General features: G+C 46.2%; 5 protein-coding genes across 8 annotated transcripts; 2 read left to right on the top strand and 3 right to left on the bottom strand.

The window, feature by feature from the left end:
- Positions 1-9,734: 9,734 nt before the first annotated feature.
- Positions 9,735-171,118, bottom strand: ZNF185 (zinc finger protein 185 with LIM domain). Of its 4 annotated transcripts, none has more exons than XM_075323699.1 (42): positions 170,959-171,118; positions 112,202-112,337; positions 110,702-110,773; positions 109,985-110,056; positions 106,833-106,916; positions 104,106-104,129; positions 102,591-102,656; positions 100,800-100,892; positions 100,474-100,554; positions 100,274-100,357; positions 98,434-98,475; positions 97,152-97,241; positions 95,161-95,229; positions 93,712-93,828; positions 91,397-91,471; positions 88,560-88,631; positions 87,709-87,771; positions 87,338-87,628; positions 85,078-85,149; positions 83,402-83,461; positions 83,175-83,321; positions 81,901-81,972; positions 79,820-79,882; positions 79,628-79,741; positions 77,412-77,519; positions 76,348-76,416; positions 73,755-73,823; positions 71,536-71,625; positions 71,042-71,098; positions 69,975-70,031; positions 46,179-46,238; positions 44,136-44,195; positions 42,264-42,383; positions 41,712-41,804; positions 40,249-40,362; positions 31,957-32,046; positions 31,466-31,570; positions 29,834-29,902; positions 27,572-27,655; positions 23,900-24,002; positions 15,833-15,930; positions 9,735-13,205 (listed from the first exon to the last, which is right to left on the bottom strand). In XM_075323699.1, coding segments are annotated over exons 2-42 (3,501 nt in total). In that variant the 5' UTR covers positions 112,333-112,337; positions 170,959-171,118; the 3' UTR covers positions 9,735-13,204. The 4 variants fall into 4 exon arrangements, with proteins under 4 accessions (XP_075179814.1, XP_075179813.1, XP_075179811.1 ...); XM_075323698.1 differs by having other exon boundaries at positions 73,755-73,877; XM_075323696.1 differs by having other exon boundaries at positions 73,755-73,880.
- A 15,379-nt stretch (positions 171,119-186,497) lies between these two features.
- NSDHL (NAD(P) dependent 3-beta-hydroxysteroid dehydrogenase NSDHL) lies at positions 186,498-209,194 on the bottom strand. The gene is made up of 8 exons (XM_075322638.1): positions 209,080-209,194; positions 205,629-205,676; positions 204,190-204,351; positions 203,867-204,013; positions 200,692-200,820; positions 192,780-192,922; positions 192,435-192,537; positions 186,498-187,185 (listed from the first exon to the last, which is right to left on the bottom strand). The coding sequence occupies exons 2-8, from the start codon at positions 205,647-205,649 to the stop codon at positions 186,850-186,852; spliced, it is 1,041 nt and encodes a 346-aa protein (XP_075178753.1). The 5' UTR covers positions 205,650-205,676; positions 209,080-209,194; the 3' UTR covers positions 186,498-186,849.
- Positions 209,195-209,435: 241 nt separating this feature from the next.
- On the top strand, positions 209,436-226,188 carry CETN2 (centrin 2). Its single transcript, XM_075323701.1, has 5 exons — positions 209,436-209,510; positions 214,551-214,709; positions 215,606-215,734; positions 218,106-218,243; positions 222,118-226,188. Exons 1-5 carry the CDS (start codon positions 209,508-209,510, stop codon positions 222,205-222,207), a joined length of 519 nt encoding a protein of 172 aa, XP_075179816.1. The 5' UTR covers positions 209,436-209,507; the 3' UTR covers positions 222,208-226,188.
- A 14,562-nt stretch (positions 226,189-240,750) lies between these two features.
- On the bottom strand, positions 240,751-242,152 carry LOC142251816 (olfactory receptor 6F1-like). The gene is made up of 2 exons (XM_075324865.1): positions 241,218-242,152; positions 240,751-241,144 (listed from the first exon to the last, which is right to left on the bottom strand). The coding sequence occupies exons 1-2, from the start codon at positions 242,150-242,152 to the stop codon at positions 240,751-240,753; spliced, it is 1,329 nt and encodes a 442-aa protein (XP_075180980.1).
- A 36,073-nt stretch (positions 242,153-278,225) lies between these two features.
- Positions 278,226-279,188, top strand: LOC142251817 (olfactory receptor 6J1-like). Its single transcript, XM_075324866.1, has one exon. The coding sequence runs from the start codon at positions 278,226-278,228 to the stop codon at positions 279,186-279,188; it is 963 nt and encodes a 320-aa protein (XP_075180981.1).
- Positions 279,189-288,358: the final 9,170 nt, after the last annotated feature.

Raw genomic sequence — 288,358 nt, forward strand, 5'->3', positions numbered from 1 at the left:
TGATTTGCATATAGGACTTTTCATAAAAAAAGTCTTAAAGTGACAGCATCATCATTTTTGTCTTGTGGTCAAATATGAAGTCAGCAGAGTAAAATGCTGTGAAATTATAATCTCAATATAATCTGCGCTGTTTTGGGTCTAGGGTCAGCATCATTCTGAGGGCTGCACTATCTACTTATATCGATGCCCAGAATTACCCCTGACCACCAGGACTGCACATAAAAAGCTGGGGGTTCCATAGCGAAGGTCCAATTTATGGCTCCCATGCTGGACATTAAGCATTGGGTTCCTGCAGTCGTGTTGTGGATGCCCATTGGAGGTGACGGAGGTTTCTGTCCACTTAGATGCCATTGTGATGACATCTTAGGGTTTAAATTGGTGTGATCAGAGCTCCCTCCAATCACAGGAGATGTCTGCAGTGCAAAACACCCACCTGGTATGGAGCCAGCTGAGCACAGGATGGCGGTGCAGTTGATGTGTGGAGTGAAATCTACACACCTTTGTTATGATCCGGAACCATGGAAGACCTCCACAAATCATTGGCAAAAAGGTGACAAGAGCATTGGCAACTAATCTGGCCGCCATCCCCTTACTAACCAACACAACTAGAAGTAGCCGAGGGGTGAACTAACATCCTGTGCACCGCGGACCCAGCCGGAGAACTAACTATCCTAGAGATAGGAAAGATGAATAACTCTCTGCCTCAGAAAATAGACAAGAATAGCAAGCCCCCCACATTCAAAGACTGCGGTGATATTGGAAAACACAATACACAGGTAGATGACAGGATTAGCAAAAGGTGAGGCCCCTGCTGACTAAAATAGGAAAGGACAGGAAAGGGACTGATGGTGGCCAGAGAAAAACCCTGCAAAATACCAACTTCCTGATAGTACAAAAAGCCCTCAGATCGCTCGATCTGCACTCCGTCCTATACCAGGTGCCCTTGTCATACCAATGAACAGAAAACAAGAATTATAACAAATTCAACAAGCCATAAACACATGGACCCAAAGGAGCTATACTCCACACAGAACTGCAGGGAGTTCCTCAACAATCCACTGAGGGGAAAATCCCTGGAAGGAAATAAACTGAAACCAACCACAACAAATGACAAACCCAGATAAGCAAAAGAACCAGACAATAAATAAAGAGCAAGCACTTATCTGGGGAAGATGTGGTGTAGAGCAGGATTAAGCAGGCTGGAGATACAAAGAACAACTGACATCCGGCAACAGCCTGCAATCAGACCAGGACTTAAATAAGCAGAGAGTTAGGAAAGGAAACACCCACTGCACAACACACCTGGTCCAAGTCCAAACCATTCCTGGCCACCAGAGGGAGCCTCCCAGCAGCCAAGACATAGCTAACATTCACAACAGTACCCCCCTCTTGAGGAGGGGTCACCGAACCCTCACCCACGCCACCGGGTCGCTCGGGATGAGCATGATGGAAGGCGCGAACCAACCTGTCCGCATGAATGTCAGAAGCCACAACCCAAGAATTATCCTCCTGCCCATAACCCTTCCATTTCACAAGGTACTGAAGCTGGCGCCTACTGCGACGGGAATCCAGAATTTTTTCAACCTCATACTCCAGATCCCCTTGTACCAAAACAGGGTCAGGAGGCGCTGCTGCAGGAACTGCCGGCTCCACATGTTTCTTCAACAATCCACTGAGGGAAAAATCCCTGCAAGCAAACTGAAACCAACCACAGCAAATGACAAACCCAGATAAACAAAAGAACCAGACAAATAAATAAAGAGCAAGCACTTATCTGGAGTAGATGTGGTGTAGAGCAGGCTAGAGATACAAAGAACAACTGACATCCGGCAACAGCCTGCAATCAGACCAGGATTTAAATAAGCAGAGAGTTAGGAAAGGAAACACCCACTGCACAACACACCTGGTCTCTGTCCAAACCCTTCCTGGCCACCAGAGGGAGCCTCCCAGCAGCCAAAACATAACTAACATTCACAACACACCTGTAGAGGACTGGCAATCAGGGTCAGCTTGGACTATATAACTGAGTAGTTTTTCTCTTGTTACTTGCCGGTGGTCAATTGCTCCTGTGTGTTAAGGACATTCTGTAACCAGCTCTGCTCACAGCCAGAACTCCTCTCAGATAAGTGGTCTTGTACCTCAGCTGTTTGTTTTCCATTTTCTTGTTGCTTTCTCTGTTTTGATACTAATGCATGATTCCTATTTTGTCTGTGTGGAGTTCTTGGTGGAATGGGATCATTCCCTGCTGGGAGTGTCTGTATACTTAGCTCCATGATTCTGCAAGGTATTGTGTTTGTCATGCTTGGTCTGTATTAGTGTTTTTGGATCCCAGTAACATTTGAGTGCTGATACAGTGGGGGAAAGGTTGTGTGACCTCAGGATTTTTCCATTTCAGAAGTGCTGGTGTATATTAGGGTTTTTATGGCTGCAGACAGTTCCTCTTTCCTATCCCTTCCTATAAAGATAGTTTGGGCCTCACCTTTGCTGAATCTGGCTTTTCTGGCTTTGTATTGTATTTTTCTAGATCATCGTTGTCTTTACATGTGGGGGGCTATCTATCTATCTTTGGGGACTACTCTGAGGCAGATTAGCTTTCTTATATTTCTATCTGTGAGAAGATTATTTAGTTCTCCGTCTGTGTTGAGGCGTCCACGTCATCGTAGGCTCATCCCACGGCTACTGTTAGTTGTGTGTCAGGATCAGGTCTGCAGTCCCTTAAGTTTCCAGCCACTCTGTTACCTTTTTGGGATTCTGCATTTGTTGATCCTTCTCAGACCTTGAATCATAACACTACCACTTTCCACCATCCTGAGCTCTGTTTACATATATGGTGGTTGTAGGGAGAGTTGGACAGACTTCAGGCGGGGGGCACCATGTCCTCAGTGCTTATAGTCCCAAAAAATGGTCTCTGCTCACTGCTCAATTTTGCCTGTATAAACTGAGATCATATTATGCAAATGTTTGAAATGTCATAAGGTTTAATGTACCAGAAGTTTCTCGTACTGTATTCCCGCTGCTCCCCTGAGTACGCTGTTTTTTGTTTTTTCAAAATATGCCATACGGTTCCAGAGATAGGGTTTTTTTTTTTTTAGTGTATATTTCTATTTTTTTCTAAAGGGGTGTGGCTCACAGGCTCCTCAGGGGCGTGTCTTTAGGCTGCTCAGCAGTAGCAGCCCATATCTCCAGAACCGTATGGCGGATTTAAAAAATGTAAAAAATGGCAAACTCAGGGGAGCATCAGGAATAAAATAATCTAGCTACTTTTCACCTGCTCTCAGGTCCTCTTTAAATAAGTGAATTAACTCTCCCTTGCAGGACAATATCTGACACTTATCGAGTTCCTACTGCGGGGAGTCAGTGAGCGTCAGTATTTATTTTTTTTCATTTTGATCTTTTTGGTAACATTTTTTTTTTCCTCCATTTTAACAGTGCCCAACCCTTACAGAATGTTGTTGTAAGTGGACAAGTGGGGGCCCTTGCAGTTCACCCCCGTTTCAGGTGTCTCAGTAGAAGGGACTTGAGGATTTGATAGTCCTTGATCAGAGTTGCTGACATTGTGTGAGGTGGTGGAGGCCTCAAATCTTGCAGGCAGGTAAAGAGATCAGAGTAGTGATAGAAGACTGATGGTCAGATGGGAGGGTGCCGCTAAGATTAGGAAGCTGGAGACCTCACGAGCCATGAGGAGACGAGAACGAAGGAGCCAGCGATGTGAGAGGCATCTTAAGGAGACAGCAAGGGGTCCCGGGCACAAGTACTAAGTGGTCAGCAGCGGAGTGACATGGAAAGTCAGAGAGCCGACCCAGTGACCTGGGAGGTCAGACAGGCTTGGACAGTAACCTGGGGGTCAGACAGGCTTGGACAGTAACCTGGGGGTCAGACAGGCTCGGACAGTAACCTGGGGCTCAGACAGGCTCGGACAGTAACCTGGGGCTCAGACAGGCTCGGACAGTAACCTGGGGCTCAGACAGGCTCGGACAGTAACCTGGGGGTCAGACAGGCTCGGACAGTAACCTGGGGGTCAGACAGGCTCGGACAGTAACCTGGGGGGTTCAGACAGGCTCAGACAGTAACCTGGGGGGTTCAGACAGGCTCAGACAGTAACCTGGGGGGTTCAGACAGGCTCAGACAGTAACCTGGGGGGTTCAGACAGGTTCAGACAGTAACCTGGGGGGGTCAGACAGGCTCAGACAGTAACTTGGGGGGGTCAGACAGGCTCAGACAGTAACCTGGGGGGTCAGACAGGCTCAGACAGTAACCTGGGGGGGTCAGACAGGCTCAGACAGTAACCTGGGGGGGGTCAGACAGGCTCAGACAGTAACCTGGGGGGGTCAGACAGGCTCAGACAGTAACCTGGGGGGGGTCAGACAGGCTCGGAATAACCTGAGGGGCAGACAGGCTCGAACAGTAACCCAGGGGTCAGACAGGCTCAGACAGTAACCTGGGGGGGTCAGACAGGCTCGGAGTAACCTGAGGGGCAGACAGGCTCGGACAGTAACCCAGGGGTCAGACAGGCTCAGGCAGTAACCTGGGGGGGTCAGACAGGCTCGGAGTAACCTGAGGGGCAGACAGGCTCGGACAGTAACCCAGGGGGAAGACAGGCTCGGACAGTAACCTGGGGGGCAGACAGGCTCGGACACTAACCTGGGGGGCAGACAGGCTCGGACACTAACCTGGGGGGCAGACAGGCTGGCATTGGCCCACAGTAGAGCAGGATAACCCTCTGGTGGGCTCATTTGCAGTAGTATGTCACTTACCAAATATGATCCATAGTTGGCACAATACACTTGTTTCACTATGTACAGACAAAGGAACCAACTTATCATTCATTTCACATTTTCGAAGCATAGGTAAATTTGTGATGTAATATTTGCATGTCGTTGATCAGTGGCCCCCAGAGTCAATGTTACTGGTGGGGCCCTGCCTCCCCAGTCTGACACTGCGCAGATAGCAGATTCTGGTCACCAGTAGGCGCATTCTGCACTCATTTTACACTTCAACGTGGCCACAGTGTGCACTCCGCACTCATTGAGCACTAGGACGGGGCCACAGCCCTGCACTCCGCACTCATTTTACATTAGGACGGGGCCACAACCCTTCACTCCGCACTCATTTTACACTAGGATAGGGTCACGGCCCTGCACTCTGCACTCATTTTACACTAGGACAGGGCCACCACCCTGCACTCCACACTCATTTTACACTAGGATAGGGCCACGGTCCTGCACTCTTCACTGATTTAACCATAGGACAGGGCCACGGCCCTGCACTCTGCACTCATTTTACACTAGGACAGGGCCACAGCCCTCCACTCAGCACTCATTTAACACTAGGTGGGGTCCAGGACCCTGCACTCTGCACTCATTTTACACTAGGATGGGGCCACGGTCCTGCACTCCGCACTGATTTTACCATAGGACAGGGCCACCACCCTGCACTCCGCACTCATTTTATACTAGGATAGGGCCACAGTCCTGCACTCTGCACTGATTTAACCATAGGACAGGGTCACGGTCCTGCACTCATTTTACACTAGAACGGGGCCACGGCCCTGCACTCTGCACTCATTTTACACTAGGACAGGGCCACAGCCCTCCACTCAGCACTCATTTTACACTAGGATAGGGTCACGGCCCTGCACTCTGCACTCATTTTACACTAGGACAGGGCCACAGCCCTCCCCTCAGCACTCATTTTACACTAGGATAGGGTCACGGCCCTGCACTCTGCACTCATTTTACACTAGGATGGGGCCACGGCCCTGCACTCTGCACTCATTTTACACTAGGACGGGGCCACAGCCCTGCACTCTGCACTCATTTTACACTAGGATGGGGCCACGGCCCTGCACTCCGCACTCATTTTACACTAGGACAGGGCCACGGCCCTGCACTCTGCACTCATTTTACACTAGGACAGGGCCACGGCCCTCCACTCAGCACTCATTTTACACTAGGATGGGGCCACGGCCCTGCACTCTGCACTCATTTTACACTAGGACAGGGCCACGGCCCTCCACTCAGCACTCATTTTACACTAGGATGGGGCCACGGCCCTGCACTCAGCACTCATTTTACACTAGGATAGGGTCACGGCCCTGCACTCTGCACTCATTTTACACTAGGACAGGGCCACGGCCCTCCACTCAGCACTCATTTTACACTAGGATGGGGCCACGGCCCTGCACTCTGCACTCATTTTACACTAGGACAGGGCCACGGCCCTCCACTCAGCACTCATTTTACACTAGGATGGGGCCACGGCCCTGCACTCCGCACTCATTTTACACTAGGATGGGGCCACGGCCCTGCACTCCGCACTCATTTTACACTAGGACAGGGCCACGGCTCCACGCTCTGCACTCCTCATCTTAGACTAGGACGGGGCTACTCTAGGTGCAGCCAGATAATAACCCTGGACACATGTCATAGGCTGAGGATCCAGTAAAAATACAACTCACAATGGCGCCTCTGTCCTCGAAACCTTCTATTAAAAAAATGTAAGTAAATGAATAATAAAAAGAAGATAAAGACTGCCTGATCACAGCACAGGATGTGGCTGACTTGTTCAGATACAAATATACAACATAGAAAACATTTATCAGAACTTCAAAGAGTTTCCTGTCCTCGGGCCGATCCACAAATATACATTCACCCCCCCCTCCCCCAATCCCCAAAAAATAAGTTAAAAATCCAAAACAATTTTTACAACAACAGACATTAAAGTCATTACTTGGATATTAAAGGCTTTTCAAAACCAGCTTTAATGTTTCTCAGCATTTTTCTGTGCTCCCTTTAAAATGTATAGCGAGGACAGTGCATGTGTGACGCCCCCTATCAGGTCATCACAGGGTACTGCACGCTCTTTTCCCTTAGTGCAGTATTCAAATCCCTCATGGTTCTGGGACCCCATCTTACAGTGCTGCCTCCAACAGCAAATCAAAATCCTAGATACAACCTGCACCACACCCACCAGGCACACCAGTGGGCGGCTAAAGCGGAATAGGGTCGCCCACCTAGGGGTCAGGAAGGGAGGGTCAGGAGAGAGCCAGTGCAGTGAAGGAGAGTGAAGTGGTGGAAGCAGGGAGCGGTGGCTCCCCAGAGAGTAGCTGTCTAGGTTGCAGACAGTGGTCTGGACCTAGAGGAGTCGGACCCCGGTTGCAGGTGATTGACGCTAGGTGCCTGGACCTGTTAAGTGAACGACCAGCAGCCTGGTCTTATCACCGGTCCGGGACCGAAGGCACGGCGGGGTACACGGACCCTAGGTCGAGGAGAAGCTTCAGGCAACTCGGCAATTAACCTGCGGAGAGCGGAGTCTTTATGGACTGTTCCCATTAGCTCCAGAATCGAGGCACTAGCGCAACGAGGGGGATAGGGCCTTTAATATACGCAGCCCACTGAAATCCCAAGCGTGAGCCCTGAGAGCAGGCTCCCATACTTAGCCACAGTGGGGAGCGGAGCCTGGCAAGTTCCAGACTACTGGGCCACTACAGTGAATCTAAACTTTGTGCCAGGAAGCAGGTCACGGATCACCAGGCAGCACCATTGGGGATGGGACCCGGACGAGCTCCCCGAGAGAGGCAGCGGCACCTAGAGACTTGGTTGACCCGGTTGTCAGCGTCTGCTTATTGGCTGAGTGAGTACATGAGTGATCTCCCCATTACAGTACCCAGTATCATCTTCCAGAGCCCCGGGGCTTACCCCTACCCGTGGAGGGTAATGACACCTTGCTGCCCCATTCCATCACCCCGGGTACTCCCAACAACGGCAGCGGCGGTACTCCCAATTACCGCACACCACGGGTGGCGTCACGAACTATCATCTCCCTGTAAATACCCCCTTTTACTTTAGAGTGTGGCCCCGAGCCGCCAGGTCCGGAGACCCTCAATCCACGAACGGACATTGCCCACGAATCCGAGCGGTTCGATCCGCTGCTGGGGCGGCACACATGCGAAACCATCTCATCATTCCTGGCAGAGAGTAATAATGTAGCCTTGTCCTTGAGAGATACTGTAGATGGGAGATGTATAAATATCCCTTGAAGGGAACAACCCCTTTAAGGGAACCTTTCACACACTGTAAATAAGTATTTTTTGGTTCGAAATGCCGCTGTTTTCCTGAAAAGTTCACACATTCAGTATCTTTTCCTTGCAGTTTTGGTACAGATTTAAATCTGCAGCAGGTCAATATTTTCAGCATTTTCATTACAAATTTCACACACACTAAATGAATGGGAAAAATATGAATCAAAAATGTGAGCTGGGCCTAATCTGCTGCGAGCGTGAGCCGAGTGTCATCTGCTGCGAGCGTGAGCCGAGTGTCATCTGCTGCGAGCGTGAGCCGAGTGTCATCTGCTGCGAGCGTGAGCCGAGTGTCATCTGCTGCGAGCGTGAGCCGAGTGTCATCTGCAGCGAGCGCGAGCCGGGTGTCATGTGCTACAAGTGTGAGTAGAGTCACCCTGCTATGAGCAAGAGCCGAGTGTCACCTGCAGCGAGCGCGAGCCGAGTGTCACCTGCAGCGAGCGCGAGCCGAGTGTCACCTGCAGCGAGCGCGAGCCGAGTGTCACCTGCAGCGAGCGCGAGCCGAGTGTCACCTGCAGCGAGCGCGAGCCGAGTGTCATCTGCAGCGAGCGCGAGCCGAGTGTCACCTGCAGCGAGCGCGAGCCGAGTGTCACCTGCAGCGAGCGCGAGCCGAGTGTCACCTGCAGCGAGCGCGAGCCGAGTGTCACCTGCAGCGAGCGCGAGCCGAGTGTCATCTGCAGCGAGCGCGAGCCGAGTGTCATCTGCAGCGAGCGCGAGCCGAGTGTCACCTGCAGCGAGCGCGAGCCGAGTGTCATCTGCAGCGAGCGCGAGCCGGGTGTCATGTGCTACAAGTGTGAGCAGAGTCACCCTGCTATGAGCAAGAGCCGAGTGTCACCTGCAGCGAGCGCGAGCCGAGTGTCACCTGCAGCGAGCCGAGTGTCACCTGCAGCGAGCGCGAGCCGAGTGTCACCTGCAGCGAGCGCGAGCCGAGTGTCACCTGCAGCGAGCCGAGTGTCACCTGCAGCGAGCGCGAGCCGAGTGTCACCTGCAGCGAGCGCGAGCCGAGTGTCACCTGCTGCGCGGTTGTTTAAGCAGCAGGATACTGATCATCACAGGACTACAAACTCACACAGCAGACCGGCACGCCCCCTCCTGTGATTGGCACCTCACTGACAATGTACAATCCCTACAGAGAGCCTGGTGTGGGCTGCTTACCTCTCTCAACTGTGCTCCATGGCTAGATCTAAAAATTCTGATTGTGTCAGAATGGCTGCACCCAGTAATCTAAGTGATACATTGTTGGATTCAGGATCTCTTTGTCTACATCCTGCTGCTCCCAGATGAGGTAGCAAAAACCTGCTGACATATTCCCTTTAAGGGGATATGGGTGAAAGAAAGAATGAATGGAAAAGAGTTTGGGCATCCGACCTTCCGCTCCATTGTACAAGATCGCTTTTCACAACCCTACTTACTGCACATCATGTTGTAGTCAGTCGCACTGCGGCAGCGTATAGTGGTGACCTGCACGTCACAAGACATCTTGTAGATCTGGATTCCTTGAGACGTATGTGTCAGGTTTGACGCAACTTAGGGATTGCAATTTGGCGCCATGTAGCATCGCTTTGGTGTGATTTTTGTTTGTTTTTTTTTTTGTTTTTTTTTGTGTCCCCCTCCTGACATGTGCCGTGTAAAATACATGATAAAAAAATGGAAACAATACAATTTAAAGTAATACTTTATTGTTTGTCATAATATACATGACATCCTCCATAAGTGTCTCATCCATACTTATATACTCTGCTCCTGTATCCACCCGCTTCATTATAATATACTGTATACCATGACCCCAAATACGTCTATATGAACATAAGATGTGCAGCATTTACTGCTTTCTATTGTGGTTGTTTTCGCCTTTTGGAAATTTTTTTTTTGCATTTAAATGCAGGTATTTGGGGCTAAAAATAATTTTTGCAATTGGTTTTCATTAAGAATTGGCAACGTCTGTGTTTCTGGACACATTCTACTTTGATATAGTCATAAATCAGCTAAGATGAGGTCGGAAAAAAAAATGAAAACTCCATCTTACGGTCACAGTGAGCTCACTGATAGATTCTCAGTTAGCTCCTTTTGAAGACGGCAATCGATAGTGTATTTTTAATGAAACACAATTGTAAAAAACGGGGTTTTTTAGCCTTAAATACATGCATTTAAAAGAAAAAAGTGTCTCCCATAGGTGGACAACCTCCCATTTGCTTGGATGGATGTGATAAATGTTATATTTCTACTAAAATCATAAAAAGGACTGGATCAGAAAAGTAATTAAAATACAAATAAACAAAAACAAATCCCCAGACTTTGTTATCCAGAGCAATCAATCCGAGTTCAGCTTTAATTTTGTAAATTGGGACTGATTGCTTCGAGTAACGCGTCCTGTTTATCCCCAACTTCACTAAAATCCTAGCGGGAATATTACCTTTATATGGTAAAGTATATAACAGTCATATTGTCCAAGTGTTATAGGTATGTATGTATATATATATATATATATATATATATATATATATATATATATATATATATATATATATATATATATATTTATACCTATTCTTTATATATGACATTGAAGTTTACACCTCAAGCATGCGTCCTTTTACAGCTCCGTGAGTCCATTTCTTTTTTCGGTGTTCCACCGCCCCTCTGTAATTTGGAAGCGTACACAGAGGAAAACAAAAATCACAATCTGCTCTATTTGCTAACATTTTATTTTTGATCCCAAAAGTCCCATTTTGCCAGGACTGTACCGAACTGTCAATGATCCAGCAAAGGTGAAGTGGTCACGTAAATTCTGTCCAGTTGGATTAAAGGGGTTGTCCACTAATTTTACATTGATGGCCTATCCTTAGGGGGGCTTTGCACACTACGACATCGCAGGTGCGATGTCGGTGGGGTCAAATTGAAAATGATGTACTTCTGGCATCGCATGCGACATCGTAGTGTGTAAAGGCTCGATGATACGATTAATGAGCGCAAAAGCGTCGTAATCGTATCATCGGTGCAGCGTCGGTGTAATCCATGATTACGCTGACGCGACGGTCCGATGTTGTTCCTCGTTCCTGCGGCAGCACACATCGCTGTGTGTGAAGACGCAGGAGCGAGGAACATCTCCTACCGGCGTCACCGCAGCTTCCGTAGGATATGCGGAAGGAAGGAGGTAGGCGGGATGTTTACATCCCGTTCATCTCCGCCCCTCCGCTCCTATTGGCCGCCTGCCGTGTGACGTCGCAGTGACGCCGCACGACCCGCCCCCTTAATAAGGAGGCGGGTCGTCGGCCAGAGCGACGGTCGCAGGACAGGTGAGTCCATGTGAAGCTGCCGTAGCGATAATGTTCGCTACGGCAGCTATCACAAGGATATCGCTGCTGCGACGAGGGCGGGGACTATTGCGTGCGGCATCGCAGCATCGGCTTGCGATGTCACAACGTGCAAAGCCCGCCTTAGGATAGGTCATCAATGTCTGATCGGCCAGGGTTCGACACCCGGCACCTCCGCCGATCATCCGTTCTCTGTGCCACCGGAAATGCTCAATTCTGGAGTTGCTCCGTCTTCCGTTAGCGGCCGGGTACTGCACATCCGCCTCCTATTGATTAGAATGGGAGGTGGATGTACAGTACCCGGCCGCTATCAGTTGACGGGGCAGCTCCAGAACTGAGCTTGACCTGCTGCTGCCACCAGCACCGAGAATAGCGGACCGGTGGGGGTACGCGGTGTTGAACCCCGGCCGATCAGACATTGATGACTTATCGTAAGTATTGGCCATCAATGTAAAAGTAGTGTCACGGATGTCTCTCTGCTATTAGAGTTTAGTGACAGGTTCTGGTTCCGAGCCTCACTTTTTCTCCTGAGACTCTGCTATGTAAATATATTTCCTTTCTTTTGGTGAAGAGAGGGTTAATGTCAGTATTCCCTTCCAGCAAGCAGTCTCATTACAATCTCAGGTGTTTCTGGTTTGGAACCAATCCCAGTCCCTTTATTAATATCCGTTGCTACCAGCAGAGGGTGCCGGTTATTCTCTTTGCCATTTGGATACTGGGCTTGGAGGTGGAAGGAGCTGCTGAAACCCTCTCTTGAAGTTGCTGTGGTGGCTGCAGTCTTGTTTTAGTGCAGCAGTGGGACTAGTGGCCCTTAACTACCCACTCACTAGCCAGGACTATTGTAGGGTCACTCAGGGCTTCATGTTCCTGCTTGGCGACAGGTGAGGAATCTGTATAGGGACTGGCTATTAGTGCAGGGTACAGCAGCAGGTAAGTGAAGGAGGTGTCAATCTTCCCTCTCACTAGCGCTAGGGCCCACCATTGTTAAAGTGTCACTGGTGTACCCTTTGTTTGTCGTGGTGTTACCCCTGTTAAGTTGTGTGCCAGACCTTCCCTAGTCCACGCCATGACAAATAGTGGACAACCCCTTTAACTTTTTATTTATTTTTTGGTATAGAAGTATTTTCTTGTAGAAGAATGGAACCACAATGTGGTGGCAAACCAAGTCCCTGAAATTCTGGAGTGCCACAGGGGACGTCTGTGTGCCAATCCCAATGGCGCCTGCCAGGAACCCATTGAACTATATTAGTTTAGTAATGATTATAGTTATATAATTGTTCTTGTTATACTTAGGCAGTGAGAGGAATGGAGCAGATGAGTAAAGTCTGACATTGCAGGAGAATATCGGAAAGTGGAGATCCAATCGTGATATTCTAATACGTCAAAGATCCATATGAACCCCTTTGGCACTGCTCGGAGACTTCTACTACACATCCCTGTTGATTTTCATGGTCCTTACATGGAGCATTTCCATTCTATCAGTGGTGGTCCGATAACATAGACCTCGCGGGTGTGCTCTTCTCACATGTATCTATGACACACCAGATTATTTTGACCGTTTCGTCCTATATACACGATGGGACGATTTGTAAAAAACACCAATACAGAGATATAAAGACCTGACATGATACTGAAGAGAAGGACAGAGTTACTCCGAGCGGATCATTCATAACCTGGAGATTATAAGTAAATGGAATAAAAGTAGAAAAATACTCTATATGTAGTGATCAGGTCATCTTTAACCTCCCCCCCTCCAAAAAAAAGGTGTCTTTAGTAAAGGTTGGCCTGGACTCTAAAATCTTCTTTCTTTTAACCTAAAACAGAAAGAATACGTCAGTGTAAAGGAGTGAGGTCTGATCTGTAAAAATAACATATCTCATACGTGACAATATTCCCAAAATGTCCAGGAGGATTCGGGGGGAAAAGGAACAACTCTCTGGACTAGCCAAAATTTTGGCGCATCTTGATACCAACGCTACGTAACAAGTGTTAGTGAAGTGTAAAGGAAATGATGCATGGTTTTCTAAGTATTATACGAATCTGAAAATTGTGACGTACATTTGTATTCAGCCCCTCTGAGTCAATACTTTTTAGGACCACCTTTTGCTGCAATTACTGCTGCAAGTCTTTTGGGGGATGTCTCTACCAGCTTTGCACACCTAGAGGCTTACATTTTTGCCCATTCTTCTTTGCAAACTAGCTCAGTGAAATTGGATGGAGGCATCTGTGAACAGCAATTTTCAAGCTTTGTCACTGATCTGTGAATATACCTTGATCTAAACCATCCATTGTAGCTCTGGCAGGATGTTTAGGGTCGATGTCCTGCTGGAAGGTGAATTTACGCCCCAGTCTCAAGGCATTTGCAGCCTCTAGTAGATTTTCCTCCAGGATCATCCCCATATATTTAGCTCCATCCATTTCACATCAACTCTAACTAGATTCCCGGTCACTGCTGAAGAAAAGCCTCCCCACAGCAGGATGCTGCCACCATCATGTTTGACGGTAGGGATGGTGTTTCAGGGTGATATGGAGTATTAGATTTCTGCCACACATAGCATTTTGCATTCAGCTCAAAAGTTCTACATAGGTCTTATCTGACCAGAGCATCTTTTTCCTCATACTCACTGTGTCCCCTACATGGCTTTTTGCAAATGGGACGTCTTATGGTTTGGTGTAAAAAATGTCTTTCTTCTTGGCACTCTTCCGTAAAGGCCAGATTTGTTTAGTATATGACTAACAGTTGTCCTGTGGACAGATTCTCCCATCTGAGCTGTAGATCTCTCTCTCATCTGACTGTGGACCTGTTGGCTGCTTCTCTCATTAGTGCTCTCCTTCTTGGGCCACCAATTTAGGTCGACGGCCATGTCTTTGTAAGATTGCAATTGTGCCATACTCCTTACATTTTTGGATGATCAATTGAGCAGTGCTACGTCAGATGTTCAGAGCTTGGGCTATTTTTTATAACCTAACCCTGCTTTACTCTCTTCCATAACTTTATCCCTGACCTGTAGATCTCTCTCTCTCATCTAACCATAGGCCTCTTGGCTGCTTCTCTTATTAGTGTTCTCCTTCTTCTGACACCAATTTAGGTGGACGGCCATGTCTTGGATGTTTGCAGTTGTGCCATCTCCATAACTTTATCCCTGACCTGTAGATCTCTCTCTTATCTAACCATTGGCCTCTTGGCTGCTTCTGTAATTAGTGCTCTCCCTCTTGGGACACCAATTTAGGTGGACGGCCATGTCTTGGAAGTTTGCAGTTGTGCCATACTCCTTACATTTTTGGATGAGAGATTGAACAGCGCTCCATGAGATACTCAGAGCTTGGGCTATTTTTTATAACCTAACCCTGCTTTACTCTTCTCCACATCTTTATCCCTGACCTGTCTGGTGTGTTCCTTGGTTTTCATGATACTGTTTGATCCCTAATGTTCTCAAACAAACCTCCAAGGCCTTCACAGAACATTTGTAGTTATACTGAATTATACTCAATTTACTAATTAGGTGACTTCTGGAGGCAATTGGTCACAAAGGATTTTATTTAGGGGTTGAATAAAAATTCAAGTCAGAATTTTCAGATTTATATTTTTAAAATATTTAGAAAACTATATATAATTTCCTTTAAACAACACAAATACTTGAAATTAGTTTTGCCATGGTGTATAAAAGCCAAATAAAATAAAAATTAAGATTGTTGCTGTAATGTGAAAAAGTTCACGGGGTGTGAATACTTTTTCAAAGCACAGTATAATCTATCATTGATAAATTTATCCTATTTATCACATATCTATCCCTATCTATCCTGTCTGCTCTAATTCCTGAGGATTGCTGGGTTTTGCTTTGCAGCTCACCATGAATAATGCAGGCTATTTGGCCATGCTTGGCTGCATCCCTTCGGCTGCGAATCTACAGTCAGTTCCCAATTTGTCTGCATGGCTGCCCGTTATCTGCTGCTTTCATCAGTTTTTCTCACATGTTGTTCCAACATCATCTCTAATGTTTGATACACACTCAGAAAATGGATGTTCCCTATAAAACACGTTGTATGAATTCGTTCCTTCTCGGACGCTCTTACGTAATGAGGCAAATGGATTTGTTTTTTATTTTATTTTAAGCATATTAAACCTAAAATTAGGATTAAGAGGGGCCCTAGGGCCCAGCTGTGACCCTGCAGGGAGAATAAAGGTGGCTGCAGGGAGAATAAAGGTGGCTGCAGGGAGAATAAAGGTGGCTGCAGGGAGAATAAAGGTGGCTGCAGGGAGAATAAAGGTGGCTGCACGGAGAAAAGGAATATTGCACACTGACGGTCCATAACTTTCCCTGGTGGTAAAAGTGCAGCGATGGCTTCTCTTCTTTAATTCTTGCTTATTATTTTTACACATTTGCATTTTCCTTTCATGTTAGTGAATAGTATTATATATATATCAGTATATTCTACTTACTAGAAGAGCTTCTCGTAACAACCCTCGCAGTGAACCACGTCACGATGAATGAACAGGCTGTCAATCAAATCTCCCATAGGCTTGTGGCAAATCCCACACTGCAAAGCAAAGCAAAGCGGTGACACAATATCTGTGTGTAATATAGGTAAAGGCGCGTTCATCTGGACGTAACGCAGAGAGCTGGAAGTTCTAGGTCAAATGGTGTCTGCTGAGGTGATATTTCCACCATAGGACATGTTTAACCACAACTCAGTATTACAAAATCAGAGCTCTTTAAAAAAAATGCACAGTGTGCAAACAGCCAATCACTTTTTTTATGTGTTTTTAAAAGGGAACCGGGGTGGGAAATAGAGCTGGAGTGACGGAGGCTTCAGATGTACTAATAACTCTTAAGCTTCATTTGCATATCACTTGAAACGTTGATTTCCCAGTAATGGTGGAAAGGCCTGGCTGTGTAAAGCTATTGCTGGACTGGTCTTTTAAAGGGAACCTGTCACCAGATTTTTTCCCCTATGATCTGCAACCACCACCAGTGAGCTCTTATATACAGCGTTCTAGAATATTGTATATAAGAGCCCAGACCACTCTGTAGAATGTAAAAAAACACCTTTACTATACTCACCTAGGGGGTGGTCCAGTCCAATGGATGTCACTGCTCTCGGTCTGGCTCCTCCTCTTTTCTTTTCCGTCCTCCTGGCCAGCCCCGTGTCCATGATGCATCGTGCGTCATTCACAGAGAAGCCTCCACTGTGTTCCTGCGCATGCGCACTTTGATCTGCCCAGCTGAGGGCAGAGCAAAGTACTGAATTGCGCATGTGCAAGAAAAGGTCAAAGATCGCCCGCGCATGTGCAGGAGCACAATGGAGGCCACTGTTTGAATGACGCAGGACGCGTCATGCACATGGTGCTGGGCAAGAGGACGGCGATCGCACAAGATGGAGGAGGTGCCGGCCTGAGAGCAGCGACGTCCACTGGACTGGACCACCCCCTTGGTGAGTATTATAATGGTGTTCTTTATGTTCTACACAGCGGCCTGGGCTCTTATATACAGTATTCTAAAGAAGGGAATTTTGTTTACTTACCGTAAATTCCTTTTCTTCTAGCTCCAATTGGGAGACCCAGACAGTGGGTGTATAGCTACTGCCCTCTGGAGGCCGCACAAAGAACTACACTTAAAAGTGTAAGGCCCCTCCCCTTCTGGCTATACACCCTCCCGTAGGAGTACAGATTCCTCAGTTTTAGTACCAAAGCAAGAAGGAGGAAAGCCAATAACAGTTTCAAAAACAAATTCAATCCGATAACATGATCGGAGAACTTAAGAAACAACATGAACAACATGTGCACCCGAAAAACGAAACCCTAAGAACAAATAGGGCGGGTGCTGGGTCTCCCAATTGGAGCTAGAAGAAAAGGAATTTACGGTAAGTAAACAAAATTCCCTTCTTCTTTTTCGCTCCTAATTGGGAGACCCAGACAGTGGGACGTCCAAAAGCAGTCCCTGGGTGGGTAAAAAGATACCACATGAACGGGCTGTCAGACAGCCTCTTCCTACAGGTGGGCCACCGCCGCCTGAAGGACCTGTCTACCTAGGCTGGCATCTGCCGAAGCGTAGGTATGCACTTGATAGTGTTTGGTAAACGTGTGCAGACTCGACCAGGTAGCCGCCTGGCACACTTGCTGAGCCGTAGCCTGATGCCGCAATGCCCAGGACGCACCCACGGCTCTGGTAGAATGGGCCTTCAGTCCAGATGGAATCGGAAGCCCAGCAGAACGGTATGTGTGAAGAATTGGTTCCTTGATCCACCGCGCCAGGGTGGATTTGGAAGCTTGCGATCCCTTATGCTGACCAGCGACTAGGACAAAGAGCGCATCAGAACGGCGTAGAGCCGCCGTGCGAGAAATGTAAATCCTGAGTGCTCTCACCAGGTCCAACAGATGTAAACCCTTTTCAAATTGGTGAACTGGATGCGGACACAAAGATGGTAAAGTGATATCCTGATTGAGATGAAAGGAAGAAACCACCTTGGGAGAAAACTCTGGAATTGGACGCAGTACTACCTTGTCTTGGTGAAACACCAGGAAGGGAGACTTGCAAGATAACGCCGCTAGCTCGGACACTCTTCGAAGAGACGTGACCGCCACAAGAAAAACTACCTTTTGTGAAAGCCGAGAAAGGGGAACCTCTTTCAAAGGCTCGAAAGGCGGCTTCTGGAGAGCAATGAGAACCTTGTTCAGATCCCAGGGTTCCAATGGCCGTCTGTAAGGAGGAACAATATGACAAACTCCTTGGAGAAACGTGCGTACTTTAGAAAGCTGTGCCAAGCGCTTTTGAAAGAATACGGATAGCGCGGAGACTTGACCCTTAAGAGAGCTAAGCGACAAACCTTTTTCCAACCCAGACTGCAGGAAGGAAAGAAAAGTTGGCAATGCAAATGGCCAGGGAGAAACCCCTTGAGCCACGCACCACGCTAAGAATATCTTCCACGTTCTGTGATAGATCTTAGCTGAGGATGGTTTTCTAGCCTGTCTCATTGTGGCAACAACTTCATGAGATAAACCTGAGGCCGCTAGGATCCAGGACTCAATGGCCACACAGTCAGGTTCAGGGCCGCAGAATTCAGATGGAAAAACGGCCCTTGAGATAGCAAATCTGGACGGTCTGGTAGTGTCCACGGTTGGCCTACCGTGAGATGCCACAGATCCGGGTACCACGACCTTCTTGGCCAATCTGGAGCGACGAGTATGGCTCGATGGCAGTCGGACCTGATTTTTCGGAGAACTCTGGGTAACAATGCTAGAGGTGGGAACACATAGGGGAGTCGGAATTGCGACCAATCCTGAACCAAGGCGTCTGCCGCCAGTGCTCGGTGATCGTGAGACCGTGCCATGAAAACTGGGACCTTGTTGTTGTGTCGTGACGCCATCAGATCGACGTCCGGCGTCCCCCAGCGGCAACAGATCTGCTGAAACACGTCCGGGTGAAGGGACCATTCTCCTGCGTCCATGCCCTGGCGACTGAGAAAGTCTGCTTCCCAGTTTTCCACGCCTGGGATGTGAACTGCGGATATGGTGGACGCTCTGCTTTCCACCCACGTCAAAATCCGATGGACTTCTTGAAAAGCTTGGCGACTGCGTGTTCCCCCTTGGTGGTTGATGTACGCCACCGCCGTGGAATTGTCCGACTGAATCCGAATCTGCTTGCCTTCCAGCCATTGTTGGAAGGCTCGCAGGGCAAGATAGATTGCTCTGATTTCCAGAACATTGATCTGCAGGGTGGACTCTTCCAGAGTCCACATCCCCTGAGCCCTGTGGTGGAGATACACCGCTCCCCACCCTGATAGGCTCGCATCCGTCGTGACCACTGCCCAGGACGGGGGAAGGAACGACTTTCCCTGTGACAATGAGGTGGGGAGAAGCCACCAACGCAGAGAGTCCTTGGCAGTCTGAGAGAGGGAGACAGTCCTGTCGAGGGACGTCGATTTCCCGTCCCATTGGCGTAGAATGTCCCATTGTAGAGGGCGCAGATGAAACTGCGCGAACGGGACTGCCTCCATTGCTGCTACCATCTTTCCTAGGAAATGCATGAGGCGCCTCAGTGAGTGCGACTGGCTCTGAAGGAGAGATTGCACTCCAGTCCGTAGCGAGCACTGCTTGTCCAGTGGAAGCTTCACTATCGCTGAGAGAGTATGAAACTCCATGCCAAGATAAGTCAGAGATTGGGTCGGGGTTAGATGAGACTTTGGAAAGTTGATAATCCACCCGAAACTCTGGAGAGTGTCTAGTGCCACCTTCAGACTGTGTTGGCATGCCTCTTGAGAGGGTGCCTTTATAAGCAGGTCGTCTAGATACGGGATGACCGAGTGACCCTGCGAGTGCAGAACAGCTACTACTGCTGCCATGACCTTGGTGAAGACCCGGGGGGCTGTTGCCAGACCGAAAGGTAACGCTACGAACTGCAGGTGTTCGTCGTGTATGACGAAGCGTAGGAAACGCTGATGCTCTGGTGCGATCGGCACGTGGAGATACGCATCTTTGATATCTATTGATGCTAGAAAATCTCCTTGAGACATTGAGGCTATGACGGAGCGTAGGGATTCCATCCGGAACCTCCTGACTTTTACGTGTCTGTTGAGCAACTTTAGATCCAGGACGGGCCGATACGATCCGTCCTTTTTTGGGACCACAAACAGATTGGAGTAAAAACCGTGACCTTGTTCCTGAAGAGGGACGGAGGTCACCACTCCTTCCGCTTTTAGAGCGGCCACCGCCTGCAACAGAGCATCGGCTCGGTCTGGTGGGGGAGAAGTTCTGAAGAAACGAGTTGGCGGACGAGAACTGAACTCTATCCTGTACCCGTGAGACAGAATATCCCTCACCCAACGGTCTTTGACGTGTGACAGCCAGATGTCGCCAAAGTGGGAAAGCCTCCCACCGACCGCGGGTGTGGGAATCGGAGACCTCAAGTCAGGAGGACGCCGTCTTGGCAACGGTTCCTCCGGCTGCCCTTTTTGGGCGTGACTGAGACCTCCAAGAATCTGAGCGTCTCTGGTCCTTTTGAGTCTTTTTTGACGAGGTGAATTGGGACCTGCCCGGTCCTCGAAAGGACCGATAACCAGACTGACCCTTCCTCTGTTGGGGTCTGTTTTGTCTGTGTTGCGGTAAGGATGAGTCCTTACCCTTGGAGTGTTTGATGATTTCATCCAAACGCTCTCCAAACAATCGGTCACGAGAAAAAGGCAAATTGGTTAAGCACTTCTTGGAATGAGAATCTGCTTTCCAATGTCTCAACCACAGGGCCCTACGCAAAACAACGGAGTTGGCTGACGCCACTGCCGTGCGGCTTGTAGCGTCAAGAACAGCATTAATCGCGTACGACGCGAATGCCGCCATTTGCGAGGTCAATGGTGCTACCTGCGGGGCAAATGCACGTGTGACGGAGTCAACTCGCGCAAGCCCGGCTGAGATAGCTTGGAGTGCCCATACGGCTGCAAAAGAAGGCGCCAATGACGCTCCAATCGCTTCATAGATGGATTTCAGCCAGAGCTCCATCTGCCTGTCAGTGGCATCTTTAAGTGCCGCTCCATCTTCAACTGCAACCAAGGATCTAGCTGCAAGCCTGGAAATTGGAGGATCCACTTTTGGACACTGGGTCCAACCCTTGACCACCTCAGGGGGAAAAGGATAGCGTGTATCTTTAAGCCGTTTAGGAAAACGCCTTTCAGGATAAGCGTGGGGTTTCTGGATTGCGTCTCTAAAGTCAGCGTGGTCCAGAAAAGTGCTTAAAGTACGCTTAGGGTATCTGAAATGGATTCTCTCGTGCTGCGAAGCTGACTCCTCCACAAGAGGAGCTGGTGGGGAAATATTTAACATCTTATTGATGTTAAATATAAGATCATTAACTATGGCGTCACCATCTGGTGTATCTAGATTGAGAGCGGTCCCAGGATCAGAATCCTGATCAGTTACGTCCGCCTCATCACCCATAGATTCATCTCGCTGGGATCCTGACCATTGAGATGAATGTGAAGGCCCGTCATAGCGAGCCCGCTTAGGCTGCCCGGGGCCATCATCCGAGTCAGAGTCTTCACCCTGAGGTGTATATGCCCGTCCCGGAGCTTGGAGCTGAGGGGGACCAGGGGGCAATGATTGCACAGTGTCCGTGGCCTGAAGTACAGGCCTAGCTCGCAATGTGTCAAGAATTTGTGACATAGTGAGAGACATTCTGTCAGCAAAAGCTGCAAACTCAGTTCCTGTCACCTGGACAGCATTCACAGGTGGTACACCCTGGGTCACGTCCAGCAGAGGTCCCGACTGTGCAAGCGCCGCAGGGGCCGAGCACTGCACACAATGGGGGTCCGTGGAGCCTGCCGGTAGAAAAGTCCCACATGCGGTGCAGGAAGCATATAAAGTCTGTGCTTTGGCACCCTTGCGTTTTGCGGACGACATGCTGCTGGCTCTCTGCAATGTGAGAGAGTCTATAGCCAAAGGGCGACCAGCGCTATGCAATACAAAGTATTTGTAGCAACAAAATACTAAGAATAGTACTGGCACAAGAGGGGGTGAGCCCTGAGGGCTGCTTACCGCCCGCTGAATAGCGGGTAAGAGGCTGCAGAATTCCTTGTCTGGGTCTCCCCGGCTCCCCTCTGCAGCTCAGCGTGTCAGCAGGAATGGCTGCCGGCGTCTGTGGAGAGGGGCGGTCCGTGGGAGTTCCCAAACAAAAGTGCGGGAAACAGCGTCCCCTCTGTGCCGATTGGGAGGGCTGGAGTATGTAAAAACGACTCCAGCCCTCAGCGCTGATGCACTGGCCAGCGTCCCGCCCCTCTCCTGACTGGCAGGTCTGGGGGCGGGAACGAACGGAAGCAGGCCGCAAAAGCCGGGGACTCGAGTTATCAGCGCGGCCGCCGTAAAAGCGCGGGCCGCGCTGAAGTCCCCGGCGCACCACAAGTGCCAGCCGCGCCGCAGTCCCAGCGGCCGGCCTGACCGATTCCTAAACGTGGCCAGCGTCCCGCCCCTCTCCTGACTGGCAGGTCCGGGGGCGGGAACGAACGGAAGCAGGCCGCAAAAGCCGGGGACTCGAGTTATCAGCGCGGCCGCCGTAAAAGCGCGGGCCGCGCTGAAGTCCCCGGCGCACCACAAGTGCCAGCCGCGCCGCAGTCCCAGCGGCCGGCGCGACCGATTCCTGGAAGTGTGCCTGCTTCAGCTAAGCTGAATGAGGCCATGGCACAAGCGCCGTAGCGCAGATGTCCCCCGGCGCACTACAACACCCAGCATGCTGCGGTGTGAGCGCCAAATGCACGGGGACACAGAGTACCTTGAGGAAGCAGGGCCATGTCCCTGATGTACTCCGCTCCATCCAGCATCTTCTCCAGGGGCTGTAGATGGAGCCCGGTCTCAGTGCCTGGAGACCAGTAAATCCCACTTCACCCAGAGCCCTGTAAAAAGGGATGGGGAAGGAATCAGCATGTGGGCTCCTGCCGCCGTACCCGCAATGGGTACCTCAACCTTACAAACACCTCCGACATACAGTGGGGTGAGAAGGGAGCATGCTGGGAGCCCTGTTTATGGGCCCTCTTTTCTTCCATCCGACATAGTCAGCAGCTGCTGCTGACTAAAAACAATGGAGCTATGCGTGCGTGTCTGACCTCCTTGCGCACAAAGCTAAAACTGAGGAATCTGTACTCCTACGGGAGGGTGTATAGCCAGAAGGGGAGGGGCCTTACACTTTTAAGTGTAGTTCTTTGTGCGGCCTCCAGAGGGCAGTAGCTATACACCCACTGTCTGGGTCTCCCAATTAGGAGCGAAAAAGAAATGCTGTATATAAGGGCCCACTGGTGGTGATTGCAGCTCATAAAGAGAAAAACCTGGTGACAGGTTCCCTTTAAATGCAGGTTTGTCACAAAACAGCAAGCAGATCCTGATGGCAGCAAAGTCAATGATAATCCTGCAGTGCAGTGCACACATTGCAGATTTGATGCAGAAAATAAGCTGCAGCATGCCAATTCTTAAGCGTTTTTGCAGCGTTTTTTCACACCATGAATTCAATTGAAAAACCCATAAAAAAGGATCAAAAATGCAGCAAAAACGCTGTAAAACTACATAAAAAAAGCAGCAAAAATTCTGCAAAACTGCATAAAAAAGCAGCAAAAATTCTGCAAAACTGCATAAAAAAAGCAGCAAAAATGCTGCAAAACTGCATAAAAATGTAGCAAAAACATTGCAAGACTGCATAAAAAATGTAGCAAAAACATTGCAAGACTGCATAAAAAATGCAGCAAAAACACTGCAAAACTGCATAAAAAAAAGCAGCAAAAATGCTGTAAAACTTCATCAAAAAATGCTGCAAAAACACATGTTTTTGCCCAAGAGATGCAGAAACAGTGCAGAAATTTCTGCAACCAAATACCCAATATGTGCACTTAGCCTTATGTACATGTATTAAGAAAGTCGCACAAAATTTTTTCATCTAAACTAAAAATATTGTTCCATTTATTGTGTCACTCCTATGAAATCCTTGCAGCCATTTTGCTGAGTTCGAAAGCTGATAGGAATAATAGAAAGTGCCATTACCTTGAAGCAATACTCGTGGCAGTAGATATTGAGGTGCTCAAGAATGATCTTGGGACAGTCTTTGATTTCCCGGCCGCAGTAGGTGCAGGGGCCTTCACCAGATCTGGAAACAAATGTGATAAAACAAGAGAATGACTGATCCAAAAACTGATAATAGGGTGAAATGATAGGAAATCAAGAAGATCTCTGCTCATATTTACTAATTACTGTGGACGTGACAACTGACGTCAACTCTAGTCAGCCACGAAACGGGTGTCTGTTGTCAGTGATCAGCAAAGTACAGACATGATGAAAGCAGATGACCTGGGTTAGTGATGGACCCCAACAGAAGAGGGTCCCTGTGCAGGGGCGGAAACATATCACTGGTGCAACCTGAGGCCCAAGAGGTCAGAGGGCTCATTCCTACCTCCAAAACAGATGGAATTGGCCATTTTTATGAGTTATTGGACTGAAAAGGGCCTATATGGCCCTTTTCTGTCCACCAGTGCCCCTATGTATAAACAGTTTTTGGCCCCGTACTCTCCGGTAGCTCCTCGCCATAGACCACCCTCTACCAAATCACTAACCATGCGCCAATTGAGAGCTATGAAAGCCATCCGCCGAGTTTCTACATGCATGGCGGAGACGGTATTTTAGTGTCCCAATAAGGCAAAGCAATAGGCGAAATCTCATTTATACATTTATTGAAACTTTCCGTAAGGAAATTGAACTACGGTGGAGACTTTAGAATTTGCAGTGTGTCAAGTATTTTTGGGCAAAAGTCATTGCAGACTTCACCCATAGGGTAAAATCTGCACCAAAATCTGCATATTTTAGGGCATGGAATGAGTGACGCTGTGATGGCACAATATTGCAATGGTTAATTGGTTTGTCTAGAGGTATGGTCCTTTTGGGGTTCCAGCTCTGGACAGGGTTCGAGTTACAGAAGACATGGCTATGGTATGAGGGCCAGTCAGGGAACCCTGAGATAACCTTGAGAGGTCTGGAGCCTACGGCTCACCCCGGTGAGCTCAGAGAAGTCATACAAGTAGACATCTGTTGGGGCCCAGAAGTGGACAACAGTGTAACGAACAAGGGGAACGAAGACACAGGCCCGCCATCTTGAGGATGAGATCCAACTTCAACTGTACAAGTTTGGTTTGCCAAGAGAACTCTGGTGTCATGTGTTTTACTACTTCATCTAGCCAGGAACCAGCAGCGGGGTGATGGACACCAGCCTGAAGATACCAGTGAGTGTCACACCCCCTGTCCAAAGTTATACAGGCACATGGTGACTCCTTGGCAATGAAGCACAGAGCCCATATGGCCCGGCGTCCATGCTTTCCTTCAGTTGTCTATGTTACTGACCACCATGGCATTCCATCAACGGTGGACAGTTTGTTTGTGACCTTAGTGCTATAAAGCTTGTGTGGCTCTGAAGTTGACCAAATTGCTAAGCTCAGTTGTTTCAGAGCCACTTCACTTGCAGCATGGGAAAGCTCACGGTTCGGACCAACGGCACAATCATACCATCTTTAGGAGCACAGTGCCCCCCCAGCACGCATGAAGCTGTGAGGCAGGGTAGTGGTGTGCTCCCGAAAAAAAAAAACCAAAATGAGTAAACCCCTTTTGATAGTTTTTTTTGTTCTTCAGAAAATGGTGAATGCCTTGCTTGATAGAAGGTGATGCCCAAGTGGCCACCTACCCCATTTGCTTTCAATCCAGCACCACTGACATGAAATACTTGTTGGAAAGGGCGAAATGATGTCGGTCGCAGAGATCACAACCATGAGTTGGCCCAGGGGTGCTCTGATATGAGAAAGCTGGCTGCTGAGGGTAAGATGTATAGCAGAGTATGGTAAAGCTGGGTGATGAGGGAAAGATGTATAACAGAGCATGGGAAAGCTAGGTGCTGAGGGAAAGATGTATAGCAGAGCATGGGAAAGCCGGCTACTGAGGAAAAGATGTATAGCAACGCATAGGAAAGCTGGGTGATGAGGGAAAGATGTATAACAGAGAATGGGAAAGCTAGGTCCTGAGGGAAAGATGTATAACATAACATGGTAAAGCTTGCTGCTGAGGAAAAGATGTATAGCAGAGCATGGAAAAGCTGCGTGATGAGGAAAAGATGTATAGCAGACCATGACAAAGCCGGCTACTGAGGAAAAGATGTATAGCAAAGCATGGAAAAGCTGGGAGATGAGGAAAAAATGTATAACAGATCATTGCTAAGCTAGGTGCTGAGGGAAAGATGTATAGCAGAGCATGGAAAAGCTGCGTGATGAGGAAAAGATATATAGCAGACCATGACAAAGCCGGCTACTGAGGAAAAGATGTATAGCAAAGCATGGAAAAGCTGGGAGATGAGGAAAAAATGTATAACAGATCATTGCTAAGCTAGGTGCTGAGGGAAAGATGTATAGCAGAGCATGGAAAAGCTGCCTGATGAGGGAAAGATGTATAGCAGAGCATGGTAAAGCTGGGTGCCGAGGTAAAGATGTATAGCAGAGCATGGGAATGCCGGCTACTGAGGAAAAGATGTATACCAGAGCATGGAAAAACTGCCCGATGAGGGAAAGATGTATAGTAGAGAATGGGAAAGCTGGGTGCTGAGGAAAAGATGCATGGAAAAGCTGGGAGATGATGGAAAAATGTATAACAGAGCATGGGAAAGCTAGGTGCTGAGGGAAAGATGTATAGCACAGCATAGTAAAGCTGGCCACTGAGGAAAAGATGTATACCAGAGCATGGAAAAGCTCTGTGATGAGGGAAAGATGTATAGCAGAGCATGGAAAAGCTGGGTTCTGAAGGAAAGATGCATAGCAGAACATAGAAAAACTGGGGGGGGGCCCAGGTCCAAATTTTGCATCGAGCCCATCAAACTCTAGTTACGCCACTGCTTGCTGGCTTTTTAATAGTAGTGCCCCTTTACCCACTGGACCTTTATGCAGCTCCTTAGGTTGTACATAGGCTGCAGCCATCTCCACCTTGTGTTGGTCTACCCTATGTTATCTGTGACATTATATCTGTTACTGTCATCAATATAAGCTCCAGACAAATTCGAAAACCCACAAAATCGCCGTAGTTTCGATGGTGGTGGCGGAGGAGGGGGCTGCTGGGAGAGTGAACCCCTCAATTCTACACCACAGGGGATCTCAGCTAGCAGATACTGGAGGGAAGTAAAGAAAAAAATCTCTACAACTCCAAACCAAAATCACATTCCCAGTTTATTTGCATTTTTAACTTCAACTGTGAACCGACCGATCCTGACTATATCCATCAAAGCGAAAAACGTCTCTCTTGATATCTGTGCCGGATCACACAGAGAGACAACGCTGACATTTCATTTTAGGATGGGGTTTTTTTTGCTTAGTTTGACTGACATATTAATATTTTAGTGAAGGAAACTGAAAATCTGGGTCATAAAGAGACAGAGCGTGTTACAATTACATGTAGATATCTCAGATGGCTGCGGCCAACGCTGATGACATTTGGATAATATCCAATAAAGAATACATTGTTTTATGTAAAAAGTAATCAATAACATAATATATTATATAACCTAATTTATATACAGAGAACTGATGTGGCCCCACACACAAATAAAGTACACCCTCACTGGAAAAACACATGCATTCAGGTAGGTAAAGAGCAGGTGACGTATGTCTCCATGTGTGTCCGGACCCCCCTTACCTCTCCGGTGGGCTGCTGTACAAATAACTGGAGCTGCTGCTGTAGGACAAAGTCTCCCTATCATCCGAGTAATCTGGAAAGCTCCTGTCAAGAAAAAAATATGTATCATTACTATTAGTCCTCTACAGCATACTTGCCCCATTATAATTTAAAGGGGACTTTTTATTCCCATAAATATGTTCTTTATTTTACCTGGTGTAAATGTCGTTGTTCTCCTAAATCTGGGGATGATTTTCTTTTGTTCCTGCACCTCTTCATTCCTGAGATATGACAAGTTTTCCCTATACATAAATCCAGTCTCGTTTCCTAAGTGGGCGTGGTCATCTAGAAGACTCCTCTAGGGAGGAGCTTGGTACAACACCCACTTGACTCAAAACCATAGATGGAGCCGTATTTCAGGAATGGAGAGGCGCAGGAAGAAATTAAAAAAAAAAATGCCAGATTCACCTAAACAGAGGTATTTATAATAGGGGAAAAATATTACATTTTTAAGACAAGTGACAGGTCCTCTTTGAAGGGTTTTTTCTATGTAGACTGTGAGGATCTGACATTTTGGGTTTTACTAATCACTTAGGCAGGTTAACGATGCAATTATTATTCTTCTGTCCATGGTCTTACAGCAACTCTGGGTAGATGGCCAAAATGAGATTAGAGTAATGGAATAATTGTTTACTCCAATGTTACCAATCTATGACCTTCTGTGCACCTTAATTACCAATCCTGTGCCTGACCTTCTGTGCATCTTAATTAATAATCCCATGGCTGGCCTTCTGTGGACCTTGATTACCAATCCCATGCTTGGCCTTCTGTGCACCTTAATTACCAATCCCATGCCTGGCCTTCTGTGCACCTTAATTACTAATACTATGCCTGGCCTTCTGTGCACCTTAATTACTAATCCCATGCCTGGCCTTCTGTGCACCTTAATTACTAATACTATGCCTGGCCTTCTGTGGACTTTAATTACCAATCCCATGCCTGGCCTTCTGTGCACCTTAAACTAACAAGCAAGAAAATATCTAATAAAACACAATGAAAACAACAATGATATCGACGTAACCTGTGCTATGTGCTGGAAAAAGTCTACATCCCTAAGAGTAGTGGACCATGCTCTATGCCCATTGGTCCAATAGTCTTTAATCTGAACACAGCTCCTCACATAGACATTGATGTCTTATTCTAAAAATGACCACACACATTAGACTAAAGGGTGCTTTACACGCTGCGACATCGCTAACTATATATCGTCGGGGTCACGTCGTTAGTGATGCACATCCGGCGCCGTTAGCGACATCGCAGCGTGTGACACCAATGAGCGACGATCAACAAGCGCAAAAACGTGAAAAATCGTTGCTCGTTGACACGTAGTTCATTTCCTTAATATCGTTGCTGCTGCAGGTACGATGTTGTTCGTCATTCCTGTGGCAGCATACATCGCTGTGTGTGACACCGCAGGAACAAGGAACATCACCTTACCTGCGTCCACCGGCAATGAGGAAGGAAGGAGGTGGGCGGCATGTTCCTGACGCTCATCTCCGCCCCTCCTCTGCTATTGGACGGCTGCCGTGTGACGTCGTCCTTAGAAAGGAGGCGGATCGCCGGCCACAGCGATGGCGCAGGGAAGGTAAGTCCGTGTGATGGGTGTAAGCGATGTTGTGCGCCACGGGTAGCGATTTGCCCGTGTCGCACAACCGACGGGGGCGGGTACGATCGCTAGTGATATCGGTACCGATATCGCAGCGTGTAAAGTACCCTTAAGGGCTGCTTTACCTCCTGATTTAGATGGGACCCACTGAAATTCTTTTGGATATGTGGTTGACATAGCTCAGTGGAGGTGTCTGACACATACTGTATTCCCCTTCTCATTGAGAACACATGCACATCCAGATAAACTGAGCATGCATGTGTATAGGTGAGTCTGAAGTCAGGCAAACAACATGCATTCCCCTATATATTGTAGGCCATCAATATGTGATTAGTGGGGGTATAACCTGTTCCCCACCTTCATCAGCAGAATTGTGTGTCTAGCAATGCTTGCAATGATAAGTATATAGCGGTGGCTGGTACTGCTGCTCAGCCTCACCAAATTGTATAGGGCAGAGCTACAGGCCGCTTTGTTCTGATATTTGGTATCAATGCTAAGGATCATACATAAAATCACACAAAGCCACGAAAAATATACATATACACATACCTTATAGATATTTAACATTTGCATATAAATCTCACAGTATCACATGAAAACTACACTTAAAGCTTTACCCGGAGGCGGTTGGAGATTTCATACTATCTCTTGAGTTTACATATTCCTTTACAAACAGCACGCCTTTGCTAAAAAAAAAAGAGAGAAAAGAGAATAAAACAGCAAATAAGACTAAAAATGTACAAAGACTGACAATGTACCAGATATATTTACAGCTTGGACAACTGGACAGATCACATTTTTAGCAGACAACTGTTGTGCATTGCTGAAGGTACTTTATGTATAATCTTAAAACGATGCCTGGCCAAAATGGACACATTGAAAGATTTCGGTCCTTTTGTATCACATGTGTGGGCAGAATTAAGGGCCCCATACACAATATATAGCTGACGACAAAATGATGGTTTGGCCGATTGTTTCAGCCGGCAGCTTTCTCTCCTGAATCCTCATTAGACAGGAGTGTTCACTTTGGATGAGGGCTCCTGTGTTCTCTACGAGAAATTTGCTGCCAGACTTCTCTGGTATTGATGAATTTTGCAAAATTGGACACACCAGATCTCCCAACATCATCAGTCAGGAGGTCCCCTATTCACTTTGGCCAGACTTCTCTGGTGTTGGTGAATTTTATTAAATTGGACACACTAAATCCTTATCTCAGCCAACATCATAAATCAAGAGGCCACCAGTCACTTTACACTGTTGGCCAAGCCAGTTGATATCAACAAGTTCAGCTGATGTGAATCTAGCATCCCTAGGATGAGCACTCTTGTGTTCTCTATGAGAAATTTGCTGCCAGACTTCTCTGGTGTTGCTGAATTTTGCAAAATTGGACACACCATATCCTTATCTCGCCCAACATCAACAGTCAGGAGGCCACCTATTCACTTTGGCCAGACTTCTCTTGTGTTGGTGAATTTTACGAAATTGGACACACCAGATCCTTATCTACCCGAACATCATAAGTCAGGAGGCCACCATTCACTTTAGACTGTTGGCCAAACCCGTTGATATCGACAAGTTCAGCTGATGTCAGTCTAGCATCCCTAGAATGAGCACTCTTGTGTTCTCTATGGGAGAGCTGCTGCCAGACTTCTCTGGTGTTGGTGAATTTTATGAAACTGGACAGGCTAGATCCTTATCTCCCTCAACATCATCAGTCCGTAGGCCCCATATTCACTTTGGCCAGACTTCTCTGCAATCGGTGAATTTTGCAAAATTGGACACACCAGATCCTTATCTCCCCCCAACATCATCATTAAGGAGGTCACCATTCACTTTGGCCAGACTTCTCTGGTGTTGGTGAACTTTACGAAATTAGATGCACCAGATCCTTATCTCCCCCAACATCATAAGTCAGGAGGCCACCATTCACTTTAGACTGTTGGCCAAGCCTGTTCATTTCGACAAGTTCAGCTGATGTCAGTCTGGCGTCCCTTGGTTGAGCGCCCTTGTGTTCTTTATGAAAGAGCCACTGCCATTCGTCTCTGGTGTTGATAAATTTTACGAAATTGGACAAACCAGATCCTTATCTCCCCGAACATCATAAGTCAGGAGGCCACCATTCACTTTAGACTGTTGTCCCAACTCTTTGATAGATATCGACAAGTTCAGCTGATGTCAGTCTGGTGCCCTTTAGTCCGTTTATAGGAACCAGAGCAGGTCTATTGTGTGTAAGTTGAAGTGCAACTTACTTGGATGACTGAGGATCATATTGGCTGGCGTCAGATGAAGAATTCTCATATCTCGTCTCCATGGTGGTGGTTGTGGTGGTCTTTTCTCTGGAGCTGGATACAGTCCTGGAAGTAACAAGATTGAAATGTTGACTGAAGTCAAGGAAAACTGGGAAACACAACATCACAGTCTGTATAATTTCTTAGTGAAATCGTATACAAGAGAGCCTAACAGATAAGACTTTGTTCACACCGGCATGGCTCCTTTATTACAAGACTGCAGATAGGTGATGGAAGGTATCAAAGATTGAGAGGTTGGGTTGCTGGATTTATTATATTTTGGGGGACACTGTGCAGCGGATGACCGATTTTTGCTTTTCCTTGACCATCAAACATTGGGTGATATGTGTTGCAAAAAACAAAAAAGTTAAATAAAAATGTAAAAAAAAAAAATAATTCTAAGTTTTTTAGTTTTTATAAATGAATAAGAGGTTCCTTTTCTGTCCAATTACCGTGTGGATCTGTTGTTGGAGTCGTCCATATATTCTGTGTATACAGGATCCGTGGAGCGAGTTGTAGTGACCGTTGTACGTGAGCTGGATCTAATTTGAAGAACACAAATATATTCCGACATCGTCTACTCAAGGTGCGGTATACAACATGATCATTATGTGTCAATAATAGAATAGTAAAATATTCGAAAACATTAATACATACACAGGTTAATAAAATAAAGGGAGCTTGTGGCTTACAGACTACAGACTTTTCAGAATAGGCTACTTTTCTGTTGCCTCTGAGCTAGTGGGTGTAGCTTAGCTGCCATGATGTCTCCCATACACAGCACACACATATAGATAGACGCCTACTCTTCTTTCTCTGTAGGCAGCTGCAGAGGACATTGTACGGCAGTACTGAGCTTTGTAGCTGTGAATCCGGCTCCAAAGAGAAATACAGAATATTTGCTGAAAGCTGCAGCACAATCTTCATGTGTCTCTCACTTTGCACCTTGCTCCTTTCTTCCTCACCCTTCCCCTATAAGTTTCAATAGGCATCTAACCTGGCTCCTAATTGTGCCGGTAGTCTGTTTGTCTGTTTTGCTTTGATCAAGATGGATTTGAACCATTTGTCAGAGTGAAAGATCAGTTTAAGATTCAGTAGGAAGTGGAAGAAGTGGCTCATAAGTGGAGAAAAAAAAGCAGATTTATTTAAGAAGAAGTATTACAAAGTTCTTATACTTGCTTGCAGTGTCCGTCTGGCTACCGGAGGAACCTCCAGTAATACCAATCCTGGCTGCGGTTACCTGGATTAAACTCCGTAGCTCTCACCTGACATCCAGAATTCAGCCTGGACTGAACTCGGGATTTTCAGGACTGAACTGCAAGTGCTGACTGATTCCCCGGCCATTGCGGTTCAAGTTCATGGCAGCTGCAGACAGGCCGGGCTGAACTTCAAAGCTGTCACCTGAGCTCCGAAGTTGAACCCAGCCTGTCCGCAGCTGTGACTTGAACTGAACCACAATCGCCGTGGAATCAGTCGGCGCTTGCGGTTCAGTCCTGCAAACCCAATGTTCAGTCCAGGCTGCACTTCAGAGCTTACATGACCTCCGGAGTTCAACTCAGGTAACCGCAGCCAGGACTGGTATTACTGGAGGTTCCTACGGTAGCCAGTCCGATTCTGTTTGATTGTATTATGCAAATGTTAATGACAATGCCCATTTAATGACTTTAAGATGCAATGATAAACTCCTACTCTTCGTTTTCTGTAGGACATTAGAAGCAGCAGCAGCAGCACAGAGGACATGTACAGCAGTACTGAGCTTTGTAGATGTGAATCCAGCTCCAAAGAGAAATACATTTGCTGAAATCTTCCGCACAATCTGCCTGTGTCTCTAGCTGTGTGTGCCTAGTCTATCACTGTGCTCCTTGCTCCTCTATTCCTCACCCCTCCCCTTGGCATCTAACATGCCATTTCATTGTGCTGGTAGTCTGTTTTGCTTCGATGAAAATGATTTTGAGCCATTTTTCAGAGTGAATGATCAGTTTAGGATTCAGGAGGAAGTGGAAGAAGTGGCTAATAAGTGGAGAAAGAAGCAGATTTCTCTAAGAAGATGTATAACACAGTTCTGATATTTTCTTGTTCTATGCACGTTATAATGACAATGATGATTTAATGACTTTAACATGTAATCATTCTCCTCTGGGGTGCACAACGAGGCACAAGTATAGTACACTCTGATAATAAAAATGCCGCAGTGAGATATTTCCTGTACATACAGAATATAATCTTTGCCTCGTTGAAGACAGTTTCCTCCGCTATATTAAGTCAATTTTCCGGTTTGGAATGTAATTAGCTCAGATAATCATATAATGTAATTGCTGCATATTAATTGTTCCTAAATAGATAAGCCACCGGCCAGAAGACACTGTCTCAGGACGGAGACATGCATTACTCCCTTTTTCAGAAAACCTCTTGCTCGTGAATCCCCTCTTTTACAATGGACCCTCTCAAAATACCAGCTCTCATGGCCATCAATCAAAAAGACTGCTGGAACACCATTGTAAATGTGAACAGGGTGCTAGCCAAAAAATACACAATCTATATGAAGTGAAAGCTGCACACCAAATTCAGAGAAATATGAACAAGCATAACTGCTTTATAATACATGAGGAATGAAAAATACAACTAGCCATATGAAAAATTGAAAAAATTGAAATGTGATATTGCATAACTGCTGAGGATTATTTGAAAAAAGAGATATTTAGCTAATGCATTGATCAATTCATTACTGCCCCATAACCACTTCACGGTAATCTCTTATTTATGGGGTCCCTAACTAAATGTTGCCTCTATATGCGGTTAAAACCTGCTTGTGTGCATGTTTGCATACAAAGTAGTCCTGTTTTGGAATCTCCCAAGCCGATCAGGCATTGTGTAGTGTGGCCCGTACACCCTGCCGTCACCTCCAATAACTGGAGCTCATACGTGGAGACAGTGATGAGAGGCGGCAATAATGTCATGCAATCATTCGCGCGCTTTTCTCTGTATTCATCAGATGTGATCGAGGTCACGCAAGGTAAAAGAACGGGACAGACAATGAAAACGTATAAAATGGACATATTCCTAATCGCTTCTGACAAGCTGGAGAAAGCTCCACAATCCTGGTAGACCGAGCACGCCGACCAATCCATGTTAACCTCTCGGCTGCCTTACAAAAAATGGAGATTACTGAACCACTCCTGAGAAAAACATTAATTAAATGTCTCAATCTAATATATAAAGCTGAGTGTATGTATGTTGTGTATGTGTGTCTGTATGTGTGTCTGTATGTGTGTGTGTGTGTATGTGTGTATGTGTGTGTATGTGTGTGTATGTGTGTGTATGTGTGTGTATGTGTGTGTGTGTGTGTGTGTGTGTGTATGTATGCATGCATGTGTGTATGTGTGTATATATGTATGTATGTATGTATGCATGTATGCATGTATGTGTATGTATGTATGTATATGTGTTTGTATGTATGTATGTATGCATGTGTGTGTATGTATGTATGTATATGTGTTTGTATGTATGTATGTATGTATGTATGCATGTGTGTGTATGTATGTATGTATATGTGTTTGTATGTATGTATGTATGTAACCAACGATCACATCAAAGTATCATTTGGCAGCATGGCCCTAGATAATTTATGAATAAACTGTCAACTGGGTGTTACCATTTGGAAGCCTCTTTTTAGATTATTTATGAATAAACTGACAAATGGGTGTTACCATTTGGAAACTTATCCCTAGATACACTCACACTGTCAATGGTGTCATTCCAAGACCGTGTAGGGAGTGGGACACACCTTTTTGGCAAAAGGGATGATAACACCCGGTTGTCAATTTGTTCATAAATATTGGGACAGGAACAATGGAGCAATGACATGACTTAGCGTTAATGCTTCACAGTTGTTGGGTTTTCTTTTCCATAGAAAATGCAAGTATTTAATACAATAGACATTTGTGTTTATGTCTTTAAATCGCTTTTCCTGGAACAAACAAACAAATTGCAGCGCTGGAAGGGTCGGCCCAAGTAGACCTATTTCATAACACATTTATTCCTTCATTAAAATCGCCAAATGGTTGGACAAGTGGACATCTGATCGTGAGGGAAGGACAAAAAACAACGCGTTTTGGCTTAGGCCTTAATCATGGTTATGTCCTAAGCTGAAACGCGTTGGGTTTTTTCCTTTCCTCAAGATCTGATGTCCACATGTCCAATTATTTGGCGATTTTAATGAAGGAATAAAAGTTTTATGAAATAGTTCTACTTGGTCCGATCCTTCCAGTGTTGGAATTTGTTTGTTCCATGAATTGTTTGCCTCGTCAAGGTGTCCATACTGCAAATTCGTGACCAGGACCAAGCGACAAAGGTGAGCTGACACTCTTTGTGTATTGTGCTTAAATCACTGTTAGGCTATGGATTAGAATTCCTGAGAAAGTTAGGAGTCATCCACTACTTTTTGCAACTTTTGAGGCTCATAAGCATATGACCAGGCATCGGTGTCCGTATTCTTGTGTGAACCCAGCCATGAAAATTGGCGCCAGCTGTATAACACTACCATGTAACGCCCACATCGGCATCCTTGCACTGTCCTGACCCCCTCCCCCGGCACGGGAACATTGGCTATCTCACCCGTCTGGCCCATGCTGCTGTCTCCCTCTCCCGGAATTTGTGAACACATCACAGGCTCCCTGCTTCTGCCCGAAGAACAAACATGCGGCCACGCACCCTTTCTTAAAAGGCCAGCGTGCCCTAACCCGGAAGTGCCTTTCAGATCAGCTGAGAGGCTGCAGGTATTTAAGGCACTTTCCCCTTAAGGGTAGTGCCTGGGCAACGAGTTAGTTTAGCTGCTAATTCTCAGGTCTTCAGTGAGGCTTCTGGTACTACTGATATTGTGTTTATTCTGCTGCTGATCTGCACCTCTGTTAAAAATGTACTCCTTATCTGCTGCTGCTACGACCACCTACGCTAGCTGTGTTGCACAAGTATCCACGCCGGCCGCTGCTGCCGCATCCATCCAATCCTCCATCCATCCGGAAGGCACTACTACTCTGCTTGCTGCTGTGTTTGCTTCTTCCAGAGACTGTACTGTGTCTGTGGTGGCAGCTGCCAGGGTACTGCAGATTTCCTGGAGCTGCCCTCTACCAGCTGCCAACCTCGGTGGCAGTTGTGAAGACTCGGCGGCCGGTCCAGTTCGCTCCCCCGGGCAAGTGAACGGTACCTTTGATCCAGCTCCCCCTGCGAGCATAACACGCCGGTTCCCACACTGTATGGAGCATGCTCAGCTCCTGAGCCCGCTTCATACTCGGAGTCACACCCTTCGCCGAACTGAGAATGTCACATGGTGAAACCTGTGCCGAGAAGTCATTCGCCCCAGTTTGCCCGATCCTGACTAACATACAAAGTATATTAGAAAATTGTGGAATTTTTATTATACGATGACTAAAGTTTGCACTAAAGCCATTTAACTGCAGTCAAACTGGGTTTCTTTTACGCACAGTTTGGTTTTAATAACGATCTTCTTTATGAATAATCTGGATTCAGGAATGGAAAGAATTTACTAGATCCATAGAACTTGCTATTACGTGTCTGGTAAGTTCTCTTTAATATTAGGCTTCACCATACATTATATAAAAGGAGGAGGTCTATACGTTACTATAAACAATGGGATCTAAGCGGCATCACCTTTATTACAGCAGAAAGAATTCACATTTCTATTATATACAGCTGAGTGTGCACATAGCGACAATCTCAGGGTGATTAATCATCCAGATATCGTACAGCGGAGAGCGCTGGTAGAACCTGTTCTCCAATGGAGCCGCCTCCATCAAAAAAAGTGGCCTGCACCAACCCCAAGCACGCCGGGAATGCTGAAAACCCACATAGACGTGCAAACTGGGAGCCACACACAGATAGAAATGTGTAATATTCTACCGCGGAACCAGTCAACTCCCTTCAGGCGCTTATCTTTGGGTCAGACTTCTCCCTTCGTTAAAATGTTACACAGGAATTTTTGTTGGTAAACGGAGAACATGACCTTTCACTGCTGATCGCGTATGGGTGCATGGAGTGAAGGTGTCGGAGCTACTAAGTTTGTACAGAAAATTAATTAATGGGGTTCCCCTATTGGACAATCGCAGGTGGTCTCATTGCTGGGAGTCTAAGGGGTTCTTTGCACACTGCGACATCGCTAGCGATGCCAAGCGCGATAGTATCCGTCCCCGTCGCACATGTGATATCTTGTAATAGCTGCCGTAGCGAACATTATCGCTACGGCAGCTTCACACGCACTTACCTGCCCTGCGACTTCGCTCTGGCCGGCGAACAGCCTCCTTGCTAAGGGGGCGGGTCGTGCGGCGTCACAGCGACGTCACACGGCAGGCGGCCAATAAAAGCGGAGGGGCGGAGATGAACGGGACGTAAACATCCCGCCCACCTCTTTCCTTCCGCATAGCCGGTGGAGGCAGGTAAGGAGATGTTCCTCGCTCCTGCGGCTTCACACAAAGCGATGTGTGCTGCCGCAGGAACGAGGAACAACATCGTATGTCCTATTGGTGCGACATTATGAAAATGTCCAACACTACACAGATCACCGATTTACGACGCTTTTGCGATCGTTTATCGGCGCATCTAGGCTTTACACGTTGCGACATCGTTACCGGCGCCAGATGTGCGGCACTTTCGATTTGACCCCGACGATATCGCAGTAGCTATGTTGCAACGTGCAAAGTATCCCTAACTGATCATCTGTAATCTGTGGTCATCTGTGATCATCTGTGGTCATCTGTGATCATCTGTAATCTATACGAAGAACACCTAATGCCAAATGTCCACCATGAATGAAAAAATTAAGAGGTTAGATGATAAAATGTCTAATCATTGGGGTCTGCTGGGAACACCTCCATCCACTAGAAAACAGGTCTGTGTGACAGCACTCAACTATCTCCATCAGTGCCATAGACAAGAAATGGAGCAGCATTGCATTTGTTAGAGGGAATCTGTAAACTATATACGCATGTAGCCCTTTAAAAGGGACCTGTCATCAGGTTTTTCCCCTGTAAGCTACGCTCACCACCAGTGAGCTCTTATATACAGCATTCCAGAATACCATATATAAGAGCCTAGGCCGCGCTGTAGAACATAAAAACATCTTTTATTATACTCACCTGTAGGGCAGTTGGGTCCGATGGGTGTCGCTGGTCTTGGTCCAGCGCCTCCTCTCTTCTTACGATTGCCGTCCTCCTTCCCTGCTCTGCATGGATGATGCATTCTACATCATCCATTGCGCTCCTGCACATGCGCACTTTGATCTGCCATGCTGAGTGCACAGCAAAGTACTGTAATGCGCAGGGAAAGGTCAAAGACCGCCCGCACATGCGCACTATAATACTTTTCAGGGCAGAAAAGTGCGCATGCGCAGGAGCACAATGGAGGCATCTCTGTAGATGACATAGGATGCATCATCCACACAGAGCAGGGAAGGAGGGTGGCAAAGGAGGGAGAAAAGAAAGCGCCGGCCTGAAACCAGTGACACCCATAGGACCCGACCACCCTGCTAATGATTAGAATAAAAGATGATTTTGATGTTATACAGAGCAGCTTGGGCTCTTATATACAGTATTCTATAATGCTGTATATAAGAGCTCACTGATGGTGGCTGCAGCTTATAAGGAAAATACCTGGTGACAGGTTCCCTTTAAAAGACCAGTCCAACAATACCTTTACATGGCCAGACCATTCCTCCGTTACTGGGAAATTAGAGTTTGAGGTGATATGCAAATGAGGCTGAAGAGCTATTTGTAGATCTGAAGCCTCCGTCACTCCAGCTCTATTCCCCACCCATCACGGCCTCCCACTGCTTGATTGACAGCCTCTCTACTGTATAAATTCAGGCAAAGGAGCTGTCAGTCAAGCAAGAAAAGGTGGCGCTGACAGGTCAGTCTTATTGAATATTGTCATTACTACAAGTAGGAAAATCAATCAGATGAAGGCAGACTTCTTTGGGCTGTGTACACCCTCTGAGTTGCAGAGTATGAAGTTCTGGCAATTTGGGGGAAGGAAGCAGCACCATTTCACTTGTCTAAAGGACTATAAGCACAACTTGGCACATGGACATGGATGACCGCATGGAGGAAGGACGTCACTCCTGTGCTATACGTTTTATGATATGTACATTGTGTGTTTACACTCCCTAAATAAACTTCATCCTGAATGCAGATAATTGAAGGTGGTAACTATACGTTGTTAAATTTCAATTTAGTTATGGGGCCCCCTTCCATGAACTGTACAAAGGTGACTCATACGATTCCAATGATGAACTGGTAATAGAAAAACTATTCATGTATGAAAGGTTATGCAGCGAAGGAAAACATCTCAACGACACCGGAAAAACATTCAACTATTTCAACCATCGATGGGTCATCATCACTGGTGTAACATCTAGTGAAAGTTTTAAGACTCTAAAATTCTACAATCGGAAAGGAAACAATAAAGGGACTATGTAGCGTAACATACAGCCAACCGGATCCCTACTTTGTACTGACGAAGAAGAGCAACACCCAGACAGTTGGGCACCCAAGGCTCGAGTTTTGTTTCAAGGATCTTTCAAGAATTGGATTTCCTTCCTGCTTTTCCTAATAGCTTGGTCTCCGGAATGAGAAATAGTACCCTTCATGATGTGTGTGTGTGTGTATATAGCTCAAAAGGATGACCATAGGGTTGTAGTAAACATTTTTGTGAAAATAGTGGAAGACGTCAAATACCTGGATGGTCCGGCTTCTAGCATTGTGTCTTCAAGAATCTCTGAAACTCTGTATCTGGATTCTGGGGTAACTGTGGTGGTGGTGGTGGTGGTTTCACGAGGACGTGCGATAGGCCTGAAGTATAAAAAAAAGTCATCAGCGTCATCTACTATCAATCAACATGGTCAACCAGTCCTATCTTTGGGCCTTAGGGGTACTTTGCACGCTGTGATACCGAGTGCGATAGTCCCCGCCCCCATCGCACATGCGATATCTAGTGATAGCTGCCGCAGCTTTACACGCACTTACCTGCCCTGCGACGTTGCTCTGGCCGGCGACCCGCCTCCTTCCTAAGGGGGCGGGCCGTCCGGCGTTACAACGACATCACACAGCAGGCGGCCAATAGAAGTGGAGGGGCGGAGATGAGCGGGACGTAAACATCCCGCCCACCTCCTTCCTTCCGCATTGCCGGCGGGACAAAGGTAAGGAGATGTTCCTCGCTCCAGCGGCTTCACACACAGCGATGTGTGCTGCCGCACGAACGAGAAACAACATCGGATCTCCTATTGGTGCGACATTATGAAAATGTCCGACACTACACAGATCGCCGATAAACGACACTTTTGCGATCGTTTATCTGCGCATCTAGACTTTACACGTTGCGACATCGTTACTGGCGCCGGATGTGCGTCACTTTTCGATTTGACCCCGACGATATCGCAGTAGCGATGTCGCAACGTGCAAAGTACCCTTAGTAGTACTCTCCTCTACCACCCATTGCAAAGGGTAGACGTTAACACTTAACATCTACCGTTTCCTATGAGTGGGAGCGGAAAGTACAATATTCCGTCATACTGTAAATGCATTTTAAGCTTGTAAATGTTCCTTGGGAATATATACAGTATGTATAATTCATTCACGTGTGTGTGTGTGTGTGTGTGTGTATGTGTATATATATATATATATATATATATATATATATATATATATATATATATATATACACACATATATATATATATATATATATATATCATATGTAAATTTAAATATATACAGTACATGGAATATATATATATATATATATATATACCGGTATATATATGATGTGTGTATGTAAATATATATATTTATATATCAAAAGTGCCTGAGGGTCGTGGCCCATTGCATCTAACCAGGTTTTAGCTCACATGTTCATGAATACAGGATTCCAGGATTCATGAATGCATATATCATTGAAGTCCAAAATTGGATTCCAAAATGTTGGAAGTTACTTGCCGCACTAATATCTGAATAAATAATTAATTTTGATGATTCACCGCAGCAACATCAATAAGTAGAATCATTAGATTATGGCATAACGTGTTGTCTACGTCTAGACATGTGTGTGATGCCATAATACAATGTGATCATACATAAATACATATATACATATTCATTCATCATTAGGTAGATAATATGATACTTATTGTGGTGGTAATAACCTTGGGGAGCTGCTTCTCTGCTCTGGGGTTCGAGGGCGCTCGGATTGTGTATCAGGGGTTGTAAAATTCACTCTTCTGCTTCCTGAAGATGGTCTGTTGACAAGTAAATCATAAATCTTTAACTATAAATGGGAAGATATAGTAAGAGGACACCATATTTTCAGATACAAGTTATAGGTTTGGGTTAATTTCTTTTACGTATATGGGGTCCCGCAATAGGCAAACTCATCGCGCCTTCTTTCTTCAAATTACCATACTTTAGCACACTAGGTAATTAGTATAATAATTTAGCTTATTCTGTGAAATTATACTACTTATATAACAATTAAAATGATTGTTGATACCAATCTACGATTAAGTATTTTGCAATCCAGAGAGTGAGAACAAGGTAGACCCCATCACGGTACCCAAAGAATGTATGATTGCGTAATGCCCTAACAAAGATAAAACCATATTTTTAAATGATGAAAGAGCTGTAATTTAATAAAAAGGACATTAAAAAAAAGGATCATTATAGCTCAGTAATAAACAAAACAATTGGTCGCTTCTTACTGATTATTGCTGATATAAGATTCTGGTTCATCAAGACTCTCAGAAACTCGATATCTGCTCTCATTGGCTTTTCTTTCATCCAATGTAGTGATAACACCAGGCTTTGAAGGCTGATTGGTTCTGAAAAAAAAAAAAATCATTAATGAATAAAATGAAAAATAAAATGGATTTAAAAGTCATGTAATTATTTAGCTAAAATAGAACAATGTAGTATCATATTCTATAAGTTTTATTTATTTATGATAGGACCCAGGGCCTCAATCAGGAAAATGGGATGCTGTGTTTAATTAAATATGAAGGAGGGCAGTCCTGTACTTTGAACTTGAACCCTTTTGTTTTGGGGAATTAATGGGATTCCCAGCTCACATATTAGCGCCAGCGTCCCTACACTGCTCACTCTCCCCCCTGCAGGGACGCTGACTCACTCACCACTGTGGCCGGCCCACACCACGCTGCCTTGCTTCTCCGTGGTCATCTACATGTTTGTTCTCTGCTTTCTCCTCCCGGGGCCTATGTACGCTGCACAGGTCAACCGGGAGTGTTCCTAGGGCGTACGCACACACCACTTCCCTTCTCTTAGAGGGCCAGTGAGTCGTTTCCTGGAAGTGCCTCTCAGCCTGTTGCTGAGAGGCATTGGGTACTTAAGTCACTCTTCCTCTAGGGGAGGTGTCTGAACAACGTGGTTAGCTAGTTAGTGGTTTGTTCCCTAGCTAGCTAGTTTTCAGGTCACCTTGTTCACTGTCCATTCCCTAGCCAGTGTACCTTCCTGTATCCCTGCTGGTACCCTAGTACCTGGCTGTCCTACCCGTGCTATCTGCCTCAGCCTTCTCTGTGGTCCGTGTTTATACTAGTGACTATGCTTGTCTGTCCTGGCCGTGTTATCTGCCTCAGCCATCCCGGTGGTCCCTATCTATACTAGTAACTGTAACTGTCTATCCTGGCCATGCTATCTGTCTCAGCTGTCCTGGTGGTCCCTATCTATACTAGTGACTGTGCCTATCCGATCTGGCCATGCTATCTGCCTCAGCAATCCCAGTGATCCCTGTCTGTACTAGTGACTGTACCTGTCCTTCCTTGCCATGCTATCAGTCTCAGCCGACCCGGTGGTTCCTGTCTATAAAAGTGACTGTACCTGTCTGTTCTGGCTTTGCTACCTGCCTCAGTTGTCCCGGTCGTCCCTGTCTATACTAGTGACTGTACCTGTCTGTCCTGGCTGTGCTGTCTGCCTCATCTATCCTGGTGGTCCCTGTTTACACTGGAGACTCAGCCTGCACCTGTGTCCACCCCTGCCCTTTGGGTCAGCTGCCACAGTCCTGTCACTGCCCTGGGAGTTGCAATTGACGTCCGCTTAGCGGTGGGCGCTTAGTCAAGCCTCTCCCACTAAACGGTAAGCCCAGGGCCCCCACTGTGGTCCAGTGGGTCCACTTCGGCTCACCGCCTTTCCATTTCCACCATCGAGCGTTACACACATGTCATGGAGAAGAAACCATTAAGGATAATTATGACTATTCTTTTTTTCCACTTTTGCATATGTTATATTTCTATTATAATGTTTTTCATAATACAACATTGGGAAGCCCACAGTTTGAGGAACAATATTCTAAAGCGTCTCCATCTCATTTTCTTTGTCAAATTTCCATAGTTCTCATGGATAGTGTGCTTATTTATGGTGGGGGGTTTAGGATCTATGGTACAGTAATGGCCCTTGTAGACATTTGATATAAGACACAGCACGTTTCAGTTACAGATCTGATCGGAAAATTCTGCTTACATTTTAGGCCATAACAAATTTACATCAGTATCACTGGCTACTCTAATAAAAAAGAAATGTAGTAATTAAATAATAGATGTAGTATTTGGCCTAACGCTTACCTGTTATTGTTCAGCTCCGGAGAAATAATAATGAGCGGAGGTTCTTCTGCAGATTTCTCACTGACAGCAGAAAGTGAAACACAAAACTATATTAACACTATGGATATTTTGGAGTCACAAATTATACCCTGTGACTATAAAAGAATAAAAAGACGTCAATAGATCTTCAATTGATTAGCTATTCCTCCCTTCACCCAATATACTTGAGCACTCAGACTATGTATAGCTTGAGTCTGGCCATAAGATAACTGTCTGCAGCAGGAGTTTCCCACACTGTCCTGCCTGATCTAACACCAAAAGAATAGGAACCTCGCACCCTTGGATAAGTCCTAGCCAGTGGCGTAACCTAAAGATCAGGGACCCCAATGCAAAAGCTCCCCTGGGGCCCCCAATTATTGTAAGTCTTTGTGTCATGGTTCCGCTGTGTGGAGCATTTTGCATTTGAAAATGGTCTGCTATGTGTCTCGTTGACTTGCTGACAGGTTTTCTTTCAACACTAGGGTCCACGCTGGTTTCGGGAGGTGCCTTCACAGCTGCGCCTCGTTCCTGGTGATTGCTCTCTTTCTTTACTGGGTATGGCTCTGTCTGAACTTCGCCAGTCGTACTTCCTGTTTGCTCAGAGTGTTCTTGGCTCCTGTCTGGTGTAAGTGATCGGATCTTGGCTTCTGATCTGGGACCTCTTCCTGACCACATCTCTGTCTGCTCCCTGAACCATATACATTACCTCCTGGTTTCTGACCTCACACCTTTTCCTGACCACGTCTCTGTCTGCTCACTGAATCCTATACGTTACCTCCTGGCTTCTGACCTTGGACCTCTTCCTGACCACATCTCTGTCTGCTCCCTGAACCATATACATTACCTCCTGGTTTCTGACCTCGGATCTCTTCCTGACCATCTCTCTGTCTGCTCCCTAAATCTTATACGTTACCTCCTGGCTTATGATCCCAGCTTGTCTGACTACTCTTCTATTCATACTGATCATAGTGTCTAGTATCACACTTTGGTCTTTTTATATAGGCCAAAGGGACTTTTTGGGACCCGAAAGCTCCAGGGCCCATGTGCGACTGCAGCCCCTGCACCCATTTTAACCCTAAGGCGGGCTTTGCACACTACGACATCGCAGGTGCGATGTCAGTGGGGTCAAATTGAAAGTGACGTACATCCGGCATCGCATGCGACATCGTAGTGTGTAAAGGTTCGATGATACGATTAACGAGCGCAAAATCGTCGTAATCGTATCATCGGTGCAGCGTCGGCGTAATCCATAATTACGCTGACGCGACGGTCTGATGTGGTTCCTCGCTCCTGCGGCAGCACACATTGCTGTGTGTGAAGTCGCAGGAGCGAGGAACATCTCCTACCGGCGTCACCGCAGCTTCCGTAGGATATGCGGAAGGAAGGAGGTGGGCAGGATGTTTACATCCTGCTCATCTCCGCCCCTCCGCCGCTATTGGCCGCCTGCCATGTGACGTCGCTATGATGCCGCAGGACCCGCCCCCTTAGGAAGGAGGCGGGTTGCCAGCCAGAGCGATGGTCGCAGGGCAGGTGAGTGCATGTGAAGCTGACGTAGCGATAATGTTAGCTACGCCAGCTATCACACGATATCGTACCTGCGACGGGGGCGGGGACTATTGCGTGCGACATCGCAGCATCGGCTTGCGATGTCGCAACGTGCAAAGCCGCCCTTACCGATCAAAGTAAGATGTGTTCAATGAAGGATTTCTTCATGACTTTTTCAGGAATATGGAGAAAATCCTACCGGCTAGCCACATAGAGGCAGGATGATCTCTTGCTCATTGTTATCATTCATTTCTAGGTCAACGATTACTTTAAAGTGATTATCCTGCCATTGGATTAGCATAGCAAAATCCCTTTTTTTTTTATAACTGCGTTCATTGTATACTGTATCGTAGTATATACTATCAGGTATAAAGCTTACACCCCGACTGACTGACATCTACAAGGGGAGCAAATTAGGAGCAATGGATGACATGTTTGTTTCCACAAGAACAGCACATTACTATGACTTGTACCACTCACCTGCCTTTGTTGGTTTGCCGGGGCACCGGTGTCGGGGTGATGGACCTTTCCTTTGCTGTTCTATTAAACAACAAAGAAGTAAAATAATTAAATTTTTTATCATTCTTTTTTTTTTCAACAAGGAAAGTCCAAGTAAAATGTTCCTGGCAAAAAGAAGACTCAGCCATCGATTTCTTTGGCATCATCTATGACAATTTGAAGGATCTGATAATTTTTTTTTTTCAACCGTACCCCAATGGGGACTATACTGAATTGTTCTGGTATTGGACAGTTTTGTGTTTTTTTTGGGGGGTAATAAACCAATACTATAAGTACGGTAATGGTCAGTGGCAGGTCTGCTGGCTAATTAAATTATCTGCTATATATTAAACTTAGAGGGTTATCACTGTCTTGGACACTTATGACATATCCATAAATTCAAGTAAAATTTCAGGGACCTGCACCTATTGTTGAGAACCAATTACCAGTGGTGTAACTAGAGTATGATGGGCCCCGATGCAAAATTTGGCCCCGGACCCCCTCCGGATGTTGGTCCTATGTATAGGCATCCAGAACCAGCTCTTTCTCTGCAGGGCGGGTGCCGGGACCCCAACTCTGCTGGGCCCAGTCGCAATTGCCACCTCTGCGACCACGATTGTTATGCCCCTGCCAATCACAGAGAATGGAAAGGTGACCCCAAAAATGTGACTCTTTCATATTAGCATATATGAGGGATCCCAAAATAGCCAAGCAGGCATGTTCAAAAAGTTTTAAAACTTCCATAGGTGTGAATGGTTGTCCTAAAGTTCTTGGTATTTCCATAGAAGTGAATGAAGAGAGCTATGCATGCTGTGTATTTCTAGTTGAACAAGATGTGATCCGATTTGTGAGATAGGTGCAGGACAGGATCATTGCTAGGCTCCATATCTGTGTAGAACTAGGTCTACAGTTCCAGCCGCAAATCTAAATATCCTGACGAAGGCACATTGACTTGTCTACCCCACTCCCTACTAAACTATGCCCCTGGACTTTGAGGATTTCATTCTTTAGCATAAGTTGTTTTCTTATTCACTTCTCTTCCATCCTGATGAAGGAGTATCAACTCCGAAACGCGTTGAATAAAATCACTCTTCCCAGCAGCAGCATCTTCTTTTGTTCCTATTAACCCTTCATCTTTAATCTCTTCACTTCTCTTGTAAGACTGGACTTCGAGGGGGCCTGGGACCCTTAGGGGTGCTTCACACACAGCGAGCTCGCTGCTGAGATCGCTGCTGAGTCACGCTTTTTGTGACGCAGCAGTGACCTCATTAGCGATCTCGCTGTGTGTGACAATGAGCAGCGATCTGGCCCCTGCTGCGAGATCGCTGCTCGTTACACACAGCCCTGGTTCGTTTTCTTCAAAGCCGCTCTCCCGCTGTGACACACAGATCGCTGTGTGTGACAGCGAGAGAGCGACAAATGAAGCGAGCAGGGAGCAGGAGCCGGCGTCTGACAGCTGAGGTAAGCTTGTAACCAAGATAAACATCGGGTAACCAAGGTGGTTACCCGATATTTACCTTAGTTACCAGCCTCCGCAGCTCTCACGCTGCCTGTGCTGCCGGCTCCGGCTCTCTGCACATGTAGCTGCTGTACACATCGGGTTAATTAACCCGATGTGTACTGTAGCTAGGAGAGCAAGGAGCCAGCGCTAAGCAGTGTGCGCGGCTCCCTGCTCTCTGCACATGTAGCTGCTGTACACATCAGGTTAATTAACCCGATGTGTACAGCAGCTAGGAGAGCAAGGAGCCAGCGCTAAGCAGTGTGCGCGGCTCCCTGCTCTCTGCACATGTAGCTGCTGTACACATCAGGTTAATTAACCCGATGTGTACAGCAGCTAGGAGAGCAAGGAGCCAGCGCTCAGTGTGCGCGGCTCCCTGCTCCCTGCACACACAGTTAAGCGGTGTGCGCTGGTAACTAATGTAAACATCGGGTAACCATACCCGATGTTTACCTTAGTTACCAGTCTCCGCAGCTTCCAGACGGCGGCTCCGTGCAAGCGCAGCGTCGCTTGCACGTCGCTGCTGGCTGGGGGCTGTTCACTGGTCGCTGGTCGCTGGTGAGATCTGCCTGTTTGACAGCTCACCAGCGACCATGTAGCGATGCAGCAGCGATCCTGACCAGGTCAGATCGCTGGTCGGATCGCTGCTGCATCGCTAAGTGAGAAGGTACCCTTAAGATGATCAATCAGTGATAAAATTTTTTAGATAATATATCACTATTAGGCTATGTGCGCACAGTGCGTTTTTCGCGGCGTTTTTGCGCGTTTTTCGGGTGCGTTTTTGGCCTCAAAACTGCATGACTTTGCTTCCCCAGCAAAGTTTATGAGTTTTCATTTTTGCTGTCCGCACACATCTATTTTTTTTTACCTGCGTTTTTGAGTTAAAAAAAAAAAATGGACATGTCAGTTCTTTCCTGCGTTTTTCTGCGTTTTCCCCCCATGCAATGCATTGGAAAAACGCAGCAAAACGCAGAGATGAAAAACGCAGCAAAACGCAGCCAAAAACGCACCAAATCGCAGCAAAAACGCATGCGTTTTTTGATGCGTTTGTTCGACGCAGGTGCGTTTTTGTGCGTTTTTAGCGGCCAAAAACGCACAAAAACGCAGCGTCAAAACGACGCAGTGTGCGAACCTAGCCTTAGGCTGCAGAAGAATAGTCCGGTAAGCCCTCTCCTAACCTGAGGTCTTGGAAAATCCTACAATCCGGCTCTAGCTATAAATCAATTTAGCCTTTATCCGCTTGTAGTTCACTACATATAACACCATTTACATATTTTATCAATTTTATCATACGTGACAAGGTGTCATTATTACACAATATAAAGTATATGCAGGTGGAGCTAGTATCTAAAAATGTACAATGGAACAAATCAATCAAATGTGGACATTGTTTGTGTCGCCCAAACATAACAAGAATAGCTTGATGGTAGTCAAACAATATAATCTGTACCAAATATAGCATCCACATTATCTTTAATTGGGGTCCAGTTAAAAAGAAACAAAACATAAAAACAATTTCCTGTTTTCAGACATTTCATTAATGGGATTGCTGAACACAGCCTAAATCCCTGAGTGGAGGGATTAGTTATAGGCTGGTGTTATTTTGCCACAAATATGGATGTTGCACGTAAATCCAAATCAATGTACAGTGGGTTTTCAACTATAAACTCTGATGTAGCCAAACAAACACTAGTCCTAAGGTTCTCAATAATGGACACAATCTAAACAATACAGCGCTCATTTATATAAACCATGTATTGAAAAAATCTAGAAGCCCTTTATAGGTTACGGAGATAATAATAATAATAATAATTTATTCATTTATATAGTGCTATTAATTCCATAGCGCTTTACATACATTGTGAGCCCCAATGGGGACAGTGTTCCCAATCTAAATTCCCTATCTGTATGTCTTTGGAGTGTGGGAGGAAACCGGAGAACCTGGAGGAAACCCACGCAAACACGGGGAGAACATACAAACTCCTTGCAGATGGGGTCCTTGGTGGGAATTGAACCCAGGACCTCAGCGCTGCAAGACTGCAGTGCTAACCACTGAGCCACCATACAGTGCTAACCACTGAGCCACCGTGTCAAACACTGTAACTTCTGCCATACTTACTATAAATGCCCAGAAAACTAACGTAACCAGGTTTCATATGAATGCCCCTCCAATCGTAAACCCCTTCCAGCCCAAAGTGTACCCCCTCGATTGTAAACTTACTGCACTTCTTCAGCTTCAATCAACCTCGCGGCTCCGTCCACTTCTGCCAAATGTAACCTCCACCGCTACTCACTCAACCAGTTTACTATTTCAATGCACCTTGGGTCAAATATCAGTACGCAGGGTGTGACCTAGGTGCTTTTGTACTCCCACAACCAGTGCATAGGCATGAATTAGGCATTGTTAGATTGCAACCATATTTGTGCTTCGTGTCACTGAAAATTAATATAGTTAAGGGCTAAGCGTGAAGGAAAATGACAGGAAAGGATCAGTGAGTCAGTAACTCCAGGAGGATGAGACTGCTGCGTTTGTGTAAATGATGCTCTATGATATACAGTATATCCATTTATGAAAGGAAGAGAAGATGAGTAAGGGCGATATTATTATAAATCTCAAAGTATTTCTGAAGACTCACAACTGCCCGAGTCATGACATTGTCCACGGTTCCTTACAAATGGGATAATTGGAGAAAAGAGGCACATGGACCTCATTGAACTTTGGCGTTGGCACTAACTTTTAACAAGCCAATGAATTATAGAACATGTGGATCCTTGACGTGGCCAGAAACGTCAAGGACAAAACTGAAAAAACAACCATGGGGGCAACCATCATGAGAAAGTTATTGTCATGGGTGTGACAGGCAGTCCTATAGTTTCTGGTTGTTTGTTGTTTGGCTACACAAGCTGCTCTCCTGACTTTCCCTTTCCCTGCTTGGGGGTTATCCCTTTCTCTTTAGGACCCTGTGGATTTCCTCATCTTTTAAGCTGTTTTCATCAGCCCTTCCTTTTGTATCTTTAAATACCCTCTGTCACGCTGTGCTACTGATACCGAAGAAGCTGGAGATACAGCTTCAGTGCAAAGTAAGCAGATGAACCACTAAAAGTGAAAGAGTAGTCAGAAAGCTGGGTGTGAAACAGGAGGTCTCGTCAATAATAAAGGAGAAAGCAGGACACGGTCAGGTGATAGCCAGGGGTCAGAATCCGGAAGGTCACGTAAACTGTAGACGTGAGAGATGGAGCTGAGGTCAGAGGCTGGGAAATCAAAGTAACTTACAAAGGAGGAGGAGAGACGTGTCGGGATCGGGGTCAGACAGGGCTAGGGTAAACAACAGACAGGACCGGGGAGACAGGGAACAAGATGGAGGAACAGATTGGAAGACGCAGGTCAGGACATGGTAGCAGGGAGGCAGGACAGATCAAGATTAACTCACAAGAGCCAGACACGCACGCTGCAGAGCAGGGCCTATTACTGGTGATGTTCCGGAGGAGCAGCGCCAAGATATAGCGGCCTGTCCTCTGGAACGAGGCAGAAAGGAATTAACCCGTCCCATGACCTTTAACCCTAACATAGGATACAAGCAAAGGCTCAGCAGCAGCTGAGTCAGATATGGATCATGACACCCTTATTCCTCATTACTCTGTGCTGGTGATAGGTCTAATACCCTTGACTTGTCTTCAGTGCAAGTAGTCGGCTTGCATTCATCTGGAGAACCTTTGTTGCTGTTGCAGTTCCTCTCCCTGAGTCATCTGGAGATAAATTGTTCATTTACTTTTCCCTGTGTATATTTCCCTGTGTGATCTTTAGAGCTTAGTGGGGTTGACTAAGTGCTCATCCCATCCCTTCCCTACCTAGGCCTATTTCAGGGTCAGTCAGGGTCAGCTATCCAGCTCGGCGAATAGGTGCAGAACCTATCTATGGTGGTGAGGGATGCCAGGGGCAACAGTAAGTTTGATCAGGGGTCATCAACTGTACCTTCCCTAGAAACAGGGTTTCCCTTCCCTTTCGCCGTTTGCTTGGTACTTCCCCATACCTAGCGTGACAGTTACTGATGATGAGACAAACATAAGTCGGGTCTACTGTCAAAAAAAAACCCTTGAAGGATAATAAAAAGTGCAAATAGGATCTTATCTGGGTGATAAAATCAAGGTAGATGTGCTCACTTTGTGAGGTTGTGTAAGTCACAACCATTGTAAAGGCATGGAAACGGCTGCAGCAGCACCACGTGGAAGTAGAAGCTGAAGAGGTCGAGAAGGGGTTAATCTGCGCTGTCGTGACTGAAGAGTTGATAAGACCAGAACTCTGGATAAGTGATTTAATGTCAACATTTTTCAGAGTTAGTATTACTCCTTCATCAGGACAAATAACATTTTATTTGTCCTGATGAAGGAGTGCTACTAACTCCGAAACGCGTTGATATTAAATCACTTATATAGAATCCTGGTCTCATTGATTCTTCATTGATTCACGGCAGCTGAGATTAACCCCTTCTCCTCCTCTTCATAAGTCAGGTCTAAGCAGAAACTCTGACCATGCAGACCGCGAGACAAATGTAAGGATGGCTATACATCAAAGATGGTTGTAGGTTAAACACTCACCTGACAGCTATTCCACAAAAGACATTAATGCTCGGTTATGTTTTCACAAGGGAAATGGACTGTTTTGGTAATAGACCCCTTGGGAAACAACCTGTGACCATTAGAAGCAAAGGATTGGGCATGTTGGATTTACCGTGACTAGGCCTGACCATCTTCTGTCAGAGGGAAAGTGGAGAGACCTCCAAATCATAGTTACAGAGAATGAAAAAAGACCTCGGTCCATCAAGTTCAACCTTCCTTCACTAATTATACATTCATCACTAAATTATCTACTACTGTCCATGCCATGTTTGCTGAGGAAATCATCCAACCCTTATATTTAAAAGCTGTTATAGTATCTGCCATTACTACCTCTTGTGGTCGGCATTCCACAGTCTGACTGCTCTAACTGTAAAGAACCCTTTCCTATTTAGCTGCAGGAATCGCTTTTCTTCCACTCGCAGTGAGTGTCCCCTGGTCCTTAGTATTGTCTTTAGAAGAAATAAGTCATGTGCCAGTCCTTTATATTGACCACACATGTATTGATACAAATAAATGAGATCTCCTCTGAGACATCTTTTTTCTAAGCTAAACAAGCCCAACTTTTCCAACCTGTCATCATATGTGAGGCCTCCATTCCTTGTAATAATCTAGTTGCCACCTTTTAACTGACTCTAACTTCTGAATGTCATTTTTAAAATGTGGAGCATAAAACTGGATCCCATATTCCAGATGTGGCCTTACAAGTTATTTATAGTGGGGTAACAATACGTTGGGATCACGGGATCTAATCTCTCTTTTTATACACCCTAAAATCTTGTTTGCTTTAGCAGCTGCTGCCTGACATTGAGTGCTGCTGCTCAGCTTACTTGTAATGAGAATCCCCAAGTCCTTCTCCTGTTCTGTAGTCCCGAGTTTACTTCCATTTAATGTATACGCAGCTATAGGATTACTCCGTCCTAGCTGCATTACTTTACATTTATCAAACTAATTTGCAAGTGTCTGCCCATTCTGACATCTTATCCAGATCATTTTGTAATATTGTATTATCAAGGTCAATCTATAAACAGTAGATGATCCCACCAGAATAGAGCGATTTTTTTTCTAATTCATATGCCCATCGATAAAGGCTGGCTATAAACATGAGATCTGTAGAACAAGATTTGCCTCAGATTTGCAAAACATCCTACTCTATGATCACATAGTTGGCAAAAACGTTTGGGTGAGGTGCTGCAATGACAGACATCTGATGACTGGTGAAGTGACCTGAAGGTATAAACTAAGCAAACAAGGACTGAAGAAGAACCAAGAAGTGACGTCATCGATAGCCCGGTCACAGTCCATGAGAATTAAGCAAAAGGAGGATCAGACAGTCCGAGGTGAAACCGGAGGAGGCGTTCAGGGTTTAATCCAGAGAGAAAGGCAAGCCGCAGCCAGAATCAAATACTAGTGCTTTTAATATTAGCTAATAGGTATAATACAACAGCTGGCATTGTGGGTAGAAAAAATTAAAGATCTAAATTGGGCACTGGGACCACTAACGGGCCAGTGACTGGTCTGCTAACTGGTTGCTATGATTGACTGTTCAGCCCAGACATCTTAAAAAGGCATTCCCATCTCCACGATCCTATCCCAATATGTAGTAGGTATAACAATATTAGCAAATACCTCCAATTAGAAATGTAGTATAGTTCTCCTGATTAGCTATGTCACTTACCTCATGTGCAGGGCATTGCAGTAAATTAGGTATCCATGGTTACAACCACGGGCAACTAACTGTTTTTATATGCGTGGCCGTAACCTTGGATACCTAAGCTACTGCAATGCCCTGCACATGAGGTATGAGATATAGCTTATCAGAAGAACTATACTACATTTCTAATTGGAGGTATTTGCTAATATTATTATTATTATTACACCTACTACATATTGGCATAGGATCCTGGAGATGGGAATACCCCTTTAATTGACCCGAGTTAGGGATCATGCAGATGACCATATTTTTGGTCGGATTGTGATGGGACAAAACAATGGACCGCACTCAGACGCATACTATTTTATGGGGCTAGTCTATGTCTGATTTTTTTTCCTCAGACCAAGCTGGTCAGAGGAGAAAAAATCGCAGCATCAACAATTTGCCTCTGAGAATCAGATGGCACTAGACCATTCAACTCAAAGGGTTCATGGAGAAAAATTGGACTGCACTCAGATGACATCAGAGTGCAGTAAATATTCACAGACTGGCAATATAGAGAAGCTTGTTTCTCTTCACGTCCGAGAAAATTGGATCAAACTCTGATTAGAGTGTAATTAACATAATCAGACTGATATTCTCCAATGCAGAGAAAAACAGTGGTGTGACCCCAAGCCTTACTGTACGCCAACCTGACCAGGACAAGCACATGCGCCAGCACAAACTTCTGCCCACACTGCCAGGAAAATTGAGAAGAAGAATATAATATGAGCAAGCTAAGGAAGGCATGTTACACATGCAAGATTTACGATGGATTTTTAGCAATGCACTTGGCTCCCGATCATCGGTGACTCACACAGAGAACAATGTCTATAACTCTCAATATGTTTTTTGGGATTTTTTTATTACTCTCCATTTCAGAGGAGTGTGTCATGTCAAAGATTGACCTGTGTGTTGGTCAAGGTGAGAAAATACAGCCACTGAGGAAAGATGGATCGTGCCCCTACGAGAGTTATTGTGTCCATAAATAGGAGACTCCAGGTCTGGTTGGTCCCTTATATTTTTTGAGGTTGCCTGTTAAGCTACCGCTGGGACTCCGGTAGAAAGAGAAATCCTGAGTGCTGTTAGACAGAAGCCCACCAGAGTTCGCTAACACAAGAGCAGAGATAGTCGATCAGTCAGGGTCTATGCCGGGATGTCACATCTGTACCAAGGAGAAAACAAGCCAAAGTCAAAGAACAGAGCGAAGGATACCGGGAGAGCAAGTAAGCACAACGGAGGGAGTGGAGGACACGGAACAGGACCGGAGTTCGGAGAACAGAGAGGAGCGGAGGTAAGGATGGGCACGAGGGACAGAGGTCAGGACAGGCTGAGGATACAGAGGTCAGGTCAGGTTGGGGGAACAGAGCTCATGTCAGGTCGGGCAGGAGGGATGGAGGTTAGGTCGGACAAGAGGAACGGAGGTCAGAACGAGAACGAACAACACCGGATAGCAGGACAAGAAACAGAGAACTTCTCTCCGGGACAGTGCACGCAGCACAGCCAGAAATATTACTAGCGGCATCCCGGAGGTACAAGCACCAAGATTTGGCGGCGCGACCCCTGGAATGTGGCCAGAACAAACATGCCCCTCCCAAGGGACCTAAATCCCGGAGGCAGGATACATGCACCGGCTCAGGAATGGCAGAGCCGTGCATGAATCATGATATTGCCTTCTAAGATTCCCAAAAAGATGGTTTCAGATGTGAAGGTTGCCAAGAACCAGTGTAATTTCGTCTACGAGCATCACATGTCAGATCTTCACCGTGGAATCCATTATGGATCATTAACATCATCCAAGGAGGCCAATATTTACCAAGAACCTTTACCTGATTATTTACAAGTCTTTAAACTTAGGTCCATGGTGAGAAGACCAGTTCCTTCTAATATTTCCATTCATTGCTCAATGCAGTTTTCCAGGCCTAGATATCACATTTGTTCTTGAAGTCTTTGATTTCACGTCAAGGAGACCTCAGGGAATAATATCATTGTTCAGGGTGTTGTTGTTGTTGGCAGTGTTTTCCCATAGTGCACTGACTGTAATGAATATTTATGCTCATGAGAAAGAAAACTACCGGCCACATAAGAAGTAAACCACAGGAAAGTAAACAGCAATAAAGACGCTTTACATAATGCGCCATTGTGTAATGAGCCGCATCAGTTTTGATTGCATCTTCGCTGATTGCAGAATAAAGCTGAGTAAATATGTTTTGCAACCAAGGAACCTTCCCAAAAAGAGGAAATTGCTTGGTGCGGAAGAAGGAAGACTTTACTTTTTGGATTCCTGGTACTAGGGATATTGGAGACGTCCTAAAGAACCAAATAGTCATATGAAAAAGTTTGGGCACCCCTATTAATGTTAACCTTTTTTCTTTATAACAATTTGGGTTTTTGCAGCAGCTATTTCAGTTTCATATATCTAATAACTGATGGACTGAGTAATATTTCTGGATTGAAATGAGGTTTATTGTACTAACAGAAAATGGGCAATCCGCATGTAAACAAAATTTGACCGGAGCAAAAGTATGGGCACCCTTATCAATTTCTTGATTTGAACCCTCCTAACTACTTTTTACTGGCTTACTAAACCACTAAATTGGCTTTGTAACCTCATTGAGCTTTGAACTTCATAGGCAGGTGTATCCAATCATGAGAAAAGGTATTTAAGGTGGCCACTTGCAAGTTGTTCTCCTATTTGAATCTCCTATGAAGAGTGGCATCATGGGCTCCTCAAAACAACTCTCAAATGATCTGAAAACAAAGATTATTCAACATAGTTGTTCAGGGGAAGGATACAAAAAGTTGTCTCAGAGATTTAAACTGTCAGTTTCCACTGTGAGGAACATAGTAAGGAAATGGAAGAACACAGGTACAGTTCTTGTTAAGCCCAGAAGTGGCAGGCCAAGAAAAATATCAGAAAGGCAGAGAAGAAGAATGGTGAGAACAGTCAAGGACAATCCACAGACCACCTCCAAAGACCTGCAGCATCATCTTGCTGCAGATGGTGTCAATGTGCATCGGTCAACAATACAGCACACGTTGCACAAGGAGAAGCTGTATGGGAGAGTGAGGCAAAAGAAGCCGTTTCTGCAAGCACGCCACAAACAGAGTCGCCTGAGGTATGGAAAAGCACATTTGGAGAAGCCAGTTACATTTTAGAAGAATGTCCTGTGGACTGATGAAACAAAGATTGAGTCGTTTGATCATACAAAAAGGCGTTATGCATGGAGGCAAAAAAACCCACGGTATTCAAAGAAAATCACTTGCTACCCACAGTAACATTTGGTGGAGGTTCCATCATGCTTTGGGGCTGTGTGGCCAATGCCGGCACCGGGAATCTTGTTAAAGTTGAGGGTCGCATGGATTCAACTCAGTATCTGCAGATTCTTGACAATAATGTGCAAGAATCAGTGACGAAGTTGAAGTTACGCAGGGGATGAATATTTCAGCAGGACAATGATCCAAAGCACCGCTCCAAATCTACTCAGGCATTCATGCAGAGGAACAATTACAATGTTCTGGAATGGCCACCCCAGTCCCCAGACCTGAATATCATTGAACATCTGTGGGATGATTTGAAGCGGGCTGTCCATGCTCGGCGACCATCAAACTTAACTGAACTGGAATTGTTTTGTAAACAGGAATGGTCAAATATACCTTCATCCAGGATCCAGGAACTCATCAAAAGCTACAGGAAGTGACTAGAAGCTGTGATTTTTGCAAGAGGAGGATCTACAAAATATTAATGTCACTTTTATGTTGAGGTGCCCATACTTTTGCACCGGTCAAATTTTGTTTAAATGCGGATTGCACATTTTCTTTTAGTACAATAAACCTCATTTCAATCCAGAAATATTACTCAGTCCATCAATTATTAGATATATGAAACTGAAATAGCTGCTGCAAAAACCCAAATTGTTATAAAGAAAAAAGGTTAACATTAATAGGGGTGCCCAAACTTTTTCTTATGACTGTACATATAAAAGCCAGACAAAATGGCCAATTCCAACCGCAACAATCCTGCATCAACTGTCTGTTCTTTTCAACTGTTGCTCTAATAATGAACGATCCCTATAATACAAAAACACTAATCCGACATCTTGGATTATTTCATCCAATAATATGCTTGGGCTGCAACTTGGGCCAATTCGATAGATTTTTTTTTTTATTGCTGTTAACCAGTTGTCTGACTAGCAAGCAATTGGTTATCGGCCCTCCCTTGTCTTACGTCCTTAAAGAGAACTAACCAGCAGGATTTTGCTATATGAGGTATTGGCAGTGCCGTACAGGGACTAGGATGCCGAATCCAGGCATACGTGTTGTAGAAAGATCGGATGCTTGGTTGCAGAAATATCTTTAATCAAAGCTGCAGATTCTTTAAAATAATCAAGTCAAGAATAAAGGCTTCTTTACACGCTACGATTAATCTGACGATCTCATTAGCGACGTGACACGCCCATATTGTGTAAACGATTTGCCGAGATCGCTCATAGGTTGTTTAGTAGCGGTCACACGTAACGATATCACAAACAACGCAACAACGTTCAGCAATATATTGTTTGACCAAGGCGGTCGTTTGGATGTTGTTCGTCGTTGCAGGGTGTCAAACGTACCAATATGTCTGTTGCGTTCCAAACGATGAACAATATTTTGAAACTGAACGACGTGTCAACGATCAACGATTTTCAACCTATTTGCGATCGTTCTTAGTCGCTCGTAGGTGTCACACGCAACAACGTTGCTAACGATGCCGGATGTGCGTCACGGGATCCGTGACCCCGACGAAATATCGTCAGCTATATCGTAGCGTGTAACGCCGCCTTAAGTCCATTATGATATAAAGGTCTTAGATCTCGAGGAAAAACTCCAGTTAATACTAAAAAACGTATTAGTTTTTCACTGGGTGCTGGATACTTCCCAAATTTATTTATTGTACTGAACCTGTCAAAAACTTAACTTCTCCTGTTTCCTCCCTCTCCTAACCTTCCGAAACCCAATATTACCATTTCTGTGTGTGGCTCTACCATTACGCCCCAGCAGCACACCCGCTGTCTTGGGGTTATATTTGACTCCGATCTTTCCTTCACTCCCCACATTCGTTCACTTGCTCGCTCTTGTCAATTCCACCTCAAAAACATCTCAAGAATTCGACCTTTTCTTTCCGTTGACTCTGCAAAAACTCTTACTGTCGCTCTCATTCATTCCCGCCTGGATTATTGTAACTCTTTACTAATTGGTCTCCCTGTTACTAAACTCTCTCCTCTCCAATCCATCCTAAATTCCGCAGCTAGGATCATTTTACTCTGCAACCACTTCACTGATGCCTCTGCTCTTTGCCAGTCATTGCACTGGTTGCCTATCCGTTACAGAGTCCAACATAAACTTATCACTCTCACTTACAAAGCTCTCCATGGTTCTACACCCCCCTACATCTCCTCCCTCATCTGTCTATCACCCCACCCGTGCCCTCCGCTCTGCTAATGACCTAAGACTGACATCCTCAACAATTCGAACCTCCCACTCCCGTCTTCAAGATTTCTCACGAGCTGCGCCTATGCTCTGGAACTCACTACCAAGAGCGATCCGATTAATTCCCAACATCCACACCTTTAAGCGGACCCTAAAAACGCATTTCTTTAGACTAGCCTATCACCTCACTGCCCTGATCTAATCTAGTCCCTTTCTGCCCTTCAAAAAATTTACTTCCAGTTCTCGTCCCCTGTACCTGTATAAATTCTCACTGACGGGTTCATGCAGCTGCTTTTGAATACCCTATTAAATCGATGGCTGGACCATATATAACAAGCTTTTCTCCCCCCCATTCACCTTTTGTGCCTCCCCTATTTCCTCATAGACTGTAAGCTTACGAGCAGGGCCCTCACTCCTCCTGGTATCTTAATTTTGTTATTTTGTATTGTCTTATACTGTCTGTACATGTCCCCTCTTAATTGTAAAGCGCTGCGGAATATGTTGGCGCTATAGAAATAAAACGTATTATTATTATTGTTCTCGTTTATATAGTTCTATTAATTCCACAACACTTTACAGTTCTAGTTCCAATTCCAGTTTACTAGTTCCTAGTTGCCTTTTTTTATCATAGTGGTTGGGTAAAGCAGCACCGTCACAGAATGATCTACGTCACTCTGCTCGAGTAGCACCAGGGGTGTACTAATTGTATCATATGAAGATTGTAGTAATATCCTATTATGCCATAATTGGCAACTTTTAGAGCCGGCCCACGAGGAGCCTGTTTGAAGCAAGCTGCTGATTTCTCCATTATCCTGCTCTTTTTCCAGCCCATGCTTCCTCTCTGCACCATTTCTAGCCCTGTGAATGTGTATGTGGATGCCGATCCCTATCCAGCGATGGAGCATCTTAGCTTTCTACACAACTATCCTTCTGGAAGTGTTATTTAGGGAGGTTTTGACATACACCCAGAGAATGACAAATTTTGTATGAATCCGTGAGGTCTCCCTTTTATACACGAGTCTCCCTGATGTTTGAAGAAAGTTGGCAATTATTCCTCCACGGGCAGTTTTGGGCTAGGAGACCGTGTGGTCTGCCCTGGCTCTCATATGATAGCTTCTCAGGGATGGAAAAGCTCATTATTGTATGTTCTCTTATCTTCCATATGTATATGGACACCCTGATAATTCCTCTCCTGGGTAATCAGACCGACAATGTGGGTACAATATAACATGAACAGTTTACCCACGTCCATGTGTGTTGGAAAGAAGGGATAGTCATGTTATCTTACTGATTAAAATGGATGTGTCAGCTGATTTCACATAATAAATTGTGTACTCTATGAAATGGATCCCTTAGACCTGATGAGGCTGGTGTACTTGTCCTAGGAAAGAAGATATAACTGGTACCATATACTATTAAATGGATCCCTTAGACCTGATGAGGCTGGTGTACTTGTCCTAGGAAAGAAGATATAACTGGCACCGCACACTATTAAATGGATCCCTTAGACCTGATGAGGCTGGTGTACTTGTCCTAGGAAAGAAGATATAACTGGTACCATATACTATTAAATGGATCCCTTAGACCTGATGAGGCTGGTGTACTTGTCCTAGGAAAGAAGATATAACTGGCACCGCACACTATTAAATGGATCCCTTAGACCTGATGAGGCTGGTGTACTTGTCCTAGGAAAGAAGATATAACTGGCACCGCACACTATTAAATAGATCCCTTAGACCTGATGAGGCTGGTGTACTTCTTCTAGGAAAGAAGATTTAATAGGTACCATACATTATTAAATGGATCCCTTAGACCTGATAAGGCTGGGGTACTTATCCTAGGAAGGAAGATATAACTGTAACCGTACAATATTAAATGGATCTCGTAGCTCTGATGAGGCAGGTGTACTTGTCATAGGAAAGAAGATATAACTGGCACCACAGACTATTAAATGGATCCCTTATACCTGATGAGGCTGGGCTACTTGTCCAAGGAAAGAAGATATAATTAGCACTGTACACTAATAAATTGATCCCTTAGACCAGATGAGGCTGGTGTACTTGTCCTAAGAAAGAAGATATAACTGGCACTGTACACTATTAAATCCCCTATACCTGATGAGGCTGGTGTATTTGTCCAAGGAAAGAAGATATGATTAGCACCATACACTATTAAATGGATCCCTTAGACCTGATGAGGCTGGTATACTTGTCCTAGGAAAGAAGATATAACTGTCACTATACACTATTAAATGGATCCCTTAGACCTGATGAGGCTGGTGTACTTGTCCTAGGAAAGAAGATATAACTGGCACCGCACACTATTAAATTGAACCCTTAGACCTGATGAGGCTGGTGTACTTGTCCTAGGAAAGAAGATATAACTGGCGCTGTACACTATTAAATGGATCCCTTATACCTGACGAGGCTGATGTACTTCTTCTAGGAAAGAAGATTTAATAGGTACCATACATTATTAAATGGATCCCTTAGACCTGATAAGGCTGGGGTACTTATCCTAGGAAAGAAGATATAACTGTAACCGTATAATATTAAATGGATCTCGTAGCTCTGATGAGGCAGGTGTACTTGTCATAGAAAAGAAGATATAACTGGCACCACAGACTATTAAATGGATCCCTTATACCTGATGAGGCTGGGCTACTTGTCCAAGGAAAGAAGATATAATTAGCACTGTACACTAATAAATTGATCCCTTAGACCAGATGAGGCTGGTGTACTTGTCCTAAGAAAGAAGATATAACTGGCACTGTACACTATTAAATCCCCTAGACCTGATGAGGCTGGTGTATTTGTCCAAGGAAAGAAGCTATGATTAGCACCATACACTATTAAATGGATCCCTTAGACCTGATGAGGCTGGTGTACTTGTCCTAGGAAAGACGATATAACTGGCACCGTACACTATTAAATGGATCCCTTATACCTGATGAGGCTAGAGTACTTGTCCTAGGAAAGAAGCTATAACTGGCACCAACCATAGCAGTGAGCACCACCTTGTGGTCACTATGTGTGTTACAAGCACTGATTTGCTATATGATCAGAATGAGCCTACTTGATGCTCTTTGGTAATTATGAGTGCTACTTGCATTTCCGTTCCTTGGATATCACTTTGCGTATTGTATGGTTTATATAGTAGGTGTAAGTTTCTACATGTATGTTGCACGATATAACAAATATTTCAATTTATTTACTTTCTGATATTAATCCGGATATTAAAATGTGCATTTCATGAATTCAGCAAGTCTGGATAAATGATCAATTTAATATTTGGCAGGAAGATTTAAAAATAAAAAGATCATACAGCCATTCTGATATGGATTTTTATAAGTAAGTACACCTGCCTCATCAGGCCTAACATATTTATTTAGAAATATATGCAGTTTTTATTGTGAAATCACCTCCAAAACGTACCATAATGGAGAACCCAGGAGGGATAGTAGTTATGGGGCCGGGTGAAGGTGACCCAACCTCCCGGGGAAACTGACTGTATAATTGGCTGATTTCCTTCAAACGATCCCGTTTTTATATTGAATACTATGGCAGCTCTGGCAATTATATGATGTAGAGACATTTATATGGATGACATCGTCTCATGGCTTCCATGACTGGGTTTTACAATGTGAAGTATGGCTGTGTAAATCATTGTCCATAGACATAATAACTGGGCAGCTCCTTGTGGATGGTCACAGTCCACATTTCTATGAGTGACGTGTGATTGATTTTGGGCATGATTTCCAATCCAACAGGAACATTCATCATGGATTCTTCAGAAAGTCCAATGTCCGAAATCCAAAACTAAAACTAGAAACTAATGGGCTGATTCCTTATTTCATTTGTGCCTTTTTTGTCTAGGTTTTGGCCTTTTCTCTAGTGATCAGTGAGCATGAAAATGCTCAAGTGCTAGCTACTCAAATCGAGTAGGTCGGATGCTAAGATTCGAGTAACAAGTATAATGGACGTCAATGGCAAACTTGGACGACCCTAACAAAAGGGCTGGGGGGAGGGGGGCAGGAAAATTGCTGAAATGGACAGAAACAGTGCAGCATGGGGAAGATGCCTGGACACATCCCTGACTCCCAGGTCACTGCAGGGAAGTAAATAAATAAAATAACAAAAAAAAGACTTTTTTCATATCTAGCCAACGTAAAGTAGACAGCAGAGGGCTGATATTATCAGGTTGGGAAGGCCCATGGTTATTTGGCCCTTCCCAGCCTTAAAATAGCAGCCCGCAGAAGTGGCACATCAAATACATGACTGTTGTGAATGTCAGTTATGCTTTTGCTGCTGTGAGGCTCCCTCTTGTGGCCAGGAATGGTTTGGACAGAGACCAGGTGTGTTGAGCAATGGGCGTTTCCATTGCTAACTCTCTGCCTATTTAAACCCTGGTCTGATAGCAGGCTATGCCGGATGTCAGTTGTTATTTGTACACCAGCCTGCTTCATCCTGCTCCAGACCACATCTACCCCAGATAAGTGCTTGGCTCTTTATTTGTTGTTTTGTTCTTTTTGCTCTTATCTGAGTTTGTCATTTGCTGTGGTTGTTTTCAGTTTATTTGCATGCAGGGATCTTCCCTCTCAGTTGCTTAGCTGGGAAGCTCCCTGCAGCTATGTTTGGAGTATTGCCCCTATAAGTCCATGTGTTTGTTGCTTCTTGAATGTGTATTATTCCTCCTTTCTGTTCATTGGTATGACAAGAGCACCTGGTATAGGACGGAGTTCAGATATAGCGATCTGAGGGCTTTATGTACTATCAGGTTTTTGTATTTTTTGCAGGGTTTTTCTCTGGCCACCATCAGTCCCTTTCCTGTCCTGTCCTATTTAGTCAGTAGGGCCTCACCTTTTGCTAATCCTATCATCTGTCTGTGTATTATGTTTTCCTATATCACCGCAGTCTTTGAATGTGGGGGGCTTGCTATTATTTATCTATTTTTCTGAGGCAGAGAGTTATTCATCTTTCCTTCCTTTAGGATAGTTAGTTCTCCGGCTGGGTTCGCGGTGCACGGGATGTTAGTTCACCCCTTGACTACTTCTAGTGTTGATGGTTAGTAAGGGGATGGCGGCCAGATAAGTTGCCAATGCTCTTGTCACCTTTTACCAATGATTTATGGTGGTCTTCCATGGTTCCGGATCATAACATATGACTCATTTTTGCCACTTGACCTGACTCATCCCAATTGCCCTATTGTGGTGGCGTCTATCAGACACTACACAGCTGACATAGACCCTAAAAAATATTACCTCGATTGCCACTTCACCAGGGCAATTAGGAAAAGCTTGGCAAAGGGCCAGAATTGGCGCATCTAAAGTGATAGGCCAATTTTGGCGTGGCTGAGTGCTGGTATTTTAAAGTTGGGAAGGGCCAAACAACCATGGGCCTCCTCAGCCTGATAATATCAGCCCCCAGCTGTCTGCTTTATCTTGGCTGGATAACAAAATAGGTGGAACCCCATGTCATTTTTTTTAATTATTTATTTGATTAAATAAAGCTAATAATACCCTTTAGTGACACAGGAAAGGCACTAAAAGTGCACAAGTGTACAATCCCTGCTGTAATGTAAGCTCTCCCTCATAGATCAGCTCTCCCTGAACTGCTATCAGAGGACAGTGTGCCGAACATGGCACCCCGGGCCTTATTTAAGGCCTGATGACAAAATGCGGCCGACCAATCACTGTAATGCCAGTAGCCAACATGGCTTCGGCATTACCATGTATATATAGCAGGCAATTCCTACAAGTTGATTGGCTGTCTAAGACTTTTTTGCCCACAAAAGTGAAATATTAAAATAAAAAATATTTTGATTTTGTGCAAAATTCACGAACCACGTGCGCCACATTTTGAAGAATTTGGTGCACAAAAACATCAACAAATATTACAAGACAACAAAAAATGCAAATGATGAGTGGGACCCTTATATATCCGAGTCCAGTTACGATACAATAGATCTAATCTGCAGCTTTTCTGTTCATGGTTTCGATTTCAAAATTTGCAGCGAGTTCATTATTCCACAAAGGGACATAATCTCCCCCATTCCCTGCTTTGCCAAAGGAATCTGCACCCAAATCCTGAACCCACAAAGGTCACTAAATGCAGCATCGCTCATGTGCTACCAGAAAGGAAAAAAACAAAAAACTGATGTAATTAAAGGGGTTGTCTCTACGCCCATATTTATTTTATAAATAAGGCCGCATTGGGGGAAAAACACGTACTGGACCCCCTGCTGGTCTACACATTGCTGCCTGTGCCTCCTACCTTATACAGTTAGGTCCAGAAATATTTGGACAGTGACACAATTTTGGCGAGTTGGGCTCTGCATGCCACCACATTGGATTTGAAATGAAACCTCTACAACAGAATTCAAGTGCAGATTGTAACGTTTAATTTGAAGGTTTGAATAAAAATATCTGATAGAAATTGTAGGAATTGTCACATTTCTTTACAAACACTCCACATTTTAAGAGGTCAAAAGTAATTGGACAAATAAACCAAACCCAAACAAAATATTTTTATTTTCAATATTTTGTTGCGAATCCTTTGGAGGCAATCACTGCCTTAAGTCTGGAACCCATGGACATCACCAAACGCTGGGTTTCCTCCTTCTTAATGCTTTGCGAGGCCTTTACAGCTGCAGCCTTCAGGTCTTGCTTGTTTGTGGGTCTTTCCGTCTTAGGTCTGGATTTGAGCAAGTGAAATGCATGCTCAATTGGGTTAAGATCTGGTGATTGACTTGGCCATTGCAGAATGTTCCACTTTTTTGCACTCATGAACTCCTGGGTAGCTTTGGCTGTATGCTTGGGGTCATTGTCCATCTGTACTATGAAGCGCCGTCCGATCAACTTTGCGGCATTTGGCTGAATCTGGGCTGAAAGTATATCCCGGTACACTTCAGAATTCATCCGGCTACTCTTGTCTGCTGTTATGTCATCAATAAACACAAGTGACCCAGTGCCATTGAAAGCCATGCATGCCCATGCCATCACGTTGCCTCCACCATGTTTTACAGAGGATGTGGTGTGCCTTGGATCATGTGCCGTTCCCTTTCTTCTCCAAACTTTTTTCTTCCCATCATTCTGGTACAGGTTGATCTTTGTCTCATCTGTCCATAGAATACTTTTCCAGAACTGAGCTGGCTTCATGAGGTGTTTTTCAGCAAATTTAACTCTGGCCTGTCTATTTTTGGAATTGATGAATGGTTTGCATCTAGATGTGAACCCTTTGTATTTACTTTCATGGAGTCTTCTCTTTACTGTTGACTTAGAGACAGATACACCTACTTCACTGAGAGTGTTCTGGACTTCAGTTGATGTTGTGAACGGGTTCTTCTTCACCAAAGAAAGTATGCGGTGATCATCCACCACTGTTGTCATCCGTGGACGCCCAGGCCTTTTTGAGTTCCCAAGCTCACCAGTCAATTCCTTTTTTCTCAGAATGTACCGACTGTTGATTTTGCTACTCCAAGCATGTCTGCTATCTCTCTGATGGATTTTTTCCTTTTTTTCAGCCTCAGGATGTTCTGCTTCACCTCAATTGAGAGTTCCTTAGACCGCATGTTGTCTGGTCACAGCAACAGCTTCCAAATGCAAAACCACACACCTGTAATCAACCCCAGACCTTTTAACTACTTCATTGATTACAGGTTAACGAGGGAGACGCCTTCAGAGTTAATTGCAGCCCTTAGAGTCCCTTGTCCAATTACTTTTGGTCCCTTGAAAAAGAGGAGGCTATGCATTACAGAGCTATGATTCCTAAACCCTTTCTCCGATTTGGATGTGAAAACTCTCATATTGCAGCTGGGAGTGTGCACTTTCAGCCCATATTATATATATAATTGTATTTCTGAACATGTTTTTGTAAACAGCTAAAATAACAAAACTTGTGTCACTGTCCAAATATTTCTGGACCTAACTGTATGTCCAATGAGGGATGACATGTGGTCGCTGTAGACAATCAATATGCACTGATGGGCTCCAGCGGTCACTTTATTATTTGTGCTGGAAGAGAATTCTGGAGATTTTCTCTTCAGACTCAGACGGAATATCACCACTGCAAACAATCAATGTCCACTGATAGGCTGCAGCGGTCACTTTATTATTTGCGCTGGAAGAGAAAGCTGGAGATTTTCTCTTCCGACTCAGACAAAATTTCCCCACTGCAAACAATCAATGTCCATTGATAGGTTGCAGCGGTCACTTTATTGCCCTTGCTGAAAGACAGACCTGGAGACTTTCTCTTCCAACTCAGATGCAAACAATCACTGGCTACTGACTGGCAGCAGCGGTCAAGTAGCACCCGTAACTTGAAGAGGAAGTGAGAAGACCGGTGAAGGATACAGTCCAAGGTGTGTGACGGAGCAACAGGAGTCAGCTAGATTATCTGTTATTATTATTATTATTATTATTATTATTATTAATAATAATAATAATTTATTTATATTTATTTATTCAAAGACTTTTATGATCCCATTTGTACAGAAATGGACTTATAAAAAATTATATAAAACTACAAATCATTTTTTTGGCCCTTTGTTTTTTTTTTTTACTTATGAGAAATTTATTCAGATTCGAAAAAGCATTATTTAACTGAATTAAAAAAAACTGATGTACTACAAGTGCCAGAATAATTTTTAGCTTATTTTGGAGCTACCAATCAACAATTCTGGAACTTGTAGTACGTCGGATTTCTTACACGTTCCAGAATAATTTTTAGCCACTTTTGCCACTACCAATCAACAATTCTGGAACTTGTAGTACGTCAGATTTCTTACAAGTTCCAGAATAATTTTTAGCCACTTTTGCCGCTACCAATCGACAATTCTGGAACTTGTAGTACGTCAGATTTCTTACAAGTTCCAGAATAATTTTTAGCCACTTTTGCCACTACTAATCGACAATTCTGGAACTTGTAGTACGTCAGATTTCTTACAAGTTCCAGAATAATTTTTAGCCACTTTTGCCACTACTAATCGACAATTCTGGAACTTGTAGTACGTCAGATTTCTTACAAGTTCCAGAATAATTTTTAGCCACTTTTGCCTATACCAATTAACAATTCTGGAACTTGTAGTACGTCGGATTTCTTATAAGTTCCAGAATAATTTTTAGCCACTTTTGCCTCTACCAATCAACAATTCTGGAACTTGTAGTACGTCAGATTTCTTACAAGTTCCAGATCAATTTTTAGCCACTTTTGCCACTACTAATCGACAATTCTGGAACTTGCAGTACGTCAGATTTCTTACAAGTTCCAGAATAATTTTTAGCTTATTTTGCAGCTACCAATTAACAATTCTAGAACTTGTAGTACGTCGGATTTCTTATAAGTTCCAGAATAATTTTTAGCCACTTTTGCCGCTACCAATCAACAATTCTGGAACTTGTAGTACGTCAGATTTCTTACAAGTTCCAGATCAATTTTTAGCCACTTTTGCCACTACTAATCGACAATTCTGGAACTTGTAGTACGTCAGATTTCTTACAAGTTCCAGAATAATTTTTGGGCATTTTTGCAACTACCAATTAACAATTCTGGAACTTGTAGTACGTCAGATTTCTTACAAGTTCCAGAATAATTTTTGGGCAATTTTGCCTCTACCAATCAACAATTCTGGAACTTGTAGTACGTCAGATTTCTTTTATTGTGTTAAATAATGCTTTTTTGAATCAGAATACATTTTTCATCAGTTATAAAAAAAACAAATATGGAAGGTTCGAGGGCAATACTACTAATTGGCAATCTTAGGACTTGTGGTGCTCCACGTTCTTTTCTTGTGTCAAATAACACGTTTTCAGATCTGAACCCCATTTTTAATCAGGTGTTAAATCATAAATAATTAGAATTAAACACAAAAACACAAAAAAAGAACTTGAAGTCCCAGGATTGCCAATTCGCCAACAGGTATCTGGTTGTGTTGTAACTTATGATGAACCCAGTTTGAATTGAAATACCTGTTATTTGGCATAATACACTTTTTGGAAGTACTAAAAGACCCAGGATAGACGATTTTAGGCTGCGCTAAAGGCACCACACCGAGTATTCTTGCACAGCCTACATAGGTGGGGACAAAATCTCACTAAATCGTCCCGAACGTATTGATAGCATCAGTCCTGTACACAGTATGTAACAATGGACAGAATATTAAAGAGATAACTTACAGCGGAAACTTAGACCGGATTTTGCATAATGGTGGGCGAGACCCGTGGCCGTCCGTGGGTGACTATTACACATGACTTGCTCAAGAAAGTCTCAGTACTGAGCGCTCAAGACAAGGAACGAAAATGTTACACCTCACTACTGCCACCTAGTGGAAGTAGAAGGTAGTAAAACGTACAAGTTATAGCGCAAATAGGAATTACCATCAATAGTCCAGGATTAGGAATTAGGGGTTGGGTAGTTAATTATTTTCCATTTGGTAAAGAGTACAGGGATATATGGTCTTGACGGACATAATCTCCCTAAATATAATCATTCGCATTATTATAACCTACCTGGTGTTTGCACTTTTATCCAAATCAGACCAGGAGATCAGATCGTTCAGGCTATCACTAGAAAATGAAAATATACATTGATATCAGACACAATACCAAATTTCACCCTGTTTTGGCAGCTGAAGCCACAAATTTGGCGCTGCTGGTGACCATTCGTATATAGTGTTGGTCCGACTCTCCTCATATGGGGAATATGAAATGTTGGACATGTTGGATTTCAGCATGTCCAATCCATATATTCTTAGCCTATTACCTACCAATGTCCTTTTTTTGGGACGCCTAATCTTTTGCTTAAAATTCATTAAATTAAATTAATTAATCATTAATTAATTCATTTAATTTATACATTACATAAATTAATTTTGCTTAAATTTCATTTTCATTTTTAATTTTTATTTTTTTTTTCATTGAAAATCTGTCATTTAATAAAAAAAAAAATGAAAATTTCTAATTTGGCAAGCAATGGGTTAAATAAGGTAATCTGACACTAAAGGGATCTGCTAGTGACTTACAATCAAAACACATGCATGCCCAAGAGGAGTGTGCGTACATTTGGGGGGAAGTGTATGAATAAATGTAGACTCTATATAAAGTGTATGGCCAGCCTTGTCACTGCAGCAAAAATAAAGAATTAGATGATGGTATAGGTTCAAATAAAATCTTCCCCTGGGTATACTAAATTATAAGATTTTTTTCGTTTAAATGGAACCTGTCAGCACGTTTTTATATAAGGAGGTAGTGGTATGGCTGTATAGGTGCTTGTCCCCCAATAAAAATGAGACCTTTTTTGTGGAGATCCGATGTACCAGCCATGAGAAATCTAGGATAGAAGCCATATGCAAATTAGGCTGGAAGTGCACTGGGGGGGTGTCAATGCACTTCCTGTCTGATTTGCATATAACTTCCAAACTTGATTTCTCATGACTGGAACATCGGATCTCTACAAAAAAGGTCTAATTTTTATTGGGGGACAAGCGCCTATACAGCCAGTCCACTACTTCCAAATATAAAAATGTGTGACAAGTTCCCTCTAATTAGACAATTTTCAGAGGGATGAAGAACCTCACCTTGTTGTAGCTTCTTTTGGTTTTGTTTCCATTCTGGGTGCAGGTTTGGGATTGAAACTGAAAAAATAATGCAACAAGAAATTACTACATATAGACTCAGCAATCAAGAGTAAAATACAATGAAATTCCTTTGACCCAACATTTGGTGATCTGGAAACTCTGATAATATGGCACTAACATTAGTGATATTTTCCATGACCAAGAGCAGAAGACTTTCTCTTAAAGGCTTCTCTATCCATATAAATTGTGTTTCATCTACTTTCACAATATCTCCTAATGCAGAACCGGTGAGGAGCTACTCATACCAGAGAAAGGGCATTGATCAGCGGCTCTCCGGTATATTACAGCTACCCCATAGATTAGACAGGTTGAAATTCACCGAATTTACTGTGGTAAATTATCGATACATCAGGTTTCTGCCTCCCTCATGTCATCTTATGTGATTTCCCCAAATGAGGACACCCATGAGCTGATGGGATCTGTACGGCTCTTACCTCTCTATAGTCTCTATGGTGATTTTGGCACGAGATGTAGTAGTGATTGTCTCAGAAGTTCTGCTGCTAACTCTGCTGTTATCTACATCACTGTAAGGTAAGAGGAGACATGGTTTTACAAGAAAGAAAGAAAGTGAGCGAGAGAGAAAGAAAGAAAGAAAGAAAGAAAAAAGAAAGAGGGAAAAGAAAGAGGGAAATATGAGAGAGAGAAAGAAAAAGACAGAGAAGAGAGAGTGAAAGAAAGACAAAGAAAGAAAGAATGAAAGCGAGCAAGTGAGAGAGAGAATGAAAAAAGTAAGAGAGAAAGAAAGAAAAAGGGGGAGAGAGAAAGAAAGAAGAGTGAAAGACAGAAAGAAAGAATGATAGAAGGAAAGAAAGAAGGAATGAAAGAAAGAAGGAGTGAAAGAAAGAAGGAGTGAAATAAAGAAAAAAGAGTGAAAGACAGAAAGAAAGAATGATAAAAGGAAAAAAGAAAGGTGTGAAAGAAAGAAGGAGTGAAATAAAGAAAAAAGAGTGAAAGACAAAGAAAGAATGATAGAAGGAAAAAAGAAAGAAGGAATGAAAGTAAGAAGTTGTAAAAGAAAGACAGACAGAAAGAAAGAGAAAAGAAAGAGGGAAAATAAGAGAGAGAAAGAAAAAGACAGAGAAGAGAGAGTGAAAGACAAAGAAAGAAAAAATGAAAGCGAGAAAGTGAGAGAGAGAATGAAAAAAGTAAGAGAGAAAGAAAGAAAAAGGGGGAGAGAGAAAGAAAGAAGAGTGAAAGACAGAAAGAAAGAATGATAGAAGGAAAGAAAGAAGGAATGAAAGAAAGGAGTGAAAGAAAGGAGTGAAATAAAGAAAAAAGAGTGAAAGACAAAGAAAGAATGATAGAAGGAAAAAAGAAAAGGAATGAAAGAAAGAAGGAGTAAAAGAAAGACTGACTGAAAGAAAGAAAAAAAGAAAGAGAAAAGAAAGAGGGGAAATAAGAGAGAAAAAGAGAGAAAAGAGAGTGAAAGAAAGACAAAGAAAGAAAGAATGAAAGCGAGAAAGTGAGAGAGATAATGAAAAAAGTGAGAGAGAGAAAGAAAAAGAGAGAAAGGGGGAGAGAGAAAGAAAGAAGAGTGAAAGACAGAAAGAATGATAGAAGGACAGAAAGATGGAATGAAAGAAAGAAGGAGTGAAATAAAGAAAAAAGAGTGAAAGACAGAAAGAAAGAATGATAGAAGGAAAAAAGAAAGAAGGAATGAAAGAAAGAAGGAGTAAAAGAAAGACTGACAGAAAGAAAGAAAAAAAGAAAGAGAAAAAAAAGAGGGAAAATAAGAGAGAGAAAGAAAAAGAGAGAGAAAAGAGAGTGAAAGAAAGACAAAGAAAGAAAGAATGAAAGTGAGAAAGTGAGAGAGAGAATGAAAAAAGTGAGAGAGAAAAGAGAGAGAGAGAAAAAGAGAGAAAGGGGGAGAGAGAAAGAAAGAAGAGTGAAAGACAGAAAGAATGATAGAAGGACAGAAAGAAGGAATGAAAGATAGAAGGAGTGAAAGAAAGAAGGAGTGAAATAAAGAAAAAAGAGTGAAAGACAGAAAGAAAGAATGATAGAAGGAAAAAAGAAAGAAGGAATGAAAGAAAGAAGGAGTAAAAGAAAGAAAGAAAAAGAAACAGTGAAAAACAGAAAGAAAGAAAGATAGAAGGGAAGAAAGAAGGAATGAAAGAAAGAGGTAGTGAAAGAAAGAAAAAGAAAAAAAGAACGAATGTGTGAAAGAAAGCGAACGAAAAAAAGAAAGAGAGAGTGAAAAAAAGAAATAAAGAGGGAGAGAAAAAAGAAAGAGGGAGTGAAAGTAAGAAACAGAGAAAGAAAGAGGAAGTGAAAGAAAGATAGAAGCAAATAAATAAAGAGGCAATGAAAGAAAGAAAGGAAGAAAGAAAGAAAGAAAGAATAGGAAAGAATGGTCTAGTGCAATCTGATTCTCTGAGGCAAATATTCGTTAGACCACTCGGTTCGAGGAAAAATATCAGACGTGCGTGGCCTCATTGATTAACATTGATCCGAGTGCAATCTGCTTTTTGGACCGAAAATACGGTCATCTGGATGAGCCCATAGTGTGAGAAAGACACTGAGAGAAAAAAGCAAGAAGAGTAAGAAAGCAAGGAAGAAAGACAGGCAGACAGACAGAGAAAGAAGGCAATGATGACTACATTAGCTGTATCTAGCAGCGCACACATGGAGCGCTATACTCTCGGCGTCTCACCCGTCGTCTCTGATCACCGTGATCTTCCCAGGGCCGGCCTGTGTTCTGTGCTGTGGACTCTCTGTGACACTTGTGGACAGTGATGAAGATATTAGTTTTATGGCACCCGGAACATCATCTTTGCTGCTTAAAAACACAGTAACATGAAATGACATCTTCAGCCCAGAGCTATAGGTATTATGTGCTATACATTATTATATGTGATATATTATATATGACTGAGATAACAAATCCTAATACTTCTTAGTAATTACAAACAATTCAGCACAAATGTAATTAATAGGGTCAGGGCTGGGTTCACACATGAAATCAGAAATTCTGTTTATCTGTCCCATTATAAGAATAGACAAATGCAATTCACATCCAAAAAGGATCAGATGCATGGTATGTGCTGTAAATGTGTTAACCATGTGAATTAGTCAGATATAGCAGAGTGGAGATTGTTAGGTAGGATGTGGTGTGAGGTAAAGGTTTAGGATGTCATTTATAGTATAAGTAGTAATGTAAAGCATAGGAATGTTATGTAGATGGATTTTGTTAGTAATAGAAACAGTTAATGTCAGGTTCAGCTCACTGGGGGGTGGAACTAGTGTTGAGCAGAGTGAGAGACTTCCTGGTTACAGAGAGACCTGAGAGACAGTTCTGTGCATGGATTCAAGGAATAAAGACACGACATGGAGTAAGGGCCGGTCAGGGAATCGCAGGTATCTTCATAAGGTCCGGAGCCTACGACTCACCGCAACAGGCTTAAAGGGTGAAGTGACTAGAGAGCCATTGGGGCAAAGAAGCAGACAGCGGTCAAGAAGAGTGGGGGTTATGGAGGCACAGGACCAGCCTCTTACGGATGCCAGGTCCAAGATAGCGGGGATAGGCCGAGAGGGAGTACCTCAGAATCCAGAGTCAGGAGAACCCTATGAGTCAGGTCATATCTGTCATATTGGTGAGAAGGAAAATAAACTGTTCATCTTTGGTTTTCCAAGAGACCCCCAATGTCACGTGTTTTACTTCTGCATCTACGACAGGGGCCAGCTGCGGGGTGATGAACACCACTCTGAAGAGAACAGTAAGTGTCACACACCCCACCTGAAGTGATCCACATGCACAGACTCTTTATGACAAAGGAGAACAGAACCATGGCCCGGTATTTGTCCCATCCTTCATGTGATCAGCCCTTACTCCATGCCCTGTCTTTATTCCATGAACCCTCGTGCAGAACTGACTCTCAGCTCTCTCTGTAACCAGGAAGTCTCTCACTCTGCTCAACACTAGTTCCACCCCCCAGTGAGCTGAACCTGACATTAACGGTTTCTGTTACTAACAAAGTCCATATACATAACTGTCACGTTGTAGTATGGCAGACACTGAAGCAAACAGGAAGTGTTGCTTCAGGGAGTAGTTAGCAGACCAATCACTAGAGGGCAAGAGGGTAGTAAACAAGCCTGCACTAATGTAACGTGGCCCTCAAGGGAAGCATTGCAGCTCACCTAAATGAACAGTAAGCTGGAAAGCCCGCTAGAGGGCAGTACAGTAGTCAGCAAGTCGGGTCGGCAACAGGAGGTCTCGCCAATGGTACAGGAGAAGGCAAAACATGGTCAGGTGATAGCCAAAAGGTCACGAATCAGGAAACCATGAAAACAGGTGAGGGAAAGACGGGGACGAGGACAGGAACGGGGACACAGGTCAGTGGGCGGGCAAAAGGCTAAGGACGGACGAACAGAGGAGGACTAGAGACCGGAGGGGAACAGAGGTAGAGACAAGGACAAGACAGGAACCACAGGTCAAGTCGGGTGCGGCGGGAGACAGAGGTCAGATCGGGTCAGGGAAGGACGGAGGACAGATCAGGTCAGGGAGGAAATGGAGGTCAGGACAGGACAGGACAGGACAGAACACAGGTCACTAATGGGAACGTACCGCAGCTGAGCCGGAAATATCACTGGCGAAGCACAGGAGGTGCAGCGCCAGGATATAGCGGCTAGTAGATCAGAGTGAGGCAGCAAAGATTAACCCCTCATGACCTGGAACCCTGAGAAGGAATACCCGCAATAACTCAGCAACAGCTGAGTCAGGCATGGGTCATGACAATAACATTGCTATACTTTACATTACTTCTTATAAATGACATCCTAAACCTTTACCTCACACTACATCCTACTTAACATTCTCCACTCTACTATATCTGACTAATATACATTGTTAACATATTTACAGCACATACTGTAACACATTACACTTTACATTGTAGGCGACTCGACCACCCCTACACTTTTGCCGAAAAACTTTGCAAATGAAGGCGCAAATGTGGACTGAGCCACGATCTGCAACTTGTCTATGTCCAGATGCTGAACACCTCATATTACTGTTGACACAAGGTTCACGCTTTTACCCTACAGTCGTAATTTAAAGCTCCTGGATGGCAATGCAGAATCTATAACACCGTCCTCACTTACCACGTGCCGTCTATATTATTGGTCCTCTTTAATGGCAGAAGGGCATTAGGACCACCTCTGGCACCGGGGGCCGGTGGGGGGTAGGACATGCCACCTCCGAATAACTTTTACGATGCCATTGTGCTGTAAATCTCAGCTTTACTTACTTTTCGGTTACTCTTGTTGTAGTGCGACTTCCCACTGAAGACTTTGGTGATTCTTTGTTAGTGTCATAACTGAAAAAAAGTGAACATATCCATAAACTTACCATACGGCCTCATTCAGACAGATATCGGGGTTTATATGTCTATAGTTCGGATATAATTCCATTTACACCTCACGGCTGTAAAGTTTACCGCTGTATCAAACTTGATTAATTTTTACAGAGACAGCGCCACTCTTGTCACAAGGCTGTGTCTGGTATTGCAGCCTGATATTGAGAGTTTTAAAATTATCCCCCTTTTGGGTCCTCCTGCACTAAGCTATTTGCTGTGGGGAAACCTGGTAGAGTTAAATTTTCCTGGAAATTTAAAGTGACCGTCCGTCTTCATCTTAAAGTGTAATATCATCTGAGAAATGTTTGGTAAAGTGACCACGTTGCCTCCTTTTGTGCTTTTATCACTAATATGTTGATTACAAGGCCGATCATCTTTTCCCCCAATGTTGCAGCAGCACTTCTCATACTACTGTGCAGCTGTAGTCTGAGACACGCCCCCCCAGTTCTCAGATTGGCTAGTGCTGCTCACCTGGCCAATCAGAGAGCTTGTGGGAGTGTCCCACAATGCACTGGGGGTTAGAGTAAAGATGATTGGTCTGGAAATCAGTAGAACAACAGCAGTAGCTTGCAAAGGAGGACACTAGGCATTATATTAGGCACACCCCAGAAATTATCACATTTTTATGTTGAAATGGAAAGTATTACACAGAGTCCATTCTAATCAATGGGTTATCTGTGTATTGTAGGATAGGCCCGGTCCTCCCGATCGAGAGACACTATGTAATCGCACTTTTTCTGAGGATCCCGATCAGGGAGCCCCCCACTATTCACTTCGAGGATACATAAATATATCTTTTTCAAAATGGACAACCCCTTTAAGTGACTAGTGCCATAGATATGAGTGGGCCGGTTTCTGGCAACATGAAATAAAATTCCTCAATTACTTGGTATAATGTGAATTCTTTAGTACAGAACATATACTTAGCAGTGACGGATGTGTATCATATCTCATACCTTTCCTCTCGGAGGACTGTGATCTTCCCGGGTCCTGACTGCATATTTGAGCTTCTGATCTCTGTATTACTGGAGGTTAGTCTTGCGATGTAAGGATCACTGGTTTCACTGCAAAAAATATATTTAATTCTTTTGCAGCTCCACCACAGGATAAATGAAGAATTACATTTTTCTAATAAAGTGAACACCCTGTTCCCCATATAAACCAACTGCCCATTCTATGCAGTTGGTGACATGTAATTCTTTATTTCTCCTGTGGGGGCGCTGCAGGGAAATTAAACACTTGCTGCTGGTTACATTGTAAACGGGCCGCTCTCCGTTGACATATCCATGTTTATTTTCATATCCGTGCAAAAGTGACCGTGTTTTACTCATGTGTCATCCAGTGATGCTAATCACTACTCTACAGATAGTATAGATGGAGGAGTTGTCAGACAAGCCGGGGTCAGGATACAGGAGGTCACGACACAACATAGTGAGTAAGCAGAAACGCAGTCAAGTCACAGGCCGAGAGTCAGAATTCCGTGAGAGTACGTATAGATTCAGGAAGCAGACAGAGACATGGTCAGGTAATGGACCGAGGTCAGAAGCCAGGAGGTAACAACAAGAAGAGGGAGAGGGCAGAGAGGAGTCAATGAACGGCCCGAGGTCAAAAAACGTAGATCAGAACATCAACACAAACACAACTGCAGAACCAGAGAGTACGACTGGCGAGGTTCTGAGACAGCAAGCCCAGTAATGAAACAGAGCAATTACCAGGAAGGTGGAACACCTGAGAAAAAGCATCTGCCAGAACCTGCATGGAATCCTGTGTTGTCAAACAACCTGTTAGCTAGTGCTCAAAGAAACACAGCCAAGTATCTCCAAATGAAAGATGCTCTGGACAAAGGAAACACGTCACTGCCGGTTCTTTAGTTCAGGAAGGTGCAGTAGAGCATCACCTGCGTGCAAGATGCTCTGCACAGAGGAATCGTGACACATCCGTATTGCCTCCGTGTTTCATCCGTTTTTTTACCTAATGCAGGTATACTGTCTGAATTTTTATTTATCCTTTGACTCAAAATATTACTGAAAAATGGATGAAACTCGGAACCCTTATTTAAAGGAGTTTTCCCACGAAATAGAATTATCATCTGTTTAAAGGATAGGAGATAAATGCATGATTGGGATTCCCACTGATACAGAGAACTGGGGGCCCCAAGGTCCAGTATGTAACTAGAGCAATAGTGTAATAGTGTGCATGTGGAGACCATTGCTCTGTTCACTTTTATGGGGCTGAAGGAATGATTATCTTCCCAAAGTCACAAAGAAATGGTCTTGCATAAACACTACTGTTCAGTTCAAGCAGGATACTTTGAGGCCCCCCATTTATAGGTTTGGTTTGGGACCCAGTGGTTAGTCCAGCAGCCAACAGTGTTCAGATCAAGTTTGGGATCTTTATATGACAGTCTTTTGACTGATGGTAATCGATGGTGTAAATATTCTCAGTCTTTGCCTGTGGTGCCAATTGGCCAATGTTCTTGTCACGGCCCTGACTTGCGGTGCTGCTATTGTGCCTGGACTTTCTGTTGTGTCCTCCTGTGTGCGGCCATCATGTTATTCATTGCCTGTGATGGGCCGTTCCCTGCACTTGGTTGTTCGCCGGTGGTGTGAGGGGCATACTCACACGCACCGGTTCTGGGCAATTGCTCTGCTTTATCTGGGAGTGTTCTTGCCCGGAGCGGCGCCAATCATATTCTCTGGTTTAGTTGAAGTAAGAGCTCTGCTCCTGGTTACAATGATTGATCTTGGTACTTGACCTCGAATTGACCTCTGACTTATCTCTGGCTGCTCCCCCTGACTTTTCCGATCCCGTCTGGCTCCCGACTTCTGCTTCCCCCCTGACTACTCTTTGCCTGTCCCTTGTGTTTGTATGTACTCTCCTGGTTTCCTGAACCCCGGCTTGTTTCACGACCTCTCTCCTGTCTGCTCCCTGAGTCTCTTCGCGTCTTCTCGGTTCTGACCCCGGCCTGCCTGACTTCCTTTAGTCTTTAGTATCCTTAGTGCGACCTAGCATATTGCCTGTGTACTGCACCTCTCAGTTATTAGATCCTCACTCCTCTGTGAGTGGGACGTTACAGTTCTCTGATGTGGGTGTAAAACTGTTCAACCCTATGTGACTCGATAAATAAAAAGTTCCCCCAAAAATATATTGGTCTCTCGTCCTCATAAAATACCATTCATCACGAAATACTGTGATCTTCGCAGGCTCGGGCTTGACTGTGGAAGTTGTGCTCTCCATGTTGGTGCTCCATGAGGTCAGTTTTGGACTTTCTGGACGTTCTGTCACCCTGCGACAGAAATACCGACAATGAAGTACATTGTTGTCAGTGATCGAACGGTCAAGAAGATTAAACTATGGAACCAACCTGGTAGTTATTGTCTGTAATGGTGTCGGTGCAGGTTGATTTGATTTCCTGTTTTTCTCAAACCTGAAGATGGAAATGACATGTTTAGACATTACAGCTTCAAGGTTCCCTATCCCAATGATAAGTAGGTAATATACAAGGACCTCATATATGCTGCGCTTTGGTGACGTCACTACAGAAAGAGAAGTGACAGAAACATAGAGGGATCATCAGTGCCGATTACTATGGCTGACGTTGTCCATGGGGCGCACTAGCTGGCACTGTTGTAAATAACTGTGGTTGGCGCTGGTATGGGGACAATCTTTGGGACCAGGGCAAAAATTATAAGATTTGTAGGGCATTCCTCATATAGAATGGTATTTTTTAAAATTGTCATTGAGAAATTAGCAATTTGATTCATGCTGTCTGGACCCAAAATCCAGTCCACGGCAGCCGCCATCCTCAGCCTGGCATCGCTTACTATGTACCAGATCAAAACTTGGTGACACATTCCCTTTAAAGTTTCGATTCATCAATTTGAGATTAAAAAAAAGATAACCAGCACGATCTGAAATTGGCATGCATCATATAAAAAGTGAAAATTCACAAATTTATTCCAACTGTACTATAATAAAAAAAATGAGATTTTTAGCAAATAATTGATAAATTCTTTGAGCCACCCCTGCCAACGTCACGGCAAATCTCAATAGGGGGGTCCTACTCTACATTCTGTATTTCATGTGCCATGCGGCCTCCTAGATAAAGTTAAAAGCAGAACCATAATGGAGCACACATACCTGCAACCAGTATATAGCCGCTTCCATGTTGCAAAAAAGGCACTTATGGATAGAGACCAGCCCAGGTCCCAGCATGTGGAGAAAGCCCCACACATACCAGGACTATATCAGAACTGATCCTCCCAGTGCCAAACAGCAACCATTGATAAAGGCGGACCAGATCCAAGAATGGTGCTTAATTAGCATTGCCTGTGGAAAGGGGTGAGGTAACTGAGTCTGAACAGCTACCAACAGGAGGAATATATTGCAAACCAAAATCAGGCGTGCATGGTATGGTGTTGGTCAGACACCAGATTTGTAGCATAACTACAGTCAAAACAGAGAAAAAAAGATAACCAGCACGATCTGAAATTGGCATGCATCATATAAAAAGTGAAAATTCACAAATTTATTCCAACTGTACTATAATAAAAAAAAAAATGAGATTTTTAGCAAATAATTGATCAATTTTTTGAGCCACCCCTGCCAAAGTCACGGCAAATCTCAATAGGGGGGTCCTACTCTACATTCTGTATTTCATGTGCCATGTGTCATGTGTCCCTCTCTCTCTGTTTGGTCGTAGTTATGCTACAAATTCTGGTGGCCGGTCACCACCATGCCATGCACGCCTGATTTTGGTTTGCTTTGTATTCCTCCTGTTGGTAGCTGTTCAGATTCAGTTACCTCACCCCTTTCCACAGGCAATGCTAATTAAGCACCATCTTGGATCTGGTCCGCCTTTATCAATGGTTGCTGTTTGGCACTGGGAGGATCAGTTCTGATATAGTCCTGGTATGGTGCAGAGCTTGCTCCACATGCTGGGACCTGGGCTGGTCTCTATCCACAAGTGCCTTTTTTGCAACATAGAAGCGGTTATATACAGGTTACAGGTATGTGTGCTCTATTATGGTTCTGCTTTTAACTTTATCTAGGAGGCCGAATGGCACATGAAATACAGAATGTAGAGTAGGACCCCCCTATTGAGATTTGCCGTGACGTTGGCAGGGGTGGCTCAAAAAATTGATCAATTATTTGCTAAAAATTTCATTTTTTTTATTGTAGTACAGTTGGAATAAATCTGTGAATTTTCACTTTTTATATGATGCATGCCAATTTCAGATCGTGCTGGCTCCCCTCTCTATCAATTTGAGATTAGTAGGTTGATGATTTTTCCGACCTCTCGTCATTCATGAAGAATAATTTCCAAACTTAATCTTTAAATTGATGAGTTGCTTCACTTATCTCTCATCAGGATGACCTCATAGATATGTCAGCACATAAAACCCTGATACTGAGCACGGATTTTCCATCGTTTGCATACATTACCTGTTGACGTCATCAATCAGAAAAGAAGACAGGGAATCCGGGAGAGTGTCGCTTTTCTTTGTGGTCTCCACCCTGCCAAAGAGAACAATTTGATATATAATATATGGACAAAATTATCAAGACACCTCCACATTACACCTACAGTAGCTTTTATGACATCTTTTTTTGGGGGCATTTCCTGAGTATTTTTTGGTTGCTCTTTTTCTTGGGAAGGGAAAATTGTGTTAAAAACGTATAAAAAATAAGTAAAACAATACAGACATATAACTGTGGGACTTTGTGCCTTTTTTGGATGGTCTTGGTTGGAAAGAGGGGAATAATAGTTCAAAATAGAGTCAAAAATTAATTATAGTGTAGTAAAAAAATGTATAGTAAAAAAGTCTCAAAGGCAATGAACAGGGTAAGCTAAAAGAACAATAAAACATATAGTAGATTCTGGGAATAAGAGACGAAAGAAACTGCAAACACGATCACTGGTATAAGTCGTCCAGCCAGTATTACCACCATACGAAGGTCACAATTTGCCTCCTTTGCCTTCAGCAAAAGTATTGAAGAGAAAAAAGCAGAGGACATTGTGGAATATATGGCAAATCAGTCACAGAAAGATGATGTTACCTCTGACAGTGACATAGTCAGTTAAATCAGTGTCCTCTGACAGTGACATAGTCAGATAAGTCAATGTTTTGCACAGTCCTCATCTTCTGCTGCTTTAACAGTTAACATTTTACAGTGTGAACTTTCAATATCCATCACTAACGCCTCTATCTTTTCTGACCCTAGTCCCCCTTTTTAATGACAAAAAGAAACCAGGCCATTTGCAAATTCAAAATGTGTTGCTACTCCCCAAAATGGGACAATTTTTGGACCACTTCTTATCAAAAAGTCATGGAAATTTTAGTATACACCCCATGTGAACAAACACTCACATGCTAGGCATTTGTACCCAAGACAGATCAGTTTGGGAGCTTTTTTAATCTTAAAGTATAAAAATGTTTATTAGTGCGCTGATTGCCACCAGCTAACATCCATTTATTAATAGTCATACTCAGTATGTTGAGGTCATTTTCAAATTACTAATGCAGTGTTTGCATAAAAGAGCTTGAAAGATTTTTTATACAGTCCTAGGAGACCTCAGAGTGTTACCCACGTTTGCAGGAAAATTGGAGGCTTTGTGTATATTTTATAATTTTTTTCTGAATTGACTCCCATAATTCACTGTTCAATAACAAAAAACAAATAAAATATATAAACAAAGAGATACGTCCATGACCCACCTTTCCTTCCTTGCGGTAACTGTATTGGTAGGGGGTTCACTTTCTCTTATTATGATCTTCCCAGGCTCCGGCTTGACGGTTGAAGTTGTGCTCTCAGTGATGGTTCTCCGTGTTGTCAGTTTTGGGCTCTCTGGACGACCGGTCACACTACAGAGAATAAATACTCATGATGAGGTGGATTGTTGTCTGTGATCGGATGATCGAGGAGATAACACTACAGAACCAACCTGGTAGTTACTGTTTGTGATGTCGGTGCAGGTTGATTTGCTTTCCTGTTTTTCTCAAATCTGTAAATTAAATATATACATTACAGCTTCAAGGTTCCCTACCCCAACAGTAAGTACAGCGAGTGAGATAAGTATTGAACACGTCACCAATTTTTTAAGTAAATATATTTTTAAGCGTGCTATTGACATGAGTTTCTCACCAGAAGTCAGTAACAGCCCAACCAATCCACACAGGCAAAGAGATCAAAACAAAAGTGTCAATAAATTAAGTTATGTGTAATAATGAAAAATGACACGGGGAAAAAGTATTGAACTCTTGAAGAAAGTGAGAGTCAAAAACCCATGGAAAGTCATGACACCAGCTGAAATCTATCAGTAATTAGAAAGCAATCCTGACACTTACTGAAAAATAAAATCAGCTGGTTCAACTGATGACCTATTAAAAGGTATCATATTACCAAAATGACACACAAGAAACATCTCATGATGGGTAAAACCAGTGAGCTGTCTCAAGGCCTTTGCAAACTTTTTGGCTCAGTAAGAAGAAATAAGTTCTGAGATAGATCCCACCATCATTTTTCATCCATTTTCAAAGGCGGAGAAGTAAGAACAAAGGACAAGAACGGTCTTCAACTACATCGTAGACATCAGAAGACTAAAGGACCTTAGATAACTATTGATCAAACAGCTATTTCTCATGGCTCCCCCCATTTCTACATTAGATGAGCAGAGACTGCTCCAAAACTCATCTGCCGGTGACTTATGTGCCTGGAGAATAATCCGATCCTGATGTACCCCTGCATTGCATCATCTGTGTGATTGGATGAGAGTTGGTGCAATCAATATTTGTCCAAAAACTTAAGACTAGTTGACTGATGATGAATTTTCCTATGAAAATTAACAGATAATCTGAACTAAAGGGCACTTTACACGCAGCGATCTCGCTAGCGAGATCGCTAGCGAGCGTACCCGCCCCCGTCGTTTGTGCGTCATGGGCAAATCGCTGCCCGTGGCACACAATATCGTTAGGCTCCGTCACACATACTTACCTTCCCTGCGACGTTGCTGTGGCCGGCAAACCGCCTCCTTTCTAAGGGGGCGGTTTGTTCGGCGTCACAACGACGTCACTAAGCGGCTGCCCAATAGAAGTGGAGGGGCGGAGATGAGCGGGACGAACATCCCACCCACCTTCTTCATTCCTCATTGCGGGCGGCCGCAGGTAAGGTGATGTTCCTCGTTCCTGCGGTGTCACACGTAGCGATGTGTGCTGCCACAGGAACGACGAACAACCTGCGTCCTGCAACAGCAACGATATTTGGGAAATGGACAGCGTGTCAACGATCAACGATAAGGTAAGTAATTTTGATCGTTAACGGTCGTTCAGGCGTTTCACACGCAACGACGTCGCTAACGAGACCGGATGTGCGTCACGAATTCCGTAACCCCAACGACATCTCGTTAGCGATGTCATTGCGTGTAAAGCGGCCTTAAATTGAACAATTTCCCCACTTATTGTTTGGATGATGCTACCTGTTTGGCCGCCATGTTTTAGAACAAAACAACATTGACGCCCATGTAATTGTCTAGATGTCATCAGGATCATTGATCCCCATAGATGTGTCATCACCTAAAGTCCTGATACTGGGCACTGATTTTCCATCGTTGGCATAGATTACCTGTTGACATCATCATACAGATAAGAAGACAGGGAATCCGGGAGAGTGTCGCTCTTCTTCGTGGTCTCCACCCTGCGAAAGAGAAGAGTATGATATATGTATTTATATTTCATGCTAATATAAGACATATATACAGGTAAAACAGGTTAGAACAGTAGAAGGTGCAGCTCCGCAGAATATTCTATTCACAAAAGGTGGAGATAAAGTCTTCAGTAATCCTGAAAATGTTATAGCCCGACTTATGAAAGCTCGTGAAGAGAATAGGAGTTGTAGTGTATTACGACCAATCAGAGTCCAGCTCCCATATGATACCATGGGTTAGATAGGCAACAAATGGAACTAACAGACACAATGATGAACATATTGTTATCAACTGGTTGTGTCGGGCGATGTTGGTTTCATCATCTCATGAATTTGGCACTGTTGGGTTTCTTTGGTTTTCTATTCGGAAAACGCATAATGCGAGTGCAGCTGCGAGCTCAGCCGAAAACGAATATAGATGGGGCTCAGCCATAAAAAAGCCAAAATAGTCTTCAATTTAGGCAGGGTGTAGACGACCGTATGTTTTCTCATCCGAGAAAATTGGTCAATTAGGTTAATCACACTCTGATCGGAGTGTTATCCGATTTTTTTCGAATGTAGAGAAGATAGATAAAAAAAAAACCCTCCATCTTCTCCACTATGTCAGTCCGTGAAAATCGGACTGCACTCCGATGTCATCCGAATGCAGTCTGATGTTTTTGCATGGACTCATTGGCTTGCATGGCCAAGTGCGTTCCGATTTATGGAGGCAACTAATACATGCTGTAATTTCTTCCTCGGACAGACTCAATCTGAGAAAAAAAAATTGTGCACGGCACCATAGAATAACATTGGTCGGAGTGGGGATTGATGTTTTCTCACATCGCACTTGGACGGCAAATACGGTTGTCTACACCTAGATTTACAGGCAGCTCATTCGGCATTTTGGAGAAGACTTTGTTGTGTATTTTCTGCGGCAGAAATTCAAAGCTGAAGCTCAAATTCATGTTTCAAATATCCAGTTTCTACCACTGTGGATTTGTACGAGGATTCGCCCTATTCTATGTCAATTACAAAACTTCACTTGCTGTCAAGCTCCCTACTTGGTTACAGTTTTTGCTGTACAACTCTGCATTCCCATGCCGGGAGGAGTTGGTATTCAGGTACTTATTTGAGTGTGTTTCATCTTCTTCTCTTACTAACTTTTATGCTTCTTTACGATACGTCTTTCTGGTTGATGCTCTGAGCCATGGGTGCTACATGTCATATTTTTCTGATTATAAGACGCATTTTTCCTCCCAAAAATTTGGGAGCAAAATGAGGGGTGCATCTTATAATGCTAATGTAGCTTACCGAGAGGTGGAGAATGGACGCTGTGCTGGCTGCGGTGGGGGCTGTGCTGGCTGCGGTGGGGGCTGTGCTGGCTGTGGTGGGGGCTGTGCTGGCTGTGGTGGGGGCTGTGCTGGCTGCGGTGGGGGCTGTGCTGGCTACGGTGGGCGCTGTGCTGGCTGCGGTGGGCACTGTGCTGGCTGCGGTGGGGGCTGTGTGGACCAGGGCGGCATGGCAGCTGAGATGTTCTGTCAGCAGTGGGGGCTTCAAATAATGGCGCCTGGAGTTGGCGCGTGCGTAGATGGAGCTCTCAGCTCAAGATCTGATCTGCACATGTGCTGCCTCTGGCTCATTGATGTCCCAGCAGCAGACTTAAGGAAAATGGCGCCTGGAGGTGGCATGTCATTGAGCCGAGAGCTCAATCTGCGCATGCGCCAACCCCGAGCGCCATCCCGCACCACCAACAGAGCATCTGTGACACCCGCCGCACCGCCCTTCTCTACATAGCCAGCACAGCACCTGCAGCTAGTAAAGCCTCCACAGCCAGCACAGACAACACCACAGCGCCTAGAGCATCGCCCTACTCCAGCAGTGCCTCTGACTCCTGTGACCCTGCTCCACTACGGCTGCCTCCCCCCTTCTAGTAAGACACCACTGGACTATAAGACCGACCTACCCCTTTTTTTTTACCTTTTTATCTCTAAATTCGTGGTGCGCGTTATAAGCCGGTGCGTCTTTTAAAACTAAAAATACGGTAATCTGTACTCAGCATTGGCTACTGTAGGTGAGCAGCCTGCACGGTTCCTGGTCTCTCTTTTATGTGTATAATTTGTCATTTGCTTCAGAATCGATTCCCAAAATTCACTGATCGATAAAAATATCCTAATAAAGAGCTAAATGCACAACCCACCTTTCCTTTCTTGTAGACACTGTATTTGTAGGGGTTTCTGTTTCTCTTATTATGATCTTCCCAGGCTCAGTCTTCACGGTTGAAGTTGTGCTCTCTGTGATGGTGCTCCGTTGGGTCGGTTTTGGGCTCTCCGTGATGGTGCTCCGTTGGGTCAGTTTTGGGCTCTCCATGATGGTGCTCCGTTGGGTCAGTTTTGGGCTCCCCGTGATGGTGCTCCGTGGGGTCAGTTTTGGGCTCCCTGTGACGATGCTCTGTGGGGTCGGTTTTGGACTCTCTGAACGCTCTGTTACCCTGTGAAGAACAAATAACGCCCATGAAGTGGATTGCTGTCGGTGATCGAACGGTCAAGGAGATTAAACTACGGAACCAACCTGGTAGTTACTGTCTGTGATGTTGTCTGTGCAGGTTGATTTAGTTTCCTACTTTTCTCAAACCTGAAGATGCAAAATTCAGATATATTACAGCTTCAAGGTTGCCTATCCAAATAATAAGTACCGGTATGTAATAAATATAATTTTGGTTATAGCAGAAATAGCTGATTGCTTTAAGATGCGCTAAAAGAGGACTTGGCGCCAAACCTAGATTGGACAGTCTTTGCTTTTATGGTATGCCCGTGGTTCCTATTTTTTTTTCTCAATCCACCATACAGTTCCAGAGATGTGGGCCTATTTATTTGATACTATTTTTTTAATCTTTACAGTTGGGCATGGCTCACAGGATCCTCAGGGGCGTGTCTTTAGACTGATCTACATTATTTCCGTACAAGAAACACCCAACAGAAAAATGAGCTCTAAATAAAAAAAAGCCCATATCTCTAAAACCATAAGCCGGAGTTAAGAAAAACACCCAGGGGTGCAGCAAAGATAAAATAATACAAAAAATGTCCCACTTTGGTCAGGGCCTCTTTAAGGTGGTCATTACAAATGATTCCTGTTGATTCATTCATACACATGTATAGTATGGCCATCTGTGTGTTCTCAACTGTGTCAGTTAGACACCCCTAGCGGCCAATTATTTCCCACGATAATGAAAAGATTGGACATGTTGAAATCCAATATGCTCCATCCCTCTTTCATCTTTCCCCGACATCTGCAGTAATGGGAAAGTCATGACCATATAAACATTAGATGGTTGAATACTTTGTGTGTTTGGATGATGATCCTTGTTTGGCCTCCATTTTTTATATACCGGGCACTGATTTTCCCTTGTAGGCATAGATTACCTGTTGACGTCATCATACAGATAAGAAGACAGGGAATCCGGGAGAGTGTTGCTCTTCTTTGTGGTCTCCACCCTGCCAATGAGAAGAATATGATATATGTGTGGCGCCCTGGACTAGCCAGGTCGTCACAGGTACTGCAGAACACACCCCCCACCCCGAGACAGGCACATCAGCCAGACACAAAATCCTTGTTGCCTCCCTCCAGGGGCTGATGTCCACACCAGGTGGGGTGGAGCCAGGCGGTTGGCCCCACCCACTGAGGAGTTCATAGTCCTGGAGGCGGGAAAAGGAAGAGAGTTCAGTGAGGGAAGTGCAAGTATGAGGAGTGAAGAGTAGTGGAGGAGTAAACTGACGGTGTCCGGGTGTGTGGCCCGGGCACTAAGAGCAAGGTTGGCAGACGGTGGTGGCCGTCTGCAGGAGAGGTGAATCAACGCGGAACCGTAGGACCGGGGTCGGGCGGTGGCCCGCCAGTACCAAACCGGGGAGCGAAGTGAAGCCAGCACACACAGGCAGGGCCTGCGGACCCCGACCAGGCTTGGAGTCACCATTAAAGGTCAAATCGACCGGAACCCCAGGGGTTTCCTAGCAGCCAAGACCCGAAAGAAGGCAACCGTCCGACCAGTAGAAGGAAATACAGCTACCGCCACAGCTAGAGTTCCGAGGGCCAGAGCCTGCGGGCAAAAGGGCTCCTCCGGCACATATATACGCTGGGGAGCGGGTTACCGGTGGGAAGCCATCGGAGCCGAACATACACAAAGGTGCAGGGAAAGGCAGCCACCACCAACCGTCCGGGAGAAGCCACAGCAGCCGGCTGCGGGACCCGTCCATCCAGCCGTTTGGTTTACCAGAGACTTTGCGTACATTTGTGGCTGAGTGAGTACAACCGGCCATCCAGCACCGCGTTGCGCAGTCCAGGCGACCCTGCACCTTGCCAACCCTGCCTCCCCGTCACCTCACTGGGCCCCGGGACCACCAACCCCTAGCCACGGAGGGGGGAAAACAACATCCCAGCTACTCCCTACCATCGCTCCCGGGATCCCCGTCACCAGCAGCGGTGGTGCCCAACCTCACCACAACCCGTGGGTGGCGTCACGGACCAAATCCCCAAACCAAACAACCCCCCCTCCTTTCAGTCACGGGTGAGGAGCGCCGCTCGAGTCACCGGATCCGAGTCACCGCTCGAGCCACCGAGCAGCAGCAGCAGCGCCGGACCCGAGCGTTAGCGAGCGCAGCGCCCCGCCGCCCGCGACATATGTATTTACATTTCATGCTAATATAAGAAATATATACAGGTAAAACAGGTTAGAACAGTAAAAGGCACAGCTCCGCAGAATATTCTATTCACAAAAGACACAAAAATGCTATGGATCCGTCGAGCTAATAAAGGGTAAGGGTCCCAGATGTCAGACCTTCACTCTCTGCTACATTGCACTGTCCAGTGATGACATTACTGTGAAAACTCAGCGTTTAGCCAGTAGTATGGGGGGGCAACTGTTCTTAATTAAACCAGATGTATTCCCCTTGTTTGTAAAATCAAGAGAAGTTAGCGATTGTCTAATGTGAGACTGATTGGAGCCCTACTACGACCACATAGTTCAGAGGAAATGTATGCAGTCAGATTGAACTAGCGACCAATGAGAGAGCAGTCATCTCCTGCCAATCCTGTAAGGGAACTGAGGGTTATAAAAGGTCTCTGCTTCTGTCACCAGAGAGATAGTCTACATAACTTCCGCTGAGGAGCTACAGTTCCAGCTGGAGGATCACAGAACTGCTACAAGATTCATTCTATAGGATTTCAGCTTAGGATCCATGGTTTCAGCTAAAGTTCACAGAACTGCTTCACTGCTCAACACTGAGCCCACAAATTTGCTTGGAGAACCCAGGTTTGGACAACTCGATATATATCTTGCTGTATGTGGTCACTTTCCTAAGCTTGCGTCTATCTCCTCTCAGTGGGTCAAGCCAAAAGTGGGATGCTGCTGGCTACGATAATTAGCCCTGGAAGCCTCAAAGTCACGAAGACTCTAATCAATGCCAAGCTAGAGGAAGGCTGTGACTCTGTCACTTGTGTTCTTGCTGGGAATGTACATGTACAATATATGTTTTTGCCTGTTGGTGAACCAGTAAAATCTTACCAAAGTGTGGTTACCTCATCCTATGTTGTCTGAGTAGTGTTTTGCCACAGAGAAGGAGTGCGAGTGTTCAGTGGGATGAGCCCTGGTCCATGCGGTCTTTCTGAAAACAGCCAGGCCAGTGGATGAGAGCACCCACTGACCCTCGTGTCTCCACAACTGGTGGCAGCAGTGAGATGAGCCCCGGTTCGTGCGGTCTTTTTGAAGACAGTCAGGCCAGCGGATGAGAGCACCAACTGACCCTCGTGTCTCCACCACTGGTGACAGCAGTGGGATGAGCCCTGGTCTGTGCAGTCTTTCTGAAGACAGCCAGGCCAGCGGATGAGAGCACCCACTGACTCCTGTTTCTCCACAACTGGTGGCAGCAGTCGGATACATTCTGGTCTCTGCGATCTTTCTGAAGACAGCCAGGCCAGCAGACGAGAGCACCCACTGACCCTCATGTCTGTTTTATGAAAGCCCTCACTTCTTAAAATAGGGGCAACAATAAGTTAGGCCTATTTACATAAGATGTTTTCCAGACTTGGGACTTGGCTCATGAGTGTCCCATTGATAATCACTCATCGGAATTGATACACAGCCTGCACCCATCTTGCCAGGGGCTTCCTTCATTCTATGTGTTTATATTTTAATGTGCCTCTGTATTGATTCCGAAGATTCATTGCTCAATAAAAAATTCCAAAAAAAGCTAAATCCACTACCCACCTTTCCGTCTTTGTAGTAACTGTCGAGACTTCTTTCTCTGTGGCAGGTTTGGATTCAATTTTCTCATTATTATTTCTAAAAAATAAAGAATTTAAATTAAATTCCATTTATTCAAAATTTGTTAATCAATAGGAGTAATTTCAAGAGGAATCCCATAAACAATCTGTATGCTCACTGGGGGGGACCAGATCCTGGCACCCCAACGTTCCTGAGAACCAGAGAACCAAAGTGATAATGAGCATGTGCAACCATCACTCCTATTGCACCAGTTGCACATGCTCAGTAGCACTCTAATACCACATGGAACTTTCAGACCCTTATTCACATTTTTAGTGGGAGCAGAGATTCAACAATATACTGCTTTCATCACATATGCTGTAGCATGTCACACTTGTGATTTATGGTCCAATTCCATTTATCTCATCTCAGACATAATGACTATTAAGGGGGGAAAAAAAGTATGATAAGAGTTTCATTATCAGTATCTAGAAATAAAATTGTGTAAAAATTGCAAGCACACATAAAATCACTCCAAGGGAACACTGGGCTAAAATTTTGAGACTGAAAAAGTAACAATTACCGGTAGTGAATCAGCCACAAACATTTGGAAAACAAAAACCATGCTCACAATGGCAAACATAAAAAATAAAAACTGATGCATCTAAGACTAAAAAAAAGGAGTAAAGAAATAGAAGAATTTGTCGCGCATCAAAAATAAGCTAAAAAAACAAAACAATTGACAAAAAAAGGAACAAATGCAATAATGAATCGAGCCCTTAACCACTTCATAACCATGCCATGTTCCCTCTTTCCTGATCAGGCACATTGTCTGCTTTTATCGCACTTATGCTTTTAACGACGCAAAAAAATTCCTCACTCGAATATTCAAATAATTTTTGCCTTTTTTTCCCAATAGATATCAGTCAGTTTTTGTCATTTTTATTTGCCTTTTTTGTTTGCTCAAAATGCAAAAACAAATCCAAGACTTCTTCCGAGCTGCACCAAACCTCTGGAACGCTCTACCCCAAGAAGTTAGGACAAATCACAACTTACTCAGCTTCAGATGCTCCCTAAAAACGCATCTTTTTAGGGCGGCCTATCACACTCCCTAGCCAAACTAATTTCACCTAATCCCTCTACAACTTCTCAGAACATAATCCCACGTCAAACTCCATGGCACCCAAATGCATCTCAAGGCTCTGGCCTATTGGTCCAGGAAGCCATTATCTATCCCCCATTTCCTTGAGATGGCTGGATTGTTATTGTAAATAAGCACTTGTACCATGCCCCCTCCCCCCCATCTCATTGTAGATTGTAAGCTCTCACGAGCAGGGTTGCCTTTTTTTTCCCTTTAAATATTGTATCTTCTATAATTGTTACTTGTTTGTATATGTTTATGTATATGATATGTATATGAGCCTCTTGAATTGTAAAGCGCTGCGGAATATGTTGGCGCTATAGAAATAAAGATTATTAAATAAGTAATACATTTTGTATTTCCTTTTATGACTACATAGGACCACTAAAACCACTTTAAATTGCGTTCCTCTTTCCATAAAAATTAATTTTATATATTGGATATATTATTTTTTATGGAATGAGGTTGGAAAGCTAGAAAAAGCGATTTTGACTAGCAGTATCTCTCTTTTTTAAGTGTTGTTTTATTTATTCCTGTTTTTTTCTATTTAGTTTTGCTATATATTTATTTTTTTGTTTATTTTACATAATGTTCCTCCATTAAAACACCATTGGGGGCATTTTACATATTAATATATTTTTTTGTTGCTAATTTCCTCTGTAACTGGGGCTGGTATATTAGCCCCAGATACAAGAGGATTTCAGCCTCTTGGCTGCTTGCATAGTAGAGCTGACTAGGTCTCCTAGGATGCAGAATCTACTGTTTCCTCCCTACAATTAATCACATATTCACTGGTTCCAGGTATATTCTTCCTAATCTATACACACAGGTGATGGTTCAATGCTGTGTATTCAAATATTGAAAAGGTAAACATGGTAATAAACCATGCTTCTCTTCTTTGTGGGGAGTCTGGCTGTGTCTGACAGCCGATTCACCATCCTCATGATCTTGTGCACGCTGCTTATACTGCATTGACATTTTAGAATGTCAGTGCAGAGTAAAGTGTGAACCGCCTAGACGTAGGCAGTTCAGATATAGTTAATGTATCAGTTAAACAGTTTGAGAAGGAGTGAAATCAATTATCCACAATGAAGACGTATATAAAATAAGTGTTGAAATAGTAATGTACTAGGTGACATATATCACATTACATAAATTAGTATATGTAATACCAGACCTTTCTTCTCTGACAACTGTGATCTTCGCAGGTTCAGGCTTTATCGTTGATATTTTGGTATCCACAACATTATTTGTAGAATAAGAGGTTAATTTTGGGCTGCTGCTTCTGTCAGTCCTGTAGATGGGATACAGATGGGATACAGTTTTGACAAAATAATGTCACCGCAAGATATACAAATGTGATGGTGTGAATATATCATGTTAATGTGAAGATGTTAGTGTGAAAGTAAAGCCGTCTACCACTATTACATCCTTTCTATGCACCATTATGTGGTATATAATAAGGTCACATATCCTACATAGGCAACTAAGGGGGCTCTGAACACCTTAAGGGCTCTACGTTGAGTCCTGCTGTCGGAACCCTCTGGTAAACTGAGACAACCACCTTTGAGCAGCTTATCTTATAGGTCTGAGACTTAATGATAGTGATCAGTCTACACCAGGCCACTGGACTATAAAGGACTACCTGACCACCACATCAACCTAGTGAATTAACCACCTGGAACCATATTCTGAATGTTCTGTGATGTGGAGCTATGTTTTCTTATTACTCGTCATGTTGTCCTACCATCGTGGCCAACTTCCAAAATCCTCCGGCTCTTCATGTGTCTGCCAGCACTCTTCTCTACCTAATGCAGTCTCTGTAGTCACTCCTAGAGTCTTTAAGGGTCATGGTGCCCTGATCATTCTTCCAAGCCAATGCTCAACAGACTCTCAAAAATACACTTAAGGCCCTGTCACACATAGAGATAAGTCTGCGGCAGATCTGTGGTTGCAGTGAAATTGTGGACAATCAGTGCCAGGTTTGTGGCTCTGTACAAATGGAACAATATGTCCATGATTTCACTGCAACCACAGATCTGCCAAAGATTTATCTCTGCGTGTGACGGGGCCTTTAAGCACTAAGTTGCTTTACTTCCGGTCTTTGCTCAGGAAATTGTCAATGTTGTTTCCAAGTTTTCCATTTAGCTTGCATCCTGACCCTGATTCTTATCTGCCGCCTGCCCTGAACCATATTGATAAATGTCTACCCGCCCTCAGCTTATCTGACCACACTCAGGGACGGACATATTATTGGTGCAACAGGGGCGTAAGAGGTAAAGGGGCACAATTTTACCTCCAAAGCAGGAGCAATTTTGCATTTTTATGAGCTCTCTGGTTGCAAAGAGCACATATATTGTTTTTGCATTGGGGACCCTTTCTGTCAGTGTCCATCAGTGACCACACGTGTCAGGTCCCAGAGTCTGTACTCCTTTTTGTAGCCTAAATCAAGCCCACTGAAGCCTAAGGAGCCAACTGCTTTCACGTAGACCTCATGGCATTACTATATGGTTGACTTTTTTTATTCACAGTCTGGTTGCACTAACGACTGCAACCATTGACAAGTTGGAGGGGATATTCTGGGGCCATGGAAATTGGAGTTTGGCACATGAAACACAGCACTTACACTAATCCGGAGGGGGTTGTCTGTGAAGCTGATTGTTTTGCTTGTGTTTCTTTCCAGTGGTTTTCAACCCTAAAATGAAATAAAATTGGCGTCAAACCACACAGCATAAAAGTAATTTTTTTGTTCCCAAAATCTAAGGTAGGAGACCCAAGAAGGAACCTTATTATTAGCTCTTTTTCATTGCAATCATGCAAGACATCACCTATCTCATCAAGAAAACCAATTATTAAATTGAGGATTACATGCCGGCCACCGGAAGGAATAGGTGGCACATGGATGAGCCTGGTAGGGTTTTTTTTCCCCAGTTCTGTACACTGGATAATAAAGGAGTTTCTTAGATGAAGGGTCCCCCTTTAATATCCATATGTCCCACATGGAAAGGGGCTGTCTACAACACCATACCCTTTATTATATGTATTATATATCCAGGAGGCCATTGCTCTGAGCCGATGGGGCACTTCAGAGCTCCATTGTTGGGATTGGTGGGGGAGTTATTGATTGGACCCCCCCCCCAATCAGAAAATTATCATGTCATGTGGATAGATGATAACTTATAGTGCTGGGAATTAAGCCCCCATACACTTTAGATAGCTGTCAGATGAACAATGGCTGGGGCCAATTATTTGGCCTGTAGACATCTTGGCCGACTCTCATGCTAGGTACGGGGAAGTACCAAGTGAATGGCAAAAGGGAAGGGAAACCCTGTGTCTAGGGAAAGGGAAGATGGTGACTTCTGACTAAACCTGTTGCTGATCCCAGGGGTCCCTTACCACCCTAGATAGGTTCTGCACCTATGCACCGAGCCGGATACCTGATCCTATGTATCCCTAGTGCTGGGCCCTAGATAGGGAATGGATGGCATGCGGTCTTCATCAAGCTCACTAAACACTAAACAAAGACAACAAGGAGGACACAAAGGGGAAAATGCATGAACTACTTATACACAGATGACTCAGGTAGAAGTTCAGCAAAGCTGGATGAGTACAAGCTTCTTGCTTGCAACCAGAGCTTGAATGAACTGAATAATATCACCAGCAGCAGTCCAGGGAAGAGGGTAGTATTTAAGCACCAACAGAATACTGATGATCAGCAGCTGGATGGAAGGAGGGCTCAACTGGGTCTTCAAGGGGAAGAGATGAAAATCCAGCAGGAAAGCTACCTATACCAATGAATACTAACAGCAGGAACAATAGAAATTCAGGGAGCATTCTGCGGAACCAAACACTGTGACCTTCTATTGCAAGAACCACATGACTGTCCGTCACCCGTGACACCAACATACAACCCATTCATAGGAGCGTTAATTCTGCTGAGTGTTCCTGTGTTCTCTATAAGAAAGCTGCTGACAGTGATCTTTAGGGGCGGCTTATCTTAAGGAGAATAAAAGCATTGGCAGTCCAAAATGGGACATGCCAAATCCTTATCTTCACCAATTGTAATATGTCGGGGCCACCATACACATTAGACTGTTGGCCGAACCAGTCAATATGGGTGGGTTCAGCTGATGTTAGTCTAGTGTGTATAAGGGAACTATACTCTATACCGCAAAAATAGAAAGACATAAAATAGCAGCAATAAGTAGGCAATGGCTTATATTAAATTATAGGATGTAAAGACAAGGTCAAATAAAAGGCAGCAGGGATGGACTAACCCTGGTATGACCCTTTAAGGCTCTATCAGAAAGCAGAAGAGGGTGACCATATTGCCCGGCCATATTATTTGTCCACTATCTTATATTTGTAATGCAAAATAAGGAAAAAAGGCAAAACCATAATAAGGCAAAAAGGACATATTGGAGATATATTGATGTGACGCTATTTTAGCCTCACATCGAAAAATATTACCGCAATCTCAGACCCTTATTTGTTCTATCAATCTATTGGAATCCTAGGGTAAAGACCCCCACATATCACATATTGTTGGCAAGTCCTAGAGGTAGAATTCCTGAACCCCTAAAATAAAGATTATTGGCGCATCAGTGTAATGCTTACCTTTTGTTATCATCATATAGATACGAAGACAGGGTTTTAGGAAGTGTTTGACTTTTCTGGGTTGGACTTTTTTCTTCTTCTACTTGCACCCTGTAAGGAAAAAAATGTAAAAAAATGCATGATCCTGGTTATATAGCAAGAAAATCTGGGGTCTTTACAAACACTTTCCATTCTCATATATATTAAAAGGCAGCCTGCACAATGTAACTGATGTCCACTTTGACCCAAAAAAATAAAGATCCTGAACAGAGGACCTGTCATGAGTGTATCTCGCTCGGGAGGAGACCCCAGGGGAATCTGATGTCAGAAGGTCACAGCACCTTGCCAGCTAACAGGTTCTCTACTGTTATTTGATAACATCTCCTTGCTTTTGGTGCTGTAAGGGTTAAGAACTAGGGATGGCAAATATTTTCCGAATACCTCGCCGCTATTCGACTATTCGCGAATATTCGCTGTGATATGTAAGTCTATGGGAAACCTGAATAACAACTATTCGGTATTATTCGGGCTTCCCATAGACTTACATTGCGCATCGAATAGTCGAATAGCGGTGAGGTATTCGGAAAATATTCACAAAGCCGAATATTTGAGGTATTCGATCATCCCTATTAAGCACCCTTTCCTGCCTTACTACTGGCTGTAGCTTCCAATCTCAGGTGTGGATCTTTGGGATCCCTCCCCTTCCCTATTTATGTGATCTGATCACGTGATGCCTGTGATAGAAACTGAATCATCATTTCTATGTGGTCCACTTTGGAAGGAGCCTCCTCTGGAAGAAGTTTGTTGTGTTGTGTGCAGCTGTGGGGTTTGCTGCACTAGAGCTGCCTGGAGTGTCTTTTCCTTTGCGTGACCATTTCCCCTGTTTGTATTCCTTCTCCTTTGTTTCTGTATTGTAGTGGCGATTCTTGTGATCTCATTGGCCTGCTCACTAGCCAGGGTGAGTGTAGAGCTTGCTGAGGGCCTAAGGTATCCAATTTGGCGACAGGTTACAAGAACCTCTATAGAGGCTTTAGGGAGCGCAAGAATCAGCTTGTGGTGAGTTCAGGAGGTGTCCCCCCACCCCTCTCAATAGTAGCAGCGTCCTCCGTTATATCGTGACCCCTGTGTTCCCTGTGTGTAGTTGCATCTTCTGTGTGACAGGACCTTACCTGGGGGCTCAAAATTAACAGAGTAGACGATGCTATAAGGGTTCTTATAAGTTAAAAGTGAAATATTTAGCTAACAAAGTATATTTTAATTTATTAGGATATAATTGTTAAAAATATTGCAGAAATAATCTCACCTTTTTGCAACAAAAGGACTCGATGCTTCCTGTGTTCCGATTCTGAAATACAATATCACAATGATAAATGAGACTCAGATTAATTTTTTTTCATATTTAACAGCAATTTAATACGTAATTGTTTATCTATTTTTCTATGTGTTTTGCTTTCCTAATTACCCAGAATTACACTTACTGTTTAGAGAGTATGTGAATGGCCTTAAAGGGGTTGTCCTTATTCTTAAAGGGGTTATCCATAGGAAAAGTATTCACTTGTTGACTTCTGGGACCCTCGTAGATCAGCCGAGAGAGACACTTTTATTCCCACTAGAATGCAGTGGCAGTGCGCATGCTCAACCTCAGCTCCATTCATTTGCTATGAGGCTGCCGATCTCTATGCTTGACTTTATCGAGCAGCACCAATGAATGGAGCACGGGTTGGGCGTCCTACCTGCCATAACATTTTGTAGTGGGGATAAAGAAATTCCCCTGTATACCGATCGATCTTAGTATTGGTTAATGTGGTTGTTTGGAATTAGGAAATATGGCTAAGTTACAATATTAAATACAGCCGATAGATATCTATTTCTGGGGGGAACACACAGCAGGCCCTCTTTTCCAATCTCATACAACTTCTTTAAATGAATGAATCTGCTTTCCCTCCTAAAGAGCCCTTATGACCAAAGGAGGACGTTCTGCTTCTTCATAGTAATTGGAGCTTTCGATGAACGGATAAATGGTTGATTTACAGTCACAATTTTACCAGCAGCAATGTCCTTGCCTGTAAAGCTCTAATGCAAAGCAATAATGACTGTTACTTTTCCTTGAAGCGATTCATGTTTAACAGAGACAATGGTCTCAAGCACTAGTCCTTTTTTAAAGCTATCACTGTGCGCTGATAATTCAATCAGTATGAAATGAAGTAAGCTGGTCGCTTTGAGGCAGGGTGAAAATTCAGTGGAAATGGTGTTTTGGGATTAAGGTAATTTTCACAGTAAGGAATGACTTTGTAATGTTTTACAATTCTATAAGAACTGAAGGAAAACCAAAATTTGTGTCAATCTCAAATGTTTTTGCCAGCACTGATTTACAAGCATTCTACAAGCAGCAATGTCCTTGCCTGTAAAGCTGTTTTGATGCAAAGCTATAATAGCTGCATGTGTTTCCTTGAAAGTATTAATTTTTAATAAAAAACAATGATTTCAAGCACCAGACCCTTTTTAAGCAAACAGCCTGTCCTGACAATTCAGTCATTATGAAATGATTTAACTCAGTCGCTTTGACGCAGGTTGGAAATTCAGTGGAAATAGTGTTTTGGGATTAAGGTAATTTTCATGGTAAGGAATGACTTAATTTATTACAAATCTATAAAAACTGAAGGAAAACCATAATTTGTGCCTATCTCAAAAGTTTTTGTCACAAGTGATTTACAAGCATTCTACAAGCAGCAATGTCCTTGCCTGTAAAGAATTTTTGATGCAAAGCAATAATGATTGCACGTCTTTCTTTGAAGATATTTGTTTAACAGAAGACAATGATTTCAAGCCCCCTTTTTAAGTAACAAGTCTACCCTGACAATTCAGTCAGCATGAAATGATGTAAGCCGGTCACTTTGAGGCAGAGTGGAAATTCAGTGGAAATGGAGTTTTTGGGTCTAAGGTAATTTTCACGGTAAGGAATGACTTTGTAATTTTTCACAATTATAGAAAAACTGAAGGTAAACCAAAATTTGTGTCAATCTCAAAAATTTTGTCCAGGACTGATGATTAGGGAGTGTGAGTTCTGTAAGTTCTGTGTTAGTTCCTAAAGAATGAGCCTCTTTGATAGTGTCTCCTTATCAATGCATCAAACAAGAGCTCACCCGCTGTTTCTTTTGGCTGCAGATATGACGTAGGATCGGTCCTTCGATGATGTGTTTCTTAATACGCTGCTGGCTTGTTCAGTCCTTGTAGCAGCAAGAAAACTAATTATTATACAGTATCCATACGCCCATTATAGCTAAAAGCGTGTAGTGATCACCCGGATGATACCATCTGACAATGGTAAGGCATTATTATGTACCTTGTGGCTTGCTCCTGCTGTGTTTGAGGAGACTCATCATCTGACAGCTCTGTAGATCTGTTCCTTACGTTATATGGTGCCCTGTGCAAAATAACATAATCAGTACCGCATAAATAATGCCTGGCAAAGCCCATCAGCCCAAATCCCAGCATTGTGCTCCTAAATTGTGGGACATTCCACCACCATTGTTTTGCACACACTAGTGACCTAGTTTGCAGGACTGTCCTTCAAAAAACAAGGACTGTTGGATGGTATAAACCAACGGACGAGACGTACTGTAAAACCACAATGTGGAGGTTGCAATATATGCTGTATAAATATCTTACAATTTCTTGTATTCCTCGGTGGACATCTTCTGGCCTGTAGCCGTCGGCACTCTTGGGAGGCTGTTTGATGTCCGAGGCTGGACTGTGCTGTAACTGAGATGAATACAATTGGGGGGGTTACACGATTTTGGTTTTCTTGCTCCAATTTTCTTTTCCAGCTTCACCACCTATATTACTATCCTCATTCTAAGGGTGCATTACATCTGCATATAAAATCTGCAAGTGCAATGCGAGAAAACATTGCATTGCACTTGTACCAATGTTAACCAGTAGAGCAGATCACATCTGCTACTTTTATCTCTTGTATTCGCCTGCGTGCGGGGCAAATCTCAGCATGGTACGAGTGGGTCCATACCTCGGCAATACAAATCAATGGCTGCACTAACACCATGCAGTGACCTGAGAAACCTCATGAGGTCAACCCATGTCACTGCAGGGGCTCACACAGCAGTGTGTGAGCAGCAGCAGGCGTGATGGGTGCTTACGTCATGAGGTTAGCTCAGTTCATTACCCGTGGACGATGAACTCCGCTGATCTCGTGACGTCAGGGCTCATCACTGAGTTCAATGACCACCATGTTCTCACATCAATTATCGCAGGCAGCCCGTGGCTGTGATGAGTGGTGACGTCGCGGGCTCTAGCGATACTTGGCTTGAGAACGCCGCAGTCATGGAACTCAGTGACAAGCGGTGATGTCACGAGATCTATCTGTCTAGTTTTTGACAGTATGTAAAACGTTAAAAATGCATGTCACATGGACTGAATACTGACCGCATACTGAGACAAGGCGAGGGGGGAAAAAATCACTTACATAGCACTCGCATGACATACGGAATGACACTTCCATCGCACTCCAAGACACTACAGGAGCAACAACGGAGCTAAATTTTGTACGCAGATGTGACTGCACCCTAAAGCTGGAAGTAGCTGAAGTATAGGAACAATGGTCATGTTGCCACATAGTCAGTCTATCCCTGCTGTCTCTTGCCTCCTCTGCTCCTTTCTTAGCTCCCTGTTCCTCTTTCTGTTAGGTTATTGAGCACACAGTCCCATCTTTCTTCTTGCGATATGTATATATATATATATATATATATATATATATATATATATGTGCCAACATATGGGCCGGCTCACTTGTTTTTTGTTTTTCTGTATTTTTTTGTTTTCTGTATAAAAATTAGTGTGGTTCCTCCCTCTGAGCTAGACACTTTATCTATAGAGCTTCCCATGGACGGGTGGCTGCAGTTTGGGCCCCGTCCTTCTCTGCCCTTATTCACATTGATGTCTCTGATGCAATGTAAGGTTTTAATATAGCATAGGACCGTCCCGATGGGTACACCTTGCCGTGGTGGGATGGCTTTTATGCTTTTTCATGAAACAGTGTTAAACAAGTACCCTATGTTATTTAAATGTACTACTGCCTTGTTTCCCCAAAAATAAGCCCTACCTTGAAAATAAGCCCTAGTAGGAGGTTTGGGGCTATTTAGAGTATGCTTAAAATATAAGCTCTACTCCAAAAATAAGCCCTACTTGTGGTTCCATAAGGCAGTACCAAAGCAGCTAAAAAGTACTATTTACTTATATACTTTATTATTGGGTATATGCTCATTTTGAGTTTTTCTCTTGCGTTTTGTCCATTAAATGGCCATGATGTGAATACGCTTATCCTCCGACTTTCTTTCTATATACAATATATCTTGTGCCACAACCAGGTTTACATATGCGTCACGCACCTCTATACTGAGCCATATACAGAGCCATACAAATATACATAGATAAAATAATGGTTACCTCTTCTGGTACCCATTAAAAGAGGGTGGGGTCTTTACTTGTGAGACGGCATTTACAGGCTGACCCCTACAGTACAAAAGCACATGTTGTCAATGATTTAAAGGCAATGTATAATTAGAAAAAGACTTATTAATTAAATCAGGTTTTTATAATTAATTATTTTATGTTTATTTTTTAAAGTGTTTTTTTTCCCTCCATATTTATATCATCCATATTTTTTCTCCAACTTGAGAACGGCGGCAGCTATAGGCATAGAAGTGGTGTCTAGGTATAGTAAAGTAGCCATGCGCTACGCAATGAAACCACCTATAGTGCCACCTGGTGGAAAACAACGGAGTTAGCATTTTTATCCCGAAAACGGAACGAGATAGAGAAAAAAAGTGAATTACAAAGTTGTAGGGCATCATCAATTCAATACGAATCGATACCTTGCATACAGAAATGCTATGATTAGAACATGTAAAACTCACAAGGCTGCGGACGTGAAACGATACCTCATGGAGACCTTCCTACAAGTCATTGGGTATGGTGGCTGTGTGGAGTGGCCTCCGCTCACCTGACCTGACCCCATTGGACTTCTTTCTGTGAGGTCACAGCAAACAGCAGGTGTATGCGACCCCTCCACCAACATTGCAGGACCTACGACGAGGTATCACAGATGCTTGTGCAAATGTGTCCCCTACCATATTGCACAACGTGCAGCAAGATACAGTATGCTGTGCAGAGTCCAGATGTGCATTGCAGCTGACGGGGGCCACTTTGAGCATCAAAGTTAAATGAGCGCCATATGCGTGACCAGCATTCAATATTTTGGGGGGGGGGAGTCATGGGTTTCATATCATAGCATTTCTGTATGCAAGGTGTCGAATCGTATTGAATTGATGCCCTACAACTTCGTAATTCCCTTTTTTTCTCTATCTTGTTCCGTTTTTGACATAAAAATGCCAATTCCGTTGTTTTCCACCAGATGGCGCTATAGGTGGTTTTATTGCGTAGCGCATGGCTACTTTACTATACCTAGACACCACTTCTATGCCTATAGCTGCCGCCGTTCTCAAGTTATTGGCGGTGGACAGGATATGGGTGGATACACTATAAATATATATATATATATATATATATATATATACATATCTATCACAGGCACATGATTTATTCCTTGAAGCAACCTTACAAAGGACCAATGGGGATACAATATGTCTGGAGGCAATGGGAAAGGGTTCTTTACAGTTAGAGCAGTCTGACTGTAGAATGTTCGCCCGCAAGAGGTAGTAATGACAGATATTATAACAGCTTTTAATAAAGGGCCAGATATTTTTCTCACAACAAATGGCATTGTGGGTTATAAATAATCTAATGATAGATAATGTAGAATTGGTCGAGAAAGGTTAGGTCTCTGTTCCTAACCTATGGAATACGTGACATTGTATTGTTGTTTTCTATTATATCACTTGAATAATGTTTATCATATGTTGTTACTGTGTATAACTTTATTCACTATAGAGCGGCACGTACCTTATGATGTAAGATGGGGTGACCCTGCACAAATACAAGAAAAACTGTTACTCTACACAATCCATATTCTTATAAACGGATTTAGCAACTTTCGAATATACAATGCTTGTTTACAAATACAGAAAACTACACTGGAGATCAAAATTAGAGAACAACACACAATTTCCTAAATGTTGCGGTCATTGTGTCGCTCGATGTGATTACTGTATATCCTAACATAAGGCAACTCACAGTATTTTAAACCTATTTCATAAATTGTTTTTTTTTCAAAAGCACATAATAAAAATGTAAATGAGATAAGTGTAAAAGAACATGGATCAAAATTAGAGAACACTTTCAGATCCCTGCAAGTTATTGGTGTTAAAGGGAACCTGTCAGGTCCCTTATGCGTTCTAACCTACAAGCAGGGTGATGTGTGGCCTAGTAACCCCTTCCTACCCATCCCTGTGTTGTAATACTGTGTAATATGAATGTATAAATATGTGTTTTATTACGTACATGTTCCCTATGTAAATGAGCAGAGGCTCTAGCCCCTTGGGTGTTGCATCGCCCTATGGGCGTTTGCATGTTTTCCGTGGTATCACGCCCCTGTGGGCGTGATACCATGGATTTACATGAGCGACGTCAGCATCAGCTCCTTGAGATCCCGCGCATGCGCGCTTACCATTCCCATAGCCTTGCTTCTCTGCTTCAGACGCACTCTGCGCATGGTCAGAAGACTCCTACGGTTCCGGTTATGTGCAGAGCGCGTCTGAACTGACAAGTAATCAGCACATGACCGGAACAGTAGGAGTCTTCTGAGCATGCGCAGTGCACATCTGAAGACAAGAAGCAAGCACCCGGATAATAAGGCTGCGCGAATGGTAAGTGCGCAAGCAGGATCTCAAGGAGCAACGGGGACGTCGCTCATGTAAATCCAAGTTTTCACGCCCACAGGGGCGTGATACCTCGGAAAACATGCAAACGCCCACAGGGTGATGTGATACCCAAGGGGCTAGAGCCTCTGCTCATTTACATAGGGAACACATAAGTAATAAAACATATATTTATACATTCATATTACACACTATTACAACACGGGGATGAGTAGGAAGGGGTTACTAGGCCACACATCACCCTGCTACTAGGTTAGAACACATAAGGGACCTGACAGGTTCCCTTTAATCTGGCACCTGGTGCTAATTTTGTTAATACATATCAGTGCCGCATGTCAATGAGCCACCTGTCTGCTACATATCAGTGTGCTGCATATCTGTCTGCCACATGTGTGCTGCATACCTTCATGACGCATATCTCTCTGACACATATCTTCCTCTGTGGGGTAATTGTTGTTCCTACTGTAGCGCACCTGAGCCACTCAGGGCACTAAAAGGAACTGCATCCTCTTGGGGATGCAGGATCTACCCCCTGGGACCTGGAGTACCAGTGCCGATACCACCAAAGCACAACCAAAATCCTAGTTCTCCACTCCACACCGGGAATAGTGGGTTAATCTTGTAAGGGCATGGTCGCCTAGAGGTAGGAACGAGTCCCGGGATTAGCCAGACTGGTGGGAGGGGACTGTCAGTCGAGAGTCTGGTGGCACACAGAGAGGTGTGCGGACGTGCCTGAGCTTGGTGACCCCGGGGGCACGGGATAGAAGTCTGTTTATTACAACCTTGTGTGGTCTCCGTTCTTGCCCTTCACATCTCCCAGGCACGGCTCTACCTGCGGAGGGCCTAACACTATTGCTGCAACCACCACCAGCCCTGGGAGTATCTATATTCAGCAGCGGCGGTTCTATACCCTTAACTGCAACCCGCAGGTGGTGTCACGTACACTAACTTTCACCCCTACTTTAAATACCTTAAATACCCCTTTTTACAAGAGAAGCCCCAGGGCACGGGACCGGGCAACGGCCACCAGAGTGACATTCCCATTTGCAACCGCCCGGGACCAAGTACCCCCTTCCCTGGGCGACACACTACCACTTGTTGGAGTCTAAAGGCGGCGTCACACGCTAAGATATATCGGGTGATATGTCGTCGGGGTCACGTCGTTAGTGACGCACATCCGGCATCGTTCGAGATATCATAGCGTCTGGTGAACGACTGTGAACGAGCAAAAATACTCACCTTATCGTTGCTCGTTGACACGTCGCTCATTTTCATAAAGTCGTTCCTCCTTCTGCGCGCCGATTGATCGTCGTTCCCGAGCCTGCACCATCACTCCGTGTGACACTCCAGGAACGACGAACACAGCTTACCTGCATCCCGCCTGCAATGCGGAAGGAAGGAGGTGGGCGGGATGTTACGTCCTGCTCATCTCCACCCCTCCGCTTCTATTGGCTGGCCGCTGTGTGACGTCGCTGTGATGCCGAACTTCCCTCCCCCTTCAGAAAGAGGATGTTCGCCGCCCACAGCGAGGTCGTTCGGAAGGTAAGTGCGTGTGACAGGAGGTTACCAACTTTGTGCGCCACGGGCAACAAATTGCCCATGACGCACAAACGACGGAGGCGGGTACGATCGTTCATGCGATCGCACGATATATTGATGCGTGTGACGGGGCCTTAATGTGTTATCAGTTTTGTGATCGGGATGTGGATTCACCAGAAGCAAAAAATGGCACAGAACTTCTAAAAGCAATTTAATAGTAAAATCCCAGTTTTAATGTTTAAGACACATTTGGAAATCGTAAACATAACGTGCCCGACTCTGGTAATTCATTGTCCATCATTCTTTAACTTACTTGGCACCAGTGGTGGATGGCGGTGGGGACGGCTGAGATGTTGTAGATGATTTGTTACTTTCATTTGCACTATAGGAAAACTGCCTGGAGAAATATAAAATTATTTATGGTTGAATAGCACTATATAAAACAGCATAGAAAAAAGCTAGTAATACATATTACCTTAAAGGGGACTTGTCACTTGCCAAAATGTATACCTTTTTTACCTTCTGGAAATGCCAGTTATCTCCAGATTGTTGTGTTGTTTATGTGTTTTTGTTTTGTTCCTGCTCTTTTCCACCCCTGAGATAGTGCCCCTGTATTTAAGGCGGGCTTTGCACGTTGCAACATCGGTAACAATGTGTTACCAACGCTGCAGTGATAGTCCTCGCCCCCGTCACAGGTGCGATATCTTGTGATGGCTGCCGTAGCGAACATTATCGCTACACCAGCTTCACATGCACTCACCTGCCCTGCGATGTCGCTCTGGCCGGCGAACCGCCTCCTTCCTAAGGGGGCGGGTCGTACGGCATCACAACGACATCACACGGCAGGCGCCCAATAGAAGCGGAGGGGAGGAGATGAGCAGGACGTAAACATCCCGCCCACTTCCTTCCTTCCGCATAGCTGGCGTGAGCCGCAGTGATGCCGGTAGGAGATGTTCCTCGCTCCTGCGGCTTCACACACAGCAATGTGTGCTGCCGCTGGAACGAGGAACTACATCGTAACATCGGTCATTTCCAAATTATGGAAATGACCGACGCTACACCGATGATACGATTACGACGATTTTGCACTCGTTAATCGTATCAAAACGGCTTGACACACTACGATATCGCCTGCAACGCCGGATGTGCGTCACTTTCAATTTGACCCCACCGACATCGCACCTGCGATGTCGTAGTGTGCAAAGTACCCCTAACACTATTGGATAAGTTCATCAAAAAATCTCCCATATGCTTAGTTTATGACCACACCCACTTGTATAACAAGACTAGATTTCTTTACAAGGAAGAGCAGCCCATATCTGAGGAATACCGGATTCAGGAGAACAGAGGCATTTACACTGATGAGCAAAAGGGTAACAATGTTTTGATCTTTTGAACTTCCGGCTCCATATCTCCCCATCCACTACAGCTTTGAGTGTGATACTACCTTAATTTTATAGACAATCATCTTGGCTATATCATACATAAATTTGACTTGTAACTATTTAGCATCTGATTAGTTATGCAGATTCTTGTCATGTCACTGCATTGTTACTGTTTTGCTAAAAACCTAATTTTTAATTTCTAATATTTTGTTAGTATTTTTTTAAATCCACCTTTGGCTTTCAACAGTGCCTGAATCCATCTGGGCATGTTCTTAATCAGATTCAAGCATGTCTTGACCGAAATCTGATCTCAGGTCTCTTCTACACGTTCCCAATGTTGGTGCATACTGCATGAGTCACTTGGGTATGTATACAGCTTTTTCTGCAACTTTACCCAGACGTTTTCAATTGGGTTGAGGTCTGGGGCCTGTGAGGCCAACCCAGCACCTCTACTTCATTGTCATTGAACCATTTCTTAGACAATCTCGCCATATGCTTTGGGTTGTTGTCCTGCTGGAACACTAGGTCGTCCTTTTCATACCCATATTACTCAAGTGTACAAAGTAACTCGTCTTGTAGGACACTCACATATAGCTCAGCATTGAGGCCACCATCGATCCTGGTCAAGTATCCAACCCCTTTGGCTGTGAAACACCCCCCATTATCATCAAACTTCCTCCACCCAACTTGACAGTTCCTTTAATTTCTCGATCTGTTAGCCTCTTTTTCCTTTGTTTCTTCCAGATCCTTTGCACCCATCGGAGCGGTCTATTGACTTTCATCTCATCACCAAATCACCAGTTCCCAATCTTCTACTGTCCACTTAGTAAACTCGAGCCAACGTTTCTTATGACAATATTGAAGTCAAGGCTTCTTCACCTTCTTTTGGGCCACCATTCCAGACTCGTGTAATGTATGTTGCATGGTGCTTGCATTGACGTCTGTGATCTCACTATTATGAAGCATACGAGCCACCTCCACTGCCGTATTTATCACGCCAGAATTAATAGACCTTATGATGAGCCGACTTGTTGACTCTGATATTTTGCATGGACATCCACCTCTTGGCTTTTGAATGGATGGACGGATTTAATTTCTTATTCTTCCAATTGTCATGACCTCACATGATACAGTTTGGTAATTTTCTTGGCTGAGAGACCACTATCGATGAGCTGGATGATGTGTTTTTTGTTGGGAAATCTTCTTCATGGCGGCTCCTTAATTCGAACCAGTGACCTTTCACTTGGAAATCAATCTAATAACACACTGAGCTATTAGGGAATTGGATTATACTAGCAATTTATAGTATACAGGAAGAAAAATAAATCCACCACCAGAAGCAAAACAGTAACAATGCAGTAACGACAAGAATCTGCATAACTAATCATGTGCTAAATAGCTGCAAGTCAAATTTATGTATGAGATAACCAAGATGATTGTCTATAAAATGAAGGTTGTCTCACACTGAAAGCTGTAGTGGATGGTGAGATATGGAGCCTGAAGTTAAGAGATCAAAACATTGTTATCCCTTTGCTTGTTAGTGTATATCAGGGAAAAAAATGAAAACATGTTTATGGGAAATTAAAGGTCTTCTTCAAAGTTGAGAGAATTGTTTGGGGCTTGGTCAACAAACTAATATGTACAGGGACAATCCCTTGAAGGCAAAATATTGTTTGATGGATTTGTTCTCACCGGGGGTTCATTTAGGATTTGAAGAGTGTGTGTGTGGAAGAATGGGCCAAAATCCCACCTGAGCAATGCAGGTTCCTTGTGCCATTTCTCATTATTACACATCACTAAATTTATGGACATCTATGGTTTGATTTCTTTGCCTGTGTGGATTGGATGGGTTGTTACCGACATCTGGTGAGAAATTTATGTCAATAGCATCTTTAGAAATAAGTTTACTTTGAAACTTGGTGACGCGTTCAACACTTATTTCACCCTCTGTGTATGTATAAGGTTTGTTAGGACTCTTAAAGCACCAGTGCTGGATTGTGAATAAGTACAGGTTTTTTGGAAAGGGGAGGTGGGGGATGGTGATATCTGAAAATTGTTTGGAAGCCAGTCTATCACTTACTTATTGACTGAATGAACAGGTGGTGATGAAGAAGTTGTAATAATCTCACTAGCTGTAAATGTTCCTGAATTCCTAAAAGAAAAAGAAAAATATAATATAACAAAAAGCTAGTAATTTCGAGACCATGATATACCCATCTTCAAAGGACCAATATGCCCTAAGAGAACCCTTGAAGACATATAGACAGGGGTTGTCTACTTGAGATGTCATACCTGTATATTGCATCCTAATATTATAAAATGCTATCAACATCAGTTAAAGGGTTTGTTCACTACTGGTCCATTCCTTTGTGACAGCTAAAGTAGCCAAAACAAAATAAAAAAATATATATATTCCGGTACTAAACTACCGTACCGGCGATGCTCCGGTATCAGCTCTGGTTTCCCTGGTGGTCTTCTGATCTGACCACTGCAGCCAATCTGCGGCTATCAGATTTGATGGAATACCAAAAGACTGCAATGGTCTTGGGATATATTAATGTCACGTGACCACCGGGAAACCCAGGCCAACATCGTTGGACTGACAGTATCCAAGGAGGTAATGACTATTATTTTATTATGGCCACATTAGATGTTGAGAAGGGATTGTCCAGTAGAAGACCATCCCTCTAAGTTTCATGATTCTGTTTCAATGATTCAGATTGTCAGATTGTTCTCTAAATTCCATGTCCTTTGTACTTTTCCCCACTTGTATGTTAGTGAATACATATATAACCACCTGTCAGGCTTCGATTCTGGAGTTGGAGACCAAAGGAACTTCCTACCCTCCAGTGATTTTAGTTGTGGAGATCTGAAAAAAAGAATATCATATTGAAACAGTATTCAATAATTGTCATTTATTGGTATTGTTCTAAGAAGACGAGCCCACTCTGATGGCCATGCTTGGCTAGATATATTTAGATATTCTGAAAATGTTCTGAAAATGTGTGCTTGCTGGGGCTGTTGTTGGTCTTCTAGGTATTGTTTCTGTAAATATTTGTAAAGAATCAGTTCCTAAAGTACTGAGGGCATTGTAAAGCTCGCCGCTGGAGATGATAAAGCAGTGAGCCGGAGTGGACTCTATGGACCACACAGGGACCCCAGGCTTACTGTTTCGTGGGGGGTGGCTTGACTAAGTGCCCACCGCGAGGCAGACACCAGGTGCCACGCCCAGGGCAGTCACCGCAACTATGGCAGCTGACCCCAAGGGCAAGAGTGGACACAGGTGTAGACAGGCAAAGTCTCTAGTGTAGACAGGGACCAATGGGACAGCTGAGGCAGATATCGGGGCAGGACAGACAGATACAGTCACTAGTATAGACTGGAACCACCGGGACGGCTGAGGCCGATAGCGCGGCCAGGATGGACAGGTACAGTCACTAGTATAAACGGGAACTACCGGAATGGCTGAGGCCGATAGCACGGCCAGGACGGACAGACACCGTCACTAGTATAGACAGCAACCACCGAGACGGCTAAGGCTGATAGCATGGCCAGGACGAACAGGTACAGTCACTAGTATAGACAGGAACCACCGGGATGGATGAGGCCAATAGCATGGCCAGGACGGACAGGTACAGTCACTAGTATAGACAAGGACCACCGGGATGGCTGGGGCCGATAGCATTGCCAGGGTGGACAGGTATAGGGTACCAGCACAGAAAGGATACAGGAATGTACACTGGCTAGGGAACGGACAGTGGACAAGGGGACCTGGCAACTGTAGTTGGCTAGGGAACAAACCACTATGTAACTAATCCCGTTGCTCAGCGTTGACGCGCTGGCCCTTTAAGAGAAGGGCAGCTGTGCATGCGCACAAACTAGGAGTACATCCAAAGGATCTATGTGTGGTGCGCACAGGCCATGGGGGGGGGGCAGAGGACACCCACGTGGAGGACTGCAGGGAAGCCAGGCAGAGTGGTGCGGGGCGGCCGCACAGTGAGTAAGTCAGCGTACCTACAGTGGGGTGAGCAAACAGTGCAGGAACGCTGGCGCTGCAAGCCTTTTCTTTACTTAAAGGGGTTGTCCACTACTGAAAGCATGCAGTGAGGATTCACAAGTCTGCAGTCACTTAAAGTGACAGCAGACTTGTAGATTAAGACCAGACAACCCCCTTTACAGCCTTTGTTAATAGATACTTCATGTAGGTCTTATCTCAGCTGAAATTAGGTCATGTGAAATGGTCATAACATTCTGATGTACTACTTTTAGTGTGAAAACGACAGTAAAATCGTCTTACATCGGGCTTGGGATTTCATCTCGCTCATCTTCTGGGTTTTGTTGATTTATCCAACTTTTGTCCTTCTTGTATGTTGTCCGTACTTTCATCTGTTTTAGGATGTTCTTTCTCTCCGCTTCTGAGGCACTCATCGCTCCTGAAAGGAAAGACAAAAAATGCTATAGTATGATCTCTGAACCGGAACACAATGAGAAGGTGACTGATCAACTGTTAGTGATATGTTCCCACCCTTAAGCGGGCTTCACCGCGATGTCACTAATCGGCTGGCCAATAGAAGCGGAGGGGCGGAGATGAGTGGGGCATAACATCCCGCCCACCTCCTTCCTTCAGCATTGCCGGTGGACGCAGGTAAGGAGATGTTTGTCGTTCCTGCGGTGTCACACACAGCGATGTGTGCTGCTGCAGGAACGACAAACAACATCGTACCGGCAGCAGTAACGATATTATGTGATCGTTGCTCCTAGGGTTTACACGCTGCAATGTCGGTAACGGTGCAGGATGTGCGTCACTAACGACGTGACCCCAACAATATATCGTTACCGATGTCGCAACGTGTAAAGCCCGCTTTAGACCTTCACGTACCACCTGCAACTACCATGCCAGTAATAATTTTCCATGTACAATGGCTGAAAAAAACATTTTAAATGTCTTCAAAGAGAGGTAAAATGAGGATTCAATGCACATTCAGTTTGTATCAATGGACAAAGGTGAGGTTTTTTGCCTTATTTTTATTGCTGATCAGAATACATACCACTACGATATAAAATAAGCCAACAGTATATTACATCTGGGAGTAGTTTGGTAGACTATAGTCTACTGTAAATGGCAGTTTGTGTTCTGCTGAGAATAACTGAAGAAAGTCCCATTTTTTGCAGCCTTCCAATAAATTGTCAGAATTATCTTCAGTACAAGGAGCAGTACATTACACAGAGGCAGCCTCTGTGGATCACAGTACAATATTAGATTTTTTTTTTTTAAGTTTTATTATTTTATCTGACAAACTCCTCTGATTATGGAATAGTTTTTCTTTTTTTTCGGTGCCCCTCCGTTCCAAAACAATAATGATGCAAATTATAATTTCAACTCAAGTAGGCGTATACCACAGAACTTCTTTGTGGGTGTTTCCTTTTTCTCCTCTGACAATAGCCAATCAAAACACTGCTCACCATATAGAGGAAAAAGAAACAGAAAGAAAAAAGTTCTCTGTTATACGCCCAGTTGTTAGAAGAGAAAATTTACACCATTATTACCAGAGCAGGTTTTTACGAACATCACCGACTGTCATGGTGGCGTTGGGATCTGTTCAAGTCACAGATTCTGACACTCCGCCTAATAACGTCTCTGATGTCTGTGATCAGGGCAGGCAGACTCGGGTGTTGACTAACAGATTGGTAGTTCATAGGTACACTAGCAAGAGATAATCTCTTCTAGTCTACTTGTGACTCTTCTTTAATCACATGTGGTGGAGGAGCCAATCACATCTGTTCCCCTCCTATATATGCTAGCTAGATCCTTCCTTCTATGCCAGCTATAGTTTATCTAAGCTGGTCTGTGAGGTGTTCTGATCCAGCCTAACTGGTAGTTGAAGTACATGTTGCTGTGTGCAGTTGTTGTCATTTTGTCGCTACCTTCCTGCTCTTGCTTTTCTTATGAGCCTCTCATTGTTTGTTTCTGTGAGTTTGCAGTGTGTCAGAGTTTTGGTTTCCCCTGTCTGTCTTTATCTGTGTTTCCATCTCACGCCAGCCCCTTGCTTCCCTGGTGGCTGATGGGAATCAGATTAGTTCTGGTAAGGAGCATAGCCAGGCAAGAGACTCAGGCATCTCTACCATTAGGGCTAGCCCTGAAATTAGGGTAGCCTAGGGATCCCTAGCGTGAAGGACAGCATAAAACCCCCTGTTTCTTGCTTTCCTAAAGTCACAGTGTGACATTTTGGAACAGAGTAGCACAGGAGAAACAGTAAAAAGAGCTCCAGAATCAGTGGAGCAATGGCAATTGGAGGAGTTACTTACATTAAAAAAAATAAAATAAAATCCAATGAAAGATCCTCTTTACCTGTTGAATCTGTCAGTGAGCTCATTGTGACAGCAGGATCTGGACTGTAACCCTTATCACGCTTCTCATAAATGATCCAATAAGATGACTTATGACGAATTAAAAATTCAATTTTCATTTGGTCATTAATTAGTTTAGAATAATTCAGGATATAAAAGATCATGGATACAATTCCTGCTGTCGGAGCTCTAACAGATAGATTATAGTTAACTTATTCTGCAGCCATCTGTGCATAGGGGCTGGAAAAGCAAAATGGTGAACAATGTTTAATTAGGCCCTAGTAAAAAAAATTAATTAAAAAAAAATATTGGTGTCTACATCCATTACGATAACTCCTTAACATTCTGTGTTAAAGAAGATTCATCCCAAAGTCAAAAGAAGTCAGCTTTATTTGACTTCCGCTGCTCCCCTGCTTTTTTTTTTTTTTTAAATCCGCCGTATGGTTCTAGAAATTTGGGCCTTTTTAGTTGATTTCATTTTTTTGTCTTTGCCAAGGAGCAGTGATCACAGGCATGTTATATAGAATACAAACATAAAAGGGTTAATCTGCGCTGTCAGAGGAGGAGATGATGATTGAAGATCAATTAAATTAAAACATGCGATTTTTATTGTTCTACGCATTTCAGAGTCAATAAAACTCCTTCTTCAGGATGAAAAATCATCAATGTACAACCAACATACAACACATGGATGTACAATGGTTATTTTTATTCCTAAAGAAGGAGTTTTATTGACTCTGAATCGAGTAGAGAGTACATTGATGATTTTTGTTCCTGAAGAAGGAGTTTTATTGACTCCGAAACGTGTAGAGTACATTGATGATTTTTGTTCCTGAAGAAGGAGTTTTATTGACATCGAAACACGTAGAGAGTACATTGATGATTTTTGATCCTGAAAGAGGAGTTTTATTGCCTCCAAAACGTGTAGAGTGCATTGATGATTTTTGTTCCTGAAGGAGGAATTTTATTGACTCCGAAACGCGTAGAGAGTACATTGATGATTTTTCTCCCTAAAGGAGGAGTTTTATTGACTCCAAAATGTATAGGATATACATTAATTATTTTTGCTTCCAAAGAAGGAGTTTTATTGACTCTAAAACGCATAGGTTGTACATTGATGATTTTTGTTCCTGAAGGAGGAGTTTTATTGACTCCGAAACGCGTAGAGAGTACATTGACGATTTTTGTTCCTGAAGGAGGAGTTTTATTGGCTCTGAAATGCATAGGATCTACATTGATGATTTTTGTTTCTGGAGAAGGAGTTTTATTGATTCCGAGACTAGTAGGTTGTACATGGATGATTTTTGTTTCTGAAGGCATTTTATTGACTCCGTAACTCGTAGGGTGTATATTGAAAATTTTTGCTCCAGAAGAAGGAGTGTTTTTTTTACTCTGAAACGCGTAGGTTGTACATTGACGATTTTTGTTCCTGAAGGAGGAGTTTTATTGACTCCGAAACGTGTAGAAAGTACACTGAATATTTTTTTCCTGAAGGAGTTTCATTAACTCTGAAACGCGTAGAACAATAATCATTGCATGTTTTAATTTAATGGAGCTTCAGTGATGATCTCCTCCACTGGCAGCATGGATTAACCCTTCCATTTTTGTATTATCACCATTTACCCTGGGATCTACAGCAGCCAGCACTGACCACGCACCCTATAGTAGTTGTGTCTCACACAACCACATAAGGTGAGTGGATCTGGGAATTTCTTTATTTGGTATCACCAGGTAAGACACTATCTGCGCCTTTTGTCATTTCAGATGCCTCCCGAGAATCCCGTGAACCACTCCTCCTTGGTAAAGACCATAAAAATTGGCTCTAAATAAAAAAAACTAATATCTCTGGAAGTGTATGATGAATTAAAAAATTAATATATAAAAAAGGAATACTCAGAGGAAAAGCAGAAATCAAAATAAAAGCAAACACCGGCCACTTTTGACCCGGTGATGTCTTCCTTAAGTACGTCAAGCTGGCGCGTCACTTTCAGTTGAAAGTTCTATTATCTCAATTGAGAATATGATTAATGTCATAATAACTTGTTAAACCTGTCGGTCACACTAAATTTTAATCAAAAAATTAATAGCTCATTACACAATGGGTGTTTTGCTCCAATTGCTGATAATTGTATCCGTCCATTAAACTAATATATAATAATTCGATAATTTGTTTTGTATACATTACTATTAATCAATGAAAGCATCATTCAATTTAGATTGTGAGGGACTAATATTAGAGAAAAAAAATAAAATTCCCCCTTTTTTTACTTTTGTATTGACCTAAAACATAAGGGAAAAAAATATAGACGGTCTACTATGAATTATTAGGAGGACTGAATGGGACTGTATCAGCTTCAGTTCTTATTAAAGGGATTCAAAATAAGAATTAATATACCACATATTGTATATACAGATGGACTGACCAGTTTTTCATTTGCTCAGTTTTTTAAAATTACTTTTAGAAAAGTCTAAAATTCCATAAGTTGATGCATATTGACTAACATTTGATAAGTTCTGTAACCAAAAAGCTTGAGAAACAACCTCCCGGTTGCCAAACCCATTGACCCTTCAATTCGATATTGGTTAAAATAGGTTTATTTTATGCCCAATACTAAAGACCAACCAATACGCCAATGACAAGGCCTCAACTTGAGTTTCTTATAGAGACCAGCAGTGGAGAACATTGGACTATGAACGTAATGCCTAAAGTGGTAAAAAGAAACATGGGCAACCAATGTCCTTCATTTTTCTCAAGAATATAATTTTTTATTCTTACATTCTTTCAGACGTCTGTGAACATTGGTCTGATCTTGGATGGTCATGCCCAGACGTCTCCCAACCCAAGCAATAACAACTTCATATATTTCTATGAAGACGTCTGTGAACATTGGTCTGATCTTGGATGGTCATGCCCAGACGTCTCCCAACCCAAGCAATAACAACTTCATATATTTCTATGAAGACGTCTGTGAACATTGGTCTGATCTTGGATGGTCATGCCCAGACGTCTCCCAACCCAAGCAATAACAACTTCATATATTTCTATGAAGACGTCTGTGAACATTGGTCTGATCTTGGATGGTCATGCCCAGACATTTCTCAACCCAAGCAATAACAACTTCATATATTTCTATGAAGACATCTGTGAACATTGATCTGATCTTGGATGGTCATGCCAAGACGTCTCCCAACCCAAGCAATAACAGCTTCATATATTTCTATGAAGATGTCTGTGAACATTGATCTGATCTTGGATGATCATGCCAAGACGTCTCCCAACCCAAGCAATAGCAGCTTCATATATTTCCATGAAGATGTCTGTGAACATTGGTCTGATCTTGGATGGTCATGCCCAGACGTCTCCCAACCCAAGCAATAACAGCTTCATATATTTCTATGAGGACGTCTGTGAACATTGGTCTGATCTTGGATGATCATGCCCAGACGTCTCCCAACCCAAACAATAACAGCTTCATATATTTCTATGAAGACGTCTGTGAACATTGGTCTGATCTTGGATGGTCATGCCCAGACGTCTCCCAACCCAAGCAATAACAGCTTCATATATTTCTATGAGGTTGCATTACTTAGTTTGAGAGAAGTCCGGCCAGTCCTTGCATTGCGATCTGAAATTGGACTTGATGATCAAAGACGTCTAAAATTTTTAGTCAAATTCTCCCACTTGGTAATTAGCACTTCCAACTTCTAAATTATCAAAACAGTAGGCAATTTAATATGGTTTGCGATTTTCAAGAAGTACATCGCTGGTCTGAAACCTTCTGCCACTAAGAATACTCCATCCAGTCTCTTAACCTACTCAATCATGCCTCCACCACAGTATATCATGTATGATGACTCTGTATCCTACTTTTTCATCTTCCAAGGTTGATTCATGGACGACTGAGTTATTTTCAGCGGTTTTATGAATGAATGAATCAGAGAGTTCTTCCTTTATTACATAATGATGACAACTTTTCAAATAAATTCATCCATTGTCTATTCCTACTTAATGAGCACTGAGGTCAAAGAGGTATATTCTTCATTGATTTCCTTTCTTTTTCTTTGCATCTAAGTACGGTAATATTTGCCAAAGGCAAAATATTGTTATGGCGGTTCAGAACCACAGACACAACAATTGTTAATGCAGAAGGTAGGAAAAAAATCCACTAACTACTAGCTTTAGGTGGCGAAATGCTGTCCAAGCCTAAAAATTTATGGTTATCTTTGGGTCACTTAGATGGTACTATGAAGATTAACAAAAAAGAGGAGATGTCACATATATGCCAAGGGTTAAATAACGTTAGATATTTTGGACAATGTTTAGCCCATTTTTCAGTGTTTTTGAGTAAAAGTATTAAAGATAGACTTTGAGAACATTGGGCACACTGGTGAAAAAAATTATTCTGAAGGCTTCCAATGAAATTATACAGAACACTGGCATGACTACTTCCATCTATGTCCTAGAAGATCCTACCATTGCACACATTGGATATATGTTGTCTCTAGTAGAAAATAATTTGTCTAAACTTACTTGAAATTGGGTTGTTTTCTGCTGGACTTTTATGTCCTTTTTTTTTGTTTTTGTAGAACTTGGAATCACTGAACTTCTAGTAAACCAGTGAAACCATAGAAAGAAGAGCTTGACTGTTCCCAACAAAATGCACAATTCTCTGTCTGGTCAGTGCATTGGGCTATTACATCACACCTATAGGATATCTAAAGGAACGCTTGTTTCCCTTGTGTAAATTCGGCTATGATCACCAAACAAGACAAGGCTCATATATGGGCTGATCACATCTTTTAGGCAGGCCTAGAGGCCCATTTAGAAGAGCAGATAATTGTGAAAAAAAAAACCTTGTGAGGAAAACTCATTCTAGACTAAATAAGCCGGCAATCACCCAATGGAAGACTTCAATGGAAGTCTTCACAAAGAGACTGGACAGACATCTGTGTGAGATGATTTAGTGAATCCTGCATTGAGGGGAGGGTTGGACCAGATGACTTAGGAGGTGCCTTCCAGTTTTACTGTTCTAGAATTCTAACGAACAAGCAAAATGCTCATTCGTCTGGACAGATGATCTGGCTTAAAAGGCTTGTTCACTACCGACAACTCATGTTTAAATGAAATGATGACTCTTGTAGTTATCTTACAAGGGTCATCATTTTCTTTAAAAGTGAGTTATCCAGGTAGTGAACAAGCCCTTTAAGCAAGATCATCCCACCACTCGAACAAGCATTTTGCTTGTTCATTAGAATCATAGAACGGTAGAACTGGAAGGCACCTCCTTAGTCATCTGGTCCAACCCTCCCCTCAAGCAACTAACATAACCTCACCTCTCGCACCTGCGCCGTTACATCAATATCCCCATTGGGTCTCTTTAAGGCTGCTTTACATGTGTCGATTTCCCGTGCGATCGCATTTTCGATCGCACCCGCCCCCATCGTTTGTGCGGCATGGGCAATTTGTTGCCCATGTCGCACAATGTTGTAACCCCCCGTCACACATACTTACCTTCCAAACGACCTCGCTGTGGGCGGCGAACATCCACTTCCTGAAGGGGGAGGGACGTTTGGCGTTACAGCGATAACACACAGCGGCCAGCCAATAGCAATGGAGGGACGGAGATGAGCGGGACATAAACATCCTGCCCACCTCCTTCCTTCCGCATTGCCGGCGGCCGCAGGTAAGCTGCAGTTCATCGTTCCCGGGGTGTCACACGGAGCGATGTGTGCTGCTTCGGGAACAATGAATAACAGGACGTTCGATTTTTAGAAAATGAGCGACGTGTCAATGATGAACGAGAAGGTGATTAGTTCTGCTTGTTCATATATATCACATGCTACGATATCAGTAACGATGCCAGATGTGCGTCACTTCCGACGTGACCCCGCCGACATCTCGTTAGATATATCGTAGCGTGCAAAGCCCGCTTTAGTCTCATGTGACATTGTTATGTCACGCCAGCCCTGCAGTCAATTATTGGCCGCTGTTGTGCTGCTGCCCGATAGCGGCTAAGGATTGGCTGGATGGCTCACATGGCAGTACAATATCAGGCGAGCCCCGGTTGACTCGGTGCTGACCGCTGGAATGACAGAGGGGAGTTTATTTTAAAAAAGGTATTATTTCCTTTTAAAACATAGTTGTCCAGGTGGTGGACGACACCTTTTAAATTCTCGTTATCGACAGCACATCATTTCATGTTTTGCCGATAACATGATATCCTATGCGCATATAACTGTACTACCTATTGTTTTGTGCAGATATAAGTATGGTCGAATGGTCAATATAGGCCAGTAAACAGCTGCTGATCGGTTTGCATAGAGCCAATTGGCGGTCATTGTTAACAGACCCTGTTTGCCCATCAAAAACCAACATAACGATGAACATTAGTTGGAAGCTCTTGTATGTATTGGATGTGCTGCTGAGAATACACAAACTGTATAAAGATGAGCCATCAAAGTAATGATCGATGTTCAACGTTAGAAGGGTAACAAGTGTTATTTGGCATACCGTATGGTAAATCAACGCTCATTACAGGTTATTCGCCTCTGTATAAAGTCCCTATAGAATTTCTAAGACCGAGAAAACCATCACAAGGACAACAAACAAGGCACAGATGTAGTCACAGAAACACAAGTCAATAGACTTTTCTTGGAAAGCCGTAATTGTAGATGGTGTATTGCACTTAGCTTTAGGGAATCCCTTGTGTGTGTTTGTTGTCTGATGCATTAGGGATAATTAGGAAATAGACATTTCTAGAAGGACATCACAATTGTGATCAGAGCCTTCAAGGAATCTTTAGAACTTACTCAATTACCCATGTTGACTCAATTCAGCATGGCGGTGGTGGAGGTGCAATAGTACAAAGGCCTTTATCAAAGCTATGAAAAAACACCTTGTGTAATGCTTTGTGTCTCCTAAGTCCACAAGTTAACGTCTGCAAATATTAGATAGCACTGTATTGGGTGGCTGTGAGAAGACAATTATTATAAGGGCTGTCTAGACCTACCGCTTTTACCTTTGAACTTATTTTTATAGATGTACTTTCATATTGTTTTACTAGTCTCATGAAGCTATAAATCTAGCGAGAAGAAGCTTTCTTTATTATTAGTGCATGAGACAATAGTAACTAAACTAATAATATCATAGAACAGGACAAGAGCAAATCAGTGTAAAGCCTGGGTTATATAATGACTCCGTGTGACAAGATGAGTGATCATCGTGTTGACCCATTATGGCCCAAGCCGTGTTGAAAGTTTGAAGCTTTAGGAGAATCCAACAGACACGTGAAACTATTCTATTCCAACAACCTAGTTCATATGATCACCGTGGTTTATTTATTCCCCAATGTAACATCTAAATAGAATTTGATGCCTTCTTCTCCACCATTTTGACTTAAGTAGTCACTGTCTGCAACCACAAACTCTGGTACCTTCAAGGAGGTGTATGAGTGGTTCACTTTTAATGATATCATCACAGAAGAAAGTCGTTAAAAACCAAAAAAACATTGTTTTTCCTAACTCAGTGCCACGTCAACGTGATGGTTACAGATCTCGCAGAGGGCACAAGAGCTTGGTGGTTGCAGTACATTTTATGTAACACGTCTGCTTGAGTGTTCTAGACTATAAGTTAAAAAATCTCAAAAATACATGTAACTTTCTCTCGTTCTCTAGACTTTATTATCTCCACACAGGTATCAGACCCATGCTCCTTCACACAGATGTATGGAAAATACTTTGTCAAATGGGTAACACTTTGGAAACTTTCAATTCCAGTAGAAGATATTTTGCTATTTCTGTCTCAAATCCAAGAAGTTCTTCAATAACCAAATTATCTTACTAAACTTCAATTTTGTCTGGTATGCCACCGGACTTAATCAGCCAGGCCCCACACCACAGGGGAGCTAGTTCTTCAGTTCCACTACATGCTATTCTTCAATCTTAGCCAAGGTAATGACTACAAAACCCTTCCTAGGTTTAGCCGCTGAATGGGTATGAGTCTAGGACTTTATCTCCTTCTAGGTTCCTTCCAGAACTTTAACCTCTTGGGCTGACAGTGTGTTGAGTCCACACAGACTTCCACAAACTGCTCTCTTCTACTGGTAAATTATTCCACCTCCCTACTCTCCTGTAATAGTGATTTTTTAGGTCAACTTACCCTCTGCTTTTCATCACAAACATTGCTCACTGATATCAACTCTTGTCAAATAGGTCTCCCAAAGAGCATCAGATGACCAACTGAGGTAGACCTACTCAGGCCCGGTGTGACACTATCATACTACCTGTAACCTACCCATCTTTCCTACAATGGACTAGTCTTCAATGCTTCCTAGATAAAGAAGCCCTCTATGGATTACACAATTCCCCAATGTTTCTCTGATAGACAGGCTCAAGGACTTCTCTCTACACAGGCCAACTGAAGGATCAGAACACCATACATGGATTTCATAGTCTCATCTTGAAGGCTTCAGCCGATTCAGAGTTTATTTATGATGATATAAGTTCTCCCGGTAGGTTATGCTGCCAAGTGATGTCTACATCATGAATATTATTGTCACTTACCCTTAAAATCTACTGGAACAAAGTGAATCAATGTTTGGGAGATCCCACCATGAGACAAGCTATCAAGTAGAATTGTCATATCTTCTATAATGCTCTGTACATTGTAGGTTACCACAACTACACAAACCACCTTGTATCACTTCCTACTAATAACTGTATGATTTGGCATTGAATGTCTTCACTCTATTATCCCTTTGTTCTGAGGTGTGTTTGATAAATATCAGTGCACCCATTGTTGTCAGCCTTTAAAACATGGTATACATAAATATACCATGACGTGGGTGACCATTAATGATGCCAGCTAGGGATGTTATTGCTTTTGGTGGAAATTTCAAGACTCCTACTAATAACACAACCCTTGGCAGAAGACATACGGTTAATCCTGGAACAGCAATGTCTCGAGAAGGTGCAGTGTAGCACATTTGTATTTAGAGTCAGGCAAAGAAGATAGTGAAACTATACGCATTGTGGGAATTTATCAATGGCTCTACGACACTTTTCTGGCTGCAAAAAGTTGAAATTTATTGATCCATACTATGTCAAATTGTTGGCTGTTTTACATATTTTAAAAGTATAAGAAAAGAAAATTTAGCGTGAATCATCCCAGTGACCCAACATTACGGTAATTTTCAGCAAGGGTGCCCAAACTCCCAGAGGAGACAAACCACAAGAATGTCGGTCATAATAATGGTAAATATTGGTGGTATAGCGCTAGGATTCTCCACAAGTCCAAATGTTGGTAGTCCAGTGGCTCTGGAACTAGATAAGTGATGTGCAGTTTTGACTCCAGTCAACTTTTAAAGATGTCTACAAGGACAACCATAGACTAAATGGGTCGAACCTGCACAATTCAAGTGATTCTTCTACCTGTCCTTGTGTGGATTTCCTCGGGTTACTCCATTTATTGAGTCTTCAGTTTCATATTTCTAAATCCAGAGGAGACAAACCCCAAAGATGTGGGTCATAATAATGGTAGATCTTGGTGGCATAGCGCTAGGATTCTCCACCAGTCCAAATGTTGGTAGTGAACTGGCAATGACCTCTAGTTCAAAGTGGCTCTGGAACTAGAAAAGTGATGTGCAGTTTTGTCTTCAGTCAACTTTTTACAGATGTCTACATGGACAACCACTGACTAAATGGGTCAAACCTGCACAATTCAAGTAATTTTTCCACCTGTGTTTGTGTGGGTTTCCTCGGGCTATTCCATTTTTTTTCCACCCTCCAAAACCACACAGGTGTCCTCTAAAATTCTCCCTAATGTGCACTTCCGAGATGGGAAAATCCCTGGGGACCGGGACTGACACGTGAATAATTACTGTCTACATTCAGAATCTGTCACGCTGCTGTGCTATATTTCACATACAGGTATTTCTTCAGGTTACAGAGCTGATGCCAATATTTTTTTTTTACATTCTGATGAAGTCTGCGATAACATGGCAGGTTTAGCTACAGTCTTAAGGAAAATCACCGATAATGCATCATTTTACCATGTTGGGTTACAACAAATGATATTTTGACAAGTGATTGAGAGAGACCGGCTCTACAACTCCTCAAGAAGAAGGCTGTGAAGTCGGTGAAATCACATGACGCCCTTACAGCTTACACTTTTTCATGATTATGACTTGAGTTCACACTCCAACAGGAAATCTAATGGACATCTAAAGGGCCCGTTACACGCTACGATATATCTAACGACATGTCGTCGGGGTCACGTTGTTAGTGACGCACATCCGGCATCGTTTGACATATCGTAGCGTGTGACAGCTACGAGCGACTGTGAACGAGCAAAAATACTCACCTTATCGTTGCTCGTTGACACGTCGTTCATTTTCAAAAAATCGATCGTCCTTCTGCATGCCGGTTGTTCATTGATCCCGAGGCAGCACACATCGCTCCGTGTGACACCTTGGGAACAATGAACTGCAGCTTACCTGCAGCCGCCGGCAATGCGGAAGGAAGGAGGTGGGTGGGATGTTACGTCCCGCTCATCTCCGCACCTCCGCTTCTATTGGGCGGCCGCTGTGTGACGTCGCTGTGACGCCGAACGTCCTTTCCCCTTCAGGAAGAGGATGTTCGCCGCCCACAGCAAGGTCGTTCAGGAGGTAAGTACGTGTGACGGGGGGTTACAGCATTGTGCGACTCGGGCAACAAATTGTCCGTAACGCACAAATGATAGGGGCGGGGGTGATCGCACATGCGATCGCACGATAAATCGCAGCTTGTAAAGCGGCCTTTACTCTGCAAAGAAGTCTGATGACATATAACCACATTCAGGGCTGGTGCCAGCACTGGGCAAACCCGGGCAAGTTGTCCAAGAAGCCCCGTTGGCTTTGTGTGCAATGTGTGTATGGAGCGGGTTCAGGGGTTGAGCCTGCGTCATTCAGCACAGGTGTAGTCTGAGTTGCACAGACGGCATTCTAAAGGTACCGTCACACTAAGCAACATCGCTAGCAACATCACTGCTGAGGCACAACTTGCTAGCGATGTCGCTGTGTGTGACATCCAGCAACAACCTGGCCCCTGCTGTGAGGTCGTTGGTTGTTGCTGAATGTCCTGGACCATTTTTTAGTTGTTGCTCTCCCGCTGTGAAGCACAGATCGCTGTGTGTGACAGCGAGAGAGCAACAACTGAATGTGCAGGCAGCAGGGAGCCGGCTTCTGCGGACGCTGGTAACCACGGTAAACATCGGGTAACCAAGAAGCCCTTCCCTTGGTTACCCGATATTTACCTTCGTTACCAGCGTCCGCCGCTCTCATGCTGTCAGTGCCGGCTCCCTGCTCCCTGCACACATAGCCAGACTACACATCGGGTAATTAACAGCAGTTTAAGCCCTCAGATGATACTGTCAATTGTAACAGTGGCATTTAAGAGGTTGGAAGGTGATAATGGCATTGTTATGGCAGCCAGGCACCGGCTGTAGCTCCTTGTGTCATCCCCGTGTGCACACTTTAATGACCAGCCTGTGACCTGGCTGCATAGGAGATAGTATTTTTACAGTAAACTGCAATATCACAGTCTTTCATTGTATTGTACAAGTGATCTCAGGTTCAAACATAATATAAAATATAGGAAAAAAAATAAAGTTTGCCTTTTGCCAGAAATTTTTTAAATTTTTGAAAAATTAGGTATTGCATATGTAACAGTCTGAACTAATAAAAATATTATTAATAATAATAATAATAATAATAATAATAATAATAAACATAAAAAAATGAAAATGATATTTTTTTTGCTTATTTTTCCTCCCCCAAAAAATGGAATGAAAAGAGGTCAAAAGGTTGTAGGGACTCAAAAATGATAATGATAAAAACTATAACTTGTAGTCACCAAAAAAATTAAAAAGTCATAGCTCTCAAAAGGCGAGGAGGAAACACTGAAAGGGAAGATGGGTCTACTGGCACTTTGAATTCCAAGGGAACAAATAAACTCCTTGGAGCCAACCCTGAGAATATCTTCAGGATGATGACCTCTATTTCAAACAATATTTTATTTATTTTGTAATGTACGGTAAATCATTTCTCTATGCACTGACATCCTAGGGAACTTGTGATTATGCAAAGCAGCCAGTCTGAAAGAGTGGAGCTGCAGTATAAAGCATTAGGATAAGAGTGAAGCTGAGCATCTGAAGGGACAGGAGGTGGATTTCTAGCTACCGCAGACTCCCATTGAACTTCTCAGCAATACTGTTTTTACCTAATGTCACAATGTGACTGTACCTATCACACCAGGTCCAAAAGGACACCCAGCGAGCGGCATAACACAGAAGGAATGCCAGAGTAACAATAAAATTGAAGGTCCAGGCACTAGGGAGAGGGGAGCAGGGTCACCCCCTAACACTCATCTGCGGCTGATCCCTACACTCCTTAAAGTCCCGAGATGGGTCTTAGGCTCTCACTGGCCCTGAACTCACCCTGACTATTGAAGCCGTTAGTCTTGCTACTGCAATAAGACAACACGAGGGAAGTAAGACAAATGGGTGGGGAAGGACACAACAAAAATCACTCCTGGATATAGAAAAGGCTGAGATATTAAACATGCACTTTTCATCCATGTTCACCAAGTTTCTTCAGCAGGAACTTCCCAGCTGCAACAGAAATGACATCATCATTATGCAGAGATAAGCTCCTTCAATATGAACAGCATAGGTATCAGCTATAGCTGGCATAGAGAGGAGTGAGGAGCCAAAGGGAGTGGCTGCAGCTGAGATTATAACTCCTTTGAGATCAGTGCAGGATAGAAATCGACCTTAGCCCCTTAAGTACATGAAGGAATTAAATACGCTCCAACTTGGGGTAAACGACGAGCGGGCACTAAAGCGAATCAGCGATTAGCAACATGCTGAGGCCTTCGGATCTCAGGTCCCCCCGAGATCACATCAGGCCATGACACCTATTCCCTGATTAAAGTAATCAAGATGATACGATTGATGAATACAAATTAAATAGGTAAATATAACTTAGACAGAATATTACATGGTAATTGCAAATTATTAGACTTCATTTTGTAGGAAATTCATTTTATTGTTTGCTAAGACTGTGTCTAATTGGTTACGGCAAAGTTCATGCTTCCAGTAAGTAGACCTTGTTGTAACCCATACAAGCTACGTACATCATGCATCTGCTGCCGGTGGGTTTACAAGGCTGAAGCCAGAAAATCCAATAGCAGCTTTATGATTCTGTACGCGTGACACAACTGAGGTCCATCCCTCCAGCTATTTGGCAGCACAGGTGTAATTCTAACTATAGGACCTGAATTCTTCTACAAAATAACTTGACAAGAAGAAGCTTGTTCCTATGAAGTCAGTAGCAGTAAGTGTGTCTTTCTGCATTCACACCCAGAAATGTGTATATATATATATATATATATATATATATATATATATATATAAAAAAAATGTTTTATTTTATTTATACAGTATATATATTCAGCACTGCAAATGTTACCTGTCTATTCCACAGTATGGCTCTGCTCACATGTTCTTTTTTCCCTTCCATGTTTCTGTTCCTTTTAGAGCAAACAGAACAGATTCCGGTTTCAAACAAAAGCAGTTTATTGTTTATTTTCTCCATTTTGAAAAATAAACTACAAATGGAAACCAGACAGATCCCATATAAACCAATAGGACCCTTCTGCATCAAAGGGAATGTATAGGACGCTAATTCCGGTTATCTCATTCTACTACTAAACAGAGCAGAAAAACGTAAAAGGTAGCGGATATCTAAACAAAGCCTTAGATTGATATAGTTATTTATTTTACAAATAAAGTAATATATTTACAAAATATGAAGAGCCTCATATTTTATAAAACATCCCTTAAATTTACTCCGAATCATAGACCCCATAGTGTCAGGGCCGGGAAGGCTGGTGGGCCCAGGAGGTGGATCCACTGGACCTTGCACCCCACCGGAGGGCAGGGTACACGGCAGCCGGAGCGCTGACGTGGCAGAGACAAGTATAAACAGGTCACCAGAGTCACAGAGTTCTTTAGGACAGTAATGTAATCAGGCACAGGTACCAAGGAGCAAGGACAAGAAGTCCGCAGGACACGGTACCAGGGGACCTGAGCACCTAGCTCATAAGACTAGCTACAAGACACGTTGATCAGGCCCCGCCCACATGGAAAGGCAAGTCTTATATACCCAGCACAGCCCCATGTCATTTCCTGCTTCAGGTGTGCTGGGCCTATAAGACCAGGAGAGTGGGCGCGGCCTGGTCCTATACAGAACCATGTGGCTAATATTCAGAGTCAGACTCCTGAGACCAGGAACAGGACTCAGGGGAGCAAGAGCGGGAGCGGCAGCCATGACTGGTGAACACATGGACTGGATCAGTGGGTAAGGAGTGGTGCTGGGACATGGGGAGCGTGACAGTACCCCCCCTCTATGCCCCCCCTTCGAGCACAGAACCCGAGGGGCACCCCGGATCGAGTCACCGGACCAGGATCCAACACAAAGGCGGGGAAGGACAGCTGACCCCGTACCGCCTTCCTGGCCGCACGACGCCTAGCCGATCTACTAGTAGTAGCAACGGGGGCAACGGGAAGTGGGGGAAGACAGTCAGAAGCAGGACTGGGGTCGTGGACGACCGGACCGGGCGTCTCGGACTTGGTACAGGACAGTGTCTCTTCCTCGGTAGCCGGTGGCATCACAGTCTCAATTGTCAGGGACGGTGGAACGTCGCTGGAGTGCGTCGTCTCCTCTGGTTCCGGTGGCACCACAGTCTCAATTGTCAGGGACGGTGGAACGTCGCTGAAGTGCGTCGTCTCCTCTGGTTCCGGTGGCACCACAGTCTCAATAGTCAGGGACGGTGGAATGTCGCTGGAGTACGTCGTCTCCTCTGGTTCCGGTGGCACCACAGGTACAAGTGACAAGAGTTGTGGCACGGCACTGGACTGAGTCGTCACCTCTTCAAGGATCGGTGGTTCCAACGGTTCAGGTGACAGGGACTGAGGAACAGGCTGTAGGCATTGGTCCTGACACAAGGGTCCCCAGCGGGAAATAGTGCCAGAGCGCCAACTAATGACAGGGTCATGGAGTTGAAGCCAGGGCAGACCCAGCAGGAGCTCAGGAGCCATTCTTGGGATGACATAGAAGGCTATAGTCTCGGTATGCGAAGCTCCAACCTGGAGGGTCACGGGCTCGGTGGTATACCGGACGGGTTTGTAGAGCGGCTTGCCGTCTACGGAGGCGAACCAGAGAGGCTTCTTCAGCGGAGTGACAGGGACCTGGTATTTGTCTACCGTGGCCTGGTGAATAAAGTTGCCTGTTGCCCCGGAATCGATATGGGCCTCAGCTGGAAACTGGGTCCCCTCTGTCGTCACCCGCACAGTCTGTTTCATTGGAACCAAAGGGATTTTGGTGGCAAGCGTGGCGGTTCCCACCATCCCTTGGACCTGGGGTCTACCAGGTTTCTCCGGGCAAGAACGTAGCATATGTGACCCGTCTCCGCAATAGAAGCACAGGCCCCGGGCGAGCCGTTCTGCACGGCGTTGCTGGGCCTGGGTCAGACGGTCCACCTGCATGGGTTCTGGCGATAAGTCATGGAAAGGCAGGGACGAGGAAACGGTAGGTCTCTGCGGGAGCACGGCATGGCAAGGTGGTCGCTTCTCCCGGACTCTCTCTTTGGTACGCTCCTGAAAGCGGAGATCAATCCGGGTGGCCAGGGAAATCAAAGCGTCCAGGGTGGGAGGAACATCACGGCCGGCTAGTTCGTCTTTAATACGCCCAGAGAGACCCTCCCAAAAGGCCGCTGTTAAGGCCTCATTGTTCCAGCCCAGCTCCGAAGCGAGCGTGCGGAACTGGATGGCGTATTGGCCGACTGATTGGGTCCCTTGGCGTAGCCGGAGAAGCAAAGAGGTCACTGCGGTAGTTCGTCCGGGCTCATCGAAGGTGCCCCTGAAGGCTCGCAGGAACTCCTGGATGTCGGTAATCATAGGATCCTCGTTTTCCCACAGGGGGTTAATCCAGGCCAGGGCTTCGCCTTCCAGGTGTGACATCAGGAACGCCACTTTGGCCTGGTCTGAGGCAAACAAGTGCGGGAGCAACTGGAAGTGCAGGGAGCACTGGTTCAGGAAACCGCGGCAGGACTTGGGATCCCCTGCATAGCGAGGCGGAGCAGCGAGGCGAAGTTGCGAGACTGCGGAGGAACCTGGTTCAGACCTGGAGACTGGTTGCTGCGTGGACGAGACGGCAGTCTGCAGCGTATACAACCGGTGGTCCACGGACGTCATGAATTTCAGCATCCGGGTCAGGGTTTCACGCTGTTGTGCCAGCTCCTGGCGCAGCTCAGCCAGCTCTGATGTTTGCGCTCCAGCGGGATCCATGGCCTGATCAATCTGTCAGGGCCGGGAAGGCTGGTGGGCCCAGGAGGTGGATCCACTGGACCTTGCACCCCACCGGAGGGCAGGGTACACGGCAGCCGGAGCGCTGACGTGGCAGAGACAAGTATAAACAGGTCACCAGAGTCACAGAGTTCTTTAGGACAGTAATGTAATCAGGCACAGGTACCAAGGAGCAAGGACAAGAAGTCCGCAGGACACGGTACCAGGGGACCTGAGCACCTAGCTCATAAGACTAGCTACAAGACACGTTGATCAGGCCCCACCCACATGGAAAGGCCAGTCTTATATACCCAGCACAGCCTCATGTCATTTCCTGCTGCAGGTGTGCTGGGCCTATAAGACCAGGAGAGTGGGCGCGGCCTGGTCCTATACAGAACCATGTGGCTAATACTCAGAGTCAGACTCCTGAGACCAGGAACAGGACTCAGGGGAGCAAGAGCGGGAGCGGCAGCCATGACTGGTGAACACATGGACTGGATCAGTGGGTAAGGAGTGGTGCTGGGACACGGGGAGCGTGACACATAGGGACATGGATGACTTAGGTTATGTACATAATTTAGTTCTGCGTATCCGAAGACAAGGCATAGGAATGAAGAAGATTTATCTAAACTGAGACTTAAGCGGGCTTTATAGGCTGCGATCTCGCTAGCGAGATCGCAAGCGATCGTACCCGCCCCTGTCATTTGTGCGACACAGGCAAATCGCTGCCCGTGGTGCACAACCTCGTTAGTCCCCATCACACGGACTTACCTTCCCTGCGACGTCGCTGTGGCCGGCGATCCGCCTCCTTTCTAAGGGGGCGGTTCACTCGGCGTCACAGCGACGTCACTAAGCGGCCGCCCAATCAAAGCGGAGGGGCGGAGATGAGCGGGACGAACATCCCGCCCACCTCCTTACTTCCTCATTGCTGGCGTGTGGCAAGTAAGGAGAGGTTCCTCGTTCCTGCGGCGTCACAAGTAGTGATGTGTGCTGCCGCAGGGACGAGGATCAACTTCGCCCCAGCGACAGCAGCGATAATTGGGAATGGACCCCCATGTCAACGAGGAGCGATTTTGGACGTTTTTGCAACGATCCAAAATCGCTCCTAGGAGTTACACACCACGAGATCGCTACAGCGACCGGATGTGCGTCACAAAATCCGTGACCCCAACGAGATCGCTGTAGCGATCTCGCAGCGTATAAAGCCACCCTTAGGCAGACTGCGCTTCCCCCTGCACTTCTGGTCATGCACACTATGAAGCTGGGTGTATGCTTCCCGGCTTCAGAGAGGTCTAGTGCACATGATCCGGTGGGCGTGCTAACATGCTAAGAGGGCGGCCTAGTCAGGGGAAGTTATGCCCTTACGACTAGTCCCTGTGCTCATTAGCATATCATAAAGAATCTTAAGAAATACTTTTTCTACAAATCTCATTCTGCATGCTACTAGATACAGGGATTATAAATATGCACCAAAATAGGCGCACTAGACCTCTTTGAAGCCGGGATGCGTACCCCCAGCTTCATAGTATGCATTACTGGAAGTGCCGGGGGAAGCGCACTCTGCCTAAACCCAGCGTCTGAGGCGGTGACAATGGACACAGATACACATGTCTATGTCGATGACGCTGGACATTGAATATCATGTCAGCACGCCCCTGTGGGCATGCTATCATGCTAAGAGGGCGGAATGAGCCCAGGCACTTATGCCCTTGCTACTTGTCCCTGCACTCATTAGCATATCATAAAGGATATTTAGAAATACTTTTTCTAATGATCTCTTTATGTTTGCTACTAAAAAAAGGGAACAAAAGCAAAAGTGTTGGGTGTATATTTTTGTTCAGTGTATATCTAGTAACCAGTCTGTCTATATAATATATATATATATATATATATATATATATAAATATATATATATAAATATATATAATATATAAATATATATAATATATAATATATATAATATATATATATAATATATAAATATGTATATAATATATAAATATATATATATATATATATATATATATATATATATATATATATATATATATATATATATATATATAAAACGATTTCAACTAAACGCCTATACATCACTGATAGCAAACCTCAGCCCAGCTTGCCAGCAGTTGTGAAATGTTATAATCATCTTGGTCTCTGCATTGTGAATTAGTTTTTTTCTAAAAATAAGTTTAGGTGGAGATCCATACCTCCCAACAGATAGCTGCCAAAACATAAGCCCCACCTATGCTCAGCCCAAAAATACCCATGACACAACCTGGAAATGTGTGTTTTCATGCAGATGTTTATGCACCAAACTGAGAGATGGCTAGTCCTGGCGAGGCCGCTCTTTGTTTTCATTTTTTCTACATCTCTCTTCAATAGGTTTTTAATTTTTTGGTACTAGAATGATATCGTGCAGTAAAATCTGTAGTGTTCTTTAAAATTATATTTACGTTCTCAGAAAAAGTGTTGTGACTCTGTTATCAATTAATCATTTGGATAGATGACTGTAAAATTACCCATCTCTTGTGAAGGGCACCCACAGCCTGAACTTCATAGGTGCAGAAACAAAATATGGCATTGGCACCCGCATTCATGTCAAGGAGCAACCGATGGGGGTCGGAAGGAACTCTTTTCCCCATTTCCAACCTCTTTAATGCCGGTGTTACATTAGTGACATCTATGAACTATTAAGAAGATTCCGCTCCTGATTCCACTCCATACAGTATATGTAGTGTATATATGGTGGATATTGCAAACCAAAACCCAGGTCATATTGTATTATGCAGCCCACATACTGTTTAATGCAGCCCCATAGGCCTCCATATATTATAATACACCCTCATAGTCCTCCATGTTTTATAATGCAGCCCCATTGTCCTCCATGTTTTATAATGCAGCCCCATTGTCCTCCATGTTTTATAATGCAGCCCCATAGTCCTCCATGTTTTATAAGGCGGCACGGTGGCTCAGTGGTTAGCACTGGAGTCTTGCAGCGCTGGGGTCCTGGGTTCTAGTCCCACCAAGGACACTATCTGCAAGGAGTTTGTATGTTCTCCCCGTGCTTGCGTGGGTTTCCTCCGGGTACTCTGGTTTCCTCCCACACTCCAAAGACATACAGATAGGGAATTTAGATTGTGAGCCCCAATTGGGACAGCATTGCCAATGTATGTAAAGCGCTGTGGAATTAATAGCGCTATATAAATGAATAAAATTATTATTATTATAATGCAGCCCCATAGTCCTCCATGTTTTATAATGCAGCCCCATAGTCCTCCATGTTTTATAATGCAGCCCCATAGTCCTCCATGTTTTATAATGCAGCCCCATAGTCCTCCATGTTTTAGAATACAGTCCCATAGTCCTCCATGTTTTATAATACACCCCCATAGTCCTCCATGTTTTATAATGCAGCCCCATAGTCCTCCATGTTTTATAATGCAGCCCCATAGTCCTCCATGTTTTATAATGCAGCCCCATAGTCCTCCATGTTTTATAATGCAGCCCCATTGTCCTCCATGTTTTATAATGCAGCCCCATTGTCCTCCATGTTTTATAATGCAGCCCCATTGTCCTCCATGTTTTATAATGCAGCCCCATAGTCCTCCATGTTTTATAATGCAGACCATAGTCCTCCATGTTTTATAATGCAGCCCCATAGTCCTCCATGTTTTATAATGCATTCCCCATACCATTTAATAGACCTCATAGGACTCCATGTACTATAATGCACCACCATAGTCCATGTATAATGTGACTTTCATGTTGTGTTATGCAGTCCCATACCATTTAATGCACCCCCATAGGCCTCTGGCCACAGTGTACTCGCTGATTAAAAAAACAAACAAACAAGCACTTACCTCTCCTTGTTCTCCCACTGCTCCGGTCAGCATCCCGCGCTATACAGTCTCAACTCAGCAGCGCACAGTGGTGACATCACCGTGTTCTGCTGCACTGAGATATTGAGCGCAGGCACAGGGGGAAAATTATGAAGATGGAGCGGAGCACTTTGCTCCATCCTTCATCATTACTTTGTGCAATGATGGGCGAGGGCCCACAAGCAAGGGGACCTGGTGCCGCCGCTGGCACCGGGCCACCCTGACTCACGGGCCCCATAGTGGCCATGTGATTTGCCACTGAACAGCGCAGTTCCTCTCTCACAGAGAGGAGCCGGCTGCTTCAATGCCACTAACCATGCCGGGTCACTAACCCTGCCGGGCCCGGTCACAGTCGCGATCTCTGCAACCGCTATCGTTACGCCCCTGCTAGGTAGATTGGGCCCCCAGGTGCTATGGGCCTCAACACTTGCTCCAGGTTGGCCTGGTCATGGCATAGTCCTTGACCAAGCTCTATTGGGATTGGGTTTAGATAGTGGTACAAGCCTTTTAAAAATAAAGGAAGTTTAATGGGATCATTGACAAATTTCTGGATACTATGTAGGTATATTCCCATGGTGTTTCTTTAGCAAGCAAATGGATTTCGGCATGCTCCAATCAAACAGATGGGACAGTCTGCACCAAATTTGCTGAGTGTAAATTCACTCTTGCAAGGAATTAAATATTTTGGTAAAAGTAGGTACAGTAAATGATCAATAAGAACGTTCTGACCATACTGCTAGTACTAATTGAACAGATTTAAGTACCTGACATATGACAAATGTTGGGTGTTGACCGAGATAGGATAATTATGTTTGTGCTAATTTTGAAATCGATTTGGTGCTCCATTCTTTTCAATGTGAGTTGTAATTATTCTCACTTTTCTAATTCCTTTAATTGGGTGACAGAATACATATTTTTAAGGGCTTTTTTATGGCATAGAAGTCTAAATATACTGTATATGTGATAGCTGCTGCTTAAACGTTTAGCCTTCACCCCTGTTGTCAGTGTAACAAGACAGGGGCTGTTCTAATATGCTATAGTGATTACCTCTCTGTGGCAAATGGGCAAATGTGATTGGCTAATTAAAGGTAGTTAAGAAGTTATTCATAATGACATATTCTATCGTTTTTTCTTGTTTTTAAATTTCCAATGATCCCCATCAAGTGAAGAAGATGAAAGATATATATTACAACTATCATTCAAAATTGATCTTCATAAATTACTCCTTTGTAAAAATCCATTCTCTTCAGTGGCATGGCTGATAAATGAAGACATTGATGCCTAGAACACAACTCTTGTCTAAGCATCTTCTCCATCACTAAACAAAATTATGGTTTGCTATGTCAGAAGACCACAGCTTACTGCTTCTCTGATAGCTTGGCCCACCCATACTACCATGACTGAAGAGGTGGATCCATGCCTGATCAGTAGGTGGGATTTGCTTTTGGCACTTGAGATGGCCATAAACATTGGAATAGTGTTAGTTCAACCAGCCAAATTTTGGCTGAATCATCTTAGTGGAACCTCTTGACTTGGAGGTAAGGACTGATTATTTGTATTTCAACCATCCCCAGAGCTTTTGTTTTCAAGAAAGATAAACTTTTGCTAGAGATGTCTAACAGCGTCTTCTTCTTCTCTATCTGTTCAGAACACATGGATGCTCAGCTACACTGTTGATGGCCATGCTGAACTCATTGTGCCTGCCCTCGTTGGATTTCAGCTACACTAATGATGTGGAGGTTTAGAAGGGCTGACTGTCAGCCACAACATGTCCAGCCGGGGTGAGGGAACGCCCGGAGTGCAACACACAGGGGGAAAAACAGGGTAGATGTAGAGAAAAGCCCTGGTGATAGGGAGAGGGAAGAAGGATTACCACCTCATACTCATCTATGACTGATCCCTGAGCTCCCTAATATCCCTAGATAGGTCCTTCCCCCTTTGCGCTATCACGTGCCTTGGCCCTTGCTGACCCTGAACTTACCTTGGCTAGTTTGTAGGTCAAAGAGAAACTAGTCCCACTGCTAGAATAAAACCGCAAGGAAAGTAAGACAAAATGGGTGGTGAAAGACACAACAAGTAACACTCCTAAGTTTTTTAAGCAGAAACTTTACAGCTGAAACTGAAACAACACCTCAGCTATTCCAGAGGCTGGTTCCTTCAAAGTGGGGAGGGTAGAAATTCTATCACCAGCATGGAGTAAAGCCAGGAGAGGGTAAATAAAGCAGAAGGGCATGATGACAAGATGCCACACCTGTGATTAAGGCTATGAATAAACTCAGCCAGAAAAGAAAGAGTCCTTAACCCTTTCAGCATCAAATGAAAGTAAATCCGCTCCAACACAAGATGTAACCTGTGGACACAACACACTTGTGACAAAGCGTTAGCAATTTATGTAAGGTTTTCCAGACCAAATTTTGGTGGTATGGTTGACGAACTAAGGTTGTGCTCAGATGTCATGGGGAAACAATAAACGTCCAACAGTATATTTTTACATTTCTGCGGCAAACAGGCTACATCAAGGGAGGAATTCGGCAATGAATTATCATTTCTCTATTGAAATTCACACATGCTTGGCTGACAGGTATCTATGGTGTATGTTCATTCTTTATTGTTGTGGACATGCAAAGGTCGATGAAAATGGGAACTATCTGATTGTGGTGAATTCCTCCGTGGCTTCTTGAAACCCTTATGACCCTGAGGTGGACCTAAAAGAATGTGCCTCAGGGACAAGCTCCTCAGGTCATGGGATATCAACTTTATAAATCATTGCAGCAGTTAACAAATGTTTTCTCCAGGTTATCAGATGTATTTTGCAACAATTTCCCTTCTAGAATGATCTAAAATCTACCCCAGCCTTTTTAATGAGGGCGTGATGGCTTCTCGTTAATTCCTCTCGGGAGGTGTGGTTGCAGAAACATAGTTTCTTGTCAGTCTGTTTACCACCCAATGCCTGTCTAACCTGCCAGGCCACATTTTCCTTGGCTGAGAAGAAACCAAATAAAATAGCTGTAAATCTCCTGCATGCATTGTCTAGATAGGATGTGCCCCATGCAGACGAATGGCGAACTGCTGCACTTGTTGACAGCTCTTGACTTTTTGTGCTGTTGCACATTAGTAGATAATTGGCGATATACGTCTGTCAGAATAAAAACACTTTAAATTGACATTTTGGATACACTTTTCTAAAATGACAGGACATATTTTGGTACTAGCATGAAATTCGACTGCAAAATTAAGGGGTACTCCACTAGTTTTACACTGATTATCCTCTAATGTGACCTATTTACCTCCAATATTATGCCCACACGGGATGTGGATTGAATGGAAAAAGTCTTCAGTGAATCTTTGGATGCCAGTTTTGCTGACAATTTTATGCAAACTTGAAATGTAAGGTTATGTTCCACTGTGTATTACAGTATCATTACAATATCAGCATTGTGGATGAGATTTTACCAAAGGGCAAATTGACTGGGCATTGGATTTAAAGGGAATATGTCAGTAGATTTTTTGCGATGTAATCAGAGAAGAGCATGATGTAGGGGCTGAAAGCTTGATTTCAGGGATGTGTCACTTATTATGCTGTGTTGTTGTTTTAATAAATCGGTGTTTTATCAACAGGAGATTATCACAGGAGGACTAGCTGTCTCGTGCCAAGTAGTCCTCCTACTCTGTATAACCCCAACACCACCACTGATTAGCAACTTTCTGACAATGCACAGTGTTCCCAGAAAACTACCAATCAGTGATGTGGGGGAATTATACAGAGCTCAGCATTCAGAGAACTGATATATTGCAACAGAGAATACAGGGATTTTATCCAAATAACAGCATGCAGCTCAGTAAGTGATAATTTGCTAGAATCAGATTCTTTGTCCCTATCTCGGATTACATAGCAAAAACTTGGAGACTAATTATTTTTGAAGGAATTTTCCAGACATTAGATACTGATGGTCTATCCCTCTGATAAGAGGCCATCTAATACCTTAAATTTCCATTGATCAGCTGTGTGCATCTCCCCTTGTGGCTACATACACACAGTGTGAAGACACGGAAGACCAAAGTCCCAACTATTGTGTGGGTATTTTGGATGTTCCCGTCATTACCTATGAATAAGGCCTATGATAAAAGGTGATCTAACACCTAGAATATCCATTGATCAGCTGTGTGCATCTCCCCTGGTGGCTACATACACACAGTGTGAAGACATGGAAGACCAAAGTCCCAACTATTGTGTAGATATTTCGGAAGTACATGTCCTTAACTATGAATAAGGCCTATTATAATAGGTGATCTCATACTTAGAATCTCCATTGATCAGCTGTGTGCAGTTACCTTGGGGGGCCACATACACACAGTGTGCAGACACAGAAGACCACCGTCCCAACTATTGTGTGGGTATTTCGGATGTCCCCGTCATTACCTATGAGTAAGGCCTATGATAAAAGGTGATCTAACACCTAGAATATCCATTGATCAGCTGTGTGCATCTCCCCTGGTGGCTACATACACACAGTGTGAAGACACGGAAGACCAAAGTCCCAACTATTGTGTAGGTATTTCGGATGTACATGTCCTTACCTATGAATAAGGCCTATTATAAGAGGTGATATAATACCTAGAATTTCCATTGATCAGCTGTGTGCAGCTACCTTGGGGCCACATACACACAGTGTGCAGACATGGAAAACCACCGTCCCAACTATTGTGTGGGTATTTCGGATGTCCCCGTCATTACCTTTGAATAAGGCCTATGATAAAAGGTGATCTTCTAACACCTAGAATTTCCATTGATCAGCTGTGTGCAGCTCCCCTGGTGGCCACATATACACAGTCTACAGACATGGAAGACCACAGCACCAACTATTGGGTAGGCATTTCGCACATATCCGTCCTTACCTATGAATAAGGTAACACGTAAGCTTGTTGGCCTTGGACTTTATTCATGGATTTTCTAGGATACAATTATTGACATTACTATTTAATGACTATAAGAAATTGAAGTTTTGACCACGCTGATGCTGGATCCCATCCATTACGTGCTTTGTATTCGTGGATACGAAGATCAGTGCATCTATGATGGTACCTGCAGACTTTTTTGGACTAGGCGCATTATTTGTCTATTTTATTCCAATTATTGTGTAGTAGTCATTCTCTGCTACACATGAGCCCTCTGTTTGGCCAAACACTTGTGTTCTTTCATAAGGAGAGAGGAGAAAGGAGAAAAATCTTACTAGACTGTTATCATCCCTGAAAACAAAAACATCAGCCATTGAAAATCCAACGGCCCGATTCTCGTCTCCCCAACATTTGTTGGAGAAGAGTCGTAAAAAACCAGATAGTCAGCCGGTTCTGTTGACAGTTAGAGGTCCAGACCATTTTTAACTAGTGTGTATGGGGATCTATGCAAGTATCAATCTGACCAGACCACCAAAAATGATGCCAATCATCAGTCCCTTAGCCAAAATCACTGACATGTTGACGGATACAGACCAACATCATCACCAACAGATACTATGTGATTCACCAAGAAAGTAATCTCAGGTGTCACCCAAAAGAATGAGGATATATAAAGCTGATATCTGATAATCACGCCTAATAATACCCTGCAGTGACCGGATTTAGGTGGATGTCTACAGCATGAATGTATGAGAGATAAAATGATGAAATATCGAGGTAAGGGAATAATTTGTATGCCTGCCTCATAATCAAAAAATGTCAGCCTTCAATGGTGAATGTGCGTAACAGAGGGCTCCAGGTCACATCAGACACTCCAGGACAGTGCTGTTTTCAGTGGGGGTTTGTAAAGCAGTAAAGTATTTTATCTAAAGAATACACAGCAAATACAATAGTGATTGTTTAATAGTGAACAATTAAATGAATATTCATAGTAAATTCATACATTGGTATATAGTATAAGTTTAGTTCCTAGGGGGCGGGACCATTCTTCTCCCTTTGGTAGTCATGTACCGCCCCTGAGGACCCACCCAAGGTATAATACACAAAATTTGCTATGGTTAGTCCTAAACTTACATGCAAATTAGCTGTCCTTCAAAAGGAAGAAAGCTGGATTTCTTGTGCCACCCATTTGAGGTAGTCAATGTGGGACTGGTTACCAAGCCTTGCCATATAGGATATTTATGTAAAATAGGTTGCTACCTCCATTAGTTAACACTAGTTTTCTTCCTTTTGATGTGCTTAACTTTTTTTTTTTTCTATCAGTGAGCATTTCCTGGCTTATAAGTCTCCTTTTGTCAGTTTGGTTGTCTTCACAAAAAGAAACAGTACTCATTAGATCTCCATTAATGGCCTCTATCCTGAACTAACCAGTACCATACTCTACAGGGATAAAGAGCAAGAGCCCCAAACAGCTGTCAGTGGATGGGTGTCTTCATTTTTAAGTACACCCTATTTGGTAAGGTCAGATATTGACTTTTTGGATAGTAACCTCAAATGCTGGCACCAGATAGAGTCAAGTGTCTTAATCTTGGAGAATTAGTTTGCATACTGATTTTTAGGGCCCATTGCTTGCCTCCTAGAGCTCATTATGCCCCCAATCCAGCTGATTTCCACTAGCAAAAGCTGTACCCACTAGACCAATAGTTACATACATGAGTAAAATCATCTTTCCTATGAAAATATTCATGACTATGGAATTGTCAAATCCGGAATTGCCAGAAAAACTACCCCTCACCCAAAAGGGGGCGTGTTCCCCCACCCTGTTTAATAAACACTCAGATTCTTAGTTTGGATAATTTGGCCACAGCAGCCATTTATTTAACGATACATAACATAAAAACGCAAACTTGGTAAAATCCTTGAAGTTCCAAAAACCTGGTGATTCTCATAAAGAAACCATAAACCAAAATTGCTCTCAGCCGTTACCCACACCGGCTCGGGAGCACCAAAACACTAGGTGTTGTGTTTACCATTCATAAACCAAATTGTTCCCAGCCTTTACCCACACTGACTCGGGAGCACCAAAAACACAAGGTGCTGTGCTTACCATCCCAAACTCACATGGGGGCCCGGCATACTCCACTGGGATCCCCCAAAAAATCACCAGGTAACCAAGCATTCCTTGCTAATTAGGGGATCCATACCCGGATGGATCCACCAGACCACTTTAAAACCAACTTCAAGGACCCACCAGAAAATACCACGGTGACCCGATGCAACACTCCTAAGGAATCTTCTTATAAGAGAGGGTGGGCGGGGCTACCTCACTGTCCCTAGAGAGCAGGAGTGTGCCAACTCCACCCTCTGGGGAACCATAAGAGCCCTACAGCACCCCCAGTCCTCCCCCTCTAAAGGGTCCACTCCTCCCCTCCAATCCTGGTCATGGTGACCTCTGCCCTTCACTCTAGGGCTAGTGCTGCAGTCTGTGTGTATAAATTTTGGTGACTTCTACCAAAGCAACCATTAAAGCTTCTCCTAAACCTACCAAGTTCTGCAATGTTCAGACATCAGCAGCAGTAATTGCTGATCTCCGTTCTTGCATCAATGGAGCTTATGAGCTAATTCCCGATCTCAGACACAACAGGTGTATTTTATGAGGAGCCGCCTATAAATCTATTTTGAAATGACTGAGAAAATCTGCACTGGCACATAAGGACCATACAAACTCAACACAGAAGAAGACTTAGGGACCATACAAACTCAACACAGAAGAAGACTTAGGGACCATACAAACTCAACACAGAAGAAGACGTAGGGACCATACAAACTAAACACAGAAAAAGACTTAGGGATCATACAAACTCAACGCAGAAGAAGACTTAGGGACCATACAAATTCAAAGCAGGAGAAGACTTGGGGACCATACAAGCTCAATGCAGAAAAAGACTTTGGGGCCATACAAACTCAACACAGGAGAATATTTAGGGACAATACAAACGCAACGCAGAAGAAGACTTAGGGACCATACAAACTAAACACAGAAAAAGACTTAGGGACCACACAAACTAAACACAGAAAAAGACTTAGGGACCATACAAACTCAAAGCAGAAGAAGACTTAGGGACCATACAAACTCAAAGCAGAAGAAGACTTAGGGACCATACAAACTCAACGCAGAAAAAGACTTAGGGACCATACAAACTCAAAGCAGAAGACTTAGGGACCATACAAACTCAACGCAGAAGAAGACTTAGGGACCATACAAACTCAACACAGAAAAAGACTTAGGGACCATACAAACTCAACACAGGAAAAGACTTAGGGATCATACAAGCTCAACACAGAAGAAGACTTGGGGACCATACAAACTCAAAGCAGAAGAAGACTTAGGGACCATACAAACTCAAAGCAGAAGAAGACTTAGGGACCATACAAACTCAACGCAGAAAAAGACTTAGGGACCATACAAACTCAAAGCAGAAGACTTAGGGACCATACAAACTCAACGCAGAAGAAGACTTAGGGACCATACAAACTCAACACAGAAAAAGACTTAGGGACCATACAAACTCAACACAGGAGAAGACTTAGGGACCATACAAACTCAACACAGGAAAAGACTTAGGGATCATACAAGCTCAACACAGAAGAAGACTTGGGGACCATACAAACTCAAAGCAGAAGAAGACTTAGGGACCATACAAACTCAAAGCATAAGAAGACTTAGGGACCATACAAACTCAACGCAGAAAAAGACTTAGGGACCATACAAACTCAAAGCAGAAGACTTAGGCACCATACAAACTCAACGCAGAAGAAGACTTAGGGACCATACAAACTCAACACAGAAAAAGACTTAGGGACCATACAAACTCAACACAGGAGAAGATTTAGGGACCATACAAACTCAACACAGGAAAAGACTTAGGGATCATACAAGCTCAACACAGAAGAAGACTTGGGGACCATACAAACTCAACGCAGAAAAAGACTTAGGGACCATACAAACTAAACACAGAAAAAGACTTAGGCACCATACAAGCTCAACACAGAAGAAGACTTAGAGACCATACAAACTCAACGCAGCGGAAGACTTAGGGACCATACAAACTAAACACAGAAGAAGACTTAGAGACCATACAAGCTCAACACAGAAGAAGACTTAGGGACCATACAAACTAAACACAGAAGAAGACTTAGAGACCATACAAGGTCAACACAGAAGAAGACTTAAGGTCCAGTCACACTAAGCAACTTACCAGCGATCCCAACAACGATAGGGATCGCTGGTAAGTTGCTAGGAGGTTGCTGGTGAGCTGTCACACTGCGACGCTCCAGCGATCCCACCAGCAACCTGACCTGGCAGGGATCGCTGGAGCGTGGCTACACGAGTTGCTGGTGAGCTCCCCAGCAACCAGTGACCAGCCCCCAGTCTCCTAGTTACAGCACACATCAGGTTAATTAACCCGATGTGTGCTGCAGCTAAATGTGCACAGAGCAGGGAGCAGCGCACACTGAGCGCTGGCTCCTTGCTCTCCTAGTTACAGCACACATCGGGTTAATTGCCTGATGTGTGCTGCAGCTATCTGTGCACAGAGCAGGAGCCGGCAGCACAGGCAGTGAGAGCGGAGGAGGCTGGTATCAAAGGTAAATATCGGGTAACCAAGGACAGGGCTTCTTGGTTACCCGATGTTTACATTAGTTACCAGCCTCAGCAGAAGCTGGCTCCCTGCTCACTGCACATTAGTTGTTGCTGTCTCGCTGTCACACACAGCGATCTGTGCTTCACAGCAGGACAGCAACAACTAAAAAATGGCCCAGGACATTCAGCAACAACCAACGACCTCACAGCAGGGGCCAGGTTGTTGCTGGATGTCACACACAGCAACATCGCTAGCAACGTCACAAAAGTTGTTCGTTACCAGCGATGTTGCTAGCGATGTTGCTTAGTGTGACGGGGCCTTTAGAGACCATACAAACTCAACGCAGCAGAAGACTTAGGGACCATACAAACTCAAAGCAGGAGAAGACTTAGGGACCATACAAACACAACACAGAAGACTTAGCATAGGTTCAGACTAGGCAGAAATAAAAATGGGGAAACATGGAGCACCTCTATAGGACTGCTGGAAATACCGAGTACAGCACTCTGCTACATCCAGCAGTCCCCTAGATAGTAAATGGAGTAAACGATACATTTAGATGGGTTGTTCATGGGGCGTTGTGGTCTAACAATATATTATCCCCTCTCCTTTCTATAGAAGAAAACCTACTAACTTAACACAAAACCCGTAAATAAGTGCTGATTTAGTTTCTATATTGTTGATCAATGCTCAGTGGGCAGAAATCTGCTGTTGTTATCCCTCCTATAGGTTCGTGGCCATTAAAAGACTGCTAGTAGTCTACATATAAGTTGCAGTCATTTTCGGTGGCCGTTTCATAGTCTTTAAATAGGCCAACCTCACATCCTTCCGCACAGAGCGATCATTTTGGGCAAATAGGATTCCATTGCTCTCGACACCACTTTTTTTTTACACGGGAAAATGTGCTGTCGAAAGCAATTATTTTTAAGCAAGCTCAAAAATCATTAGATGCCTTTACCACCTAGCGATTTTCTGGCTTCCATTTTTTTCTCCCTTTCTTCCAGGAGCCATCACGTTTTTTATTTTACGTTCCCAAACCCATATGAGTGCTTGTTTTTTGCGGGACGAGTTGTACTTTTGAATGACATCATTCATTGTGCCCATATTGTACTGGAAAAAGGGAAAAAATTCCAAGGGTAGTGAAATTACAAAAAAAGTGCAATTCAACAATGTTTTTTTAATATTTTATTTACTATGTTCACAATATGGTAAAAGTGACCCAGCATTATGATTCCCCAGGTCAGTACGAGTTCGCAGATACCAAACATATATAGTTTTTTTATATTTAAGTAGTAAAAAGAAATCCAGACATTTATCAAAAAAAAGAATTGCGCTTTTGTCGTCATTTTCTGAGACCCGTAACGTTCTCATTTTTCAGGATCTGAGACTCAGTGATGGCTTATTTTTTGCATCCTGAGCTGATGTTTTTAATTATACCATTTTGGTGTAGATGTGATGTTTTGATTGTCTATTATTGCATTTTATTGCAATGTTGCGCCGACCAAAAAAATATAATTCTGGCGTTTTGATTTTTTTTCTTGCTTTACTGATCAAATTAATTGATTTTATAGTTTGATTGATCGGGCATTTCTGAATGCGGCGATACAAAATATGTGTACTTTTTTATTGTTTTATTTTCAATGGGGCAACAGGGGGGCGATTTGAACTTTTGGGTTTTTTTTTTAAAACTGTTTTTTACGCTTTTTATTGTTTTTACTAGTTCTCTTACAAGACTTGATGCTACGATCATCTGATCGCTTCTGTTGTACAGAGCAGAGTATTAGCATCAATGTCAGCAACTGCACAGCAGAAATTACCATCTCCTGTGAATGCTGGCGCTCACAAGAATTACATCATGGCAGTGACAGGTGTCATCACCTGACCCCCGGCTGTCATGACTACCTATTGGCACCCCATGATCATATGGGGCCACCTATAGGAGAGCTGAATGAGGGTCTCCTCGTGGTGTGCATTAAATCCCGTTGTCAGAGAAATTTACCTTGTTATCAGGCGCGGGTGGATCGGAGATCAGTCTGTGCCTGTTAGTGCACATGATCAGGGTTTGCAGCATTTTGGACACAGCATGTTTTCGCTGAGTCCAAAACGCTGCGTTATACAGTACAAGCACAGCTAAAGTCTACAGCGGCCTGAACCCTGATTGTGGGGATGGGCTGCTGCGGTCTCTTGTAGAGAGGACACGCTGCCTCCAGGACTCAGCATATCTGGATCGTGGGCACGTACCCTTAAAGGCATATGTTGGCTGATCAGATCAATCGACTTGTATGGGGAAGCATGCAGGCTCACCACATCAAGGGAGGGACACAACCTTGGACGTACCAGTACGTCAAAGGTCCTGATAGAGCGTTTTACTTATTCATCTGGTGATTGTTAGCCTGTTTAAACAGGTAGATTATTTCTCGTTCCCAATAATCGTCCAGCGTTAATACACCCTAAATCAGACAAACTATCCCATCAGTCAATTTAGTGTCATGACCAAAAAATCACAGCAAGCAGCATCTACTGGTCAGAGACCAATGTACTGTAATTTCTGTTGATGGCCTGGATATGTGTAATGCACAACTGAAAGTGTTTCCAAGTTGCATATCACGACCACTCACTTTTTTTATTTTTATATTTTTATTTATCTATTATTATTGATTTTATCCCTTTTTATTCTTGCCAAGTTTCCGCAGTGAAAATATTTTGCTCACGCATGATAATTTTTCCTAAACTTGTAGGATTATTTAGGAAACACTTAATTGTGCAGTACAGCAAATAAACTGGTTAATCCGGGTTGTCGGCAGAAATGACAGCTGAAAGCAGTGGTCTCCGTCCCGTCCCCGCAGACTACTGAGCTACAGATCATCAGCCACGTAGGAATGTCCCCTGAGGACATCTCCAAGGACCTGGAAAAATACATCAATTACTGTATTTTTATATGTGGCATATATGAATAGATATTATTGCAGCATATGTATGGGGTGTAGAGTACCTCCATATTTACCCCCCTGGTTAGTGATATCGTGGATAATGTTATGTCTCCATGGTAGATGATCAGTATTTCTGGTCTATTAGCTGCTGGCTGAGGTTTGTCCAAGCATTCCTACAGAACATGTCCAATCCTGCTCTAGAAATAAGGTGTTTCCTGGTCGTAATAAAACATCAATTGAGGCCAGAATCATTTAATGGAGAAAGAAGCAGAGGTCCTTATTTTAGACCTGGAAGATATGGTACATGAGGTTTACTATGGCAGCTAAATAGTTGGAGGGCACAAATATGGCACCCTGGACAAGCCAGGACGTCACAGGTACTGCAACAACACACCCTACACCCCGGTTAGGAACACCGAAGTCAAACACAAACCCTTGTTGCCTCCATCCAGGGGCTGATGTCCACACCAGGTGGGGCGGAGCCAGGCAGTTGGCTCCTCCCACCGAGGAGTTCACAGTCCTGGAGGCGGGAAAGAAGGTCAGACAGATAGTGAAAGGAGTAGAGAGAGGAAGTCAAGGGAAGTAGGAGTAGAGGAGCAGGCTGACCGTGTCCGGGTACGTGGCCCGGGCACCTGACAGCAAGGTTGGCAGACGGTGGTGACCGTCTGCAGGAGAGGCTGATTGACGTACAACCGTAAGGACCGGGAACGGGCGGTGGCCCGCCGGTACCGGATCGGGGAGCGAAGAGAAGCCAGCACCATCCGGCAGGGCCTACGGACCCCGACCAGGCTAGGAGTTGCCGTAAAACCAGTCAAATCCGTCAGCGACGGGAACCTCCGGGGTTTCCCAGCAGTAAAGACCCGACTGAAGGCAACCGTCCAAACCGTGAGGGAGATAAAGCTACCGCCAGAGCTAGAGCTCCCAGGGCCAGAGCCTGCGGGCAAAGGAAGGGCTCCCTTAGTCAACATACCGCTGGGGAGCGGGCTATCAGTGGGAAGCCATTGGGGCTGAGAACAAAACACCGGTGCAGGGAGAGACAGTTACCGCCAACCTACCGGGAGTGACCGCCGCAGCCGTCTGTGGGACTCGTCCATCCAGCCGTTTGTTTTACCAGAGACTCTGTGTTTGTTACTGGCTGATTAAGTACCACCGTGCCATCTGGCACTGCGCTGCCCCGCGACCCTGCACCCGGCCAGGCCCCACATCCCACCTTCCGACCTCCACCACCGAGCCCCGGGACCACCAAAACCCCCCCTACCCACGGAGGGGAGAAAACATCTCAGCTGCTCCCTGTCAACGCTCCCGGGATCCCCGTACAGAGCAGCGGTGGTGTCCCAACCTCACCACAAACCGTGGGTGGCGTCACGGACAATATCCCTACACCAAACCACCCCTTTCACTCACGGGCGAGGAGTGCCGCTTGAGTCCCCGGGGTCCGGCCCACCGCTCGAGCCACCGACCGAGCGAGCAGCAGCCGGACCCGAGCAGTGGGTGAGCGCAGCGCCCTCCCCGCCCGCGACAACTTGGCGTCACGAACAGGATCTTACCGCTCTGCTGTCTGGTAGAGGTGCGCCTTGTGTCCCGCCGGAGGTGTCTGGCCGAAAATTTTCGGAAGCCGCCATATTGAGTGCGAAAAGTCCCCGCTCGAGCGTCTTCCCGAGCAGTGGAGGCGCGAAAGCCGAAGCTCCGCCCCTGAAGAGAAGGTGCCGGAAAGACACCAAGGGGGGACGGAAACAAGATGTCGGCGCCCGACGAAGCCGCTGGAGGAGCGGTGGACGTAGCCGCAGACGTGCCGGCAGATGGAAATGGGCCCGGCCGTGCTCTGGCCGCAGGAGCGGGGGGAGCTGCAGCCCCCGCCCTTGCTCAGGTGTTGCCGTTCTCCTTGCCCTATGTGCCCGGAGCTACCTGGCTGCCACAGTACAACGGGAAACCTGATACCTTGCAGGTCTTCCGGAAAAAGCTTAGCCCGCTTTTAGAACTGTACCCCCTGACTGAGAAGCAGCGTGCAGCGGTGGTGCTGGGGCAGCTAACCGCCGCAGCTGAGCAGGAGACGGAGACCTGGGCCGAGGGGGACCGGTCCTCTGTGGCCACTATCTTCAAGAAGCTACAGGTTGCCTTTGAAATTCGCACCGGGGCTGAGCTGCGATTGCAGTTTTACCAATGCCGACAGCGGCCTACCGACAGTATCAGAGACTATGCCCTGCGTCTACAAACTTCTCTCCAGACGTTGAAGCGGGTGGACCCCATCAATGATGCTGAGAGTAACAAAATGCTGGTAGAGCAATTCGTGCAGGGGATGAGATCCCCGGAGGACCGCAAACAGCTGCGTCTGTGGGTCTTAGAGCACCCTGATGTGGACTTTGCCGTGTTGAAAGAACGGGCCATTAAGGCTCTGCAGCCCCTGGCATCCGAAGTCCCGGAAGCGGCCCCGTGGCCGGCTGAGACGGCTCCCATCATGGTAGCTCCTTCGACCCCCAACGCCGGCAGCGCCTGTGAATTCTGGCGGAATGATGGAGGAGCTGGCTGCCCAGGTCCGTCGTATGGATGGAGACCTCGCCAAGATCCTCGCCGCACTGCAGCCTCCAACGAGACCCAGGCCGCTGGGGGGGTTACAGCTCGCCGATCGTCCCGAAGATGTTCCCTGGATGCAGCGGAGAAGGGCTACTGACCCGCGGTATGGACCTCCGATATGCTACAAGTGCAGCAAGCCCGGTCACTACTCCCGACGGTGTCCGTTAAACGAACATCCCCTGGGGCCAAGGGCCAATCCTCAGGAGTAGAACCCAGTGGCCCCCCCGACTGGCGGGACCGGTTCATCGGGGCCCGCCCCATCATCCCTCTGGCTGTGGATGGCGTCCCACTGATGGTGCTCCTGGACACTGGATCTCAGGTAACCACGATACCGTATACACTGTATCAACGTTATTGGGGGGATGGATGGTGTCTGGCTGCATGTAGACCCTGGCTCCTGGAAGGAACTCCTGCCGACATGTCCTTCCCGCCTGACCACGCAGCGGCCCCGGAGTTGGTGCCCGTAACAGCGGCATGGATCAGAGCCCCCATGGCTGGGGTCTCCCGACATTACCAGGACCAGATATGTCGGTTGATGGAGGGGTGGATCGTGGAGGTGGAGGAACTCGCCGCGGTCGCTCGGGTGTACGGAATGGAGGCTGCGATGGCAGAGCGGGTGAATAACCCACGCCCCTACATCCCGGAGGGACCGGCCACTGCGGCTGGGGGGCCCAGTTTGCCCCTGACCCCCATACTGCCTCCTTCTTCCCTGCTTGCACACCCCGCCCCTGCTGGTCCATCTCGCTTGCGGCCCTTTGTAACGGCAGCAGAAGGAGCGGTGAACCCGGACACTGCGGCAGCTGGCGGCACCCGCCTGGCGCAGGCACGGATGATAGCGACTCCGGGCCTGACACCAAACCTGTCTCGGAGGACAAGGGGGTCGTCGCCGTGCGTGACATGGAGGCCACTTACATCCCAAGGAACTGGAATAATGGATACCGGGTGGCCCTTATCCGTCGCGCCTGCTATGCGCTGGAGGGGCTAGTGCCCGTGTTTTTTCACCCGGGACCGGGTGAAGAAGATGAAAGCGATCAGTGATGGCAGCGGCCCCGCCGCAAGCGTCCCCGTTGGGACCCCCAGCACCGTTGTGATGTTCTTGTATGTTGTTAAATGTTTGAATGATAAGATTGAATCAACCGAAGAAGTTTATCAGATTGACACCGTGATTGAACCGGTCGCTGCCGGCAACTAGTCCCCGTAGGGACTTTCTGCAACCGTTGCGTAAGGAACTTCTTACGGACAAGCCCGAGAACTTGCAGGGCAACCACAAACTTAGTGGAGTGTAAATAAATTGTTGGCTTGATACCGTGACCGCCTCCGGAGAGGCTGATTTGGGAGGATGGGCCTGGAGGAAATGGATGGCCCAGGTCCGCCACTACCGTAACCGGTGGCAATCCTCCGGGGGTTCAGGGGTCCCCCATGGACGTGGGTCCCCTGAAAGAGACCGTACCCGCTCGGGCAATTTGGTTCTGGACTGGGGAAAGGGGTGCTGCCCATTTTCTTAGGGGCAGCATCAGGGCCAGGTTGTTTGGGCGGGGGGGAGAGCGGAAGCCGTACCGTAATAAAAGTGACTACCATTTGTAACGTTGAAAGTACCGTGCCTCCCATTATGGGAAGTTATGCTGAAATACTTATGTTGTGGTTTTTATATGTTTTTCTATTTTTCTACAGTTAACAAAAATAAAACCGGTAATGGACGAGCAGCCCCCGGACGGTCTGCGTTTAACCAAGGGGGAATGTGGCGCCCTGGACAAGCCAGGACGTCACAGATACTGCAACAACACACCCTACACCCCGGTTAGGAACACCAAAGTCAAACACAAACCCTTGTTGCCTCCCTCCAGGGGATGATGTCCACACCAGGTGGGGCGGAGCCAGGCGGTTGGCTCCTCCCACCGAGGAGATCACAGTCCTGGAGGCGGGAAAGAAGGTCAGACAGATAGTGAAAGGAGTAGAGAGAGGAAGTCAAGGGAAGTAGGAGTAGAGGAGCAGGCTGACCGTGTCCGGGTACGTGGCCCGGGCACCTGACAGCAAGGTTGGCAGACGGTGGTGACCGTCTGCAGGAGAGGCTGATTGACGTACAACCGTAAGGACCGGGGACGAGCGGTGGCCCGCCGGTACCGGATCGGGGAGCGAAGAGAAGCCAGCACCATCCGGCAGGGCCTACGGACCCCGACCAGGCTAGGAGTCGCCGTAAAACCAGTCAAATCCATCAGCGACGGGAACCTCCGGGGTTTCCCAGCAGTAAAGACCCGACTGAAGGGAACCGTCCAAACCGTGAGGGAGATAAAGCTACCGCCAGAGCTAGAGCTCCCAGGGCCAGAGCCTGCGGGCAAAGGAAGGGCTCCCTTAGTCAACAAACCGCTGGGGAGCAGTTTATTAGTGGGAAGCCATTGGGGCCGATAACAAAACACCGGTGCAGGGAGAGACAGTTACCGCCAACCTACCGGGAGTGACCGCCACAGCCGTCTGTGGGACTCGTCCATCCAGCCGTTTGTTTTACCAGAGACTCCGTGTGCGTTACTGGCTGAGTAAGTACCACCGTGCCGTCTGGCACTGCGCTGCCCCGTGACCCTGCACCCGGCCAGGCCCCACATCCCACCTTCTGACCTCCACCACCGGGCCCCGGGACCACCAAAACCCCCCCCTATGCACGGAGGGGAGAAAACATCTCAGCTGCTCCCTGTCAACGCTCCCGGGATCCCCGTACAGAGCAGCGGTGGTGTCACAACCTCACCACAAACCGTGGGTGGTGTCACGGACAATATCCCTACACCAAACCACCCCTTTCACTCACGGGCGAGGAGCGCCGCTCGAGTCCCCGGGGTCCGTCCCACCGCTCGAGCCACCGACCGAGCGAGCAGCAGCCGGACCCGAGCAGTGGGTGAGCGCAGCGCCCTCCCTGCCCGCGACACAAACATCAATTACAGATTTATGACCAAACTTTAGATGAACTCCACAAATCGTGCCATAGTTACTTATAGTTATGATAAGGTTAAAAGAAGATACAGGGTCATTAAAGGGTTATTCCCATCTCCAAGATCCTGTCAAAATATATAGTGTGTGTAATTATATCAGCAAAGACTCCAATTAGAAATTTAGTATAGTTCTCATTGTCAGCTATGACATTACCTCATGTGCAGGGCATTACAGTAGCTCAGGTATCCATGGTTATGTCGCGGGCGGAGGAGGGGACGCTGCGCTCTCCCACTGCTCGGGTCCGGCGGCTGCTGCTGCGGCTGCTCGGTGGTGGCTAGAGCGGTGGGCCGGATCCTGGGGACTCGAGCGGCGCTCCTCGCCCGTGAGTGAAAAGGGGATTTTGATTGTGGGGATTTGATTATTGTCCGTGACGCCACCCACGGTTGTGGTGATATTGGTGACACCACCGCTGCTCTAGACGGGGATCCTGGGAGCGGTGACAGGGAGCAGCCTTGTTGTTAGTTCTCCCCTCCGTGGGTAGGGGGTTGGTTGTCCCGGGGCCCGGTGATGGGGGTAGGGATGGATGACAGGCGGGTTACTGGGCCTGGTGAGGTGCAGGGTCGCGGGGGCAGCGCTGTGCCGCATGGCACGGTGGTACTCACTCAGCCAATGATGAGGACACAGTTCTCGGTAAAACACACGGCTGGATGGACGGGTCCCACAGACGGCTGCGGTGTTGTTTCTCCCGGCAGGTTGATGGTGACTGCCTTTCCCTGCACCTATGTACGGTTGATGGTTCCAATGGGTTCCCACCGGTAACCCGCTCCCCAGCTTGGATATGGTCTGGAGGAGCCCCTTTTGCCCGCAGGCTCTGGCCCTGGGAAACGGTTGCTTTGGCGGTGTCTCCCTCTCTTGGTTGGACTGTTGCCTTCTGTCGGGACTTGGCTGCTGGGAAACCCAGGAGGTTCCCTTCACTAACGAATTCGGCAAATTCACGGCGACTCCTAGCCTTGCCGGTGTCCGTAAGCCCCTGCCAGATGGTGCTGGCTTCTCTTTGTGTACCGGTCCGGTACCGCCGGGCCACCGCCCGTCCACGGTCCTTACGGTAGACTCCGATAGGCCACTCCTGCAGACGGTCACCACCGTCTGCCAACCTTGCTGTACCGCCCGGGCCACACACCCGGACGCTGTCAGTTAGTTGCTCCACTACTACTTTCCTCCCTTCCACTTTCACCTCCAAAACTAAACTCTCTCCTTTTCCTGCCTCCAGGACTGTGAACTCCTCGGTGGGCGGGGCCAACCGCCTGGCCCACCCCCTGGTGTGGACATCAGCCCCTGGAGGAAGGCAACAAGGGTTTTGTGTCTGACTTCGGTGTGCCTGACCGGGAGTGTGGGGTGTGTGGGTGTTGTGCTCTGTGGCCCCTGGCTTGTCCAGGGCGCCACAGTTACGACCACACACAACTTTAACTCACTATATGAGTGGTTGTAACCATGTGTAGGGCATTACAGTAGATCAGTTATCCATGGTTACGACCACACACAACTAACACTCACTATACGAGTGGTCGTACCCATATGCAGGTCATTACAGTAGATCAAGTATCCATGGTTATGACCATGCACAACTAACTATCACTATATGAGTGGTCGTAACCATGTGTAGGGCATTACAGTAGCTCAGGTATCCATGGTTATGACCATGCACAACTAACTATCACTATATGAGTGATCATAACCATGTGTAGGGTATTACAGTAGATCAGGTATCCATGGTTATGACCACACACAATAACTATCACTATATGAATGGTTGTAATCATGTGCAGGGCATTGCAGTAACGCAGGTATCCATGGTTACGACCACACACAACTATCACTATATGAGTGGTCGTAATCATGTGCAGGGCATTAGTAACTCAGGTATCCATGGTTACGATCACAAACAAATAACTATCACTATATGAGTGGTCTGAACCATGGATATCTCAGCTGCAATGTCCTGCAGCCTGTAGACTAACCCCATATTTGCAGCATAATAACGTTTGGGGACATGACAGGTTCACTTTAAGGGTAATGTACAGAAAAGAGCAGTTCGACTGTCTATTTACTGCAAACCTCAGATTGACAATAGTATCCTAACGGCAAATGGCTCACACCCTAAACTTGCAATTGAATCATTTCCAATAGGGGAACACATTTGGGCCAGAAAGGCCTATTAAGATGATTCTCCCAAGAATTTAATAGAATTATCATATTTAGTGTCAGTAAGCCTTCCAGGAGTTATCCACTTTGTGGGCCAATTTTTTTATTATGTATTTACAATTAATTGAGGCAAAAACATATTTTTCCTATTGGATTTCACAATTTTTTGTTTAACTTTTTGCCTTCTATAGTCTCTCTTATTATAATCAAGGATACTAAATGCTCGATAATCATACAGCAGACAGTGAAATACCCCCATAGCTCCCTCCTTGTTGGAGATTTTATAATGGGACCTAAAACATGTTGGATATGTGACGCCCTGGGCAAGCCAGGGGTCACAGGTCGTCACACCACCACACCCTACATCCCAGTTAGGAACACCAAAGCTACCAAAATCCTTGTTGCCTTCCTCCAAGGGCTGATGTTCACACCAGGGGGTGGGCCAGGTGGTTGGCTCCGCCCACCGAGGAGTACACAGCTCTGGAGGTGGGAAGAACCAGCAGTTAAGCTAGGGGAGTGAAGGAGTAAACAACAGAGTCTAAGTGAAGTGAAAGTGAAGTGGTAGTGGAGCAAAGAAGAAAAGGAGCAAAAGTGAGCATAGAAAGACCTGAAGTTAGTCCAGCTAAGTGCAGGACAGGTCAGCAAGGTCAGCAACAGCGGTGATCGTCTGGAGGGGGACTGCTCGGAGGTTGCTGGAAGGACCGCGGACGGGTAGTGGCCCGGCGGTCTGGAGCAGTATACGAAGGACAGTCAGCACCAGGGCAGGGGCCTCTCGGACCCCGGCAAGGCTAGGAGTCGCCATAATTTGCCGAATCCGTCAGTGAAGGGGACGTCGATCCCCCAACAACCAAGTCCCGACTGAAGGCAAAAGTCCAACCATTAAGGAGGAACACCGCCACCGCCAGGGCACCAGTTCCTCAGGGCCAGCATCTGCGGGCAAAAGTAGGGCTCCTCCGGCCCATATCCAAGCTGGGGAGCGGGTTACCGGTGGGAACCCATCGCTACCAACACAGAAACACTAGGTGCAGGTCAAAGGGACATCACCGTTACCTACTGGGAGAGCAAGTGCAGCCGTCCGTGGGAACCGTCTTTCCAGCCGTGTGGTGTACCGTAAAACTGTGTCAACGTCTCAGGCTGAGTGAGTACCATAGTGCCGCAAGGCACAGCGCTGCCCCCGCGTCCCTGCGCCCACCAGGCCCTGCACCTTCCACACCATCACTGGGCCCCGGGATCACCAACCCCTACCCACGGAGAGGCAACACAACACCTGGCTGCTCCGCATCACCACTCCCGGGATCCCCATATTGAGCAGCGGTGGTGCTACAAATCACCACAACCGTGGGTGGCGTCACGGACAATAAACAATCCCCACACCCAACAACCCCCTTTCACTCACGGTCGAGGAGCGCCGCTAGAGTCCCCGGGATCCGGCCCACCGCTCGAGCCACCGAGCAGCAGCAGGCCGCAGCAGCCGCGGCAGCCGGACCCGAGCAGCAGTGGGAGAGCGCGGCGTCCCCTCCTCCGCCCGCGACAGATACATGTCACAGAAACGTAAAATCTCATCACGGCTCCCGGCTGATTCTTCTGGATCTCTGCTGCATTTGACCCTCTGGATCACCAGCTCGTCCTCTATCTATTGGACTCAAGGACACCACTCTCTCCTGGTTCTCCTCCTACATCTATGACTACTCCTTCTTTGTATCTTTTGCCATCTCCTCTTCCCCTTTTACCTTACTATTGAGGTTCCTCATGGTTCAGTTTTAGGCCCCTCCTCTTCTCCTTACTATTAGAGTTCCTCAAGGTTCAGTCCTAAACCCCCTACTCCTCTCTATACACCGCTCCTATTGGACATACCATCCATAGATTTGGTTTCCAGTACCAGTACTCTATGCTAAACTATACGGCTGGAACCCCCACCCCCAGTGAAGGTGGAGGCTGGCATGACTTTGGTTAGGGGGAGGTGACCAGAAGAGGGAGGTGGGTACCAGGGACCGTTGGGGTATATATAGTGTAGTTGTGAGGGGGAAGACCTCTTTGGCCTCCTGTTCCCTGGGGATTGTCCCTCCCGCCCTTTCTTGTTGAGGTTTAGCAGGGTCATGGTGGCACTTGGCGTTTGGGGTGGGTCCTCGAATTCAGTGTAAATTGTATTGGGGGTCCAAGGAGATGTGGATCCCTTTAATTGCCTGGTTTGGTTGGTGGTCTGGTGATTTTGGGGGAACACCGGCAATGGAATGTCGGGTCCCGGGTTTGGTATTTAACCTTTTCCCTTCCCCTTTTTTATATTGGTGCTTGCGGCTGGGAGTAAGTATGGTTTAGGTGGAAGGTAATGTTTACTGGGTTACTAGTCAATCACCAGATTTATTGCTTTTGAGGACCCCATCCCTATTAATGTTTATTCTATGTATATATGTTAAATAAAGGCTGCTGTAGCCAATTTCATCCAACTTTGTTGTCTGTGGTTATTTCATAGTCATTGGGGTTAAGGGGGGTTATGTAAAGAGGTGGTAAAGAGGGTCACTGAAACTCGACTATAGCAAAGTCATGACTCCCAATGATACCCATCGTCTCCTGACATCACCCCTACATTAGTACAAAATACCAGGGACTGTCTCTCTGCTGTCTCTAAGAAACTCAATCTCTAAAACTGAACTTCTTGTGTTTCCCCCCTCTACTAACCTTCAAAAAACAGAAGTAAAAAAAAATTCAACAAAAACAGACATTAGCCAACAAGTCAAACAGCAAATGCACTAGCAGGGTGGCCCCCAATGATAAAATTGGGAGCAAAAAATGTGCAGAATGCCGATGAGACAACCACTCACAGCCTACCATATCATGGAGGGGGTGGTTGCTGGTATTAAAACTGCACACAGTTGGGGTTTGCGTAGAGCGCCAGTCATACAGGTATGTGCAATGTAGTGTCTGGATTATAGTCTATCGATAAAAGACTGTGGAGGAAAGAAGCGCAATAGGGTCTTACCCAAATAACAATGGGAGAGAAAAGTAGGGAGATACTACTCACCTATAGGGGTTGTGACAGTCACAACTCCTATAACAGCATGTGTGTGAATAATCCAGAGTCACAGCAGCGGTCCCTCGGTTTTTGGCAGATAACAGAGAGTAATAGATTGAGGGTTTCCAAGCCGCGCCAATGACGATCAAGTTAAGCCATTAGATTAATGTTCCTTTATTCCAATTACAGGTCTACGCGTTTCGGAAGGCACCCCTTCCTTCTTCAGGACCAGATAGCAAGAAAAACATCAATGATGTTTTTCTTGCTATCTGGTCCTGAAGAAGGAAGGGGTGCCTTCCGAAACGCGTAGACCTGTAATTGGAATAAAGGAACATTAATCTAATGGCTTAACTTGATCGTCATTGGCGCGGCTTGGAAACCCTCAATCTATTACTCTCTGTTATCTGGATTATAGTCTATGGATGACGCCCATACTATTAGATCAGGCGGGCTGCCCAGCACTACATAAAGGCCTCGACACACAGGAGAGACACCCCAAAAGGGCCTGGCTGCATCCTGTAGAAAATTGTGCAATATAAAAATGCTAAGAAATTATATTAAATAATAAAGTGAGGTATTGGTCCATATTTTGGAAAAAATACATAAGCTTGTAAGCCGGCGTCAGGGGTCCCCACGCTACACTACATTCAAAATGATTCACAGAAAAGGACATATATTCAAAAGAAATAAAAAAAACCTTACTGTCGCCCTTACTCATCCTCTTTTGGACTACTGCAACTCTCCACTGATCAATCTCCCTCTTACCAAATTGTCTCCACTCTAATTTGTCCTGAATGCTGCAGTCAGGATTGTATTTCTGTCCAGTCGCTACACTGATGCCTCCAGCTTGTGCCAGTCATTGCACCGGTTACCCATCCACTACAGAGTACAATATAAATGTATCTCTCTCACCCACAAAACGCTCCACAGTTCTGCATCAACACTCGTACATGTCCTCATCGCTGTCTTTCATCCCACCCATGCTCTCCATTCTACAATTCATCTAAAGGCCGCTTTACACGCTGCGACATCGCTAAAGCGATGTTGGTGGGGTGACGCATTTCGTGACGCAAATCCAGCCTCTTTAGCGAAGTCGCTGCGTTTGACACCTACGTGCTATCGAAAATCGTCGCAAACACATGCAAAATCGTTTATCATTTACATCCTCCCCTATTCTCAATTATCGTTGCTGCAGCAGGTATGATGTTGTTCCTTGTTCCTGCGGCAGCACACATCGCTATGTGTGACACCGCAGAAACAAGGAACCTCACCTTACCTGCGGCCGCCGGCAATGAGGAAGGAAGGAGGTGGGCGGGATGTTACGTCCCGCTCATCTCCACCCCAACGCTTCGATTGGGTGGCCGCTTAGTGACGTCGAACAAACCGCCCCCTTAGAAAGGAGGCGGTTTGACGGTCACAGCGACGTCGCTAGGCAGGTAAGTAGTGTGACGGGTCCGCGCGATTTTGTGCACCACGGGCAGCGAATTGCCCGCGATGCACAAACGATGGGGACGGGTACCCACACTAGCGATATCGGTACCGATATCCCAGCGTGTAAAGTGGCCTTAAGATGTATGGATCGTTAGCCAATGTCACCAAAGGTGTCTGCATCAGGCCTAAGGCTTCTGGTATGGTAGGAACTTTTATTTTTATTTATTTATTTTCATTAACCATATATTTGACTAGCGATGTCGCAGCGTGTAAAGCGGCCTTAAGACTAACATCCTTAAAAAATGTTTAAAAGAACTGAGAGTCCTCAGTGATTGATACCTTTTAATGGCTAACTGAAAAGATGGTAATAATAGCGAGCTTTCGTAACATCCTTTGTAATCCAAACCTTACACATCCATCTCCAAAACTTTTCTCATGCTGCATCTGTTTTCTGGAATGCTCTACCCTGGATGGTCGTATTAATACCTAGCCTCACGTTATTAAACGTACTTTAAATACACATCCCTTTAGACAGGCTTATCAGCTCATTTCCCATCACTAATTTAACTATCCCCTGTTCTCAAAATCTGCTCCATCTTATTCACCTGTCTGCACATCCTCCAATAGCACTTGGTAACTGCACATAGACAGATCCGGGCTGATGACGGATCGTGCAGCTTTATATCATAACCGCTATTTAATATAGTGATGGCTGGATCATATGTAATAAGCACATTCTGTTCTACCTATTGTGCCCCCCACCCCCATTCCTTATAGATTGTAAGCTTACCAGCAGGGCCGTCACTCCTCTTACGACTGTTGAACTATGTGTAAGGCTATGTGCGCACGTTGCGTACTAGCCCTGCAGAAATTTCTGCAGCGATCTGAAGAGCACATGTGCGCTTTAGATCGCTGCAGAAATGTCCGTAGTGAGCGCCGATTCCATGCGCTCTGCCTGCAGCTCCTGCCATAGACAGAGCAGGAGCTGCCGGCAAAGCGCAGGAAAGAAGTGACATGTCACTTCTTTTTGCGCAGCGCTTCGGCAGTAGCCGAAGCGCTGCGCTCTGAGACGCCACGTGCGCACGGCCCCTGCACAATCTCCATAGACTGTGCAGGGGACGCAGGACGCATGCAGTTACGCTGCGCTACAAAGCGCAGCGTAACTGCATGTATTTACGCAACGTGCGCACACTTTGTATTGTCTCATTTCTCTTTACATGTCTCATCAATTGTAAATTGTTGTGAAATGTGTTGGCGTTATATAAATGAAATGATTATGCTGAACATATATATGACATAATTAATTGAGGATTATTCATACTTGGAGTTTTTTTATGTTTTTTTAAGGGTTTGTGCACACGTTGAGTATTTGCAGTGGAATTTTCTGCACCAAAAATCAGAGTGTGATCAGGCATGTTGAGTTATTATGCCCATTTTTTTTGGTTTTGGTAGGTAATAAGCTGCCACCAGAAAAGCAGATTTTCATCCCAGTCTTTCCATATTGAAAAAACATCCACGTTTGGAGGACAGTAGTATCCATTTGGAGTTTGCATGGTCATCTGGAAAGGTTTCACTGTATACGGTATTAAGAGATTATTCATGTATAAACGTCACTCGCTCCACAACATTTCTACTCAGTTTGTCACCCGCGTTACGTCATCTCTTCCTCCGGTTGGGAGGCCTCACCTTTACTTATGTCATACTAGTACTATTCAATGCAAATTAAAGGGAGGAAACTAATAAAAAAAAGTCCATGTATGTGTTTTCTAATTTGACTGCTCAGGGGACACAAATTCGACTGTTTATTCACAAACACATTGGGTACTCATACTTAGGTGGAAGATAATGATACCTTTGTAATTGCATTAAAGGAGTTGTCCACTACTTTTACATTGATGATCTATCCTCAGGATAGGTCATCAATATGTGATTGGCCAGGGTCCAACACCCGACACCAACGCTGATCAGCTGTTTTTCGGTGCCGACGGCAGCAGCAGTAGCGGGAAATGCTCAGTTCCAGAGCCCCCCAGTCGTCTGCTCATACGTAGAGTAGGTGGAAGATAATGACACCTTAGTAATTGTATTAAATGGGTTGTCCACTACTTTTATATCGATGGTCTATCCTTAGGATAGGTCATCAATATTTGATTAGCCGGAATCCAACACACGGCACCCAAGCTGATCAGCTGTTCTCGGTGCCGACAGTGACAGCTGGAAATGCTCAGTTACGGAGATGTCTCGTCTTCTGATAGTGGCCACAGCCGGGGACTGCATATCCGCATCCCATTCAAATCAATAGGAGGAGGATGTGCAGTACCTGGCTGCCGCCGCTATCAGTCGACAAGGCAGTTCTGGAACTGAGCATTTCTGGCCACTTGCTACTGGGACTGAGAACAGCTGATCGGCGGGATTTTGGCAGGACCAGTTAGTCACCTAATGTGTATGATAGCATCCCACTCCTGTCTGTTCCTCAAAGACATATATCAGAGAAAAGAAGGATTGACCATTTTGGAATTAAACATTTCCATGGTACATGAGATTATTTTCTCTCTCTATTGAAACCATGCAGATTTGACCAAGCTCAGAGTTTGTTACTGGAAGGATCGGAAGAAACGGCTTTTCGGCTGAATGATCTATTGGATGTGTTTGGCCTTCTGTTGGGTTAACTGTTCAAAATTAGAGATGAGAGGACCTGTGGAAGTTCGGTTCTGAGGATTCAGCTGGACTTTAGATAAAGTTGAGTATGGGACCCTGACTTGACCTGAACCCCAATGGAAGTCACTAATTGGCCAATTGGCCAAGAAACGGCTTTTCGGCTGAATGATCTATTGGATGTGTTTGGCCTTCTGTTGGGTTAACTGTTCAAAATTAGAGATGAGAGGACCTGTGGAAGTTCGGTTCTGCGGATTCAGCTGGACTTTAGATAAAGTTGAGTTTGGGACCCTGACTTGACCTGAACCCCAATGGAAGTCACTAATTGGCCAGTCCAGTTCTCCATCCACATGCGCTAGCCATAAACAGATCCCTTCCGGTGGTGAGTGGGCTGAGTTTTTTCCATTTTTTTTTTTTGTTTGGTACACACTACATCCGATCACGCTGTTGTTACCCCCACTGTTTACCGATCAAACACTGCAAGTGGCTCACACTTGGCTGAGTACCGAGTGTACCCGAGCACAGCGATGCCCGCGCGAGTGGTCAGCATACATAAAGCACCTGAACTCTGAATCTGAACTCTATATTTTTGGTGAAGTCTAAAGGGCACTTTACACGCTGCGATATCGCTATCGATATCGCTAGCGAGCGTACCCGCCCCAGTTGGTTGTGCGTCATGGGCAACTCGCTGCCCGTGGCGCGAAACATCGCTTACACCCGTCACATTGACTTACCTTCCCTGTGACGTCACTGTGGCCAGCGAACCGCCTCCTTTCCGTTCGTGCGGTGTCACAGCGACGTCACACAGCAGCCGTCCAATAGAAGGGAGGGGCGGAGATGAACGGGCAGAATATCCCGCCCACCTCCTTCCTTCTTCATTGACGGTGGACGCAGGTAAGGAGATGTTTGTCGTTCCTGTGGTGTCACACATAGTGATGTGTGATGCCGCAGGAACGATGAACAACCAGTGTCATGCATCACCAACGATATTATGAAAAGGAGCGACGTGTCAACGATCAACGATTTTTGTCGTTTTTGCGATCATTGATCGTCGATCCTAGCTGTCACACGCTGTGATGTCGCTAACGACGCCGGATGTGCGTCACAAATGCCGTGACCCCGACGATATATCGTTAGCGATGTCGCAGCGTGTAAAGCACCCTTAAGTTTGGTACGAACCCCGAACCTCGGGTTTGCTCATCTCTTCTCAAAATAGTTTATCAATAATATGAATTGAGGTTTAGGGTTAAGGTGTCGCATGAAGAAAGACCACCTTAATGTACATGGATAGAGAGGGTGCTGACCAAATATTGCAGATCTGATCTAAAGGTATTAATCAAACCGGAGTTTTTTGGCTTTCGTTACTTCTGTGTGTGAAGATAAGAACATCTGCAGGTACTTCAATCTCTCAGAAGGGTTTGTTTGAGTTATGATCAGTGTGTATGTACCTAAGCAGCTCTACAAGAGTTCTCAAGAGTTTCTATCATTTAAAGAGGACCTGTCATTTGCCATAAATGTGTGATGTTTTACCTGGCATAAATGCCACTGTTCTCCTGAATCTGGAATATATATATATATATTTTTTTTTTTATTCCAGCAAGTGTTTGTTCCTGAGATACAGCCGTGGCATATAATATAGGTATTATTAAATTATTAACCAATAGGGTGTGGATCTCAAGAAGACTCCACTGAGAAGAGTTGAGGATCGCGCTTTCTTGGATAACAAGACTAGATGCACATACAAAGAAGAGGAGGCCATATCTAAGGAATGAAGAAGTGCGGAAACTAAACAAAATAACCTACCAGCTGCATTTTAGGAAAAATGACACATTTATGTCAAGTGACAGGTCCTCTTTAAGTAGGCAGTTAAGCATGTATCATAGACATCATAGACATTAGTCTTCTATTGGAAAATGCCAATGATTGTTGAGGCATATTCTAAGGGGGCGGATCGTGCGGCGTCACAGCGACGTCACACGGCAGGCGTCCAATAGAAGCGGAGAGGTGGAGATGAGCAGGACAAACATCCCACCCACCTCCTTCCTTCCGCATTACCGGTGGAGGCAGGTAAGGAGATGTTCATCGCTCCTGCAGTGTCACACACAGCGATGTGTGCTACCGCAGGAAAGAGGAACAACATCGCTAATGAGAGGTAAACGATTTTTGGTTTTAGGACGACCTCTCCACTGCAAATGATTTTGGCCACTTTTGCGATCGTTTAAGGTCGCACAAAAGTGTCACACGCTGCGATATCGTTAATGACGCCGGATGTGCGTCACTAACGACGTGACCCCCGACGATAAAACATTAACGATATCGTAGCGCGTAAAGCCCCCTTTAATCTCTGCTGGTCTGATTGTTAGTCTCCTTTGATCACATGTTTTGGAGGAGCTAATCACATCTGTTCCCCTCCTATATATGCTGGCTAGATCCTTCCTTCTATACCAGCTATAGTTTATCTTTTCTGGTCTGGTGAGGTGTTGTGATCTAGGCTAACTGGTACAGTACTTGTTGCTGTATGTGGTTGTTGAGTTAACCCTTGTTGTCTTTTTGTTGCTGCCTTCCTGCTCTTGCCTTTCTTTTTAGTCTCTTACTGTTTGTTCCTGTGTGTTTGCAGTTTGTCAGAATTTTGGTTTTCCCCTGTCTGTCTTTATCTGTGTTTCCATCTCACTCCTGACCTTCCCTTCCCTGGTGAGAGGAGGGAATCAGATAAGTTTTGGTCAGGTGCATAGTCAGACACGACACTCAGGCATCTTCACCATTAGGGGTAACCCTGAAGTTAGGGATAGCCTAGGGTCCCCTAGCATGAGGGACAGCATAGGAGCCCCTGTCCCTCACTATCCTACAGTCACATCATGACAAATATCTCCAGGGGCAAAACAAAAGAAAAAGTACTGCACAAAAGGGAGCACATCCAAATAAGGTTCATAAAAACATATCCTTTATTTTATCAAAAAAGTTAAAAGCATATAAAACCAGAAAAACACACCAAGAGATGAATAAAAATATCAAAGACCCCTGTTATTAAATAGCAAAAGGAACCCACAATATTCATGGAATCATACAAAAAATAATAATAATACGTGCATATAGATAATCCAGGTCCCTTATTAGGGCTAATAAGAACAAAGTACCCCTACAGGCAATTGCATAGGAACGGCACCTATGGTCAAAGGATATGCACAATTATATGAAACTGCCAGCAATCCCATACAGGGATAGGTAACGGTATGGGATTGCTCGCAGTTTCATATAATTAGGATGTGCTCCCTTTTGTACAGTACTTTTTCTTTTGTTTTGTTTCATTATATTTACTGCATTGGCGAGCACCCTCTATTTAACATTCTGGGCGTGCGCCCTCCTTCCGTTTCTTGTTAAATATCTCCAGGGGCTGACAAGCAGTCCCACAATATTGGATTTTAGACAAAATATAGCTATCCTGATCCTATTGATTTCTGCAGGAGCCTTCATGATTTCAGGTGCCCCTGATCTGAAAAAAAACCCAAAACCCATATACATTTGAGCAAACTCAGCCAAATCCGCGTTTTTCGGTAAGACTGGATGGCTCTCTGATGTTTACGAAGGCCACCATCTTTTTTTTTCTGATAGATGATGTCAAGGTTAAGCCGAGTACTCATGTATGGAGGAGTCCGGAGAGATACAACAGCCTTCTACTGAATGAACATTCAACTGACAAGTATCTTGTGTATGGCCATCAAGGCTATGTGTCCACGGTAGAATGTACCTGCGGATTTTTCTGCATGAAAATCAGCGACTTTCGCGGCAAATCCGCACCTTATTTTTGCCGCGGATTACCGCGAATTTGCCGCGGATTTTTTTTTTTCCCCCATTCTATACCCAAAATCCGCACCAAAATCCGCAACAATAATTGACATGCTGCAGATTTTTCCGGATCAAAATCCGCGGCAAATCCGCCGCGGAAAAATCCGCAGCATGGACACAGCATTTTCAAAATGCCATTGAAATGGCTTGGAAGTGCCGCTGCTGCAGATTTTCGGTAAATCCGCGGCAAATCCGCGGTAAATCCGCAGCGTGGGCACATAGCCTTAAAGTCAAAACTGTAGTTGAAAAGCAAGCTAATGTAGACGAGGGTGATATCTTCTGTGCATGGTTTTTTCAGTAGAAGCCATCAAGCACGATGGATGGATGGAAATTTGAGAATAATTCTTATATACATCAGACCCTTTTACCGTGCCTTGTCTCATTACCTGGACTGGACCTCTCTGCATGTCCACTTGACGTCAAGTCCCGAAGAATCAGTAAAGAACTAAGAATTCTACTCTTCTCCTGAACAGTTTGGATATATGAAGAGCCACCATTTCTATCGTTGACGAGCTTGCTCAGAATTTTATGAGCGAGCGGGGCTTCTAACTTCAGCCCATTTGACGTTTCTACTGCTTTCCAATAAAAATAGTTTCTAATCTTCATTGACATTTACCGGTCCCATTTTGGAGTCTTTTCCTACCTAGAGAAGTGACACCTTTTCATATATATATTCATTAGAAAAGGCCATTATGTTTTAAAAACGTGAAAAGAAGAAAATGTTGGTCTGAAACAAAGATGATGGGTAGTCACAAAAATCCTGAAAACCCTAAAGAGAAGCCTAAAGATGACATTGTAGACATGCCCAGGACTAGTCAGGACCAACTGGACACTGCTCAATGATGATTAATATAATTGTACCCTCTGATGTCGTACGAAGGGAGCACCGATCTGCACAAATTACACTATACTGAGACAACTTTTTGAAAAACAAAGTTGCAGAGAACATATGCGATGACAATCCTAAAGGCGGCATCACACGCTATGATATATCAGGCAATATGTCGTCGGGGTCACGGATTCCGTGACGCACATCCGGCATTGTTTGATATATCGTAGCGTGTGACAGCTATGAGCGACTGTGAACGAGCAAAAATACTCACCTTATTGTTGCTTGTTGACACGTCGTTCATTTTCATAAAGTCGGTCACATTCCTGGATGCAGGTTGTTCGTCGTTCCCGAGGCAGCACACATTGCTCCGTGTGACACCCCGGGAACGATGAACACAGCTTACCTGTGTCCCGCCGGCAATGAGGAAGGAAGGAGGTGGGCGGGATGTTACGTCCCACTGATCTCCGCCCCTCCGCTTCTATTGGCCGGCCGCTGTGTGATGTCGCTGTGACGCCGAACATCCCTCCCCCTTCAGGAAGAACTTGTTCGCTGCCCACAGCGATGTCGTTAAGGAGGTAAGTACGTGTGACAGGGGTTAAATGACTTTGTGCGACACGGGTAAAGAATTGCCCGTGACGCATAAACAACGGGGCAGGGTGCGATCGCTCATGCGATTGCACGATATATCATGGCGTGTAACGCTGCCTTAAATATTCAGTCCAAAGGGAATATGAAGCTGTTAAGGGAATAGAGGACGGGGACATAGGGTAAAGCCCAAATGGAAAAGGCCGTTGAAACAATTGGTGGAGAAACAACTACTGTAGGAATAAAACAAATCCTTTAGCAGGTTTTCGCTATGTAATCTGAAGACAGCATGCTGTAGGGGTTAACACACAGATTTCAGCGATGCGTCTTTTATCACACTATATGCTGTTGTTTTAGCATCCAATTAACATTGCCGGACTAGGTCAGCTAGAAGTCAGCTAGTCCGGCACGCCCCCTGCTGTAATTAGCAGCTCACGATCTATAGACACTGTATATCGGGAGTAGGCACCAAATTTAAGAATAAAAATTCTAAGAGAAGCCGATTAGGTCAAAAAGTATAACAAATTTTATTATTTAAAATGAATGCCAACTGGCAGAGAACCTAGAACAGGGGCATCACATGTATGGATATTAAAAGGTCAATAACAGGTATCACTGCACAGGTGTTAAGGTACTAAAATTGATAAATTATATTACTATGAAGAGATCAGATACACAGTACCATATCAAATTAACACAAGTGTTCATAGGTATAGTGTCTATAGCGGTCATGCAATAACAAAAGCCTAACCACGTGGTGTCTGATAGATAATAAAAGGTAATAGTGGACACATTTAGTGCTGACCATCGGTAGTATCGAGGGTCAGAACCATATGCACTGTTATCAGCACTCACATGGGTATGTGCAGTAGTGATTGCTGTAATATACAATGTAAGAAAATGTTATAGAAAGGTGTACATTTACAGCACAAAGTATTGTTTACATAGACTGTAATGTAAAAATATCTAGGGCAGGTGTATATGAAAAACGCCTAAATCGAGACATGATAGATAGAAAATAGAAAGTTTTTACATGTGCAAGGGAAGACCTGTGCTCACATGAGACGCCAGCCCCAACGCGCACGTTTCGGCGCCACCTTCGTTAAACGCCCCTGCAATAATGAAGCCAAACAGTAGGTATACCCCTGGGGGACATGTGCATTCAGTGAAGCACACATTACTAAAAGTTAAGCCTTAGGATGATGCAGTTTTACAAACCCACAGTCTAAAGCTAAAGATATTCAGGTAGGACAAAGTTATGACATTTTCATTAGTTTTACTTAGAATGCAACTTGAGAAAAACGTACAGAAACTACTACTTGCAATATGAACCTTCAAACATACAGCATTTCCACCTTTGAACATGCATTGTACTGCAGAGCTGAATTCATAATTCTGCAAGCTTCCAATCTTAAACATTCCTGCACAGAACCCAAGTGGGCAATTTGCGATCTAAAAACCGATAAGGCACTCTTAAGGAAACCTATATGCTAATCTGATGAAAACGTGTCTGATGACGAGCTTGCAAACAGTTTTCTTTGAAGTCCAGCAGAATTGTGAATGCAGCTCTGAAGTGTAATATAGATCCCTGCTATAATACTGGTGTCTATGTATATGGCAGAGGCTACTTGCAAACATCAGGACACTGCTCCGAGCGATACTTATGTACCCCCTATAATCTGGGGGACAACTTAAAAAAGTTGTCCGCTTTTAGGGACATTTTTTGTTTACTTAAATGCATGTATTTGGGGCTAAAAATTATTTTTGCTATTTGGTTTCATTCAAAATGTTGCACGTTTTGGATTTTACAGGCTCTTTGCTTACCGCACATTCAACTTTGTGGTCTGTGATCATAAATCAGCTGATAGAAAAGAAGTTACAAAGAAGGAGCTCACTGAAGGATTCTCAGTTAACTCATTCTCCAGCCAGCACTAGCCAGTGCAGCACGGAGGCTATAAAAGTCAAACGGTGAAACATTTTTAATGAATCCCCATTACTAAAATGGAAATATATGCATGTAAATGGCACCTGTCAGAATCTTCTACACCCCCGAACCAATTATATGTCTATGTTGCCCTTTAAAGTATAAGCAAGATGGTGTCATTATGACCTGAAAATAATGATTATATTTTGAAGTTATCTATATAAGTGCAATAGGGTGAGGCGAGGCCCCTCCAGCTCCGCAGCCCCACGCTGTGTTCCCTCTCCACTGGTTGATTGACAGGTCGTTGGCTCCAATACACGGCAGGGAACACAGCTGAGGAGCTGGATGTGCAATGTCACGCCCTAATGCACTCCCAGGCACACACATATCTATAGACACTGTATATAGTGTGCGCTGTCACTTATTAACCCATTCTTCTCCGGTCTTCATGTAACTACACTACAGAATCAGCTGCTCATACAAGGAATCCCGGTATCTAAGCATTCACACCCCGCACCATATCATTTAGATACCATCTTCTCTACGTGCCAAAAAACAAAGACAGGGATATGTGTCCAAGCCAAGGACGGTGCACAAGGCAACCATGGAATAACCTGATCAGGAGTGCACAGATGTAGCAGAGCCATTTCTGTATGGCCCCTGACAAATCCATCTCTGCATTGTTCTGCTATACAATTGCACAGATGTAGCAGAGCCTTTTTGTAAGACACCTGACAAACCCATCTCTGCATTGTTGTGATACACAATTGCACAGATGTAGCAGAGCCATTTTTCTACAACCCTGACAAACCCATCTCTGCATTGTTCTACTGTACAACTGTGCAGATGTAGCAGAGCCATTTTTGGACGACCATGACAAACCCATCTCTGCATTGTTTCAATACACAACTGCACAGATGTAGCAGAGCTATTTTTGTATGACCCTGAGAAACCCATCTCTACATTGGTCTTCTATACAACTGCACAGATGTAGCAGAGCCATTTTTGTACGACCCTGACAAACCCATCTCTGCATTGTTCCTATATACAATAGCATATATGTAGCACAGCCATTTCTGCACCACCCCTGACAAACCCATCTCTGCACTGTTCCGATACATAGCATAGATGTAGCAGAGCCATTTCTATATGACCCTGACAAACCCATCTCTGCATTGTTCTGCTGTAGTTTTGTACAGATCTAGCAGAGCCATTTCTGTACGACCCTGCAGAATTGCATGAAGAGAACTGTAGTCAGATGTCAGTGGATGCTGGGAGTTGTAGTTCAGTTTTCTCTTTCTGTCCATGTCTATTCACAGTCGTGTGTTCCAGACGTTTCCACTATAAATCATATGCTGTATATATAGAGAGCATAGTCATAAAATCTAATTTACCGAAAATATCTATTAGGGTGTATGGGCGTCAACCGCTCCGAAAATATTATGTGCCGTTAACCTTTTCAATGCCAACGCCGCATATCTAAAGATTCCCATAAAATACATTAGTCTCTAATAAACCGGAACTTTAAAGGGTCATAAAACCTAATAATATCTGTAACCCATAAAGATGCAGATTACAATCGTTCACACATGTTCCTCAGCGCTGGAGATGTGCGACATAAAGCTAGGGTCATCGGGGCAGGGAGAACATTGACGGCTCCACTTGCCTAATGAATTGGCTGATAACAGGGGACAATAGCTGAGCCTCAATTTTGCAAATTGGTGGCAGATTGATGGTCAGATGGTTATGGAAAACATGGGGTAACGTGTCCGGACGTTCTGCACAAATGAATGCAAAGCGAAATGTAGTGGACAGGATTTCCACCCTTGTAAGCATATAGGCATAAATCCATAGACCCATATGAATATATGGGAAGAAGATGGAGGTCGGCATGGATATAACCACCGTACGTTATTACGAGCGTTCTGTATTTTCAGCCATATCCCTTTATCGACCTACAAACACCTTAATACGATGAGAATTTTTTTTTCGGAATCCGATTTTACCTGCGCTGTGAGGTCTTACAAATCCTGAGGTGTCTTAAAACTGCAGACCTCGGTCTTGTTGAGTAATCCCAGTCCAGGCGTGTCTGTAGTATCGGTCTCCGGAGCTGTCAGGTCGATGTGACTCAGGGTTACCTGTGCGAGCTCTGACAGAAGAAGATGTGCTCTACTGAAAAACGGCCAAGCCCAGGTTTGAGGACTGGGAGGAGCGGAGGGAGCTGTGCCCTTCAGGGAACCAAACAGGTTTGTCCTACTAAATTCCTCCGTCCTCATCTTTCTCTTTCTCTAAGTGGGCATAGCTGCCACATTCTTCACATTCTCACCGAAGGCGTCATTGCTGACCCAGTGTCCTGGAAACAAACATCTAGCTCTTTTTTTTTTTCTTGTTTAGTCATTGACCATCCATGGTCAGGTTGAAGGATTTTAACCATTGCGGAGGATTATAGATTTTTCCACCACAAACCAGTTTAGCAGCTTTGAGGAACACAACACACTAAACTTCATTGCAGAATCTATGACAGATCTATAAAAAATGCTTCTTGTCACCAACATTGTCACATGGAGACACCATGTTTTGTTCATCGGGGTTTCTACAGGTTCAAGTGTAAACTACGATGAGCCTGACTAAAGAGTCATGAGGTATCCGGGGTGGAGAGTTGATCTCGTCAATCATTAAGGATGGCTCACTGTTCTCATCAAAGATCTTGGTTCTCACAAGGGTGAAGGTTGGTGGTCCAGACTCTAAAGCCTGCTTTACATGTTACGATTTAGCATATGATATCGTATGCGATCGTAATCGCCCCCATCGTATGTGCGGCACGTTCAATTTGTTGAATGTGCCGCACACACGATTATTTACCGTCACACGTACTTACCCGTCCATATGACCTCGATGTGGGCGGCGAACATCCACTTCCTGGAGTGGGAGGGACGTTCAGCGTCACATCGACGTCACACGGCAGCCGGCCAATAGAAGCAGAGGGGCGGAAATGAGCGGGACGTAAACACCCCGTCGACCTCCTTCCTTCCGCATTGCTGGCGGGAGCCACGGGATGCAGGTAAGCTGCTGTTCATCGTTCCCGGGGTGTCACACACTGCGATGTCTGCTATCCCGGGTACGATGAACAATCTGATGTTCAATTTTTAGGAATTGAACAACGTGCATGCGATGAACATTTTACCGTTCAATCGCAATCGCACGTAGCTGTTACACGCTACAATGTAACTTACGATGCCGGATGTGCGTCACTTACGACGTGACCCCGCCGACACATTGTAAGATATATTGTAGCGTGTAAAGCGCCCTTTAGGGCCTCCATAGACATTAGACTAAAGTTGGCTGGAGACGTTGATGTTAGCCAACAGTCCATTGTGTACCAGAGGATGGCTCACTTTTCTCATCAAAGAGCCCATTTCTCAAAAAGGGTGGAGGCTGGTGGTCCAGACTCTTAGGACCTCCATAGATATTAGACTAAAGTTGGCTGAAGAGGTTGATGTTGGCCAACGGTCCATTGTGTAACGGAGAATGGCTCACTGTTCTTATTCAAGTTTCCAGCTCTCACAAGGGTGAAGGTTGGTGGTCCAGACTCTTAGGACCTCCATAGATATTAAACTAAAGTTGGCTGAAGCCGTTGATGTTGACCAACAGTCCATTGTGTACCTGAGGATTGCTCACTGTTCTCATCAAATATCCCGTTTCTCAAAAGGGTGTAAATTGGTGGTTCAGACTCTAAAGCGGGCTTTACACACTGCGATATCGGTCCCGATATCGCTAGTGTGGGTACCCGCCCCATCTGTTGCGCGACACGGGCAAATCGCTGCCCGTGCCGCACAACATCGCCCAGACCCGTCACACATACTTACCTGCCCGGCGACGTCGCTGTGACCGGCGAACCGCCTCCTAAGGGGGCAGTCCGTGCGGCGTCACAGCGACGTCACTGAGCGGCCGCCCAATAGCAGCCGAGGGGCGGAGCTGAGCGGGACGTAACATCCCGCCCACCTCCTTCCTTCCGCATAGCGGCCGGGAGGCAGGTAAGGAGAGCTTCCTCGTTCCTGCAGTGTCACACGGAGCGATGTGTGCTGCCGCAGGAACGAGGAACAACCTCGTTTCTGCTGCAGTAACGATTTTTGAGAATGGACCCCCATGTCACCGATGAGCGATTTTGCACGTTTTTGCAACGATGCAAAATCGCTCATCGGTGTCACACGCAACGGCATCGCTAATGCGGCCGGATGTGCGTCACCAATTCTGTGACCCCAACGAGTTCGCATTAGCAATGTCGTAGCGTGTAAAGCCCCCTTTAGGGCCTCCATAGAGATTGGTCTAAAGTTGTCTGAAGTCGTTGATGTTGGCCAACAGCCCATTGTGTATGAGAGAATGGCTCACAGTTCTCAAAAGGGTGGAGGATGATGGTCCAGCCTCTTAGGCTATGTTCGCACGTTGCGTTTTTTCCCGCATTTCTGCAGCGTTTTTAGCAGCAGCGTTTTTGCGCTAAAACGCATGCGTTTTTGTTTTCCAGCAAAGTCTATGGGAAAAGAAGAAAACCTTTTTTTTCTGCAGCGTTTAATTTGCATATTTTGGGTCAAAAACCATGCTGAAAAAGAAGCATGTCGGTTGTTTTTGCCATTTCTGCAGCGTTTCCTTAACATTGGAGTCAATGAGAAATGGCAAAATGCAACCAAAAGCACAATTCCTGCGTTTTTTATGCTTTTTACCTGCTTTTCCACTGTGTTTTTGGCTCCAAAAATGCATGCTTTCCTGGCCAAAAATCAAAGGGTTCTAATGTTCCTTTACACACACACAATAACCGAAAATTTAAATGCTAAAAAAATAATAAACTTTACCTATTTTTCTGTTAAAATGTGCATAACCACTATTATTTCATTAAAATTGTTAATTTTCCATATAGTTTTATTAAAAGTTAATTTTATACTTTTTTTTCTCTTTTTTCATTCTTTTTGACTATTTCAACTTTATTTCTCAGTGTCTTGATCTACAAAACGCATCTGCAAAAAAGCAGGTGAAAACGCACTAAAAACACGGTAAATACGCATGCGTTTTTAGCGCTAAAAAATGGTCAAAAGCCATTTGGTCAAAAACCAAGGGAAGGAAAACGTGCAGAATAAACTGCAGGTACTCCGACGTAACGTGCGCACATAGCCTTAGGGGTACTTTGTACAGTACGACATCGCAGCTGCGATGTCGGTGGGGTCAAATCGAAAGTGACGCACTTCCGGCGTCGCTGTTGACATCGGAGTATGTGAATCCTTTTTGATATGATTGAGCGCAAAAGCGTCGTAATTGTATCATTGGTGTAGTGTCGGTCATTTTCATAATTTCGCGGCAGCGTCGGTACGATGTTGTTCCTCATTTTTGCGGCAGCACACATCGCTGTGTGAGAAGCAGGAGCGAGGAACATCTGCTTACCTGCGTCACCGCGGCCCACGCCGGCTATGTGGAAGGACGGAGGTGGGCGGGATGTTTACGTCCCGCTCATCTCCGCTGCTCCGCTTCTATTGGCTGCCTGCCGTGTGACGTCGCTGTGACGCCGCACGACCCTCCCCCTTAGTAAGAAGGCGGGTCGCCGGCCACAGCGACGTCGCAGGGCAGGTGAGTGCATGTGAAGCTGCCGTAGCGATAATGTTTGCTACGGCAGCAATCACAAGATATCGCATGTGCGACGGGGGCGGGGACTATCGCTGCAGCATCGGTAACACATTGTTACTGATCTCGCAGCGTGCAAAGCCCGCCTTAGGGCCTCCATAGATACTAGACTAAAGTTGGCTGAAGCCGTTGATGTTGGCCAACAGTCTATTGGGTTCGAGACCTCTCGACTGACCAACAGATGACCTTGGAGGAAAAAAGGTTGCGCAGTTCCACTTTTTAGGCTCAACCAGTCTGCTTTTCAGTAGGTAAGCCATTCTTTGCTGCCTATCCTATGAAAGCACAAGAACAATCTGCTGAACCAAGCGCTCATGTGTATGAGGGAGTCGGGAGAGATTACCGGCAGCTGATGTTCATGGCCAACTGAAGACTTCTGGAGCTGTGCCCCCATATCATTTAGAAATATATACAGTATGTGTCCCTACTATGGGCTGTGTAATGGCAGTGTCTGACTGCAGGGACATGGTCTGATCATACCACAGCTCCTGGGCCGGGGAGGAAGTAAAAGAGTGTACAGACATACAGCACGGGATCACAAATTATTCTCTCTGATGTAAAACATTTTTTAAAAACAGGCAGAGAAATATTTTAACTCACAAAAAGAATCTGCTATTATGCAAATTGTTGTTTTTTTGTGAGGTAAAACTTCACTGGTTTTTAAAAAATGTTTTACCTCACAGAAACCATTATTTGTGATCCCATGCTGTAATATATTGATATCTTTTTTCCGTCCTCCCCTGCCCAGGAGATATGGTGTGATCAGACCATGTCCCTGTACGATCAGACACAGCCATTACACAGCAGGGACACATACAAGATTATCTCAGCACAGGAACATTTTATATAACATTCAGTTGTGGAAATTATTATTATTCCAAATTCTATTGATTAAAATGAACCTTTAACATTAATGTTTTCCATTGGAAAACCTCTTTAAAGAAAGGCATGCGGTGTTCTGCTCCATGAACTGCTTATATCTGATTACGGTGTAAGAAAACTTCAGCTGCTCATTGGGACCCCAACCGGTTTCACCTTTTTAAGATGGGGCTACATGGCAATGTGTCGTATGCCAGCCAGTCTGAACATTGTCGTGCTCTCATGTGAATATTTTAGATCTGTGATTTTACCATCAATAAAAACAGACAAATAGCAGATAATTTGCATGTTGTATTTGAAGTCAATGGCAACCAGTCACAGGAGATCTAACACATGCAAATTTATGTTGCAGGTCACCGTAGGAAATATCTAATTTCACTGCGATTTCAGTGTCACATGACATACGTCGCTGTGTAGCCGACTGTTCAAACCAAGAGTGGGTGGAGATAGATTGAAACATGAGGGGTAGAGAAGGTGGAGCGCACTTACATTTTTGGCCCCGCCCTGATGCAACAAACACCTGTACTTAGTTTGAACAGTCATTCTGTGTGGTCATGTCCCCATACAAATTTTGTATAATATGGAGGGACCCTACACCAAATTTTATTTATTTTTACTGTACGGTATAGATTCACAGACAGCGCTTGTGATTGGTTGCAGTCAGACGCTGTCACACAGGCTGGGGGCGAGTCAGAGAGCAACCTATCACAGACGCCAGGACAGCCAGTAGGCGGGGAAAGCAGCGCATATGTAATGAAAATAATGAGCGGCCCTGGAAGTGAATGAGTGGCTGCGATGGAGCCTTGGTAAGTATTAATCGCTTGCTTCATTCTTATTTTCTTTATTTACTGAGTTGCTGCATCCAGATGAATACCCGGAAACCCTGGCCCGGTGGGCAAAGAAAGAAGTGCATATGCAATGAAGGTAATGAGCGGCCCAGGAAATGAATGGGGGCAGCCTGGAAGCAGTGTACAGCCATGACGGAGCCTCTGTAAGTACAGCTCACCTGCTCCTATCCCTTCTACCAATATTTTTAAAAATCGCCAGATTCTGGTCCCCATAGACTTATATGGGGACCGACATCTGGCCCGGAATCAGATATTTTTTTAAAAAAAAAAAAATAAAATATATAAAACAGACCCGTCGGTCCCAGTTATCTGCGAGACCGCCTATCACTACTCATACTCCTATGTGGTTGGCCCGTTACACCAAAATTAAAAAGGTTTCAGATCACAATAACCTGATATGTACAGGCACATAAACTTTTATATGTTCCCATGTTGTGAATGTGTGTGCGGAAGATCTGCTGCAAATCGCAGTATAGAGAAATCCCATTCACATGCGGCAAAGTAGATTCGTGGCGCAAATCGTGTTGTGCAATGCAAAATGTGATGAAAGAAGGGAATTTTGTTACTTACCGTAAATTCCTTTTCTTCTAGCTCCAATTGGGAGACCCAGACGATTGGGTGTATAGCTACTGCCTCCGGAGGCCACACAAAGCATTACACTAAAAAGTGTAAGGCCCCTCCCCTTCTGGCTATACACCCCCCGTGGGATCACGGGCTGCTCAGTTTTAGTGCTAAAGCAAGAAGGAGGAAAGCCAATAACTGGTTTAAACAAATTCAATCCGAAGGAACCTCGGAGAACTGAAACCGTTCAACATAAACAACATGTATACCCGAAAAAAACAAAAATCCCGAAGGAAACAGGGCGGGTGCTGGGTCTCCCAATTGGAGCTAGAAGAAAAGGAATTTACGGTAAGTAACAAAATTCCCTTCTTCTTCGGCGCTCCATTGGGAGACCCAGACGATTGGGACGTCCAAAAGCAGTCCCTGGGTGGGTAAATTAATACCTCAAGATACCGCTGCAAAACAGCCCTCCTCTACGAGGAGGCAACTGCCGCCTGCAGGACTCTTCTACCTAGGCTGGCGTCCGCCGCCGCGTAGGTATGCACCTGATAATGTTTGGTGAAAGTGTGCAGACTCGACCAGGTAGCTGCCTGGCACACCTGTTGAGCCGTAGCCTGGTGTCGTAACGCCCAGGACGCACCCACGGCTCTGGTAGAATGGGCCTTCAGCCCTGATGGAACCGGAAGCCCAGCAGAACGGTAGGCTTCAAGAATTGGCTCCTTGATCCATCGAGCCAGGGTGGATTTGGAAGCCTGCGACCCTTTGCGCTTTCCAGCGACAAGGACAAAGAGTGCATCTGAGCGGCGCAGTGGCGCCGTGCGGGAAATGTAGATTCTGAGTGCTCTCACCAGATCTAACAAATGCAAATCCTTCTCATACCGATGAACCGGATGAGGACAAAAGGAAGGTAAGGAGATATCCTGATTGAGGTGAAAGGAGGATACCACCTTAGGGAGAAACTCCTGAATCGGGCGCAGCACCACCTTGTCCTGGTGAAACACCAGGAAGGGAGCTTTGGACGACAGCGCTGCCAGTTCGGACACCCTCCGAAGAGACGTAACCGCTACTAGAAAGGCCACTTTCTGTGAGAGTCAAGAAAGTGAAACATCCTTCAGAGGCTCGAAGGGCGGCTTCTGTAGAGCTATGAGAACCCTGTTCAGATCCCATGGATCTAACGGCCGTTTGTACGGCGGGACAATGTGACAAACCCCCTGCAGGAACGTGCGTACCTGAGGAAGTCGTGCTAGGCGCTTCTGAAAGAATACCGATAGCGCTGAGACTTGCCCTTTAAGGGAGCCGAGCGATAAGCCTTTTTCCAAACCAGATTGCAGAAAGGAAAGAAGGGTAGGCAATGCAAATGGCCAGGGGGACACTCCGTGAGCCGAGCACCAGGATAAGAAAATCTTCCACGTCCTGTGATAGATCTTAGCAGACGTGGGTTTCCTAGCTTGTCTCATGGTGGCAACGACCCCTTGAGACAATCCTGAAGACGCTAGGATCCAGGACTCAATGGCCACACAGTCAGGTTCAGGGCCGCAGAATTCAGGTGGAAAAACGGCCCTTGTGACAGTAAGTCTGGCCGGTCTGGTAGCGCCCATGGTTCGCCGACCGTGAGATGCCACAGGTCCGGGTACCACGACCTCCTCGGCCAGTCTGGGGCGACGAGGATGGCGCGGCGGCAATCGGATCTGATCTTGCGTAGCACTCTGGGCAAGAGTGCCAGAGGGGGAAACACATAGGGTAGCTGGAACTGCGACCAATCTTGCACTAAGGCGTCTGCCGCTAGAGCTCTTTGATCGCGAGACCGCGCCATGAAGGTTGGGACCTTGTTGTTGTGCCGAGACGCCATTAGGTCTACGTCCGGCATTCCCCAGCGGCGACAGATCTCCTGAAACACGTCCGGGTGAAGGGACCATTCCCCTGCGTCCATGCCCTGGCGACTGAGAAAGTCTGCTTCCCAATTGTCTACGCCCGGGATGTGAACTGCGGATATGGTGGAGGCCGTGGCTTCCACCCACATCAGAATCCGCCGGACTTCCTGGAAGGCTTGCCGGCTGCGTGTCCCGCCTTGGTGGTTGATGTATGCCACCGCTGTGGAGTTGTCCGACTGAACTCGGATCTGCTTGCCTTCCAGCCACTGCTGGAAGGCTAGTAGGGCTAGATACACTGCCCTGATTTCCAGAACATTGATCTGAAGGGTGGACTCCTGCTGAGTCCAGGTACCCTGAGCCCTGTGGTGGAGAAAAACTGCTCCCCACCCTGACAGACTCGCATCTGTCGTGACCACCTCCCAGGATGGGGGTAGGAAGGACCTCCCCTGTGATAAAGAGGTGGGAAGAAGCCACCACTGAAGAGAGTCCTTGGCCGTCTGGGAAAGGGAGACTTTCTTGTCTAAGGACGTCGACTTCCCGTCCCATTGGCGGAGAATGTCCCATTGAAGCGGGCGCAGATGAAACTGCGCAAACGGGACTGCCTCCATTGCTGCCACCATCTTCCCTAGGAAGTGCATGAGGCGTCTTAAGGGGTGCGACTGGCCTTGAAGGAGAGAATGCACCCCCGTCTGTAGTGAACGCTGTTTGTCCATCGGAAGCTTCACTATCGCTGAGAGAGTATGAAACTCCATGCCAAGATACGTTAGTGATTGTGTCGGTGACAAATTTGACTTCGAAAAGTTGATGATCCACCCGAAAGTCTGGAGAGTCTCCAGCGCAACGTTCAGGCTGTGTTGGCATGCCTCCTGAGAGGGTGCCTTGACAAGTAGATCGTCCAGGTAAGGGATCACCGAGTGTCCCTGCGAGTGCAGGACTGCTACCACTGCTGCCATGACCTTGGTGAAAACCCGTGGGGCTGTCGCCAGACCGAATGGCAGGGCTACGAACTGAAAATGTTCGTCTTCTATCACGAAGCGTAGAAAACGCTGGTGTTCTGGCGCAATCGGCACGTGGAGATAGGCATCTTTGATGTCTATTGATGCCAAGAAATCTCCTTGAGACATTGAGGCAATGACGGAGCGGAGGGATTCCATCCGGAACCGTCTGGTTTTCACGTGCTTGTTGAGCAGTTTTAGGTCCAGAACAGGACGGAAAGAGCCGTCCTTTTTTGGTACCACAAAGAGATTGGAGTAAAAACCTTGACCTTGTTCCTGAAGGGGAACAGGGATCACCACTCCTTCTGCCCTTAGAGAGCCCACCGCCTGCAGAAGAGCATCGGCTCGGTCGGGATGTGGAACAGTTCTGAAGAACCGCGACAGAGGACGAGAACAGAACTCTATCTTGTACCCGTGGGACAAAATGTCTGTTACCCACCGGTCTTTGACCTGTGGCAGCCAAATGTCGCAAAAGCGGGAGAGCCTGCCACCGACCGAGGATGCGGAGGGAGGAGGCCGAAAGTCATGAGGTCGCCGCTTTGGAAGCGGTACCTCCGGCTGCTTTCTTTGGGCGTGAGAGAGCCCGCCAGGAATCTGAGTTCCTCTGCTCCTTCTGAGTCCCTTTGGACGAGGAGAATTGGCCCCTGCCCGAGCCTCGAAAGGATCGAAACCTCGACTGTCCCCTCCTCTGTTGAGGCTTGTTTGATCTGGGCTGAGGTAAGGAGGAATCCTTACCTTTGGACTGTTTAATGATTTCAGCCAATTGCTCACCAAACAGTCTGTCTCCAGATAATGGTAAACTGGTTAAGCATTTTTTGGAAGCAGAATCTGCTTTCCATTCCTTTAGCCACAAGGCTCTGCGTAACACCACAGAGTTGGCGGACGCCATTGAGGTACGGCTCGTAGAGTCCAGGACAGCATTGATAGCATAAGTTGCAAATGCAGACATCTGTGAAGTTAAGGACGCCACTTGCGGCACTGATGGACGTATGACAGAGTCCACTTGCGCCAGACCAGCTGAAATAGCTTGGAGCGCCCACACGGCTGCGAATGCTGGAGCAAACGACGCGCCGATAGCTTCGTAGACAGATTTCAACCAAAGGTCCATCTGCCTGTCATTGGCATCTTTAAGTGAAGCCCCATCTTCCACCGCAACTATGGATCTAGCCGCAAGCTTGGAGATTGGGGGATCCACCTTTGGACACTGGGTCCAGCGTTTGACCACGTCAGGGGGAAAGGGATAACGTGTATCCTTAAGACGTTTGGAGAAGCGCTTATCTGGATAAGCATTGTGTTTCTGGACTGCTTCTCTGAAGTCAGAGTGGTCCAGAAAAGTGCTCAATTTACGCTTAGGATACCTGAAATGGAATTTCTCCTGCTCTGCAGCTGCCTCCTCCGCTGGAGGAGCCTGGGGAGAAATATCCAACAGTTTATTGATGGCCGCTATAAGGTCATTTACCATGGCGTCACCATCAGGGGTATCCGGATTGAAAGCGGTCTCAGGGCTAGACTCCTGATTACCTGCCTCTGTCTCATCATACAGAGAATCTTCTCGCTGAGACCCTGACCAGCGTGATGACGCCGAGGGTCTCTCCCAGCGAGCTCGCTTAGGCTGCCTGGGACTGTCGTCCGAGTCCGAGCCTTCAGCCTGTGATGTCGGGGACCCCCTTGAAGCACGGATAAGTTCCAAGTGAGGGGGACCAAGGGCCAATGAATCAGCAGTACCCATGGTCTGAGTGACCGGCCTGGACTGCAAAGATTCCAGAATTTTTGTCATAGTCACAGACATCTTATCAGCAAAAACAGCAAACTCTGTCCCCGTCACCGGGGCAGGGATCACAGGCGTCTCTGCCTGGGCCACTACTAGCATAGACTCCGGCTGACGAAGTGCCACAGGGACCGAACATTGCACACAATGGGGGTCAGTGGAGCCTGTCGGTAGATCAGCCCCACATACAGTGCAAGCAGCATATGAAGCCCGTGCCTTGGCACCCTTGCTTTTTGCGGACGACATGCTGTTGTCTCCTCAGAGCAATCTAGGGTATAAAGCCAAGAAGCGACCTACAGTGCAATATATATATATATATATATAGGTACCTCCAAAAAGTACACAAAATAACACTGTGGCACTAGTGGGGTCAGCACATATGTGCTGCTTACCGCCCGCTTAAGAGCGGTTGTGTGGTCGCCAGAATCCCCTGTCTGGGTCTCCCCGGGCTATGTCCGTTCTCCAGCCAGACTGCTTGCAGGAATGGCCGCCGGCGTCCTGTGAAGAGGGACGGCCCGTGGGCGTGTTCAGACCAAGAGCGGGAAACTGGCGTCCCACTGTGCCCAGTGAGAGGGCTGGAGTATGTAAATAAGACTCCAGCCCTCGGCGCTGATCATTGGATCGCGTCTCTCCCCTTCCCTGAATGACAGGGTTGGGGGCGGGAACGAACCGTAACTAGGCCGCAAAAGCCGGGGACTAGATTTATGAGCGCTGCCGTCGTAAAAGCACGGCCGGCGCGAAGTCCCCGGCGCACCACAGGTCTCAGCCGCGCCGCAGCTTTCAGTGGCAGTCGGCGCGGTAGTTCCCCACAATAATGCCACTCAGCAAAGCTGTAGTGCATATAACCCCAGCGCACAGCGCTACTGTCCCCGGCGCACTAGAACACCCAGCAACTCTGGCGTGTTCTGTGCCTGTCTGTAGGGGACACAGAGTACCTGAATGTTGCAGGGCCGTGTCCCTGATGGTACCCAGCTCCGTATCCAGCAGGATCTCCGGGTCTGTGGATGGAGCCCGGCCTCAGAGTCTGGAGGCCGGTAAGATCCCACTTCCCCAGAGCCCTTCAGGGGGATGGGGAAGGAAAGCAGCATGTGGGCTCCAGCCTCCGTACCCGCAATGGGTACCTCAACCTTAACAAACACCCGACAAGAGTGGGGTGAGAAGGGAGCATGCTGGGGGCCCAAGTATGGGCCCTCTTTTCTTCCATCCGACATAGTCAGCAGCTACTGCTGACTAAACAGTGGAGCTATGCGTGGATGTCTGACCTCCTTCGCACAAAGCTTGAAAACTGAGCAGCCCGTGATCCCACGGGGGGTGTATAGCCAGAAGGGGAGGGGCCTTACACTTTTTAGTGTAATGCTTTGTGTGGCCTCCGGAGGCAGTAGCTATACACCCAATCGTCTGGGTCTCCCAATGGAGCGCCGAAGAAATCCACTTTTTTGCAGTGAAAATATCTGCTGTACATACCCAAAAAAAAAAAAAAAATAAATAAATAAATAAATAAATAAATAAATAAATAAATATATATATATATATATATATATATATATATATATATATATATATATATATATATATATATATATATATATATATATATATATATATATATATATATATATATATATATATATATATATATATATATATATATATATATATATACACATATACACATATACACATACACACACACAAAGCCCTGAATAAAAATAAACACAAACCTGCACAAACTACAAAGAATATATATTATATTAATAATAATAAATATATTATACACACACATACAGTCAGGGCCAGAAATATTTGGACAGTGACACAAGTTTTATTTTAGCGGTTTACAAAAACATGTTCAGAAATACAATTATATATATAATATGGGCTGAAAGTGCACACTCCCAGCTGCAATATGAGAGTTTTCGCATCCAAATCGGAGAAAGGGTTTAGGAATCATAGCTCTGTAATGCATAGCCTCCTCTTTATCAAGGGACCAAAAGTAATTGGACAAGGGACTCTAAGGGCTGCAATTAACTCTGAAGGAGTCTCCCTCGTTAACCTGTAATCAATGAAGTAGTTAAAAGGTCTGGGGTTGATTACAGGTGTGTGGTTTTGCATTTGGAAGCTGTTGCTGTGACCAGACAACATGCGGTCTAAGGAACTCTCAATTGAGGTGAAGCAGAACATCCTGAGGCTGAAAAAAAAGAAAAAATCCATCAGAGAGATAGCAGACATGCTTGGAGTAGCAAAATCAACAGTCGGGTACATTCTGAGAAAAAAGGAATTGACTGGTGAGCTTGGGAACTCAAAAAGACCTGGGCGTCCACGGATGATAACAGTGGTGGATGATCGCCGCATACTTTCTTTGGTGAAGAACCCGTTCACAACATCAACTGAAGTCCAGAACACTCTCAGTGAAGTAGGTGTATCTGTCTCTAAGTCAACAGTAAAGAGAAGACTCCATGAAAGTAAATACAAAGGGTTCACATCTAGATGCAAACCATTCATCAATTCCAAAAATAGACAGGCCAGAGTTAAATTTGCTGAAAAACACCTCATGAAGCCAGCTCAGTTCTGGAAAAGTATTCTATGGACAGATGAGACAAAGATCAACCTGTACCAGATTGATGGGAAGAAAAAAGTTTGGAGAAGAAAGGGAACGGCACATGATCCAAGGCACACCACATCCTCTGTAAAACATGGTGGAGGCAACGTGATGGCATGGGCATGCATGGCTTTCAATGGCACTGGGTCACTTGTGTTTATTGATGACATAACAGCAGACAAGAGTAGCCGGATGAATTCTGAAGTGTACCGGGATATACTTTCAGCCCAGATTCAGCCAAATGCTGCAAAGTTGATCGGACAGCGCTTCATAGTACAGATGGACAATGACCCCAAGCATACAGCCAAAGCTACCCAGGAGTTCATGAGTGCAAAAAAGTGGAACATTCTGCAATGGCCAAGTCAATCACCAGATCTTAACCCAATTGAGCATGCATTTCACTTGCTCAAATCCAGACTTAAGACGGAAAGACCCACAAACAAGCAAGACCTGAAGGCTGCGGCTGTAAAGGCCTGGCAAAGCATTAAGAAGGAGGAAACCCAGCGTTTGGTGATGTCCATGGGTTCCAGACTTAGGCTCTGTGCGCACTGGGAAATGGAATTTTCTTGAGAAAATTCCGCATCCTCTCAAAGATTACCGCACCCGCGGTAAAAAACCGCGGGAAACCGCACCCGAAAACCGCACGCGGTTTGCCGCGGCTTTACCGCGGTATTGTTCGCGGAATTGCCGCGGTTTTGCCGCGTGCGGGTTGGGATGTGCTTTATTGTATTCAATGCAATAAAGCACATTGAAGAAAAAAAAAAAATACATTTAATTCTGATAGTAGATAGACAGAAGAATAGATAGAGGGATAGATAGATAGACAGACAGATAGATAGAGGGATAGATAGAGGACAGATCGCTGCATTTCCCACGGTCGGCAGTGAGTTCACATTACCGGCCGTGGGAAATGACCGGTAATTACCTCTGCTGTCTGCTGCATTCAGCCTGTGTCTGTGACAGTCGCGGCTGGATGTCAGCAGTGCAGGACGCCGGAGCCGGAGCTGTGGATGTCGGAGCGGTGGATTACGCCGGAGCTTTGTTTGGGGGGGGTTAATAAAATGGTGAACGAGGCTTGTTGGTTTTATTTAAAATAAAGGATTTTTCGGTGTCTGTGTTTTTTTCACTTTACTTACGGGTTGATCATGTCAGCTGTCACATAGACGCTGCCATGATCAAGCCTGGGGTTAATGGCGGTGGTCCCCCATCACCATTAACCCCTTGTATTACCTTGTCACCACTGCTACACGGTGGCAAGAAGAGCCGAGGACACGCCGGCAGTGCCGCATAATGCATGCGACAGTGCCGGGGCAGCTGCGGCTGATATTCTCGGCTGCGGGAGGGGGAGTGAGGCGGGGGACATTACCCCTGCCCCTCTCCCTCCCCAGCCTGAGAATACCGGGCCGCCGCTGTGTGCTTACCTCGGCTGGAAGGTAAATATGCAGCGGAGCCCATGTGCTTTGTTTTCTATATTTCGTTTGTTTTCTATGTGTGTTCTATGTGTCTGTGTCTATGTGTTCTATGTCTGTGATGTGTGTTCTGTGTCTGATGTGTGTGTGTTTACTCTGCACGACTTCCTGTTCCTGTAATGACATCACTTCCCTGCAAAACCGCAAGCAAGTGATGCACATTACCGGAGGTAAACCGCAAAATACCGCAGGGAATAACGCAGGAAAACGCAGTGAACCGCACAGAATTTGCTGCCTGCGTTATTCCCTGCGGGATTTCATGATTAACATTGAGTCAATGGAGTGAAATCCCGCAGCGATGTGCGGAAAAGAAGTGACATGCACTTGTTTTTGCTGCGGGATTCCCGCAGCAAAACATGCAGCTGTCAAATTCCGCCCAGTGCGCACAGGATTTTTCTTCTCCATAGGATTTGCTGGTGATTCACTGCAGAGATGTTATGAACATTTTCTGCAGCGAAACATGCAGCAAATCCGCGGCAAAATCCGCGAAAAATCCGGTAAGTGCGCACATAGCCTTAAGGCAGTGATTGCCTCCAAAAGGATTCGCAACAAAATATTGAAAATAAAAATATTTTGTTTGGCTTTGGTTTATTTGTCCAATTACTTTTGGCCTCCTAAAATGTGGAGTGTTTGTAAAGAAATGTGACAATTCCTACAATTTCTATCAGATATTTTTGTTCAAACCTTCAAATTAAACGTTACAATCTGCACTTGAATTCTGTTGTAGAGGTTTCATTTCAAATCCAATGTGGTGGCATGCAGAGCCCAACTCGCGAAAATTGTGTCACTGTCCAAATATTTCTGGACCTAACTGTATACTGTGTATACATATACAGTATATAATATATATAAAAAAATAAAACAAACGTAAAAGTGACAAAATGCACAAACTACATCACAAAGTTGTTTTATTAGCAATTTCCAGTGCATTATTTAGGAATGTTACATTCAATATACATGTACAAATTACCGACAAGAGCAAAGAAACGGCATTGAAAAGTCTGGGATTTAATTCTGAAGAACGAACGTTGGCTTTACTAACCCATTTATACCATTAGTTTTATCGATCAATTGATTACGGAGATTTTTAATTCTACACGACTATTTTATTTTTCATATATTTTCTCATATTTTCATACAAAATGGCAAAATTAATCAATCGAGGGGACGCCAGGTCAGATTCACCGTTGGTTATTAATTTCACTACTTCAGTTGTAGGGATCTTCTCCTCCTTGACGTCTTCTCACTGACTTGCCCTCCGCAGATGTGGGTAGCTTTGGACAGTCTTCTCTATGGCTTTGTCCAGGCTGACCACTGGCTTGTAGCCCATGTCCTTCTTGGCCCGCTCACAGCTGTAATAGTGGTAAGTTCCCGCCAGGGCGACCCTCATGGGTGTAAAAGTCGGCTTAATTTTGATAAGTGGGCTCACAATGAACACCAAAAAGGAGACGAACAGAGCCAGGTAATAAGCCAACCAATAGGGAATCTTGTACTTCGGGGCATCGTAATTCAGGCCGACCAGAATCCGAGAAACAAATGTCCAGAAGGGAATGGGCTCATCATTTGTGATATGGTATGCCTAAAAGAAGATGTATACATCAGCACTGCATACGATATATGCATCAGTTAAAAAATGTATTGGGTTTCATCCTGATCCAACAAATATCCAACGTACTAAAGCATCCTATACACCCATAGCCTGGCTGCTTTCATCTTCCCCCATGTGAAGAAAAGTTTAGCAAAAAGTCAAATATGTGATTAATGAAAATAAATATAAAAGATCCCATCATACCGGAAGCCTTAGCTCTCATGCAAACACCTTTGGTGACATTGGCTAACGACCCATACATCTTAGGTCTCCATTGGCGATGCATGTGGACCCTGTGATTACTTTGACAGAGCCAGGCATTCATGTATTGTCAATGTCCCACGTTTTGTGTCTCCCGCACCTTCTCCCTTCTACATTTCGTATTTTTCATGCTTCCTCTCAGTTTCCATTTCTGCTTTTATCTTTTTCTGTTTCTTCTGGTTGCAGTTGCAAACAGACCTATGTGTGAACCCCCCGTAGATGTTGCAGGAGCCGACACTTTTTTAAGTGACGGCTCCTGAAAAAGCTTTGCAGGGCAAAGCTTTTGTTGTATAGGATTAATTTAGCTGAGGTGCTCGTAACTAGTGATGAGCGGGCACTACCATGCTCGGGAGCTCAGTGCTCGTAACTAGTGATGAGCGGGCACTACCATGCTCGGCTGCTCTGTACTCGTAACTAGTGATGAGCGGGCACTACCATGCTCAGGTGCTCTGTACTCGTAACTAGTGATGAGCGGGCACTACCATGCTCGGCTGCTCTGTACTCGTAACTAGTGATGAGCGGACACTACCATGCTCGGGTGCTCAGTACTCGTAACTAGTGATGAGCGGACACTGCCATGCTCGGGTGCTCTGTACTCGTAACTAGTGATGAGCGGACACTGCCATGCTCGGGTGCTCTGTACTCGTAACTAGTGATGAGCGGACACTGCCATGCTCGGGTGCTCTGTACTCGTAACTAGTGATGAGCGGACACTGCCATGCTCGGGTGCTCTGTACTCGTAACTAGTGATGAGCGGACACTGCCATGCTCGGGTGCTCTGTACTCGTAACTAGTGATGAGCGGACACTGCCATGCTCGGGTGCTCTGTACTCGTAACTAGAGTTGAGCGGGAAGGCAATAATCCGGGGCCGGCGGGTCGTTAACAGACTTAAAAATAAGTTCGATCCGCTCCAGAATCCGGTGCCCATATAAGTCAATGGGGACCGGAATCCGGAGGGTTAAAACGTTTGTGGGGGGGCTAGGGGGCTGGGAACGAGCGCGGCATACTCACCGAGGCGCTGTCATGGCGACACACTCCTTCTGGGTCACGCTGTTACCTTCCGGAGCCGACAATTCAATATTCATGGTTTTCCCCCGCCCACCGGCGTGTGTTGGTTGCAGAAAGACACGCCCCTATCCTGAGTGTCAGCGTGTCAGCTAACTGCAACCAATCACAGGCGCCAGGACGGCCGGTGGGCAAGGAAAGCAGTGCACTGTCAGTCACGGTGGTAAACACACGCGGCAGCACAGTTATAGCGCCCGGCTGCAGCCCCAGCCATCGCGCAGTATCTGTGCTGTTTATCCAGTGCCCGGAGTCACACGTGCGAGGCTGCCGGGTGCTGCCAGAGCCCCTTACACCTGTGATTCCGGTGAAAATAAGAAAAAAAAAAAAAAAAAAAAAAAAAAAAAGGAAGAAGGAGGAGGACGTGCGGTCCCCCTAATCTTCACGTCCAGCCAAGATAACGCCGGCCGGGGGCTGGTATATCCTCAGCCCACAGCGTCCGGTATGTCGCATCTGTTAGATGCAACATACCGGTGTGCGATACCGGCTCTTCCCGCTGGCGTGATGCGGTGCCAGTCGGGGTAATAGCAGGGGTTAGCAGGGGCACATAGCTGCTGCTAAACCCTAGGTTGTGTGATGGCACAGGCGTCTGTCAGATACCTGCATCACACAAACCTGTAAGTGACAGTAAATAAACAGAGAAATCCTTTATTTGGAATAAAATACAAACACTCCTCCTTCACCTCTTTATTACCCCCAAACACCCTGCAGCTCCGACGTAATCCACACGACGTCCCACGCTGCTTCAGCTCTGCTACATCTGAATATCACAGAGAGCGGCACGAGCGACCGCTCTGAGCTCCAGAGAATGAATGAGCTGCACAATGAGCGGCGACGTCACTCAGGTTATTTGCGGTCACAGCTGGAGGTTCCCACGGTCCTTCATCTGCAATCGCAGGTAACCTGACCTCAGGTGGAGGTCACTGAGTTCACAGACCTGCATCTCCTAGCAGAAAAAGCGCATTTTTTTTGGCTAAGAGATGCAGATTTTGTGCTGAAATTTTTATACCATATTCCTGCATCCATTCTAGACCTCCTGGCAAAAAAATCACGGTGTTTTGACACAATTTTTATGCCGCGGTTTTTGCCGCGGTTATTTTTCCGCGATTTTTTGCCAGGAGGTGCCCATTTGGTGCTGAAATCGCCTGCAGCAGCTTTCAGCACCAAATTTCCACCTGTGGCAGAATTTTTTTTAATTTTTTTTTTACTTTTGGGGGCCAAGGGATGCAAATTTGATGCTGGGATTTTTACACCATATTCTGCTGTCTGAATATGAGCGTGCATATACCTAGAAACACATGCACGCTCCTGTGAGAAGTGTGCAGCAGTGCCGGTGATGCGCTGTCAGACTCGTGCGGGTCTGACATCACCCGGTACAGCCTGCTGCTGTCTGAACATGAGCGTGCATGTACCTAGAAACACATGCACGCTCCTGTCAGAAGTATGCAGCTGTTCTGTGATGTCAGACTCGCGGGGGTTGCTCACAAGTGTGACTGCGACGTAGAAGAAAAAAAAAAAGCTTGCGTTTTTTATATATATATATATATATATATATATATATATATATATTATATATATATATATATATATCAAAAAAAAAAAAAAAACAAAACGATGTGCGGTCCCCCTTATCTTCACATCCAGCCAAGAGCCAAGATAACACGCTGGTCGGGGGCTGGTATATACTCAATCCGCAACCGTCTGTTAGATGCGCGATACCGGCTCTTCCCGCTGGCGTGATGCGGTGCCAGTCTGGGTAATAGCAGGGGTTAGCAGGGGCACATAGCTGCTGCTAAACCCTAGCTTTGTGTGATGGCACAGGCGTCTGTCAGATACCTGCATCACACAAACAGTAAAGTGACAGTAAATAAACACAGACACAGAAAAATCCTTTATTTGAAATAAAATACAAAACACTCCTCCTTCACCACTTTATTAACCCCCAAACACCCTGCAGTTCCGACGTAATCCACAGGAGAAGTCCCACGTCGCTTCAGCTCTGCTACATGTTAGAGCGAGCAGCCATAGAGCACTACCACCCGCTCTGAGTGCATCGTAGTACTGACCGCGATAAGCGATGACTGCACGGCAGACACTGTCACAGGCTGGGGGGCGTGTCAGCCAGGAACCAATCACAGCTGAGAGGACGGCCGGTGGGCGGGGAAAACATGGAAAGCTGTGTGACAGCACAGGAAGTGAAAGCGCGACCCGGAAGCAAGTGTGCCGCCATGACAGAGTCTGGCAAGTATGAAACGCTATTTATTTATTGTTTGTTTTTTTTTTCATTTTTTATTAAATGCCGGTTCCGGATCGTGCTGCCAGAATCCCGGGCCCGGGAATAGTGCTGAAACCGCACGGATCCGGACATTTACAGCCCGGGCCCGCTCAGCCCTACTCGTAACTAGTAATGAGCGAGCACTACCATGCTCGGGTGCTCAGTACTCGTAACTAGTGATGAGCGAGCACTACCAGGATACTCGAAATTTGTAACTAGCTCAGATGGGCTAGACTTGTGTGCCAAGTATAATGGAAGTCAATGAGCACCTCAAGCGTTTTTTTTCAGGGAAGATTTTAGGGGAAAATGCTCGAGATCCCAATAACTTCCATTATACTCGGTACAAGAGTCACACCCATCTGAACATCTGATTGATTCTTATGAGTACTGAGCACCCGAGCATGGTAGTGCCCGTTCATCACTAGTTACGAGAACTGAGCACCCGAGCATGGTAGTGCCCGCTCATCACTAGTTACGAGTACCGAGCACCCGAGCACGGTAGTGCCCGCTCATCACTAGTTAGGAGTACCGAGCACCCGAGCACGGTAGTGCCCGTTCATCACTAGTTACGGAGTACTGAGCACCCGAGCATGGTAGTGCCCGCTCATCACTAGTTACCACCTATCCTGCGGATAATTGATAAAGGGGTTGTCCACTAAAATATAAGTGCTGGGTTTAGATATCTTCTATAATGCATTTTTAAAAGCATGGTACATATTGCTCCACGCTCAATGTTATTTTCAATACTCTCTATACACCATATATTATTCTTGTGAAAAAGATGAAAAAAAAAAACAAAAATACAGACAATAGTAAATAAATGCAAATATTAGCCTTTTATATGGTTAAGAAAAAATACGGTAAATTACTCAGCTTGTAACATATTATTCAAATATTAAAGGGGGAATTCATTAATAGTAGTACAGAACTTTCTGCAAGTTTCTAATTTCGTTTTATGCCTTGTTTGAACAATAGTTTGCACATTTTTTCAGGGCTTTTTTTCTCCCCCGCAGAGCTTGATGACGACTCTTTGGAAAATAGAAGGTGCTTATCAGAAAGGACTATAAATTTACTATGGTTTATGTTAGAAATTGTAGCCTTAATCTGCCCCTGCTATAGGCGGAAATGCACCCGAACGGTTTGTGACTTAATTATTTAGGTGCCTGTCACTTCAGCGAGCTTCATACTATAAATGGCTGTTGAGATGCCAGTAGGAATACATTTTCTCCCCAAAAAAGTGAAACAATTCCAAAAATTATACTAAATTATTATTGGGAGGAGATTTATAAAGAAAACTAGACATCTGTGCATGCTCCAATCATGGCACATTGAAATCCTGTCTGTGATGATAATGAGGCTGCTGAACAGTCGAATAAGAAGTATGAGGCTAGTATAAAACCTAGTGCTCAGTATGAAAAGAAAAAGAAAAAAAACCCGCAATATTTCAGATTTTTATTTACTTAACATAGTCAATGGATAGCGATATTATCCAACATATTTTAAAAGTTACATTTAAACGCAAAAAAATGATTTAAAACAATAGGCTATTTCCTGACATCTTTTTTTAGGATGAATTCGGCTCTGCCCCACCTTTCACACTGCATATAATGTATAGCACACATCTATGAACATAAAGCGTACCTTTCCACAAAGAGGAGAGTCCTTCTGTAGATATTCGGCTGCCAGGATATGGCCGTGGACAACATTCTCCACATATGTAAAATCCACAAGATTCTTCCCATTTCTGTATCAATGTACAAAGTGATAAAATGAAAAGACAAGAAATATAACTATGAAAATGGTCTAGTGAGAAAAACAGGCCTCGTTGCCCTTAGCAACCAATCACAGAGCAGCTTCCATTCTTCCAGAGCAGTTTTAGAAATGTTCTCTAAGCTCTGATTGGTTGCTATGGACAACAAGGCCTGTGTAATAATAAAGGCCCCGAGCATGGTAGGAGTTTAGGCTGGCACGGACATCACCACTTACCCGATCATGATTTTCATCTTCCCGCTTTTTGCTGTCTCCAACATTATAGGAACAAGTTGCGGGTCCCTTGGGCCAAATATACCGTGGGGGCGAATGGCCACCGTCAAGAAATTATTCGCTGGGTCATTCGATGCCAAAACCTCCTGCAACAGATTACGGCAGGAATAATATGGGAATTAACACGTTCTTGGTTTAACCTCTTAACGATGTGTTTAACCCCTTCCTGACGTGTGACGTAGTAAGTACATAAAATGCCGAGTGCGATTCGGCTCGATGATCCTTCCGCCCCTAGAGACCTGGTCGTGTCATGCGATCGTACGGGGACATGGTTTGATCATAACACATCTCCTGGGCCGGGGAGGATGTAAAAGAGTATACAGACATTATACAGAATATACAGTATTAGGCCCTGTGCGCACACTGCATTTTTACCCGCGTTTTTGCTGCAGAAATTTGAGAAAATGGTTGTAACCTTTCTGCAGACATTCCCCAGCAAAACCTATGGAAAAAAAACTGCGTTTTATTACTCAAGAACATTCTTTCTGCAGAATTTCTTGAGAAAAAGATTTAGCATGTCACTTTTTTTCTGCAGGTAGCTGCGTTTTTTTGCCATAGATAATGGTTAAAAAAAAAAAAAAAAAACGCAGGGACCAACCTGCGGAAAAAAACGCATCAAAAACGCATGCAATTTTCGGTGCGTTATTGGTGCGTTTTTTGAACGCTAGAGCGTTAATCTTTCAGACTCAAGAAATTTGAGAAGAAGGGAATTTTGTTTACTTACCGTAAATTCCTTTTCTTCTAGCTCCAATTGGGAGACCCAGACAATTGGGTGTATAGCTACTGCCTCCGGAGGCCGCACAAAGTACTACACTTAAAAGTGTAAGGCCCCTCCCCTTCTGGCTATACACCCTCCCGTAGGAGTACGGATTCCTCAGTTTTAGTACCAAAGCAAGGAGGAGGAAAGCCAATAACAGTTTCAAAAAACAAATTCAATCCGATAACAAGATCGGAGAACTTAAGAAACAATATGAACAACATGTGCACCCGAAAAACGAAACCCTAAGAACAATAGGGCGGGTGCTGGGTCTCCCAATTGGAGCTAGAAGAAAAGGAATTTACGGTAAGTAAACAAAATTCCCTTCTTCTTTTTCGCTCCTAATTGGGAGACCCAGACAATTGGGACGTCCAAAAGCAGTCCCTGGGTGGGTAAAAAGATACCTCGTGATCGGGCTGTCAGGCAGCCCTTTCCTACAGGTGGGCCACCGCCGCCTGAAGGACCTGTCTACCTAGGCTGGCATCTGCCGAAGCGTAGGTATGCACTTGATAGTGTTTGGAAAACGTGTGCAGACTCGACCAGGTAGCCGCCTGGCACACCTGCTGAGCCATAGCCTGATGCCGCAATGCCCAGGACGCACCCACGGCTCTGGTAGAATGGGCCTTCAGTCCAGATGGAATCGGAAGCCCAGCAGAACGGTATGTGTGAAGAATTGGTTCCTTGATCCACCGCGCCAGGGTGGATTTGGAAGCTTGCGATCCCTTATGCTGACCAACGACTAGGACAAAGAGCGCATCAGAACGGCGCATAGGCGCCGTGCGAGAAATGTAAATCCTGAGTGCTCTCACCAGGTCCAACAGATGTAAACCTTTTTCAAATTGGTGAACTGGATGCGGACACAAAGATGGCAAAGTGATATCCTGATTGAGATGAAAGGAAGAAACCACCTTGGGAGAAAACTCTGGAATTGGACGCAGTACTACCTTGTCTTGGTGAAACACCAGGAAGGGAGATTTGCAAGATAACGCCGCTAGCTCGGACACTTCTACGAAGAGACGTGACCGCCACAAGAAAAACCACTTTTTGTGAAAGCCGAGAAAGGGAAACCTCTTTCAAAGGCTCGAAAGGCGGCTTCTGGAGAGCAATGAGAACCTTGTTTAGATCCCAGGGTTCCAATGGCCGTCTGTAAGGAGGAACGATATGACAAACTCCTTGGAGAAACGTGCGTACTTTAGAAAGCCGTGCCAAGCGCTTCTGAAAGAATACGGATAGCGCGGAGACTTGACCCTTAAGAGAGCTAAGAGACAAACCTTTTTCCAACCCAGACTGCAGGAAGGAAAGAAAAATTGGCAATGCAAATGGCCAGGGAGAAACCCTCTGAGCCGAGCACCAAGCTAAGAATATCTTCCACGTCCTGTGATAGATCTTAGCTGAGGATGGTTTTCTAGCCTGTCTCATTGTGGCAACTACTTCATGAGATAAACCTGAGGCCGCTAGGATCCAGGACTCAATGGCCACACAGTCAGGTTCAGGGCCGCAGAATTCAGATGGAAAAACGGCCCTTGAGACAGCAAATCTGGACGGTCTGGTAGTGCCCATGGTTGGCCTACCGTGAGATGCCACAGATCCGGGTACCACGACCTTCTTGGCCAGTCTGGAGCGACGAGAATGGCTCGATGGCAGTCGGACCTGATTTTCCGGAGAACTCTGGGCAACAATGCTAGAGGTGGGAACACATAGGGTAGTCGGAATTGCGACCAATCCTGAACCAAGGCGTCTGCCGCCAGCGCTCGGTGATCGTGAGACCGTGCCATGAAAACTGGGACCTTGTTGTTGTGCCGTGACGCCATCAGATCGACGTCCGGCGTCCCCCAGCGGCAACAGATCTGCTGAAACACGTCCGGGTGAAGGGACCATTCCCCTGCGTCCATGCCCTGGCGACTGAGAAAGTCTGCTTCCCAGTTTTCCACGCCTGGGATGTGAACTGCGGATATGGTGGACGCTTTGCTTTCCACCCACGTCAAAATCCGCCGGACTTCTTGAAAGGCTTGGCGACTGCGTGTTCCCCCTTGGTGGTTGATGTACGCCACCGCCGTGGAATTGTCCGACTGAATCCGAATCTGCTTGCCTTCCAGCCATTGTTGGAAGGCTCGCAGAGCAAGATAGACTGCTCTGATTTCCAGAACATTGATCTGCAGGGTGGACTCTTCCTGAGTCCACGTCCCCTAAGCCCTGTGGTGGAGAAACACCGCTCCCCACCCTGATAGGCTCGCATCCGTCGTGACCACTGCCCAGGATGGGGGTAGGAACGACTTTCCCTGTGACAATGAGGTGGGGAGAAGCCACCAACGCAGAGAGTCCTTGGCAGTCTGAGAGAGGGAGACAGTCCTGTCGAGGGACGTCGACTTCCCATCCCATTGGCGTAGAATGTCCCATTGTAGAGGGCGCAGATGAAACTGCGCGAACGGGACCGCCTCCATTGCTGCTACCATCTTTCCTAGGAAATGCATGAGGCGCCTCAGTGAGTGTGACTGGCTCTGAAGGAGAGATTGCACTCCTGTTCGCAGCGAACACTGCTTGTCCAGTGGAAGCTTCACTATCGCTGAGAGAGTATGAAACTCCATGCCAAGATAAGTCAGTGATTGGGTCGGGGTTAGATGAGACTTTGGAAAGTTGATAATCCACCCGAAACTCTGGAGAGTGTCTAGTGCCACTTTCAGACTGTGTTGGCATGCCTCTTGAGAGGGTGCCTTGATAAGCAGGTCGTCTAGATACGGGATGACCGAGTGACCTTGCGAGTGCAGGACAGCTACTACTGCTGCCATGACCTTGGTGAAGACCCGGGGGGCTGTTGCCAGACCGAAGGGTAACGCTACGAACTGCAGGTGTTCGTCGTGTATGACGAAGCGTAGGAAACGCTGATGCTCTGGCGCAATCGGCACGTGGAGATACGCATCTTTGATGTCTATTGATGCTAGAAAATCTCCTTGAGACATTGAGGCTATAACGGAGCGTAGGGATTCCATCCGGAACCTCCTGACTTTTACGTGTCTGTTGAGCAACTTTAGATCCAGGACGGGTCGATACGATCCGTCTTTTTTTGGGACCACAAACAGATTGGAGTAAAAACCGTGACCTTGTTCCTGAAGAGGGACGGAGGTCACCACTCCTTCCGCCTTTAGAGCGGCCACCGCCTGCAACAGAGCATCGGCTCGGTCTGGTGGTGGACAAGTTCTGAAGAAACGAGTTGGCGGACGAGAACTGAACTCTATCCTGTACCCGTGAGACAGAATATCCCTCACCCAACGGTCTTTGACGCGTGACAGCCAAATGTCGCCAAAGTGGGAAAGCCTCCCACCGACCGAGGGTGTGGGAATCGGAGACTGCAAGTCATGAGGACGCCGTCTTGGCAACGGTTCCTCCGGCTGTCTTTTTTGGGCGTGACTGAGACCTCCAAGAATCTGAGCGTCTCTGATCTTTTTGAGTCTTTTTTGACGAGGAAAATTGGGACCTGCCCGGTCCTCGAAAGGACCGATAACCAGACTGACCCCTCCTCTGTTGGGGTTTGTTTTGTCTGTGTTGCGGTAAGGATGAGTCCTTACCCTTGGAGTGTTTGATGATTTCATCCAAACGCTCTCCAAACAATCGGTCACGAGAAAAAGGCAAATTGGTTAAGCACTTCTTGGAATGAGAATCTGCCTTCCAATGTCTCAACCACAGGGCCCTACGCAAAACAACGGAGTTGGCTGACGCCACTGCCGTACGGCTTGTAGCGTCAAGAACAGCATTAATCGCGTACGACGCGAATGCCGCCATTTGCGAGGTCAATGGTGCTACCTGCGGGGCAAATGCACGTGTGACTGAGTCGACTTGCACAAGCCCGGCTGAGATAGCTTGGAGTGCCCATACGGCAGCAAAAGATGGCGCTAACGACGCTCCAATAGCTTCATAGATGGATTTCAGCCAGAGCTCCATCTGCCTGTCAGTGGCATCTTTAAGTGCCGCTCCATCTTCAACTGCAACCAAGGATCTAGCTGCAAGCCTGGAAATTGGAGGATCCACTTTTGGACACTGGGTCCAACCCTTGACCACCTCAGGGGGAAAAGGATAGCGTGTATCTTTAAGCCGTTTAGAAAAACGCCTTTCCGGATAAGCGTGGGGTTTCTGGATTGCGTCTCTAAAGTCAGCGTGGTCCAGAAAAGTGCTTAATGTACGCTTGGGATATCTGAAATGGATTCTCTCGTGCTGCGAAGCTGACTCCTCTACAAGAGGAGCTGGTGGAGAAATATTTAACATCTTATTGATGGATGCTATAAGATCATTAACTATGGCGTCACCATCTGGTGTATCTAGATTGAGAGCGGTCCCAGGATCAGAATCCTGATCAGTTACGTCCGCCTCATCCCCCATAGATTCATCTCGCTGGGATCCTGACCATTGAGATGAATGTGAAGGCCTCTCATAGCGAGCCCGCTTAGGTTGCCTGGGACCATCGTCCGAGTCAGAGTCTTCACCCTGAGGTGTATGTGCCCGTCCCGGAGCTTGGAAGTAATTCAGCTGAGGGGGACCAGGGGGCAATGATTGCACAGTGTCCGTGGCCTGAAGTACAGGCCTAGCCCGCAATGTGTCAAGAATTTGTGACATAGTGAGAGACATTCTGTCAGCAAAAGCTGTAAACTCAGTTCCTGTCACTTGGACAGCATTCACAGGTGGTACACCCTGGGTCACGTCCAGCGGAGGTCCCGGCTGTGCAAGTGCCACAGGGGCCGAGCACTGCACACAATGGGGGTCATTGGAGCCTGCCGGTAGAAAAGTCCCACATGCGGTACAGGAAGCATATAATGTCTGTGCCTTGGCACCCTTGCGTTTTGTGGACGACATGCTGTTGGCTCTCTGCAATGTGAGAGAGTCTATAGCCAAAAGGCGACCAGCGCTATGCAGTACAAAGTATTTGCAGGAACAAAATACTAAGATTACTACTGGCACAAGAGGGGGTGAGCCCGGAGGGCTGCTTACCGCCCGCTGAATAGCGGGTAAGAGGCGCAGAATTCCTTGTCTGGGTCTCCCCGGCTCCCCTCTGCAGCTCAGCGTGTCAGCAGGAATGGCTGCCGGCGTCTGTGGAGAGGGGCGGCCCGTGGGAGTTCCCAAACAAAAGTGCGGGAAACAGTGTCCCCTCTGTGCCTATTGTGAGGGCTGGAGTATGTAAAACGACTCCAGCCCTCAGCGCTGATGCACTGACCAGCGTCCCGCCCCTCTCCTGACTGGCAGGTCTGGGGGCGGGAACGAACGGAACCAGGCCGCAAAAGCCGGGGACTCGAGTTATCAGCGCGGCCGCCGTAAAAGCGCGGCCCGCGCTGAAGTCCCCGGCGCACCACAAGTGCCAGCCGCGCCGCAGTCCCAGCGGCCGGCGCGACCGTTCCCCAAAAGTGTGCCCGCTTCAGCGAAGCTGAAATGAGGCCATGGCACAAGCGCCGCAGCGCTGATGTCCCCGGCGCACTACAACACCCAGCATGCTGCGGTGTGAGCGCGAAATGCACGGGGACACAGAGTACCTTGAGGAAGCAGGGCCATGTCCCTGATGTACTCCGCTCCAATCCAGCATCTTCTCCAGGGGCTGTAGATGGAGCACGGTCTCAGTGCCTGGAGACCAGTAAATCCCACTTCACCCAGAGCCCTGTAAAAAGGGATGGGGAAGGAATCAGCATGTGGGCTCCAGCCTCCGTACCCGCAATGGGTACCTCAACCTTACAAACACCTCCGACATACAGTGGGGTGAGAAGGGAGCATGCTGGGGGCCCTGTATGGGCCCTCTTTTCTTCCATCCGACATAGTCAGCAGCTGCTGCTGACTAAAAACAATGGAGCTATGCGTGCGTGTGTGACCTCCTTCGCACAAAGCTAAAACTGAGGAATCCGTACTCCTACGGGAGGGTGTATAGCCAGAAGGGGAGGGGCCTTACACTTTTAAGTGTAGTACTTTGTGCGGCCTCCGGAGGCAGTAGCTATACACCCAATTGTCTGGGTCTCCCAATTAGGAGCGAAAAAGAAAAATCCTTTTTCTAGTGCGCACAGGGCCTTACAGCATGGGATCACAGCTGAATCTTTCTGTGAGGTAAAACATTTCCCTGTCTGTTATTAAAAAATGTTTTACCTCAATGAAAGAATTATTTGCGATTCCATGCTGTAATGTCGGTATACTCCTCCTCCCCGGGCCCAGGAAATGTAGTATGATCAGACCATGTCCCTGTACGATCAGACACGGCCATTACACAGCAGGGGCACATATATAAGATCATCTCAGCACAGGAACATTTTATATATAACACCCAACTGTGGAAATTATTATTCCAAGAACTATTGATTAAAATTAACTTTGTTGGTGGGAAAATTAACTTAAAGTATTTTATTCATTATTATTCAGGGTATTTTTCATCCAATTTTTCTCTTTGGTTTTTTTTTCTCCTTTAAAGTATGTAAAATATAATATAATATATATATTTTTTTTTCTTTCTATTTTTTTTTAAATAAATAATATTAATCTGTATTGTTATAGCGCTAACATATTCCGCAATGCATATAATACACACAAACACACAAATCATGGTGCAAGCATAAGGCCATGTGTGCACAGTGCGTTTTTTTTATGGGGTTTTTTGGTGCAGTTGTCACAAATCTGCATGCCTATCCTTTTAACAGTGAAGTCAATGAGAATTCTGAAATCCTGTGCACATGTTGCTTATTTTTTTCCTTGCAGATTTGATGCAGAAAACGATCTGCAGCATGTCAATCGTTGGTGCGTTTTTCAGCCCTTCCAACCACTGATTAAATGAAAAACGCATGGTAAGAAAAAAAAAAAAAAAAAAAATGTACCAAGAACGCATCTCATTTTTGGTGCGTTTTTCTGCCAGAAGGTGTAGATTTGTAGCAGAAAACTTCTGCACCAAATGCTCAGTGTGTGCACATAGCCTAATTGCCCTAACCTAGGAAATCTCGTTGCCTGGTCATTTTGTTAGAATTACCAAAAAGGCTCTATTTATTTCTCCAACAACAGTGCCCCTCTTTGGCTGTGCCTGGTATTACGACACAGCTCTAAAAAACAAATTTTGTTCTTAACATGAAGTTTCTAACGCGGTTTTACCTTTTCTTGCAGTATCTTGGTCTCGGTATAATAGTCAATAGGGTTATGGGCATATGGAAGGTCCTCAGATCCATTCTTAATGTCTTTGCCTTCAAATACAACACTGGCACTGCTGGTCAACACTAGTTTCTTAGGAGGGAAAAAAATATATAAATCAATTCAAAACCATAGAATGCCATAGGATTAGTATTACTAGTACACATGAAAATAAGCAACTTTGCAATATATCTTATCAGACAATCTGCTTATTTCTCTGTCAGAATGGATCCGTCATTAACATAAGTCTCAATTCTGGGGTAAAATCTGTATTCAGTGAAGACTTTCCCATTCCTTAGATAGGAGATGGCAGCTGTTACTGATGAGATTGTATGACAACGGCAGGGGGCAGGAGAGCCAGAGCCAGGGGAGCGGGGAGAGCCAGAGCCAGGCGAGCGGGAGAGCCAGAGCCAGGGGAGCGGGGGAGCCAGAGCCAGAGCCAGGGGAGCGGGGGAGCCAGAGCCAGGGGAGCGGGGGAGCCAGAGCCAGAGCCAAGGGAGCGGGGGAGCCAGAGCCAGGGGAGCGGGGGAGCCAGAGCCAGAGGAGCGGGGAGAGCCAGGGGAGCGGGGAGAGCCAGAGCCAGGGGAGCCAGAAGGAGAGGGAGAAGCTAGAGGTAGGCACTAGAGGGAAGAGGGAGGAGCAAGAGGCAGCGGGAAGTGCTAGAGGCACAATATCACGTGAACTGGGCGCCCACATAGCTAGAATGGAACCAGTCTGGGAGGTGAGCATGGAGTATTTTTATTTTACAAGGGGGGCGTCCTAGTAGTGAAGAACCCCTTTAAGTACTAACATTTAATATTAACTTGCAAAAAAAGGTAGTGGAATGTTGCCTGTGAGAGTCCTGTAATACCGACATAGACAACAGATGGCGCACACACTCATCGGGCTCTTCATTCATTTGTACACACAAGTGATCAGTAAGTGCTACCTAGTGTCACAGTGAGCAGATAATCTCCATTCAGTAGTGGCTGACATCACACGGCCTTGCCTTCTGCCCTTAGTCATCCCCCACACCTCTACCTGTCCCTTCAGGTGGGAACTCCCAGCAGCCTCCACCCAGAGAGGACAGGTATTCAGAAAGGCAAAAAACTCAGGTGTGAACTTTCAACACCCATTGAGAAACATATGATATTATCCATCCAAACATAACAATACAAGGAGTTGTGCCAGAAAAGCAAAGTCAGCTATATTATGAATTAAAAGGGTTTTTCCCACAAAGTTCATTTCAATCAATAGATCTTGTAATATTAATAATTTCAACAATTGGATGTGTTTGGAAAAAATGTTCCTGTGCTGATATAATCTTATATATGTGCCCCTGCTGTGTACTGTGTAATGGCTGTGTCTGACCGTACAGGGACATGGTCTGATCATACCACATCTCCTGGGCCGGGGAGGAAGCAAAAGAGGATTTAAATGGTCCCTGGACTTTCCGACAATTTGAACTCATTTGATAATCTACAAGTCACTTCATTTAAAAATAAAAGCGGTCTCCGCACCCCAAAAAAAAAAAAAAAAAAAAAAAAATTCACTCTTAAGTGCTGACCATTACCGGAAGTGGAGAGTGATATTTCCTCTCTGCTCTCGCTCTCCTGTCTGGCAGACTTCATACAGGCATAATAGTGAGGCTGTCTTTCAGTTCAGGCCAGGCAAGCTATTAGGCAGGGATAAAAGCAATGTATGCTGGTAATTAAAGGAAGGGATGTTCCTACACCTATAGTGCTGGCAGGATGCTAATAAAGACGAACTGCCCAAAGGAGAAAAAAGAAAAAAAGTAGATGTAAATTCTCAGGCTCTCTGAGAATTGTGGCAGTTTGTCATATTAGTCGGGTATGTGCACCACGAGGGCAGCAAGGCCAGGTTTTGTCTGAATATGTGAGGTAGGCTGGGATAAGGTACTACGGGCTGTGACATGACTGGTTGCTGTGATTAGACAATAACTGTTGTATTCAGTTTACCGCAAGTAATCATACAAAAATAGTATAGAAATGACAGATCACAATTTCAGTGCCAAATGACTACAGCGCTCAGGTATGTGTGGCCGCCATCATGGGAAATTTCTGGTTGTGGGAAACCGTCCTATTCCCAGTTATGGCATCAGAAACAGAAAAATGCTAGAAACATAGGAAGACTCATGTTACTGTACACAGGTCTATAAAATGGGACCTAACTATACTGGGGGGGGGGGCAGCGATTTATTATTAGAGCCAATCACCATTGGACCTTACTGCAGTCCCGAAGAAGGGGAGGCCAAGCATATCAGGGAAAGAAGTGAGCTTGGTGTGCGAGCCTGCATCAAAGGCAGAGGGACAGAGCATGACGGACACTGCACGTCATGGGTCGTAAAGGGGCATTTAAAGGGGTTGTTTACTACTTGAGCTACCCCTTTTAAAATTTAAGTGTAAACTCACATCCCAACAAATAAACAGCTGCACTCTGAGATGCTAAAGTATACAGGCATTGAATATAGGAATTTGGACATGCATTACTGCTAAAGAAAGACATTTAAAAATTGAGACACATAGCGCATAAAAAAAGTCAGTTTAATGTGGGGCCAGCAACCAGCGTCAAGGCGTATCTCTTACGCTGGGTTCCCACCTAAATGCATTACTGCCCGGGTAGACGGCACCAGGTAGGGACCAAGCAGAGATACGCCTTGACGCTGGCTGCTGGGCTCACATAAAACTGGCCTTTTTTTTTTTACACGAAGTGGCTCAATTTTTTAATGCATTTCCTTAGCAGTAATGCATGTCCGAATTCCTATTTGGTAACACTACTAAATGATGTTAACTATTAATTAGCAGCTGCAGGCCACTCCATGTATTGCTTTACACTGCAGCTGTAGCTAAATAGGTAAAATCAAGAAGTAGCACTACTAAAACTCTGACCTAAAAGTCCGATTTACCAAAAGTATAAATGGATTTAATTTGAATGGTGTGAACGGTTGGAGCCATATTGGATATTTAGATAAGATCTTCTTGAGTATGTCGGTGACACAAGGACATCACAGGCTGGAGGAGAGAAGCCCCTCATTGATGCTGCCTGCGCGTCCCTGTAATTGCTCATGCAGACGCCCTCTGTTTCGGCAGTGACACAGGACATCTCATTGTACTGAACGCTGCTTTATTCCTATAGTCACCTGAACGCCGGCCTCTTTGCAGGCTTGGATGACTGTTCTCATCCCGCTGCAATTCACTTTGTAGAACAGCTCCTTATTGTCACTTGAAGGGGCCGGCGAGGCGCAATGGAAGACGATGTTCACACCTTGGAACGCCGGAAGCAAATCCTGCAGGAAGATCATGGAGATCATAAAAACCAACACAACGGAAGGTTTGTGAATAAAAGGGGCTCAATAAGTGAGGATATCACTGGGGTGCACCATTACTTAGTGATCAGTGATCGGTGGGGGTCCGATCTCGGAGACCCCCACCCATCCCAGCTGAGACATCTAGCTCTTCTTACCGTTTTACTGCAAAGATCGCCAATAAAAAACTGCACTCGCTCATTCTCAAAGCCCTGACGGATGTCAAAGACGTTGACCGAATATCCTCTATCCAGCAGGCGGTCCACCAAGTGGTGGCCGAGGAAACCAGAACCACCGACAACGACACATTTCTTGCTGGCCTAGAAGAGAGAGAAGAACGTCCTTAGTGAGCAGAGTACAGGATCGGGCATCATGGTCCATCATGGAAACCTCTGCACATAGAAAAAAAGGCTACCTGACGGAGTGCATGAGTATTTAGGTATATGGGGGGGGGGGGGGGTCATGAGCACTTTAAGATATCCCAAGGAGTGCAGACATTCAGACATCGGGCAAAAAACAAAACAAAACAAAAAACAGATTTCCCTTAAAGGGGTTTTCCACCTATGGTGATATTTTTTTTCTACTTAAATATATGCATCTGGGGCTAAAATTATTTTTAGCTTTTTTTTTTTCTCTGCACATTCAACTTTGATGAGACCTGAGGTCATAATCAGTTGAGAAGCTCAAACCCCCCCCCCCTCCCCCAAAAAAAAAACAAAAACAGATACAAGAGTTGGAAAGGCCGAATGAGCTCACTTACAGATTCTAAGTTGACTCATTCTGCAATCAGCAACACAGAGGTTAGAGAGGATAAATAGTAAAAGATTTTGAATGAAACCCTGTCCTGTAATGATAATCTACTGCTGATAAAACACTGATTGTATTCAAACAGCAAAATACAACCTAGTAAAAGCGGCGTCACACGCACCGGTAGATCGTGCAATCGCATGAGCAATTGCACCCGCCCCCGTCGATTGTGCGTCATGGGCAATTTGTTGCGCGTGGCACACAAAGTCGTTAACCCCGGTCACACGCACTTACCTCCCTAACAACCTCGCTGTGGGCGGCGAACATCCTCTTCCTGAAGGGGAAGGGACGTTCGGCGTCACAGCGACGTCACACAGCGGCCGCCCAATAGAAGCGCAGGGGCGGAGATGAGCGGGACGTAACATGCCGCCCACCTCCTTCCTGCCGCATTGCTGGCGGGACGCAGGTAAGGAGATGTTCGTCGTTCCCGGGGTGTCACTCGGAGCAATGTGTGCTGCCTCGGGAACGATGAACAACCGGCGCGCAGAAGGAGGAACGATTTTATGAAAATGAGCGACGTGTCAACGAGCAACGATAAGGTGAGTTTTTTTGCTCGTTAACAGTCACTCGTAGCTGTCACACGCTACGATATATCAAACGAGGCCGGATGTGCGTCACTATCGACGTGACCTCGACGACAGATCGCCCGATATATCGTACCATGTGACGCCGGCTTAAGTGACACATCACTGGAATCAGGGTCTCTGCCTCTTCATAATGCTTCTCTCAGATTACATAGCAGAAATGAATAGAATAGATAGTAATAAATCCAGGGCAGGTCACTACTTACGGGTCGGATTCGGGTTGCCATTTCCTAAATATTTTTTCCGAATTCCACCTGAAAAACAAAACGAGAAATGTGGATCCACTAGAATTTAGGAAAAAAGATCATCAATATACATGAAGAGCCGAGCGCAACTCAATCTGATGGGTGCAGTTTCAGCGGTTTCCATTTTCTCTTACACTGAATTTTTGATCACAAAAATCCTTCACCCCTCCCAAAAATAACAAGGAATATTTAATTTTTGTCAACCTCCCCGTAGAAGACAAATGTTTACAGAGGACCTCTGATATTGCACATGCAGTCCGGTCTGTGTATGGCCCGGCAAGTAGAAGAAGCCTGAGCAGAAATACGCATAGGTTTATGGGAAAAGATTGGGTAGAACATATATTATCCATTGAAGTTCCAGGTATTTGTATGCAGGAGTCCAGTGGGCGGAGCTACCCAGTGATTGACAGCTATCTCTGCACACTCATACAGTGAAGACTGTGAGGCTATGTGCCCACGCTGCGGAAAATTCTCGGAATTTGCCGCGATTTTTTCGCGGATTCAAAAATCCGCAGTAGTGAGTCCCCAGCCATTTCTATGACATTTTGGAACTGCTGTGCCCACGCTGCGGATTTTTTCCGCAGCGGAAATAACGCGGATTTCCCTGCGGAAAAATCTGCAGCATGTGAATTATTCCTGTGGATTTCTCAGCAGGGTCACATACTTACCTGCCTTGATAACAGACACCGGAGTCACTTCCTCCGGTGCAGAGGAGCGCGGTGGAGCCAGAAGCAGGAGGTGGGCGGGGCCTGCACAAGCTCCGGTCATGTGACAGCCGGAGCTAGTTCAGGCCCGCCCACCTTCTCCTGCACAGTGCAGACACTGACAGACAAAGCCGGAAAGCGAGGTGCTGCGTGATGGAGGCAAGTATCAAGGCCCCGATCACTGCAGCACTTGTTCTGCATTGAGGATGCAGTGCCCAAGCCATGGTCCTGTATCCTCAATGCAGAATGACCGCAGCATATCCGCAGGACATTCCGCAGCATGGAAACAGTTGTGGTGCGGTTTTCTGGGAGCTCCTGCGGATATATCTGCAGGACACTTCCCCGTGGGCACATAGCCATAAAAGGGAATCTGTCACCAGGTTTTTTCCACCTAAGCAGAATAATGTAAGGGCAGAGATCCTGATTCCAGTGATGTGTCACTTACTGGGCTTCTAAGTGTAGATTTGATAAAATCACTGATTAATCAGCAGGAGATTATCATTACAGGACTACTTTGTGTGCTACAGGTAGTCCAGCATATTCATGAGCTCTGTATAACTGCTAGATCTGCAGCAGAGAAAACAGTGATTTTATCAAAATGACAGCAAACAGCTCAGTAAGTGACACATCGCTGGAATCAGGGTCTGTATCCCTACATTATGCTGCTCTCAGATGGGGGAGAAAAAAAATCTGGTGACAGATCCCCTTTAATCACTGAATAGGACCGCCCACTGGACTGACGATGCGCAGGTGCTCTGTACTCGTATCTAGTGATGAGCGGGCACTACCATGCTCGGTGCTTGTAACCAGCAATTGATGATCAAACGGACTCAACTCACGTACCGAGTTGAGTCCACTCATCATTAGTTACAAGTGCCGAACACCCGAGCATTGTAGTGCCCGCTCATCACTAGTTACAAGTACTGAACACACGAGCATGGTAGTGCCCGCTCATCACTAGTTACAAGTACTGAACAACCGAGCATGGTAGTGCCCGCTCATCACTAGTTACAAGTACCGAACACCCGAGCATGGTAGTGCCCGCTCATCACTAGTTACAAGTACCGAACACCCGAGCATGGTAGTGCCCGCTCATCACTAGTTACAAGTACCGAACACCCGAGCATGGTAGTGCCCGCTCATCACTAGTTACAAGTACCGAGCACCTGAGCATGGTAGTGCCCGCTCATCACTAGTTACAAGTACTGAGCACCCGAGCATTGTAGTGCCAGCTCATCACTAGTTACAAGTACTGAGCACCCGAGCATGGTAGTGCCCGCTCATCACTAGTTACAAGTACTGAGCACCCGAGCATGGTAGTGCCCGATCATCACTAGTTACCAGTACTGAGCACCCGAGCATGGTAGTGCCCGCTCATCACTAGTTACAAGTACTGAGCACCCAAGCATGGAAGTGCCCGCTCATCACTAGTTACCAGTACTGAGCACCCGAGCATGGTAGTGCCCGCTCATCACTAGTTACCAGTACTGAGCACCCGAGCATGGTAGTGCCCGCTAATCACTAGTTACAAGTACTGAGCACCCAAGCATGGAAGTGCCCGCTCATCACTAGTTACGAGTACTGAGCACCCGAGCATCACTAGTTACGAGTACTGAGCACCCGAGCATGGTAGTGCCCGCTCATCACTAGTTACGAGTACTGAGCACCCGAGCATGGTAGTGCCCGCTCATCACTAGTTACCAGTACTGAGCACCCGAGCATGGTAGTGCCCGCTCATCACTAGTTACCAGTACTGAGCACCCGAGCATGGTAGTGCCCGCTCATCACTAGTTACCAGTACTGAGCACCCGAGCATGGTAGTGCCCGCTCATCACTAGTTACGAGTACTGAGCACCCGAGCATCACTAGTTACGAGTACTGAGCACCCGAGCATGGTAGTGCCCGCTCATCACTAGTTACGAGTACTGAGCACCCGAGCATGGTAGTGCCCGCTCATCACTAGTTACGAGTACCGAGCACCCGAGCATGGTAGTGCCCGCTCATCACTAGTTACAAGTACTGAGCACCCGAGCATGGTAGTGCCCACTCATCACTAGTTACAAGTACTGAGCACCCGAGCATGGTAGTGCCCGCTCATCACTAGTTACCAGTACTGAGCACCTGAGCATGGTAGTGCCCACTCATCACTAGTTACGAGTACTGAGCACCCGAGCATGGTAGTGCCCGCTCATCACTAGTTACGAGTACTGAGCACCCGAGCATGGTAGTGCCCGCTCATCACTAGTTACCAGTACTAAGCACCCGAGCATGGTAGTGCCCGCTCATCACTAGTTACCAGTACTGAGCACCCGAGCATGGTAGTGCTCACTCATCACTAGTTACTAGTACTGAGCACCCAAGCATGGTAGTGCCCGCTCATCACTAGTAAGGCACAATACAAAAGAAACAAAAAGAAGAAACATATAAATATACAGCAGCATGGAAGACGTGCAATATAAATATATATATATACACACACACACACACACATATATCATGAACTGTACAGTGCACACTGTGCATCCTCTGGGCATTGGAGCTGCGGAGATGACACATTGATGGCAGATCTGTCTATTGTCTTTGTCTCGTGTGCGCTGTGGCCTACACTCTCCTGGCTTAGGGTAAGTGACCGGATCTCCAGTGCTATGTTTAATGGAGTGCCCCTTTAAATGTCTGCACTCGTACCTCGCGCTGCTGCCTTTTCTTACCTGTCCCCTGTGCTCCGAGCCCGCTGCCCTCCGTTATCTGGAGATCAGCCAGTGCTCCCGGTATAACCGATAACATCACGCCTGGCAGTGGTCTGAGAATCAGCAGAGGGCAGACGCCTGCATCTGATTGGTTAACCTGCCACGCACTCAACCAATAAAAAAAGACACCAGCATCTCCCATGGTAACCAGCTCCAACGTCACTGAGTATGCGCCGGGAAATGGTGCTGCGTGCCGAGCCTCGTTCTGCATAACAACACTCTGCTTGTTATTGGTTACACCGTGGACAGGTGACCAATAAGAATTTAGTGGACTTATTTGCAGATCGTTGATTGGTTAAATTACTGTGTCTCGTGTTAATGATTGGAGCAGGCGGTTGGGCCGTGTGGTAGGTAGGATAGGTACTGGCTCGGTGGTGCTGCAGCCCGATATGGTGAGTTGTAAAAATAACCGGTCAGATATCGCACGAGTGTGTACTGTGCCCTGGTGCTCACACGTTAGTATAGTCTGTGCGGCAGCCCTGCTGAGCTGGGGCTTACCTCACCTGTAATGTCTACAGGAGGCTGCCTCTATAGTGCTGTATTGTATCTGTGGGCTTGTGTCGTCCTGGATGGAAACATGAGGGGTTTCAGAAAGATTGATACATGTATATTATTATTATTATTATATAAATATTATTATTATTATAAATAATATTAATAAAAAAGAAACAATAAAATGTAAGAAACAAAATAGACCTAAATGAGAAATAAATAAATAATCAGAAATAAAATAGACAATAAATACCATTCCTGACTCTGACGCTTCCTTCTCACAGAGCAGGTAAATCTTTCGGTTCTGGCTTTTCCCTGTGCTCGGCTCCCGGCTCTGCCGTACATACTGGTGCAGAGCACTGACGTGTGACTGGGCTGAGGCAGGCGCAGCTCTGCAGACCCCATTCTGTGCCATGATGCTGTCTCTAAAGCTCGCTTTACACGCTGCAATATATTTTACGATGTGTCGGCGGGGTCACGTCGTAAGTGACGCACATCCGGCATCGTAAGGTACATTGCAGTGTGTGACAGGTACGTGCGATTGCGAATGAACGGTAAAACGTTCATCACATACACATCGTCCATTCCTCATGAATTAGACGTCAGATTGTTCATCGTACCCAGGGTAGCACACATTGCAGTGTGTAACACCCCGGGAACGATGAACAGATCTTCCCAGCGTCCTGCGGCTCCCGGCCCACAATGCGGAAGGAAGGAGGTGGGCGGGATGTTTACGTCCCGCTCATCTCCGCCCCTCCGCTTCTATTGGCCGGCTGCCGCGTGACGTCGATATGACGCCGAACGTCCCTCCCACTCCAGGAAGTGGACGTTCGCCGCCCACATCGAGGTCGTATGGACGGGTAAGTACGTGTGACAGGGGTTAATTGTTTGTGCGGCACATTCAACAAAATTGAACGTGCCGCACATACGATGGGGGCGGTTACGATCGCATATGATATCGTATTCGAAATTGCAACGTGTAAAGCAGGCTTTATGTATTCAACGTATTCTCATTTCTGGTGGTTTCTTTAGGCCAATGGTCTCCAGAATTTCTTACCTTGACAGCCACATCCCGCGCTTGTTTGTAGTGACACCCAGAGCCCCACATTACTGGTGTAATGACAAAGCTTTCCCATAGAGAGCACCGCATGCCTCCTCCCTTGTACATTTGGTATTCTCACATCAATTACACTGCCACATCCAGCTTCAAAGATCCCTTTATGTGGCATCACCCCATCTCCAGCTCCCCATACCTATCGCCCCCTCCCCGCCAGTATATGTACATACCGATCTGCTCCTCTGTGCAGGGCTACTCACAAAAGTCACAATATGGAGACCTGCTGTTTATTAGACCTGGTGCTAATGCATAAGCCTGGCAGACAGCCTTGAGCCGCACATCATGGGCCTTCAAGCTGCAGATCATGGGCCCACAACACACGCTATGGTCCCGTGAGCCACACATATCAGGCTGCAACGCCAGACATTATGGGCCCGGGAGCCGCACATCATGGGCCCGGGAGCCGCACATCATGGGCCCGGGAGCCGCACATCATGGGCCCGCGAGCCGCACATCATGGGCCTTCAAGCTGCAGATCATGGGCCCACAACACACGCTATGGTCCCGTGAGCCACACATATCAGGCTGCAACGCCAGACATTATGGGCCCGGGAGCCGCACATCATGGGCCCGGGAGCCGCACATCATGGGCCCGGGAGCCGCACATCATGGGCCCGGGAGCCGCACATCATGGGCCCGGGAGCCGCACATCATGGGCCCGGGAGCCGCACATCATGGGCCCGCGAGCCGCACATCATGGGCCCGCGAGCCGCACATCATGGGCCCGCGAGCCGCACATCATGGGCCCGCGAGCCGCACATCATGAGCCCGCGAGCCGCACATCATGGGCCCGCGAGCCGTACCCGCGAGCCGCACATCATGAGCCCGCGAGCCGCACATCATGGGCCCGCGAGCCGCACATCATGAACCCGCAAGCCGCACATCATGGTCCCGCGAGTCGCTCATGATGGGCCCTCAAACGGCAGATCATGGGCCCTCAAGCCCCACATTATAGTCTCGTTAGCCGCTCATCATGGGCCCTCAAGCTCCACATTATGCTTTCATGAGCCGCACATACCGGGCCCTCAAGCCGCACATCCCGGGCCCATAACGCACATGTGGCTCTGGAGCCACTGGTTGGTGCCCCTTGCTATAGGCAATCATTCCACTTTTCCACCTAGAAATGTTCTAATGCATTGTTCCCCAACTCCAGTCCTCAAGAGCCACCAGCAGGTCCTGTTTTCAGGATTTTCATAGGTGATTCCATCACCTGCACAGTATTAGGGAAATCCTGACAACATGACCTGTTGGTGGCTTTGAGGACTGGAGTTGGGGAAACACTGCTGTAAGGTATGGTTTGGATGGAGATAAATTCCTTTAGGGTGAAGATTCATCTGATGTTGTTATTTGATCAAACTGTCATTGAAAAGCACATAACGAAAAGACGGCCCAGTCTCCTGATCTTGTGAAATTCATATTGTATTGCATGGGTGATCACACATAAATGTAAGGTCTTCTAGTTTATCAGTCATCCTTCTACATACAGTTAGGTCCAGAAATATTTGGACAGTGACACAAGTTTTGTTATTTTAGCTGTTTACAAAAACATGTTCAGAAATACAATTCTATATATAATATGGGCTGAAAGTGCACACTCCCAGCTGCAATATGAGAGTTTTCACATCCAAATCGGAGAAAGGGTTTAGGAATCATAGCTCTGTAATGCATAGCCTCTTCTTTTTAAAGGGACCAAAAGTAATTGGACAAGGGACTCTAAGGGCTGCAATTAACTCTGAAGGCGTCTCCCTCGTTAACCTGTAATCAATGAAGTAGTTAAAAGGTCTGGGGTTGATTACAGGTGTGTGGTTTTGCATTTGGAAGCTGTTGCTGTGACCAGACAACATGCGGTCTAAGGAACTCTCAATTGAGGTGAAGCACAACATCCTGAGGCTGAAAAAAAAGAAAAAATCCATCAGAGAGATAGCAGACATGCTTGGAGTAGCAAAATCAACAGTCGGGTACATTCTGAGAAAAAAGGAATTGACTGGTGAGCTTGGGAACTCAAAAAGGCCTGGGCGTCCACGGATGACAACAGTGGTGGATGATCGCCGCATACTTTCTTTGGTGAAGAAGAACCCGTTCACAACATCAACTGAAGTCCAGAACACTCTCAGTGAAGTAGGTGTATCTGTCTCTAAGTCAACAGTAAAGAGAAGACTCCATGAAAGTAAATACAAAGGGTTCACATCTAGATGCAAACCATTCATCAATTCCAAAAATAGACAGGCCAGAGTTAAATTTGTTGAAAAACACCTCATGAAGCCAGCTCAGTTCTGGAAAAGTATTCTATGGACAGATGAGACCAAGATCAACCTGTACCAGAATGATGGGAAGAAAAAAGTTTGGAGAAGAAAGGGAACGGCACATGATCCAAGGCACACCACATCCTCTGTAAAACATGGTGGAGGCAACGTGATGGCATGGGCATGCATGGCTTTCAATGGCACTGGGTCACTTGTTTTTATTGATGACATAACAGCAGACAAGAGTAGCCGGATGAATTCTGAAGTGTACCGGGATATACTTTCAGCCCAGATTCAGCCAAATGCCGCAAAGTTGATCGGACGGCGCTTCATAGTACAGATGGACAATGACCCCAAGCATACAGCCAAAGCTACCCAGGAGTTCATGAGTGCAAAAAAGTGGAACATTCTGCAATGGCCAAGTCAATCACCAGATCTTAACCCAATTGAGCATGCATTTCACTTGCTCAAATCCAGACATAAGACGGAAAGACCCACAAACAAGCAAGACCTGAAGGCTGCGGCTGTAAAGGCCTGGCAAAGCATTAAGAAGGAGGAAACCCAGCGTTTGGTGATGTCCATGGGTTCCAGACTTAAGGCAGTGATTGCCTCCAAAGGATTCGCAACAAAATATTGAAAATAAAAATATTTTGTTTGGGTTTGGTTTATTTGTCCAATTACTTTTGACCTCCTAAAATGTGGAGTGTTTGTAAAGAAATGTGACAATTCCTACAATTTCTATCAGATATTTTTGTTCAAACCTTCAAATTAAACGTTACAATCTGCACTTGAATTCTGTTGTAGAGGTTTCATTTCAAATCCAATGTGGTGGCATGCAGAGCCCAACTCGCGAAAATTGTGTCACTGTCCAAATATTTCTGGACCTAACTGTATGCCGATTTCATGCGGCAGAAGTTGAGTATGGGCACCACCGCTCCATTCATCTTCTATTGGACTGCACAATGCTCAGCTATCTCCATCACACCCATAGAGAATGAATGGAGCCCAGGTGCAGATGCTCGACTTTCGCTCCATTCAGATGGGGGTCTGCAGAGTCCAGTTCTCAGGATCGATGGCGGTCCCAGTAGTAATTCCCTTAGCAATCAGTGTGTTATCCCTTATAATGTTGACAAGTGATGACTTATACACTTGGCACAACTCCTTTAAAAAAGGTTCCCAGTTTCAGAATAACCCCGGCCCTCTGTCAGCAGTTTGTTTTAAACAAGTTGTGCTTTACTCATCCTCCCGGGGATCCAGGGTCGTCTTCGATGTCTGATATTATCTATAGTGCTGATGTCATGTGGACCACGCTGCAGCCAGTCAGTGAGCTCAGCGGATCTGCCTGAGCTCAGTTATTGGCTCCACATGACATCACCGGGAGAGATTCCGTGCTGGACCAGGGGAGGGTGAGTAAGACGCAGATTGTTGTTGTTTTGTTTTTGTAAAAGCCGAAAATCCCTTCAAAGGAATTTTTGATTGTCTTAATTTCCATCTCTTTTGACTTTATTACTATATTATCTCGTTCTGTAAGTCTGAGTTATGAGCTGTCAAATACTTAGTTTTCTTCTGCTCCTTTCCAGGCATCTAACTACAAGAAGCCATCTTTAGGAACGGCAACTCAGAGGAAGAAGGCCTGTCCGAAGCCCGAGCTCAGTGAGGAGCAGAAGCAGGAGATTAGGGAGGCCTTTGATCTTTTTGATACTGATGGAAGTGGAACCATAGATGTAAAGGAGCTGAAGGTGATGTTATTACACAAGTAGATATATAGTACCGCTGCCAGAATAATACATTTTATAGGGTCTTGTCGTCAGGTCAAGCTGCCATCAGAATTTAACATCTCTGAGATTTGTCAGATAAGGCTGCTTTCACACCTCCGGTTTTAGCAGAGCCGGCCAATCCGGCTCTAATACCTATGCAACGGATGCGGCGACAAAACCGCATCCTTTGCATAAGTTTTTGACATGCAGCCCGTCCGATTTTTGCCGCTTGCGGCAGGCTACTGAGCATGCACAGTGGAAAAAAACGCATGTGGCGGCCGGATGCGGCGCAATGCGTTTTTTTTTTTGCCTGTTAAAAAGACATGCCAGGCAACGTTCCATCCGGCCGCCGCATCGGCTAAATCTGCCGCATGCAGCAAAAAACGGACGGATTGCAAGCCCATGCGGCACAATACGGCACTAATGTAAGTCTATGCAAAAAAAAATCGCAACCGGCGGAAAAAAAAACCGGTTGCGTTTTTTCTGCAAAGCGCCGGATTGTGCCGCACAGGAAAAACCGGATGTGTGAAAGCAGCCTTATAAGTGCAGCTGTATCTTTTAAAAGGGGATTTCCAGGTTCAGAATATTTTTAGCCTATTCTTAGTATAGGCCATCAATATCTGATCTGTGGCTGACAAATTCTGAGTGGGCACCCCCGACAATCGCGGTTTGATTTCTGGGCCCACAGGTATCTGCACAGTTTCTGTCTGCTCTGTATCCATATGCTGCGCAGGGTAAAACGCGGATTGGTACAATGCGACAGTAGCAGACACAGACACAATGCAGATAGGAGCCCAGTCTTATCCACTAGTATTGAGGTCTTCTTAGTTGCATTGCTTATTACATATATTCAAACTTTTTTTTTTAAACTTCCTCAGGTTGCTATGCGAGCTCTGGGGTTTGAACCCAAAAAGGAAGAAATTAAGAAGATGATTTCCGATATCGATAAGGAGGGAACTGGAAAAATCAGCTTCAGCGATTTCCTTTCAGCTATGACTCAAAAGATGGTAAGAACACATCCTCTTTTTGTGCTAATTATTATGAGGGACAAGTATAATAATCATAAACAAAACAATGCACAGACTGGTACAGGAGGAGAGAGGACCCTGCCCGCGAGGGCTCACAGTCTACAGGAGGAGAGAGGACCCTGCCCGCGAGGGCTCACAGTCTACAGGAGGAGAGAGGACCCTGCCTGTGAGGACTCACAGTCTACAGGAGGAGAGAGGACCCTGCCTGTGAGGGCTCACAGTCTACAGGAGGAGAGAGGACGCTGCCCGCGAGGGCTCACAGTCTACAGGAGGAGAGAGGACCCTGCCCGCGAGGAATCACAGTCTACAGGAGGAGAGAGGACCCTGCCTGCGAGGGCTCACAGTCTACAGGAGGAGGGCGGACCCTGCCCGCGAGGGCTCACAGTCTACAGGAGGAGGGCGGACCCTGCCCGCGAGGGCTCACAGTCTACAGGAGGAGAGAGGACCCTGCCTGCGAGGGCTCACAGTCTACAGGAGGAGAGAGAACCCTGCCCACGAGGGCTCACAGTCTACAGGAGGAGAAAGGACCCTGCCCGCGAGGGCTCACAGTCTACAGGAGAAGAGAGGACCCTGCCCGCGAGGGCTCACAGTCTACAAGGGATGGACGAGGATACAGTAGGGGAGGGCAGAGCTGGTCATGCGGCAATGAAGTGGACTGAGGGTTACTGCAGGTTGTAGGCTTGTCAGAAGAGGTTCCTTTTAAAGCTTCAGGTTCCTTTTAAAGCTTTCCACAGCAGGGGAGAGTCTGATATGCTGTGGTAGAGAGTTCCAGAGTATGGGGGAGGCACAGGAGAAATCTAGTGTGAGATTGTGCAAAGAGGAGAAAAGGAGGCAAGAGAGAAGGAGATCTTGTGAGGATCTGAGGTTGCGTGCAGGTAGGTACCGGGAGACTAGGTCACAGATGTAAGGAGGAGACAGGTTGTGGATGGCTTTGTAGGTTATGGTTAGGGTTTTGAACTGGAGTCTTTGGGCAATGGGAAGCCACTGAAGGGATTGGCAGAGTGGCGAGGCCAGGGAATAGCGAGGGGAGAGGTGGATTAGTCGGGCAGCATAGTGTAGGATAGATTGGAGGAGTGCAAGAGTGTTAGAAGGGAGGCCAGAGAGCAGGAGGTGGGAGATGAGGACATGCACTAGTGTTTTTGCAGATTCTTGGTCAAGGAATGTACGGAACCAGGAGATATTTTGAGTTGTAGTAGGCAGGAACTGGAAAGGGCTCGGATGTGCGGCTTGAAAGAGAGAGTGGAGTCAAGAGTTACTCCGAGTCAACCAGCACGCAGGACTGGGGAGAGTGAGCAGCAATAGACTTTGATGGATAGGTCCGGTGGAGTGGTAGAGTCAGGTGGAGGAAAGATGATGAATTCTGTTTTTTCCATGTTCAGTTTTAGAAATAGAGCAGAAAAAAAGGATGAAATAGCAGACAGACATTGTGGGATTCTGGTTAGTAGGGTGGTGATGTCAGGTCCAGAGAGGAAGATCTACGTATCATCAGCATAGAGATGATACTGGAAGCCGTGGGACTCTATGAGCTGTCCCAGGCCGAAGGTGTAGATGGAGAACAGCAGGGGTCCAAGCACTGAGCCCTTGGAGGACACCGACAGATAGGGGGCGAGATGAGGAAGAGGGGTAGTGGGAGATGCTGAAAGTCTGGTCTGTGAGATATGAAGTGATCCAGGATAGGGCCAAGTCTGTGATGCCCAGAGATGAGAGAATCTGTAGTAGGAGGGAATGGTCTACTGTGTCAAAGGCAGAGGACAGGTCCAGGAGGAGGAGGACAGAGTAGTGTCGCTTGGCTTTGGCGGTTAGTAGGTCATTGGTGACTTTGGTTAGGGCAGTTTGAGTGGAATGATGCGGTCGGAAGCCAGATTGTAACCGGTCAAAGAGCGAGCAGGAGAGGGGTGAGGACAATTCATTTAAATGGGTTGTCTCTTTTTTTTTTTTTTAAATGGGTAAAACTACAAACTGGGCAATTTCTTGATTTTATTCCTTTTTGTGTTTTTTTTTTTTTTTTTTTACTCATCTGAATCTTATACTTTTAAAATGCCGTAGAATTTCAGAGAAAAACATGCTATCGTGCCTCCGGGCTCTGAGTCATGCTGCCTGTGGTTTGGGCAGCATGAATCCAACCGGTTCCCTTCGATATGTCCATATAGATCTGCCCTACATCCGGCATTTGTTTTTTCCCCAAACCAAATATCCATACTAGACATACATATTTTGCCAAGTCTGGAACAGTATCACTGTGACAACTAACGTGATATTCTCTCGGTCACTGTCTGCATTTTTTTCTTATTTCATTTGTATTTTATTTATTTGATTTCCTCTTAAAAGTTGATCAAAATGTATTTTCTAGGCTGAAAAGGACTCCAAAGAGGAAATCATGAAAGCTTTCCGGTTATTTGATGACGATGAGACCGGGAAAATATCTTTCAAAAATCTGAAACGAGTAGCAAAAGAGCTCGGCGAGAACCTGACTGATGAGGAACTGCAGGTCTGTGACCCCCCCCCCACACACACTTTGACCTTTGAAAAACAGGGTCTTTGCATAGGAACGCAGCTAAACGTGACTGTGGAGCTGTGAAGCCAGGAACCTGGATGTCAGAGACAGCAGGGGTCCACATTAGGGAAGGCAGAAACGGTTTATTACCATCTCTGCCTTCTCCATCTCTGCTAAAGAGGTGCTGTATATGCAGTTATAGGAGGCACTGACGGCGATACCACCTCCATACACAGCGTTCATGTGATCGCTGTATATAGTGAAGGAGTCGGAGCTGCTGGGCCATAGGGGACACAGACTATGTATCCAGGTGGGCGCATTTCCCTTGTAACTGGGGCTAATATACCAGCCTCAGTTACACTGGAAATAAAATGTAAATAATAATATTTAAATATCTAAATGCCCCCAACCAAGGTTTTTATGAATATATGGAGGCACAATGTGAAAAATAAATTAAAAAAGTATTAGGTAAAGTAAATAATAAATGAGCGGAGCTTTGCAGAAGAAAAAGGGGCGACACGTGGCTGAGTAATTTATTATAATTTACCCTAGAAAGTTATCGGCAGCTGAACTGATTATGGATTAGTGCAGTTAATGTGACGCTAAGTTCTGCTCCGTTGAAATGAGAGAATCATCAGCAGGGGGCGCCGGTGCCCACATTTTGGACATAAGTGTACAGGACACAGACTCTTGTGTGGAGCGCCGGGGTCTCTCATTCCCCTCTGTAGTGCTGGTGAGGGGGAAACAGGGGTCCCGGGTCTGTACAAGGAGCTGAGGAGGGGGGAGAACAAGCGATCTAACACTTTTTTCCTAAGTTGTGCAGAGGGGATAGCTGTCGCTGGTATTGCTGATAATTTTACCCTGATACGTGAAGAAGGCCCAGTTTCTACCAATTCAAAGCTAGGCCAAAATTTTCTCCAGAAATCACTCCATTCTTCCTGACACGGGGGTCTGCAGATCCCCCATCAATCCTGAGCACAGGGGTCTGCAGATCCCCCATCAATCCTGAGCACGGGGGTCTGCAGATCCCCCATCAATCCTGAGCACGGGGGTCTGCAGATCCCCCAACAATCCTGAGCACGGGGGTCTGCAGATCCCCAACAATCCTGAGCACGGGGGTCTGCAGATCCCCAACAATCCTGAGCACAGGGGTCTGCAGATCCCCCATCAATCCTGAGCACGGGGGTCTGCAGATCCCCCATCAATCCTGAGCACGGGGGTCTGCAGATCCCCCATCAATCCTGAGCACGGGGATCTGCAGATCCCGCATCAATCCTGAGCACAGGGGTCTGCAGATCCCGCATCAATCCTGAGCACAGGGGTCTGCAGATCCCGCATCAATCCTGAGCACAGGGGTCTGCAGATCCCCCATCAATCCTGAGCACGGGGGTCTGCAGAGATCCTTCTGAATAGAGCACACCACCACTCTATTAATTCTCTATGGGATTGCGGAGTGCTGTACTCCAGTTTGTCCCGCGGTGTGTAGGTTCTCTATATCCGTTGCCTCCTATAGATTGTTGATATCTTCTAATGATGGGAAAACCCTTTAATTTGGGAATGCCCCCCTCGTCATTGACATTGTTTGGTTGATAGGGCGGAATAAGTTATTTGTAGTGGACAGTCCTATGAATGTGGCCAGAGGGGAATATTGGTATTTAGAGGGGGCTATGCTGCAGAGGGCTGGTTCCGCGCTGGTTGACCTGACCTATACATGCATTACACAGTAAGACATTTCTTCCTGGTTTCCCCAACAATAACCATTGATGAGGACCCAAAAAAATCACTCAGCCTCATCCGCCTTTTTAATTGAAAGTGGGTAATGATCCTGATCAATTCCTTAAAGGCGAAAACATGTTATCACCTATTCAGAGAAAACCTGATAACTTGTTAATTGGTGGGGGTCCGACTACCGGGACCTGGAACGATTGTCACTTTTATGCCTATAGAATGGAGCAGCAGTGCACGACTGACCATTCTTCTGCTGAGCGTTGCGTTAGGCTTTTTTTTGCCAGTAATATAGACAGCACTGTGGCTCAGTGGTTAGCACTGTATGGTGGCTCAGTGGTTAGCATTGTATGGTGGCTCAGTGGTTAGCACTGCAGTCTTGCAGCGCTGGGGTGCTGGGTTCAATTCTCACCAAGGACATCATCTGCAAGGAGTTTGTATGTTCTCCCCGTGTTTGCGTGGGTTTCCTCCGGGTTCTCCGGTTTCCTCCCACACTACAAAGACATACAGATAGGGACTCTAGATTGTGAGCCCCAATGTGGAATTAACAGCGCTATATAATGAATGTTGTAAGCCGCTCTGAGTCTTTGGAGAGGGGCGGCATACAAGTTTGACAAATAAATAAATAAATAAATGAATGGATCGGTGGTCGGGCATCTGACTTGCTGCATCATCTTGTAATTAAAGCGCACCAATCACCAGGATTTTCCTATATAACCTAAAGCCAGTGCTATACTGGTACTATCAGGCTGATTCTATATATACCTTTAGTTATCAGCTCAGATGTATAGTTTCTGAAATACAAGCAAGTAAAGTTACAGAAATGAGCAGCTTTTTGATTGTCAGCAGCTGACGAGCAGCTAATAGCTGGGGTGAGTATTTATGGTGATTCCCGCCCCCCGCCTGTCCGTCCTCCCCCCTATCTATTATTTATGCTAATTCCATTATAGAAGTGTTTTACTAATATCTTCACTAAGATGGCGCCTGCGCATAGCGCTCATCTCCGGCGCCATCTTTGTGAAGATGTGTGACATCATAATATTCTTTCCTTTGCTGCTGCTGCGAGGGCGGTGCTTGCGCCCTCTCATCTTCTGCTCTTGTTGTGTCCGCGGGAGCGTGCGCGGTCACAACAGAAGTGGAGATTGCCCCCAGGAACAGCTGATCGCAGAGCGCAGTGCGCGATCAGCTGGAGACCAAGATGCTGCAGACCAGACCGGAGTTACAAGCCAACAGCGTGCCAGGACAGCGGCGTTCATCTCATCGTCCCGCAGGTATGTTCATCTGCCCTGCCTGCGGGACGGTGAGGTGAACGCCACTGTCCTGGCACGCTGTCGGCTTGTTCCCCCGGTCTGGTCTCCGGCGTCTGTTATGCAGCTGATCGCGTCCTGTGCTCTGTGATCTGCTGTTCCTGAGGGCGGTCTGGTGACCGCGGTCACAAGAGCAGAAGATGAGTGAGGGCATGGAAGCGGGTGTCTGGGGGTAAGACCCCCAGGCTGTGGAGGTGCAGGGGGGAATCACCCCCTTGCATGATTATAGTGCACAGGTGGAAACATTGCCACGCTCACCATCCAAAGCGATCACGCCCACCAACCTGGAAGGAGCCCGTACATTCTTGGCTCAACCAAGGAAAGAGTAACCTGGGGTCACACTAGCTTCACAAAGATGGCGCAAAAATGCTAGAATTAGCATAAATAAAGATAGGGGAGGACGGACAGACAGGGGCGGGGATCACTATCAAAACCTGACCCAAATATTAGCTATTCGGCATCTGCTGCCCATGAAAAAGCTGTACACTTCTGTAAATTTACTTGACTATATTTCAGAAACTATACCTCCGATCTCACAACTAATGGTATGTATAGAATCAGCATGATAGTGCCAGTATAGCACTGGCTTTAGTTTATATAGGAAAATCCTGGTGGTTGGTGCACTTTAAGATAAAAATTCCCTAAACTGCTGATCGGAGCTGGACCCCCACCGATCAGCAGCTTCTCACCTATCCATCAGATATTCGGATATGTGATAACTTGTTTTCAACAGACAACTGCTTTAATTTGCACATATATCCTTTATACCTGCAGTGAAGGGGAGGTGTCTGCATGGCTCTTAGTATTCCTCCTGCAATCTGCTTTTCTTTTTACAGGAGATGATCGATGAAGCCGACCGGGATGGAGACGGGGAAGTGAATGAGCAGGAGTTCCTTAGAATAATGAAGAAGACCAGTCTGTACTGAACGTTGCGCCGCGCACCAGGGTCCTTCCTCAGCGATCTCTGTCTTCTCTCCTTAGGGAATGAATAAACCCCTGAAACACATGAAAGCACAACTGTGTCCTTCACCAACTTCTCCTTCTTGACCAGTTCTGGTGATGGAGAAGTCTATAGAAACCATTCACTCTGCCAACCAGACTCGTTCAGGCAGCCATTTGATTTTCGTTTGTCATTTAGAAAAGGAAAGCCGTGCCTATATGATGTACCTGGTGATGCAAGGGAGGCGGATATATTGTAGAACGTGTGTTCGGTGGCTTCCAGCCGCTACAGTAGTCTCCGACATGCGCTTGTCCAGTTGTGCAACTACAACTCCCATCAGGCTGATGATGGGAGACAGCTAGAGAGCTGCAACTCGGAGACTACAGAATTGAGAGTTAGTCCTTCTCCGATCACTTCCACATCGAGAGGTGAGCGGGTCCGGTGACGTCACATCTACTGGTACTGTCCATGCAGAAGTGAACGGAGCAAGACTAGCCCTTTAAGAAAACTTGATGAACATTGTCTTCGTTTTATTACAAAGTGTTGAACCAAATATTGTATAGTGTTTTATTCTTCATGTCTGTTGTGTGTGTATACATATATACTATATATATTTTTATCTTTAAACTACTCATATAAAGAATATAAATTATAAAATGTTTAAGCCCCCCCCCTCCGTATAGATTATTTTTTTGCCAAGTAGAAATTCTGTCTATCCTCCTTTAGTGTAGGTAGGGTTTATCCACAATTATTTAATGTTCGCCGCACATCGGTAGGATTGGTCATTAGGGGTAAGGGGTACTTTGCACACTACAACATCGCAGGTGCGATGTCAGTGGGGTCAAATCGAAAGTGACGCACATCCGGCGTCGCTGTCGACATCGCAGTTTGTGAATCCTTTTACATACGATTAACGAGCGCAAAAGCGTCGTTATCGTATGATCGGTGTAGGGTCCGACATTTCCATAATTTCGCAGCAGCGATGGTACCATGTTGTTCCTCCTTCCAGCAGGCAGCACACATTGCTGTGTGTGAAGCCGCAGGAGCGAGGAACCTCTCCTTACCTGCGTCCCGGCTGCTATGCGATAGGAAGGAGGTGGGCGGGATGTTTACGTCCCGCTCATCTCCGCCTCTCCGCTCCTATTGGCCGCCTGCCGTGTGACGTCGCTGTGACGCCGCACGATCCGCCCCCTTAGGAAGGAGGCGGTTCGCCGGCCAGAGCGACGTCGCAGGGCAGGTGAGTGCATGTGAAGCTGCCGTAGCGATAATGTTCGCTACGGCAGCAATCACAAAATATCGCTGCTGCGACGGGGGCGGGGACTATCGCGCTCGGCATCGCAGCATCGGCTTGCGATGTCGTAGTGTGCAAAGTACCCCTAAGATCTATGACCCCCTATTATAGGGAACGTCACATCAGAAAACTGTCTTTTGAGCCGATCCCAGGCTCCTGCAGGCAGTGATGTAAGAATTACACTGAGGTTTGTAGTTGAACTATGTGTGTAGTAGTCATCTGTTTAGGGCTCTGACGTCACCTGGTTGGGGCGCTGAAGTCACCTGTTTGGGGCGCTGACGTCTCCTAGGCAGGGCGCTGACGTCACCTTGTTGGGTCGCTGGTAATTCTTATGCCACTGCGCTGTCGTCACTTGGTTGGGGCGCTATCGTCACTTGGTTGGGGCGCTGTCGTCACCTTGTTTAGCCGCTAATGGTAGGGCACTGACATCACCTGGTTCAGTTACCGACGTCACCTGGTAATTCTTACGTCACTGCGCTGTCGTCACCTGGTTGGAGCTCTGTCGTCACATGATTGGGGTGCTGTCGTCACTTGATTGGGGCGCTGTTGTCACTTGGTTGGGGCGCTGTCGTCACCTGGTTGGAGCGCTGTCGTCACTTGATTGGGGCGCTGTTGTCACTTGGTTGGGGCGCTGTTGTCACTTGGTTGGGGCGCTGTCGTCACTTGGTTGGGGCGCTGTCGTCACCTGGTTGGAGCGCTGTCGTCACTTGATTGGGGCGCTGTTGTCACTTGGTTGGGGCGCTGTCGTCACTTGGTTGGGGCGCTGTCGTCACTTTGTTGGGGCGCTGTCATCACCTTGTTCAGTTACCGACGTCACCTGGTAATTCTTACGTCACTGCGCTGACGTCACTTGGTTGGGGCGCTCACGTCACCTGGTTGGGTCGCTGGTAATTCTTATGCCACTGCGCTGACGTCACCTGGTTGGAGCGCTGACCTCACTTGGTTGGGGCGCTAACATCACCTGGTAGGGGCATGACGTCACCTGGTGGGTGCGCTGAGGTCAGTGTTTAGCTGCTGACGTCACTGTGTTTAGCCGCTGACGTCCCAATGTTTGGGTGCTAATATCACCTGGTTGGGGCGCTGATGTCACCTGGTTGGGGCGCTGATGTCACCTGGTTGGGGCGCTGATGTCACCTGGTTGGGGCGCTGATGTCACCTGGTTGGGGCGCTGATGTCACCTGGTTGGGGCGCTGATGTCACCTGGTTGTGGCGCTGATGTCACCTGGTTGGGGCGCCGATGTCACCTGGTTGGGGCGATCACTTAAAAGGAAAATGCGTCTATTGACACTATCACTCGGTGAGTCTGCCAGGATGCCTTCCTGCCACAATCCTCTGGGTTATGGATCTCTACTGTCAGAGGCAAGTTTTTGCTTGATAATTATAGCAAAACCACTGCACACATAGTGAAGCTGCAAACATTATTGCTATTATTGAGCCTGGGGTTAGCGTAACAGGTAACTTTCTAGTGTCAGGTTCCCTTTATTAACAGTACCTTTCCACGGGCAGACGTGATTGCATGTACATGATCACTGCTGACATATAAGGCACTCACTTGTCTCAGGATCAGACAAGTATGTTCAGTAATTACATGTTCAATTATTAACCCATAAAATAATTAAAGGGGATGTCCAGCCACTAAAAACATGAGAAAAACAAATTGGTCAGCAGTTTGAGATCAGTAAGGTGAGTGTTACTTATTAGTTTACAGCAGTCTGAGAGGTTTTCTTGAAGAACTTTTTCAGTGGCCTGACAACCCATTTAAAGGGAACCTGCGGCCACCACCAGTGACCTCTTATATACAGTATTCTAGCATGCTGTATATAAGAGCCCAGGCTGCACTGTAGAATGTAAAAAACACCTTTTATAATACTGACCTAGGGGGGTGGTCCGGTCGAATGGGCGTCGCTTCTGTCGGTCCGATGCCTCCTCTATCCTGTGCAGTCGCCGTCCTCCTTCCCTACTCCATGTGGCTGACGCATCCTAAGTCATTCACACAGAGGCCACCATCGTGCTCCTGCGCAGGCGCACTTTGAACTACCATGCTGATTGCAGATGTAAGTATTGTAATGCGCATGCGCAGGTGGTTTTTGACCTTCCCTCCCGCCTGCGCTTTACAATACTGTGCTCTGCCCTCAGCAGGGCAGATCAAAGTGCGCATGCGTAGGAGCGCAATGGCGGGCTTTGTAGATGACGCAGGACGTGCCATTCACATGAGGCTGGGACGGCAAATGCACAATATAGAGGAGTTGCTGGAGCTCCCCTAAGTGAGTATAATAAAGGTGTTTTTTTACATTATATACAGCGGCCTGGGCTCTTATATACAGCACTGTATAGGAAAAGGTGGTCTTTTCTCAGTCCGCAGGTCAGATCCACCCCGTTTCATTTTACTCTTTAATTTCTAGGGTTACGTTTTTCAGATTAAAAATCCGCGTTGAATGGATGCTCCGCTGTTGCTTTCTGATTTTTGTTCTAAAGCCTTTATATGTGAGTGTTTGATTCGGACGTTGTGAGATCTGGCTTTTCTTCTCGCGTATTTGTGTGCACTGCCAAAGCTGGAGAAGACACCGGGCACATTCACAAAAGTCCAGGAAAGTCCGCTATTACAAGTGTTTTCTATATTTATATTGGATGTGATTCTGAAACGCCTTCTGTGCTAAATAAATGTACAATATCATCCGCCTGTCGCTTTATTTACGATGGAAGCGGCTTTCCCAGCTGTAATTTATGGAATCTCCCGAGAATAGCGGGACTCGGTAGCACTTCCTGTCGTAGAGTGCTCCCCCTCTGCGGCTTTCATATCTCCCATACACTCTTATGGAGAGTGACAGGGCATCATCAGCCACCTCTCTGAGGGGATGGGGCACACACTGCTTATAGGTTCATTGTGGGTCAAAAATCTAAGTGATATCAATGTCTCATGCAAGTCTCTATCTATACAGTGTTTTGTGAGGTTTTACAGCTGGCACTTAGGACTGATGTACACGAAAGGGACAAAAGTATGAGGACTACTGATGAGCGAGAGCAACCATACTCGGTAGTCGGACGCTCAGACGGGCTTGACTCTTGTACAGAGCAGAATGGAAATTAATGGGGGACTCTTCCAGGAAAATGCTCAAGTTCCCCATTGACTTCAATTACAGTGCCTACAAGTAGTATTCAACCCCCTGCAGATTTAGCAGGTTTGATAAGATGAAAATAAGTTAGAGCCTGCAAACTTCAAACAAGAGCAGGATTTATTAACAGATGCATAAATCTTACAAACCAACAAGTTATGTTGCTCAGTTAAATTTTAATACATTTTCAACATAAAAGTGTGGGTCAATTATTATTCAACCCCTAGGTTTAATATTTTATGGAATAACCCTTGTTTGCAATTACAGCTAATAATCGTCTTTTATAAGACCTGATCAGGCCGGCACAGGTCTCTGGAGTTATCTTGGCCCACTCCTCCATGCAGATCTTCTCCAAGTTATCTAGGTTCTTTGGGTGTCTCATGTGGACTTTAATCTTGAGCTCCTTCCACAAGTTTTCAATTGGGTTAAGGTCAGGAGACTGACTAGGCCACTGCAACACCTTGATTTTTTCCCTCTTGAACCAGGCCTTGGTTTTCTTGGCTGTGTGCTTTGGGTCGTTGTCTTGTTGGAAGATGAAATGATGACCCATCTTAAGATCCTTGATGGAGAAGCGGAGGTTCTTGGCCAAAATGTCCAGGTAGGCCGTGCTATCCATCTTCCCATGGATGCGGACCAGATGGCCAGGCCCCTTGGCTGAGAAACAGCCCCACAGCATGATGCTGCCACCACCATGCTTGACTGTAGGGATGGTATTCTTGGGGTTGTATGCAGTGCCATCCAGTCTCCAAACGTCACGTGTGTGGTTGGCACCAAAGATCTCGATCTTTGTCTCATCAGACCAGAGAACCTTGAACCAGTCTGTCTCAGAGTCCTCCAAGTGATCATGAGCAAACTGTAGACAAGCCTTGACATGACGCTTTGAAAGAAAAGGTACCTTACGGGCTCGTCTGGAACGGAGACCATTGCAGTGGAGTACGTTACTAATGGTATTGACTGAAACCAATGTCCCCACTGCCATGGGATCTTCCCGGAGCTCCTTCCTTGTTGTCCTTGGGTTAGCCTTGACTCTTCGGACAAGCCTGGCCTCGGCACGGGAGGAAACGTTCAAAAGCTGTGCAAGCCGTGGAAGGCTAACAGTAGTTCCATAAGCCTTCCACTTCCGGATGATGCTCCCAACAGTGGAGACAGGTAGGCCCAACTCCTTGGAAAGGGTTTTGTACCCCTTGCCAGCCTTGTGACCCTCCACGATCTTGTCTCTGATGGTCTTGGAATGCTCCTTTGTCTTTCCCATGTTGACCAAGTATGAGTGCTGTTCACAAGTTTAGGGAGGGTCTTAATTAGTCAGAAAAGGCTGGAAAAAGAGATAATTAATCCAAACGTGAAGCTCATTGTTCTTTGTGCCTGAAATACTTCTTAATACTTTAGGGGAACTAAACAAGAATTCTGGTGGTTTGAGGGGTTGAATAATAAATGACCCTCTGAATAAACTTTTCTCAATTTAAAAAAAAAAAAATAAAAAAAGAAATAACATTCTTTTTTGCTGCAGTGCATTTCACACTTCCAGGCTGATCTACAGTCCAAATGTCACAATGCCAAGTTAATTCCGAATGTGTAAACCTGCTAAATCTGCAGGGGGATGAATACTACTTGTAGGCACTGTATACACGGTACTCAAGTTGCGCCTGTACAAGCGTCCAACGTACTCGTTACGATCACCTGAGCATGGTAGTGCTCGGTCATCACTAGTTACGAGTACGGAGCACCTGAGCATGGTAGTGCCTGCTCATCACTAGTTACAAGTACCGAGCATCTGAGCATGATAGTGCTCGCTTATCACTAGTTACGAGTACTGAGCACCTGAGCATGGTACTGCTCACTCATCACTAGCTACGAGTACCGAGCACCCGAGCATGGTATTGCCTGCTCAAGTGCCTGCTCATCACTAGTTACAAGTATGGAGCACCCGAGCATGGTAGTGCCCGCTCATCACTAGTTACGAGTACTGAGCACCTGAGCATGGTAGTGCCCGCTCATCACTAGTTACGAGTACCAAGCACCCGAGCATGGTAGTGCTCACTCATCATTAGTTACGAGTACTGAGCACCCGAGCATGGTAGTGCCCGCTCATCACTAGTTATGAGTACTGAGCACCCGAGCATGGTAGTGCCCGCTCATCACTAATAGGGACACCAGTCTTAATCTTTGAATTCAGATTTTTCATTCAGTCTTCTTGCCCCCCTTGGTTTATAACATCTGCCTTTTGACATGCCTTGTGCCTTTACTACCATGTGACAGAGTGTCTGGTGCTACAGAACTCACTGATACCAGCGCAGCCCTATAGTATGAGCCACTGGTATAACAAGCCCGTTCACTACATTTCTTCGCAGCAACTGAGCCACGAAATGAAGACCCCTTAACGTAAAAGAGTGAGGGACAGAAAAGTCACCACCGCTCTGCTGACGCCATAACTGCAGAGACCAGACCTCCTCTGGTAACATCTGGACAAACACTGCGCCCGCCGGGAGCTTCATGGCCGAGCAGCTGCAGCAGCCATACATCACCAAGCACAATGCCTAGCGGCGGATGGAGCGGTGTAAAGCCGCCACCACTGGACTCTGGAGCAGTGGAAACGAGTTTTGTGGAACGATGGATCATATTTCTCTATCTGGCATCTGATGGATGAGTCTGAGTTTGGCGATTGGCAGGAAAAGGTTACCTGTCTGTATTGTGTCAACTGTGACGTTTAGTGGAGACGGGATAATGAAATGGGCTTGATATTCAGGGGTTTTTCTAGTCCCCGTAGTTGCAGTGATGATCAAGACATTTTGGACCTCTAGCTTCCAACATTGTAGAAACAGTTTGGGGAAGGTCCTTTTCTGTTCCCCATGACTGTGCACAAAGGCCATAGACTTCAACCCCAATCAACATCTTCGAGATTAAATAGAATGGAGATTCTGATTCGGTCCCTGTAGTCCAACATCAGCATCTGATCCCACAAATTCTACTGGACCAAGTCGAAAAAATTCTCATACACCTCAAAAATCTTGTACAAAGCCTTCTCAGAAGAGTGGAATCAAAGCTATAGCTGCAAAGGGGGAACCAACTCCCCAGGAATTAGTTAGGGCCCAAAAGGAAAAGTCCAAATTGCCTTCTTTTCGTCTGTGATTCCCCGGCCCCTCTGCCTGACTTCGGTCTGGGAATAACCTGCTTCCTGGTTTTATAATCTCAGCACTGACCTGAGACACAGACCGGAGGCAAGCAGAGGGTCTGGGGAATCACAGAACGGAGGCAAACAGAGGGGCCGGGGAATCACAGAATGGAGGCAGGCAGAGGGGCTGGCGAATCACAGACCGAAGGCAGGCAGAGGGGCCGGGGAATCACAGACCGGAGGCAGGCAGAAGGGTCAGGGAATCGCAAACCAGAAGCTTGCAGAGGGGCCAGGGAATCACAAACCGGAGGGAGGCAGAAGGGCTGGGGAATTACAGACCGAAGGCAGGCAGACTGGCCAGGGAATCACAGACCAGAGGAAGGCAGAGCCGCCGGAGAATCACAGACCAAAGGCAGGCAGAAGGGCCAGGGAATCGCCTACCAAAAGTCTGCAGAGGGGCAATGGAATTACAAACCGGAAGCAGGCATAGGGGCCAGGGAATTACAGAGCAAAGGCAGGCAGAGGGGCCGGGGGATCACAGACCAGAGGCAGAGAGAAGTTCCAGGAAATCTCAGATCTGAAGCAGGCAGAAGGGTCGGGGAATCACAGACCAGAAGCAGACAGAAGGGCAGGAGAATCACAGGCAAAGGGGCCGGGGAATCACAGACCAGAGGCAGACTGAGGGGCTGGAGAATCATAGACAGGGAGGTGCAGACCCAGTGTGCAGTCCAGTAACTGTGCACCAAAATCTAATTACTGAAAACTTCAAATGGTGATTTAAGAAAAGACAAAAAGAGGATTTATTTTTGGTATCAATTTAATCAGTATTACAGCATCATTACAGTCATGTCTTCACTTTACATTACATAATCCTGGTGGCAGGTTCTCTGTAAGAAAAAAAAAAGAGGAAGAAAGAAAGTATACAGGGGAGCAGCGGGGATAAATTAAGAAAAAACTGGCCACTTTGACCTGGTAACAACAGATCTGACATGTGTGGCGCCCTGGACAAGCCAGACCGGACCGGTACGCAAAGAGAAGCCAGCACATCCGGCAGGGGCTTACGGACCCCGGCAAGGCTAGGAGTCGCCGTGAATTTGCCAAATCCGTTAGCGAAGGGAACCTCCTGGGTTTCCCAGCAGCCAAGTCCCGACAGAAGGCAACCGTCCAACCGAGAGAGGGAAACACAGTTACCGCCATGGCTAAAGTTCCCAGGGCCAGAGCCTGCGGGCAAAAGGGGCTCCTCCAGCACCCATCCAAGCTGGGGAGCGGGTTACCGGTGGGAACCCATTGGAACCGTTACACAACACAGGTGCAGGGAAAGGCAGTCACCATCAACCAACCAGGAGAAACAACACCGCAGCCGTCTGTGGGACCCGTCCATCCAGCCGTGTGTTTTACCGAGAACTGTGTCTTCATCATTGGCTGAGTGAGTACCACCGTGCCGTGCGGCACAGTGCTGCCCCCGCGACCCTGCACCTCACGAGGCCCCGTAACTCGCCTGCCATCCGTCCTTACCCCATCACCGGGCCCCGGGACAACCAACCCCCCTACCATGGAGGGGAGAACTAACATCAAAGCTGCTCCCTGTCACCGCTCCCGGGATCCCCGTCCAGAGCAGCGGTGGTGTCACAACCGTGGGTGGCGTCACGGACAATATCCCTATACCAATCCACCCCCCCTTTCACTCACGGGCGAGTCCCCGGGATCCGGCACACTGCTCGAGCCACCACCGAGCAGCAGCAGCAGCCGGACCCGAGCAGTGGGAGAGCGCAGCGTCCCCTCCTCCGCCCGCGACACATGGACTTGGGGTTCTCCTTTACATCCCCTTATCACAACATTCAGAATACGCACTACAACATGTAATCCGGCTCTACTACATCTGTGAAATGTGTAATGATGAATTCATTAATAATAAACTTAGTTGTAGTAAAGGTTCATGTATCTGGCAGATGTTGATGCCTCTTCCTCGCGGTGACTGCCAAGTTCCTATTAGTGGTCTCTCTGGAGCTATTATTTTGGTGAATGATGGGCGCGCTGGGATGATGTAATTTCCATACTGGTTCCACAAAGCTTCATCTCTGTGGATTTCTATGATTAGATTGCAGTTTGTAGACGAGAGAATTCATGTTCAGTGTAAGAATCCTCCTCATTATTGTGCCATGTTCTCATGTGGATGATTCCCCAGCGCAAACCGAACTATTTTTTCATAACAATGTATGTTGCTTAGTAGAATTATTGTAGATCGTACATTGGTAGATTAGGCCTTATGTATTTGTTATACTCCACTATGTACTGTATGAAGATATTCAATCCACCCATTCATTGTGATGCGCCCACGGGGTCAGGGCTACTCAATACCAGGCCGCGGTACTTCTGCTGGGTTGCCACGGTGGTCTTGGTCTTACCCGATTCTGTTACCCCAGGTGTCAAAAAAAGGCTGGGAACAATGGGGTAGTTGTTCGTGACGCCACCCGTGGTGTGTGGCCAAGGTTAGCTGCCGCAGCGGGAGCGCTTCTCTTTTCTGGGGCGGATGACTACACAGCTCAGTTGGTACAACTCTTCACAGGCAGAGCTACGCCCCAGGAAGGACGACGATGGTAATAGTCTCTGTTGACTCAGGGGCGCAATGCTGGAAGTACCGGCAGGAAAAGAGACGACATAGCTGGTGCAGTTCAAGGTCTTTACTTGGTAGAAGCACACCGCCTTTGAAGCACCAGGCTATGCTGTGATGGGCTTCAGCCGATCCCGGATATTTCGTAGGTCAAGGCCGGCGTTCCCTTCTGTGCGTCACCTTTCAACGATTTCCCTCCATGCCAGCTCCTGGGCCGTGGAACGGGTCACGAGTGCCTTCTGCACTCCTGGCGAAACCTGGAATTCCCCTTCTTTCCTAAGGACCCGGGTCGAGCCTCCAGCTCCAGACCACGGGCCCCGAATTGTTTGTGTCTTTGCTTCCTAGCTTGTCTGCTCCTGAGTGCGACCTCACACGGACAATGTCCGGTGCTGACTGACTAATGTGTGTCTGACGTCTCCTAACTCTCCAGTTGGTGCTCCGCCTCCTGACCAGGCACAATTCAGGTTTGGAAGTGAAAGAAATGAAGTTCCAGCTACTATAGTGCTGGTAGAATGCTGGTGGAAGGGACTCACGTTACAGAGTATAGACAGTTCCTGGACATACTAGACTAGTATATACATAAATAGCATCTTTACAGTTGTGGACTTAGGCGGGCTTTACACGTTGCGACATCGCTACTGATGTATCGTCGGGGTCACGTCGTTAGTGACGCACATCCGGCGTCGGTAGCGACATCGCAATGTGTAAAGCCTAGGTGCGACGATGAAAGAGCGCAAAAGTGACAAAAATCGCTGATTTGTGTCACGTCGTTCATTTTCATAATGTCGCTCCTGCTGCAGATACGATGTTTGTCGCTCCTGCAGCACCTCACATCGCTGTGTGTGAAGCCACAGGAGCGACAAACATCTCCTTACCTGCGTCCACTGGCAATGCGGAAGGGAGAAGGTGGGCGGGATGTTATGTCCCACTCATCTCCGCCCCTCCGCTGCTATTGGACGGCCGTTTGGTGACGTCGCAGTGACGTCGCTGTGACACCGAACGCACCACCCCCTTGAAGGAGGGATTGTTCACCAGTCAAAGCGACGTCGCCGACCAGGTATGTGCGTGTGAAGCTGCCGTAGCGATAATGTTCGCTACTACAGCAATCATCACATATCGCATGTGCAACGGGGCGGGGACTATCGCGCTGGACATCGCTAGCCGATGCTAGCGATGTCGCAGCGTGTAAAGCCTGCCTTAGTCCCTTTACTTATGGTTTTCACACAATATTCCGAGCCTATACTAAAAGCATGTTCAAATAAGATGAAGAAAGGGACCACACAATCCTGGAAGCCGGTGAAAACTTCTTTTATTTCAAGCGGTGCATCATAAAAGGCAGGGAAAGAGCTGGGTGCAGGCTCCTCACTGGGTGCACTCCTTTTAAGGAGCCATTTCCTATCTCTCCATGTGAACCAGTCGAAGCGTACTGTGAGACTCATGTGGGTTTAGTGGATGAGGGCAGGTATATCTCACCCCGGTATCGGTCCTATGTGACTTAGCCTGGCCAGGATCACCTGGCTACTAATGGATTAATGGGAGGTGAAGGACGGAGGTAAAAGGAATCTGGGAAGTTGGGGGAGGGTCTCCATCTGGGAACACAGTAAGCCTGTCTGTGTAGGAGACACTTGTGAGGAGCAGTGCCTGATGTTTGTATGGTATAGCTGGAAGGGAGAAGCCCTCCAGTTGGTAGTTAGGATAACACTGTGTATAGTTAGTGCCGGACAGGCAAGGATTTATTTTGTTGGTGTTTTTTTTTCTTTTTGTTTATGCTTCACTGCAATAAACCTGACCAAGCGTCAGTTACACCTTGAATTCGGCTGTCTGCCTGAGGTGAATACGTGCCCTTTGAACCCAGCAAAGGCGATCCCGGAGCGTGTTATCACATTGTGGTGGAGAATGCGGGCAGCACGTTACAGCGCATCATAATGGATGACGTGGTGAAAGCGCTGGTACAATCCGCAGCTGTGCAGCAAGAGGCTAATCGCTTGATGTCGGCACAGTTGAAGGAACTGGTGGAATCGACGGTTAAAGACCGCCAACTTTTGCAGCAGGTGGCGCAGCGTCTGGCGACCGTACCGGAGAGTAATGCGGAGGCTGACCAGAGGGTGATTCATGTGAGTCGGTGCTGGCAGAAATTAACCACAGAGGACGATGTGGAAGCTTACCTGACCACGTTTGAACGGACGGCGGAGCGGGAAAAGTGGCCAAAGGAGCGATGGGCCGACTTGCTTGCACCGTTTCTGGCAGGTGAGGCACAAAAAGCCTACTTTGATCTTGAGCCTGAATCAGCGCATGACTTTGATAAACTAAAAGCCGAGATCCTTGCCCGGCTGGGAGTGACGACGGCCGTGCGAGCACAGAGAGTTCATCAATGGACTTATCAGCCCGATAAACCACCGCGGTCACAGATGTTTGACCTCATTCACTTGACCAAGAAATGGCTACAGCCCGAGGTTCTGACGGCGCCAGAGATGGTACAAAGAATCGTTCTTGATAAATACCTAAGAGCTCTACCGCCATCTCTGAAGAGGTGGGTAAGCCATGGAAACCCCACGACAGCGGATCAGCTAGTGGATCTAGTGGAGCGTTATTCCTTGGCAGAAGGACTTATGGACGATGCTACACATCCTCGCTCTTCCCCTTCTCGACGAGGATCTGGTAAGACTGTTCCAGGGTCATGGGGAGGAGGAAAATATCCTAAGGCAGTGGAGGAGGAAAACAGGACTGCTGGCCCTGTGAGGGCTAAGGTGCCAAACTATGGTCTTAGCAAGGGGCCCGTGAGGTGTTTCCGCTGCCAGGAGGCGGGCCACATTGCTGCAAACTGTCCAGTAACTGCAGAACCGATGCAGTGTGATGTCACGGACTTTGAAAAACGCAGGGCTATGGTTGCACGGGTAGTGTGTGTTGCTGCATGTCAAGGCGATATGAAAAAACACCTGTGTGAAGTGTCCATTGATGGCAATACTGTTGTTGCACTATTAGACTCGGGAAGTGTGGTGACTCTGGTAAAGGCCAGTCTGGTGGCAGTCCCGATGGGACCGTCAGATAAATTTTCTGTGATGTGTGCATGGAGACACCTGCTCGTACCTCACAACGGTCTCCTGCATTACTACGCCCTATGGGTCTGTGCATCATAAGGTGGGACTAGTACCAGCACTATTGCATGATATCATTTTGGGCAGGGATTTTCCCCACTTCTGGCAGTTGTGGGAGAACCAATTAGTACCCCAGGGTAGCCGCACGGATGATCCTTCTCCCACACCTTGTGTGGGCCCGGAGCCACTAGAGGATGCCCCACAAGAGGGTTCAGAGGAGGAATCCGCTGAAAACAACCCCCAGTTCCCCTTTTCAGTTCTGGCGGGTGATTCCGATGAACCCGGGGCAGAGGCGGACACGGGTGGCTGTCCCCCTTCCTCTTGGCTGAATTTGGAAGTCCAGAAAGATGACTTCCAAAGTGAGCAAATGAGAGATCCTACCCTTTCTCAGGCTATAAAAAATGTTAAAATGATAAACGGGGTGCAGGTGGATGCAGGTACTAGGCTGTCTTACCCCTACATGGCACTGGAGAATGACTTTCTCTATCAGATAGAGAAGAAGGGGGATGACACAGTACAACGATTGGTTGTGCCGAGAGCCTACAGGCGGAGAGTGCTGGACCTGGCACACGGACACATGATGGGGGGACACCTGGGGGTCCAGAAAACTACCGAAAGGATATTACACTGTTTTGTTTGGCCCGGCATGCATCACGATATTCGCACCTATTGCGAGTCTTGTCCTGACTGCCAAATCTCTGTGCCTAGGCCCCGTTTCTGTAGCCCCTTAGTACCTCTGCCTATCATCGAGATCCCATTTGAGAGAATTGGGATGGATTTAGTTGGACCCCTCCCCAAGTCTGCACGAGGACACCAGCACATCCTTGTCATCTTGGATTATGCCACTCGTTACCCCGAGGCCATCCCTTTGCGTAACACGGCCACCAAGACCATTGCCAAGGAGCTGGTCCATGTGTTTAGTCGGGTTGGTGTCCCAAAACAAATACTCACAGACCAAGGAACCCCCTTTATGTCTAAAGTAATGAAAGAACTCTGCAGGCTGTTACAAATAGCACAGTTACGCACCTCCGTGTATCACCCTCAAACGGACGGACTGGTCGAACGGTTTAACAAAACTTTGAAACAGATGCTCCGTAAGGCGATAGACAAGGACGGGAAGAACTGGGACTACTTACTCCCGTATTTGCTTTTTGCCATCCGGGAGGTGCCCCAGTCTTCCACCGGGTTCTCTCCTTTCGAGCTTCTGTACGCCCGACGTCCCCGTGGACTGTTAGATGTCGCTAAAGAAACCTGGGAGGGACAGGTAACCCCGTTCAAAAGCGTAATAGACCATGTAACCCAAATGCAGGACCATATTGCGGCGGTGATGCCCATCGTTAAAGAGCATATGATACAGGCTCAAGGAGCACAGAAAAGGATTTATGATAGGGGGGCCAAGATCCGTACTTTTGCACCCGGAGATAGGGTGTTGATCCTGGTCCCCACGGCAGAAAGCAAATTTCTGGCAAAGTGGCAAGGCCCCTTTGAAATTAAGGAACGGGTGGGTGAGGTAAACTACAAAGTGTACCAGGCTGGTAAAAGGAAGCCTGAACAGATTTATCACGTGAATCTGATAAAACCCTGGAAGGACCGTCCAGCTCTGTCAGCAGGTCTGGCCCTTCCGGTCTGCAAGCAGACCATACCGGATGTCGGGACGGCGGAGACTCTGTCGGAGCGGCAAAAGACCGACGTCAAGCAGTTTGTAATCAACAATCACGAGTTTTTCTCGGAAAAGCCCGGGCAGACCACTCTCATTAAACATGACATCATAACAGAGCCTGGGGTAACAGTTCAGGTAAAGCCCTACCGAATACCGGAGGCTCGGCGGGAAGCTGTCTCCCGAGAAGTGAAGACCATGTTGGAGTTAGGTGTAATCGAGGAATCGCATAGCGCCTGGTCGAGTCCGATTGTGTTAATACCGAAACCAGACGGCTCCATTAGATTCTGCAATGACTTCAGGAGATTAAATGCGGTCTCCAAATTTGATGCATACCCTATGCCACGGGTCGATGAATTAATAGATCGGCTTGGAAAAGCCCGGTATATCACGACCCTAGACTTAACGAAGGGCTATTGGCAGATCCCGCTAACAGAGGCCGCTAAAGAGAAAACCGCGTTTTCTACACCGGAAGGTTTATACCAGTATGTGTATATGCCGTTTGGACTACACGGGGCACCGGCAACCTTTCAAAGGTTGATGGATCGAGTCCTGAGGCCCCATAGGCAGTATGCTTCTGCGTATTTGGATGACATAGTCATTTACAGCCTGGACTGGGAGACGCACCTCCAGAAACTAGAGGCTGTGATTGAGGACCTGCGGGAGGCGGGTCTAACAGCAAACCCCAAGAAATGTCATATCGGGCTGGAAGAAGCCCGGTATTTGGGATACGTAATTGGGAGGGGAATTGTTAAACCCCAGATTGACAAGATACAAGCCATTCAGAAATGGCCGCAACCAGTCAACAAGAAGCAGGTGAGAGCGTTTTTGGGAATAGCCGGCTACTACCGACGGTTCATTCCCAATTTTGCGGCTACCGCTGTTCCCCTGACGGACCTTACCAAAGGGAAAGACTCTGTCATGATCAAATGGACCACGGCAGCCGGAGAAGCCTTCCATAACTTAAAACTAGCTCTTTGCTCTCAACCTGTGCTAATGACTCCTGACTTCCGCAGCGAGTTCGTGGTCCAAACGGACGCTTCTGATGCCGGTATAGGGGCTGTATTGTCACAACTGAAGGACGGAGAGGAACATCCGGTCCTTTATCTTAGTCGGAAACTTAATAAGCATGAACGCAACTATGCCATAGTGGAAAAAGAATGCTTAGCCATTAAGTGGGCTCTAGAGTCCCTTAAATATTACTTGATTGGAAGGAAGTTCCGGCTGATCACTGACCATGCCCCTCTCAAGTGGATGCACTTGAATAGGGAATGGAATGGCCGAGTGACCCGGTGGTTCCTTGCACTTCAGGCCTACCGTTTTACAGTGGAGCACCGCCCGGGGGTGCGGATGGGGAATGCTGATGCCCTGTCTCGTGTGCACTGTTTTGTGGGTGCTGTTGCTCAGCTGCAGTGGTCTGAGCAGAGGGGGGGGATATGTGAGACTCATGTGGGTTTAGTGGATGAGGGCAGGTATATCTCACCCCGGTATCGGTCCTATGTGACTTAGCCTGGCCAGGATCACCTGGCTACTAATGGATTAATGGGAGGTGAAGGACGGAGGTAAAAGGAATCTGGGAAGTTGGGGGAGGGTCTCCATCTGGGAACACAGTAAGCCTGTCTGTGTAGGAGACACTTGTGAGGAGCAGTGCCTGATGTTTGTATGGTTTAGCTGGAAGGGAGAAGCCCTCCAGTTGGTAGTTAGGATAACACTGTGTATAGTTAGTGCCGGACAGGCAAGGATTTATTTTGTTGGTGTTTTTTTTTCTTTTTGTTTATGCTTCACTGCAATAAACCTGACCAAGCGTCAGTTACACCTTGAATTCGGCTGTCTGCCTGAGGTGAATACGTGCCCTTTGAACCCAGCAAAGGCGATCCCGGAGCGTGTTATCACAGTACACATACGCGAAACGGCCGTCGTCCTTGTGAGGAGCCTGCACCCAGCTCCTTCCCTGCCTTTTATGATGCACCGCTTGAAATAAAAGAAGTTTTCACCGGCTTCCAGGATTGTGTGATCCCTTTCTTCATCTTATATGAACATTCTCTGGACGTCTCCATGAGCACTCCCCTGCCGTGAGTGATTGGTGCCCAGCCCATATTGCACTTTATTGTTAGACCCCCGCAAGGTAAAACCCAGTAGTGCAGGACTACATTTTCTGTTTATTGATGCTCTATACTAAAAGCACAACACAAAATTCATGAGATCTCCTAACTTTTGCTGTTCCTGTAAAAATCAGCCCTTAATTTGCATAAAGCTCATGGAAAAAATGCAGCAAAAGCACAACATATGAACATACAGTGCCTTGCGAAAGTATTCGGCCCCTTTGAATTTTTCAACCTTTTCCTACATTTCAGACTTCAAACATAAAGATAAAAAGTTTAATGTTATGGTGAAGAATCAACAACAAGTGGGACACAATTGTGAAGTTGAACGATATTTATTGCTTATTTTAAACTTTTTTAAAAAATAATAAACTGAAAATTGGGCTGAGATAATGCATCCACCTCACAGGTGTGACATATCAGGATGCTGGTTATACAGCATGATTATTGCACAGGTGTGTCTTAGGCTGGCCGCAATAAAATGCCACTCTAAAATGCACAGTTTTATCGCACAGCACAATGCCACAGATGTTGCAAGTTTTGAGGGAGCGTGCAGTTGTCTGCTGACTGCAGGAATATCCACCAGAGCTGTTGCCAGTGAATTGAGCATTCATTTCTCTATCATAAGCCGCCTCCAAAAGTGTTTCATAGAATTAAATAGAACAGCCAACCGGCCTCACAACTGCAGACCATAGGTAACCACACCAGCCCAGGACCTCCACATCCAGCATCTTCACCTCCAAGATCGTCTGAGACTGGCCACCCAGACAACTGCTGTAATAATCGGTGCATAACCGAAGAATTTCTGCGCAAACTGTCAGACACCGTCTCAGGGAAGCTCTTCTGCTGCTCGTCATCCTCACCGGGGTCTCCATCTGACTGCAGTTCATTGCAGTAATAGAATTGAGTGGGCAGATTGTGATATTCAATGACGTCTGGCAGGTTGGAGAGGTGTTTTCTTCACGGATAAATCCCGGTTTTCACTGTACAGGACAGATGGCAGATTGGCAAATGGTGGTCACACAGATACTAACTGGTTTTCTATCCCCCCTGGACTTGCAAATACTGTAAAGCTGCACATTTTAGAGTGCCCTTTTATTGTGGCCAGCCTAAGGCACACCTGTGCAATAATCATGCTGTCTACTTAGCATCCTGATATGACACACCTGTGTGGTTGATGGATTATCTTGGCAAAGAAGAAGTGCTCACCAATACAGATTTAGACGAATTTGTGAACAATATTTGTGGTGTTCATAGAAAAAGTCTTTGATCTCCAATCAATGAAAAATGGGAGCAAAAAACAAACGTGTTGCATTCATATTTTTGTTCAGTGTATATACATTAAATTCTCAGTAGTTACCTAAAAGTCTTCTTTAAATGTTTAATAAAAACTCTTCTATTTTGATCACTGGTATGTGTAAAGATGCCACTTGTGAATTAGAAAAACACTTTTTCATTGGCTGATTGGATGATCTACACAGGGCTTTAAAATGGATATGGTTATCTATTAACAATGTACAAACTTCTGGGACCAAATACTTGTATTACCTATCATTTTCCCCCCATAATGTTTGCATGAGATTGTGTAAAACGGCTCTTAACAAACTCGAAACGACTTCTTAGATCATCGGTAAAATGGCTCTTAACAAGCTCAAAACGACTTCTTAGATCATCGGTAAAATGGCTCTTAACAAGCTCGAAACGACTTCTTAGATCATTGGTAAAATGGCTCTTAACAAGCTCGAAACAACTTCTTAGATCATCGGTAAAATGGCTCTTAACAAGCTCGAAACGACTTCTTAGATCATCGGTAAAATGGCTCTTAACAAGCTCGAAACGACTTCTTAGATCATCGGTAAAATGGCTCTTAACAAGCTCGAAACGACTTCTTAGATCATCGGTAAAATGGCTCTTAACAAGCTCGAAACGACTTCTTAGATCATCACTTGGCACTTGTTATGGACAGATATTTGGCAATATAAACTTAGCTTTAGTTCTAAACTCAATTTTATGTTCACTAGAAAATATTAATTGTCGTGGCAGTTTTCTTCATGGCCTCCAGCACTTCTTGATTCCGGAGAGTATAAATTATGGGATTCAGAAGAGGAGTCACTACGGATGGGATGACCGAAACCTTTTTATTCAAGTGCAAGAGGCCACCGGTACTGGGTCGGACAAACATGAAGATAATAGGGCCGTAAAATAATAATACAACCATTAGATGTGAGGCAAAGGTTGAAAATGTTTTCCTTCTTCCACTTCCAGTTGGGAACGTCATTATTGTTCGGATTATGCATATATATGACACAATGATTAATAGAAAACAGCCTAAAATTATTAACAAGCTAAGGCAGAAGAACAGTCTTTCGATACTTGATGTTTCCGAGCAAGAGAGCTTGAGTAAAGAGCCAAGATCACAATAGTAATGGTCAATCTGATTTCCTCCACAAAATGTAAGGCTTGAGATTTGAAGACATGGGACAAGAATTGCCACAAAGCCACCAACCCAGGATCCAGCTATAAATATAGTGCAAACCCTTGGACTCATGACGCTTAAGTAGCGCAGTGGATTGCATATGGCCACATACCGGTCATACGCCATTACCGTCAGGAGAAAGATTTCTGTGGCACCAAGAGAAAAGTGGAAGTAAAACTGTGTCATGCAACCGGCTGGGGAAATTGACTCTTCTCTGGTTTTAAGAGACCAAAGGAGTCGTGGGACAGTGACGGAAGGATACCAGATCTCTAGAAATGAGAGTCCACCAATAAAAAAGTACATGGGTTTATGTAGACGACTCTCAGTTTTTACAATGAAAATGATGAATATATTGGCCAATATGGTGACAATATACATAATAGATATAATGATGAAAAGGCAGAATCCTGTTTCTTTCAACAGCGAAAATCCCAAAAGAAGAAACTCTGTTACGACAGTCTCATTTCTTAGCCTCATTGTCCTAGGCTTAGAATAAAGCAAAAACTTTAGGGTGGTGAAAAGTTTAGGATACACAAAATTACTAAAGGGTAAAGGTTTTTTTTGTTACTAAAATTTATGTACAAATGAAAGATTTACCATCTGTAAGTCAGTCATTGTGATGGCCAGAGGACCATGCTCCGGTCCTAATGCTTAGAATGATAAAGTCTCTCCATGTAGAGAGCCCCAAGCTGGCATAGGTAGACATAAAGGCCATATAATGCTCCCCTGTGAAAATAAATAAAAATAAATATGCAAATAGCTTCTTCGGCCTGCAATAACCCCCCTCATCACTACCGGAGCAGCTGCAATCCCTTAACCTACTGCATCCTTCCGCATGATCCTGTAAAATGTAAGCGCGCATGGGCAGGGCCTTCTCCTTTCTGTCATTGTTAGTAGATTCACGGTAATTTATATTTGTATCTTGTATGTAACACTTTTGTCATGTTGTCACGCTATTATATGTGACGTTGGCATTTAGATGATCAAATGTCTGATGCACAACAAAAACACCCCACAACAACACCACAAACAAGGGGGACACCAGAAACACAATAACAACAGTGGGACCTGGCACTAGTGAGAGGGTAGATGGGACACCACCTGCCTTTACCTGCCGCTGTACCCTGCACTCCTAACCAGACCCTATATAGGCTCTGCTCCGAGCAGGAGCCTGAAGCCCTGAGAAGACCCTTTAATAATCCTGGCTAGTGAGTGCAAAGGTAAGGCTCACTAGGTCCACCACTGCACTAATACAACAAGAGGATTGGTGAGCCAAACAGGGGAATAGCAACCAAAATGAAGAACATACAACTTCAGGACAAATCCACAGCAGCTCCTACCACCAAGGTGGCCAGCATACAATTGGTTTGCATAATAAGCTAAGATTGCTGGGAAGCCCTGTTACTTAAACACACAGGGGTGTGGCTACAGAGCAGCTACAGCTGACCTGCAGTGCTGGAAAGCAGCTGTTAGCAAAACTGACATTAACTGTTTCAGCACTAAGAGAATGTAGAGTCCCATATGGAGATGAGAGGCTCCAGTCCTAAAGCTGTGACTAGTCTCTAAAAACAGGGAGACGACTGTGACACATGTACATCACAATGGCATCAATGCTGCTCTAAAAATAAATAATAATAATGATTAGGGAGTGGTGGCAAAGGTACCACTGATAGGCAAAATTCAATTATGGTACAGAAGGCGAGGTTGCAGAAACAAGGGAACCACTTTATTAATGGACAGGAAATATATGTGTAAATCAACGGTCTAATATAGTTTCACAACAACAGAGTTAACAAACACTGTAGATTCTAGCTGACCCGATCCAACCCTGTGTCACCCCAGATATTACAAGTATAGATACAAGTGTAAACTATAAAAAAAGAATATACTTAGGACTACACTACACTAACAAACTAACTGACATCTGCTAAATGTGCTGAGCGGCTTCCATGCCCTAACTACTGAGGCCTATGCTAAACCCTATTGGTTATGCACACTGGTAAAGGACTCACAATATTGTTGAGGGGAAACAAGTCAACTTCCAGGAGCTTGATGCTATGATGCTTGGATGGCCCATCAGTGAGCTCTTTTCTTCCTAGACAGGCGAAAACGTCTCTTCCATAGACCCCGGGTTCTTTTACTCTTCCGGATGGCTTCTCTTCTCATCTCTGGGATTGACGATCTCAGGAGCTTCCCAGTCCGGTAATGGCTCAACAACCACCAGGGCTCTGCCATGGTCAGGCTCGCAGTCTCTTCCAAGCAGCTGGTAACATGCTTCTCTCCCAACCACCATTCTCGGACACTTCTCAGGTGATGTCTCCTCTCTCACTGTCTCAGGTGACCCGAGTTCATCTGTTCCCGCCCTAAGATCTTTTCCTGCTTTTTCTCCTCTTTCCACACTTTTTGGGCAGGGTTAGTCCAACTACGCGGTTCAGAGGGTGAGCTCCGACTCAGCCAGCTAGTCCACAAACACAGAAAATGGAGGAGCATCATGTCTTAAAGTTGCAGTGTGCTTAACTGTTTGTAAGGGCGACACCCCTACAATTATATAGTTTTAAATGGAAAACGTGGAAAAAAGAAGCACACACGCTGTGATCAAGTTGCAATTTTTTGCATCAATTTTACCTTAAAGGGAGTTTGCCAGCGTACAACAGCAAACTCAGCTGTTCATACATCTTTATAGATGAAATAACCCTTGTAAAATCATACTAGTAACATACATTTTTGTAGTGTAGTGTAGTTGCCAAGAAATTCACTTGTAATCAAGGGAGGGAGAGGTCAGCACAACCATTGGATAAAAAAACTAGAATATTTTTTAACAATCCATAGAAGAAGGTAAATCCATGGAAGAAAATATTAAAAAATCTTGACGCGTTTCTACCTTATCACACGCCCTTAGTCATAAGGATATGTCGCGGGCGGAGGAGGGGACGCTGCGCTCTCCCACTGCTTGGGTTCGGCCGCTGGTGCTGCTGCTCGGTGGTGGCTCGAGTGGTGGGCCGGATCCCGGGGACTCGAGCGGCGCTCCTCGCCCGTGAGTGAAAAGAGGGTTTGGATTGATTGTGGGGATTTATTGTCCGTGACGCCACCTACGGCTGTGGTGATAATGGTGACACCACCGCTGCTCTGGACGGGGATCCCGGGAGCGGTGACAGGGAGCAGCTTTGTTGTTAGTTCTCCCCTCCGTGGGTAGGGGGTTGGTTGTCCCAAGGCCCGGTGATAGGGTAGGGATGGATGGCAGGCGGGTTACGGGGCCTGGCGAGGTGCAGGGTCGCAGGGGCAGCGCTGTGCCGCACGGCACGGTGGTATTCACTCAGCCCAATGATGAAGACACAGTTCTCGGTAAAACACTCGGCTGGATGGACGGGACCCACAGACGGCTGCGGTGTTGTTTCTCCCGGCAGGTTGATGGTGACTGCCTTTCCCTGCACCTAAGTACGGTTGATGGTTCCGATGGGTTCCCACCGGTAACCCGCTCCACGGCTTGGATGTGGGCCGGAGGAGCCCCTTTTGCCCGCAGGCGCTGGCCCTGGGAAATGGTTGCCTTGGTGGTGGCGGTGTTTCCCTCACTTGGTTGGACTGTTGCCTTCTGTCGGGACTTGGCTGTTTGGAAACCCAGGAGGTCCCCTTCACTAACGGATTCGGCAAATTCACGGCGACTCCTAGCCTTGCCGGGGTCCGAAAGCCCCTGCCAGATGGTGCTGGCTTCTCTTTGCGTACCGGTCCGGTACCGCCGGGCCACCGCCCGTCCACGGTCCTTGCAGTAGACTCCGATAGGCCACTCCTGCAGACGGTCACCACCGTCTGCCAACCTTGCTGATCTGTCCGGGCCACACACCCGGACCAACTTCAGGCTGCTCTCTTATTACTTTCCTCCTTCCACTTTTGCTGTCAAAACTAGACTGCCTGGTTTTCCCGCCTCCAGGACTGTGAACTCCTCGGTGGGTGGGACCAACCGCCTGGCCCACCCCTGGTGTGATCATCAGCCCCTGGAGGAAGGCAACAAGGGTTTTGTGTTCTGGCTTTGGTGTGCCTGCTGGGAGTGTGGGGTATGTGGGTGTTGTGCTCTGTGGCCCCTGGCTTGTCCAGGGTGCCACATTCCCCCTTAGTTAAATGCAGACCGTCCGCGGGCTGCCCGTCCATCACCGGTTTTATTTTCACCAACTGAAAAATATAAAAAACGGTAACAGACATACAATTATAATAACATCTTCCCACATCGGGAGGTACTCTTACTTAAACGTTACTAACGGTTGCAAACGGTTACGGCTTCCGCTCTCTCCCACCCAAGCAACCTGGCCCTGATGCTGCCCCTAAGCAAACAGGCAACACCCCTTGACCCCAGTCCTGCACAAGTTGCCCGAGCGGGTTCTGTCCTTTTCAGGGGACCCACGTCCATGGGGAACCCCTGAAACCCCCAGAGGATTGCCACCAGTTCCGGTGGTGGCTGAGCCCCAGCCTACTCCACTGCGGGCCCTTCCTCCAATCTGCCTCTCCGGAGGCGGTAACGGTAGAAGCTGTAACAAACATTTTTATTTACATGCCACTAGTTTGTGGTTGCCCTGCAAGTTCTCGGGCCTGTTCATAAGTAGTTTCTTATGTAAAGTGGTGAAGGGGGTCCCAACGGGGACCAGTTGCCGGCAACGACCGGTTTCAAGCAGGCTGACAATCAGGTGCAAATCAGATGACTTCATCGGTAGATTATTCACTTATCATTCATTTTCAAACTTTTCAAACTGCATTTTTAACACACACACTGGTGGTCCCAACGGGGACAATTTGAAGCGGTGGACCGCTGCCCTTTTGCGGCTCAACAGTCCATTCTCACTCGTGGGGCTCTAGTGCCACCTTCACATGGTGCACCGCTCTGGACCCCGATGGTAGCTCGCTGCAGGCGATCTTCCTCCATATACATGCGGGCATGCACATCCGCTCTACACCCCTCTCGGGCATCGATCTCTCTGCGCAGCTGCTGTTGCCGCCGCTCCCAGTCGGGAGTACTTTCTGTTTGCTCCGGTTCAGCTTGTGCGGGGTACGGACCCAGTCAGAGTCCCTCCGTGTCGGCTACAACCGGCACCTTCAGTAATGAGGGACCCCGCTGTGACATGGCCTGCTCTGCCTCCTGGCAGCTGCATCCCCGCCGTGCCTCCGGGGCATCTTTGCTGACGGCCTCAGCCTTCGGCTTCTTCCATGAAAGCGGATCAGGGCGGTCACGAGCTTCTGCTGCAGGTCGGTCCACCGGGGCGGATTGGCAGGGTACCGCTACCGGTGGTGGTGGTAGCGGGCCTAGTGGCGGGGCAGCAGCCAACACGGGTAGCGAGGGAGGTAGCAGGGCGAGCGGGTATGGACCGGGTCCCTCAGCCGCGATGACCGACCCACTAGGGATACAGGGGCGTGGGTCACTTACCCTCCCTTCCAAGACTCCCTCCACCTCGCGTCTCCGTATGGCCGCCACCACTTCCGCCATGTCGGTCTCCCACTCCTCCAGGAGGAGCTGCATGCGGACCTGCAGACGGCTGCTTAGCTGGACGGTCCAGACTTCCACCCATACTGCGGTGCCAGGTGCGGGGGCCACGGTGTTGTCGGTCGGACTCAGCATCCTTAGCAGCGGCCTATTCCAGGAACCAGTAAATGGCCGCAGGGTCCTGGCGTCCCTGCTTCCATAGCCGCGCTCACATGCGGCCAGCCGCCATTTCATTCCCCTTAGCCTCTTTCCGGCTCCCCCTCTATCGGGGCGGGGTTTAGGCCTTCGCGCCTCCACTACTCGAGGAAACGCTCGAGCGGGAACTCTTCGCACCCAAGATGGCGGCTTTTCAAATTTTCCGGCCGGACACCTCCGGCGGTCACACAAGGCACACTACCAATCGGTAGAACGGTAGGATCCTGTTCGTGACGCCAAGTTGTCGCGGGCGGAGGAGGGGACGCTGCGCTCTCCCACTTCTCGGCTCCGGCCGCTGGTGCTGCTGCTCGGTGGTGGCTCAAGCGGTGGGCCGGATCCCGGGGACTCGAGCGGCGCTCCTCGCCCGTGAGTGAAAAGAGGGTTTGGATTGATTCTGGGGATTTATTGTCCGTGACGCCACCCACGGCTGTGGTGATAATGGTGACACCACCGCTGCTCTGGACGGGATCCCGGGAGCGGTGACAGGGAGCAGCTTTGTTGTTAGTTCTCCCCTCCGTGGGTAGGGGTTGGTTGTCCCGGGGCCCGGTGATAGGGTAGGGATGGATGGCAGGCGAGTTACGGGGCCTGGCGAGGTGCAGGGTCGCAGGGGCAGCGCTGTGCCGCACGGCACGGTGGTACTCACTCAGCCCAATGATGAAGACACAGTTCTCGGTAAAACACTCGGCTGGATGGACGGGTCCCACAGACGGCTGCGGTGTTGTTTCTCCCGGCAGGTTGATGGTGACTGCCTTTCCCTGCACCTAAGTACAGTTGATGGGTTCCGATGGGTTCCCACCGGTAACCCGCTCCCCGGCTTGGATGTGGGCCGGAGGAGCCCCTTTTCCCGCAGGCGCTGGCCCTGGGAAACGGTTGCCTTGGCGGTGGCGGTGTCTCCCTCACTTGGTTGGACTGTTGCCTTCTGTCGGGACTTGGCTGTTTGGAAACCCAGGAGGTCCCCTTCACTAACGGATTCGGCAAATTCATGGCGACTCCTAGCCTTGCCGGGGTCCGAAAGCCCCTGCTAGATGGTGCTGGCTTCTCTTTGCGTACCGGTCCGGTACCGCCGGGCCACCGCCCGTCCACGGTCCTTGCAGTAGACTCCGATAGGCCACTCCTGCAGACGGTCACCACCGTCTGCCAACCTTGCTGATCTGTCCGGGCCACACACCCGGACCAACTTCAGGCTGCTCTCTTACTACTTTCCTCCTTCCACTTTTGCTGTCAAAACTAGATTGCCTGGTTTTCCCGCCTCCAGGACTGTGAACTCTTCGGTGAGCGGGACCAACCGCCTGGCCCACCCCTGGTGTGATCATCAGCCCCTGGAGGAAGGCAACAAGGGTTTTGTGTTCTGGCTTTGGTGTGCCTGCTGGGAGTGTGGGGTATGTGGGTGTTGTGCTCTGTGGCCCCTGGCTTGTCCAGGGCGCCACAGATACGATGACAAATGCTTATGTACCGCCCTGCGGGCTCGGCTGCGACCGCTGAGTCGCTTGGATCAATGCTCGTACTGCGGGTGGTGGCTCGAGCCTCTCACGGACCCAGGGGTCACGTTGCTCTGCAAGGGAGTTGGTGCTACACGCGGGGATTTGGGTGTTTGGTTTGGGATGATAGTTTGTGATGCCACCCACGGGTTGTGGTGATTGTGGATACCACCGCTGCGGTGAAGGTATGGGGCTCCCGGGAGCAATGTAATGGCGCAGCTAGGTGTTGACCCCTCCGTGGGTAGGGGTTGTTGGTCTCGGGGTCCGGTAGGCGAGGGCCGGGGTGCAGGGCGAAGTGTTGCAGTGCAGTACGTTGCGGTGCCTGATGGCACTGGTGTACTCACTCTGACACAAGACACTGGAGTCTCTGGTAAACCAAACAGAGTGATGAACGGGGCCCGCAGCCGGCTGCAGCTTCTCTCAGAAAAGGTTGGTGGTTTCCGCCTTTCTCCTGCTCCTCTGTGTGTAAATGTTTGACTCCTATGCCTAGACACCGGTAGTCTGCTCCCCGACTTGCATATGCCGTAGGAGCCCGTTTGCCTGCAGACGCTGGCCCTTTGGGTCTCTATGCCTTGGCGGTGGCTTTACCCTGTATGGTTGGGCTGTTGTCTTCTAAAGGGACTTGTGTGGGATAGGTCCTTATGTCCAGTCTGCAATCAGTTGATTCGACTCGGCCCTGTCGGTTCAGGGCTTTGTACTGGGTCTGAGTACCCTGCCTGGTGCTCCGGTATCAGTTGGCTCCCCGGTTTGGTTCCGGCGGCCCACTACCCTGTCCCGGTCCCTTACGGTTCCACCGGTCGTTTTCCCGGTCTCTTGCAGGCGGCCACCACCGTCTGCCTCCTTGCCAATGGTGGCTGGGCTCCGACCCAGCCACCAGAGTAGTCTATGGCAGGCCTGAGCGCAGGTCTGCCTCTGGACTCAACCTCTCTCCTTCACTGTCAAAACTACTCTTCTTGTCAGCTTGAACTTGACGCCTCCAGAGCTTGAACTAAACTACCGTGTTTTCCCGCCTCCAGGCCTGTGAACTCCTCGGTGGGCAGAGCCAACCACCTGGCTCCGCCCCCCCTGGTGTGGACATGAAACCTGGAGGGTGGTGACAAGGTTTTCAGTTTGGCTAGTGTTACCTAATCGGGAGGGGGGGTGGGGTGTTGTGTGTGACTACCTGTGACGACCCGACCAGTCTGGGGCATCACACTTATCACTAAAGACGTGATACGCCAGAGATGCATCAAGGTTTTTTAAAGTTTTTTTTTCCATGGATTTACGTATTGTAATGAATTGTTAAATAAAGGATTGTTTTCTTTATCGAATGGTTGTGCCAACCTCTCCATCCAGACTTCCAGGTATGTTGAGAGGTCACCACTGACTGGCAAGAACCAGAGCTTGGAGCATCAGGTCCCAGCTCTTATCTCTGTACTTGATTTCCAGCTCTGATCCCCAGCTATTGCCGGTCTGTGGACGCTGCACCCTATACTTAGATGTGCAGAATTGAGCAGCTTCAGAGGGAAGCCATAATTCAGAGCATGCCTAGACTAAGTATGCGCCTCCACTGATATAGAACATATGATAATCCAAACAATGTTTCCTCGTTTGGTACATATAGCACCAATGCTCCAGTAGACCGTCTGCTTTACGCGTATGGAAAAAAGAGTGGCACATCCAAGAAGTAAAATGACAAAATCTTCTTTATTGCATAACAAAAATATATAAAAATCATTGCATTAGGTTCACATGAGAAATTGATGTGCTTGAGTATATGAGTAAGTATGTTATTATTATGCCTGAAATGCTGTTTTTCTACACATTGCACTGACATAGAAACCATAGCAAAATTTACACTGATGAGCAAAAAGGTACCAAAGTTTTGAACATTTGACTTTCAGGCTCCATATCTCACCATCCACAACTTCAAACATGAGACAACCTTCATTTCATAGAAAATCATTTTGACTATCTCATACATAAATTTGACTTTTAATTATTTAGCATATGATTAGTTACGCAGATTCTTGTCATGTCACTGCATTGTTACTGTTTTGCACCTGTTTGTTTGAAAAATCTTTTTCTTCCTGTATACTACAAATTACAACCTGTTCTGACATTCCCTAATAGCTCAGTGTGTTATTAGGTTGGTTCCCAAGTGAAAGGTTGCTGGTTAGAATCGAAGAGCAGCCATGAAGAAGATTTCTCACGAAAATAGAAACAGCATCATCCAGCTCATCGATAGTGGTCTCTCAGCCAAGAAAATTGCCAAACTGCATCATGTGAGGCCATGACAGTTGGAAGAATACAATATAATCTCTGTGTCTCTTTGCATACTCGAGTACTATGGGTATGAAAAGGATGACATAGTGTCCAGCAGTACAACGACCCGAAGCATACGTCAAGATTGGCGAAGATATGGTTTAATGGCAATGAAGTAGAGGAGCTGAATTGAATTGTCCCCCACAGTCCCCAGACCTCAACCCAATCAAACACTTGTGGGTAGAGGTGAGGAAAAAGCTGTATACATACCCAACTGAGTCAGCCAACATTGGGAAAGTATAGTAGAGACCTGGGATCAGATTTCAGTCACGACATGCTTGAATCTTGACCTCTGATCGAGAGCCCAGAAGGATTCAGGCAGTGTGGAAAGATAAAAGTAGATTTACAAAATGCTAAGAAAATAATACAATTTTTAATTTAGACTTTTAGGAGCAAAACAGTAACAATGCAGTGACAGGACAAGAATCTGTATATGTATGAGATAGCCAAGTTGGTTGTCTATAAAATGAAGGTTGTCTCATGCTCAAAGCTGTAGTGGATGGTGAGATACGGAGCCTGAAAGTCAAAAGGTCAAAACATTGTTACCCTTTTGCTCGTCAGTGTATGCTTGTGAAAAGTCCATCCTATTATGTGTAGAGATGATAGATGGATAAATAGATAGATAATAGGTAGATAGATATTATACCTACCATGATTAGATAATATTCTCCGTCTGTATGATCTTCATTCTGTATTGTGTGTGGTGTTCTCCAATAGTTGATGTCTCTGTATAAATAGGTCATTTTACCTATACTTTAAAAATAAATATATAATTTAAGATCTCAAATTCCCATTTGTTTTGCTCACTCTCATTAAGGTTCATTTGTACAGAAAAAAAATTAAGACACAAAAATGTATCGAAAATATCAAGCAACAGAGATCTCAGAGGACCGACCTAAAGTTTGCAAAAAGCTGTAGACAAACTTTTTCAATAGACTTCTGTGACGCCCTGGGCAAGCCAGGGGTCACAGGTCACAACATCACATGCACCCCACATTCCCTGCAGGAACATCCAAGCTAACCTAAAATCCTTGTTGCCTTCCTCCAGGGGCTGATGTCCACACCAGGGGGTGGGCCAGGCGGTTGGCTCCGCCCACCGAGGAGTTCACAGCCCTGGAGGCAGGAAGAACCAGGCAGAACAGAGTCCAGCTAGGGAAGGGAAAGTAGAAGGAAGTGAAGTGGTAGAGGAGCTGGAGAGAAGTAAAAAAGGAACAGTTAAGCAAGCCTGAAGTTGGTCCGGGTGTGTGCCCCGGACTGAGACAGCAAGGTCAGCAGACGGCGGTGATAGTCTGCAGGGGGACTGTTTGGAGGTTTCTGGAAGGACCGCGGACGGGTGGTGACCCGGCGGTACTGGAGCAGTATACGAAGAACAGTCAGCACCAGGGCAGGGGCCTTTCGGATCCCGGCAAGGCTAGGAGTCGCCATAATTTGCTAAATCCGTCAGTGAAGGGGACCTCTGTCTCCTAACAACCAAGTCCTGATTGAAGGCAACAGCCCGACCGTGAAGGGGAGACACCGCCACCGCCAGGGCACCAATTTCCCAGGGTCAGCGCCTGCGGGCAAAGTAGGGCTCCTTTGGCCCAGATTGAAGCTGAGGAGTGGGTAACCGGTGGGGACCCATCGCTACCAAGAGACTTTGCATAGGTGCAGGGAAGAGACCGTCACCGCTAACTGCAGGGAACCGCAGCACCGTAACCGTCCGAGGGACCCGTCCAACCAGCCGTTTGTTTACCGAGAACTGTGTCGTGTTTACTGGCTGAGTGAGTACCTCCGTGCCGTGCGGCACAGCACTGCCCCTGCGCCCCTGCACCCCCACAGGCCCCATACCCGCCTGTCCGCCATACCAACCCCATCACTGGGCCCCGGGAGCACCAAGACCCCTACCCACGGAGGGGCCAATCGACAACTGGCTGCTCAACACCATCACTCCCGGGCTCCCCAGACAGAGCAGCGGTGGTGTCCACTCAATCACCACAACCGTGGGTGGCGTTACGGACAATAAACTATCCCAACAACCAACCCCCTTTCACTCACGGGCGAGGAGCACCGCTCGAGTCCCCGGGATCCGGCCCATCGCTCGAGCCACCGAGCAGCGGCAGCAGCAGGCCGCAGCAGCAGCCGGACCCGAGCAGTGGGAGGGCGCGGCGTTCCCTCCTCCGCCCGCGACACTTCTCCAGCCCCATATTAATATCTATATGTAAAATATCACATTGTAAAAATCACATAGACATATTTTATACATTCCAATAAAAAAGTTTGGACAACTCTCACTAGGCTTTTGGAGCAGCCAATCTTTTACTGTCCACTGGCTTCTCTGTAAAAGGAGCATTTACACTGGATGATGATTCGGAACACTTGTTGATAGATAATCGGCATGTCTAAACAGGCTGGTAGTCACCAAGCTTATTTTTAATTATCAGTAGCACATTCTTATGTATGCAAGGAAGAGTGGCCTGCCTGCAATGTTAACGATTGCTCTGTGCCCATACCAGTGTTGTCTAAGTAGGCTTCTTAATGATCACCATTCACATTGCATGAAGCCAATCTGTATTCAGTTTATGACCATAATGAGACTGTGTAAATGCAGAATAAAGGCTACTTTACACACTGCGATATCGGTCCCGATATCGCTAGTGTGGGTACCCGCCCCCATCTGTTGCGCGACACGGGCAAATCGCTGCCCGTGCCGCACAACATCGCCCAGAGCCGTCACACATACTTACCTGTCCGGCGACGTCGCTGTGACCGGCGAACCGCCTCCTTTCTAAGGGGGCGGTCCGTGCGGCGTCACAGCGACGTCACTGAAGCGTCACTGAACCGCCGCTCAATAGCAGCGGAGGGGCGGAGATGAGTGGGACGTAACATCCCGCCCACCTCCTTCCTTCTGCATAGCAGCCGGGAGGCAGGTAAGGGGAGCTTCCTCGTTCCTGCGGCGTCACACGCAGCGATGTGTGCTGCCGCAGGAACGAGGAACAACTTCGTTACTGCTGCAGTAACGATTTTTAAGAATGGATCCCCATGTCGCCGATTAGCGATTTTGCACGTTTTTGCAACGATGCAAAATCGCTTATCGGTGTCACACGCAACGGCATCGCTAATGCGGCCGGATGTGCGTCACAAATTCCGTGACCCCAACGACTCCGCATTAGCGATGTCGCAGCGTGTAAAGCCCCCTTAACTCCGCGCTGGTATTTTCAAAGTTAACACTTCTCCTGCAAGAGCTTCTAAAGTTTAAGGGTACTTTGCACGCTACAACATCGCTAGCCGATGCTTGCGATGCCGAGCGCGATAGTACCAGCCCCCATCGCACATGCGATATCTTGTGATAGCTTCACACGCACTTACCTGCCCTGCGACGTCGCTCTGGCCGGCAACCCGCCTCCTTCCTAAGGGAGCGGGTTGTGCGCGTCACAGCGACGTCACACGGCAGGCGGCCAGTAGAAGCGGAGGGGCGGAGATGAGCGGGACGTAAACATCCCGCCCACCTCCTTCCTTCCGCATAGCCGTTGGAGGCAGGTAAGGAGATGTTCCTCGCTCCTGCGGCTTCACACACAGCGATGTATGCTGCCGCAGGAACGAGGAACAACATCGTATCTCCTATTGATGCGACATCATGAAAATGACCGACGCTACACAGATCACAGATTTACGACGCTTTTGCGATCGTTTATCGGCGCATCTAGGCTTTACACATTGCGACGTCGTTACCGGCGCTGGATGTGCGGCACTTTTGATTTGACCCCGACGATATCGCAGTAGTGATGTCGCAACGTGCAAAGTACCCCTAACAGTCTCTTTCTTTCAGTTCACTGGTTTCTTTTCCAAAGAAAATATTTGGGCCTTGTGGTGCAGTTTTCCTCGGGACTCTGGAGGGCAGGTAGAGAGTGACAGACCCCACACTACACATGGAGATCAGGGCGACATCGACCGTTCCGGAACTACCCATGGAGGTATGGAAGAGAGTGACAGACATAAAGGTTCTGCATTCTAAACATAAAAAAACAAACAAAAAAAGGACAATGCAACATGTAAACCCAGAATGGTTCTAAACCAGAGGCGTAACGATTGTGGTTGTAGAGGTTGCAACCATTATTGGCTCCGGAGGTATAGGGGCCTGGCAACCCCAGTGTCTGCTTCAGCTGAATGTGTGTCCAAGGACACACATCCAACTGAAATGCATTGCAGGACAGAGACGTGTCAGGCCAAAAGTTGACGTCGGCAGTACCGTGATTGTGGGCGCATGACAGTGACGTCATGCACCATGGCATGCAGTCCGATTTCAGCTGCTGGCCACTGTGCACTGGCTACAGAGGACACCGCGATACATGGGAGCAGAGGGAGGTGTGTAAAGGTTTATTTTTTATGCTTTAGAGAGAGAACAGGGACTGAATATACCAGTAAGTGGCCCAGGATAAGAACATATAAACCAGGATGGGCTCAGGATGGGGACATATGTATCAGGATGGGGACATACATACCAAGATGGGCCCAGAATGAAGAGCATGTATACCAGGATGCAGTCCAGAATGAGGATATACTGTTTATACAGTACAGACCAAAAGTTTGGATACACCTTCTCATCTCTAGAACAACTGTTAAGAGGAGACTTTGTGCAGCAGGCCTTCATGGTAAAATAGCTGCTAGGAAACCACTGCTAAGGACAGGCAACAAGCAGAAGACACTTGTTAGGGCTAAAGAACACAAGGAATGGACATTAGACCAGTGGAAATCTGTGCTTTGGTCTGATGAGTCCAAATTTGAGATCTTTGCATCCAACCACCGTGTCTTTGTAGAAAAGGTGAATGGATGGACTCTACATGGCTGGTTTCCACCGTGAAACATGGAGGAGGAGTGATGGTTTTGGGGGTGCTTTGCTGGTGACACTGTTGGGGATTTATTCAAAATTGAAGGCATACTGAACCAGCATGCCTACCACAGCATCTTGCAGCGGCATGCTATTCCATCCAGTTTGCGTTTAGTTGGACCATCATTTATTTTTCAACAGGACAATGACCCCAAACACACCTCCAGGCTGTGTAAGGGCTATTTGACTAAGAAGGAGAGTGATGGGGTGCTACGCCACATGACCTGGTCTCCACAGTCACCAGACCTGAACCCAATCGAGATGGTTTGAGGTGAGCTGGACCGCAGAGTGAAGGCAAAAGGGCCAACAAGTGCTAAGCGTCTCTGGGAACTCCTTCAAAACTGTTGGAAGACCATTTCCGGTGACTACCTCTTGAAGCTCTTCAAGAGAATGCCAAGAGTGTGCAAAGCAGTAATCAAAGCAAAAGGTGGCTACTTTGAAGAATATAAGACATATTTTCATTTGTTTCACACTTTTTTAAGTATTTCATTCCACATGTGTTAATTCATAGTTTTGATGCCTTCAATGTGAATCTACAATTTTCAGAGTCAAGAAAATAAAGAAACTTCATTGAATGAGAAGGTGTGTCCAAACGTTTGGTCTGCACTGTATATATATACAGTGCCTACAAGTAGTATTCAACCCCCTGCAGATTTAGCAGGTTTGATAAGATGCAAAGAAGTTAGAGCCTGCAAACTTCAAACAAGAGCAGGATTTATTAACAGATGCATAAATCTTACAAACCAACAAGTTATGTTGCTCAGTTAAATTTTAATAAATTTTCAATATAAAAGTGTGGGTCAATTATTATTCAACCCCTAGGTTTAATATTTTGTGGAATAACCCTTGTTTGCAATTACAGCAAATAATCGTCTTTTATAAGACCTGATCAGGCTGGCACAGGTCTCTGGAGTTATCTTGGCCCACTCCTCCATGCAGATCTTCTCCAAGTTATCTAGGTTCTTTGGGTGTCTCATGTGGACTTTAATCTTGAGCTCCTTCCACAAGTTTTCAATTGGGTTAAGGTCAGGAGACTGACTAGGCCACTGCAACACCTTGATTTTTTCCCTCTTGAACCAGGCCTTGGTTATCTTGGCTGTGTGCTTTGGGTCGTTGTCTTGTTGGAAGATGAAATGACGACCCATCTTAAGATCCTTGATGGAGGAGCGGAGGTTCTTGGCCAAAATCTCCAGGTAGGCCGTGCTATCCATCTTCCCATGGATGCGGACCAGTTGGCCAGGCCCCTTGGCTGAGAAACAGCCCCACAGCATGATGCTGCCACCACCATGCTTGACTGTAGGGATGGTATTCTTGGGGTCATATGCAGTGCCATCCAGTCTCCAAACGTCACGTGTGTGGTTGGCACCAAAGATCTCGATCTTGGTCTCATCAGACCAGAGAACCTTGAACCAGTCTGTCTCAGAGTCCTCCAAGTGATCATGAGCAAACTGTAGACGTGCCTTGTCATGACGCTTTGAAAGTAAAGGTACCTTACGTGCTCGTCTGGAACGGAGACCATTGCGGTGGAGTACGTTACTTATGGTATAGACTGAAACCAATGTCCCCACTGCCATGAGATCTTCCCGGAGGTCCTTCCTTGTTGTCCTTGGGTTAGCCTTGACTCTTCGGACAAGCCTGGCCTCGGTACGGGTGGAAACTTTCAAAGGCTGTCCAGGCCGTGGAGGACTAACAATAGTTCCATAAGCCTTCCACTTCCGGATGATGCTCCCAACAGTGGAGACAGGTAGGCCCAACTCCTTGGAAAGGGTTTTGTACCCCTTGCCAGCCTTGTGACCCTCCACGATCTTGTCTCTGATGGCCTTGGAATGCTCCTTTGTCTTTCCCATGTTGACCAAGTATGAGTGCTGTTCACAAGTTTGGGGAGGGTCTTAATTAGTCAGAAAAGGCTGGAAAAAGAGATAATGAATCCAAACATGTGAAGCTCATTGTTCTTTGTGCCTGAAATACTTCTTAATACTTCAGGGGAACCAAACAGAATTCTGGTGGATTGAGGGGTTGAATAATAAATGACCCTCTGAATGAACTTTTCACAATTAAAAAAAAAAAAAAAAAAAAGAAATAAGATTCTTTTTTTCTGCAGTGCATTTCACACTTCCAGGCTGATCTACAGTCCAAATGTCACAATGCCAAGTTAATTCCGAATGTGTAAACCTGCTAAATCTGCAGGGGGTTGAATACTACTTGTAGGCACTGTGTATATATATATATATATATATATATATATATCAGGATGGGGACATGTATACCAGGATGGGCTCCGGATGGGGACCATATATATCAGGATGGGGCCCAGAAGTATGTGGAAATATATACCAGGATGAGGACATATATATATACCAGAATGGGCGACATATATACCAGCATGGGGACATATACTGTATACCGGGATGGGGACATATACAGTGGGTACGGAAAATATTCAGACCCCTTTCAATTTTTCTCTCTTTATTTCATTGCAGCCAATTGGTAAATTCAAAAAAGTTCATTTTTTTTGTCATTAATGGACACTCTGTACTCCATCTTGACAGAAAAAAAAATAAAATGTAGAAAATTATGCAAATTTATTAAACAAGATAAACTGAAATATCACATGGTCATAAGTATTCAGACCCTTTGCTCAGTATTGAGTAGAAGCACCCAAGTACAGCCAAGAGTCTTCTTGGGAAGGCTGCAACAAGTTTTTCACCCCTGGATTTGGGGATCCTCTGCTATTCTTCCTTGCAGATCCTTTACAGTTCCGTCAGATTGGATGGTGATCGTTGGTGGACAGTCATTTTCAGGTCTCTCCAGAGATGTTCAATTGGGTTCAGGTCAGGGCTCTGGCTGAGTCAGTGAAGAGTGATCAGAGTTATTCTGAAGCCACTCCTTTGTTATTTTAGCTGTGTGGTTAGAGTCATTCTCTTGTTGGAAAGTGAACCTTCGGCCAAGTCTGAGGTCCAGGGCACTCTGGAAGAGGTTTTCTTCCAGGATATCTCTGTACTTGGCCACATTCATCTTTCCTTCAATTGCAACCAGTCGTACTGTCCCTGCAGCTGAAAAACACCCCCATAGCATGATGCAGCCACCACCATGTTTCACTGTTGGGATTGTATTGGGCAGGTGATGAGCAGTGCCTAGTTTTCTCCACACATAACGCTTAGCGTTATCACCAAAAAGTTCTATCTTCATGTCATCAGACCAGAGAATCTTATTTCTCATAGTTTGGGAGTCCTTCATGTGTTTTGTTGCAAACTCTGTGCGAGCTTTCATATGTCTTGCACTGAGGAGAGGCTTCCGTTGGGCTACTCTGCCATAGAGCTCCCGACTGGTGGAGGGCTGCAGTGATCTCCCTACTGCATCTCTAGAGCTCAGCCACAGTGATCTTGGGGTTCTTCTTTACCTCTCTCACCAAGGCTCTTCTCCCACGATTGCTCAGTTTGGCTGGACGGCCAGGTCTAGGAAGAGTTTTGGTGGTCCCAAACTTCTTCCATTTCTGGATTATAGAGGCCACTGTGGTCTTAGGAACCTTGAGTAGTGCAGAAATTATTTTGTAACCTTGGCCAGATCTGTGTCTTGCCACAATTCTGTCTCTGAGCTCCTTGGGCAGTTCCTTTGACCTCATGGTTCTCATTTGGTCTGACATGCGCTGTGAGCTATAAGATCTTATATAGACAGGTGTGCGCCTTTCCAAATCAAGTCCTATCAGTTTAATTAAACACAGGTGGACTCTAATGAAGGAGTAGAACCATCTCAAGGAGGATCACAAGGAAATGGACAGCATGTGACTTAAATATGAGTGTCTGAGTAAAGGGTCTGAATACTTATGACCATGTGATATTTCAGTTTTTCTTGTTTAATAAATTTGCAAGAATTTCTACATTTCTATTTTTTTCTGTCAAGATGGGGGATGGGGTGCAGAGTGTACATTAATGAGAAAAAAATGAACTTTTTTGAATTTACTAAATGGCTGCAGTGAAATAAAGAGTGAAAAATTTAAAGGGGTCTGAATACTTTCTATACCGACTGTATATACCAGGATGGGGACATATATACCAGGATGGGCTCAGGATGGGGACATATATATCAGGATGGGGACATACATACCAGGATGGGCCCAGAATGAGGCACATGCATACCAGGATGCAGTCCAGAATGAAGATATATATACCAGGATGGGAACATGTGTACCAGAATGGGCTCAGGATGGGGACATACATACCAGGATGGGCCCAGAATGGGGAAATATATACCAAGATGGGGACATATACAGTATATACCAGAATAGGGGACATACTCGTATATACCAGAATGGGGACATACAGACCAGGATGGGGACATTTACAGTATACCAGGATGTCAGGATGGGGACATATATACCAGGATACCAAATACCAACCCATGTCAATTAAATGAGAAAATGCACACTTGGTAATTATTGTCACGATTCACTCATTTCGGGTGTTTGTGCACTAACCGTTACACGAGACCCAAGTCTGCAAAGCTAAAATAAACATTTAGATCCAATATCTCACGTGATGTTGGTTGAAGTATTTCATTTTCCCCATTTTCTCCATTTCACGCAGACCTCCATGACAATTTCTTACTTTTGCAGCCTGCCTTTGCTAAATTAAGGTACATAAAAATAGCTACCGTAACCCTAAACAGTATTGCAATACATGCAGTACCCGCTAAAATAGTAGCACATACACTGCTTCTGACAATCACCCCAAACCCAGTAAATAGCCAAACAGAATTAATATCCCTCAATAAATGACCCACAGGGAAGACAACAGGAGAAAGCAAAAAACAACTTATCTCCAAGATGACTTAGCTCCCTAAGTCATCTTGGAGATAAGTTGTTTTTTGCTTTGTCTACAGATGATTACAAACCTGAATGTCTGCGATCAGGAACGTATAGAAACTTAACTCTATCACCAGCAACATACCAAGGGGAAATGCTGGTATATAAAGACACAGCGGGTGAGGGATAATGATAGCAGCTGAAGAGAAAAGATCTCCACAGGGTCCTAAAGGGGAAAGAGTAAAGACACATGAAACTCCAGAAGACACACAAAACTCCATTCACACCACAGAGGAAAGGATGGAATATCAAGGAGCAGTTTGTGCAGCCAAACACAGTGACCTTCTGCAGCCAGACACCAAAGGGTTGTCTGTCAACCATGACACACTCTTGACACCCCTCTTTTCCATCAGGCTCAGATCGACATGACAGCTTCTTCCAGCAAGGACTCATCTACAGAGATAACAACAAAGGCACATTTGACTTCTCACATTGCCTGCTCTATCCCCATCGTTTTGCAACCTGCACAAACTCCTCATTCTGCTGATACCAGTGCTGAACTGCTGCTGCCGTATGTATCCCTATTACTGCACCTGCTGTGTGGTACAAAACAGGCTCCTCTTACTGCCACACATAATAATGCAACCCATGTGCCCCGTAAATAGCAAAATGCCTCCTTTGTGACCTTGAGATGGTAAAATTGCCCCCTAGAAAATATTAATTCCCTGTGTAAGTGCCCTAGAAAACTGTCTATATTTTGCCCCTAGAAAGTAATAATGCCCCATGTGCTCCTTCGACAGTCACAATACCCGGAGTGCCCCTATAACAATAATGGTTCTTAAGTGTCCTATTATGATTCACGGGCCCACAGCTCCCCTATACACAGTACAATGGGCCCACAGCATCTCTATACACAGTATGATTGGCCCACAGCTCCCATATAGAAAGTATGATAGGCCCACAGCTCCCCTATACACAGTATGATGGGCCCATAGCTCCTATATATACAGTATGATGGGCCCATAGCTCCTATATATACAGTATGATGGGCCCACAGCTCCCGTATACAAAGTATGATAGGCCCACAGCTCCCCTATACACAGTATGATGGGCCCACAGCTCCTATATATACAGTATGATGGGCCCACAGCTACCCTATAGACAGTACGATGGGCCCATAGCTCTCCTATACACAGTATGATGGGCCCACAGCTCCCCTATACAAAGTATGATGGGCCCACAGTTCCCCTATACAAAGTATGATGCGCCCACAGCTCCTCTATACACAGTATGATGCGCCCACAGCTCCTCTATACACAGTATGATGCGCCCACAGCTCCTCTATACACAGTATGATGCGCCCACAGCTCCTCTATACACAGTATGATGCGCCCACAGCTACCCTATAGACAGTGCGATGGGCCCACAGCTCCCTATACAAAGTATGATGCGCCCACAGCTCCCATATACACAGTATGATGGGCCCAGAGCTCCTCTATACACAGTATGATGGGCCCACAGCTCCTCTATACACAGTATGATGGGCCCACAGCTGCCATATACACAGTATGATGGGCCCAGAGCTCCTATATATACAGTATGATGGGCCCACAGCTCCTCTATACACAGTATGATGGGCCCACAACTCCTATATATACAGTATGATGGGCCCACAGCTACCCTATAGACAGTGCGATGGGCCCATAGCTCCCCTATACAAAGTATGATGCGCCCACAGCTCCCATATACACAGTATGATGGGCCCAGAGCTCCTATATATACAGTATGATGGGCCCACAGCTCCTCTATACACAGTATGATGGGCCCACAACTCCTATATATACAGTATGATGGGCCCACAGCTACCCTATAGACAGTGCGATGGGCCCACAGCTCCCCTATACAAAGTATGATGCGCCCACAGCTCCCATATACACAGTATGATGGGCCCAGAGCTCCTCTATACACAGTATGATGGGCCCACAGCTCCTCTATACACAGTATGATGGGCCCACAGCTCCCATATACACAGTATGATGGGCCCAGAGCTCCTATATATACAGTATGATGGGCCCACAGCTCCTCTATACACAGTATGATGGGCCCACAACTCCTATATATACAGTATGATGGGCCCACAGCTACCCTATAGACAGTGCGATGGGCCCATAGCTCTCCTATACACAGTATGATGCGCCCACAGCTCCCCTATACAAAGTATGATGGGCCCACAGCTCCTCTATACACAGTATGATGGGCCCACAGCTTCCCTATACAAAGTATGATGCGCCCACAGCTCCTCTATACACAGTATGATGGGCCCACAGCTCCCTTATACAAAGTATGATGCGCCCACAGCTCCTCTATACACAGTATGATGGGCCCACAGCTCCCCTATACAAAGTATGATGCGCCCACAGCTCCCATATACACAGTATGATGGGCCCAGAGCTCCTATATATACAGTATGATGGGCGCACTGCTCCCCTATACACAGTATGACGAGCCCACAGCTCCCCTATACAAAGTATGTTTTTTTCCACAACTCTACACGACTCGCCCACCCCAGGGCTATGGGACACCCGGTGCCGGGCCGGACTAGTCCGGTGGTAGTCAGTGGTGGCTGGGCCCGGCTCCGTGGCCCTGGTGGGTGTCAGTAAAATATGTGGCTTGAATTAAAGTTGGTGTTCGTGACGCCACCTGTGGTATGCGGCTAATAGGCCGCCGCTGCTGTATGAGGCCTCCGGGGGATGTTATAGCAGCAATGGTGGTACTACTCCCCACAGGTGGAGCAATGCCCGGGGCACTGTTGGTGCTGGTGAGTGTCTATGCAGATGAAATAACAGAGGCAACTTCAAGGGTGCAGTTCATGTTCTTTACTCACACTTCTTCTCACAGCGCTGTAGGGACCCTTGGACTGCTGGGACCACTGTCAGGGACCTCCGCCGTTTCTGGGTGATTCTGAGAGTGAAAGCCGGTACCCTTCTCTTAGTGTCTCTTTCTTCTGCTGTCTTCCTTAGCCTTGCCTTTGATAGGATAAACCTGGCTTGGCCTCCACTACAGCCTCCAGGCTGGGGGGTCACCTGTCGGCTGATTACCCCTTTTCTGGAAGGTCTGCTATGGGTTCTGGCCCGGGGAGTCTACAACATTCCCTGGGCCTCGGTTTTTACTGTTTGGAGATGATCTTTGCACTCCTCCAGTCTCTAGGGACCGTCCCCTGTGGCAGCTTGATCCCTCCACCGATGTTCTTGTGGAACAGGCCACCGCAGCTCTAAACTGCCCTGGGCAGCTCTACAGACTACCCGTGGCCCTGCGACTCCTTCTGTTCTCTGCGTGGTGTCACCTGGACCCTCCGAGTCCCAGGATCTTCACCAGGAAGCGTCTCTTCCTTCTTCTCAGCTCCTGACTGACTTGGAGCTTTCTTTCCTTTCTCTTCTCCTCCTTGCCTGCCTCAGCAGGCCTCCTTCTCCTTCCCCTCCCTCTCTTCGACTAACTAAACTTGACCTTCCTCTCTGTGTCTGCTCTCTTGTGGCTCCTCCCACCTCCCCAGTTGCTCTGATCTACCCTATAGGAGCAGGGATGGGTCTTACGACCCCTCCCAGCATGCAGCATGGGAGGGTTGTCTGCCACTTTCCCTGGTCCCAGTGTGTTCCTAGCAATGGGTGTAGTGTGGATTTACCAGGGGACCGGAGTTCACTCTCTTCCTCTCCCAGAATGGGGCATCACACCGCTGGATGGGGTGCAATGACCTGTGGCGACGGAAGCCTCAGGGGCGCCACACTCCCCCACAGCAAATCCCAGCACGTCCTCGGGCTGAAAAACAACAAAAACATGTGGAAGAACTGCAAAACATTTTTGTTATGAACAACAGTAAAACAGTAAACATCTCTTCCCTTTATGGGAGGCACAATGATTCGAACGTTACGAACTTCTTATAAAGAAACTACTACGTGTGCACTTTCAGTCCATTGCACGGTTCGGGCACATCCCCCATAATTCTGGTAGGGGGCACAGCGGGTGCAACTATATACATTTCTTAGCTACCACAAGTCCAGTAGCCTGGCAGTTCGTTCAGCTTCATTTTAAACGCAAGGCACATAAACAACATACCAGCCACTAAGTCCAGTGGCCTGGTAGGACATGACACAAAAAACATTCACCGGGGACCACATTCCAGTTCCGTGGCCCGGTACATATAAACATGGGGGGTGACATCTTCAAAAAGAACAAGGGGCAGTAAGGCAGGAAGGGTGTCATCTTCAAAAAGAACATTGGGGCAGCACAAAAGGGACATCTTCACAAAGAATGAGGGGCAGACAGGGGCTATTTACAGTTCAGCATCTCTTCTTCTTTACTCTTACTCTTCATTGCTGGGGTCCCTCTTTGGAAGGGGCCTGGGCAGCATGTAGGCCATGGAGATCCTGGTCTGCGTTTCTTGCGTGGCTGTCGCAGGACCTCTGCTCAGTTCTGTGGCCTGGGTCTGCCTTGAGGTAGTGCTGCTGCTAGGGGAGAGGCTGCGTGCTTGCATCATGCGGCGCCACTCTGGTTCTTCTGGGGCCGCTTCTTCCCTCAGGATTCGCACATGCAGCGCATACCACCCACGGTTCCCCATCAGCCGTGTGTACTCCACCACATCACCCAGCTTCGCATCTCTCCCTGGGTGGCCTCTGGGCAGGTGCTCCTCGATGTCTCGTCGGGCCACAAACACGTCCTTGCCCAGACCGGGATCCCTGATGAAGCCCCAGCCGCCACCTTGTCGGAAGTCAACTATTAGGCCCCGTCGCACTGGGCCCTCGGATCCCTTCAGGGCCTTCCTAACCTCTTCTTTGGAGGCCAGATTAGCGGCTTCTTTGGCCTTCCGCCTCTCCTCCCGGAGTTCCCGCTCCCTCTGGTACTCTATCACCAGCCACCGGCACGTTACCTCGTTGGCCAGGGGGGTCTCCTTAGGGCGCAGCGGCCGCTGCAGTCCCCTGCTTTCAATGGGCGCTGCGTCCCAATTCACTCCCGGGGATGCCATTCCCAGGAGGCTCACAGGGGGACTCGGCAAGGGGCCCGCTAGCTGTTCGGGGTCCACCCCTCCCCAAGCTCCATCTGTGGGGGTCTCAGGCAGGCCTCCGGTGCCCCACCGGGCGTCAGCGGGGCTGGCGGGGAAGGCCAGGGGGTCGGTGAAGGGGCTAGTCGGTGGCGTGTGGCAGGGCCATGGGTCCGGACTGATCGGGGGTTCATGTTGCTCACCCTCCTGCTGCTCCGCGGCGTCCATCCACTGACCCAGGCCCTCCGGTACCAGCGGTGTTTCTCTCTGCCGGTCCGCTTCCACTTCCACGCTGCTCAGCCTCCGGGCCAGGACTCGCATCTCCTCCCAGAGCAGGTCCAGCTCAGAATCCATTTCTCCGGTCCCTGGTGCACCTTGCTGCAGCTCCTCCGCCATGCTACCGGCCTGGTGAATGCTGACTGGAACACTGCTCGGGTGCTCGACCACGCCACTCGGCTGCACCCTTTCCCTTCTTGGAGGCGGGGCCGGAGGCTGCACTAGCATCTGGCGCCAGACTGGCGCCCAGCCCATCACGACCGGCATCACTCCGCTTGCGATAAGGTACATTTTCTTTATCTGCTGGTCTGGCATTTAGACTCTCTCTGCCAGCCGGCCAGCTTGTCTAGTCGCCATTTCTTCTTCTTCTTCCGCCTTTCATGGCGGGCACCGCTTCGCGCTCTTTTCTTGGACAAGGGGGCGGGGCTTCTCTTCGCGCCCTTTCTTCTTTCACGCCCCCCTTCTTCCCGCGCTCAGCGTCTTCAATGGCGGCAGTTTCTCACACTTTAACACAGGCTTCTTCACGATTCTTCAGGCGCACAGTACCCGGTGTGACCAGGCACGAAATCCTGTTCGTGATGCCAAAAGTTGACTCGCCCACCCCAGGGCTATGGGACACCCGGTGCCGGGCCGGACTAGTCCGGTGGTAGTCAGTGGTGGCTGGGCCCGGCTCCGTGGCCCTGGTGGGTGTCAGTAAAATATGTGGCTTGAATTAAAGTTGGTGTTCGTGACGCCACCTGTGGTATGTGGCTAATAGGCCGCCGCTGCTGTATGAGGCCTCCGGGGGATGTTATAGCAGCAATGGTGGTACAACTCCCCACAGGTGGAGCAATGCCCGGGGCACTGTTGGTGCTGGTGAGTGTCTATGCAGATGATATAACAGAGGCAACTTCAAGGATGCAGTTCATGTTCTTTACTCACACTTCTTGTCACAGCGCTGTAGGGACCCTTGGACTGCTGGGACCACTGTCAGGGACCTCCGCCGTTTCTGGGTGATTCTGAGAGTGAAAGCCGGTACCCTTCTCTTAGTGTCTCTTTCTTCTGCTGTCTTCCTTAGCCTTGCCTTTGATAGGATAAACCTGGCTTGGCCTCCACTACAGCCTCCAGGCTGGGGGGTCACCTGTCGGCTGATTACCCCTTTTCTGGAAGGTCTGCTATGGGTTCTGGCCCGGGGAGTCTACAACATTCCCTGGGCCTCGGTTTTTACTGTTTGGAGATGATCTTTGCACTCCTCCAGTCTCTAGGGACCGTCCCCTGTGGCAGCTTGATCCCTCCACCGATGTTCTTGTGGAACAGGCCACCGCAGCTCTAAACTGCCCTGGGCATCTCTACAGACTACCCGTGGCCCTGCGACTCCTTCTGTTCTCTGCGTGGTGTCACCTGGACCCTCCGAGTCCCAGGATCTTCACCAGGAAGCGTCTCTTCCTTCTTCTCAGCTCCTGACTGACTTGGAGCTTTCTTTCCTTTCTCTTCTCCTCCTTGCCTGCCTCAGCAGGCCTCCTTCTCCTTCCCCTCCCTCTCTTCGACTAACTAAACTTGACCTTCCTCTCTGTGTCTGCTCTCTTGTGGCTCCTCCCACCTCCCCAGTTTCTCTGATCTACCCTATAGGAGCAGGGATGGGTCTTACGACCCCTCCCAGCATGCAGCATGGGAGGGTTGTCTGCCACTTTCCCTGGTCCCAGTGTGTTCCTAGCAATGGGTGTAGTGTGGATTTACCAGGGGACCGGAGTTCACTCTCTTCCTCTCCCAGAATGGGGCATCACACCGCTGGATGGGGTGCAATGACCTGTGGCGACGGAAGCCTCAGGGGCGCCACATACACATAGTATAATGGGCCCAAACCTCCCCTATACACAGTACGTGGACCCACAGCTTCCCTTTACACAATGCGATGGGCCCACAGCTCCCCTTTATATAGTATGGTGGACCCACAGTTACTCTATTCACAGTATGATTAGCCCATAGGTCAATCAAAACACAGCATAATGGCTCCCACACTGTATAATAACCCCCACAGTAGCCTTCAAACTATATATTAGCCCTCACATTAGCCTATTTAACTGTATAATGGCCCCAAAGAAGTCCTCTCCCCACAACAACACTTTGGCCAATTACACATCAGTGAAAAACACACATTTTTCACGGACTGTGTTCAAGATGTGAATGGCCTTCCTTGTGCCGTGATCTTGGCACACGTGTGTTCTCTGTGTGCTATCAATGACAGCACACTTTTTACTCTGCTGTCCCCTGCGCTGCTGTCCGTGGTGCCCGGTGCTGCTTGCTCCTGCGCTGTTACTTTCAGGTCAGCAGTGTAGCGAATATGCAATGAGTATAATGAGCGGGCCTGGAAGCAAGTGACAGCAGCGGCAGAGACAGCAGCGCTGAAGACAGGTGAGTATAGAAAATCATTTTATTTCAAAGACGTGTTTTCTCCGGTACATGTCACACTGATCACATTCGTGTGACACCCAAGTTGCCAGAGAAAAACGGATTTGTCTTCACACGGACACACGGTCTGTGAAAAATCACTAATGTGTGCTCAGAACCATTGATTTTCATGGGTCTGTATATGTCCGTGAATCCAATACGTATAAAAACGGTGTCATACGTACCGGAATCAGTGACGTGTGAAGGGAGCTTTATTGATATAGTTATTGCCCTGTGTACTGTGTGCTGCGCTATATACTGGAGACATATTGCCCGGTGTACTGTGTGTGGTGCTGTATACTGGAGACATATTACCCTGTATACTGTGTGTTGTGCTGTATACTGGGGACATATTGCCCTGTGCATTGTGTGTTGCGCTGTATACATTGGGTGCTGGTGGGTGTTAGGCCCCCTTTACACATCCATATATAAACACATGTGTGATACGCTCCATTTTGCCTGTGTGGTTATTTTTATCACCCAGTCTTGTGTACATTATTAAAACTGTAAGCTATCAGTGCGCCATCCGTGTTTTTCAGTATCAATATATAGAAAATGAAATGACAAAGTTTCTCCTATACTTTGCACTGTTAAACATGTAGAGCACACGGACTGTACACTGCTGCCATCCATGTGCTGTTTGTGTTTTTCACGGATCCATAGATTTGTATACAGATATAATACAGAGGAGCAGTGTGTGTGGGAGAGATATTATACAGAGGAGCAGTGTGTTTGGGGATATTATACACAGGGGCACTGTGTGGGGGGATATTATACAGAAAGGCAATGTATGTGGGGGGTATTAAATATGATGCAGTGTGGGAGAGATATTATACAGAGGAGCAGTGTGTTTGGGGATATTATACACAGGGGCACTGTGTGCGGGGATATTATACAGAAAGGCAATGTATGTGGGGGGTATTATATATGATGCAGTGTGGGAGAGATATTATACAGAGGAGCAGTGTGTTTGGGGATATTATACACAGGGGCATTGTGTGGGGGGATATTATACAGAAGGGCAATGTGTGTAGGGGGTATTATATATGATGCAGTGTGGGAGAGATATTTTGGAGATGGGCGGTTTAGCGGGTGTATTATGGAGTGGGGCGTTCTAGAGGGTGTATTATGGAGAGGGGCAAGTCTATGGCGAAAATCTGTGCGCTTTGCTGTATATTCTGTGCGGTTTTGGAGCGTTTTTGGTGCGTTTTTCCGGTCGTTTTTGGTGCACATTTTTCACATTCATTAGAATGATGATATCGGCAGCAAAAACGCAGCAAGAATTGACATGCTGTAGATTTATTTTTGCACCAAATCTGCAAGGAGAAAATAGTCAGCGTGTACAGGAGACTTCAGGATTTTCATTGTCTTTGCTGGGATCGGGCAACCCTTCAGTTTTTGTGACAAATCTGAGCTTAAAATCACTTAAAAAGGTGATAAAAATGCAACATGTGCACACAGCTTAAGATGTTGCATTGAAAACTCACAGCATAAAAACTCACTAAAAGCTCATCTGTGAACATGGCCTTAAGTGTAAATCATCTGTTGAAAAACCTCATATAAAACTTTTTTCAACTTATTCCTTTGAGATATCAGTTACTTTTCATTCTCAGTTACACTTTCTTAGGAAACTTTTCTTTTATTCCCTATATATTTGCGACAGATGGGAATTTCTGTATTATACATTTAGCAATAAAATCAAGTAACCTATATAAACCAAAGGAAAATCCTAAGTACGGGCACATAGAAGATGAGGACGACACAGACGATCTAACTGTGGTGGGTATAGGGGAAACCAATACTAAATGCTGATTGTGATGTCAATGTTTTGCTCTGTATTTTCACTTTTTTTATTGTTTATTTTTTTAATTATAAAAAAGCTGTGGTTTTAGGATATTGTAATTAAATATAAAACTAAAAATAATGCTATAATTTTATATTCTTGGCATTTTTATTTTGCAAACGGCCTTTAGGAGTAGGGTCTGAACATTTGGTCACGAACAGCGGCAGTGTAATATGTCAGAAAAGCAAGATTTACCAGCTCGGGCTAAAAGGACTTTTCTATGTAGCATATTTAAAGCATTTATTAGTATTTATATCTATGCAACCCTAACCACTGTGTAGTATATATGTTACCGGCAATGTGTACAAACAGGCATTCTATAGAATACCTAGGCAATGTATACAATGCCGGAAATGGGTTGTCAAAGTATGAAATACATTAGATGTTCATACTTTTCCTAGTCATTCTATAGAATACCTAAACGACAAACAGGTGGAGTGTAGAATACTACAGGGGTGATCTGTCCAAAAGTAGGTGTCAGGAATGACACTTCTGATTCCTTTTTTTTCCCAGCAAAGATATCCTGTTGTTCATTTTGCATTTCTTATTTCATGTTTTTGACTGTTTGTTACTAAAGACTAAAGGGGGCTTTACACGGTAGCAATATCGCTAGCAATTTGTAGCGATAGCGAGCGTGTAAGAACCCGCCCCCGTCGCGCATGTGATTGTTTGTGATCGCTGCCGTAGCGAACATTATCGATACGGCAGCGTCACACATACTTACTTGGTCGGCGTCGTCGCTGTGACTGACGAACAATCCTTCGTTCAAGGGGGAGGGACGTTTGGCATCACAGCGACGTCACCGCAACGTCACTAAGCGGCCGGCTAATCAAAGCGGAGGGGCGGAGATGAGCAGGACGTAACATCCCGCCCACCTCCTTCCTTCCGCATTGTGGCCGGCGGCAGGTAATGAGACGTTCCTCGCTCCTGTGGTGTCACACATAGCGATGTGTGCTGCCGCATGAGCGATGAACCACCTGGATAAACAACCCTTACCGATTTTTGAGTTTGGGACGACCTCTCCATGGTAAACGATTTTCACCATTTTTGAGGTCACTTAAGGTCGCTGGTCAGTGTCACACGCTGCGATATCGTTAATGACGCCGGATGTGCGTCACTAATAACTTGACCCCGACGACAAAACATTAACGATATCGTAGCGTGTAAAGCCCCCTTTATAGTCAGGAATGACACTTCTGTTTCTTTGTGTTTTTCCCAGTAAAGATATCCTGTTGTTCATTTAGGATTTTTTCTTTCATTAGTTTTTTGACTGTTTGTTACTTCTTTCATTAGTTTTTTGACTGTTTGTTACTAAAGACTTTTCCAATCTGGGCATTATATCAGACTTTACCTGAGCAGTTCTTATCATTCTTTATAATACCTAGACATTTTATGTAATGGACAACTTTTCCAATCTGGGCATTATATCAGACTTTGCCTGAGCAGTTCTTGTCATTCTTTATAATACCTAGATATTTTATGTAATGGACAACTTTTCCAATCTGGGCACCTAGAACTTTTTTGTAATGCCTAGGAAAAGTATAGAACAACGCAGATATTTCATATCTTGCCTGAAAGCGACAGGGATTGTATACATTGCCTAGGTATTCTATAGAATGCCAGGTTTTCATACATTGCCTGTAACATATACAGTATCGTTGTTACGGTGGGCTGTCTGATAATAACCTAAAGGAGTATCAGACAGTCAGGGTCCACCGTGCAAAGACTCTGCTGCAGACTATGGCAGAGTGCAATACCTCTGTTAACTCACAGAAGGATATAATAAGTAAGTAAAGCAATTCCTCCCTTACTTGGAGGGTGTGTGGAATGATCTCTGTTAATAATCACAGAGACAAATGCAATGTGTGCGAAATGGCACCTACCTAGGTCCACTCTTCTAGTGGTGAAAAAGAGACGAACAGCAGCGTAAGCCGCACAAAGCTCCTACCTGCGTTCGCTCCACTAGTGTGCGAGGACACGAACCACTAGATATGGCACCTGCCTAGGTCCGCTCTTCTAGTGGTGCAAAAGAGACGAACAGCAGCGTAAGCCGCACAAAGCTCCTACCTCTGTTCGCTCCCCTAGTGTGCGAGGATACGAACAACTGCCAGACGCAGTATAAGGAACGTTACCCTAGCGGCAACGTCCACCTACGAGTCGAACCACAAGGCCCAGCCAGACCATGTGCCTCAGGCACCTGCCTATGTCCGCTCCCCTAAGAGGTAAGGATACGGACAGCAGCCAAAGCTGTAAGGTATAAGAACGCTACCCTGCCGGTAGCGCTTACCTAGCATAGACAGAGGAATGCCTAGAGGAACGCGCACAGAGCGTCTACTCTTATGCATGAACCAAGAGGACTGAGCGCCGGCGTGTGTCAGGGTCTTATATAGACTCTGTGCCTCATCCAAGATGGAGGACACCAGAGCCAATCCGCTGCCAAAACGACAGGAGTGACGTCATGCTGGCCTATCACCGAGCAAGGCATCACAAGCACATGACCAGCGACCAATCGGCATAGAAGGTGTCAGAGACATGTGACCTCGTGTCAGCGATGATGTCACCCGCACATGTGCAATGGCTCCAAGATAGGACTTAGTCTCCGGTGCTCGCACATGTGCAGTAGCAAGAAATCTGGACTTAGTCTCCAGCGCTCGCACATGTGCAGTAGCAAGAAATCTGGACATAGTCTCCAGTGCTCGCAGCAACGGTAACAATCGTGCTCTTTTCCACACTCCTGAGATTTTATTGCGCTGACACTATATGCTGCCCGGTGGTTATAGGAACAGCATTGTGCATTATCTGGAAGTAAAGGCCATTTGTGTACAGTAAGTGCCATAAATCTGCAATTTTTTATTACATGATTTCATCTTAGCTACTGTATATGAAGGTGATTTGTACTTTAATATATTATATATTGTATATGTTGATATATATTGATTATACCAATATTAACATGTTGTTGTTGGTTTTTTACTACACTTGTATCACGTAAGCACTTCTTTAAAAACTGATTTGTAAAGCCATATAAAGCCATAATATTTCTAATCTTTCTGTTGGTCGTTTATAGATGATTGTTTTTTTATGGATCAAGCTGTAGTTTTCATTGGTACAACTTCAGGGGGCATATAACCTTTTACCCCTATTTTATTTTTGGTAGACTAGATACAAAGGAGTTTTTGGAGGCCAGTACAAAATAACAGAAGTTCTGTTATTATTTTTTATGGTTGGATTAGTAATGTTATATTTCAGAAGACAGGTACGGGTTATTTTCAATCTTTTTTAACCTTTTTTCCGCATCATTAAAAAAGGATTTATGTTCTTTTTTTCCAAAATAATATGTTGAACTTTTCTGTTTTTTAATATTAGTCCAGTGCAACGAATTTAGCATACAGTTGTTTAGGCTGAGTTCCAATGTCCAGTAATCATCTATTAGAATAGATCCTGCAGAGATCTGTTGTCAAAAAAGTTGGGCAAACACAACTTGTTTTGTCCATTTTTAAATACTTGATTTGAGCTGGATCTGTTTGTTTTTTTTTTTGAACATTGGAGACTATGGAAAATGGATCCATTACCGGATTGTTATTTAGGGGTGCTTCACACACAGCGAGCTCGCTGCCGAGATCGCTGCTGAGTCACGCTTTTTGTGACGCAGCAGTGACCTCATTAGCGATCTCGCTGTGTGTGACAATGAGCAGCGATCTGGCCCCTGCTGCGAGATCGCTGCTCGTTACACACAGCCCTGGTTCGTTTTCTTCAAAGCCGCTCTCCTGCTGTGACACACAGATCGCTGTGTGTGACAGCAAGAGAGCGACAAATGAAGCGAGCAGGGAGCAGGAGCCGGCGTCTGACAGCTGAGGTAAGCTGTATCCAAGATAAACATTGGGTAACCAAGGTGGTTACCCGATATTTACCTTAGTTACGAGCCTCTGCAGCTCTCACGCTGCCTGTGCTGCCGGCTCCGGCTCTCTGCACATGTAGCTGCTGTACACATCGGGTTAATTAACCCGATGTGTACAGCAGCTAGGAGAGCAAGGAGCCAGCGCTAAGCAGTGTGCGCGGCTCCCTGCTCTCTGCACATGTAGCTGCATTACACATCGGGTTAATTAACCCGATGTGTACTGTAGCTAGGAGAGCAAGGAGCCAGCGCTCAGTGTGCGCGGCTCCCTGCTCCCTGCTCACACTGGTAACTAATGTAAACATCGGGTAACCATACCCGATGTTTACCTTAGTTACCAGTCTCCGCAGCTTCCAGACGGCGGCTCCGTGCAAGCGCAGCGTCGCTTGCACGTCGCTGCTGGCTGGGGGCTGTTCACTGGTCGCTGGTGAGATCTGCCTGTTTGACAGCTCACCAGCGACCATGTAGCGATGAAGCAGCGATCCTGACCAGGTCAGATCGCTGGTCGGATCGCTGCTGCATCGCTAAGTGTGAAGGTACCCTTAGCCATCCGTTTTTCTTGCATTTGTAAAGGATCTGTTTTCTGCTTTTGATCAGTTTCAAATGGAAGAGAAATAGCAATCCATTAATGGATTCGTTCTTCATAGACTCCCATGTTAAAAAAAAGCATCCAGCTAAAAGTCAATTATATAAAAACGGACAAAAATTTGGGTGACGTTTTTGCCAACAGATCTCTGTAGGATCCTTTCTAATTGATGATTACTGGACATGTAAACTTAGCCTAAGTCACTTACTTAATACATTGCCATTATTTAATAACTCAGTATAGGAAGAATACTAAACGGACTGTCTAATGGTTCCATTTGCACATAGCTTGTGATGCGAGACCATCAGAAGCGATATGCTAATGACCCTCTGTTGCGAGCGTCAACCAAGGGTCATGCAACTGTGATCCAATCTTGTGATCTGATCACAGCTGCAGAGAAGAGGGAGGGAGCACTTTCTCTCCATCTCCTCCCTGGCTTATCTCTGCGTACATCGCACTGCGGTCGGATGACATGCAAGTGCAGTGTGATGTTTCACATGCTCCCATAGACTTATATGGGTGTGTGTGAACCAAAACTCGCTGCCAAAGACAGCATGCTGTGATTCATTGCTCTTGCCGCTATGGTATGAGAAATCAATCGCAGATGAACATTGCCCCATAGTTTTGCACTAGAGTGAGAGCAATCCGAGGTTTTATTGGATTGCACTTGTCCGTACAAAACGCAAGTGGAATCGAGGCATTAAAAAGATAATCACTTATTGTAGTGTAGCCATCAGCTGATTCGAATGATTATACATTCTGAAATTTTGGCAGCAAACTGTTTTTAGCTGGGGAAAACTGTGACTAGAAACCCCTGCTCCAATGGTAATGGTTTAATCCGATGTCCAGTTTCCATATATTTCTAGATATATTGTTTTTTTACAGATAGAGAACATACTCATTATAGTCTATGTGGTTGTTTATTTGTTTATGGTTTTTTTTCCAAACTGAGTGTCCACAAATAATAAAAGCGAAGACCTCCATTTTTGATCTTAGTCATGGATGAAACTCAACCATTCGAGTTTGAGTCCATGAAAAACTTAAGGACCACTCGGATGTCATTTAGTCCACTTTAGTGCTTTCTATTTTTCATGTTTGATTGAGAAAAAAAGCTTGAGAAAAACCTACATTATCTTTTTTTTTTTTTTTGCAGACGATTCAAACTGATGTAATACTGATGGTAAAAATTATCCTTTGTCTGAACACTGCTGGAAAAACTGATCCAAAATACTGATGGAAATCACTCTATTTTTTCTGTGTACAAATAAAATCATTGACCTCTGATTGAGATCTATAATTATATTACAAAGTGATCCAAATTATACATTGTAGCCCTTACAATACAGAAAAAGTCCCTGTAATACTGAGCCACTCTTCTCTCTGAATTGTAGAGGGGACCATTATGATGTTCTCTTTATTTTAGGTTGATTATTTATGTAGTTTAGTCTAATCAATTACCATACCAATCTGAAATGTTTTTTTAATTAAGCAAATGTGACGCTAATGACTGTTGGATGGCTGGGATAATGTGAACGCGAGCTGTCCCTCAAGCTATGGATCTCTAGGCTAATCCCTGTTACCAAGATTACACCTGAAGTTGGGGATGCCTGGGTCTCGTACTTTGCTAAGCTCCTGAAAATAACTGAACCACCCCAATGGAGTGAAGAGGCAGGAGAGCAAAGCAAGGAAACACAGGGAACTCAGGCAAGGCAAATGATATACAAGGGCTCCAAAATCTCCAGAAGGTAGATGTTTTGCTTGTCTCCCTGCTGTTTTGAGACTAGTGATAACCTTAAGACTGGAGCCTCCCATCTCCATCTTGACTCCTCATTTAAACAAAGTTTCATTTTCTTTAGCATTTTATGAGTTAAATTCAGGTTTTCTTGCCAGCAGCTCCGTGTAGTGCAGGTCAGCTGGAGCTGCTTTGGGTCCATGCCCATTTAGGATAAATACTTGAGCCTTACCACCAGTCCTTGCTGCTGTTAGAATTCATTTATACTCTGGCCAGCCTGGTGGAAAGTACTGCTGAGGAAGTGTCCTGCTCCCATCCACCTGTTACTTTAGAGTCCGTTTGCTATGGTGTTTTGTATCCTTCTGTTTATTCCCCATTCTGTCTTTCCTTTTCCTCTGTGTTTATTAGTTTAGTGGCGAGTCTAATGTATTTGTCGGCCTGCTCACTAGGCAGGGTGAGTTTAGGGCCAGCTGAGGGTCCTAGGTATCCTGCTAGCTGACAGGTTAAACAAAACTGTATAGAAGATGCTGGGGAGCTCAGGATTCAGCATGAGTTGAGTTCAGGAGGTGCCCACTCACCCCTCTGCCTAGCAGCAGGGTCCTCCATTTTATCATTACCCCAGTGTTTCCCCCTTTTTGTGGTGTTTTTGTAGTTCATCAGATGCCCGTGGGTCTGATCACATGTGTCACACGTTATATATGGACATCTTGTACTCTGTGCGTGACATTAGCTTAGCTGCTGCTAAAAGAACAAAATCTTTGTTTAACAGAAACAAACTCCTCTACCGTGGTCAGAATAGAAATTCTATATCCGACATGGAGTGAAGTCCAGGGAGGGTAAATATAGTGGAAGGGGGAGCTAATAATAAACTGCATCTGAGATTAAGGTCTAAGAGAATTCTCAGCCAGCAGTGAGGGAGTCCGTAGCCCCTTCAACATAGATAGGAAAGTACATCATTTCAACCCAGGGCCTACAATTGATTAAATGCTGAGACCAGGTCACCCAGAAGTAACATCAGGATATGGCACACTCACAACAGCAAAAGGGTTAAACTAACAATTGGAAGAAAGCCTGCAACTTTTGAAAATCTATTTCTTCATACAAAGATTGGGATAGAAAAAAAAAAAAAATAATCAAGCAGTCTCTTATCACTTGAGGAACAGTCACACAATATGTGCTGGATACAGTATATCACACCTTGGACATCGTTAGTGGACAATGGAGCCTTCTGACTTTTAATGGGATCTGGTGGCTTCTGCGGAGGTGGTTGTACCTTTCAGTTTTGACTCGTCTATGTCCACTCTTTGGCTTTACTCCATCGCCAACCTTTGGGGACAGCTTTGCATGGAAATTCTTTAATTTAACTAGATCTATAAATGAAGACACCTATGATTTATTGTTCCTTTAAAAACATGCACTAGTAAGACTTGTTTTCCATTGGGCACTGGAAATAAAATTATAATTACAACACACTAAGAAGGTCAAGTTTATTGAAATCTATACCGGTTTGGGGGAAATTTTTGAAATCCATCATTTTAAAAATTTCAGAAGTTGTTTTGTGAAATTTTTTTTTTTAGATCTTATGTTTTATAGATTAGAGAATCAATTTATATTATTTAATCTCTAACGTGTTTGCTTTTTCTTAAGCTCAAAATGTTGATGATGAAACAGAAAAATGAGACTGCTGTAACCGAATTTCTTCTTTTGGGTTTTTCTCTAATGAAAGAGACAGGATTCTACCTTTTCATTATTATATTTATTATTTATATCGTCACCATATTGGCCAATATATTCATTATTTTCATTGTAAAAACCGAGCGACGTCTACATAAACCCATGTACTTTTTTATTGGTGGACTCTCATTTCTAGAGATCTGGTATCCTTCCGTCACTGTCCCACGACTCCTTTGGTCTCTTAAAACCAGAGAAGAGACTATTTCTTCAGCCGGTTGCATGACACAGTTTTACTTCCACTTTTCTCTTGGTGCAACAGAAATCATTCTCCTGACGGTAATGGCGTATGACCGGTATGTGGCCATATGCAATCCACTGCGCTACTTAAGCATCATGAGTCCTAAGCTTTGCACCCTACTCATCGTTGGATCCTGGGTTGGTGGCTTTGCGGCAGTTGTGGTTCCATGTCTACAGATTTCGAGCCTTACATTTTGTGGTGGAAATCAAATTGACCATTACTATTGTGATCTTGGCCCTTTACTCAAGCTCTCTTGCTCAGACACAACAAGTATCGAAAAACTTTTTTTCTGTCTCAGTTTGTTTATAATTTTAGGCTGTTTTTTCTTAATCATTGTGTCATATATATGCATAATCCGAACAACGATGATGCTTCCAACCGCAAGTGGGAGAAGGAAAGCATTTTCTACTTTTGCCTCACACCTGATTGTTGTATTATTATTTTATGGTACTATTATCTTCATGTTTGTCCGACCCAGTACCGGCGGCCTCCTGCACTTGAATAAAATAGTTTCTGTCATCCCGTCCATAGTGACTCCTCTTCTGAATCCCATGATTTATACTTTGAGGAATCAAGAAGTGATTCAGGCTATGAAGAAAACTGCTATGAAACTGAATATTTTGCATTTCTTTTATAAAGGGTGAAAGATTGTGTATATAAGATTGATATTTAGAAGATAGGTTAAAGATCTGGTCTGTTGGGTATAAGTTTGTGGATTGTATAAAGGTCTGATCCAAAGATGACCAGGAGGCATTGTCAGACTCTCGCATACTTTTCATCATGGTATTATTTGCATTTTAGGCAAAGCAAATGTTTAGTCAAGAGCTAAAAAAATATAAAATTAAATGTAAATTTATACATGGACGTTCAAGATATTTTATCTCAGGTCCATCTGGGCACAGCTGTAATCTGTGACTGCAGTTTGGTTGCGGTGTCTACAGAGTCTGAGATAGTCAAAGACACCTCTACTCTCATTATTGGTTTAGCCTGCTGCTCTCTACTTTTTCCTGCAGCACTTTCCCTGTTTTCAGATCTATGTAATGACAGCAATGATAGATAAGTTACATAAACTTGCTGTCCATTGACTCATAAAGCAGAGTGTTAAGGCCGCTTTACACGCTACGACATCGCTAAAGCGATGTCATTGGGGATCACGGAATTTGTGACGCACATCCGGCCGCTTTAGCGATGTCGTTGTGTGTGACACCTATGAGCGATTTTGAATCGTCGCAAAAACGTTCAAAATCGCTAATCGGTGACATGGGGGTCCCTTCCCAATTATCGTTGCTGCAGCAGGTACGATGTTGTTCGTCATTCCTGCGGCAGCGCACATCGCTATGTGTGACACCGCAGGAACGAGGAAGCTCACCTTACCTGCAGCCGCCGGCAATGAGGAAGGATGGAGGTGGGAGGGAGGTTCGTCCCACTCATCTCCGCCCCTCCGCTTCTATTGGGTGGCCGCTTAGTGACGTCGCTGTGACGCCGAATGAACTGCCCCCCTTAGAAAGGAGGCGGTTCGCCGGACACAGCGACGTCGCTAGGCAGGTAAATACGTGTGATGGCTACGCGCGATGTTGTGCACCACGGGCAGCGATTTGCCCGTGATGCACAAACGATGGGGGCAGGTACTCTCGCTAGCGAGATCGCAGCGTGTAAAGCGGCCTTTACTGTATTTTATGTGATGCCGCTTACGTCTACCTTTTGTCTCCTGCTTGTGATAGGTTTCTCCCTGACAGATTTTACAAGCAGGAGGCAGGGGAAGCATAATGCATGTTATAGAATACATGGGAGAGTCTACTCACACAAAGGCATTCAGTGTGAATCATGGATATGTTACAACTTTGCAGCTAATCATTGTGTTATTACTATTATTATGCTTTTCTTACAGTGTCAGGAAAATGTAATCATAGCTTGTGAAATTTTCCAAATTTTTTCACATTACACCCACAAACATAAAATCATAGCTTGAGAAATGTTCCACATTATACCCACAAACATAAATGTATTTTATTAGGATTTTGTGGAATATACCAACACAAAGTCAAGCATTTGTGAATTGTAAAGGAAATGATACAGATGAAACCATACATTTACATACACTATCTAAAAAGACACATATGCATACTTGTCTCACTATCTGACATGAAATTAGAATAAAACTTTCCTGTTTTAGGTCAATTAGGGTTACTAAAATTACAGTGAGGGAAATAAGTATTTGATCCCTTGCTGATTTTGTAAGTTTGCCACTGACAAAGACATCAACAGTCTAGCGAGAGATAGAATATCCAAAATAAAATCCAGAAAATCACATTGTATAAATTATATAAATTTATTTGCATTTTGCAGAGAGTAATAAGTATTTGATCCCCTACCAACCATTAAGAGTTCTGGCTCTTACAAACATTAAGATGCTCCCAATCAACTCGTTACCTGCATTACAGACAGCTGTCTTATATTGTCACCTGTATAAAAGAATCCTGTCCACAGACTCGATTAATCAGTCAGACTCTAACCTCTAGAACATGGACAAGACCAAAGAGCTTTCTAAGAATGTCAGGGACAAGATCATAGACCTGCACAAGGCTGGAATGGGCTACAAAACCATAAGTAAGACGCTGGGTGAGAAGGAGACAACTGTTGGTGCAATAGTAAGAAAATGGAAGAAATACAAAATGATTGTCAATCGACATCGATCTGAGGCTCCATACAAAACCTCACCTCATGGGGTATCCAGAATCATGAGGAAGGTGAGAGATCAGCCTAACCTAAAACTACACGGGGGAACTTGTTAATGATCTCAAGGCAGCTGGGACCACTGTCACTAAGAAAACCATTGGTAACACATTATGCTGTAATGGTTTAAAATCCTGCAGTGCCCGTAAAGTCCCACTGCTCAAGAAGGGCCATGTGCAGCTGGCCTGTCTGAAGTTTGCCAATGAACACGTGGATGATTCTGAGAGTGATTGGGAGAAGGTTTTGTGGTCAGATGAGACAAAAATGAGCTCTTTGGCCATAGCTCAACTCGCCATATTTTGAGGAAGAGAAATGCTGCCTACAACCCAAAGCACACCATCCCCACTGTCAAGCATGGAGGTGGAAACATTATGTTTTGGGCGGGTGTCTCTGCTAAGGGAACAGGACTACTTCACTGCATCAATAGGACAATGGATGGAGTCATGTACCGTAAAATACTGAGTGACAACCTCCTTTCCTCCGCCAGGACATTAAAGGGAACCTGTCACCACTTTTTTTGCACATAAGTTGCGGCCACCACCACCGGGCTCTTATATACAGCATTCTAACATGCTATATATAAGTGCTCAGGCTGCTGTGAGAAAATAAAAAACACTTTATAATACTTACCTTACGGTCGTACGGTGTGCCTTATGGGTGTCTCCGTTCTCCGGTGCTGGTGCCTCCTCTTTCGGCCATCTTCGTCCTCTTTCTGAAGCCTGTGTGCATGACGCATCTACGTCATACACACTCACTGATCCTGCGCAGGGGCACTACAATACTTTGATCTGCCCTGCTCAGGGCAGATCAAAGTGCGTCTGCTCAGGACCTGAATGCCAGCTAGTGTGGATGACGTCAGATGCGTCATGCACCGCGGCTAGAGAAGAAGGAGGACAAAGATGGCCAAAATTGGAGGCGCCAGCATCGGAGAACGGAGATGCCCATATGGCACACCGCACGACCGTTAGGTAAGTATTATAAAGTGTTTCTTATGTTCTCACAGTGGCCTGGGCTCTTATATACAGCATGTTAGAATGCTGTATATAAGAGCCCGGTGGTGGTGGCCGCAGCTTATACACCAAAAAAGTGGTGGCAGGCTCCCTTTAATGTCCTGGCGGAGGAAAGGAGGTTGTTTCTCAGTATTTTACGGTACATGACTCCATCCATTGTCCTATTGATGCAGTGAAGTAGTCCTGTTCCCTTAGCAGAGACACCCCCCCAAAACATATAAGAGCCCAGTGGTGGTGGCCGCAGCTTACACACCAAAAAAGTAGTGACAGGTTCCCTTTAAAATGGGTCTCTGGGTCTTCCAGCATGACAATGACACAAAGCACACAACCAAGGCAACAAAGGAGTGCCTCAAGAAGAAGCACATTAAGGTCATGGAGTGGTCTAGCCAGTCTCCAGACCTTAATCCCATAGAAAACTTATGGAGGGAGCTGAATGAGTTCTCAAAATCTTAATAATTTAGAGATGATCTGCAAAGAGGAGTGGAGCAAAATTCCACCTGACATGTGCGCAAACCTCATCATCAACTACAAAAACCGTCTGACTGCTGTGCGGCCAACAATGGTTTTGCCACCAGGTATTAAGTCTTGTTTGCCAGAGGGATCAAATATTTATTTCTCTCTGCAAAATACAAATAAATTGATATAATTTATACAATGTGATTTTCTTGATTTTATTTTGGCTATTCTATCGCTCTTTGTTAAGATTAACTCACCCTTAAAATTAGAGACTATTAATGTCTTTGTCATTGGGCAAACTTACAAAATCAGCAAGTGATAAAACACTTATTTCCCCCACTGTATTTATATTTGCTAAGTGCCAGAATATTGAGAGCTAGAGAGAATGTTTAAAGGCATTTTTGTTACTTTCTGCAAAGTCAAAAGTTTACATACACTAACAGTACTATACCTTTAAACAATATGGGACAGCCCATATGATGATGATGTCATGTCTTTTGAAGCTTCTGATTTATTCAGGTTTATTGGCAAAATCTAAGTAAATTAGAGGCACACCTGTGAATGTATTTTAATACACACCTGAAACACACTGCTTCTTTGAGTAGCATCAAGGGAAAATCAAAAGAAATCATCCAAGATCTCTGGAAGAGAATTGTGGACTTGCACAATTCTGGTTCATCCTTGGATGCAATTTCCAGATACCTGAAGGTGCCTTGTTTATCTGTACAAACAATTATACCCAAGTACAAACAAGATGGGAATGTCCAGCCATCATGCTGCTCAGGAAGGAGACGGGTTCTGTATACCAGAGATGAATGTGCTTTGGTCAGACATGTGTATGTGGGGCCCCGAGGCTCGGTGTCGGTGCAGCTGTGCATTACCTTCAGGGACTCCACGCGGCTGGATCTTGTCACAAGTAGGAAATCCTCTATTTTGATTGTCGTGACGCCACTCTCAGAATTGCGGTCAGTGGAGACCGCCACTGCAGGTTAGGGGTGCCTGGGGCTGATAGTGGGTGCAGTCAGTTGTAATAGCCTCCTGAGAGTGAGGCATGCCCCAGGGTCCCGTGTAGGTGTGTGGAACTACAAGTCGCAGAATGACTCACACGCACAAGCAGGATGTCTTTCAGGGGTTTTACTCACTGATGATGGCAGGGTGAGTAACCCGGGCGTAGCTGGGATGAACCAGGCTGGAACCAGGTGTCCTTCAGGCTGACTTGTGAGGGTGGCTACTGACTCGCCTTCCTTAGCCCTTCTGTTGTTTGTGGTAACCCCGACTTGCAGTCCCTATGGGGGTCACCCAGGGAAGTTGCTGCTCCCCTCGTTTCGGCCCGTTTGCTTGTAGCCTGGACCAGGTCACTCCGGCTGCTCCTGTGAACTATGGGCCCTCACTTTGCTACGTGGCTGCGGACTCTGTGGTGTTGTCTTGGGGGTTTGAAGTGCCCCCTCAGGCAGGTTTGGCAGAAGAAAGCTGGATCTATCTCTGCACTGGGACCTGTTACCCCTTCGGGCCTGGTACCTCCCTGGCAGTCCTCTTACTCTCCACTCCGTTGCTCTCTCTTTAGCCTTGTGTGGATTTCGGACGGCACCACTAGGTGACCGTTCTCCCCCGTCAGTAGTCACTGCGCGGACGCTGTTAGACTGCAACAGCTCCAGGGTCTGCTTCTGCTCTCCCTGAGCTGCACACTAAACCGGCTCAGTCGTGGGACCTGCACTGCTGCTCCTGTCTGAGCTCCACTTCCATGCTCCTCACTCCTCCACACTCTGCTTCAGACTGCCCTCTCCTCCTCCTTCCTCTTTTCCCTTTTGTGCCTGCCTACGCCACCTAGCAACCAGGCTCTCTACCACACCCCTTGAGTGGAGATGGAGGCTTCGCCCCCTCCTGGGATCCCCAGGGGTCCTCCCAAAGGTACATGTGTGAGACCTGATCACTATGCGCCTGTGTAGTCACACCTCGGTCAGCCTTCTGGATTACCTGTTTTGTACTGTCCCCAGCATGGGTGCAGTACTCAGTGGTGCCTGACCAGGTCAGGGGCACCACATGTATATCAAACCAAGAACAAAAGCAAAAGACCTTGTGAAGATGCTAGTGGAAACTGGTAAGATTGTGTGATTAACCACAGTGAAAGGAGTACTGTATAAACATGGGCTGTAAGGCCATTCTGTCAAGAAGAAGCTATTACTGCAAAAGAAATATAAAAAAATCAAATTAATGTTTGCAAATGCACACAGGGACAAAGATCTTAAGTTTTGGAGATATGTCCTGTGGTCTGACAAAACTAAAAATGAACTGTTTGACCATAATGACCATTGTTACATTTGGAGGAAAAAGGGATAAGCTTTGAAGCCTTAAAAGTATGTGACGCCCTGGGCAAGCCAGGGGTCACAGGTCATAACACCACCACACCCTACACCCCGGATAGGTACACCAAAGCTACACTAGAAATCCTTGTTGCCTTCCTCCAGGGGCTGATGTCCACACCAGGGGGTGGGCCAGGCGGTTGGCTCCACCCACCGAGGAGTTCACAGCCCTGGAGGCGGGAAAACCAAGCAGTTCAGTCTAGTCAGAGTTTGAAGTGAGAGTGAAGTGGTAGAGGAGAAAAGGAGAGGAGTTAAAGTGGAAAAGAAAGTGACAGCTGAGAAAGCCTGAAGTTGGTCCGGGTGTGTGCCCCGGACTGAGAGAGCAAGGTCAGCAGACGGCGGTGACCGTCTGCAGGAGAGGCTGAGCGGAGGTTGCCGAAAGGACCGTGGACGGGTGGTGGCCCGGCGGTACCGGAGCGGTATACAAAGTGAAGCCAGCACCATTGGCAGGGGCCTTTCGGATCCCGGCAAGGCTAGGAGTCGCCGTGAATTTGCCAAATCCGTCAGTGAAGGGGACCTCCTGGGTCTCTCAAAAACTAAGTCCCGATTGAAGGCAACAGTCCAACCGTAGGAGAGAGACACCGCCACCGCCAAGGCACCAGTTTCTCAGGGCCAGCGCCTGCGGGCAAAGAGGGGCTCCTCCGGCCCATATCCAAGCCGGGGAGCGGGTTACCGGTGGGAACCCATCGCTACCAACATCATCTTAGGTGCAGGAAAAGGGACCGTCACCGTCAACTACTGGGGAAAAGCAACAGCAGCCGTCCGTGGGAACCGTCTTTCCAGCCGTGTGTTTTACCGAGAACTGTGTCCCCGTCTCAGGCTGAGTGAGTACCACAGTGCCGTGAGGCACAGCGCTGCCCCCGCGTCCCTGCACCCCACCAAGCCCTGCACTGGCCCCGCCATCCCTCATCACCCACCTCATCACTGGGCCCCGGGACAACTACCCCCTACCCACGGAGGGGAGAGTCAACAACTTTGCTGCCCCCTGTCACCGCTCCCGGGATCCCCATACAGAGCAGCGGTGGTGTCCACACAATCACCACAACCGTGGGTGGTGTCACGGACAATAAACAATCCCTAAAACCCAATCCCTTTTCACTCACAGGCGAGGAGCGCCGCTCGAGTCCCCGGGATCCGGCCCATCGCTCGAGCCACCGAGCAGCAGCAGGCCGCAGCAGCAGCGGCAGCCGGACCCGAGCAGTGGGAGAGCGCGGCGTCCCCTCCTCCGCTCGCGACAACTTGGCGTCACGAACAGGATCTTACCGCTCTGCCGTTGGGTAGAGGTGCGCCTTGTGACCGCCGGAGATGTCCGGCCGAAAAATTTCGGAAGCCGCCATCTTTGGCGCGAAAAGTTCCCGCTCGAGTGTCTTCTCGAGTAGTGGAGGCGCGAAGGCCGAAACCCCGCCCCGATAGAGGACGGGCCAAAAAGAGGCTAAGGGGGACGAAATGGCAACTGGTCGCATGTAGCCGCGGCTATAAAAGCGGGGACGCCAGGACTCTGCAGCCATCTTGTTTCTGGGAAAAGCCGCCAGCAACATGTGGATGCCGTCCCGAAGCACCGTAGCCCCCGCGCCTGGAACCGCGGCGTGGGTGGAAATCCGGACCGCGCAGCTCTACCAGAGGCTGCAGGTCAAAATGCAGCTCCTCATGGAGGAGTGGGAGACCGACATGGCGGAGGTTATAGCGGCCGTGCGGAGACGCGAGGAGGAAGCTGAGGAAGGGAGGGTGAGTGACCCACGCCCCGATGCCCTTGAAGGGCCGGTCATCGCGGCTGCGGGACCCGGTCTAAACCCTCTCACCCTGCTGCCTCCCTCGCCACCCGTCTCGGAAACCGTGACCCCGCCACTAGGCCCACTACCACCGCAACCGGTAGCGATACCCAGCATGCCCGCCCCGGCGGGCCGACCTGTAGCCGGAGCCCGTAGTCGACCGGAGGTGCTGCCATGGAAAGCCCCGAAAACCGAACCGGAGGCGTCCCCCGAGAAAGTCCCCGAGCCGGAGCCGACAGCCCGCTCCGTGCCAAAGGCCCAGCAGAGGAAAGCCCCTGTGCCCATCCCCCACACCTCGGCTGAGGTTGCGCCGGGTTGCCGCTGCAAGGCGGCGTCCAAGGCCAAGTCACCGCGGGACCTGTCGCCCAGATTACCAGCAGTGGGCAATGTCCAACAGGTCTCGCGGGGCCCGACCCATGCGCCGGAGCTCGCAGCAGCGCCATACTGGGACAGGGAGCCGGAACCGTTGGGCCTGGAAATCGGCGAGAGAGAAAGAAGGAAGGCGGAGATGGTGGCCCGTACGATCCGGGAGAAGGAGAGCCTGAGACAAGCTACCTTCCGGGTCCGGGGCCCGCTGTATGAAGGGCAGGTGAGGCGGTTTGATGTCCGCCGGGGCTATGGATTTATTTATGAACCGGGCCTGGAGGCCGAAGTGTTTATAGCCCGGCGGGATGTGAATGCTCACCTGCCAGAGGAGCACCCCGGTCATAACCTGATGCCGGGCGACATAGTTCAATACACCCGGCACTGTGGAGAGAGGGGGTGGTTCGCACTGGATGCCAAGTTAAGGGGCAGCCAGGAGTCCCGTGTGAGCGCCGCGCCCCCTCCCTCAGGTGATGTCGAGGACTCTGAGTGATGGCAGCGGAGCACCGTTGAACCATCCCCGTTGGGACCACAAGTGTGTGTGTAAAAGTTTGAAAAGTTTTGCAAAAGATGATAAGTGATCGAACCGAAGATTTACCTGATTACCGTGATTTGGAACCGGCCGTTGCCGGCACCGTTGTCCCCGTGGGGACCCTTAAAAAAGTTGCATAGGGAACTCTCTATGAACAGGCCCGAGAACTTGCAGGGCAACCACAAACATTAGTGGCATGTAAATAAAAGTATGTTTGTTGCAGCTACCGTTACCGCCTCCGGAGAGGCAGGTTGGAGGGAGGGCCCGCAATGGAGCAGGCTGGGGCCCAGCCACCACCGGAACCGGTGGCTACCCTCTGGAGGGGAAGGACAGATCCCGCTCGGGTAACTGGTTCAGGACTGGGGTCAAGTGGTGCTGCCTGTTTCCTAGAGGCAGCATCAAGGCCAGGTTACTTGGGTGGGAGAGAGCGGCAGCCGCAACCGTTACCGTAACGTTTAAGCAAAGTGCCTCCCGTTGTGGGATGATGTTATTATACTTGTCTTGTGGTTTTTTTATCTTTTCAGAAAAAAAAATAAAACTGGTGTTGGACGGGCAGCCCGCGGACGGTCTGCATTTTGCTAAGGGGGAATG

This window comes from Anomaloglossus baeobatrachus, chromosome 9 (assembly GCF_048569485.1).
Source record: "Anomaloglossus baeobatrachus isolate aAnoBae1 chromosome 9, aAnoBae1.hap1, whole genome shotgun sequence".
NCBI lineage: Eukaryota > Metazoa > Chordata > Amphibia > Anura > Aromobatidae > Anomaloglossus > Anomaloglossus baeobatrachus.

Coding starts and splice junctions, on each gene's coding strand:
- LOC142251816 (XM_075324865.1), bottom strand. CDS start 242,152: ATGAGGCTAAGAAATGAGACTGTCGTAACAGAGTTTCTTCTTTTGGGA. Junction 241,145..241,217: donor ACGACAATTAATATTTTCTA/GTGAACATAAAA, acceptor ACAAGTGCCAAG/TGATGATCTAAGAAGTCGTT.
- ZNF185 (XM_075323696.1), bottom strand. CDS start 112,332: ATGAGTGCCTCAGAAGCGGAGAGAAAGAACATCCTAAAACAGATGAAA. Junction 100,555..100,799: donor ACCGAGGAATACAAGAAATT/GTAAGATATTTA, acceptor TATTTTGCACAG/GGCACCATATAACGTAAGGA. Junction 83,462..85,077: donor CTGTATGATGATGTCAACAG/GTAATCTATGCC, acceptor TTTAATTTACAG/ATTTGAGAAAAACAGGAAAG.
- NSDHL (XM_075322638.1), bottom strand. CDS start 205,649: ATGGCAACCCGAATCCGACCC. Junction 204,352..205,628: donor TGGCAACCCGAATCCGACCC/GTAAGTAGTGAC, acceptor TCTCTCTTCTAG/GCCAGCAAGAAATGTGTCGT. Junction 200,821..203,866: donor GCAAAGAGGCCGGCGTTCAG/GTGACTATAGGA, acceptor TTCCCTCCTAAG/AAACTAGTGTTGACCAGCAG.
- LOC142251817 (XM_075324866.1), top strand. CDS start 278,226: ATGTTGATGATGAAACAGAAAAATGAGACTGCTGTAACCGAATTTCTT.
- CETN2 (XM_075323701.1), top strand. Junction 214,710..215,605: donor TAGATGTAAAGGAGCTGAAG/GTGATGTTATTA, acceptor AAACTTCCTCAG/GTTGCTATGCGAGCTCTGGG. Junction 218,244..222,117: donor TGACTGATGAGGAACTGCAG/GTCTGTGACCCC, acceptor TTCTTTTTACAG/GAGATGATCGATGAAGCCGA.